The following is a 288,358-nucleotide window of genomic DNA, read 5'->3' as shown; positions in this document are numbered from 1 at the left end:
CTGAAATCCATTGAAAGATATCTACAGACTTCCATGGACTTTGGCTCAGGTACCTGATGAGAGGAAGCAGAAGATTACTTCTACACCAGAGTCTGTCCACTCTGAGTTTAGAAGAGGAAGGGCTGTCCCTGCCTTTGGTCAGGCCAGTTTTTTAATTTTAAAAAGGTTTCCCTTTTATTTTCCTGGTACAGGTTCCCCCCCACCAACGTTTTACAAGAAAATACTGAATGTCCTTATTAGCTTCAGGCCATAAATGCCACAAAACAGGTTTGTACACTGAAATAAGCCCAACATGAATGCTTACTGTTGGCGAATATAAGGCCATACAAAACAGAGCAGTAAACTCACCATACAATATCAGGAAAACCATTAAAAAAAAATCTGGAAAAGCATCAAGATGGCTGGCCTCTTTGTAGTTTCAGCACAAAAATTGAGCCTTATTTCTAAATATTTTCCCTAGTGGGAAATAATAGCTTGAAAATAATCCCAGATGTATTCATTTGTGTAACATTGTGCTGCTTGCAACATATAGGCATGGAAAAATTATTGAAGGTTTCAATTCTGGACTTGTATTTTAAAAATGTCAAGCTTTTGAAAAAACAGCATATTTTTTTCTTTAAAAGCTATTCATTTACCTGGAATGTTGGCCAGAAGGCATACATTATGGACTTGGTTTAGCTAAAATTGAAAAATTGCCCAAAGGCAAAAAAAATGAAGTAGGCACTTTTTGTGGATCAAGCTAAATACTAACTCCAAATACAGCTGAATAGATTTCTGCACTAGGGTATAAAACATTTCCACAAGTATGGGAGCCTAAAAGTGGCCAAAAGCTATCTGAATTCTGTAAATAAAAAGATTCATTTTAAAAAAGACAACAGAAACAAAATCTCTACCTTCAGATAGAAACAGTTAGCAAGCTTTTTTAAATGGCTACTGAAAACAATACAAAGATACAAGACGTGCCTAGAATATCTAAATAGTAGTTTGCATACAGGGTCAACTGAAAATACGTTTCTATTTTCTTTATAGAGAAATTCTTTTCTAAAATATTTCTGGTTATTTTTTTGTTTTTTTTTTTAATAAAAATGCTAGAAGCTGCAGGAAGATTTTTTGCTAAAGGAAACATATTTTTCGTTTGTATCATACTGTCTTGACTGTGGGGCTTGAAAAGCTATTTGGCTGTGTGATATTTACAGTCCACTATTTTCCATGACTCATTTTCTATGATATACGGTAAGTGGTCTTATCATAATATAGGCTATTATAAATCACATTAATGGGAAGGACCTATCAGTTTCTTTTCCTGCTGTGTGTGTGTGTGAAGTCTTTTAAATAAAATTAAATAAATAAAAAATTAGAGCAAAATTCTGGCTTCATAAGCCAGGGGCTTAGTGGGAGTAAGCAGAGTAAGGAGTAATTGTGCACATGGCAACTCGAGAGGACTCAAAGTCGGCACATTCACCAGTTGCCTTTGTACCCTTTGAGGCCCTGATTCAGCAAAGCATTTAGGCACATGCTTAAGTCCATCCCTGTTCAGCAAAGCACATAGGTAAGTGCTTATTCTTAAACTTGTACTTAAGACCTATTGAAGGTTTTTGCTGAATTGGAGGACCTAAGGCCTGCTTCTGCTGCCACTGAGATCAATGGTAAAATTTCCATTTATTTCAAATGGAACAGGATCAAGCCTTAAAACAAACACAAAACAAAAACACCCCAAAGCCATACACACAATGTGCTCTCTCCTCTTGACATCTAGCATGCACACAGATAGCAGGACCCTTGTAATGCTTCTATGGTAGATGGTCATGCTCTCTTTGGGGTGTTGAGCAGAGTTGGCCACACTATCCAGCACCCTCCTTGCACTCAGAGGGCTAACACAAGATCTGGATGCTATTTAAGTTCTGGAAAGAGAGTTTATGAGTGGCTCATAGGGTTTTTGGTGGCCCCCTACTGAAGGGTGAATTTCACCCAGACAGAACAGTCACGTTCTGGCTGCCGACCACTCTGGTGCACAAGCTCTGTGTGCACTTATGTGTGCGTGCATGTGCATGTAACGATTCCCTGCCCTCTAACCCCACATCACACCTGCATAGGGGCAGCCACAATTTTGCCCTCAAGGTTTTTAAAACTGTTTAAAAGTTTCTGCCTTCTCTGTTCTCTAGTGAACAGGGCGTTAACTGCAGTTCAGCTTCCCCTTGACTCACACAGGGGCTTAGGAAAAGGTAGATAAGAAGTGGACTGCTTGTTAGGCAAAGTAGGAAGAATGTCTTTAGGAACAGATGGGGCTACACTCCTAGGACTGAGTACTTTTTCTGTTTATGCTAAACTATTTTATCTACTTACTGGAAACATCACTTTTAAACCCTCAGGAATAAATCTGAGGAGGAAAGCTTGCTAGTTTCTTTTCTGCTGAACTATTTCTCTGTCTTACAATTAATTGGGGGGGGAGGAAATGTAGTAAAATGATGTAGCTATTAAGGGATTGATCTAGTGCCCACCAAGGCCAATGGGAAGACTCCCACTGACATCAATGGGCATTGGATCATTTTTAGGGGTGCTGAGTGCCCACAGTTCCCATTGATTTGAATGGAATATGCAGGTGATGAGTGCCTCTGAAAAATAAAAAATTAGACCAATAAATGTTCTAGACAGTATATTAAAAAATGAAATTGATTTACAAAGTATTTTTGCCCCACTGCTGAGCACTAGCAGATATGTGGGCTCTTGCAGGTCAGTTTCTCAGTGCAAGAGAAGTCAGTTACATGAAGTCTGGCTATATTCTAAGTGTAATTCATTTCACTTAGACATAAAACACCAGCCCCAGAACAAAGGTGGTCAGACAGCATGCAGACAATCCCTACTTTCAGGAATCTCAGCTCAACACCAGTACCTAGATCCTAGGGTGCAATTCTGCTTCAAAAATTGACTCTATTCAGACCAAGGTACAGAGCAAATTCTCCTGTCAACACACAAAACCTTGCATTAGCCAAAACTAACAGCACACGTTCTCCCAAGACAGAACATTGGCTTACATACTAATAATAAGAACTTGGAAGACTCTAATAGCACCAAATGGTGCCACTTGGCATAACAATACAAGTGGATGCATCCTGCAGTCTCTCTGATAATGAGGCTGCATTTCTTTTGACTTTATGTGGAGTAGGCCAATGTCTGATAATAAAATCCTCTAAGAAAAAAGTAAAGCCTTGATTAGACCAGCAATTTTTCATTCTGTTTACATTATCTGCCATGAAGATAGTGTAGAATGCAATGCAATTTGGTTTATTCTTGAAATTTCTGAATGAAGTTATATATGAGACTTTCCTTGCTCAAATTTATAGCTCAGTTCAGACGATTGAGCTTACAAGTAAAATTTACGGGGAAAGAGCAATAAATTAGAATTGGATAGAAACATAATTTTAATCCTCCAGCTGCTTGTACAGTTAGATTTAACACAAAAAAATTGAGTAGAATACTAACTTGTTAATAAAATGAGTACAGTGCTGACATGTAAAAACAGTTTTATAATTGGTTGGTCCACTCCGTTAGCCTTGTTGACAACAATAAATTTTCAAAACGCTACCTTGGTAACATTAAGCTAACATTATAAATGCAGAAAGCTCATAAATGCATACAACAGAAATTCATTTGGTCTTTGATTTTGTGTGTCTGTCTTTAAAGTGAAAACTGTAAAATTACCACGTCATAAAAGCCAGTACACTGAACGCTAATTGCCCATTTATAAAAAGCTCTTTTTCTACCATCATGAAGGTGTGAAGCATAAACTTCTTGGATTTTACTGAGCTGCTATTTATATTTTCAGTTCTACTTCTCTCCATTGCATTTCATCTTAAGCATATAAAATAAGAATTTGATTTTATTAATCTTCATCAGCATTCACTGGACATTAAATCTATGACGATCCCTGCAGGGTTTTAATTGTGACTGAATTGCCAACAATAATTGGGCCTCCTCCTAGCCACTGAGACCAGCCCACCCTGACTGCTGGGCACAAATGCTAGTTTTAAAAAGCTAAACCCAGTCACGATAGCCCAGTTTGTCAGCTGCCTGGAGGGAAGTTGTCAAGTATGGGATCCTGCTGCTTTATTCCTATAACTATGTTTTAGAAACACCTCACAAGTGGAATTGTGGTTGCCTCATCCAGAAAATGTGGAAAGGATTAATGTGGCATGTAAAACAAATCACTCCTGAGCTCAGCTGAGAAAGTGGGTATTAAAAGCACTCCAGTCAAAAGAGCTTTAGTGAAAGGGTCATGGTGATATACAGTCAGCACATGTTGTGCTGGTAAAGCTGCAGGGTGTTTGGAAATGGTAATGGTCCATGGGTGTAAATTCTTTCAAGACCTCTTAAAGGCACATGTGTTTCTTGAGCATGTTCTCCAAACAAGGACCTGTTATGGGTTAGATTCACTGGAGCTTTTAAACTTTATTGATTGGTTTGTGGTATTCCAAGTTCACTTTTTTTTTTAAATGCTGTTGATAAACACAAGAAAAGATCCTGGTTTAATCTAACTCTTATAAAAATTGATAAGTATGTGGAATGTAGCCTTATTCTAATAGTTTTTTTCCCCTTAATGGTAATAATCACTGGCTTCACTAGAGTTAAGAATTTATCAATATTTCATTTATGAGTGTAGGTTGAAGCTTTTTTGCTTGAGGTTAAAAAAAAAAGGCAGATCCTTAACTTTAAGATCATTATTGGCTGTTTATGTTGGCTTTAAACACACAACGTTTTGTAGCATTATTAAAAAGATGGTTTGAGGCAGCTTTTCTTATAAAGTTGAGATGACCTAAAGAGCTTAATTAAAAGATTTTACAAATTGCACTATTTCTTGCAAAACTATCTGGCACTCCATCTACTTTCTTCAGTAGGAACTTCATTGCTATTTAGTATTATTATACAAGTGTTCAATTTTTATTACTGTATAGCTCCGTTCTTCCCAAAGAAACCATGATGCGTCATGTTCATGATTATCAAAGGTGCTGAGCAACTGCAGCTGTTATTGACTTTTATTAGAGTTGGGGACACTCAATGATTTTGAGAACTAAACTCTGGATGTAGGATGTGCTTTACCCAAAACTGAAATGCAGACACTTTTGAGTAGAGCTGGTCATTTTTTTGTTTGTTTTGATCAAAACTCCCATCTCGCCCTGTCAAATTAAGCGTTTTGCAGAAATGTTTTGGTTTTCACTAAAGTGTCATTGGGAAAGTTTCTCAGGTATACGATAGAATTTCTGATTTAAACAAGAGTAAGGAGACCAACTAATAGCTTGGTGGTTAGGGCATTTGCCTGGGAGGTAGAAATCCCTGCTCCAAATCTAGCACAGCAGAACTTCAACTTGGGTCTTCCATTTCCAGGAAAGTGTCCTAACAATCTGGCTCTCAGGGGAGAGGAGTATCTCCCTCTTCCCTTTCCTCCCCAGTGATAAATTTGGAAAGGTCTCATTTTTGTTCCACATTGGAATGAAAACAAATTTGAAAATGGTGAAGTTGTTGTGAAACAGAACTGTTTTTTTCCAGCCAGCCCTAATTCAGAAGCTGTGTGTGCCAGGTGTTTAACAGCACACAGCAATAGTTTTGGCCAGTGGTTGAGAAGTGGAAGTGAAAAAAAGAACACTGTGTCCAGTTATTCATTATGTAAGAGCAAAAAATGTGAGGTCACATTACAGTTCCCTCCATACACTAGTTATTTAGAGAGAAAAATGCATCCCCATTACAACTGGCCCAAATTCTGATCCCACTGAAGTCAATGAGAGGTCTGGCACTAACTTCAGTGGGATCAGGATTTGGCTCGCAGTGTGCAGCTCAGAGTAAGCACGTTACAGACTGATTTCATTTTTCAGCCTTATTTATGAGCATCTGCAGTACTGCATCTATACAATGCAGGTAAAAGCCATTTACCTGTCCACTTAATTCATGCTCACATTAACATACATCTATGTCAAGGGCCTTGAGAAATTTGTACGAGGGAACGTGAAAGTATGAGCAAAGGCTGCAGTTAGATGAGGTAGGTGGCAAACGTATTTGTATTTAAAATCACTGATGAGTTGTTCCTATTTTTGTTTTCTTGTAGACCCCCAGGACTGTCAAGCAGTCAAGCTGCAGTTAAACGATCAAAAAACCACTCAGTCATGTTAAAAACAAAATAAACAAAAATGTATGAACATGGAAAAAAGTTTGGGTTCTCTGTGAGTTCTCTGTAGGTTCCAGTTCAGTGCCTGGGAGTTTGGCTCCAACTACAACCCTGACTACAAATATTTTTTCACCAGCTTCAGCAATGACACCATTTGTTACCTCTGCTTTACTACAGTGCTGGCAAAAGTTTAAATCAATCATCCTCCTGCAACATTTCCACGATGCAGTGAAGTTACAGTCATAAAGGGATGGGACATATGGCAGATATGTCGTCACTGTCTGGCACCTATGTAAAATATCATAAAATATTGGAAATGCTGCATTTCAATCCTGAGCTTCCTGTCCTCTTCCCTCCAGGAAGGTAGAATGCTGGTGTGTTTGTAATATTTTTTAACAGATGTCCTGTGGCTAGTTAGGTAAATAGCCAAGACACTTTTTAAATGGACTGTGGAAAGATCTATACGTGAAGTGTCTGAAAGGGACACAAAAATGGGTGGAAGGATAGTTTGTTGTTATAATGCCATTGTTCCACTTTGCAAAAATGCACAGGAAACTGGACAACATTGTAATCTCTAAATCAAATTATTGGTTTTCTGCCCAAACATTTTAAACTCAACTACCTGATAGGAGCAGCCAAATATGCTAAACAGAAGTTTAGATCTCCCATTTTACCTTTTTTTTTTTTTAAATTAAAGCTGAGACCTAGGAGATGATTGAGTCTAACATGAAGAAAAGATTTTGAAGAAAGAATTTAAATTATTCCTATTAAGCATTACTCTTTTAATCGAAGCATAAAATGTTTTCTGACCTTGTTTCCACTTTGGTTTTCATTTTGTAACAGAGTTATAGCCAATGTTACTATTACAATGTCTTATTAAATGGCCACTTGGAAGCATCAAAGACAACTGGGTAAAAGTGGATTTAATTCAGGTCAGAATTTGCTCTGACTAAAATGACAAGGAAGCAAATTCTGGCCTGATGCAGGAAAGAGGTTCTAGAAAGTTTAGATTCAGATTAAAAAAAAAGTCATGCCAGTAAAAATCTGCAATGCCAGTTAAAGGCTGAAACTGGGCTAAGAGGTAAAGAATCCTAGCTTTCATTTTTAATGATGTAAGAATCTGCATTACACTAATTTAACACAGAATAACTTGATGGAGGCCATATGTATCTTCCTCTTGTGACAATAACTCTAAATATGTACAACTATAAAGTGATGTATACAGGTCAGTGGAGCTGAACATTTGTTGATTCTTTCCCCCTAAAAATCCTCTCTCTCTTATCCCTGGAGAACATATTACATTCATAACATCAATCAGAGTTCTTAACAGGGCAGGGCCGTCTGGATTAATCACTGTACACTACCTAAGAGAGTTCATTTGACAGTTCCTCATTCACAACTCTTCTGTGCACAAGACTAGACAGATGGCTGGGGAGCCCCGTGAATTCTGATCATTTTCTTTACAAGATTTTTTTCTGCACAGAAGAGGTCACTGTTAAACCTCAATGGGCATGTGGAGCAGGGTATGGCAAGGAGTTAGGAAAGCTAGAGCCTCCTCTAATTTATTTATATTGTGGTATTGCTCAATAGACCCAATCAGGAATAGGGCCTCCCATTATGTTAATCACCCTACAAATCATGATAAGACGTGGTCCTTGCATGGAAGAGCTTGCAGTTTTAACATCTAATAGTAGTAGTTACTGAGCTGATTGACCCCTAACTGGAAAAGGAACTCAAATGAGGAGACCAGACAATGTCATGGGGTTTGTTAGTCTCCTAAGCAAGTAACAGACTGACTGCAACCCTGTAAATGTAGAATGGCCCTTGTATTGACTTGTACGAGATGAGGATCAGTGTACCAAGAGATTGAGATCAGTTTCTGAAATATTCAGACAAGACCCCAGAACAAAGTTGAGTGGGTGGCTAGCCTAACAAGCACAGAGGTGTATGGTATTCAAAGGGAGAAAGATATGTCAAAGAGAAATGGTAGAAGAAAGGAGACAAAACTGCAGGCCTTCAGGTTGAGAACTTACTATGGGTGAGGGGAAGACATAATTAAGAAGGTGGATGTAAAGACAAGGAAAAGAATAGTGTTGCTCATATGTTTTCTGACTGAACAGTTTATCAGAAAATGCTGATTTTCTGAAATCAATACATCTCAAAGGAACATATCGATTTAGTGAAAGTTTTCAACGAAAAATGATTGAAACCTTTCATTTTGATAAGGTCAAAGTGCTTTGTTTCACTAAGGTCACAGCATGTCAGTTTGACTTTTATATAATAACATAAATTCAAAACAAAATTTAATATTGTGTTTATATATTCTCCCCACCCCAATTTTCTTTTTCCCTAAGCAAAAAGTAAAAGGGAGAGAAAAAGTGTGGGGGGGAAACACCTCAAAACCTTAATTCTTCAAAAAACAAAACAATTAAAATTTTAACGTTCAATAAAACAAATCTTTGCGTTTATTTTGGTTAGATTTGTGGACAAAAAATGAAAAAAAATTATGTTCCTTTTAAAATCTTTCATAAAATATCCTTACCGCTTTCTGACCATTTCTCTTATAGATCCAAGCAATCCAGGACAACATCATTGCCCAGTCTTTCTTCAGAGACCTCACATTTTCTTTAACATCCCTTGTTAAAAGCTGCCACATGATAGGACTGCAGTGTAAGGATGCCTAATCTAAACAGTGATAATGTGCCAGGGGCACACAGAAAAATAATTGTAGCTCCCCTTCTTTTATCTCCTCAACCATAAACCGTCATATCTTGGGCTGACAGTGAATGGTTGAACCACTGTCAGGCAGATCAATGGACTACTCATACTTAGGACTGGGCACTTACTTAAGTACTTTGCTGAATCAGTGCCTCAGTCATGACAGTGGATGCGACAAGCATTTTACAGACCTTGTTTGATTGTTTGGGGTGTTGGCGGGTAGTACTTTACTATTCTCACTAGTCCCTGGGAAGAAAGTTTAGAAGAGGAGCTGTGTGTGTGGGGGGGGCGTCTTGGTTCTCCCATTCCAACCCCAAAAAACCCAACCACCACAAATTCAAATCCTTTTTATAAATAAGATTTTCATTGTTTTGTCATGAGAGAGAAGCCACCAACCTCTGCTGCAGTGCTAGTGCAGAAAGTGTAATATTTAGAATGTCCTCTAATGATAACTCATTATAATTCTTCTTAGTACAAGAAATGTGTATTAGATTATATTATCCCGATTCCTTGAGAGGGAGTAGGTGGTATCCACATTTGGACAGGGAACAATGGATTTTTAGCAACACCAAACTTACAGACTCTTTCCTTATTAAAAAAATAACCCCTGCATATACAATATGCTATATTGGGAACTGTGTGTGTGTGTGGCAACAAAGATAAAAATCATACCAGACCCAAACCTATCCAGAAGAGTTCTGAAATTTTTCAGATTCTATGCTAGGGCTGTCTAAATCTCTATGCCATTTCATGAAGGATATAGACACTCATACTGGGCCTGATCCAAAACCCACTGAAATGAAAGGGAGTCTCCCTGTTGACTTTCATGGGCTTCTGGTCAGGCACAAAAAGGGCAAGGCAGATCTTCATGTTCTCCTCCTCTCTGCCTTCTCTTTTGATGCTGCTGTCACTGCTCACTTTCTGAACATTTTCAGTGAGTGCTGCTTTTTGCTTTGCATTTGCAGAGCTCTGCTCACCCAGGGTCTCATGAAAAATACTAGTACACATCATTTAATAAAATAATTACCGTTCTACTCTTTGATCTACCTACTTTTGCCATACTGATAATCTTCCTCATTCTTTTCCCCATCGGACTTCATGTTTACCTGACCAGTGCTCATATTTCTGAATATTCCCCAACTAACAAGACCTGAGAATTTGACTAATCACAATCCAAATGTGCGCATGAAAATCTCAAAATGGTATTCCCTACATCTCATTAGCTATGGATTTTCTCATTGTAAGGGCTAAGAAGTCATCCAAAACTAAGATTAAAATATTACACAAAACAGAAGCATACTATTACACAAATGTTTTAAATTAGCACATTAATTGTAAAGCGTTCAGAATCACAATTTCTATTCCTCCAGTCCCAGTTTTATATTTAAAATCCTCTTTTATTAGATGGCTGTTATCCAGTCACCTGAACATGAGATTCATCTTTGAAGGGCAAATCAATAACTTCATTAATCCATTGACATATTAATTATTTGGTCAGCTGTACTAATCTCCCTACAGTTCTAAAGTTACAGTATCGATTCACAGAAACCTGGTAAATGTGATGGAAAGAAAGTGCAATATGTGCACACCTGTACAGCAGATGACTAAGTTATAAAGCGATTAAGCAGAAACAAGCATTTATTCCAGCTTGTTTTAGTTTTGCATCTTACTCCTTTATATGTCTGCTAGAAAATCTTTAGGGCCAGAATCTCACTAATCATACTGATTTGCAGCAGTGTGCCTACTTTAAAATTTAGCAGTGGTCATTATTAACTTCAAACACCTTTAAATTCCAGGCTATTCTTATCATAAAACTTTCCCCCTCTGTTTGTTCAAATGAGATCTAATATGAAAACATTTTTTGTGCTGGCTGATATTTAAAGTACAGTCCAATGCAAATTGTGCTTGGGAGTGTAAATATTAAGATGAAAATCTGCATTGTTAAATTGAGATGGAATCAGGTTTATAGCCTAGAGGCAAGTTGTGAATCCCATAAAGCATTGTTTAAGGGACCTGGTTAGTGTTCTGTACACCTGCTTAATGTTTTTTTCCCCCTCCATAGTCACAAATGTCAAACTGCTCAGTAACGCATTGGGGTTTGAATGACAGCCACGCACTAGTGCAGCAGTTATGTTTTTTCACTACCAAATTAGACCATAAATGATGAAAAAGAGGTTAGAAAGGAAGTATGGAAGAATACAAATTTGAAAGGGGAAACTGCTAATAGCCATAAACCCTGTGCAATCAAAGGACTGGCAAGTCATTGTGAATTACCTGCTCCATGAATTATTGTTCTAACTGCATTATGATATGGACAATTTTCTAACTCCTTTCATCTGTGGTACCATGTTTTTTTAACAACTCCCAGATCAAAAGAAAGGCTCTGCCAGCAAAATTCTGGGGAAAAAAAATCCACTGAGTTACATTAAAATACCCTATTTGTTAAAAAAAATTATATGCAGGATTTGTTATTTATTGATTGGATGTACTGTAAATATGGTGCTTATCAAAGTTGAAGTAACAAAATAAAATGGTTTCAGAGTAGCAGCCGTGTTAGTCTGTATCCGCAAAAAAAACAGGAGTACTTGTGGCACCTTAAAGACTAACAAATTTATTGTAGCATGAGCTTTCGTGAGCTAAAGCTCACTTCTTCGGATTGCTTTTGCATACAATACATACATGTAAATATTGATGGCTTAAGATAGCTGCACAAGCAGCAAGATACAGAATAAACTTTGGGATGATATAATCTCTTTTCCACTTCCAAAGTATTAAATTATTTATAAAGTATATACAATGAATAGCACTACCAGTATAAGGATGATATGACAGTATATACTTAACAATAGGTGCAAGATTAAAGACTATTGATTTCTATGAGTATCCAGTATATGCACCTGTGAACAGAATTTGGCCCATAGATTCAATGTCACAACATAAATATTATTGATAAACTGAAAACAAAAAATGTTGGCCTGAGCACCAAATATTAAAAGAAATTCTCACCACCAACCAAACTCTTGAAAAATCTGGTTTTGTGGCTTTGTGGAAAGAAAACAAAATGAAGCAAGCTTTGTTATTGCCTCAATAATTTTGCAAAAATTAAACGCATTTTTTTCAGGCAGATCACTATTTTTCTTTAAAAGGAAGTTAATTTCTATTTGGGACAAGTTCATGATTTTGCTCAGAGGTGGAATTGTGAGCTCATTTCGATGTGGTGACAGAATGAACAATGAACGTCTCCTCCATACCTGTCATAGAAAAATGTAGTTAGAAATAAACATTGTGTCTGACAGTTTGTAAATGCTCTATACACAACTAACCCCAAAGCAAAGATTATATATGAAATTACCAACCAGCGTATTGTTAACTTCACCTAAGCATCCCTCAGAGATGCAACAGAAGGACTTAAATTTAGCCTTCTGTCTGAAAGACAGTGAGCCAAGTTCTTCCCTGGCTTGTCGTCTATACAACAAACATGGGCTTAGCTGGGGATGTTTGGGATACTGAAAGTATCTAGTTTCTCTTGAAAATGGCCTATGTTTCTGCCAAGTTGGAGGAACAGCTTTTACAAGTTTTAAAAGTTTAGTATCTCATGAACCACCAGGATAGAAGTGAATGGTAGGGACCATTGGAAAGTGAGGAATTCCAGAAATCTGACTCTGGCAGGAGGTAAGACTAGATGGTCATAATGGTCCTTTCTGGCCTTAGAATCTATTAATCTAATAACCGGCAGGGGACGTCTGGGGTGGGTGTAAGACTGGAGATGGCTTATAAATTCAGTGTTCGCACTGACTGGATTTCAAACTGATCATGTCTAACTTTTCAATTTTATGAAACGATTGTGATTTTGCATAACAAACATTCAACAAGTATCTTACTTTACAAGCGCTTTCAGTTTCAGTGTGACTGCTTACGAAGTGTGCTATTAGTCAACATGGGAAAGGGCAGCAGGATTGGGCCCTAAATTATTCCTTCAATATTTGTTTATGTTGCATGTTAATTATGCAAAAGCAGGCTTTAATAGGTGCTTTTAGGTCTAAATGTGCTTTCTAGCTCTGTAAGCTTTTTACTAAGTATTGATCCTAAATTCAGTGCTTATGGACCAGCAGTCCCACCCATCTGCATCCACAGAGCAGCACTAGAGCGATAAAGCGCCCAGCAGTGACAGTCCTTACCACTATCATCCCTCTGCAGTGAGTACCACCCACCACTGCCAGCCGATGAGGTGGGTGACCTGTCTAAAGGAAGGAAGGAGAATGTTTGACCAGTGGCCAGAGCATGTTACATGGCTCGCTGGCCAGCTTGTGAGTGGCTGGCACAAGGGGATGGAGGGGAAAAGGAAGAACAGAAAGGGGGACAAAAGGAGAGACTTGCAGAAAGGAAAGAGGGAAAAGAGGTCATGAAAAAAACGAGGGGAAGGGGACAGGTAGGCATAAGAGGAAATAGAAAACACCAGTGTAGGAAGAGCCAAAACAATATAGAGAACCGCCAAGCCCCCTCAACACTATATTATAGTAAAAGTTATAGAACCAAAGCAGACCATCCCCTCCATCATCACAGAATCTAGAGTCTGGCCTGAAACAAACCCCAAATTACCAGTGCCCAATGTTTGGAGGTAGTTGGATCTGAATTTTGCACATGGCACTGCTCTAACTGCCTGAGCAGAGACCCCAGATGTAAACACCCTCAGAACTACCTTTGACAGGAACACTGGGTGCCCAGCTCACCTCTTATTCATTGCAAGGTCTTCCAAGTACCTCAGCCTAAAACACATTCTTATACAATATACCATATATCACATATATAACATACATCCAACATACAATGTCAAGCATTTTGTACTGTGCATGTTTTTGTAACAATTTGGCACCAAGAATTTCATAAAACAATTTTAAAAAATTAACTTGACCTCTCCTGGTTTTTGCTCTGCTCTTTCTCTATCTTCACTTGATTTTTCTACTTCCTTTTTGGCTATTGGTCTATTCCCCCACCCCCCTTTTGCATGATCTGTTTTTCCTCTAATTAATGTTTCTTTTCCACTCTTCTCCCCTCTGTAAATCTCAGGGAAAATGCTTTGTCACTGACAAAATATTCTAGTTCGGATTTCATAATAAATCCCAGGTAGCCTCACCTTTTTGTCAAAAAAAACTTTGGGGGGTTTAAATGTTTTTAAAATAGTCTAAAATTCAGGAAACGACACATACTGTTTTAAAGTTTCCCCAAGGGAGACCCCACAACCTAGTTCTCTCACATGATAGCGATACCTGCACACATATGTGCCTCTCTATTTTGCCTTGGATATCTCTGTGCCTGAATCTGTAATGTGTGTGACACTGTTCTTGGAAAGTAATATAAATTCACACATGCAAATAATTGTGCTAGAAGTGCCTGCACAATCATTCAATCGGGAAACAGAAATAACTTCCTGTGAGATTTAGCTGACCAATCACAACTAAGAACTCCCTCATTTCCTTTGCTTTTTTATTTTTTAGTCTCTGCCTATCTTCCCCCGCCCCCAAACTTTGACAAGCTCTCTTTCCTGATTCAGTGTTGCTCAGTGAGGAGTCATAGGGTATATTTACACAAGCTGGAAGTTTCATTTCTGGCTCAGGTAGATGTAGGCATGCTAAGTTAGATTGAGCTAAAAATAGAGTACCCATGATGGCACAGGCTAGTTTCCTGAGAATGCACCTAGGGTCCCAGGCTGGATCATATTTATTCACTAACGTAGGCCACAACTACACTTCTATTTTAAGCCAACTAGCCAGGATCAGGTTTGCACCTTACACGCCCCTAGGCACAGCATCTTCAGTGCCCTCACCCTCTGCCTACAGCTGACCTTCATGTTGCACACAATTTGAGAGAGATAAGGCACCCCTAGGCATGCACCTACTGTGCCTAATTGGAAATCCAGCCCTGCAACTAGCTCCATCACAGTTAGTGCTTGAATGACTACCCAAGCTAGACTTTACACCTCCAGCTCAAGTGTAGACATACTCTGCCTGTAAGGGGAAGGTCAGAAGGGACCGCCAGATCATGTACTCTGATCCCCTGCCTATCAGACCACTAAATCCCATCGAATTACCTCTGTATTGACCCCAAATTACCTGAATTAGAGTAAAATATTGCAGCCCTCACAATTCTAACCGAGCATGTGCCACAGTTGAACAGTAATATTTATGTTTAACATTGAAGCTATGGGCCAAATTCTGTTCTCGGGTTGACATGCTGGATACTCATATCAATAGTCTTTAATCTTGCACCTACTGTTAAGTACACAGTGATTGTCTTTGTAACCTTATATAAATGAATAGCACTACCAGTATATATTTTAAATTGTTTATAAAGTACTTTGGCTGACTTGAAGTCAAGGTCACACTACCAAGAGGCAGCCATTTTGTAGATCGAAATGGCAGACTTCTGGTGCATTTGTGGAGCAGATTGTGTGGAGGTGGCTTGTGTGAACACCAATTTTGGCCATTTGCACCATCCAACTATGCAAGCATCTGGCTGAAGGGCTTTCATGAAGAAGACCCATATCTGTGGGCAGCAGCCTCATCAACAAAGCATCCTCTATGCTCAAGCTACTAGGAGCCTGTGATAGCCTTTTCGGAGATAGGAATCTGCAGTGGCTTGTGCGTCCCTTAAGGCAGGGCCCATAACTTCTTTTATGTCATCCTGAGTACCCTGTTGGTACTTAAGGATAAGAATCATTGCAAGTCACAGTCTCTGTTCTGCCCTAGTATCATAACACAGGGGCTTCCTAAGTCCTGGCCTCATTTGCTTAACAGTGAATTCTTCCGACTTGTTAGAAGAGGCACAATGGACTCATTTTTACACAGAGTGTCTGCTTCAACTACTTAGCAGTGAGTCTAATGATGCAGTTATGAGCAAAAACACACCACAAACAAGAGCCCAAGAAATGTGCTCACAAGTATGACGAGGCTTTCTTAGATTATGGCTTCACCAGTGTTCTGGTCAAGGACGAAGAAAGCAGCATTTTGGCCTATATCACATGGTGTTATCTAGCAAAAGCATGAAGCCTAGTAAACTTAATGAGACCTGGAACCTCTTCACAAGGAATACAGAGGAAAACCAACACCAGCAAGAAGAACTTTACCATCAACAATTGCAATTCATGAGAGCCATGTCCATCTCTGACCAAGCTCAAAAGGCATCATTTAAGGTAAGTTGCCACATTGCACAGGCCAAGAAACCTCATACAGTAGAACAGACTTTGATTTAACCATCTGCAATTGATATAGTGAACATAATTGTTGGGAAACTGAGGCAAACAAGCTCAAACCAATACTACTCTCCTGCTTTCTTGCATAGGCACTGACTCTGGGAGCTCTGGGACTGGAGTACCCATGGGAAAAAAATTGTGGGTGTTCAGCACCCACCAGTCACAGCTGTTTGGCAGCTGATTAGTGGGGCCAATGCTCAGCTGTTTGGCAGATGGGGGAGCGGCTTGGGGAGGGGAGAGAGCAGCAAGTGGCAAGCGAGGACTTTGGGGAGGGGGCAGAGTGGGAGCATGGCCTTGGGGAGGGGTGTGGAGTATCCCTGGTGAAAAGTACAAGTCAACGCCTATGCCTTCTTGCCTATGTCAGACATATCTGGGAAACTGAATACAAGTCTTCAAGGAAAGAACACCCACATCCTTCAGCAAAGTGATCAAATCACAGGCTTCATGAAGAAAATTGTTTTCTGGAAGAATAATCTATTGAAGACAAACTCTGAATCCTTCCCACAGCCTTGCAAATTCCTGGCCGACAAAGAAGTTATTCAGCCTCCCACACAGGTGATCTCAGCCAACTGGAGGAACAGTTTGCATCCTTCCCCTCCTCCCCCCACTCCAAGCTGGACATGACAAAGTATGATTGAGTGCAAAATCCCTTTAAGTGTAAGCCGCATGCCATGGATTGGCCAGCAGCTGAAATCAAGCAGCTCATAGAAATTTCCTGCAATCAATTCTTGCAAGAAACATCTGCCGAACTTTCTCTCCCAGAGTTCTGATTCACTATAAAGATTCAATATCTTGCACTCAACACAAGCCTTGAAACTGATGGAGTCATTCATGAGCATGTACTTGTGTGAAGCTGGATTCAGTGCAGTTTTGTCCATCAAGTTTTGGTATCAATGTACTATTGATATCACAGAGATTAGATGTGTACTGGACTTTTGAGAAGGTGTGTTGCAACACACAAAAGTCCATGTGTCACATTAGAGCACATTAAATAATGTACTTAATGTGTAAATTCCTTGGTCACTATGTTGATTTGTTGCTGCCTGGAGTCACAGGAAACAGTAAATCTCAAAATGGGTACATGCATGCAAAAAGTTTGGGATCCCCCGAATTAGACCTTGAGCATACGACCAAGAACCACCAACCAAGCATCTGAGAATATGTTATTTCTCAATTGCCACACACAGATTGTTAGGATTCTACGCTGTTAGAATCCTGTTTTGATACAAAGACCATAGAAATTGTTATATCTTTGTACAAATCCACCTCATCTTATTATAAGCACTTTCCTTCCGTACAAATTCTAAAGAAGATACAGAGAAGAGCTATCAAAAGGAAGATCACTGATAAACATCTATGTGAATAAAGGAATAGGAAAATATGGACACTCCTTGAATAAAAAAATGAAACTGGCTAGACTCAAAAATAAATCCACCTGTCAAAAGATGACTCCAACTAGAATTGCTCAGGGGAACTCAGTTACCACCCATACTGCAGAAAGCTAAAAGATGCAAGATGAACCCATCAAAACAGACCTGATCATGACCTCCCAGTCCTAACACTCCCTTTGGCAGACTCCCTCTTCACCCTACTCAACCACCATTTGAATTCACCCCCCCAAAAGGTTACATGACTATGACCTCTTCAGTTCAATTCCACTTATGCAAGCACAATTTAAAAAAAAATACAATCAGGCCATTTTGATCAAGCAGAAGAGAGTTATTCACCTGCTGGATTGCTTAATGTTTCTTTTGTTGAAATCATAGATCTCAGAGTACAGAATTTTTCCTTAAGTGTGCAGATGATCTCTGTTGTGCAGTGGTAAGTCTGGAGTAACTCCATTTACCTTAATGGAGTTAATCCATATTTACCATTCCAACGGATATTGGAATATGGTCCCTAGCATGAGGTGTACCAGACCCTTCACAGCACACTCCAATTAAGAGAACCCTGGGCAGATAACCAAAAGAAGTTTAGCATGGTCTTTTAAGCACTGTCAACAGAAAATCCAAGTGTCTTCTCCATGTGCCTCTAGAAATTGGTTTGCATTTGCAAGTTCCATTTTAATGTGAGGTGCTGGACCAAATTGTATACAGCCCTGTCATCTGCAAACACACACAGAAGGAAAAATAAAAGTAGTGAAGTGAATATGCCTTGCACTCAAACTTACGAAGTGTTTTCTTATTGCCTGTCACATATTTGATTTGTAGAAACAAATACATTATCCATGTTTTTCTAGCACAAACATTATTTTCCACATGAGACCAGACTTAAAAGCGCTTTTAAAAAGGAGATGCAATAATCAGTCTTGAAACTTTCACTTGAAATTCAAAACAGAACCTGGAATAAGTCTTCTGGGATATTCCTACATGCTAAGGAATGTGCACCTGCTGTTACCTAAAGCAACCAATGAATGGCACCGTTACATCACAGAAATGTAATAGAAGCACCTTTATTTTTTCTTTGCTGTAGAAAATTGTAAGGCCAAAAAAGTTTAATACTGCACTGGATTTGAAAACAAAAATAGCAAAAAACAAAAAGCCCCTGTGCTTTCATTTCTTTCTTGAATTAAGTCCATGGACAACAGTAATGGCCACACCTCTCAGCCATCCCTCTTTTCTAGGGATGTCACTCATTTTAGTCTCAAAGTTCCACACAAATTTTGTGTCCTCTCATGCTTATGGTTGAAGACTATTTACATCAGAAATACAGAATCATGAAACGGGGATTACAGAAAGCATCACTCAGGCCTGGTCTACACTAGGGGGCGGTATTGATGTAAGATCCCGTAGCTGAAGTGTCTTATTTCGACTTACCTCCCATCCACATGGCACTGGATCGACGGCCGCGGCTCCCCTTGTCGACTCCGCTACCGCCGCTCGCCCTGGTGGAGTTCTGGAGTCGATGGGCGTGCGTTCAGGGATCGATATATCGCATCTAGATGAGACGCGATATATCGATCCCCGATAAACCGATCGCGACCCACCGATCCGGTGGGTAGTGTAGACATACATCTAAAGGAAGGAGTCTAAGGGTAACAACATTTTAAATTTCCTACAAAATTAATTTTTTCGTCTCTCTCATTTTGGGCCTTTATCATACATTGCACCTCACAACTGGGGCTTAGTAGAATGAGAGGGACAGAGCTGGCTAAGAAGTACTCATGTGGCCAATGAAGAAAGAAGAGTTGAACCCGCAGTACTGCGGGTTCTTCATTAGTTTTCCCATTGTATGTTGCCACTTGTGTTAACACCTCGTACCTCCCCATCTCTCACCTCCCTAACTCATAGACTTAAGGTTAGAAGGGACCATTATGATCATCTAGTCTGACCTCCTGCACAATGCAGGCCACAGAATCTCACCCACCCACTCCTGTAACAAACCCCTAACCTATGTCCAAGTTATTGAAGTCCTCAAATCATGGTTTAAAAACCTCAAGGTGCAGAGAACGCTCCAGCAAGTGACCCACACCCCACGCTGCAGAGGAAGGCAAAAAACCTCCAAGGCCTCTGCCAATCTTCCCTGGAGGAAAATTCCTTCCCGACCTCAAATATGGTGATCAGCTAAACCCGGAGCATGTGGGCAAGACTCACCAGCCAGACACCCAGGAAAGAATTCTCTGTAGTAACTCAGATCCCACCCCATCTGATCCCATCACAGACCATTGGGCCTATTTACCTGCTAATAAAGATCAATTAATTGCCAAAATTAGGCTATCCCATCATACCATCCCCTCCATAAACTTATCAAGCTTAGTCTTGAAGCCAGATATGTCTTTTGCCCCCACTACTCCCCTTGGAAGGCTGTTCCAGAACTTCACTCCTCTGATGATTAGAAACCTTCGTCTAATTTCAAGCCTAAACTTCCTAGTGTCCAGTTTATATCCATTTGTTCTTGTGTCCACATTGGTAATAAGCTTAAATAATTCCTCCCCCTCCCTGATATTTATCCCTCTCATATGTTTATAAAGAACAATCATATCTCCTCTCAGCTTTCTTTTGGTTAGCTAAACAAGCCAAGTTCTTTGAGTCTCCTTTCATAAGACAGGTTTTCCATTCCTCAGATCATCCTAGTAGCCCTTCTCTGTACCTGTTCCAGTTTGAATTCATCCTTCTTAAACACAGGAGACCAGAACTGCACACAATATTCCAGATGAGGTCTCACCAGTGCCTTGTATAACGGTACTAACACCTCCTTATCTTTACTGGAAATACCTCGCCTGATGCATCCCAAAACCGCATTAGCTTTTTTTAAACCGCCATAACACTGGTGTCCTTTGGGGAACTTCTGGTAAACCAGTCTCCATTGGGACCAAACAAGTACCTAAGTCACAGCACTGGACCTTCAGAACATTCTACAATATCCCAGGGTCTGAAAGAGAGTTAAACTCCAAGGAAGAGAGTAGGGCAAACAGGTAGTATGAAAACGCAGAGGCAAAACTCTCAAAGAAGCACAGATACTAGTAACTTTTTGTTCTTCTTTGAGGCAGCCTTTGTATATTCCCATTTGTGGGAGTCTAGTTAGCAGTATGACACAAAGGGAGGTAAACTGAGGAGTGCTAATTAAACCAGTACTTTTATATAGGGTCCCAGATGGAAAGGAGCTAGGTGAAATCTTTATCTACCACACTACTTGAACTGAAACACATCATTAGTCACCACCACAAGAGCACAAGACACCCACCTTGGTTCTTGATCTCATCAGATCCAGACAAAGGGGTAGGAAGAAGGAAGGGGAGGACATGCATCAAGGGCTCCTTGGCCATAACTTCCAACCAAGGAGTAACTGCAGAAGTTTTGTCTCGTATAAACCTCCCTCTGCAGCATTGAGATGTTAAAAATCATTGGGGATTGTTTTAGCAATGTGTCACAGCAAGGGCTCTGATAACAACCCCCCGAACCTGCATGTGCCCTCATCTTCCAGTGACCTCGATGGGAGACAAATTTGCTCAGCACTTTGGACAATCAGTCCCTAAGTGAGGCTGAATAGTTCCATCTACATAACTGTAGTCACCATTAAACAAGCATCATTCATTCTGCTACGGTATTTGACTTCAGTGCTGTGTTTCCTATAGGAGTAGCAGAGCTGGGAACATCTAGAGTGCTGTCAGTTCTCATTGTAGACCCTGATTCAGCAGAGCACATAAGCACATACTGAACTTTAAGCATGGTTTTAGTCCCAGTGGGGTTAAGCATGTGCTTTAAAGTTTGTCTACACCTAGTGACAGGTGCAGTTAAAGTAGAGTTAGAATGGTAGGAGGGTGACAAGAGAAATGCCTTGCTTAATTCTGATCTGCCCTCTCTCCCCCTAATTAATTATCTTGCAAAAGGAACAATATTGCCCCAGACCCTTTTAGCTCAAGCTACATATAAAATAAATAACCTCACTTTTTGTTATGATTCTTTTAGAGTGAAAATAAATGAATTAAGAGCTCAATGGGCCAGGTTCTGTCGTTATTTGAAGTGGTGCAAAGAGTCTGAACTCTTTATGAACTGAAACTTAACTCAGACTACATGTCTGTGTCTGAAACTTTTAATCAAAAGTTTTGACCTGCAAACTACTCATGACCCTTCCCCTCCCAATAAGTAGCCATAAGTAGTCATCTCCTCTTATGTCTTCTCCAATTTACATTTTAACCTGTTTTATCCTGTAGAATCTTGATTGATTATGCATGACCATTATGATCTGTTAATCACTTTGTTTACTTCTGTGTATAAACATTGATGCTCACCCCTAATAAACTTGCCACACTCCTCCAAAGCTTGGCTCTTAAGCTAAGGATGGTGTGAGCCCGTTGATCAACGAATTGTTGTCTGGTCTCTGACAGATCTCTGAGCCCTATACCAACTCCGCACAAACTCGGGTGCTGGAGAGGTGAGTAGGACTTGCTTTTTACCTAACAATTTGGGGGCTCGTCCGGGATTCCTTCTGGTGCGGTGCCTCTGTCCAGTGGCCAGACCACTCATATACGAATTGGCAGGCGCCACGGGAGATTTCTCCCAGCCAATTCAATATTGAGGGGTCGTGTACTGGACAGCAGGATAAACGCCAGTTGGAGGGCTCCTGTCAGACACCATGGGTCAAGGGACTAGCGTGCCTCTTGAGAGTCCGCTGGGGATTGTAAATAAGTTATGGAATGAAGGGAAACTCCCAGTACAGACAGGAATGTCTAGGAGGAAGTTGTACACACTGTGTGTAAGGAATTGAACTGGGTATACCGCGGTATTGGCCGACCCGGAGATGAGGTGGCCTTCGTATGGCTCTTTCGAACAGGCTGCCTTAAGAGGAGTAAGGAGCCAGATCGAAAAAGACCATCCGGGACAGTTATGTTACTGGTTTTGTTGGGACACAGCAGCAGAGCTGTGGAAATCTTTAAAAATTATGGCAGTCAGGTATTCTTCCGAGAGTGAACCCCCTCCATGTTATTTCGATGAAGGGTGTAAACCACGGCGTGTTTTAACTCGTCAGTTGGTCCCCACTGCACCTGCCCCTATTCCTCCGCAAGGGGACTCTCTCCAGAGTGCAGAGGGGAATCTGCAGAACTCCAGATTGGAATCTCTGCAGAGGGATAAGGAGGAAATGGAGGGGCACACCTCGGGAGGAGTTTTGCATGGGAGAAAGGGAAAGTAGTAAAAAGAAAGAGAAAAGGAAGAATATAAGTTGATGGCTTTAGCTTTTTGCGGTGGTATTCGAGGCAGAAGCCATGGCCGTGGCAGGGGATTTCAGGGTGCTCGGGGAAGAGGGTCCTGGCAACCCCAGCCACCAGGAAATTGTTTTCAGTGCGGACAACCCGGTCACTTTAAACGTGAATGCCCCTGGGGACGCCCAGAGGGTCCGGTCGCATCCGCAGATACTTACACCAGGGACGAATACACTCCTGCACCACCAGCCCAGCCCGTTCCTCAGGCCTGGATCAACTACCGGCAACAGCAGCAGCTGCAGCAAACTCAGCCTTCTCAATGACGGTACCCCGGGGGCGAAGGCAAACAATGTGATGGTCTTATTTCCTTAATGTCTTCAGCCGGCTCCTTCCTCACTTTCTCCCCTCCCAGCAAAGAGCCTCATCTAACCCTTTCAGTCCAGGGACTGCCTGTCTGTTTCCTCATTGATACTGGAGCTACTTTCTCTCTTTTAAATCATGCCCCCTCTCCCTGGCTATCCTCTGAGGTTAAAACTGCAACTGGGGTGGAAGGCAATCCACAGTCTCTGGGACTCACTTTGCCTCTAAATGTTATTTATGCTGATAAATGTTTTTCTCACCGTTTTCTTTTTTCCCCAGCTTGTCCGATCCCTTTGATGGGCCGGGATTTACTCTGTAAGCTTGAGGCTACTTTAACCTGCACTCCTGAAGGGGTAGGATTATTGATGACAGTGTTAGGAGATTTGGCCCCAGCTCAGGGTAATTGGGAAACGCCCCCCCCCCTCTCTCTCCCCTGACCTCACTGACTTGCCTTCAACCCTCTGGGGAATTTCTGACACTGATGTTGGCCTGCTCCTTTCGGCAGAGCCAGTAAGGATTCAAGTGAAGCCCTCCTTAGCCCCCCCGTCAGTCCCCCAATACCCCCTGTCGCTGGAAGCCCGGGAAGGCATCCGCCCCATTGTCGAGGGATTCATTGCACAAAAGCTAGTCCGCCCTCAGCGCACTCCCTGTAATACCCCTATACTGCCTGTCAAAAAGCCTCCTAAAAAGGACGGAGACCCTATTCGTTGGCGCTTTGTACAGGATCTACGGGTTATTAATCAGTATGTGGTCCCTCTTCATGCAGTAGTTCCTGATCCAGCTACTATCATCAGCCAAATCCCCTGGGATGCTGAGTGGTTCACTGTTATTGACTTAAAATCAGCCTTTTTCAGCATTCCTGTGCACCCAGACTTTCAATATCTCTTTGGTTTCACCTGGGAGGGACAAAGTTATGTCTGGCAACGACTTCCTCAAGACTACAGAGACAGCCCCACGATTTTCAGCCAATGCCTCCGCCACGACTTGGAAGGCTTCACCAGTCCGCAGGGATCCACGTTAGTCCTATACGTAGATGACATCCTACTAGGTAACCGCGAAGAAGCCGCCCTCCGCATCGATGGTAAGGCACTTTTATTATACCTACACACCAGAGGCCACAAGGTAGACCCTAACAAGATTCAGTGGGTCTCACAGAAGGTCCGATATCTGGGCTTCCTGTTAACCCCAGAGGGGAGACAAATGGACCCAGTCCGCATAAAGACTATCCAAAACTGCCCTCTGCCAAACACCAAGAAACAACTTCGAGGTTTCTTAGGATTAATTGGCTTCTGTCGACCTTGGTTGCCGTCCTGCGGGGAGTTGAGCAAACCGCTCCACCGACTGACTGCTAACCTTGCTCCTGACCCTTTGCAGTGGTCCCCAGACACGATTCAAGCCTTTCAGTTACTCAAGGACAGTGTGGCCTCCTCCATGTCTCTCCGCCCCACCCAATTACAGCAAACCCTTTCACCTTTTTGTCCACGAGAGGGGCGGAATTGCTAGTGGCGTCCTTACCCAGCTGAGCGGGCCCCACCATTTCCCGCTTGCTTTTTACTCCCAGCAGATCGACCCTGTCGCTCAGGGAACCCCATCCTGCACCCGGACTCTGGCAGCAGCTGCCCTGCTGATCACAAAGGCAAAGAGCCTGACCCAGGGTCATTTTACCACGGTCTGGACCTCTCATGCCTTGTCAGCCCTTCTGCTTAAGGGCACGACCCAAGTCTTTTCGGCCCATCGTCAGCAGCAGCTAGAGGCCGAACTCCTAGAAGACACTAACCTAATTTTTGAAAGGTGTGGGCCCCTTAATCCAGCTACCTTGCTTCCTGATCTGCCAGTCCTCCAGGATCAGCACGACTGTGTGGAAGTAGTTCATAGCATCTTACAGATAAGGAACAACCTGTTTGACGTGCCACTGGACAACCCTGATTGCATCCTCTTCTCGGACGGAAGCTCCTTCTATGTTGATGGCAAGCGTTTCACCGGTTATGCAGTCACCTCTGAATGGGACATTCAAGAGGCCGCCTCACTGCCAGGCAACTGGGGAGCCCAAGCCGCCGAACTCTACGCCCTGGCCCGAGCTTGCCAGTTGGCCGCTGGTAAGACCGTTACCATTTTTACTAATAGCAAGTATGCTTTTACCCCGTACCAGTACCCGCTGAACTACAGTCATGGGAGAGCCTCGGAGCCACTCTGGTCAAAGGGACCTGGCTTATGCCGGATGGCCGAGCCTGCCTCCCTCGCTCCACATACCCCGTGGCAGTTCGCTGGCACCATGATAAGGGGGGTCACTACGGCACGCACGCCCTTGTGGACACCATCGCTCGCTTTTGGTATGCTCCAGGCATTCAACCCTACTGCCTGTCAATAGTGAAAGCATGCAGCACATGTCAGCGTAATGAACCTGCTCCGCCTCTTAACAAAATTAAGGGTAAAAAACCTCCGCCTGCTGCTCCATTTCAACATCTTCAAATTGACTTTGCACATATGCCAAAGGCTTTTGGGAAAAAGCACCTTCTTGTTTTGGTTTGCCCTCTGACAATAGGGAGCTTAAGTTTACATTGGCTAAATACTGTCAGGAAACAGGGTTAAACTGGCCTCAGGTACTTCCCTTGGTCCTGTTTCACCTTCGTACTCGCCCAACCCGTGTATTGGGATTATCCCCCTTTGCACTGCTCTATGGACACCCCCCTTTCAAAGGCGGGGCGCTACCACGTGCTGATGTTTCACTATTGGGAGGGGATCATATGACCGCGTGCCAGTTTCTCTCCCTACAGGCTCGCCTCCGTACCCTTTGGAAAGCCTCACAGTTTTCCCAGACCGTGCCGCTGGAAGAACAGATCCACCCGTTCCAACCAGGGGACTTCGTCTGGGCCAAAAAGTTCGTTCGTGGCGACGCCCTCCAGCCGAGGTTTACTGGACCCCACCAGGTTCTTTTAACAACCCAGACTGCAGTGTTCCTGGAAGGACGCAAATCCTGGATCCACCACTCCCACGTCAAGCCAGCCGTAGTGGACCACAGTGACGAACCAGCAGCTCTTGCCACCACTGAGGATACTGCCTCTAACCAGTGGACCAGCTTACCTCTTTCAGACATCAGACTTAAATTGACTCAAAAAATGAGAGGACCTTTTATTCTGACAACTGTATGTTTTTTATTATGCCTTTTTATTTTATTTTCTGCTTATGAAAAATGCTGTGTTTTTGTAAACGACACCTACCCTGACACTTTTCAACGTACCAAACATCTAAGGGAAATGGCTAAGAACTACTCCTCTGGCCAGCCACCTTATGATTGGTGGGGAGCCTTATGGAATTGGTTGCCTGGATTTGGGTGGGTTAAAAAACTCTTGGTGGGTGTTGTTGGGGCCATAGTAATCCTTATAATACTGTGTTGCTGTATTCAATGTGTTCCCTCCCTCATAAACTCATGTGGGTCAGTTTATTCTTTTTCTACTTCAGCCAAAGGCCTTACTCTCTTCCGAGTTGGCCCAGGCTGAAATTGCCAAGCGGCCCTTGGCTCCTTAAAATGGGGTGTAGCTGTTGGTAAATAGTTATCCCAATAGCTACAAATGGAGGAATGTTGAGTCTGAACTCTTTATGAACTGAAACTTAACTCAGACTACATGTCTGTGTCTGAAACTTTTAATCAAAAGTTTTGACCTGCAAACTACTCATGACCCTTCCCCTCCCAATAAGTAGCCATAAGTAGTCATCTCCTCTTATGTCTTCTCCAATTTACATTTTAACCTGTTTTATCCTGTAGAATCTTGATTGATTATGCATGACCATTATGATCTGTTAATCACTTTGTTTACTTCTGTGTATAAACATTGATGCTCACCCCTAATAAACTTGCCACACTCCTCCAAAGCTTGGCTCTTAAGCTAAGGATGGTGTGAGCCCGTTGATCAACGAATTGTTGTCTGGTCTCTGACAGATCTCTGAGCCCTATACCAACTCCGCACAAACTCGGGTGCTGGAGAGGTGAGTAGGACTTGCTTTTTACCTAACAGTGCAAATCTAAATCCAAATTAACTCCCTTAGCCTCACTAGATTTGCACCAGCATGGATGAGATTAGAATTTAGTCCAAGATTTACAAATTCAATTTTCATATATCTGTTATGCTGTAGCTGAACCCAAATGATGATTTTTTTAAGTATCATTATTGCATTCAGCTAACAAAAAAATCTGGATAATCTGTTCCCTTTAATTGTTTGTCTTGACTATATTGAGATTGTTTCTTTCAAAACCCCCATGAACTACTTTTGCAGTCACCTTAATAGATAATTTGAATGTGTGAATCGAGTGACAGTGCAGATTAAAAAGTAAAGCAAGTTCCCATGGTGTATATATGTGTGTGTCACAATCACCACCATAGCTGGTCACCTTTTTGACAGGCTCACCAGAGGAATGTCATGGAAACAAACCTCAAGGCTGAGAGGTTTGGTTTAGAGAAGTACATTTATTATATAACGTAATATTGCCATAACATTCCACCTTTGATCTCTCCATGTAGATATAGATTATATGCGAATCTGGTAGTACTGCTTATTAAGGTGGCCCAACACTTTCCATTATCAAACCCTGTTTTTAGTTGCTTGTAACTCTGCCAACTGTTTGGGCTGAAATTTTCCATCTTGAGTGTTTTCCTCAGATTGAATGGTTTTGGAAAATTTCAGTCAAAACACTGCAGCTGTTTCTGAGAACAAAGCTAGAAAGAGATACATTGTTCTGCCCATGTTAAAAAATTATTGTGATCTTTCTTTGAAAAAGCTCTAGCACCGGTGTGTTTTGAAACAGGGGCTTGACAGGTTGCAAGAGGTTGGACTTTGTGTCAGGGATCTGTCTATTCCTGCTCTCATGAAAATCTGCCCAAATTATAAAACTGGGGGTGGGCGGGGGGGAGAAAGAGAAAAATCAGCTTGCACATGCTCAGTAGAGACTTAGATTATAGCAGCTAAATTCCCTGAATATTCCATTCCCACCAGGCATGCTCCAGTCTGGGGTGAAGCAACTGAACTAGAAGCAAGGACACTATGTCCTGTGCTCTCAGTGACACACGCACACGCTGGGCCCAGGCAGCATGGAGGATGAAACTACCCAATTCAACTGCACAGGGGACAAGAGCCAGAGCTGGAAGGGGAATGAGGGGCAGGGTGGAAGAAGTAGACTGGAACAAGAGTCTGGAAGGGGCAGAGAATGAGAGTTGGAGGCAAGATTTGGACTGAGTGGTCAAAAAGACTGGGGCTTGGGGAAAATGAGAACTGACTGGGAAAGGAAATTGGGGCTATCATTTGGTGGGGAAGCCTGCAACTGGATGGGCAAGGAGTCAGAGTTTAAGGCCAGAAGCGACCACTAGATTGTCTAGTCCTACCTCCCATAACAGGCCACGAACACCTGCACATGAAACTCAACAACCAAAATAAGACTGGGACAAGGAGACATGAGTGGAGAAGAGATGTGGGACAAAGATAGGTTGGAGAGGATGAGGCAGAAGGGGTCACACTTGGAGGAATAGGCAGAATAGTCACTTGAATACACTGCCCTCTGCAGCCTGGAACGATGGGACGTTACACTTCATATTTTTATGGAAATATGCTTATACTATGGATATGACATAACTGAGATATACTTTATGCAAGATGGGTCTTGTAAGGTATTATTGGAAAGGTTATAATTTACTGAATGTGATTATCCAATTTGTATGCATGTGTCATTTCTGTATCTAAAGTTAGGAATATGGACTATGTAATAACAACAATTGGTGTGTATTGGGAAGACACCCTCAAGAGGACAGGCCATCAGATTTGATGGGCTATCAGGAAGGAACAACAAGACCATGAAGATACTAATCTTTCTCCCTCCTGGGAGGTGTCCAGGGATGTAGCTGTAACACTACTAGTTCAGGTGGTCTTGTCACCTGATACTAAACATTATCTGGGACTTCTTGTAACTTTCCACTGGAAGGGAAGGAGGGGTCAAGTTTGGGAAACAAAGGATTCCCGCCTTATGTAAGTCTTATTTAAGGGTGAGGAGGAAGGCAAACGGGACTCCTCTCCATGGCCTGTCTGCCCAAGAAGAAAGACTGCTAAAAACACCTGAAGAGAAGGCGGGTGGGTGGGGGAGGAGGGAGAAAGAGTCCAGACTGAGACAGAGGTCCAGTCAGAAAAGGAATATAACTGGAACCATAAGCCACAGAGACTTTGCAACCTGCCTAAAATAACATTTAGGGTAAGAAATTATATTTTGTAACCTGTTTCTTAAGTATCTTCAGCTTAGCTTGCATATTTTGTTTTGTTTGCTCAGTAATCTGAAAATCTGTTATCTGTTATCACTTATAGTCACTTAAAATTCACCTTTTGTAGTTAATAAACTTATTTCTTGTTTGTAACATAACCCCGTGTGTACAATTCATAATTGGGATGGAGTAAGAGGCTGTGCATACCTTCCTTCACATTGAGGGAGGAGATGGATTTCAGAATACACCTTTGGGTCTGCGCTCTAAGGGAGGTGGACACCTGAGTGCTGGGGGCAAGTCCCTTAAGCTGAGTCTTTCCAAAACTTATCTTAGTTTCTTTTTCGTTCTGCGGTTGGGTGTGGCCCTGCCAGTGTGTGCGCTAGAGGAGGCTTAATAGCTTGGCTCAGCAAGGCAGGGTAAAGGGGGCCCAGGATGGCATAACTGACAAGCTCAGTGGTATCTCAACACATCAGGTGACATCCTAAGGGGGGCAACCCAACACAAACAGAACCTAAGATTCCTGAGTCTCACCATTCCTCTGCTGTGGATTTTTTCCAAGTTGCTTTTTAAAAAATATGAAATTATGCACCAAAAACCTACTAAATAACATTACTAAAGTTGCAAAGTCAAGTACTAACAAAATAAGTAGTGTCAGAACTAAAGTTTTCTGCACTTCACTGTCCAGTGCACTCAGACCTTGAGCACTAAATTCACAAACAAAAAATATTCAAAAGCCATTTCACCAAGATCTCTAAGGTCACTTCATAAATATGGATAATAATGTAGGAGATCCAAGGAGGGTGAAATGCTCATAGTAGAAAGATAGCAGCAATGAAGGCGAGGAACAGTACTTCTCTTTTCCATTATCTGTACATCCCTTGAGTGAAAATGGACACATTTTGGGCCATTTTATGCATCTGATATTCCCCTGAAGCAAATTATGTCTTCCACCATTAGACATTCTACACTGTGGAAGACAGGCATCCACTTTACTGCCCTGACCTCCAGAAATCACTACATTTTAACTGTCTAGACCCTTGCAGCCCTTTCCCTAAGCCAGCAATTAAAGCCTAATTTGAAGCTGCACTTGTGAAGTTGGACCGTCCATGGTATCATTTTTGAAAGCAGAGAGGTGTGGAATTGTAAAAATTCTATTTTTGAGGCCATATAAAGCACATAAAACAATAAGAAACTACTGCCCCAAATTGAGATAAATACAATCCGCAAATAAAGGAAGAAAGGAGAAGCAACAATAATTCACTCTTCTCTTGGAAGTTTGGCACTCTGGCTCTGAGCACATGGAACAAGCTGCAGAGGAAAACAAAACTAGAGAATATGGAAAGCGGGAGATGAGATCATCCCTCAACAACGCTTCAAATTCATAGACACTTGTGGATTCATGAGGTGAGAATGACCAGTACTGAGGACTGTAAAATTCATTTGTAGCTTTTGAATTTGTTAACATACATTCACAACCTGTCTATCTTTTAGAAGGGAGAACATGAGCTGCACTGGTAAACAGGGACTGAGCAAAGTATCCTTTCCAAAAACATTTCTTCAAAGTGTGACAATAGTTTGCATCCAGACAGTCTCTTTCATAGCAAGCTACACCAGGCTAGATAAAAGTTACCCCTATTTTTTAAACTGGTCACCAGTGTATTATTATTTTGTAAAGGTCAGATCCTGCAAACTCCCATGTGTATCGATATTCACATGTGGAGCCCATTGAAGAGAATGGAATTCGGTGCATGAGTAACTATTTGAAGGACTGAGCTCTGAAATAGTTTCTGCACATGAGAGGGGAGTTGCACATTTGTGAATATATTTCACTTACATGTAGGCAGATTATTTTGTTCACACACACAAAATGGCGAAAGGCCTATGCCAAGATTTCTGTAAAGAACACCCTGAACTTTGAAGGTGATTGAAAGCCAAACCTGATCCAGATCCAAGTTTTGCAAATGAGCTCTGTTTGTGTAATAGGCTGGACTTAAATCCCACATCCAGAAATCACCAAGTGTTTAAAATATGGCAGTGAATTTTGCCATTTGAATCATCCCTAAATAAAAGCAGTAGAAGAAATAGTTAATTACTATACAGTGCAGCATTCACCTCCACACACACAAATCTGTCCTTGTAAAAATAAACACCAAGAATTTGAAAAATGACAAATGATTTTGGATACTTCAGTTTTTGGAAGCCCACCTGTAACACCTTAAATGGGCCTAATTATTAGAGAATGAATGCTGTATGTTTTCTAAAAATCAGGCACCTTTAAAATGTCTTGGGCATCATCCTGGTCCTCTCTTTTCTAACCACAAGCTACTACGAGACCTTCTCCTGGTCAAACACCTCATGATTTTTTTCATCCTGTTCTCCCCATCACCTTTACAAACTTGTGCAACTCCATATTTACAATAGCATACACCCACTTAGCTCACCCCAAGGAGAGGAGAGAGAGTAGGTATTTTCCCCCTGAGAGCACTCTCCTGGCTTTGACTCTCAAAAGCCAGCTGGTCTCCAGCACTTCCTTCCTGTGCCTTTTCTACTTTCTGGGCTAATGGGTTAGTTAGGCTAGAGGAAGTTACAAGGCTATCCCCAATCTATTAATTAGGCACAGCTTTGTCTCTCAGGTTTACTCCAGGGCAATTTAATAGGGATCAGAGTGCTGGTGAAACAGTTCTTGCCCAGTCATATCTCTCTCGAGTGCACCAGGTTGCGGATCCTCCAGAATCTTCTCCTCAGGTTCTGGTTGCACTTTTCCATGCCCCTCCTTATTTATGCACACCCTGTTCATGGCCCCATGAAGTCACGAAACTTCCTTGTAATCTTCCTCCTGGCGCTGGCCAAGATGGCCAGCCACAATACCATTAGGAGGACGTTGGATGGGGAGGTGCTCTGCAATTGTGGAAGCTATTTCCGCTCCTCCCTTTGATCATGTATCCAGGCAGAGTTCCTCTCGGCCACGTCTGCTGGCTCCCTAGACACCTTCGAAGAGTAGTGGGCACTGTCTGGGATTCTCTGCTTGGTGTCCTCCTGTGGCTCCCTGCTTATAACCCTCACTCCTGTCCCTGTTTTATTATTTGTTGCCCCCCAAACTTGCTTACGGTCTGGGTTCAGAAGCTCCTCCCCTTAAACTGGGGAAGGGCCTTCAGACATGGGCGGTCTTGTGCCCACTTGCTCACCTCCCCCAGATCTCAATAGGTACTATGGCCCAGCACCCTGGCACACACCTCCCACCCTCACCAAAGTTTTTTCTTACGCCATGCTTTCCCTCCCTTACTGGAGGTGCTTCCTTGTGGGGTTCTCCCTCTGTCTCCAAGGTGATCATCTTGGCCCTCCTTATATGGTCCACCCATTCTGCACCTGCACAAATCATACTTTGTGTGTGGAGGTTGCCCCACAATTCTTTTTTGGAATATAGGTCCTCACAACATGGGTACCTGGGACTAGTGGCCTCTCCCCATGCTCCTGCTCACTTGGAGTTCCTGGTTCTCCTAACCATATGAACCTTGCCTGAGCTTTTTCCCCCTTGATGCACCAATGGGGGAGGGAGGAGATGCTTCGGAGGGCCACTCAACCCCCATTAACAAGTTCAGGTTATCCTTATTTTCCTTTCTCTCCCCCTCAGCCTATCTGGGTTCTTCCCTTCCATCTTGGCTTGGATTCTCCCGTCTAGTAGTATCCAAACCTTCTACCTTGTTTTCCTTACTCTCCCCCTCAGTATCTTGGGGAATTCTCTTTTCTTACTTCTCATTTGGCTTGTGTCTTCTTGTCTAGAGGCATCTACCTCAGGTTTGTCCCTTCCTTTCCCCTTTTTCTTCACTTGAGACCCCCCCCCCAACACCAATTTGTTTTCCCAATGGGAAGGGCCTCTAGTTGGTGCCCAACACAAAGGAGTAGGGTAACCTATCCATTCCCTTTACCTTAGAGATTCCAAGTGAGCCTCCCCTGGACGTCTAGGAGTACCTCTGCCATCGGGCGGTGCTTTTTGTCTCCATAGACATACTTTAATTTCAAAATTGCTCCTGGAATCATCCAGAATTTACCAACTCCCACTATAACAGAGAGCAAGTGGAGGTCATGTCTATCAAGCTCCTTTGACACTTCCTCCTGCCATCACAGAAATGGTAGACAGTTCCTTTCTTTCCCCAGCCCACAAGTCCTGGCCCAACTGCTGACTTCAGCAAAAAAACTCTACTCCATATAAGGACAGTCTCTTTTTATGCATCCCTCTCACCCACACTGGTAGTAGGTAAGGTAGAAGTTTCTGTTGGAGCTCCTCTTCCCTATGCCCTTCCCACTGGGGAAGAAGTCTGGTCTGGATTTGACCAATCTGCCATCCTGAATGGTCAGCCCTCTTTCCTGGGAAGGTCCACCTATGTGTATTCCTTTGTCAGTTGAACTAAGTTACATGGCTGATGCCACCTGACCCATATCCATATGTTCTTGAGGCAGCTCTGGAGGAACTGCTCTAGAATCAAAGTGTTAATCTTCCTGTAATAGTCCGAGGTTGGGGTCGTGCCCGCTCAGGGGCCGTCGGGAGCCAGGCCGCCTCACTACACGGCCCAAATCAGTCTCCGGGTTCTGAAGGTCTTGGGGTTCTGCCCCTCAAGCAGGGGCGGAACAGAAGGCACACGGTTAATGCAATGAGTCCCAGCCCTCAGTCAGGGCGGGACAGCAGACACTAGGTCTAGGCTCAGATCCTTTCCGCAGGCTGCGCACCCATAAAGTCAATAAGCCACGGCCCTCATTCAGGGCGGGCAGCGAACCAGTTCTAAGCTCCGGTCCTGGCAGCCGGAGCTGAGCAGTTACAAAGTCAGTAAGCCCAAGCCCTAGCACAGGGCGGGGCAGCACCCCAGAGTCCAGGGAGCTCAGATCCTTCCTGCAGGCTGAGCAGTAACGAAGCTAACAGGCTAAGCCCAGGCCCTCAATCAGGGCGGGGCACCAAACACAGCAGTTCTAGGCTCAACTCCTTACAGCAGGAGCTGAGCAGCAATAATAGTTCAGGGCGCAGGTCCTTGCATCAGGAGCTGAGCAACAATATTCAGTAACCCCCAGCCCTAGGTCAGGGTGGGGCAACAAACAATAGCCCCAGGGGCTCAGGTCCTTGTCTCAGGAGCTGAGCTATGGCAATAGTTCCGGAAGCCCAGGCCCTTAGTCAGGGCGGGTAATAAACAATAGTTCAAGGCTCAGGTCCTTATAGCAGGAGCTGAGCTACCACACTACTTCGGGGAGCCCAGGCCCTTAGTCAGGGCGGGGCAGTAAATAATAGTACTAGGTTTTAGGGCTCAGGTCCTTACCTCAGGAGCTGAGCAGTAAGAGTAGTCTCAGAGCTCAGGTCTTTGTCTCAGGAGCTGAGCAGTAACCCAGTCCGAAGCCCAAGCCCTAGGTCAGGGCGGGGCAGCCCCAATAGTTCAAAGGGGCTCAGGCCCTCGGGCAGGGCTGAGCAACACCAGGTACAGTTCAGGGCTCAGGTCCTTGTACCAGGAGCTGAGCAGGCACAACAATACAGGGGCTCAGGTCCTTGTAGCAGGCGCTGAGCCACAGCAGGTAAGTGCAGGCTTCTCTGCCTGAATGCTGGTAGGAGGGGGAGTCTGCCACCCGTGAGTGGGGTGGCAGGGGGGACACAGGCCCACCCACTCCACTGTGTCCCAGCCTGGGGCCCTAACAGCGGCGTGGATCCGCTGCAGTCAGTGGGGATCCTGGCCGCAACACACTGACATGGGCACGTCAGTGCCCTCAGCCGGACAGGGGTCGGCTACCCCCGGGCTACACTCCATCTCCCCCTCCATGGGTACCTGCTCCTCGCTGGGCTCTGCAGCGGAGTCCCACACCATGGGCTCCTCGGCGTGCTGAGGGCTCTCTAGGTCGGGCTGCTCCTCCGGACTCGGGTCACGGGAACACTCGGGCAGCTCCTCGGGGTACCGGGCTCGGGGCAGGCTCGGCCAGTCCACCTCGGGGTACCTGGCTCGAGGGAGGCTCGGTCGGTCCACGTCCGGGTACCTGGCTCGAGGGAGGCTCGGTCGGTCCACGTCCGGGTACCTGGCTCGAGGGAGGCTCGGTCCGGCAGGAGCCTGAACAGGAGCGTCCGTCCTCTCCGGCCGCTGGGCTCCAACTGAGTGTTGAGTCCGGGCTTTTATACTTCCTGTCCCGCCCCTTGACTTCCGGGGGGCGGGAACAGGCGGCGGTGGCTCCGCCCACTGAGGTGGCTGTTCCGGTTCCTCCCTCTCAGGGGCCGTCGGGAGCCAGGCCGCCTCACTACACTTCCCCAGTTGGGGTGTCCAGTCTCAGCCACCAGATGGCCAAATCACTCAGGTTTTAGGTAAATGTCCAGGACTGCAAACTTCTACTCCATCTCATGGCTCAGAACTTCTGTCCACACTGTTCAGTGGGCAGAATCACCCAATCCAAGATGGCCACCTTAACCTCCTGCTCATCATTTAGAGCCATATAGGCAGAGGTGAAAGTAAGCTGGTACGGGCCGGTACAGAGGACTGGTAAGAAAAGGAGACTGGTTGAGGGAAGGAGAGAGGAGCCTGCTCCCTGCATAAGAATAGTTTAAACTCAGCTGTTCCCTGATGGTTCAGCCCCCAGAACTAGGTTTCTGGCATCCTTGTTAATTTCACTCACAATAGCTGGGGGGAGGGGTCGAGGGGAGGGTGTGTTTGACCATGGCAGGGGCAGTCCTTTTCTGCCCCTAGGGATGAGAGGCTCTCTCTCCAATACTAATATACACAACAAATGCAAGCATTTGGCTGCACCGCTTAAATCCAGAGCTAATAAAAGCAGGTAGAAGGGGAAAACTCACTGTCACATTCGTTTCTCTGCTCCTCCCTCCCCCTCCTCCAGCCAGGCTGCAGACAAGGCTCTGCATTCCTCCCCCCACAGCAGGGGTTCTCCTCTAGGCTCTAGCTTGCAGTAGGGACACTGGCTGAGATGCCTGCTGCTGCTGCCTGCAAAAGAGCAGTTTAAACTCAGCTGTTCCCTGTGCAGTTCAGTGCCCAGAGTTAGGAGCCGTTTCTAGCATCCTTGTTAATTTCACACCCAGTTGTTGTTGGGTGTGTGTGACCATGGCAGGGGCAGTTCTTTTCTGCCCCCAGGATGAGGGGATCTCCTAAACACAATCAAAATCAGGAACCATTTCCAAGTTCAAATCTATCCCATTCCCTCCCCAGCAATGGATCATGGTTGTGATATCGAAACTACTTGCAGATCCTCTTTGAAATGTTACTGTTTAAAAAAAACACAAAAAACATGGAGAACATGGTGGAAAGATGTGTCATGATGATTAGGGTTTATTTTGGGCAAAGCAATGTTGCTAAAGCAACTAAAGATTCACAGGGAAAGCAAATAGCCCCCATAGACAAAACCACAAAGGGATTGGAGGGGAAAACTGAATATTCAGGGAAATTATTGTGCCTCCTTTGAAAGAAATAGTAGTTTTCATTCCAATCCACCCTCTTTTTATATTGATTTAAACACCTGAAATGTCCTTAGGACATCAGGTGCAATCTCAGATCTCTTTTTGTTTTGTCCTGCCTGCAGAGTGCGGAGGCTGAAATTGACAAATCTTTCCCCAAATATCTTGTATATTTCATGAAGGCTATTCCAGTTGTCGTTCATTCACCCCTGACTTCCCCTCCCGCCCCCCGCTCCCTCCCTGGCTGGCTGGCTGTGGTTTTTGCCTTGGTTACTTACTCCTTGGCAGACCCAGCCCAGCGGCACCTGCTAGCTCTCTGCAGGCAGCAGCCCACAGGGGCCGGTTGCTGCTGGTCGGTGGCAGGCTGCAGCTGCATTGTTTATGACACATTCGTACACATACATACAGTCAGAGGTGAAAGTAAGCCGGTCCGATCCAGCGTACCAGCGAGAGCCAGTACGCCATGCTGGACTGCATCGACTTCCACGGCGGGGATTTAAAGGACTCTGGGCTGCCCAGAGCCCTTTGAATCCCTGCCACAGCTGGGATTTAAAGGGCTCAGAGCTCCCCACAGCTGCGGGAAGCCCAGAGCCCTTTGAATCCTGGTCACGGTTCCGGCAGCTGGGCTGGGGCAGGCATTTAAAGGGCTCAAAGCTCCTCACGGCTGCGGGCAGCCCAGATTCCTTTGAATCCGGGCCACGGCTCTGGTGGCCAGGCTGGGGCCAGGATTTAAAGGGCTCCAGGCTTCCTTCAGTGGCAGGAGCTCTGGGCCCTTTAAATCCCTGCCCCAGCCCCGCAAAGCTCGGGGTTCCCCCTGGCAGCCAGAGCCCCGGGCCCTTTAATTTGCCCCTGAGCCCCGGGGCGCTCCCAGCCACCTCTGCAGCTGGGAGCCCTGATTGAGTTAAAGGCTCTGGATCTCCCAGCCACAGCTGGTTCCCCAGGGCCTTTAAATCTTCAGAGGCCACGCCCCCCCTCAGGACTCCAGCAGTACCGGAAAGTCCTGTAAGTTACTTTCACCCCTGCATATAGGCTTGGGTTTCACCCATCAAATAGGGGGCTAGCCACAATGCCCAGGCTCCCAGTTCCAGCCTGCAGTCATAGCCACCCTCTTGAAGGTACCCAGGAATGCAACAGGATTATCCGTAGGGCCTATCTTACAGAGGCCCAGTCCCTAGGCCCAATTACCCTTCCCCACCATGAGACTCACCACCCTTTGTAGTAACTGCTGCTGCATATTTGCTTGTGCTCACATGAACTTCTGCAGCCCTTTTGCTGTGCCACCTGCCAGGCACACAGCTACTACCAGTCCCGGTGGTGTGGCTGCTGGAAACTTTGCAGAGTCATCTTGCTGTTTCTCCAGGAACTGTAGGGTCTCCTCCATAGTCCAGGCCCCCAAACTCTTGCACCAGCTGTGATCTCAGACAAGCTCCCCCATGCAGTTTGTTTACATTTGCTCTTCCCATCACCTTTCTGATCCATACACCATAATTATTTACAGTTTTAGTTTCTCCTCAGTTTTCTGAGGAGAGAAGAGAAGAGATCGCTCTACCGAGAGAGCTTTCCTGCTTCTCTATCTCCTGCACTTCCTTCCTGCACCTTTCCTACTTTCTGGGCTAATGGATTAATTAGCCTTGTAACTTCTTCCAACCCATCCCCAATCTATCAATTAGGCACAGCTTTGCCCCTCTGGTTTACTCTAGGCCAATTTAATTGATGATCCAGTAATCAAGGTGCTGGTACAGCTGCTGCCCAGCTCTCTGTCACAGCATTCAAAAATTGAAGTATCCAAAATCACTAATCACTTTTGAAAATCTTGGCCTAAAACAATATTTAAATAAAAATAAGCCCAATGGTGCAGAAATCAGCTGTTCTTACACAAAGAAAAAGGACCAAAAAAAAAAAAGCCAAAAGAGGATTGTTTGGAGGAAAGAGGCTAATGCAGTCAGACAAATTCACCAGAATAGAATAGTTGTGCCCGGCCTTGAAAACATATGGATTCTAGTGGACATGGTAAGACAATGAGGAAGTTCTGTATATAGAACTCCTAAGTTTAAAAAAAAAAGTCTGCCTACGCTAGATAGAACATCCTAATAATCAATCCAGTCTTCATCTTGGAAAAACATAAAGGAAGGGATTTGTCCAAGTGCTTTGAATGTTTCTTTTATAAATTTCTAGAAGACAACTATGTAGTGGCTTAATCTTTCATTTTCATTTTCTTCAAATGAAAAATTAATCTACATAGAAGAGGGAGGTGCATAGAGACAGCACATACATAAAGTATTTACAGTTTTACTCCTGACAATGGTCAAACCCAAGGCTTCCTGGTTCCTCCAGTCTGGCTGAACTGTGTTCAATGCATGATTGTGGGCAGAGTAGGGGCTTTATTCCATCTTTGTGTCTTCTCCATCCTGGGGCTAGCCACGGGGGATGATTTCAGCCCCTACTGTAGCCTCTGTCCAGCAGCTGAGGCTTATGGATATGTAGAGGGGCCTATGCTGTGCCTCCTTTTCCTTGAACAAGGACCCTAAACATATTCCAGCTACCACTCAGGAATTTCCCTCTATACTTTAAGAATTCTCAATGCACAGGTTAAGCCTCATTAACCCCCTGTACCATCAGAGTACCAGGGTCAAAAGTCCAGTCCACATTCCAATAGGTTGAGACTTGGTCAATATGCAGCTGGTCAATTTTTTTGCACCCACTAAATTGGATATGGCCTTGATCCTTAAGCCCACTGAAGTTTGATGAATGTTACCACTGACATCAATAGGCTTTGGCTCAGGCCCCAAGTGATACGTAGCCCTTCTCCTCTCCCTCTTCCTATTCTTCCTCCTCAGTCAGCAGCCCTTTCCCTTCCCTTTTTTTAAAGTGGCTAATATTTCTCTCCCTTCCTTTTCTTTACGTATAGGGCTAATTTTGGAGCGGATGCTAATTTATACCAACTAAGGATACCAGTTGAAGATTCCAACAAAACTGCCTCACATACAGGTGTCCTTTGGTGACCCCTTTGTGACTTGTTGTCTTTGTAAGTTGAAACATCAGGTTTTATCTTTGTCTGCAAGAGTCATGCTCTACAAAGGAAGATTATTTGCAGAACCTATTAATTCATTCTCATAGTGACTGCAGAAGGCTGATGTCTCTACTGAGAAGCCGTGGACTGGTATGAGGGGTTAGTTTGTTTTTAATTTGAAAGGGAATCCAAATAGATTTTATAAAGCACAATTTGCTTTTATGTTTTGGCATACGCCGACAACTGTTTATAAAATCATGCAAGGAAATAATCTCTCTTAACCAATATGGTTCAGACATATTTGCCATGTTAATTACACTGTTGGTCTGACATTTCAATGACAGTCCTTCATTGTAATCAGCTGAGAGATGGTTCTTTAACTTACTCAGTGCAGGTTTAAACCCCTCCAAAGTGAATGTAACAAGTCTGGAAATTATAAACATAGCAAGCAGTCATTTCCCCAGAGATTTTGGATTCTGACTTTCACAATGAGCTCTCGCTTATAGTAATAAAATTCTGGAATTCTACAGGGCAATTATCACTAAATTATAATTACAATAATGGATGTGCTAGTCACTCTAGCAAGACCAATATCCTGAAAACAATCACCTAAAAGGACACAAGGCAATTTTTACTTTGACACACTGAAAATGTTCAAATATGCCTGTGATTTTTTTTAAACAGTAATATGCATTTTTGGTATTTACTACAGAAGTGCTTGTTAACCCAATAATAACCAAATGCTTGTTATTCCATGAATCTTTAGTATACTGCAGCATGGCCCTGTGCACTGGAATCTCATCTCTGAAGTCCTTAGCTGCCTGGTGATCAGTTGCATGATGGCTTTTCAAAAATATATTTTTGGAAGTAAATTTCCCAACATGAAAACAGCTGTCATAAAATGTGTTGTGACAAAAATAACCCTGTGTAATGCATTTTTAATAAATATTCCAGGCAGCGTGGGAAGTACTGGAGTGATCAGTTTTAGTCTAGCCCATGTCACATTGCAGTTGATATCCTTTATGTTTAGGCTGTCCATGTGTCATTCAATTTTTCCTATTCCTGTGCATATTCTAGTTTTGTGCACATTTGAACACTAGGGGCTCACTAGAGGCTCTCCTTGGCTATGCTACGGCAGATTCAATGGTGGATTGAACAGTTTAACCAAATCCCAGTTTGCCGGTGACCCCCTGCAGGCAGCATTAAACAGTGTGCCATGCAGTGTCCCATGCACCTTCCACTCTGAAACCTATAAGGCTTCTCATCCAGCAGTTACTGAGGAATGAAACTGGAGAGTTACATCATATTATGGGGCTCTCCTGAATTCCTTTCACCCCAGTGCAATCCCCTCTTGATCTTTTGAAGGAGGCAGAGATGACAGCCAGCTGAGACAGTTTCAGAGAAAAAAAAGATGTCACAAAAATATTTAAATTAGACCAGAGAGAGGACAACACAACAGGGCTGTTCTCAAACCATTCCAGGCATAAAGATCATTCTTCCAGATCTTCACATCTATCAATGTTTTCTGCTCTGACTTAAACCAGTTTTAAGTGAGTGTAACTCCTTTGACTTCAAATGAGTTACATCTGTTTTATACCAGTATGAGTCTAAAAGAGTCAGAGAGTCTGAAAATTGTAACAAAAGGCAAACAACCCTTCAACAGATGGGAAAATGACCTCCTTGTCAAGAAGCAATGTTTGGTACTAAAAAGATTTTGTATTTGGGCCACCAAACCTAGACTCTGTTCTGGTAGCTGCACAGAGTAATTGCCAGAGCTAAAAAAAATTTGATACACTGCTCTGGAACACCCATTAAACTGTCTGTTGATTCAGGTATAATGCTAAACAGGCTAAGGGGATCTTATCATTCAGATTAATGCAACCCAGACTTACAACCCCCCAAAAGTGTCTTCTGGAGGCTGTCCAGTCTTGATGCTAAATATGTTTATTTGCTAGAAAGCCAAGATTTGAGAGGATTCGACACAAACAGACGTCCATGGCTATTTCTACTGGATTGAGTCACATTGTAAGCATGTAACAAAATGGATATCACCAGTAAAAACCAAGGAAAACTGCATGAATTTGTACCACCAAGTTAATATCTTAGCAACATGAGAAAAAGCTGTTGAGAGGTTGACCACTTTTTGGTGACCATTTTTAAAAATAAGTGTGACTGTTGATGCAATCACCATCTATTCTAATCAATGAGCACCTAAGCAACTAACTCTGTAATTGCCTGAAAAAAATCACCACAGCTGTTTATTATCTGAATTAATTAGCATAGAGGCATAGTTTAAGGCCAGAAGTGACCACCAGATCAACTATTCTGCCCTACTGTATATCACAGACCACCAACACCCTCAAGCACCTGCACACTAAACCCAACAAGTGAGGGTAGATCAAAGTATTACAGCCCTTGGGAGACTAGCCAACAACTTCACTAGTATTGGCATTCAATTAACAAATGTTTAGCAAACATAAAAGTTTTTTTAAAAAGTTGGGGTGAGTGTAGCTTTGCATAAAAATTCAAGGAAATCATCTCTTAGCTGAAGGATATTGCAGATTTAGGGTATGCACTCAGAGGTGTGACTGTGCCACATATAGACACGCCTGAGCCACTTTTGGCCTAATTAGCTCAAATAACAATAGCAGTGAAGCCATGGCAGCATAGACAGAAACATGGGTTAGCTGCTCAAGTACATACCCAAGGTGTCCGGTCAAATTGTACAGCCCATGCCACATCCAGTGCTGCCGTGGATTCACTGCTATTGTTATGCGAGCTACATCAAAGCTAGCTACAGTCTGTCTACACGTGCTGCACTCACACCTCTGATTGCAGTGTGGACATACCCTGATCGAGTTTAAGGCCAGAAGGGACCTCTGGCACATCTAGTCTGATGGACATCATTTAGACAAAAGGAAGGGACCAAGACATTAACTAAGGGGCTGTGTTATTCCATTACAAAGATCATTCAGGAGGAAAAAAGTCTGACAGTGCTATAGTTATTAATTTTAGTTTGTAAATTAACTAACTGATTTACTTGTAAATTCTCAGAAGATTCATTCTGTACTCCAAGAGTATGTGCTATAATTTTAGGGAGGACACACTGTATGCTTCATACTTAACCAAGGGTTGAATCACTGCTTTAAGTCCAAAACTCATCTCAACCTTAACTCTTCAGCCACCATTGGTGTAGTCCTGATGCACCATTCCAGGCTTCTGTTAGACTTACTTGCTCAACACCTCAGTGGCATGTGGTGCATAAGCCTGATAAGCTTAGTGAAACGTGGGAACACATTTCACAGTGTTTGGCCCATCTCTGTGTGACAGGCTATAGAACTAATATTTTCTTCAGGATTATTTTTATGCTTGCTCTGAAGAATACTGTGGGATGTATTCTTACCCCTTTGTACACAGTGTTAATTGCGTCTCTCACTTCCAAGTATGTTAAAAAGACATCCAAACATGGGCATGTACTGTAGCTTATAGTAAGTGCAAATTTATGCCCTTGGAATCCATATATTTTCTGTGCTACTCTATATCTCACTGCCAAATTCATCCCTTAGGAACTGGAAGTGTTATCTACAGATAATGCTTCAACTGTTGAGACAGTGAGGAAAAAACTTACCCCCCTGCTCTGCTAAAGAAAAACAAAACAAAACAAAAACAAAGACAAAAAACCAACCTAAACCAAACATGGCCATAAGCAGCAACAACCCCCAGTGGATATTCACTGCTAAGGACATCCATCAAACAAGCAGCAGTGAAGTACGTGAACAGATTGTTTTTATGACACATCCTTTCCTGGCACCAAAAGTAAGAAGTCTTCATCAGATTGTGGAACTATTTGTTTTAAACTGCAGCTAAAATAGTTAAATGGAGTTTAAAGTGATAGGTCAAAAAAGAAAAAGAAAAAAAGGCCCCTGTGTGTGTGATTTGTAGGCTTAGCATAGTAAGGGGTAAACATAAAGGCCATTTGTCAACCAGCATGTGGAATCACTTACATGAGATCCAGTCATCTACTCTAAACGGAAAGCACTATCCTCACACTTTCTGAATTACACTCAAATTGCAAACGCATGCACATGGAGGAGATAAATAGACAGCAGCAAACACTAGACCTGTTCCTCTTTCATCAACTCCTACATTTACACCTACAGCTCCAGCAGAACACAAGGCTTCCCCAGTTACACCGCCACACCAGAGTCAGGAGTCAGACTAAGAAACACCTATCGCTGGACTACAGTTGTTTCAGTGTCAGCGGACAGCAAGTTCCACTTTCTCAGTTGCCAGAAAACTGAGTGACCTCTTCTGATGGAAGTGATAGCCAGAAATTTACAAGCCATTTCCTTTTGGCTGACAATTTTGTTTCCAGCCATCTTCTGCAGTGACTGACAATACTGCTTTGAACTGATTTCCGCCGTAGTAAGTTCCCAATCATGTAGGAGAGGTTAGAAAAATTAAATCCAGCCTTTACCAGTAGTTGAAAAGTGGTTTGTTGCTGACAACTAGAGAAACATTAATACAGATACTTCATAGCTGCCCTTAAATAGGATACTATCAGAAACAGATATTCAGGGTTCTCACAGAGGGGGAATAAAGGAGGATTCAGTTCCTGTCAGGAAAAGATTTGATACAATAAATTCTTTTAATATATCTAAGGAGAGGACAGAAAAGGTGAATTCTCTCTGTTAGTTGTTTATTGTTTGAGCCTATCAAATGTGTTGGTTCTTTCATATTTGAACATAGGATGTTTTGCTACATGCTTCTGAATGTATGTAGTGATGAATAAACAATTGTGCTTTTTAATAATGTTCTCTCTTAAGACTCTTCCTCTTACAGACTTCAAGATTGTTGATCAATGATGCCCCATTATAATGACCCTTGCATATGTAACTCACTGGGCTCAGTGTGTATTATGTGTTCCCCTCTAATGGTTCAGCTAAATAATAAAGTAATTACCTACTATTGCTACCAGCTAACGGAATTGTTCCTTGAGCTCAAATGGTTGAGGCCTTTCTTTTTAGTGCTGAAGGTCTAGAATTCAATCCCCACTGATGATCCATGATGGGGACCATTATGGACCATCTATTTGCAGTGTGTACAGTTTATAAGCATAGTGTTACAGAATGCATGTAACCAAACTGGATGCTCTCTGGATGTCTTAAAATTGTAATTTTTCACTAACAGTCACATTCTTGAAAATCACAACATATCATAGGTGCTGGAACTAGAGGTTCTAGGTGTGCTGCCACACCCGCTGGCTTGAAGTGGTTTCCATCATATACAGGGTTTACAGTTTGATTCAATGGCTCTCAGCAACCCCACTATACCAATTGTTTCAGCACCCCTACATATTGTCATATCCTGCAAATACAGCAAGCCTCATTTGTCCACATTGTGTTTAGGTACTCAGTCAAGTCAATCAGAAACAAAGAAGATGCAGACTTCCTAAAAAGCCCCTGAAAGAGGATGCCATGTCCTAAGAATCAACACCATTAATTTAAAGCACGTGCTGTGACATATATATATATATATACCGCCAAATAAGGTCTATTAAACACTACACTGCCTGTTTTGGGATGCCAATGATGCAAAACAAGGAAAATAAATCATATAGCTTGCTTGTTTCTTGAGACTTTTAGATGAGACAACTAGGGAGCCCAGGGCAACATTAACTTATACCAAGAGTCTGCAACTGTACCACCGTGGAACAATTCTAAAGCAGAATTATATGCCAAGAAATAGTGTCTATAAATTCCATGGTGTTTTTAGCAGCAATACACCTGTAGTTTAAATGTATTTTTCAAGCCCAAGTGCTATGTTACTGCCACACTGCTGGCATATTATTTACAATCTTTACCTTAACTGATGGTTTTTTTTAATCTGTCATATGAGGCCAGGAAATGATGGGTAATAAATCAGGGAACTAAACAAAAGCAGCCAGAAGTGTTTGACTTTTTGAGAAAGACACTGAAGCCAACTCATGTTTGCAACAGAACAACTCAATTAAAACCTGTTTCAACCATTTGAAATAATTCAATACGCTACATGGTCAGTTATGCTGAATGATCACATAGCAACCCTCTTCTTGCACTCCCATTTCATTGCTTTTTTGGCATTACCCCGTCACTGTATCACATATGATATTAGATTGTGAGCAACTGGGGGAAGAGATTTTTGTTGTGATTTTAATGTGCTGAAAAGTGCCCGGCACAATTTTGGCTGCTGTAAAATTACAAGCTAAGTACTCTTATGTTATTCAACTCATCCATTGATGAATGGATTCTTTTTTGGTGAGATTTTATTGTCCTTGCTCCCTCACTGCTCCACATCTCTGATCAGACTGCACATTAATGCTCACTCTGATAGTAACTTTTGTGATGTAGAGTAGGAACTGGATAGATTCCACCACCTTACTGCAAGCAAGCCTCTGAACAGCAATCAAATAGTAATGACTTTTGGCTACTGTTCATCTGAACTGGTGATGTAGAGATGAAATGGCTCTTGAGTCATCAAGTCCCCCACCACTAAAAGATTTTAATCTAATTTTCCAAAACAATGTGAGTCTTTCCAAACATAAATTCATATCTGCACAGAGTTTCAGAACACTCTTCAACTACTAATACTGTAAGGACAAGCGCCTGCACTCCCACCGGCAGTGCAGAAAACAAAGGGCCAGACCCTTGTAGGAACTTCATTGAGTCCTGTTTGAATATTAATACCAAGTTCCTCTTTTGTTACCCATCCAAATGCCAGTAAAAAGAAGGTACCAGCAAAAATTCAAAACATAATAATCAAGTTAAAAATACAATAAAAACACGTTTGCATAAAAATAAAATACTTGCTTTAATTTAGCCAAATAATTGCAGTAAAATACGTAATTGCTGAATAGTTTTTAAACACTGTCCATTAATATCCTTGATCCCACTTATACATACATTGGGACAAATTCCTCTTTAGTGTTACTCCACTGATGTTGATGGAATTTCATTAGGGATGTATTTGTCCCCTGCTCTTTTCCTTGGGAGCAGTTTTACGGCTGGGCACATAAGTTCATAAAATTGTGTATGGTTCTTAAGTTATCACTCACTATTAATAATACTTAGTGATATATCAGTGCACATCTTCAAAGCACTCTGCAAATGTTAGTCCTCACAGCATCAGTATAAAGTGGGTATACATTACAGTATTAAGACCATGTTACAGTTGAAGCCGGGAGATTAAGTGAATTACTCAAGGTCACAGAGGAAGTCAGTTCTACTTTAGCTATGTGCATATATAGCTCATTGCCATAGGGTCTGACCCTATTGTAGCAGGGCATGTTCCGCTTTCACTTTTTAGCATTACAGAGGCAGCCCAGACTCTATTGATTAGGTGAGCACACCATGCTGTTTATTTATGTTCCCTCCACCCACACCTTTACCCTTCCATGCAGCAATGCTATTTACAAAATCCCTTGTATCCTCTGCCCTTCTGCCAGGGCCAACAAGGAGAAGAGGTCTCCCTTCCTGGAGATTGGTCTGTCTCTGAGCTCAACTAACCTTGTTCCTCTACCTTGTGCTTCCTTTCTGTGCCTTTCTAACCAGTCCTCAGCTGATGGGCTAATTAATCCTGTAGCTCACCCAGCCTGCTATCCTGAGCAGCTGATTACATTTCATTCCCCAGTCAACCCTCTCTGGGGGAAGCTAAGTAGTGTCAGAATGATCAGAATGAAGGCTCAACCTGTTAACTCCCTGAACTCTGTCACAACCATACATTAAAAATGGATTTGTAATTCTCATATCACCGGAGTGTAGCAGAGAAGTAGGATGGTCATTTTACAGATAAGAAACCGAGGCACAGGATAAACTAAGTGATTTACCCAAGGTCATACAGAAAGTCTGACTGAGCTAGGTACTGAACCTACATCTCTTTTGGCCTTCTTCAGTGCTATTCTATTGGCCCAGAGTAGAACTCAAAAGTTGCTGGCTAAGAGTCCCGTGCTGGTTGCTTACACCTGGCCCTCACAAAACTAGCTTGTTGTCCCTGGAGAGTTGGCTGGTCACATAGTGCCGACTCTGTGCCTTGCTTCCAGCTACTCAAAACACCTAAAAATAAATCCTTTCTGAAATTATTTTTTTCATGGAAGCAATTGTTGCCATTTCCAGAGGGATGTTGTAAAATTGCAAATGGGAGAAGAGGTAGTTTGTGTGGTTATGAATAGCAGGAGAAACGGTCCACAAGAGAAGCTCTCTATTAAGTTGTGCTCCACACTATGATACAGTTAAGAACCCACAGCTTTCTCACAGGATATTCCTAGTCATGGCTTTTGTTACGTTCGTGACATACAAACAGGGAAGTTAGATAAAATCATAAAATACTTTTTTCAGAAGTTTGCAGAGTAACCCTGCTTTATTTCTTAGACTCCAGAACCCTAACATACAAGAACCCCAAAGCAGAGAGGCTCAACTTACCCCACCTTGCTCTAAGCTGTCTCTTTGCAGAAGGGCTGTTGAAGAACCAGATTGCATCAATTTGCATGCTTCCCTACAAATCCCCCTAGCCTGCAAGCAGGACCCAGAAACTCCTTACACTTAAAGTGATAGCTTGTAGTTTTAACACAGTTTTCACTACACCCCAGCTTTCAATGTTGTTATTTTCCAAAAGCCTCTGTTAATCATTATAGGACTCATGCGATCATGCATTTGAGAAATATAACATTGTAGTGCCACTCTTTATGAATGAAGGTAGAGCCCAACATGCAATTTCACCTGATCCGAATTTTACCAAATCTTACCAAATTTGACAGACAGCTGTAGCCTTATGGTTAGTCCTACAAACTGAGAGCTCTACGGTGCCTCTCAGTGCTACCCCTTTTGTAATTTGTTTGCAGAGTTACAACTGGTTGCTGCTGTGGCTGTTCTTCAACCAACAGTATGTGTGGAATCAAGCAGTGGGTACCTTTGTCAACAGGCTTTCATAATCAGTTTATCTGGTTGTGTCTCCCTTCTGCTCCATGCTCACTCTTGCAAGGTGCTGCACTCCAGCACTAGCCCTGCTCCACCAAAGCATTTAAGCATACAGGGAGAAAGGATGGTCTAATGCACAAGATACTGTACTGGGATTGGGAGACCTCTAGTCAATTCCCACCTCTGCCAAAAACTTCCTGTGTGACCTTGTGCAAGTCATTTACCCTCTATCTCCACCTCAGTTCCCCATATGTAAATTGGGAAAATACTTCCCTACCCTGGTAGGACATTGTGGATGAAAATCCATTAATGATTAGGAGGATCACATATGAACAGACAGTTAGGCTTGATGGGAGTACTCATGTGTCTAAATACTGTGCAGGATTGGAGCCAGAGTGCTTAGCGTCTTACGAAATCCAGCCATTAGATTCCTTTCAAGGGGTTCTAAATTTCCTCCGAGGGAGGCAAAGAGTTTGTTAATCCTCTGTTTCTGTGGTTTTCATGGAACTGCATTTCTGTTACACCCTATCCGCTTTTTGGGAGGAGCAGAACTCAAACTCCCCCTGCATTGCAAACACTATCCAGAGGAAGCTAGAAATAGAGAAGAGGGCTCTCTAAACTCACAGTGGAAGTGGTGAACCCAGGTTTCCCATCTCTGTTGGCTTCCTCTTTCAGCCTGGCACCATTTCTTCTTCATTTGTACCTCCCTGAAGCAATAGAGAGAACAAATATTCTGCTCCACCCAGGGAAGGAGATTTAATGAATTACAAAGCTGTTCACTTTACAAGGAAAGTTCCCTGTAGTAAAAAATGATGTACTTTTTAGATGTTATATCAAAATGCATTCAGATCTGCTTTGTGTCAAAATATAGGGGCAAATCATTCCTTCCACCTTTATGTGCAGAAACCACAAAAATCAAGGCCCTCCACAGATTTGTGGTCACCTGGTCAGAGGCTGATCTAGAAGCAGGAAGACCTAGGATTGATAAGTATTGACTTCTAACAAACCCTGCGAGAAACCTAAGTGGCAGTCACTATTTTATCATGGGGGGAAGGAAAAGAAAATTGAATATTTGATTTATTTGTAAGGCATGCATAGAAATAGATATATATATATAGATATATATTTCTACCCATAAGCCTCCTCTATTTGAAAGGTGAATTAGAGAAAAGCATTTATCCTGTTTACTTGCTGGAGGGAATAAGTAGGGGCAGGAACACATTTTTCATGCATGGTGGAACTGTGATGTTGTCCAGTGCTTCTGGAATCATACTTTAAATGTGACAGAGTAGGTGACTGGAGTGTCCCTAGAGACAGTTCAAAAGATTCAGCTGATGGAACTGGATGGTGACCTGCAACCAGTTCCTTTAAGGAGAATATAAATGTGGTTGCTCAGAAGGCCCACTCAGCATAACACACCATTGCTATAGTCTAGATATTGGTATCAGGGGACAATCAGTGGATTAGACAATTTTATTACAGTAAATGGTATTTATTTCAATGGATAATGTCAATCTCTACTTGAATGGAGTTTTGTTCACATCACATTGGAACAGGCTTGAGTAACCAAAGGAACAGCAGAATGTTTGAGCAGCAACACAAATTGCCTCAAGGTTCCTGTTGGCTTCCCCAACATGAATCCCACAGCACTTACTATAAAGGGAAATATTTACAAGCTGGGAGGAGGGAGACATCTGGGTGAAATGAAATTTATAACAGGAATAAGTGCCTTAGTCAAGCTTAGTTACAGTGAAAATCTTTTATCCAGAAAGTCTAAACGATAAGACATTAATAGAAACTGTGCTCACGAGATTTCCCTCATGAAAATGGCAATAAAACAGAAAGACAACAAATGGTAGAGTATTAGAGATTGATTCTGAAAAAATACCATTTACAAGTAAGAAATGTTAGGTGAGATTCTCATACCTGCTCCAGCCCCTTTATATGGGTATAGAATCACAGAATATCAGGGTTGGAAGGGACCTCAGAAGGTCATCTAGTCCAACCCCCTGCTCAAAGCAGGACCAATCCTCAACTAAATCATCCCAGCCAGGGCTTTGTCAAGCTTGACCTTAAAAACTTCTAAGGAAGGAGATTCCACCACCTCCCTAGGTAACCCATAAGGACAGAGAAGTTTAAAGGGGCTCTAAAAGCTCCAAATCTGACTAGGGGAGGATCCCCCTATGTAGGCACTGCAGAGACAGCCCCAGACTGTCCTTCCAAGGACCTCCTTAGAAGCCCAGACGTAAGATATATACCGGTGGTAGGGCGGCAGCACATACCATTGTGAAAATCTGGGCAGTGCTGTGGCCCATAGACCAGACAACCATTAGATAGGGTTCCAGGGCTGTGTAAATTAATCTGGATGCTGCTTCAGTCCTTGGAGCATCTCCAGATTGGGAGGGCGGAAAAGTGGATTAAAATGGCATTAGCCCCCTCCCGGTGGGCTGTCAGTTTGGTGCTGCAACTCTCAGAGGTGAAGCTTAGGGGATCTCACCCACTGTTTATTCTCCAGACAGGCAAAGTCAGACTCTGAGTAGATGTGGTCTCTACAGGGAGTCCTCAGACTTATGATGCCCAATTTACGTCGGATGCCACTTATGACGCTTTTCAATTGACTGCCTGTTTCACCGCTAGGATGCTCGATTTGCATAAAGTTCGCTTGAAATCAATTCCTGGTTGCATTATACTGCTATGGAGCTGGAAGGGGTCGCTTCTGATTGGCTTCGAGGCAACAGGGCAGCTTGTTTCCGAGTAGGGTTGCTGCTTGTTTTTGATTGGCTCCCAGCCCCGGGCTCAGCTAATCAGAAAGCTTGAACAGAAAGCTTGAGGCTTAACATGTGTGGCATTCTCCCTGACTTTCTGAGCCTGTGTTGCCGGCATTATGAGCAGCATATGTGAGTTTATATATTCATTTGAATGCTGTTTACAAAATACAGTGTACAGTAAATACATTGATGTTGCAACATTAGTCATCTATAATTCATTTAGTACAAAAATCTGGGTTATTGTGGTGAAAATAGTGTATCAAGCCTTGGTTCAGGAACCAATCCCCCGTTCATACCATTGATTCCTATGGGAAAAGCAGTTTCGACTTACAACCTTTTGACATACAACGCAATTCTAAGGAAGGAATTGTGCCATAAATCCAACTCCCTGTATAGCGTTTCCTTTAAATTAAAGAGTGGGACTACTTCTTAAGAACAGAGACTAGAATAGTTGGGCCAGAAGCTACACATGCAAAGGAATATGTGTCCATATTCTAACAGCCTGTGGAAGTGTAGTGTCCAGGTGTGAGTCATCTGCTTAGTAGGGATGTGTGTAAGTCTAACTAGAACTCAAAAGAACTGCGTAGCCAGAGAAATGATGCTGACCAACAGTGTATGCTGACACCTCAGGGAACTGGTGATGTCTTCTCCAGAACCTTGCTGGAAAACTAAGTCCTTAAAGAAAATTTGGTAGAACAGTAGAAATTCTTCTAACCCATGCTTCAATAGAAAAGGGATCTGGAAGAGCCTCAGGGTTTTAACAGAGTCTCCTGGAATGCAAACAGGGCCATTCTTTTAGTTCTAGAATGTTTGTATGAAACCATAACTCAGCAAACATTCCCATGTGCTCTACCATCAGACAGACTTGCATCTGTTGTTATAACAGTCCAGTCACACAAAGCTCCCCTTTAAATGATTCACATCTTGAAGCCACTGTGACAGAAAGCTTTACTTAGAGAAGAATACCTATCAGTTTGTCCCGGCTGGTTCTGAAATATTACAGTGATGAGCTCAACTGTTGCCTAAAACAAAAAGAGAGGGAGATGGATTTGCTATGGTTGACTCTCACTTGCAGAAAAAAGAGTTGTGAATCTGAAGCCAGAAGCAAGCCAAGGGGAGAGCCTGGAAGCAGGATATAAGAAGACTAAGCACCTATATTTCCTGTCGGTCCTTGAGCACGGGGGGATTTTTCCAAGGCGTATCTGCTGGAACAATGGAACACAGTTATTTCGTTGAGCGCTGTTCACCAAATCAAGACTTTTGTAAGATTACTTGGTGTGCTACTGTTAGCAAAGCCATAATTCTAATTAAAAGTTGGAGAAAATCTTTGGCTATGTATTGTAGATATTTGGATACATACATTATCTAATAATATGAAGGGACTGTAAGAGAAAGCTTGTGTGGAAGATAAAAATACTCAAAGATCATTTTATAAGTGTTATAGACTATGCCAGGTGAAAACAGAATTTGTAGAACATCACCAGCCGTGCATACATTTTTCCCCAAGGCATGTGTTGTTGCCCTGTGTTGGAACAATGATTTTCCTGGAAAACTTAAGTTTAGCCTAATTCATCACAGGGGCAGCAGCCCCCTCAGCTTTAGGTCCTTTGTGGAAAGTGAGGGCATTAGCTTGAGCTGCTCAGTCACATTTCAGCATGTCACAGGTAGATCTCTGAGAGCCAAATGCCAAGCCTGGCAACGTACTTCCTCTTGCGGGCAGTCTGGTCTACATATTCAGGCTCATTTTGACCCATATTAGGAGTGGTAATTACAGATGAATGTGAGGTAACCAACAGATCCTGGTTAGTGGGATATGGAAATCTCTCAGCGGGCTGATTAAAGAGTTGCTTTAAAGCATGAAGACGTCAGTAAGAGCTTTTCCTCTGACTTCTGGGATTGGGCCATCAAATAGTAGTCCATAATATTTCTGGAAACAATAGAAGATAGGGGAATTATTTGTTTATTATTAATTAGCCCAGCAGCTGCAATTAGGATCAAGAGCCTGTTGTGCTAGCCGCTGTGTACAGTACATATGAAGACATGCTCCATACACTGAAGAGCTTACAATTTAAGAAAGAAAAGTAGGAACAACTTTAGCTTTGACTGGTGGTGAGAAACAGACTTTACCCTTTACAGTCATCTTCTTTTAATCAAATGCCTCCTTAAACTGCCTCCCCCTTTCATCTAGATACGTTACACTTGGCGCTGGTATCACTTTTTCAGATAAGCCAGACAAGCCTATACTACTGAAGACCAGAGGCAGGCAGGCAACATGTGCTGACAGGTTACACCAATGATAATAATTATCACAACCACAATATTGTTAAGCTAGTGAAGTTAATCTGACATTATCAAGGATAGTTTGTGCAGTGTTAGTATGACATATAATCCAAGAGAATCATACCATATTATAAACTTTATGTATGCAGCACTAGGAAAACCTCTTTGCAACCTTCTAATCCAAGTTTACTATTAGTGTGGTGATCCTTTTCTCCAGAGTTATTTTATAGTGTGAATATATTGTAGCAGCAGTAAGGCTGATCTGGTATGATGTGTACTTGTTGGCTTGGATTTTTTTCTATTCATTTTGTAGGACAGGCTTTTGTATGTATTTAACAATAACACCACCTTTTAGATTTCTGCAGTGGCTGAGATAGTGTCTCAGGCAAAGACCTATAGGATTAAAATAAAAATAGAAAAGGGTTCAAAATGACATCATGTTTTATGCACTCAAGACGTGACCACAAATAACCTACAATAACCTTTAAAATTAGTTTTTTCCTGACTTCATAAAACAATATTTCATTTGGCAGGCGTTTGCTGGCAAGCACTTTGAACAGTTCTATTTGTTTTCTGTAACCAGGAAGACACAACCAGTGTTTTCACATAGGCTTCCTTCAGAACTGTGGTTTTGCCATTTTCTGCCTCTTTATTACTGCCTGCTGCTGTTGAATGTTTTTCTTTGGGATGTTTATTAAGAACAAGACTCTGAATAAAACCACCCATCCATATAACAATACCAGTGGGTCTCTCCCACTGAAATATTGCTGTACTGAAAACACAGAAATTGATACTATGATCTAGAACGATCTGATTGCTTTATTCTGAAGTTATGTAACAACATACAACTGGGCACATGTATGTTATGAGAAACTGATGGAAATAGGGACATATGTTCTTTGATGCATTAACCAAAACCAAGATTTAGAAATCCAGCATAATTTACAGTACTGTATGAACTGCAGAAAAAAGGTTATATCTAGTCACTGAACTGAAACACAAAATAAATAATAGGAGCTTGATTTAAAGAAAATTAGGACTGTCACAAATAGTCTAATGCATTCCAATCTATAATTAGTTAATATTTTGAATTGCCACCAATGGTTGTCCTTATAATAAGAACCACAGATGGAAGGCTGTGTGTTTGATAGTGCCTCCTGTTAATAAACATGTTTGCATACCCATGGATGAGGATGCTCTGAATTTCAATATTGCGAGCTCTGAGGCTGAGGGGAATTTCACAATTAGCTGAGGAGGTGTCTCACTTTTGCGAGTGCTCTGGGTATTTTATTTTTTTAAATTTCACACAATATTTTTATTCACTACATTTTGAGATATTAAATAATTAGTATGTTCCAGTATAAATCCCATAATATAGCAAACATTTCCCCAAAAATATTATACTTATGAAAAGAGGGGATATATTTAGTAAGGAATATCAAATCCATCCATTTACTAAGGATGAAAATTTCAGCTACTGTACACAGTTCTGACTTCCTAGTAATTTCTCTTTCTGATGTACAGTATGCAGCTTGAGCGAAAAAGGAAAGTTCCAATAATTAAACTTGCTCTATTGACCTCACCAAAATTAACTGGTTATGCAACAATGTAGCTGTCCATGTAAAAACAGGAAGTCAGATTTCCCCAAGTAATCCTTATTCACCATGAGAAAAACAGCTGGTGCTCTCCCTTTACATGCAAGTCAGTAGGGCATGGATAAAAAGATGTATGCTTCTGATATCCTCTTTTTTAAATGGGTGGTTTTTTTCCAATGGAAGTTTTCCAGAACTCAGTTCCTGAGAGGTAGGGCCCCAAGACAGTCTGGTCAAAATATTTGGAGTTATATCATTGTAAAGAGAAGGCTGTGAAAATGAACAAAGAAGCCACATCAGTGTAACACGAATAACACTCCCCCACCTCCAAAAAGAAAAATAATAAAGGAAGCATATGCTTTTTTCCCCCTAAGAAGGATTAATAAGAAAAATACTCCCTTAAAAGCAACAATATCCACCATTTCGGAATCAGAGCTTTTGTGTCACTGTTTTTCAGTAGTTATGCTACATTTCCCCCAGTCCACTGCTGGGATTTTTTATTTTTTATTTTGCTACGCATGCTCGCACATCTGCTCCACATGTGTGATCAGCGACTAGATTTTTTGAGCTGAACGTCCTGTTAAATGGACAGAGTGGGCAGATCAGTCCTTTGAGAGCAGAGAATCTGCCTCTGGTGGATTGCCGCCAAATGCAATGGTGTAATAAAGAAAAGAAATCTGCTTATTCGAATTGCTCTGAAATGAGCTGTGTCCTCTCCTAAAATACCATATGGTTATGATCCCTGGAGGCATAGTCCATAACACCTAGGTCTGGCAGACTATGTTTGATGGCTGTAAATGTCTCTGCAGTCAGACTGTGGGGAAGGCAAGATAATTAAAGAGAATGAGAGGTGAAACAATTGCACTCTTCTACTCTTTAACCAAGTGAAATCTCATTGTTATAGAGGAGGTGACTGATCATTTTGTTGTAATTGACAAATACATCTCTGCTATTATTTAAAAAACTGTCTCAGGCGTGAACTACAAAATAATGTCTTGGTGCCCAATCCTCAGCGGGTATAAACTGGCCGAGAGCCACTGAACTCAGTGGAGTTATGCTGAGTGCACCACTGAGGATCTGGCTCTTTATGTTTTATTTTAAGTAGCAGGAGGAGATGCTTTGTAGTAAGTTGTGTAAAAAAGACCGAATTGTACTGTGCAGTACATACGCAAGGCAAAATACAGGTTCCTTAATCAAACCACACAAATGTCTGCTAACGGATGTATAAAGTAACAAGAGAAATTAACAGATGCGTCTCAGTTTTGGCCATTATACCAATAAATATCATAATCTCACGTGGTCCATCGGCCATGCTAAAGAGTCTGTGCAGAAGAATAAGGTTATTTTATGGTGTTGCATTAAAAATATAAAATAATGTAATGTTTTTGTGAACTGCTCTGCTACTATCCTGTTCTAGACAGAGAAGGAGAAAAGTGGATAGCTAGTTTTATAAGCAAAGAGCACAGCGTTGATATCACCAGTTTAATTCAATTCATCTATCCTATTGTTCATCAGAGCTGTAAAGGAACAAATACCACTAGTCAGCTCTAGATAAACACAGTGTTTCATTTTAATTTTCTTTTAAAACTTTCAAATATATCTTTAACTGAGGTCAGTTTGTTTGGACAGATACAAATCCTACCACTTTCTGAGGCAGGGCTTTGTGAGGGCCCTGCTTTTGGAAAGTGCCTATCATTTTTGAGTGCTACTAAAATAATAGTAATAACTGGTGATCATGATAAGCATGAACTTCAGTCAGCTTGCATTCTAATATAAATATGGCTTCACTGAGCTTTGAAATTGACCTTGAATTTTGCACATTCAGAATTGCCATAAAAGATACACTGACTAAAGCTATAATAGAGTGATATACATGCGTACAAAGCATTTTGCAGAGCTTATCTGATTGAGACTGATAACAGCTCTGTGTGGTAGGTATTTAGGTAAGTAATTATTACAGCTGCCAAGAGGATGACAATTATGTTTCATGGCAACTTTCAAGGTTTTGACATTTGTTTTCATTCATTCAAAAACAAAATCTTTCTAATGTTTTCACAAAATGGTAGTGGGTCAAAATGTCCATTTTTGGATCGAAAACCGAAGCTTTTTGACTCTCTCTCACGCACCCTAGACCAAAAAATCATTGCTAATGAACATGCCCAAAGCCAAATTAGAAGTCAATATTAAAGCTGGGATAAGAACTCGGGAACTTGCTGATCCTAGTTCTGTGCTTAGGTCATTTGATCCTGACTCTCTAAAACAATTCCCATTCCTCAGATGTACTCTTATCATAATGAATTGATAAAGGGCAGGATCCAAAAACCAATCAAGTCAATGGGAGTTTTTCCACTATTTCCAGTAGGCTTTAGATCAGGCCCAAGATGAGACTGGATTGAACTACAGATTCATAGGAGTGGAATAATGATCTCCTTCATTGGTTGAGAATGATGGTGTCTGCCTTGAGAGTCCATTCAGTAGGTAAATTGGGTGTAATAAATAGCTGGCTAATGCGAGGAACAGAGGCTCTCTGAGAAACTCTGAACAGAAAGTGTTCAGTCTTGGTCTGAATCAGTGTGTTGTTAATAGTAATGTAACTGGGTAATACCCAGAGATGAGCAAAGCAGTTCAGATAAAGAACTGACTCAACTCACATCTTGAACTAAACCCTGTTTAGTTGATGGTTTTCATTATTTTCCATTTCTCATGTTTGCATTCCTGTCTATGCTCAGCCCTCTCACCTGGATAGGGTTACCCACATTTCTACCACTGCAGGAACATTCGTTCCCTTATTCCTGAGCCCCACTGTTAATTAGCACACACTTGGTTCCTGCTGCTATGGAGATGCTGCAGTTCCACACACTCAGCATCCACAACAGAGTCTGTTCCTAACATCCTCCTCCTCCAAGCCCTGTCAGAGTCTAAACCAGAGGGCAAGGAAGGATTTTAAAAGGAAAGAGAGGGTGTTAGAACATGTTGTTAATTAGGATAGAAATGATCTTATTTGGATTCCCTGATTTAGCAAATCATAGTTGGGACTAGGCATACTGATTACGTCAGTCCACAAGACCATGATATAACCCTACCTGATACTAATTTTTTCAATGTTGCAAAAACACAAAACAAATGAAAACCAAGTAATTCCTTCTACAGCGTGATTCGGGTCAGTTGCTTAATGCTAAATATTCTCACAGTTAAAAATCAGCTTCCATCTCTTCCATCCATGGACCTGCTGATTCAATGCCCATTGAAGTCGATGGGTGTCTTTCCATTGGGTTGAATGGAAACTTCAGCCTGATAAAATTGCATGTATTTGAATTACTTGAATTTTCTTATTTCTTTTTAAATATATTTAATAATAATAATTAAATACTTAGCCCTGGGAGCACTTTTCATCTCTAATCTAACAGCACCTTAACAAGCTGGTTAATAAAATGTTACCTTCATTTCACAAATGGCAAAATTGATATAGAGAGAGGTTAAGTGGCCGAGCAAGGTAATGGCAGAGCCAGGAACAAAATCCATGTCTCTTGACTCAGTCTGCCCACTGCACGGTGATGTGCTAGTAGAGGCAGGCCCATGATAGAAAGAGCTTTAGAAAAAGGAGGTGGGAGGGGGAAGGAGGAAAGCCTACAATGGTTTCTTAACTGCTCGGCAAATTTAGGTAAAAGATAATAGCTTAACAGACCTGGGGAGTGAAGGCGTCTGTTAATCTGCCCACAGAAAATATACTGCAAAGGAACCAATAGAGCAAGATTCTCCACATTGCTTGGGCAGTGTGAATCTGTCTTAACCTGGGGGACCTCTGCTTTAAGACCTTCCAGATCCTGGCATCTGCACATTTGTTCTTGTCTCTGTGAATCCGCCCTTCCCCCGCTCTTGTGTGCTTCAACATCTGGTTTACTGAGACTTAGGCTATTGTTATTGTTTTCAACAGGTCTGGGGAAGCAGCATCTTTTATTGCTCACCTGAAACCTGGTTTTAACTGTTAACATTTTAAAGAATAAGTTAACAGATTTGGTTTTCAAACTATATATATATATATATATACAGAGAGAGAGAGAGAGAGAGAGAGAATAGGAACATATAAACACATAAATGTATTTAACACAGATCAGGTGGCAGATTCCAATATTTCTTTGGTTTTACATACCAGCTTTTACTAATTGATCATTACTGTCGGCTGAAGGGCAGAATGTTTCTCAGGGAATGCAGAAGGACTTTTTTGCTCTCTTGGAATTTAGAAGAACGATTCAGAACTTTAGCAACAGTTTACTCTTTCAGTAAGTACAAAAAGGACATGAATGCTGTGCTCTTTTCCACCAGCTAAATATGGAGAAATTACATGGTCTTCAACACAGTCAACTCTAATTATTCTCTGGAGCAGCTGGGATAAAACCTGACCTTAGGTTTTTTTAATGCTGCCCATTTCTAGGTAGGAACCTAAGACAATGCAGTTATAAAAGGTCAAAACCAGAATGAGATATTTACACAGTATACATGGAAGATAGGGGCCAACCCATTAAAGAAGCTTCCTGGTGCTTCTTTACCAGGCCTCATTTAGCTGCAAATAAATGGATGTTAAAGAATGTCGTTTTTTTTCTTTTTCTTTGTCTGTCTGAAAAATGGGGATAACTGTCCTAAGCTACTTCTCAGGGTTGTTGTCACCATTAATGAATTAATGTTTTCATTAATGAACATTTGTAAAGTATCTTGGGATCATCAGATGAAAAATGTCGCTTAAGTGCAATTGATAATTACATCTTTTATTATGTGCATCGTTGAGCCAATACTAATAGTTAACCGTGGAAAACTTCATTCTCCATGTCTCAGAAAGGTCAGAATAACTGGAAAGCAAGGAACTATCTGGCTAAAATATGTGAAATCTGAGAAAATTGTCTGAACAGTATTAGGTGTCTTGAGAAATGGATGGGGAATGGATGTTCACGAACATTTACATTTCTATTTACCTATAATGTGATAGAATAAGAGCATTTTCAGCATTACCCACCTAAATGTAGGCAATGTTTATAGACATAGTCATCTAAATTGGGCAGCAGGATCCTGCCTCACAGGGGCTTGCAGGTATTCAAATGAGGGATTTTGATATATGATTAAGCAGATATTTATGAAAATTGGGTTCCCACTGAAGGAGGCACGATTTATTACTTACTACATTGTTTTTATACTGCTAACAGTCCAGTTTAAGACAAAATACTATGAGTGTAATGAACAATAGAGGGCAAGAGCATGAAAGAATAAAGACAACAGTGATAATTTATTGGTTCAAAGACATTACTTATAAACTATATATATGCGTGTGTGCGCGCGCACACACACACACACACACACACACACACACACAAAAGTCGACATGCTGATTGGAACAGCAGGGTGTGGAGGGACCTTCCAGGGCTCTGTTACAGTTCCATAATTCTCTGGCTGGCCCTGGTAGAGTTTGGAAACTTGTAACAGTTACCAAAGAACCAGCTGGAGCGCTGGGGATGGGTGCAAGAGGCATACCCTGGCTCTACATTGCTAGGCACTCCCCTATGCCAGGTGAGTGCCCAGGGGGGAAGATGCAGCATGTTTCTGCTTCTTTTTGTGCAGCTTGAGTGGCAAAAAGGGAAAGGTGAGGACCAGAGAATAAGCCCCAGAAACTATTAAATAAATATATATCAACAATCCCTGCTGGCCCTCTATCTAGCAATTAACCTATGATTACAGGCCTTGTTTACATAGTATTATGTAACGTGAACTGCGTTTCAAAAAATCCATCTGATTAAAAATTGGCAGAACAGTGAACAGCCTTGTTCCTACAGACTTTGAATTGCATACAGCTACTGTATCAAACCTGGATTCCATTCCCAGCTAAATCCTTTAGTTAAGAATGCTGTTGTTATAACAACATGATAGGTCCAATTTTTACTTACACTGGAGGCCCAGATCCTTCATTTGGATAGGCAATGGCCATGCCGTAATTCTCCTCTCCACACAGTTTCACTATACATAATTTATTCAATACTGTATGTTTCTTACTCTCCAGGTTCCATCTCATTAACTAACTTTTATTATATATATGGGACAATTTGATCATGTTGCTAAATGATTCAATAACATTAGAAAATGTATACTAGAGACCTAAGTGGTGAATAAAAGGCACGCACTGTAAAACATCTTCTGGAATAAAGGCTTTTGGCTGACTAGATTCGTTTCCAAGCACCAAGCGTCCGTTCAGCGTCCATCATTTATAATGTTATACTCCCTCTGCTGGACAAATGAGAAACTGAAGTAGGCTTGGAAACTGGAAAATACATTTGTTTTAGAGATTCTTCATCCTTAGCCTTTCCTTTTCTTTTAAATGTTTAAACTGAGTGAGGCTGTGCACTAATAATTAAAAAAAAACAAGTATCCACTGGAATTTTATATTTATCCTTCAACAAAGAAAAAGACATTATAATCCCTCCCTCATTTTCCCTCTCTCGCTCACCTCCTCTTCACAGTACCAAACGTTCCCTCTTTCCTGGCAGTTTCCTGCTTCAGTGACCTCCCACCCACTGTTCCTAGAAGCAGGGCATGTTCTGGGTGCCTGTTTTCTGAGATCCCCTTCCCTCCATCCACCTCATTCTCAGCTCCAGAATCTCCTGACCTATTTCCTCCTCCCTCATTCCACTAAGGGCTAAATTCACAAAGGGACTTAGGAGCCTAACTGCCACTTTAGGCACCCAAGTCCAACATTTAGGCAGCCTGGCATTCACAACCCCACCCCTACCCCCCGAGCTTCTGCCTAACCCTAAATGTAGGTGCCTAAATTTCCTAGGTACATTTCCACCACTAAAGTCCCCTAGGTCCCTAAATTTCTGCCGGTGGGCTTGCACACTGCCACCCATATCTTGATACCTTGGAGCAGCTCAATGCCTAGCTCATGCCTAAGCCCTGGCAGGATTTACAGACTAAGCATTTCTCAACCTATCTCACAGGCTGGGTCCAATCTGATAGACCTGCTCTGAGCAGGCCTAATCACCTCAAGAGACAACAGATGTGACAGTCCTGTGATTGGAATACTCACCCAGTCTGTGGGAGACCCAGGTTCAAATCCCCGTCCTCCCTCACCCCCGCCCCGAACTGGAGCAGGGACTTGAATCCAGGTCTCTCACCACCAGGCCATAGAGTCACTGTCTCTCTGGTCTAATGATTATATAATTATTCATACGCAGTAGAACTGTTCCAACAGGAGAGATTGACACAGCCCCACCCCAGAATAACCCTATATCTGACTGGTTAGGGCCCTCTGCTGGGAGGTGGGAGAGGTCAAATCCCTGCTCCAAATCAGGCAAAGTGGGGATATGAACTTGGGTCTCCTACGTCCTAGGTAAGGGTTCTGATCACTGGGGTATTATGAGTAAGGCAGAGGGGTTCCTTCTCTGATTTTGTGAAACACTGACTGACCTGGCTTAAATGCCCACATTCCTTTGACAGGCAGGGTTTTGGACACACCCCATCCTTGGCATTTCCAACCAGCTAGATAAGGAGTCTCCTCACTCAGTTTACTGCCTTCCCTGAAGCCCTAGTTTAGGCACCCAACTCTTTCGATGCACTGCATGGGGAGCCTGGCTGCCTAATCTGGGACTGTGGATTTCACAAGGTGGCAAGGTGCCTAAAAGTTGGATGTTGCAACACCTAAGTACCCCTTGTGAACTTTCTACCTCATCCCCAGGGAAGGACAGAGAATTAGAGAGGGAATTACAGCCAATAAGCCATTCCACTCCCACTCTGTGGGAGAACAACAGGTGGGGGTGGAACGCAAGTGTAATGTGATGCCCCTGAATGGATCACTGACAGTGCGGAGGGAAGCTGGCCTCTCTCATTCTAAAAGCCTGTGCATCTACTGCCTGAGTTAAAACACTCAGCCTAAGCTCTAGCAGGCTCATCAACCTCAGTTGGCAGCCGAGCCAGGGGACAGAACACCACCCTGAGTGGGTGTGGGTTACCCACAAAATGGCAAGGATTGTTCCAATCCAGAATTGGTGAGGTAGGTGAGCAAAGGTAATGGGGGGGGTGCAGTTAATCAGCATTTGCTGACTACCCACACTAACTATTGGCTAAATACTGAAACTTTATCCCTTAAATTATGGCATGTTTCTAATCTGTTGTGTTTTCTCTACTACTGGTTTCTTTTTGGTACATCTTAGAGTGGTAAACTTAACAGTCATACAAATCGGTTTGAACAAAATGTTCAGTGCTGTTTTACACACACAATGTACCAGCTCTTTGCCATTGTCTTCAAAGGCCTCCACAATTTAGCCCCTACTTTTCTGCTTTAACCTCTTATGCTTCCCCATATACTCTGCCCAAGCCATTCAACCATCAGAAATATTTGTACAGCACAAACCAGAAGCGTATTTTCCTTGAAGAATGTTTTCAAGAAAATATACTTGCCAACAGCAATGGAGTTAGTACGAATAATGATTGTGGGCCTGTCCAAGAGTGTTATCCTTTCAGTTCAGCTCATGTTCTTAGTACAGAACACAACTATGAACATACCACCATTAACCTATTGCATTGCACAGTCATGTAAAAGACACCACTGGATAATTTTAATATGTTGACAAAACAACTGATTTACAAGCACTGCTAATATTCCAGATATATGAGCCATATCATCTACTTTCTCTAAAGTCACTGAAAAGCAAAATCCATACCGGAAAGGATTCAGCTAGGAATTCAAGGAGTTTCCAATATACACTATTGAATTGTTTTCAGCACCGAGGTATGTTGTAAATAATACCAAAGGTATCGACTGAGCATTGATGTAGTCCCATTTGAAACAGTACCATGTTAACATCCCCGAGGAACCTTTTAGCATGTGGCAGTAGCGTCTACACAGGGCAGTTGAGCACTTTACAATTTACATCCCTCTGGTGCACACTGTGGCATGGTATAGACAAACCCTACCTTGCCAAGAATCACAGAATTGATCTTTAGCAGAGCTGGGAAGAGAACCCAGGATGCCTGGTTCACAGTCCTGTGTTTTAAATACCGGACCATGCTTCCTCACCTCATCACAGAAAAACTGCACCTTGTTGACCCCTGCAGACAAGCCAAACCAATATTTATACAGAAGGAGACAGTGTAGGCTAGTAGCTATGGTGCTGGACTTGGAGTTGGGAGACCTAGGTTCTGGTCACAGTGCTGTCACTTACTTGCTGTGTGATTCTGGTCATGTCATTGCCTTTCCCTATGGTTCTGTTTCCACCTCCACCCTGTGCCTCTCATGTCTATTTAGACTGTAAGCTCTTTGGGGCAGAGACAATCTCTTACTCTGTGTTTGTACAGTGCCTGACACAATGGAGCCCTGATCTTCATTAGGGCCTCTAGTGCTACCATCATGCAAAATAATTAATAGTTATTCATCAATTTTTATTTAGCTTAAAATTATTTGTAATAATGCAGCACCTTGAGTCCCCAACAGAGTTTGCGGCCTCATTGCATTAGGCCAGGGGTTGGCAACCTTCAGCACGTGGCCCACCAGGGTAATCCGCTGGTGGGCTACAAGACATTGTGTTTACATTGACCGTCCATAGGCACGGCCCCCCACAGCTCCCAGTGGCTGCAGTTTGCCTTTCCCGGCCAATAGGAGCTGCGGGAAGCAGCAGCCAGCAAGTCCCTGTGACCTGTGCTGCTTCCCACAGCTCCCAGTGGCCGGGAACAGTGAACCGCGGCCACTGGGAGCTGTGGGAGGCTGTGCCTGTGGACAGTCAATGTAAACAAAATGTCTCACAGCCCAATGGTGGATTACCCTGATGGGCTGCGTGCTGAAGGTTGCCGACCCCTGCAATAGGTGCTGAACACACACAATAATAAGAAACCATGCCTGCCCCAAAGAGCTTGCCAGACAAAATTGGCAAAGGGCATGAGAAAGAAAGTTTTATTATTCCCATTTTACAAATGGGAAACTGAGGTACGGACTAAGTATCCTGTCAAGGTAACACAGGAAGTCTGTAACAGAGCCAAGATTTAAATCGCAGTCTCCCAAGTCACAATCCAGCGCCTTACACTTGAGATCCTCTCCTTCTTTTATGTGGTCCCACATGCCTGGAATCCCCTCCCTGGCCTGAGCTGTACGCCTCTACCATCTCTGGCACTGTACAAACATACTGAAAAATCTATTTCCAAGATATTACAATCCAGCAAAGCAAACAAATAGTCAAGAGGGACTTCTCACATGCTTTTAGTGAGCTATACGCTTAAATCTTTGCTGGATCAGGCCCTGAAATCATTTTCATATTCCCATTATTGTCATTTATTATTCTACTTCCAAGGGACTATTCTTATGTTTAATGAATGATTAAAGAACTTCCTCTTAATTCATACACAAGCAAATTAGTTTATACTAATTTAGATGATTAATTTAATGATACTTTTGTGTGAATGTGAGCAGCAATGATTGAATCTGACACATTTTTAAAACTAATCATTAATAAAATGAAATGTATAATAACAGCTCTATCCATAGCCCTACTTATTTCAAAGCAGTTTGGACAGTTATTTATATTCAAGATCTGCAATTTTCATTCAGCTTTGAATACTGCATGTATATGTTAACCAGTGGACAGATAATTGCATGTGCAGTGACGTGCAAACTTGTGAAAAGTTAGTCATGCCATCAAACAGTACGTGCAATAATGTGCTTGTATTTCAGTGCTCTGAACTACTCCTATGAATTAGACTATGTACAGTACAACCTTATTCTACTCTATAGCATTGCTTGTCAGTGGCGGGTGTGAGTAACAGAAGCCACAACAGCATTACTCCCCTGATGTACTGGTATTTACCCTAGGTAAATTGCATTAGCAGGAAAAACAACAGATCTTAATTTGACTGCACATACCCAAGAAACAGAGTTAACTGCAGAGGGCATGAAAGAGCTGCTGAACGGTTATGTGTCTTACTTATAAAATATTCTTTCAACTGTAGCAGCTTCTACAATAAAGTTTAAATAAGACTGATTTATTCTGTGCTGTCTGCCTAACATTCTACATTAGTTGTGAGTGATCCTCCAAGGAACAATATCCAGTCTGGTTTTCTGTGTTTTCTTGAACCCCGCCCCACCCCCACAAACACACACAATAAATGCGACTCCAAAGAACACAAAGCACCAGATTTACACAATGGTAAAGGTCATTTCTTAATGATAATCATGGTAGAAAATTCAAATTTATTTTGTTGCAGAGTTGAGTCTAATAAATATCTCGCTTTGTGGAAAAATCCGTCCTTGTGGCGATTTCCACCCCCCACCCCCCACCCATAGACAAAACTCTTTCCCATCAATTAAGTACAATTGTGCTAATTTAATATCAACTTATATTAATAAATTTCTCATTTAATGTCAATTTGAAAATCACCAGTTTCTTGTGATAAATAGCATGGAATACCATTTGACTGCATGCAGCCCTCTGCATTGCAAGCTGTGTTTCTAAAGACACTCTGCTGTTCAGAAACCTTTCCGTGAACTCAGGCTCAGTTTCAAGAAAGCCCAGGCAGATTTTTGCAAGAAATTACACCTATTTAAGCTGTTGGCTGTAAGCCATGCAGAACTCTATGGTTTCAACCCACATTCAGGCAAAACTTTGGCCAAGTTATAGGGGTTTGTTCAAGCCTGAAAAAAATGAAACTTGAGGTCTGCACTGACAGAAGCTGAAAAAAGTCTGAATGAAACCCTGGGAACTGCAGAGAAACTGGCTCAAAGACTATACATGTCAGCCAAGATAATCCATTGTATACTAGCCAATAGATATTGCATTTACATTGCCCACCCACATGGACTGTTTGATTAACATATCTGGCAGCTTGTCACTACCCAATGGGCTAAAAATATTACTGAGCATATTTTCCAGCACTCTCTGTAAACTATAGTTTACAGTAATGATTGTACTTTTCCTTTTTACATTTTAGTAACTGTGAATGATGCTGGATTGACAGCTCTGGAGCCGAATGCTTTCCTGTATTTTTTCAGTCTTGCCACATTGTCCAAACAGGTACCTCATTTCTCACCAATCTCGTGGAGTTGCGTTGCTAAGAAAGCGATTGGGAATCAGTGATGTTTGAGATCAAGGTGATGATTTAAAGTCTTTGTGAAAGAGGATTGTCATAGTGAGCAATCACTGCACAGCCAAGCTATTCATCAGTAGTACTAGCCTTCTGATCAACTTTAGAAAGGATTTTTTTTGCTAGAAATTCATAAGGCAACACCACCAGGTGGGGCTTTGCTGCCACTGTATTTTGTCTTTTTTTGGTGCAGGAAGTATACTCCAATATTGTGAAGTTTTGAACAAACCCTGCACCCTCAGTTTCTATTTGGCTGCCTACACAAAGATACACAAGGAAGGCTGGTGTTTTTTAAACAATAAGAGACTGGCTTTTGTGATGTACACTCAAGGCATTTTGAAGCTTTTGTTTAAATACACATCATAAAAGAACTTCTTTGATCTGGTGTTAAACAACCACTCCCAAAATGGTTTACAGATATTTCCCTCCCACCCCCGCCATATTAGAACACAGTTCAGTCTCTGAGAATTTTGAGAGAGATTATTTTCATAGAAGACTTGCATTGTACACAAGGCATGGATGATTTCAGTGCCTATGTTTTAAAAGTCGCACATGTAGCCAAGGGCCTCGAGTTCAATAAATGTACATGAATTCACTACTTCTTTACTTACACACAGAAGCCATTCTGAAGGTCTGCATCAAAAACAGTATTATTTATAAGCGTCCTCCCCAACAAATGGTGAAATACGTTGGTGCTGCATAAACACACACCTCAGAATGTAGCATAAGTGAAAACAGCCAAAACTAAGCAGTGTGGTTATGTGTAATGTTAACAGAACATGGCAGAAGGGAGTAGATGCATACTTAAGGACCCAGGAAGCATTGATTTCAGTGGCTTTTGGATCAGGCCCTAGATGGAGTTTTGCTATGAAAAAGGGACTAACACGGCACAGTGACTCCAAATCTGCTGTTTTTATACATAAACATTTTTCCAGTCGCCAGAGCCCTGGAAGCTCTCCCTGAATTCTAAGAGTCAAGCTGGGTTCTTTCTGGCTCATGCAATCTGGCTGCTTATTTGCCTAACTTTATTCACCCAAGTTTGCTTATTTTGGCCTATCTGACCTGGAAGGAGATCAGTTTCCATGTGACAAGGAGCTTGAGGCTTTTCTCGGTTAACTAGTGGGGCTCAGTGTTGCTCTTAGCAGCTATCCATGCAGGAAGTCTGTCCATTCAGGCAGCTACTGCTTAAATGTGCTCAGCTACCAATGGAGCACAATGGAAGGGGAGAAGGTCTTTGCATGCTAATTCATGTCAAGTTTTTATAGTAGCTTAATATGCGAGGGATTACAGGTAGTTACCTGCATCTGGCTCGGTAGAACCAAAGGCTGCAGCTATGGAAGTGACAGCTGCTCTCAGGCCCAGCTGTGAAGAGCACAGAGGACCAGAAGAATGACTGCCTTAGTTCTTGATCCAGGCAGGCAAGGAAGGCATTCGTGGTTTTGGGGAGGAGGGAATGGATTGTCTCCTTCAACCATGATTGTCTGGGAGGAAAAGAAGGATATTGACAAATAGGGAGAGACAGAGAGGAGGAGGAGAAGACAAAAGAGGGGGAGAAGGGGAAAGAAATGTAACACACACCTCCTGGGTGCTGCGTTCTGTCCCCTCTAGTGGCCCGAAGACCACTTAGAGATGAATGAGTCTGCTTTACAGCCTTAGCTAAGTGCCATGTGCCTTTTAGCTCATGCAGTAGAGGCTCATGCATTTAGCTCTAGAGGTCCCAGGTTTGATCTCGCCTGCACTGACAGACCCTGGGAGCTGTGTGGGTTACAGAAAGATAAGATACAAAATGTGACAGAGTTGAGATATGAGGATATAAAATAGAAGGAAAGAGGAAGTGCCATGAAAGAGGAAAAGATGAAGTGATGTGAAGAAGGAACAAGTAATTAAGAGAAATAAAATTAACTACCGGGAAAGGGGAAACACACCTTCCACTGCTGCAGCCTGTGGCTCCATTGACCCAGATGCAAGTAACTAACCATAATCCCTCGCATATTAAGCTACTGTAAAAACTGTTTTATACTGTAAAAACTTGACATGAATTAGCATCCAAAGAGCTTCTTCCCTGCCAGGGGCGGCTCTAGGGATTTTGCCGCCCCAAGCACGGCAGGCAGGCTGCCTCCGGCGGCGGGACCAGCGGACCCTCCACAGGCAAGCCGCTGGAGGCAGCCTGCCTGTCACCCTCGCGGCACCGGCAGAGCATCCCCCACGGCTTGCCGCCCCAAGCACGTGCTTGGCGTGCTGGGGCCTGGAGCCACCCCTGTTCCCTGCAGCTCCTGCCATCTGGAGGAGCTTTCCTATATCTCAGTCTTACTGCCTCTCGCTCATAGTGATTTGCCCCTATCTATGCCTCTTCATTTCTCTCTCCATCTGCTTTTGTCTTTTATTTTATTGCTTTTATTTCTCTCTGTAACAGTGTTATTTAACTCTGTGAAACATTCTGATACTGAGAGTATGTGACAGATGATATAACAGATAAAATTGTGTTCTATGGTTTAATTCATGTGGGGGATAAATGCATCAAGGAATGCCACGCCTCCTCAGGCTGATATATGTAATCAAACAGTCGACTCTGCCATAAACTTATTTGTGAAACAGGGACTCTAGAGTCAGCACTGGTACAGAAATTGCATTTTTCAGGCCTCAACTCAATTTACAAAAGTTATCATTATTAATTAACATTCATATTGTGGGAGTGCCTAGAAGCCAGCAGGGTTGAGGCCCTATTGTGCAAGGCCAAATCTAAAGTAAATCCCAGCCTCGAAGAGCTTACACTCTAAAGGACAGAACAAGGGGGCTGAGGTGGGGGTTGAGGACATGGGGTAATAAAAATAATAGTAAGTTACAAGCCTAAAGATGGAGTCACAGCTCCAATATTGTCCACACAGATATCCATGCACAAGAACCGTACTGACCACCTAGAAATCAGGTAGCTACACATCTAACTGGGCAATTGCAAGAGCAAGTTATTTTTTTTAAATAATAGAGCTACAATATATCATAATTTGGACTTACCACGAGGTACAAAAACCTGAGTGATCAAATGAATGGGCCAGTAGTCAAGTTTTGTTTTGGGGTATCTCATTCCTGATCTATCTAGTTACTGCACCAAGACTGGTAGCTAAACAGATTTATAGTGGAGTCTTTTGCATCACAGCAAATATCAACATCTTAGCATTTCATAACTAATTACCCTAAGGGGGGCACTTAAATATTCAATTCTTTTTACAAGTCTCAGCATCTCTCCAAGTTTAAGTGAACAGTCAAAGAGTTAATTGTGGCTTTTGTAAGTGATTCTTGAGACAAACAAGAGGAAATGCCTTTGAATAGCATTCTTTCACTACCAAGTCATACAGAAAAACTTCCATTTAGTGAACCATGTATTTGAATTCCTGAGTTGGAAAGATCCCAATAACACATTATAAAAAAGTAAGATGGGGATTAGGGGTACTGATTTCCTTGTCAAAAGAAGCATAGAACAGTCAGGTAGTAAGGATGAGCAAACAAAATCCCTCTGAACTGCTACATGAATCTCTGCAACAAATTTTGTTTCACAACCGTTTATCTCCTGCACTGGCCCAAATCCTGGCTCTACTGAATTTAGTGGAAGTGTTATCAATCAATTTAATTCATTTAAATTCACCCATTTAGATGTGTGTTTTAATTCAAACAAAGTATTCTTAATCACAGATAAAATATGATGACGTGAATTATTCAAATCACTTGTTTTAAAAACATAATTTTCAGTAAGAGGTGACATACAATAGGAGAGCACAAACTAGCAACGGGGAACCTCAAATGGTTTTTGAAGCTTCTGTTTGGATAAGCACCAAAAAGTCTATTTTCATGTGGATATAACGCTGAATGTGCCCAAACCTTAAAGTTTTTTGGATGCAGAGTTTTGTTGTTCAGTCCATTATAGTGAGAGGGTCAGCCGCAACCTTCATGGGTGAAATCCTGGCCCCCGAGGGCAAAATGGGAGTTTTGCATTGATTCAATAGGGCTAGAATTCCCCCTATCTGGATGTTTCTTTATTATGTTGCCTTCTGTGCTTTTTTATTCGTGTAATTTTTTTCAGGGAAGCAACCAAATGTAATTTTCAAGCCAGATGGCCTGGAAATATAATGCAGATCAGGGTAGAATTTTTTCTACCAAATGACCTAGCAGACCTCAAGTTTTTACTTTATTTTCAATTGTGACAAGTAGGTTTGTTTCACTGTACAGATATATTACTATTATTCCGTCAACTTTGCAATCATTATAATAATTACTAGGGTCAGATTCTGAAACCCTTATTCACATTAAATAGCATTTTACCCAAGAAATATCATTGGTTATTACTTGAGGGGTAAGGTGAGTAGAAGTGGCTGAATTTGGTTAGTGTATTATCTCTGTCTAGATATTCAAAGCAATATGGGTTGCGACTGATTCACTAGTTAAACTCAAACAGCATGTGTACATATGCCAATTTTTTCTTTTGTATAACTATTTGTGAGCTGCTGTGTGTAGATAAAAAATGATCAACCAGTTTCTTAATTTCACCATACCTATTTATTCGTACTTTAGATATTAACATTCATGAAAAAGGTACCACTTAGAGTTTTTGTTTCATTCATTCCTACAGAGCTTACTATTTTACCATCTGTCTCAATAGCTTTGCTTTTGTAATTTTTACTTTCTCCATGCTAGTTTACTGGCTGTTTATGGATTGTTTAAAGAGAAACACAGCAATAATATAGTAATTGCACATCAGGGAAACCTGTTATTTTATCCTGCATTTCAATTTAAATAAACATTAAATCTATACTGAGAACCTGAAACTTAATTTACATTGTTTATTTTCTTTTCAAGTGCTGCTCCCAAGTTTATTGCATGAGAAATTTTCAACTGTATCAAACCCTGTTTAAATTAAATAATTAGGTAAAAATTACAACTGAATAAAAGTGAAAGTGACATAATTGACAATTTTATAAGTCATCCATTTGCTTACTACAGTGCTTGAATTTAAGCACAGTAGCTGTAATTATTGTACATGTAAAACATAAAGGACTTTTTCTTTGCTTGCTTGTTAGTCCTGGGGAAACACATCATATATTTTGTGTTAGAGCCTTTCTACATATTATAGTGAAGAAGCAGCAAAATAAGAAGACACTAGTAATTTAGGTGTTTGCAATCCAACTAATAACTTATATCACGTCTTTTGCAAGCCTGAGAGATGAATTACTGCATCAAACTCAATCTATTAGTGTCAGATAAAAGTGAATTTGAAAAGCTTATTCATAAGTGAATGCTAATAATGTAAGTTCTCGAGTTTCTCATTTGTCTAACTAAACTGCATAAGTATTCTATAGCCATACATGGTGCTAACACAAATGGATTTGTTGTACAGATTTGTACAGATTTGTTGTACAGTATAATGTCAAAGAAGGACAAATGATTCATATGTGATAATTATAGAGAGAGTTTATACTGACTGCATGAGAAACATATAGCTCTTTTATACAGGTTTCTGTATCGAAAGAAAATGTCTGCTCTGGATGAAAAACAGGCAGTCATAACTATTTGTTGTACCTTGTAATGGAGGAAAATTTGGATCAACATCAATTTCTTAGCAGGATTTTAAAGCAGAGACATGTGTAGTTCATCCGGTGTCTCAGAGTACTCATTCGCAGAGCAAACCCACAGTAAATTCAGATTATTATAAGACCTTATCTAATGCAACAGATGAGATCTTCTGGAGCACCTAAGCCTCAGAAGACTGTGCTTGGCCCTTCACATTAGGCCAATCTTCTCTTGCACCAGGTTTATTGCAAGGGCAAAATAAACCCACCATCAACCCATGCTCCGTGGCCAGGACTGCACGTATAGCAAGTGAGCAGAAAGTATGCAGATTTTACCTGCTGAGACATGAAGATTGTATTTAACATTCACCTTCACCATGCAAGACTGCATCCTCTTCTCGACCAAACCTTCTCCCACTCACAGGGGGCCATGCAGGCAGTTGAATTTATTACAGCCTTAAGACTGCAGCAAGCTCTTTACTTGGCACTGCTGGGACTCCGCAGGGAGAGAGGAGGAAGGGTAGTAGGCAGGGATTGTTTTATTTTTTGTAAACAACTGTGTTGGCTATCTCTCAATGGGCTGTTGTGCTGGGGAAGGGAGACATCCAACAGTCAGTGATGGATGTTTTGAGGGCTCTTTTTTATCAAAATTGGGGGCCCCCTTCTTCACAGGTTGTGAGGTTTGCCTAATACAGAAGGGGAGATCACCACTCTTCCCACCTGAATGCCATTGAGGCAGGGAAATCTTTGATGCAATGGGGTCTCCTGTCTCCTTTTTCTGGCTGAGACCCTTGAAAAAAATTCCCCATATGCCTGTAAGTCAAGGAACAATCTTCCCCCTTGTATGACCTCAGAGGTGCAGGGCAATTCTCCAGCATTATGCCAAGGCCCAATTGCCTTGCTGACAGACTTCATCCCTGGGAAGATTGCAGTGACAGGTCAGCAGCAAAATGCATTGCATGGCTGGTTTCAAGGGGAAATTTCCCCTTGGAATAAGAGCCATCTCTAAGCCCGGAGGTGGTGGGAGGTGCGTGGAAGCACATGTGGGGCAGCCACTTATGTGCTGAATATTTCACAAAGTTATTGTTCCAATTACAAGGAAGTCAACAAGAGTTCCTAAGAATGTAATCTAACCTATTCACAAATTAGGGAAACACAGTACCAAAAAAACATGAAGATTGCAGAGGGTTATATATTTATGCTGCCAGAAGCAGTAGAGAAATGTACATTTTAAGCTAGTGGAACACTTGAAAATATTCAACGCAGATAAGTGAAAACTTATTCTACCCTCCTCCCTAAGCCACCTTCATTTAAATGTCAAAACACCCTCCATGCATTAGCAGTTATAATATTCCAGATGATGGTGTAACAAACACATATATCAAACAGAAAATCAGAGTGACACAAAAACTGAAGAGGCAGCTCAATTACTTAAGAAGAGAGTCTTTCTTCTGTCTTTTTTCTCCACTACCATCAGAATTGATAACCTTTCAAACTTTAAAAAGAATGAGTTCCCACCACAATGAATTCCTAATTCTGCACCCCCAGGATAGGCTATTACATCTCATATGGTATGTTCAAATGTATTTTTTAAATTTAATCTTCATTCTCTGGGGAATGAGGACCAGATCCTGAAAACACTACCAGGATTCTTTCATTAAAGTCAAAGGGACTATGCCTTGTATTAAAATCTAAACCCAATAGTAAATGCAGGATCAATCCTGCAATCATTTTCATGTAAAGAGCACCAGTTGTCCTTTAATATCATATATGTTATCTGGTTGAAAAGAAATTTGTGCTTAGAACAAGTGCTTTGGACATGAAAGGACAAAATAGCACCATTCAGTTGTAGTTTTTGAAATGATTAGTACCTCACATATAATGCCTCAATATAAACACTTCAAAGTATAATACCTGGTGCACCTCACAGCACCTTCTATTTCATTTCCACTTGCATCTCAACACAAGGTCAGACTTACATTTTATGCTGATAAAAGATTCTAATAGCAAACGTTGTAAGTCTAGTGATTTTGTCACAGAGTAAAATGTTTCAAGAACACTGGTAAACACATGATGAAAAAGAAATACTTCTGATAGCTACAAATGATTTAGTAATTCATGCAACCAACAGCTGGCCAATCAGCTCTGGGGTTCTGTCCTTTATTAATGCAGAGATAATGGCAGCAGCAGAATTTATTGTCTCCTGAAGCTTTGGATCATCCTGAAAGAAAAAGGAATGGCCTGTGAGCAATTATGAAAAAAGTTAATCGCACTTAACACCCATTTAAAAATATGCACAATCAGCTTATGAATTCTGACACAAATTCAAAATGTGTTGCATTTACCAGTACAAAAACCTTCCAAAAATGTTGATTGTTTATAAAAGAAAATGTCGTACTAATGTCAGTTCTCCAATCTATACCTTAAAAAAAATCTGTAGACAGAAATAGAATGTAAACAAACGGTAATGCAATGCATCTTAATTGTTTCAGGTTAATGGCATGAGATCGCCTCAATTAAGAGATGATCCAAAATGAAACCTTGTTTCCAGACCCCCTCTTCCCAACTTCTGTTTGAAAAATGAACATAACTACAAATTCCGTACGCAGCTTCCCAATAGGCAGAAGCAAAACCCAGAATCCTAATACCCTCACACTTTTGGATCCAAACTTAGGTTTAAATTAAACAACGCATTTAAGCACATACTTAACTTTAAGCATATGCTTACATCCAGTCCTATTCAGCAAAGCACTTAAACATGTGACTTCAATGAGATTTAAACACTGGGACCTTAGTGATTTGAGTCTATCTTTGTTCAATCAAAGAAGTTAATCTGTTCTTGGTAGGCAAGTATAAAGGCCAAAAAAGGATGGTACAACATAACTGGCACTCTAGTACAATATGAAGCGCCTTAACAGGAGGTGGAGATCAGTTTTTCAAAGGGAAAACTTTCAGTCTGGCTTCCAAGTGTTCCTAATTATATGCAGATAAAAAGCCTAATCTGTAGGGGCAATTAGTATCTCCACCTGCACACTGATTAGATGTCAATAGATGTAGCCGGCAGGAAGTCATTGGTGGGAGTGATATACGCGCAGCCAAGACCAGCCCTAGACCAAATGGCGCCCTAGGCAAGGAGCATGTTCAGCACCACCCTTCCATTTATTAAACTTTTGAATACCTTATTTTTATTGTATTTGTAGCCCATTTCATGACTTTGATTCATGATTTGCATGTGTGATTTATGCATACAAGATGATAAATTTGCATGCTAGAATCTGTAAATCTGTATTTATTCATGCCTCATATGCCATGCAAATTAAAAAAACCTGTTTCCTCTAAGCGTGTAGAAACTTTTTAGTTTTAAGAATAACTGAAATGTACCAACATCAAAAAATTGAACCAACATTGAGTGGACCAGTATTAAATAGTGTTACAGTAGTGAAAACAGACAGTGAGAGCAAAAGTCTATGTTCTGCAGTCTTAGAAAGTCAAACATTACATGCAAAGTATGGCAAAAGTAGTAAAAATATTTCTTTTATATTGTTTCGTAGATAGGGGTTCAGTAGATATCTCTGGCATTAAATATGTCCTTTATTAATCGCTACTTACACTCTTCAAGCAAGTCCTAAAACACAAATATACTCTCATAATTACACAGTAAAACAAGGTTCACAATATTGCAGCTGGGCTCTTACTTCACTTCAGTTCATTCTTATATCTCACTGACTGACTGGCCCCTTATATACCTGTGAGGGCATGGCTGACAACATTCTAGGAGGCTTGAGGAAAATGTAGTTCTCAAAAAGTCTGGAAGGTTCCACGAGATTCCACAAACATCCAGAACATTCTAGGGGCTTAGTGAAAAATGAATCCATACATGGAACACCTGAACATGTCACTTCAAACACTCTATTTTCCCTTTTGTTGCAACAACAAAAACAGCATCCTGAGCCTGGCACCACCCAAAAGCCTGGCACCCCAAGCAGTTGCCTGGGTCACCTGCCCCTAAATCCAGCCCGTGGGCAGCAGTGGGACAAAAGCGAGATTTCTAAAGAGGAATCAGAAAAGAAGATACTGAGCCAATGATTATAGATGGCATGTTCAAGAAACCTGGGTTAATGGATAGAGGGAAATGATATAAAGGTGAAGACAGAGTCAAGTGCTGGCTTTTTAAGGAGAGGGACTTCTGCAAAGAGAAATGCAGAATGAGTATACAAGTATAGGAGTTAGAAGTTAAAAGTAAAAGGCCTTGAAGTCTAACTGGGAGTGAAAGGAAAATGGATATTGGGCAGGGGGGCAGTGGAGAAGCTCACTGTCTTATGCTCATTTTTAAGAAAATGATGAGAACCAGGGCAGAAAGGGAAGTTGGAAGAACTGGAAGAGAGGGTTTAAAGAGAGGACTGAAGTTAGAGAAGGGGTGCTGGGGGGTGTAGTTTTAAGTAGGGCTGTCAAGTGATTAAAAAAATTAATTGCAGTGTTAAAGATGTTTTCTACTTTTTCAGATATATTGATTTCAATTACCACGCAAAATACAACGTGTACAGTGCTCACTTTATATCATTATTTTTATTACAAATATTTGCACAGTAAAAAACAAAAGAAATAGTATTTTTCAATTCAACTAATACAAGTAAAGTAGTGCAATCTCTTTATCATGAAAGCTGAACTTACACATGTAGAATTATGTACAAAAAAAATAACCACTCAGAAATAAAACAATGTAAAACGTTCGAGCCTACACGTCCACTTAGTCCTACTTCTTGTTCGGCCAACTGCTCAAACAAGTTTGTTTACATTTGCACAAGTTGCCTACTTCTTGTTTACAATGTCACCTGAAAGTGACAACAGGTGTTCTCATGGCATTGCTGTAGCCAGCGAAGCAAGATATTTACGTGCCAGATTCACTAAAATTCATATATCAGAGGGCAGCCGTGTTAGTCTGGATCTGTAAAAAGCTGCATCTGACGAAGTGGGTATTCACCCACGAAAGCTTATGCTCCAATACATCTGTTAGTCTATAAGGTGCCACAGGACTCTTTGTTGCTTTTTACTAAAATTCATATGTCCCTTCATGCTTCAACCACCATTCCATGCGTCCATGCCGATGGTGGGTTCTGCTTGATAACGATCCAAAGCAGTGAAGCCAGATGCCTGGTCATTTTCATCATCTGAGTCAGATGCTACCAGCAGAATGTTGATTTTCTTTTTTGGTGGTTGAGGTTCTGTAGTTTCCGTATCGGAGTGTTGCTCTTTTAAGACTTCTGAAAGCATGCTCCAAACCTCATCCCTCTCAGATTTTGGAAGGCACTTAAGATTCTTACACCTTGGGTGGAGTGTTATAGCTATCTTTGGAAATCTCGTATTGGTACCTTCTTTGCATTTTGTCAAATCCGCAGTGAAAGTGTTCTTAAAATGAACAACATGTGCTGGGTCATCATCCGACATTGCTATAACATGAAATATATCGCAGAATGCAGGAAACATGAAATTCTCCCCCAAGAAGTTCTGTCACAAATTTAATTAACACATTTTTTTAACAAGTGTCATCAGCATGGAAGCACGTCCTCTGGAATGGTGGCCGAAGCATGAAGGAGCATATGAACGTTTAGCATAACTGGCACGTAAATACCTTGCAATGCCAGCTATAAAAGTGCCATGCAAATACCTGTTCTCACTTTCAGGTGACATTGTAAATAAGAAGCTGGCAGCATTATGTCCTGTAAATGTACACAAACTTGTTTGTCTTAGCGATTGGCTGAACAAGAAGTGGGACTGAGTGAACTTGTAGGCTCTAAAGCTTTACATTGTTTTGTTTTTTGAGTGCAGTTTATGTAACAAAAACAATCTACATTTGTAAGTTACACTTTCATGATAAAGAGCTTGCACAACAGTACTTGTATGAGGTGAACTGAAAAATGCTATTTCTTTTGTTTATCATTTTTACATTGCAAATATTTGTAATAAAAATAATAATATGAAATGAGCACTGTACACTTTGTATTCTGTTTTGCAACTGAAATCAATATATTTGAAAATGTAGAAAAATATCCAAAATATTTAATTAATTTCAATTGGTATTATACTGTTTAACAGTGAGATTAAAAGTGCAATAATTTTTTTAAATCGTGATTAATTTTTTTGAGTTAATCATGTGAGATAACTGCGATTAATCAACAGCCCTAGTTTTAAGATGATAAGGGAATAAAGCAGAGCTATTCAGTTGCACATTGGCTCATCCCAGGTAAGTCACTTTATCTGCTGCTTATCTGAGATGCACAGTTTACACATGAGCCTTTAGTCATTAGTTTGGAAATATGAATGATTGGGTCAGACTAGAATTTTGCCCTAAAATTACATTTTTGAAAACAGTTGTTGTGTATATAGAGAAAATATGGTAATCCCTAGATATAGTAACCATTTCATGTATTTTTGATACCTAGGAGGGTTAGTCAATGTTATTTATTAGTAGTCTGCAAAATTCTCTGAGTTAAAAATAACAATCACAGTCATTGAGAACACAGATGTTTAATGTTCACTTTACAGGTTAAATCCTGTACTTCTTACTCAGACAAAACTCCCAATTAGCACAGGGGACTTCTGGGTAAACAAGGAGTGCAGAATTGGCCTCATGGGGCCTGATTCTCCATTGTCTTTCATCTTGTGTAGAAATTTACACACTTAGGCAAAGTAGGTGTCAGAAGATGCCATTCTGTCTTTTGCCCACTTTGCACAGATGTAAATGACGGCACAAGGTGCAACGGATGGGGAATCAGGCCCATAGGGCCATACAAACATTTTAATTGTTTTCCAGATTTAGTAACACACTTCTTGAAATTCAGCAGGAACAACCTCCGGTCTCCACTTTGTTTAATTTGTGGTTGCAGTGTGGAGAGGTGGTTCACAATTACAGACATTACGTTTTCTAAATGGGCTTCTAGCCATATCTGAAATTGGCCAAAGTTGTATACTCTTTTTTTTTTAAAGGAGAAAAAAAATACACCTGGCCAGGAATGCTCTTAATGTTTCTCCTAATAAATCTTTCCACATCCTCTGTTGGTTACTGGATTCTATACACATTCCTTTGTTGTAATAAATTATTTCAGTTTTTGAACATGAAAGGAAGCGAGAGAGGAAAATTTAGCTTCCACTAGTTTAAAGCAAGGGACTTAAAGTGACATTGTGAGGTCCAATTTGACTGAAAAAATAGTTTTAATAAAAGCTTTTACCAAACCTACAGCCGACTGAAAGATTTTTCTGATTATTTTAAAATTCCATGGGAAAGATTTGAAAAAGGAAATCCTCTGGGGTATTTGCAACCCACTCACTGCAGCAGTGTGGTGTGTAGAGGAAGCTGAAACAAGAACCTAATTAGAAACTGAGGAGTCTATTCTTCTTTGTGTAGAAGGAAAGAACTACAAAACCTAAACAGCATAAATAATTAAAAGTAATATTGATTTTTAAAATTCTTTCACTCTTAATAACCTAAACTGTAACACAATTAAGGAAATCTGTTGGTTCCTTTTTAATACTTTTAGCCTAACAATTTCCTTTTAAAATCAATCTTTGAGAACTATTGGAACATTTGAGCTGCCATTCCAGTTCAGACCATTATTCCATCCAGTCTGGTATCCTGTCTTTGACCGTGACCAGCAGCAGATGCGTTATAAGAATATGTAATACTCAGTGATAAGTCTGGGTATATTCTAATATTAACTTTACACACCTATACCAGTTCTAGAATGAGATGGTAAAAGCATGCAGGATAATACCTTCTTTCAGGAATTTCAGACCGACACTCATGCCTGGTTCCCAGGGAGAAACTCTGCCTCAAGCATAGACTCTAATCAGAGCTCAAGGCAGACAAACTCTCCTGCTGTTTGCACAGTTCCCACTTTCCTAAAGCTGTCTCTATACAGAAACTCAAATAGTTCAAAACTAACAACACAGTATGCTTTTCCAAAAGTCAAAACTAGCTTGCACACAAAGAATCAGTACTGTGGTATCTGACTGTCTTGGTATCTCCAGGAATAATCCTTTCTATTGCTCTTCCCTGGGCCTTTTCTATTTCTGCTATAACTTTTTTATAGTTACAGTGGTTAACTTTTTGGTAGCCAACCCTGAATATGGTATTCATAACACTGACTTGTGGAACCATAGGACTGGAAGGGACCTCGAGAGGTCATCTAGTCCAGTCCCCTGCACTGGACTAGAGGTCATCTAGTCCAGTCCCCAGGACTGTTATCAAGACCATCCACGACAGGTGTTTGTCTAGCCTGCTCTTAAAAATCTTCAATGATGGAGAGTCCACAACCTCGCTAGGTAATTTACTCCAGTGTTTAACCATGGCACAAAATAGGATGTAAGAACAAAACACTCAATAGAGATCTTGTATGCAGCCCTCAATAGTTATCTCACATTATTGCCCACCCACTGTTCAGTTCAGTACATTTAGAGGATAAAATGTACTACTCATTCAATGCTTCTAGATTAAGCAAGACTAGTTCTTTTACTTAACAAAAGTGTTCAAAGTCTGATTCATAGGCAGAAATACCTTTATGAATTAATACGATTAACTTTCTACTCACAGTGGCAGATTAGTCACTGGGCCAACGGGGCCTGTGCCCAGGGGCCCCAGACGACTGGGGGCCGCCCCGGAAAAGATCTGCCACCACTGGAAGGCTGGAGCCCCGGCCACCAGGGCAAAGGAAGCCCCCATGCCCTGACTCTGCTCTGTGGCAGCAGCTGCCAGATGGGGGAAGCCCTCACCCAGTGGTCCCTGAGCCCGTCCCCAGCAGAAGCTATGAGACAGGGACCCCATCCCTGGCAGAAGCTGCGGGGCGGCAGGGCAAGGCCCTCTCCTCAATGGCCCCCGACCCCATCCTCGGCAGACGCCACAGGGTGGCAGGGAAAACTCCCGTGCCCCACCCAGTCTCTGGCAGAAGCCCCAGGCAGGCAGGGTGGGAGAAACCCCAGTACCCCAACCCTGGTTCCCTGCAGAACCGCGGGGAGTGGCAGAGGAAGCCTCAGCACCCAGACTCCTGTGCAGCACTGGGACTGGAGGAGCTTTCACTCCCCACTGCAGCCTCAGGGCTGTGGCGTGGGGACAGAGCTTCTCCGGTCCTGGGGCTGCAGTGAACGGGGGGGGAGGGGGGCAGGCAGAAAGGAGCAGAAGGGGTTGCGGAGCTGCAGTGGGAGAGAGAACCTGGGTGGAACAGGGTCAGCCCCAGGGAAAGGGCAGAAAGGGGCTGTGGGTACAGCCGCAGGCAGAAGGGGCAAAATGGGGGCAGGGCTGCATTTGGAAGGGGTGGGGAAGGGCCCTCACTTTTGCAGGTCCAGGGCCCCAGGGAAACCTTAATCTGCTTCTGTCCTACTCATTTCATCCGGTTGATTTAAGCGAGTCTCTTGTAAAAACCCTTTTCTTGGCCCTTAATAAAAGGATTTTTTTATTGTTGAAATAACTACATTTATATACCAAGAACAAAACTTTTATCACTTTATTTTTTAGTACATTGAAAAAGAAAGAATCATAGAATATCAGGGTTGGAAGGGACCTCAGGAGGTCATCTAGTCTAACCCCCTACTCAGGGCAGGACAAATGCCCAGACAGATTTTTGCCCTGGATCCCTTGGGGGGGCCCCCTCAAGGATTGAACTCACAACCCTGGATTTAACAGGCCAATGCTCAAACTACTGAGCTCTGCCTGCCTGCCTGCCTGCCTGCCTCCCTCCCTCCCTTAAAACATTGCCAACTTTATAAATCATAAATCCATATAACAAAACTTTGATTCCAAAATAATATCCACTTTCTGTACATTGTTAAATAGTGAAAAATTCCAAACACAGTACTATCATATAATGATTGTCATTCACATTCATAATGTACATGATGTAGAGCTGTTAGGTTTAAGAGATTTCCGGTCTACAGATGAGGCTGATAAGGGATACAGCAGCAGAGTTAAAAGTAGTGTTTGGAACGTGCAATGAGATATTTCACCCCTGTGCATTTATTTAAGAACTGGGAGGATATTATAAAATGTATTGAGAGTCTCTTAACTGTTTATTCCCATACTTTAACATGTTTAGGACTTTTTTTTTAACTGGAATTGATATACTTTTTTTTTACTGCTTGATATATATGGTAATATTGAGATGAAATATATGTATATTCGTTCATTAGCCCGTTCATTTATAAGCTGACCCCCCAAAATGGATAGGTAAAAATAGCAAAAACTATATGACCCTTTCATAAGCCAACCCTCTATTTCAGGGGTTGGAAAACTTTGGCTCCCGGCCAATAAGGGTAAGCCGCTGGCGGGTTGGCACGTTTTGTTTACCTGGAGCACTCACAGGCATGGAGCCCCTCAGCTCCCAGTGGATGCGGTTTGCTGTTCCCAGCCAATGGGAGCTGCAGGAAGTGGCGCCACTTCCTGCAGCTCCCATTGGGTGGGAACGGCGAACCGCGGCCACGGGGAGCTGAGTGGCTCCATGCCTGTGAACGCTCCAGGTAAACGAAACGACAATGTATTAGATATTCAATTCAATGATTCCATAGAGTTTAAAATCATCAAATTTTGGTGTAGACCATTTATAATATAATATTCGTCTTATGAACGAGTATATACAGTAACTAGCTAATTTAAAGCATAGCGTGAGAAATTTATCTGACACCCATAAACCTGGACTAAGCCTGCTATTCCCAGTGAAAAATATCTGTGCAGATATCCTCCCTGTCTCTTAAAACCACAGACCTTTCAATATGACAGGGGTTCTTAAATTTCATTGCATCACGACCCCCTTTGGACAACAAAGTTACTCAGGAGGGGAGGGGGCCGCAGCCGAACCCCTCCGCTCTAAGTGGGGGAGGAGGGGGCCGCAGCCCGAGCCCTGCTGCACTGTGTGTGGGGGAGGGGGCTGCAGCCCGAGCCCTGCCGCACTGAGTGGGGGGGAGGGGGGCGCAGCCCGAGCCCTGCCGCACTGAGTGGGGGGGAGGGGGCCGCAGCCCGAGCCCTGCCGCACTGAGTGGGGGGGAGGGGGCCGCAGCCCGAGCCCTGCCACACTGAGTGGGGGAGGAGGGGGCCGCAGCCCGAGCCCTGCTGCACTGAGTGGGGTTGGAGCTCGGGCTTTGGCTTCAGCTCTGGGTCCCAGTAAGTCTAATGCCGGCCCTGGAGACCCGATTAAAATGGGGTCACAACTCGCTCTGGAGTCCCGACCCACAGTCTGAGACCCACTGATCTAATCTGATGGTCTATCTCCCCTTAAGATGCTTCCATGCTACATTTTTATTCATGCCACTTGCCAAAGGACCTACTGAGCAATGACATTTCAGACATAATACCAATGCAATTGTTTGCCTCCGTAAGAAGATATATAAGCAGCTAATTTAGAGAGAAAAGAAAATTTTCACTGAACATCTTTAGTTTTCCTTTTAAATAATACACAACAAATTAATGTAGCATTTGGGTTCAAATATAAAGTACAATAGGGTAGGATCAGAACACAAATAGTACACAGGCGACAGACTGCAGGCAATGAACTTTCGGTCCAGTCGAGTACTTTTTCACTTCCACACTAACATTAGATCATTATTCACTATATCATAACTTGATACTTATTCTTACACGAACTACAGTGCATACAGGTATTGTCTGTCATGAGTAACTGGCAAGCCATCAACTTTTGAACTTACTGACTGTTTACAAAGTAGCAGAAAATAAAACTAAGCAGGACAATAATTCCATTTATTGATTCTTGGAAGCTTCTAGAGTTGATGGTAATACAAGAGAAAATATTGTTCAACCCCAAAGCTTCAATACTGCTTACCCTGGCAAGGTCTATGTGACTTCCCTGCCCTCATTCTTTTCATGTCTCTCTAGTTTTTGTAAAAGCGTTGTTATAGTAATTACTTTTAAAAAAGTTCTATGGCAAACAAAACAAAACACACCTTCCACAACAACAACAACAAAGGAGTGTCTTGTAAAGTACAGTTTCCTAACGCCCGCTCTTTGTGGTTCAGGCACAGAGAATGAGAGTCAGGAGGGTTTGGTGCTTTCATTCCCCATTTACTATCCTCAGCTCTACTACGCACATGGCTTCACCAACTGTGCTAGCAGTCAGACCAGGAGCTACCATCCATTCCTCTTCCTGTGTTCAATAAAGTGACCTTATGCTTGAATTGGCAGCCAATTCTCCCACTTATATGTGACTAGTACAAAAGTATTGTCAAAAATCAGTTGTTTACAGACGTGTTTGTTTAATAAAAGTGGAAGACTATTGTATACAGTATATGTGAGGAGTCTGTGGGGTGGATTCTTATTGCCTACTAAAGGTGGTGTATTATTAATTATTGTTTTTTAAAAGTGTTATGGTAGTGTAGACAGGCTGCATCCAAAATCAGGGTCCCACAGTGCTAGGCACTCTGAAACCATATTGTAAGCTTTTTAGGAGCAAGGACTGTTTCTTATTATCAAAACAGACACGATGAGAGTTGAAAAAAAAAAAGGTATAAATCTGAGGCACAGCAGAGTCCCTTTCTTCTCCCCATGAGGTATGAATGTTATCTCAACAGTGCTCCAAATCTTTAAAATCTGAGCCTGGGACAAAGCCTATAGAAATTAATGAGTCTTTCCACTGACTTCAGTGGGCTTTGGGTCAGGCCCATAGGCACTGACAAATTCACATGGGATTTCAATACAGGTCTCCCACAGAGTAGTGCATAGTAGTGTTTCCTTCTGCAAAACTTCTGTTGACTGATGGACTGCGTTAGTCTGTAAATGATTTCAATTGCTGGGATGTTATGTTTTGTGGGAGGCCAGAAATGCCTCGCAGACCCACCTCACACATGCATTCAGAGAAACCTGCTACTCATTCCTGGCCTCTCACTACACATAAACACCCCAGTCATCCAAATCATTTACAGACTGCTATAGTACAACTGGCCCCATTAGAAGCCTGAGTTACTGTATGGCTCATGTAAGGAAGTTCCTGACACATGGAGCTAGCAGCACAGTGAAATCTGCTTAACACAATCCTAGGCAGTTTCCCTTTATAGGTAAAACCATGTGTAAAGTACATCAGAGATCAGCATTACTTGATGACTGTAGCTCTCCCTACTAGACAGACAGAGAGAGCCAGCAGAACATAGGAAGGAGAAAGTGGGAAGAAGTGGGGAAAGAGAGAGATTACCAGAGAAAGAAGAAAAGATAGAGGCAACAGAAGTGTTCTAATATTGTTTTACTCAGACAGTTTTTTTTTAAAAAGTGAACAAAACTTACGTTTTGGTACCCAAGTAGACTTCCATATAATAAAACATCCCCCGCCCCTTCCTGATAAGTAATCTAAGGAGATTTGGGAGATATCAAGGGGGGAGTTATTTTATTTTAAAAAATCCTGGGAATGAGAGAGAGAAATATTCCTACTTCCTACTTATTTTCTAGTGGCCAGGATGATACTGACTCCCAATCTCACACTATTTAAAATCTATTGGGGATCTTTTCTAGATAACCAAACTAGCCAGTCTGTTTTCTAATACATGATTTAATTTCATATTCATCATCTTTCAGCTTGTTCTAAACAATTATTTCTGCTACTGAGTGAGAACACAGAGATGCTATTATGGCAGTCAAATACACCCTATAGTAACAACAGACTAATATACAAGGAGGGAACAGACATATACGAACTCACACTTCTTAAGCAGTTACCGTTCCTAGATTCTACAGGAGAAGGGACCATTGTGATAATCTAGTCTGACCTCTTGTACAACACAGGCCATAGCACGTCCCCAAAATAATTCCTGGAGCAGATCTTTTAGAGAAAAAATCCAATCAGAATTTAAAAATTGTCAGTAAGGGAGAATCCACCACTACCTTTGGTAAATTGTTCCAATGGTTAATTACTCTCACAGTTAAACATTTGAGACTTATTTCCAGTCTGAATTTATCTAGTTTCAACTTTCAGCCATCGGGTCATATTATACCTTTCTCTGCTAGGCTGAAGAGCCCGTTATTGAATATTTGTTCCCATGTAGGTACTATAGGCTGAAATTAAGTCACCCCTTAACCGTCTCTTTGTTAAGCTAAATAGATTGAGCTCCTTCAGTCTAGCACTATAAGGCATGTTTTCTAGTACTATAATGATTCTCATGGCTTTTCTCTGAACCTTTCCAATTTTCCAATACCCTTCTTGAATTGTGGGCACCAAAACTGAACACAGTATTCCAGCAGCAATCACAACAGTGCCCGAATCAGAAGTAAAACAATCTCTCTAGTCCTATTCAAGATTTCCATTTATGTATCCCAGATCCCATTAGCTCTTTGGCCACAGCTCACTTTGGGAGCTCATGTTTAGCTGATTATCCACCACAAGCCCCAAATCTTTTTTCCTTTACATTTAGCCATATTAAAATGCATATTGTTCATTTTTGCGCAGTATACCAAGCAATCCAGATTGCCCTAAATCAGTGACCTGTCCTTTTCATTATTTACCACTCCTCCAATTTTTGTATCATCTGCAGAAAATCAGTGATGGTTTATATTTTCTTCCAGGTCATTGATAAAAATATTAAATAGAGTAGGGCCAAGAACCAATCCTTGCAGAACCCCACTGAAAACAGACCTGCTAGATGATGATTCCCCGTTTACAGTTACATATGAGACTATCAATTAAGCTAGTTTTTAATCCATTTAATGTGTGCCATGTTAACTTTATATCGGTCTAGATTTTTAATCCGAATGTTGTGTAGTATCCAGTCAAATGCATTCCAGATGTCTAAGTATATTACATCAACACTATTACCTTGTAAGAATAATCAATCTCTTGTTCTTATATCTACTGTAGAAGGATCCTTATAAAGACTTGTAATTAGGAAATGCTATACAAATAGAAACATTTAATTTTTAGACCAATTTGTAAGAAAACCATAACTTGCAGAATCCGTGCAAAATGCCAAAATATGAAACAGTGGTCTTCTAATATAAATAGAGTAGAACTGTACTTGGGAGTCAGGGTCATAATGCAGGAGGGTACCTAAATAAAGGAGGTCAGACTAGATGATCACAATGGTCCCTTCAAGCCTTATAATCTGTGAATGAAAAGGCATTTTCAGGTTATGGTGATTATAACAGAAAAATGATATAAATTGTAGCAATTTTGAATACATCAGTCTGATTTTTCACTTTTATTTTTGTACAAACACTCAACATGTGGGTTGTTCTGTTGTCAGTTTAAAAAAAATGACTATAATAGAGTGCACACACCTAGAATCAAGTTGTTAAAACAAAAAAGTACAGACTATGAAATACTTTAGTTGTTGTGGATAATAGACTCTGGCATATAAAGGTACAAGCTCTGTTTTATACTGAAAACCTATGGACATTTGTTTTGTGATCTTAACATTATTAGCAGTATGAAGAAACACTGAGCAACATTTAATTATTATTGTACCAAAATGGAAAGGTCTTTGCTGAGAGTGAGCAATGCATAAGAATCTCCTGTGGGGCACTGAAAACTAGTGCAGAGGAAATGTTAGCATTTTTTCCATTCCCTCAGCCTAATGCAAACTTCTTTGGTTTCCTGAATGTACTGATTTCATAAAGAATAATCTAAATGTTAAAACAGAACACCTTCCCCTCTAAAAATAGAAAAGAAAAGAAGGCTACAAAACTTGTATACATTTTAATTTACTTATTTTTAATTAGTTATTAAAATCTGCATTAAATACAACTCCTGTCGGCTGTAAGTAATTTGAAATACTAGCATAAGGTTGCGGTAATTACTTAATTGATTAGAAACATTCCTCTTGATTATAGGTAATTTGTTTAAGATGGTTCACAGGAAATGCTGTACGGTATGTAACAAAACAAAATGAAAAAGTCTCCTCTGGGGAGAATAATAAACTGAACACAAGAGACTCTGAGGGGCAAACCACACGTGAGTGCATCCTCTGGGCTATTGTTTATGTTGCCCTTTGCTGTGGTGCTCAATCGTTTTGGGCAACAATACCAGTTTAGTAGATTAGAGGCCAGATTCCAATCTCAGTTACCCAGTGTAAACTAAAGTAACTACATTGCCATCAACAGAGTTACTCTAGTATTACACTGGTATAACTGAGAAAGGGCCTAACCCCAAGTCTTCAATTACATGCACATGCTTGCTGCACACTACGCTATGTGCTCTAATTTCCTGTGGTGTCGATTGCTCTCTCATGATGTCAAGATCAAGGTTTGGAGCAGCCCAAGGTTTACTGTGTGCTTGTGTGCAGAAAACAATGAGACGTGGGCAGTAGCAGGCACAGTATATACTACACTGCAGCTGGAAGGAAGCCTTCCAGCACGGGTGGACAGACTTGTGCCAGTGGTGCTTAAGCTAGCGAACTAAAAATAGAGGTAGATATTGCAGCTTGAGCTATCAAGTCCACCCGACCTTTGAGTCTGAGCTCGGGTGGCTACCCTGAACCTCCACTGGAGCTGCAATGTCCACACTTCCTTTTATTCAAGTGGAGCTAGTGTGAGTTTGTCTATCAGGGCTGGGAGGTTCACTCCCAGCTGCAGTATAGAAATACCACAGAGGCTCACCGTTAAGGGTTTGGTGCCGCAAAATGCCCTAGACAGGTAGTTTCAGTGGGAGTTGAGTGCCCTAAGCACAGTTCTCTGCACTTTGCAGCATCAGGCCCTAATGTAAAAAGGGACAGTCTAGTGAACAAGTCAGAAAACCTTCATACTTTAATTGCATTTTGAAGTCAATGGCGCTACTTTGACTTACGCCAACCGAATTGCAGCTTAATATTTAAAATTAAACATCTAGTCAAGTAACTTTCATCTTATCATTCACATCCCTCTTTAATGATAATATCAAAGTATGAAGCACCATATACCGGTATTTATTTTAAATTTTGGAAAAGTATGAAAAAATAAGCTCCAGTTACCAGTATTTACAATAAGATAAAATAGCTGATTATTGCCATGTTTGTAGGCTCCAATACCATCACATTAACTAGCAAACAAAGGAAGAGAGAGGAATTAAAAAAGGCATATAGCAGATTTGGTTTAGATTAGTGTTTCTGTGGCATCTCACACTGTCATACAGCCGTTCCCCCCCATCCTACCAACAGGAACAGTCAAGGACATACAGTATTATGGCTCCACCTACTGGAAAGCAAGTAAACAAAAGAATCAAGACAATAAAGGCAAAGCCAAGAGCTGTCTGTAGGGCCTCAGGATGGCCTACTTTCCAAGAGAATGAGAAGACTTCCAGAGTGAGGAAGGAGTTAATGAGTTGAGAAATGGGATAAAGAGTTGTAAAGATATAAGATGGTACCTCTCCACAAGAGGAAAGGGGATGCTGAATGGAAGAAGGGAGAACTACAATGAAAGAAATTAACAGTGAGTAATTTTCCTGTCTGTGTCTCTCTTATACCAATAGGATGCTAATTTTAAAAATTATTAATATAATGGTAGTGCTGAGAGGCTCTGATGGTGCTAGGGCTCCACTGTGGTAGACAGTATACAAACAGCTGTAGACATAATCCCTGCCCAAAGAGCTTACATCCCAAGATGTGCATTGGATGTAGCTAGCAGGAAGGACCTGACTTTACAGTGAGACTTGAATAACTCAGTGACCAGAGCAGGCATACACCAATGTAGATAGATCCAAATGATAGAAACTGGGGGTGTGGAATGACTATACTGAGGCCTTACACACTTCGGAAGTCAAAGTCTCTGCTTGCACGTGGCCCGGAGCCATGACCTCTTTCACAGAATGACATTTGACCATCTATGAATGCAGACACTGACTTTCTCATAGGTAAGTAAGATGCAATCCTTTACTCATCTGGCATTCCTCAAAACAGACCGAGTGCATAATGTTTCTGAGCTCTTGTGAACAAGAACTTCCATACATGTTTAACCCTCTAGAAAGAGTGTAGAGAATAATAGGTTTGTTCACTAATTCCAGGTTCATCTTCCTGATGAATTCTGGTAGGAGAGGGAAGTCCACATTTTCAGGAAAGGACTGAAGATTCAGGCATGTGTATGTAACAAAGTTCATTTCTCTCACCCATCTGGTGATGTCATAGAAACTAAAAAAGGTCCACCTCTAAAGACAGGGGTTTGAGGGGGACCTCTCCAAGGGATTTGAAGAGGAAACCTGTGAGCACTTGCAAAATGAGAAACAGGTCTCACTGAGGAATCACTGGATGATGTCGTACTCTCAAACAAAATAAATGAATGAGATCTCTGGGATACCAACATCACTGCTCCCAGTATGACTCCTTGTAACTCTACTCTACAGTTATCTTAACAGAAATGTGATTGTTACATACCCTCCTGGATCCATTTTCAGTGTTCCAAGCTGAAGTATTTGAGGTTGGCAGAGTACGTTTCCATATGGTATCTCTGATTTGAACGTCAAATGGATGTTATGCAAACAAATATATGATAGCCATGGTATAATAGCTGCTTGCAAATTAAGTGATTAAAATAGCATTTCCAATATGCTTAAATTGAAAAGGTCAAATGTCCCTTTTGAGAATAATCAATTTATTATCCTTAAGGAGAAAGATATCCTTATTTTTACATTCAAGTTCTTTTCTAGACTGTGTTAGTTCAGTCAGATAAATATGGATGTCACTGATGTTCTCTTAAATAAAATCTATAGTTTGTCAAGATAGGTAGTTCATGTATTTCTGCCAGCTAATATCAATCATCAATCCAAACCCATTAACACAATAATTTGTTCATATACAAACACCCACACTCAAATTGAAATTAACTTCAAAAGATAAAACACTTGTAAAATAACCAGGACTTTTAAAAAAAGCTGTTTGAAATGACATATTAAAGGAAAAGAAAATGAAGAACCAATTATAAAAATTAAAGGAACAACAAACTAATTTTGCAGTAACCGTTTAAGGATGAATTAACTGTACTCAGTAATTACAGTATTTTAATGAAAATGAAAACAGATGAGTAGTTCATGACCTATGAAGGCATCCAGAACTTTTTATCCATGTTAGTACTCAATACTAACCTATACCTTCAGATATGTTATATGTTAAGCTGTATAATAAAAGCAGCAAAAATGCCTACCCCTGGGAAGTTTCTATGCTGTGTAGTCTTTAACTACTATTGAACTGTTACCACAGTCTCCTTTCAAAATATCTTCAAAACCTCAGTCACTTTCCTATGGATACTTGCAGCTTTAACTGTCCCCAAAGACCAATTCAAATTTTCCTTGTACTTTCCTGTAATAGGAATTCAAATAAGGAAATGATTCTTAGAAAAATCAAAACACATTTCCCATTATGATGATTAAAACAAGTTCTATTATAAGAGTGAAATTCACTCAAGCACTGCATGCCTCACAGCACTTAAGCCCCATGGTAGCATATGGTTTGATCCAAAGTCATTTGAAATCAATGGGCACCAAAGACTTCCACGGATTTGAATGGGAGTTGGCTCTGACCCTCTGTGAGCAGCACTACCACCAACACGAATTGTGGAAGGTCACTCCACACCAGCCTCAAAGCTACTGGAGCTATTTTTACACAGATCCAGTAGCCCTAACTCCAGCCATAAGAGTAGTGGCCAATATTCTAACCCAGGGGTGGGCAAACTTTTTGGCCTGAGGGCCACATCTGGGTATGGAAATTGTATTGCAGGCCATGAATGCTCGTGAAATTGGGGTTGGGGTGCAGGAGGGGGTGAGGGCTCTGGCTGGGGGTGCAGGTTCTGGGGTGGGGACAGAAATGAGGGGTTCAGGGTGCAGGAGGGGGCTGTGGGCTGGGGCAGGAGGTTAGGGTGTGTGGGGGAGGTGAGGGCTCCAGCTGGAGGTGCGGGCTCTGGGGTGGTGTTGGGGATGAGGGTTTTGGGGTGTAGGAAGGTGTTCCAGGCTGGGACCAAGGGGTTTGGAGTGTGGAAGGGGTCTCCAGGCTGGGGCAGGGGATTGGGGCACAGGGGTGTGTGAAGGCTCTGGCTGGGGGTGCAGGCTCTGGGGTGGGGCTGGGGATGAGGAGTTTGGGGTGTGGGAGGATGCTCCAGGCTGGGATCGAGGGGTTCAGAGGGCAGGAGGGGGATCTGAGCTGGGGCAGGGGATTGGGGCACGAGAGGGGCTCAGGGGTGCAGGCTCCAGGCGGCGCTTACCTCAAGCAGCTCCTGGAAGCAGCAGCATGTCCCTTCTCTGACTCCTACGTGGAGGCGCAGCCAGGCGGCTCTGCGCACTGCCCCATCTGCAGGCGCTGCACTGCAGTTCCCGGCCAATGGGAGCTGCAGGGGCGGCGCTTGGGGTGGGGGCAGCACATGGAGCCCCCTGGCTTCCCTTATGCTGGGCAAGCCCCAGACCCTGCTTCCCAGTGGGAGCTCAAGGGCCAGATTAAATCGGCTGGCAGGCCGGATGTGGCCAGCAGGCCATAGTTTGCCCACCCCTGTTCTAACCCATAAGATGGAAGAATTGCCAGGAAGAGGCTGCATTTTTGCCCTACAGCCTTACTGCAGGTTGGTGCGGGTGATTTCCCCCCTCAGATTCCTCTTCCCTTCCACAGAGTTTCCCACACAATGTTCAGTTATGTGGGTATGGTGCAAGGAGCGAGCTGCACTCTAAATAAATACTAATTCCCTTACTACATATATTGGATGTTTCTTAAAAATAAAGATGAACTGAACTTAACATTGCAAATAGGCTCACAAAATATTTATAAGATTCAACGTATTTCCTGAGGTTATTTGCTGGCTATAACTGTCTAAAATGGAAGAGTAAGCAAAATCCTCTATTTTCCCCATTTCCTGGCAATTTTTTATGTTATAGAAATGGGATACAATTTTGAGACCTATGGAGAAAGTTTAAGTTGTACCTTTAATACAAATTGTGTTACAATTACACTTGTGTGAATAACCGATTTTTCAGTTCAGTGGCAATTATGAAAAATGAAAACAAAAATGGTCCAACCTGTATCAAAAAAAGCTGAAAAATGTCAGCAAATCAAAAAAGTCGACAAATTTTGTTTCAAGTCAAATGGAATATTTCATTCAATCTGCAATGAACTGCTTTGATTTGTTGCCAGGCATTTTTTAACATAAAAGCAAAGGAAATGAAGGGCTAGACTCACACAAAGGGAAGAGGAGGAAGTAGTGGTGAATAATGCTCCAGAGAAAGCAAGTAAGGATGACTCTATAGCCAGGTGATTAGGGCACACCCTGGGAGGTGAGAAGATCCAAGTTCATGTCCCTCTCCACAGACTATTTTCTATACCCAGTAGAACAGCTTCAGCAGGAGAGACTGAGAAAGACTCACAACACAATTTCCCATAGCCTAGTGGCCAGGGTACTCTCCTACACTTGGAGAGACCCCCCTCAAAGCCCTACTCCACCCTAGGCAGAACAGGGAATAAACTTGGGTCACATCACAGGTAACTGCCCTAACCACTGGATCAACAGTTGAAAAGGAGGCAACGGGACCACTTCTTTCTCCTCCTGCAGATATCCTAAAAATTCCCAATTATCCTCAGTCATACTGTCAAGCTGTCTAGGCTGGCTCACAACTGTGAGTGTCAACCTCAGGGCAGATTGTCAAAAAAAAAAAAAAGGGCACAAACCCTAAACTGGTTGTGAATTCTATACTTAGATTTCACCAACCAAGTAACAAGTGTGAACTCCTCAAGCACCATAATAACCTTAATATGGAGTCACAGTCAGTCCTCTTGGGAACGCCACTCTATCTTGCCACCCAGGCAAGTCTGCCTTTGGGATAGATGGTGCCTTACACCACAAATCACAACAATATTCAGGTTACTCCCAGTCTCAAAATACCAGTCACTTACCCCAGATCTCAAACCAAAGACAATGCTTGTAGCCAATCCTAACTAACTAAATATTTATTAATAAAGAAAAAGAAATTAGAGTTAAAGTAGGTAAAAATACACACACAAATGAGTTTACAGTCCGAGGTTCCAAAAGGTAATAGTGGCTGCTATAACATACAAGCGTTCTCTCTCTCTCTCTCTATGTATGTATGTATGTATGTCTTTCTTTTAGGGCTAACCCAAACAAAGTACTATAGGGATCCCTTGCTTATGCTTAGAAATATTGTCCTCTATGAATTCCAAGCAACATAGTGATAACAATTTTCTTCTGGTAAGGCATTTTTATTCTCTTCCCCTAGAGTTCAAACTGTGATGGGACAAGGGCTTGTGCACATACCCTCCTCCTGGGTATGGGAGAAGCAATCAACAAAGTTTTTTGTCCACAGATATTCCACAATGGCTTGTCTGATGTCTATAGGCCTTTTATTGATCAGGAGTGCTGAACTAGTATTTCACACTTGGTAATGCTTTTCTCCTGACTGTGGCGATTTCTAGTTTCATATTTTCTAGTTTCACTTTTATAGTTACAGAGCAAATATTTAAATATAACATATTATACAGATATTATAAATGAGATTAATGCATGCAGCAATTTACAAGCATTTCATAATGTCTAAACTCATTCTTATAACTGTAATATCTATTTTAACAATACCAACACACAGGTGAGTTAGACTGGCATTTGTGAGTGTTCAGTGAGGTCTAGGGGCCTTGGCATGAGCTGGCACCTGGTCTCCCAGCATGACACATACGTTCGCCTCATATCTTGACTACTGACGTCCCCTTTTCTATGGTCTCCTCAAGGTTTACCCTCCTCAAGGTTTACCCTTATTCCTCAAGGTTTACCCTCAGTGTGCACAATGCTACTGAATGTCTTCTCATATGTACTTAGAAGTGGGACCACATCATACCCATCATCAAACAATTCATTGTTGCAGTTCTCCATTCCCTTCAAGATCCAATTCCAAAACACCCACCGCCTTTTATTTTAAGCCCAAAATGGACTAGTTCCTGTCTACAGGTGTGATTTGTAAATACATACACTCTCTCTCTCTCTCTGTTCCCCTCCCCACTCATGTATCAATGGTTTCCACATGGCTTTTTCTTCAACACAGTCTGGTTACTATTGATGCAAAACACTTTCTGTATTCTTCTGCCTTGACTATCGATCTCAGCTCAAACCTCAGCTGAAAAAGTAGGTTTTCTTTCTTGCCTATGCCTCATTTCTGTCTTATTGTGTTATTTATTACTGTAATTTCATTACTGAACTCCGCAAAGCATTTCTTTTCCATACAAAGTATATGCATGACACTACACAAATTAAACTTCTACTGTAAAAATATTTACTTTCTTCCACTCCCTGAAGGTTTTGGATATTTTCCAAGACTTATGCCTTACCCTTTTCCAGCTCCTTAACAATTGACTAGCAATGTTCTTCCCAGAAGACCACATCTGGTGAATCCCTCATAACAGGGGGACTTTTAATTCTTCCTTCAAAAAATTTTCCAGATTCAGATTTGTTTTAAATAAGTAGAATCATGCCCTAAATAGCAAGTGAAGTAATTCTTACTGGCAGTGCTGATCCAGCATATTACCAAGGATACTAGCTAATCTGACTGTGGCAGATTAAAGATCAAAGGTGGCAATCTTTTTATTTTCCCAAATAAATACAAAATCGTAATATCTAGAATTTGTTCAAACAACTTTGGATTTCTATGCTGCTGAAACACACATTGTCCTGAAACATACATTTTGTTCTGGGGTCATTTTATGACTAGTCCCACAATTCTATGGAGAAAATTCAAGCATGAATCATTTTATTTAACCACAATTAAAAATAAAAGTGTGGTTCCACCAGCTTGATAAAAGGTCTGTTTACATTCATGCATCATAAACTTCAATGAGGAACAATATCAATAAAATTGTCATTTGTTCTTACAATAAAGACAAATTAAAAATGTTTTCAGACACCAAAACACAAACAAAAGAAAAAGAAAATGTCACTTTTTCATTGTACAAAGACATTTACAAAAGCAAATGTAGCTTCAGGGCAAATTCCTCTTTTCTTAAGCATAGTTAGTTTAATCTAAATACATGCCATCTCATTGGAACTCTCTTTGGAAGTTCACTATTTTAAACAGTTTTTAAAAGAAGCTTTGTTTTTACAGCTATTATCATCATGGGGTGGAAGTGGAAGCCAACAATAGTTGTGTAACCCATATTCTGCAGTCCGCAAACACTCGGCACTCCAGAACCAAGTCAATCAAAAGAAACAATCCCTTAATATGGATTTACTTGATAATGGTTCTGAGAGAGCCATTGCAGACAACTGCATCAATGATCTACAATTTTGAAAGTCTGGGTATAGGCACTTGCTCGCTGAGGCTATTACCATCTACTGTGTCAATAATATACATTTTAAGTGATTAAATTCATAGTTACACAACAGATAGTATTTAAGACATAATAAGTCATGACAGGCAGTGTATTTCAAGGCAATTATAACTTGCCTCAGGTAGCATTATAAGGCATGAGACTAATACCTAGTGAGTTTAACCACCCAAGAAGTGCTGTGAATCTTGAACTGAAGTATCTGAATTGTATTGCCATTATAAAATACAAAACAAACATAAAAACATGGAAAACAGGTCAATTTATTTACTAGGCATCATGTATTTGGGAATAACATAATTGGTAGACATTTTCAGAGCACTCATTTTATACAGAGCTGTGAAACTATTTTATAATGACAGTTGCAGTCTATCAGATCAGTTCCTGTTTCTTAACCTACTGGAGAAACAAAAACACAATTCAGACAGAAACAAATGTAAAAGATGTTAAGGTTTCTTAACGAACATTATGAAGCACAGGTATTGTGAGATTCCTCCAGTACATGATATGTGTTGCAATACCTATACTTTCATTGGGCGTTTAAGGGCTATATGTTAGCCTTCACTCTGAATTTTCTCGTGTGTGGGTTACCTTTATGCTTGCAACATTATTTCCAACAGGCTTTTGTGTGTGTATATATGTGTTCTGAGCAACTCAAAATTAAAAACTTGAAATTAGTATTGTGAAGAGGTCTGTAACAGGGTGCTGGCCAGAAGACCTGGCCAGGCCCGTTAGCCCCAGCTCCCATTAAGGGGAATTAATGGGAGCTGGCAGAGTATGGCTCATTGCCGGGCTAAAGAAGAAACACCTGTGGGTTTTATGGGCCAGGGGGCTGTATAAAGCTCACAGGAAGGAAGCGGGGTGGGCTGGGGGAAACAGGAAGGGAAGAGCCTTAGGCTGGAGTTCCCAGCTAGCTACAGGAGCTAGCTGGCCCCCAAGGGGCTACCTGGATCGAACTGAACTGTATATAAAAGGTGGTGGGAACAAACACTGAAAATAAAAGGGCACTGGTGTTTGCACAGAGAGGTCTCTCTGGTTGGTTTTTGAGAGGAGCGGTGAAGTGCACTGCTATACGTGGGGGCTTGTCTGGGATCCTTGAAGTCAGGACAGGTGGTTGGCGACCTGGCGATGGAGGAGACCCTGAAATGGCTCGTAGAGCAGCAAACAGACCCAGCAGGCCCTGCAGACTTTCCAGCAAGCCAGAGATTATGAGACCGTAAGAGCAGCCATTCTGGATCGGGTCGGCATGTCAGTGGAGCGGTACCGGCAGAAGTTCCGGTCGGCCCGGTGGACATCGGTATTACGGCCCTGGACATTTACCCAGAGGCTGAGGGACTGGGCCACGCGCTGGCTGAGGCCAGAGGCATGGACCCTTGAGGAAATCCTGGATACCTTGATCCTCGAGCAGTTATTATAGAGCCTCCCAGAGACCATACACATATGGGTGAGACGACACCAGTCAGGCACCGTCGAGGCGGCCGTCAGACTCACGGAAGAGGCCGAGGGTCCCCGGAGGACCGACTCTGGAAGGACAGGGAGATGGGGGGGGAGACAGTCAACCCAGTTTCCCAGGGAAGGACAAGAGAAGAAGGGGGAGCCCCACGGAGCGCCCGAAAGGCCCGCCTGGCTAACATGCTGGCAGTGTGGGAGAGTGGGTCACACAAAGCGGGATTGCGCAGATATGGAGTACAGGTCGGTGGACTTTTGCGGATGGACTGAAGTCAAAGGGCAAAACAAGGGGCCAAACTTGTCCACCATTCCCATGAAGGTGGGAAGAAGACCCCAAACGGGCCTGGTCGACACAGCATCCAGCTGTCTGCTAGTGCAAAAGGCCCTGGTGAAGCCACACTGGCTTATCACGGGGGCAAGGATGGCCCTCGGATGTATACATCGGGACAGAAGGTCCTGCCCGGTAGCCCAGGTACCCCTGGAGGTGAAATGTTGCTTCAGGTGGAAGCGGGTGGGGGTACTGGAAAGGCTACTGTACCCGGTAGTGTTGGGCCGGGACTGGGGCCCGCTGCCTGGCAGGAAGTGGTGGGATACCCCGGGAGCAAAGGGGGATACCCTAAGACCGAGGATCCCAAGACAGGGGGACGGGTGTAGTCCCGTTGACAGTGAAAAAAATCCTAGACAACAAAGCCCAGAGCAGGTGGGCCCACAGGAAGTGTATATGGGGGAGCAAGTGGAGCAGGGTCCGCCAGATGAGGAGATGGACCCAGGGAAAGAACTCATAATACCCCTCCCCATAGAGGAGGCCCCGAGCCCACAGGGAGATACTGGGGAAACTGAGGTGACCTGAGATATAGAAGGGGCTGGGGATGGGGTGTCAGCCAGGCTGTGATGACCTACAGGCAAAGGAGGAATTAGGGGGGCCACCCCTCCCGGAGCGGTGTACATTCTGTGGGAGAGGGATTGGGGTACCACCAACCGAGGTGGCAGGGTACTCGGTCCGGAGCGGAGAGCCTTCCCCAAAAGGACTCCCCCGGGTAAAAAGCAAAATGGCCGAGGGGCCAAAGGCAAAATGGCCGAGGGGCCAAAGGGCCAAAGTAGTGGCAAAACGGAAATGCTACAGCACAAAAATTGAGTGTTTCACTATATTAAATAACAAAAGTTGCTACAGTATATCTTGTGTTATTGATTTGGATACTCTATTCAATGTATTTTAGAGTGCCCTCATATCTTCAGTTTGTAGACGTTCTGAGTATTGAACATGCATATGTGCAATCTAAAGGTGGTTGGCCGAAACATGAAGTTTTGGCATCTAGGTAAGGAACAACTGGAACTTTGACACCCAGAAAAGAGGAGGGAGATTATTTGAATCTTTGGCACCCGTTAGGCAGCTGAGGATTTTGACAGTGGTAGTGAGATGCATCTCTTCCAGTGTTCCTTGTGGGCAGGGTCAGAAGTCACTTTGAACAATTTGTTCCCCACCTCAGCAAACCCCAACCTCAACTGCAAACTGTCCAAATACCCAGTACTCCATCTCCCTCAATTCTGATACATACGGGCTATTTCCCTCCTGTCTGCAGTTTCTGGAGGCAGTTCCAATCTGCAGCACAGCCTGCACTAGCCACGCCCTCTTCTCCTACTTGCTGCCAGATGATTCATTCCAAAGCTGTGAAAAAAACTAGAAGAAAATTATTAGTCACAAATACTTCAGTGCCAACTAACTAATTGTGGACAGTAGGCCACTGACCATGCAGTAACTATCCAAGTAAACTTCTGACCATTAACTGTGAAGCTATCCAGGATGGGTAGAATTGTGGGAGAAACTGCTAGCAGAAGAGAAATTACTGGGGAAGAAATTTTCCATTCTGCAGTGCAACGTCTCCCACGATTCTGATATATATCGGAGGTGGCAAGCAATGAATAGGAGTAGGGAGGGACAGAAAAGTGAACATAAGAAATAGGAAAGACCTCACTTTTTTAATTGCTCAAATGTTAAGACCATCTGTATGCAGTAGTGTTGTAGCTGTGTCAGTCCCATGTTGAACCTGAGGAAGAGCTCTGTGTAACTCAAGGCTTGTCTCTCTCACCAACAGATGTTGGTCCAATAAAAGGTATTACCTCACCTACCTTGTCTCTCCAAGACTATGTCTGGACCACTGCCTGCAGCATCTTCCTGTCAAAGGAGGTCTATGCGGAGACAGAAAGTCAACTTTATAGTGTCTGATAGAGGCAATACTCAATGACCATGTGGCTGCACTGCAGATCTCTCTGGTGGAAGCGCACACTTTTTGACCTATGTGGTCGCCATGGATTTTGTAGAATGCACCTTGATTCCTTCTTGAATAGGTGTGCCAGATGGCTTATATGCCTCAAGAATGCATAGTCTGGTAAGGGATAGCTTGGATTCTCTAAGCCCATGGCACTTTGGGATGAAAGGAAATGAACAGGGAGCCAGAACTTCTTGTGGATTCTGTATGCTAGATATGTCTTTTGTGCTCTTCTGACACTTAGGCTGTGCCACTGATTCTCACTTGGGTGCTGTGGCCACGGCTAGAATGAAAGAAATCAGAGGCTCAAATGCATGGGAGGCTAGGGCTTTTGACACCGGTGATAGTTCCCACTTAGGGAAGATGGGTCTGACTGCTGGTCTGACCAGTCTGATTTCTCTGAGAAATCTGGATACCTGTGGGTTCTGCCAAGGAAACAGTACATTACTTGGGGCAGATATCTGATGCATTATGGTGCTGAGCTGAAATTCCAAATCCATACCTTCCTGAAGCCAGTCCAGAGTGGTGGGACTTTTAGGATCCCCTGGATGTGCATTGTGCACCATGAGCTGAACTTGGTCCATTTAGAGGAGTAGGTTTTTAGTGTGAAAACTATCCTGAATGAGAGCACTGTCCCAATCACTTTGGCTGATGGGCCAAATGCAGCAAATGCTTCCCTTTCAATAGCCAGGCTGTGAGTTGAAGTGACCTGCGTTTGAATGGAAGAGTGGGCCTTGGAAAAAAGTTGTCTGGTCTTGTCAGAAGCTGAATTGGTGGTTCCAGCTTCAATTCTATCAGACCAAAGAATTAGGGTCTCATTGGCCAGTACAGAGGTAGCACTGTGACCCTTGCTTCTTCTCTCCTTGTCTTTTGGATCACCTTCCCCAGGAGAGGGCAGGACGGAAAAAGGTATAGCAGGCCCTGTGCCCATCTGTGCAACAGAGCATCTTTCCCCATTGACTTGGGTCTGCTTCCCAGGTGAAGAATTCTGGATGTTTTGCATTCTTGCAACTGGCAAACAAGTGGACTAAGGGAAGACCAAACATGTGCAAGATCAGAGTGAAGACTTCCTGGTTCAGGCATCATTCCAAGTAGTTAATTTTTCTGCTTTTTCTATCCTGAGATTTTAGGACTCACTGGGGGGCAAGGAGCCCAGAAAGGGTCTTATCTTTACAGTCCTTGGTTGCCCAGGACTTTCCCCTTGGGTTAGCTGGATGAAGTTCTCCTGATCCTCAGAGCCTCTTCCTGATCTTCTCTGTGTCTCCTAGTCAGGTTTTTCCTTGGTGGAGTTGTGGTTTCTTGGGGGAAAAGGGACCCCAACATCCCCATCCTACTTAGACCCACATGCCCTAGCAGAGATAGGGTCAGCTAGCTGGCCATTTTTTACTTTCTGCCAAGTCTGAGAAAGCTGCCTCATACCCAGAGCACCTTTTGGAATTTGCCCAGTGCTTGCACAGCTGTTTGGAAGGGGGCAGAGGAGCTTGGCAGGGAGGAGCTGCTGCAGCAGCTCAGGCTGGGTGTGAGCACCATGCTGCTCGCATCCCAGGCCAGAGGAGGTGAGGAGTCTTGAAAACAAACAAAAACACAGTAGCTTGCCCCAAAACAGCTATAAATAACAAATCTAAAAGAAAAGAGTGGGAATGAAACAAGCCACCACTTGACTGCTGCCATGGAGCCAGACTGGGCTGTGCTGCAGCTTTGAACAACCTTCAGAACCTGCAGACAGGAGGGAAATAATATGTTTCAGAATTATGGGAGATACTGGGCTGCAGAATGGAACAGTTCATACATCTAAGACATATTGATTCAAGCTGTTGGTTTGCAAATACAGAAAGACGACACTGTATAGATTTACATTCAGTTTGCATTTGGAATTATTTATTTATAACTAAAGTGGCTAGAAACTTTTTAAAATGACACCTTCGATTTTACTACATTATTCTTCATCTGGCTAGATTCTATAATACTTGACCCTTCTAACTGTGCAGTAGGTATTCATACCACTATTAAGCTTTTCCATTGTTTCCAAAGTTCATAGCTGTCCCTCAACGCCTACATATAGGTCCATGCTTCCTCTCAATCTGCAGTGCATACTCAACTAAATTAGTGCATTTCCTATGTCTCTTACTCCCACCCACTCCCCACAGCTAGCCCTGTCCACTTTGCTGCCATTTGTGGCTCCAAGGGCGGAAAAGATATTGTAAGAGACCTGTGCAGCTGCACCCCTCTTGGCAGACTTTCCACTGCTAGAGATCAGGCCCATAGTATCTTGTTGGCCTTTAATTTCTCCATATATTTATAGATTCAAAAGTAATCAGACATTATATTCTTGAAGAAATAGTTGCAGAGCATCTAACTTTCACTCTCTCCTGTTGTTCCTGGAGAATGTTCAGGCCTTAATTATAAGGTTGTAATACAATTTCAGCTTTCACTTTGAGACTTTTTCACATGCCATATTTTCATTTATTAAATACTTTGATTTAATATATGGAGGACAAACTGTATCATATTACACAGCACATCACAAAAATGCCAGACTACTGGAAGGTAGAGTTACTTAATTCATGCAAGATAAACAGTGAAACAGTAAATGAATGACACTGTATGTTGTACACCTGGCAACTACCAGACATGTTTACTTGAAAGTTCATTTTAACATAATAAACAATAGATCTCTGAACAAAGTTTCTATTGTATTAGCTGTAACCACATGTGTATATTCTGGTCACAAGCCCCACCTGTCTCACCAACTCAATGAAGGAAAGACTATATTGTTATTGAACAAATGTGCTCTTGCTCAATCTCTACCCAAATCCCTCAACAAAGCATCTTTACTCAATAGGACACTTCCACTTTGCCTCAACTCTGTCATTCAAATCCCCCATGCCCACACCCACAATGAATTTCAAGAACTGAAGGAGGGAAACTTCAATTGTTTTGCAGCTGCTAAGTTCCTTATACTCTTTCCGTGCTTTTCTACCGTGGTTCCCCATGTTTCAGTGTCTGAACCACTTTCTAATATAAAGAGTCTTTTGTGGACCATCTCCCTCCCATCCCTCAATCTCACACTGCTTGATTTTTAAAAAGTTTAATTCTGTGGACTACTTGTGCTTCATGGACCAGTTTGAGAGCCACTGCTATGCTATATTCCATTTTGTGTTAGATGGGACATTTTGCCCTACGGTCTAAAATTTTTTTTTAAATGACCAAGTCCTTACAAGACTAATAATTAGCTAATGCTTTTAACAATAACAATATTGCTGAAAAAACGTTTTCCTCTTTAAAGTTCTGAATTAGATACATAATTCTAGTCATTCAGCAGTTAGTAAAAAGAAAAATACCGTGGAGTAGCAATATTTTTTATCAAGCAATATCAAGCAATTTCACTTTTTTCTTTCATAGGACAAGGTTTCATGCTGATTTATTGTGTAACTGACAAAAAAAAGTGAACTAACATCCAAGTTCTTAATATGACACAAAACTAATGAAATATATATCTGTTGAAAGGGATTATGCTTCAGGTAAATTTCTTGAATCAATCTATAGTCTACTTTTTATATTAAAAACACATTTTTTACTAATTTGTGTTCTCCCAATTGCAGTATAAAAATTGTATTGATTCTAATACAAAATCAATAGAGAATATTCTCATTTACCGGACAGGGCTTATGTTTTTTACCACCTGCAGAATGATGAAAGTAACAACAAATGCATGCTTATTACTAGCGCAAATAACTAGTTGAGGAAGGCCTGTGCTCATCAGCGGAATCTGTCTATTTTCAAATAATAATTATGGAAGGATCCTGTTTATTCACTTTTACAGGAACTCCATATACCCTTTAGATTTACTATACGGAGACTGTGTGCTCTGACATATGCAGTGGAGAATAGGTACATACCTTTATTTATCAGGCTGGATTCTGTGGTCTCAGTGTGATGTTCCCCTGGTATTATCTGGACTGTTGATCTGCTAGGTCACTCAAATCCTCGACTCTGGGAGCCAGCCTTATCCTGCTCTGCTGTGAGAACCCCCACTTCCAGACTGTTCACACACAGCCTCTAGCATGTAAGCTACTCCCAGTTACGTGAGTGAGCACTTTTGGCCAGCCGCTGCTTGGACTGTGCAACTGAATGACGCTAGCCATTATTTCCGGTCCCAGATACAACCCTAAGAACCTCCATCTTGCAGTGTCTAGTTATGCCTGCTGGATGCTGCAAGCTTCGATGAGATTATCAATTTAACAAAGAAATTGATATGTACCAGGCTTCTTATCCCAAGGAGAGTCTCTGACACGCTTCAAACCAAACGCACTACTTCAGGTAGAATAAACAAACAGATTTATTAACTACAAAAGGTAGATTTTAAGTGATTATAAGTCAAAGCACAACAAGCAGATGACAGAACAAGGAGTAATGGTCTCAAGTTGCAGTGTGGGAGGTCTAGATTGGATATTAGGAAAAACTTTTTCACTAGGAGGATGGTGAAGCACTGGAATGGGTTACCTAGGGAGGTGGTGGAATCTCCTTCCTTAGAGGTTTTTAAGGTCAGGCTTGATGAAGCCCTGGCTGGGATGATTTAGTTGGAGATTGGTCCTGCTTTGAGCAGGGGGTTGGACTAGATGACCTCCTGAGGTCCCTTCCAACCCTGATATTCTATGATTCTAAGTCAGAAATGGTCAAATTAAATAAAAGCAAAACACATTCTAAGCTGATCTTAACACTGTCAGTGCCCTTACAAACTTAGATGTTTCTCACCACAGGCTGGCTGGTTGCCCTTCAGCCAGGCTCTCCCCTTTGATCAGCACTTCAGTTGCTTGGTGTTGTGTCTGTAGATGGAGGTGGAAGAGAGAGCATGGCAAATGTCTCCCTTTTATCATATTCTTTCTTCCCTCTTGGCTTTGCCCCCCCCACCTCAGAGTCAGGTGAGCATTACCTCATCATAGTCCCAAACTGACCAAGGGAAGGGGGGTGACTCACTTGAGAGTCCAACAGATCTTTTGTTGCTGCTTAGGCCCGTGTCCTTTGTTCCTGTGATGCTGGGCTGGGTTTGTCCCATACATGCCCTGATGAGGTGTGAACTGCCCCTCTGCTCCTAAAGAGTTTTGCCTGGGTTTGTTTTAAGCCATGAGGACACATTTTCATATACTTATATACATGAAATAGTTTCATAACTATATACATGAAATTACAACCTATAACATTACTATAACACCAATGCTCAGTGCATCCTGAGCCTTCCGAAGACACCCGACATAACAAACTATGCATTGCATATCACACAAGTCTCCAGCTTTTTTAAGCACAAGTATCAGAGGGGTAGCCGTGTTAGTCTGGTTCTGTAGAAGCAGCAAAGAATCCTGTGGCACCTTATAGACTAACAGACGTTCTGCAGCATGAGCTTTTGTGGGTGAATACCTACTTCTTCGGATGCAAGTCATCCGAAGAAGTGGGTATTCACCCACGAAAGCTCATGCTGCAGAACGTCTGTTAGTCTATAAGGTGCCACAGGATTCTTTGCTGCTTTAAGCACAAGATCACTTTTTGAATTTAAGTGCAACCCAGGATCTACCATGCCCCTTCCCTGAGGCCCCACCCTTCTCACGCCATCCCCCCTCCCTCCATTGCTTGCTCTCCCCCACCCTCACTCACTGTCACCAGGTTGGGGCTTGGGGTGCGGGAGGGACTGCAGGCTCTGTGCTGGGGCCAAGGGGTTTGGAGCGTCTGAGGGGGTTCCGGGCTGAGCCTGGGGCAGGGGGTTGCAGTGCAGGAGGGGGTGAGGGGTGCAAGCTCTGGGAGGGAATTTGGGTACAGAAAGGGGCTCAGAGCTGGGGCAGGGAGGTTCAAGGTTCAGGAGGAGGTATGGGGTGCTGGCTCTGGGAGGGGGATCAGGGCTGGGGCAGGGGGCTGGGATGCTGGAGGGGGTTCGGGGTGCAGGACAAATTAACTGAAAGGCATTGTATTTAAACTGCTTAAAACTGTTTTCACTTAGATTAAATTTTACATATGAGTCCAATAACTTTAAGATTATCTAGTAGTACATTTTAATATTCAAATAATATAAAGTATATTTAAAACAGAAATGGCAACAAGATATTTAATAGCAGGAAAGACAGTACCAAATGGAAATATTTAAAGGTGAGGATTTAAAGGAGGTAAGCAAAGGAAAAAGAGACAGCAATTTCAAGGATCCCTAGATGTAGCATCATCAACACCATAAGCATGAACAGTGAAGACACACAAATCAGTGAATAATAAAATAATAAAAAATAAAAAATAAAAGACTTGAACAGGCAGCATCTCTATCAAATGAAATTAAACTAGACAGCCCAGGCAGAACTCCTAGCAGCTCCTAAAAGGTGGAAGGTGACAGATATCTTCTGAGGTGCAGACTGAGCAGGAATGTGGCCATCTTTGTCCCTTCACTGCAGTGTTAGCTCGAGTTACAACTCAAATGTTGTCTTTAATCCATCCCAGTGTACACAGGCGAGTCTCTAGCTCTAGTTAAGTGGTACTTTAAACTTGAGCTAGCTAGCCCATCAGGGGATGGAGCCACTTAGGGCAGAGAGGAATCAGTTATTCTGCACTGCTACTACAAACACTCTGTGCTGTTCAGTGTTTCGTAGTGTGACTTTTCTTATGTGAACTATTTTGAGAGGAGTTAACTCAAGTGTAGATTGATCAAACAAACACTGCAGTGAAGACAAGCCCTAAGGCTAATTCCTGAGTATTAGGGAAGCAGCCAGGATTTGGCAATGACAGTCTGCTTTTGTGAAATGGTGAATTCCACTAACTAGTAGGAAAATTCCATGCAGCAGCATCCTCAATTTCCTGTACTGGTCTGTCGCATCTTACGCTGGGGTTACGTTCCGCAGTCAGCACGTAAAGCAAAAATCGCATATAGTCAACATTACATTGAGTGTAACGGCGGGCAGAATCAACCGCACTACAGGTACAGAATTAAAATTATTTTTCTCTTTTTTGTTGTTGTTTTTCCCGACTGCGTAAAGCTGAAATTGCGCATGTTAAAAGCGCATAAGATGCAACAGACCTGTAATATCAAGCAGTTCTTACAAACGAAGAAGCTACCTCTCTGTTGATCAATATAATGTTCAGTGCTAAATTGGTGAAGAGGCATGAGTTCCAGGATATAATTTAAAACAAATTTCAGTGTCTGAAATCCATGTAAAGTAAAATGGTTGACAAAAATCTTACCCAATTACCATTATATGGTCACACATTATGCTCTTTTTGCTTGAAACAAATTGGCTAGTGCATCCATCTGCTACTAAAGATGTAAAATTCAGAAAAGTCTCTATTAATTCACTGCTGGCTGAAATATACTTGTGTGGAGTACAAAATTAGAATGTTTCAGAAATATCAAAGCTGCCTTTCATACAAACTTATATAGACTTAACATCCATGATAGCCGGAGGCCAAATAAATTCTTAATAGCCTTTGAGACTATGAAATGTGTATCACCACAAAACCTAAATGTTTCGGAAGCTGACACTGAATGAAGAGCTGTATTAAAAAACACAGCAGACAAAAGTAGTACTATATATGAAGCACAACTATGAAAATGTTGAAGATTAACACTTTAAATAAAGATTTCTCACCAAGGTCAATTTTACCACAAAACTGCCAAGAAATCTGGTAAAGAATAAAAACACTGTACAAGCTTCATTACTTTACATATTAAAAAAAAAGTTAGATATTTGAGATCGGGGTGTATTTTCTGATCATGTAAATTGCACAGTTCAGCATGAAATTTAATTAATTTTTTAAAAACATAGATAAAGAATGATTCAGGAAAACAATATAATTTATTTCTTTTAAAATAACAATCACCTCATATTTCCTGGTAAACAAGGAAATACTGGTCATAGTTTAGTAGTAGTTTTTAACATATTCAAAGCTTTCTAGTATATATTCACGCTTTTTTTTAAAATGAGATTTAGTACAGCACGAGTTATAATATTTCCATTAACTTTCATATCAGATAGGTATTACTCCAGGTAGATTAAGCTGATACCTCCTATCTTACCCTAAACATATCTTTCTATGTGGTCTGTTATAAATTCCTTCATTCAGGGAGTCCAGACACATTAGGGAATAATGATGTTAAGGACTCAACAGATATGGTAATTACTATGCCAGCAATGTTATTTATAGTACTATAACTAAAATACGGCAATACCAATAGTAAGGGTGAAAATCTTGTATAATTGTATCCAGAAGATATTTTCCCATTATATACATACTTGATACCAAAATTACACGATCAAGCATTGTGACTGCAGACATCTATAAATATGCTGAAATCCTGGTCCCATTGAAAGGGGCCTGGATTTCATCCCTAAATTCTGACACACTTTATCATGTAGGACAGTGCATTACTTACAAATTTAACTATGGCTTGCTGCTGAAAGTCACTTAATTATATTTGCTCAAAACAACACTAAACTACATTAATGTTCTTGATGATAAGAATGAAATGTTTTGGCAATACATTAAATAAAACAGGCAACTTATTACAATAACGTTAGGGCTCTAATATCTCATGAAAGCACGAAAATTCTGAGTTGAGGCTGCTAAAGCACTATTAACTGTATGTTAACTATACCTAACAAACACAGTACTAATGGTGGCTGATGATTTGGAGGAGATGGATTCTTTGCAGTAATCCAGCCCCTTTGATCAGCAAATGATCTGGAAGCAGACAGGTTCAGCTAGGATCAGTTTGGCACTGCTGAGAACATGGCCCAAGATCTCTATCAAATGGTCTCAGAACAAGATACTACATTTTGCTGTAAATATATACAACAGGGGTAAATTAGGAGAGCTGCTGGAGCCTTAACGGGATATTTTTACTCTATGTATTTATAGCAGAACCCTAAGGTTATTTTAACTGGGTTTAGGATTTGAGAGTTTTGGAGATATTTTTGAGGGTTTAAGAGCATAAATTGTACTGAGATTATGATACTGAAAGAAAACCAGGGCTGGCTCCAGCTTTTTTGAAAAGGAAAAAAAAAAAAAAGATAAAGCTGCGATCGGCAGCACACTTCGGCAGCAGCTCTTCTGCACCGCTTCATTCTTTGGCGGCAATTCGGCGGCCGGTCCTTCCCTCCGAGAAGGATCGAGAGACCCGCTGCCGAACTGCCGCCAAAGACCCGGATGTGCCGCCCCTTTCCATGGGCCGCCCCAAGCACCTGCTTCCTGAGCTGGTGCCTGGAGCCAGCCCTGAAGAAAACAATCATAATGCTGTCATTTATAATAATGAGTTATCTATGCTCTTGCATTTTAACAATTTTGCTGTGCTCATCTCAGCCTAGAAGCACAGCAGATTTTTGCTCTTCCAACCAGACATAACTGCATTGTCATCGGTCCCTGGCTAACTAACACTGAGATTATTTTGCCATCATTATCTCACATTGTAACTGGGTCTCTATAGAGAGGTGCCATCAGTCATGGGAGAACAGCATATTACCATGTATGCACTGTGCAAAATAACTTCTCTGGCTCAGTTTTCAGATTTAAGTATCTCATTTGAGAATTCTTATTTTCTCAAATAAGAACATAAGAATGGACATTGAGGGAGCAGGAACAAACCATCCCGATATGCAGAAAGAAAAGCAAATATGGCAGGCGATCAGCTTGGATTAACAGTAAAATCTTCGGTGAGCTTAAACACAAAAAGGAAGCTTACAAGAAGTGGAAACTTGGACAGATGACTAGCTCGAGCATGCAGGGGTGTAATCAGGAAGGCCAAAACACAACTGGAGTTACAGCTAGCAAGGGATGTGAAAGGTAACAAGAAACGTTTCTACAGGTATGTTAGCAACAAGAAAAAGGTCAGAGAAACTGTGGGACCCTTAACGAATGGGGGAGGCAACCTAGTGACAGATGATGTGGAAAAAGCTGCAGTACTCAATGCTTTTTTAGCCTCAGTCTTCACAGACAAGGTCAGCTCCCACACTGCTGTCCTGGGCAACACAGTATGGGGAGGAGATGAGAAGCTCTCAGTGGTGAAAGAACAGGTTAAGGACATACACAATTCCATGGGTGCAGATCTAATGCATTCGAGGGTGCTGAGGAAGTTGGCTGATGTGATTCCAGAGCAATTAGCCATTATCTTTGAAAACTCGTGGCGATCAGGGGAGGCCCTGGACGACTGGGAAAAGGCAAATATTGTGCCGATCATTAAAAAAGGGAAGGAGGACAACCTGGGGAACTACAGACCAGTCAGCCTAACCTCAGTCCCTGGAAAAATCATGGAGCAGGTCCTCAAGAAACCATTTTGAAGCACTTGGAGGAGAAGAAGGTGATCAGGAACAGTCAACATGGATTCACCAAGGGCAAGTCATAACTGACCAATCTGATTGCCTTCTAGGATGAGATAACTGGCTCTGTGGATATGGGAAAAGCAGTGGACGTGATATATCTTAACTTTAGCAAAGCTTTAGATACGGTCTCCCACAGTATTGTTGCCAGCTAGTTAAAAAAGTATGGATTGGATCAATGGACTATAAGGTGGATAGAAAGCTGTCTAAATTGTCGGGCTCAATGGGTAGTGATCAATGGCTCGATGTCTAGTTGGCAGCTGGTGTCAAGCAGAGTTGGCAGCTGGTATCAAGCTGGTATCAAGGTGGTATCAAGCGGGGTCAGTCCTGGGGCTGGTTTTGTTCAACATCTTTATTAATGATCTAGATGATGGGATGGATTGCATCCTCAGCAAGTTCACAAATGACACTAAGCCGGTGGGAGAGCTAGATACACTGGAGGATAGGGATAGGGTCCAGAGTGACCTAGACAAATTGGAGGATTGGGCCAAAAGAAATACGATGAGGTTCAGCAAGGACCAGTGCAGAGTCCTGCACTTAGGACAGAAGAATCCCATGCACCGCTACAGGCTGGGAACCGACTGGCTAAGCAGCAGGTCTGCAGAAAAGGACCTGAGGATTACAGTGGATGAGAAGCTGGATATGAGTCAGCAGTGTGCCCTTGTTGCCAAGAAGGCTAGTGGCATATTGGGCTGCATTAATAGGAGCATTGCCAGCAGATCAAGGGAGGTGATTATTCCCCTGTATTCGGCACTGGTGAGGCCACATGCGGAGTACTGCATCCAGTTTTGGGCCCCTGACTACAGAATGTGGACAAATTGGAGGGAGTCCAGCTGATCAGGGGGCTAAGGCACATGACTTACGAGGAGAGGCTGAGAGAACTGGGCTTGTTTAGTCTGCAGAAGACAAGAGTGAGGGGAGATTTGATAGCAGCCTTCAACTACCTGAGATTGGAGTTCGGCTGTTCTTAGTGGTGGCAGATGACAGAACAAGGAGAAATGGTCTCAAGTTGCAGTAGGGGAGGTCTATGTTGGATATTAGGAAACACTATTTCAGTAGGAGGGTGGTGAAGCACTGGAATGGGTTACCTAGGGAGGTGGTGGAATCTGCAAATTTAGAGGTTTTTGAGGCCCTGTCTGGGATGATTTAGTTGGTGTTGGTCCTGCTTTGAGCAGGGGGTTGGACTAGATGACCTCCTGAGGTCTCTTCCAACCCTAATCTTCTATGAGTCTATAACATACAGAAAATGTAAATAAATCTAAGAATACAAATAACAGTAATCCAAAAGATTATTCCTGCTTGTAAAGATGAATTCTTACCACACGGGTAACCAAAAAGGGCTATTTACTATGCTCAGTTTCATGTGCCCAACTGAAGGAAAATCTAACAGGACTAATGATGGAAAATCTGGAAGGAGTAAAAACTAGCATAGGCACACGAGATACACCTAAGAGATGTAAAATATCAGAGCAGCAGTGATGCCAATTCAGATATATTTTGGGGGAGGGTTACAAAATTTTCAGATCAGAATTTAAATGTATAATAAAATATACTTAACTAGGCTCTCTGCTGCCCTCTTTTCCTCCCCCGAGCAGACATAGAATACATACCCCACCTTCTGCAGGGACATGGTCTCCTCAGAGACTCACCACCACAGCAGGGACGCAGCAACTGGTGCAGAGACCCTGGGGAAGGGGAGGATGATTCATGCACCTACTGAGGCTGGGTAGGGGTTGGGGTGTTTTGAGGTCCCTGCACCTCCTCCTCTCCGATGTCACTGCATGACCCCCTTTCCCCTAGATTGGGGAGAGAGCTCCCTGTGCTATTACCTGCCTGGGGGCAGGGATGGATTACCCAATAGGCAGACTAAGCACGTGCTTAGGGCACCAGCAAAGCAGGGGGCACCAAAAAAAGAGATTTTTTTTTGAAAAAAATTGATATTTGATATTTCAAAAAAAGCATCGAAGTAGTCATCATGGGAAAAATCAGAACGTTGTTAGACTTCCTTACACTCCACTACACACTCTTCCTCTGTTTTTCTGTTCTCTTTTTATTACTTATCCCCACTTAACCAGGGAGGCATCCTACTAACGTAGATCAAACTAATGCAAGGAAATCAGAGACTGTCATGTATTGCAATAAATTTATGTTTTATTATTGATATATTCTTCTGAGTTATACGTACTTGATTCATTTTTTTCTTTCATATATGTATATTTAAATAGAGTACATTGTGTAATTTGTGGGGTTTTTTAAGTTCAGATAACTGAGATAAGGGGCAGGATGAAACATAAGCGAGTGGAGCACAGAAATGTAAACTGGTGGAAGAAAAGAAACAAAAAACTAGTGGAATTTTCCAAAATCTTCCAAAGCTGACATCATTTTTCAAAGCGAATCCATCAGAAGCAACATCTTCTTGCAGAATTTTCCAAAATCTTCCAAAGCTGACATCATTTTTCAAAGCGAATCCATCAGAAGCAACATCTTCTCGCAGTAGCACAGACATTGTTCCAAAACCTGTAGGTGTTTCAGAGACTGACCCTTCTTCTATTGGTGAAACAAACACCATTCCAGAACATGTGGATGTGCCAGAGACTGTAACTGATCATCCTACTCCTGGTGGTAAAACAGATGTTGTTCTAGAAGGAGTGGATGTATCAGAGACTGAACCTGCTCATGCTGTATATAATAGAAGAAAAGATCCTGGTATGTGGGTTGATTTCAGTACTGATGATGTAGCTTTCTGGATAGATCATGGACCAAATGACTATCAATACCACACTGGGCCATTTGAGAAATCACGTCGGACTTTTGCCAATGGCAAACAAACAAGATACTGTCCACACAAAAAAAATTTCGGCATGAAAACGAATGGTGAGAAATACACTCGAGAATGGCTACTGTATTCACCATCAACAGGGTCTGTGTACTGTTTTGTTTGCAAAATTTTTGCATATAAACCTTCAACATCCCGGTTTGCTGCAGATGGATTTAGTGACTGGCAGAATACTGTTTTAATTGAACAACATGGAAATAGCACTACTCACAGAGATTCAATGCTGACATATTTAAATTGAAGACAGGGATTTGGATTGACACAAAAATTGGAAGAACAAATTAAAGGGGAGCGTGAATACTGGCAACATGTCTTGCAGCATGTTATAGCTGTTATTCAAACATTAGCTGAACATGGTCTGCCTTTCCGGGGATCAAATGACACATTTGGATGATTACAGAATGGAAATTTCTTGAGATTGTTGGAGCTTGTGGCTCAGTCTGACCGATTTTTAGCAGGCCATATCTCAAAATATGGGAATGCTGGCAAAGGTAACCCATCATACTTATCAAAGACAATATGTGATGAACTCATTGGTCTAATGAGTGACAAAGTTCGTTCAGCTGTTGTGGATAAAATAAGTACTGCTGGGTACTTCAGTTTATCTGTCGACTCTACACTTGATCTTTCACATATTGATCAATTGAGTATTGTACTAAGATATGTGTCTCCCACAGATGGAAAACCAGTTGAACGATTTAGAACATTCCTCGATTTGAAAAGCCACACTGGTGCAGAAATGGCAAATCAAGTACTGCATTATCTGTGCCAAGTTTGCAAAATAGATTTCTCAAAGTGCAGAAGTCAATCTTATGCCAACGCTGCCAACATGTCAGGGCGTTATCAAGGAATGCAGAAGAAGCTTTTAGAACAGAACAAATATGCCATATTCATACCATGTGCTGCACACACTCTCAATCTTGTTGGCCGCAGTGCTGTTGATTGTTGTCTGGTGGCAGTAAGATTTTTCTCAACAGTACGTTTTTCTCAACTTTATACATTTTTCTCTGCCTCAACACACTGATGGGCAGTTCTTAAAACATATTTGGGCAATGATCGTGTGTTGAAATCTCTTTCTAATACTCGCTGAGAGGCACATGCAGTGGCAACAAGTGCAATTCTGGAGTCCTACTCTAAGATTGTGGATGCATTAGAAAGTATAGCTAAAGACCAATCACAAAAGGGAGAAACTATATGAGAGGCAGAAAACATTGCAAACAAGATGCAAGAACTAGCATTTGTATTCATGTTGACCATGTGGAATGAAATTTTACAACACTTTTACCACACAAGTCAAGCTCTCCAAGAAAAAGTATTGGATTTGAAAACATGTGCAGATCACTGTCAATCATTAGCAGATGACTTACACACTTTGACGAATTATTTCAAAAGATCTGAAGACATATCAAAAGATATCTTGCCTGATACTAACTACAAAGAAGCCCTGTCCCGCAAGTGAATCAGGAAAAAACAAGCAAATGATAGCAGTGCAACAGAAACAGCACTGAATCCTAGAGACAAATTTCGGGTATCTACTTACTATGCTATAATTGATACACTTGAAGCTCATATGAAGAGGAGAGGTGAAGTGTACAAAGAAGTATCAAGTAGATTTTCTTTTCTAAATGATATGGACTTATCTGACAAACAATATTCACAAGGTTCCCAAAAGCTAGTTGACTCATACCCTGTTGACTTGAACATGAATCTCTGGAGAAGTACGGCAGTTCCACTGTTATATGCACGCAAAGTTTAATGAAACAGGAAAAATGAAATTCAGTCACACTGATCTTCATGACACAATATTGAAAGACTGAATACAATGTGTATTTCCAAATGTAGAGATCACACTACACATTTTTCTAACATTGATGATTACTAACTGCTCCGCAGAATGCACTTTTTCTCAGCTGAAAAGAATAAAAACCCCTCAGAGAACAACAATGTGTCAGGACAGACTTGATTCACTTTCCCTATTGTGTATTAAAGTGGACATGTTTCATCAGGTCAGCTTTGATGAACTTATCCAGAATTTTGCAATCAGAAAATCTAGAAAGAAACTATTTTAATTTCCGCATACATGTAAGTTTTGTGTCATTTCAAAAAATAAAATTTTATTTTATGGTATAGTACTGTTTTTATTTTGAATTACATGGGGGGGGTACCATAATCTTTTCAGTGCTTAGGGCCTCTAAAGGTCTTAATCCGGTCCTGCCTAGGGGGGAGACACCACTGGTCTTGGAGGTGGGACTACATAGCTCCCTCTGCCAATGCTGCTGCCTGGGTGGGGAGGAGAAACAACATGGTGGCAGGGGGTTGCTGGGTCATGTCACCCAGACCAGCCACAGAATCCCACCCATTCAAGGGCATTCACACAGGATCAGATCTGGGTGGGCCTGGGTGCTAATTGGGTGGCCATCCTACTTTGAGCAAGTGCAAAATCCTTGGGGGGCCTTTTGCTCCCCACTAGCCCCACTAATTGGCATCCCTGCAGTGGAGGAGAATGCAGGATCTCATTTAAAACAATTAACAGTTCCTAGAATTCAAGTGAAGTGTATGATGGCTTGAAAAAAGCATTTCAGTGTTTGAAAGCAGGCGAGAGAGAGAGACACCCTGTAATCTATGAACCAGGTTAGTCTGGCTTAAAAATGAATTTCAGTGAGAAAACAATTTTTGTTGCGGCCCACCCTTTACAGCTCCTTTCTGATGCTTTCACTTTTTAGTAAAGTTTTTCTCCCCTTGTTTTCGTACATGAGAAATATCACATCCTGGCTTCCTTGTCTTCCTGGAGGACTCTGACAATCTCTAGTGATCTCTGGCATCATTAGAAACTAATTTGAGTTACATGCCTAGTAGCCCCGGTTGAGTAGCCCAATGGGATCTAGGAGCAGTAAGGAGCAATTCTGAGGTTGCTCCTAAGCTGCAATTAAGTGGTTCACCTTTATTGATATTGTTAATTTCTTAATATTTCAACATTGTAACTGTGCAGAATAATCCTAGCTGAAAAGTGAGAGGGGGTTCATTTGTAGAACATCAATGTATCATATTTCTTCCGTAAAATGCACATTCCAAGTCCACAATAACCCTCTATATGTATGTGCATGCACAAGCATGCATGGGAATGTCTTGTGTCGATATAAAAATTAGAAACTTGGGCAATACATTTATAATTATCACCAGGATAAAACCAGGCTCTGTTGCTTGCTACTGTAATTATATTAATGAAAGCACTGCTGAATGATGAAGAAATATGATATTTATGCTCGAGGGATTAAAAATCACCATTCATTTACAGTCTAGCAATTGAGAAATCCAGTCTTTTTCCACAGATAATAGAGTTACTAAAATATATTTTAAATATAGGTAAAACAATGCCTCAGTAAGTTAGACTGACTATATTCAAACGTGTCCACAAGGGTCAATCCTCAGAAACTTCAAATCTCATTTTAAAATCATGTCTTTAATCTTACTTTGCTCAGTATATCCCCAGAGTGCATATTAAAAAGGAGGCCAATTTTACTACAGCCAAATGGGAATTCAGATGCTTTAGATGTTCTAGAAAGATGAGTAAAAATGTGACTAGTGTTTTAATCTATATTTATGAACTTGTTGATATAGAGTTTCCAAAATCTGCCAATTAGGTTGGACCAACATAGGTTAGGCAGAATTCGATTTATATGGTTGAGGAAAATTACGTGGGGAGGATGAGACAATGGATAGGTTCAGGCAGTTATTTAATGGCAGCAGACATTGAGAGTCAAAAAGTTAAAGCTTTATAACTCTTAAATCAAACTGCGAGCATCAGATACCAAAATATATGAAGTAAACATCCTTAAATCAAACCCTAATAAGTTCTTAAGCAGCATTTTTCTTACTTTTGCTATCTGCAAATTTTGATTATTACCAATGGAAATATTTTTCCATTTGTTTGTGTGTGCGTGGTGAAATCGTCATTTACCCATAAAAACCTAATCCTTCCAAGCTTACTCTTGGATAAGAGAGCCAAAATGGACACACAAACCCAGTGTGGATATAGAGAGACATGACCATCTTTCCAACACTCAGTGGTAAAGTTATGGGAAACGGTCAGCAGTTAACTGAGCAACTTCCTCTAGAATTATGATAATTAATTTCACTTTAGGTTTACTTTTAAAGCCTTAAAAACAAGCATGGAGAAGTACTGTTTATTCAGATTACGTTAAAAAAAACTATGTTAAAGAACGATAGATTTGCAAAGCCTAACATCAAAAGTTAGGAAATGTCAGAATTAAGACTGCCCATACAACCTTAATTCAGCCCCCTTGTGCACTTGCACTATGATACAGTCTCCAAATACATGTTCACCTACTTTTTTTCCCCTCACTAGGATCCTAGCTTCATTCAGTGAATGGGTAGTTTATTCACTATTTCTTTTTATTCACATTCAATGTATGGCCCAGACCTTTATCCAAACCTTGCACTGAATACAAAATTACTCATTTCCCCGTGGATGTTTCTCTGTTGCTCTCCCCATAGCTTCTGAGCACTTCACAAACATTAATGAATGTATCCTCAAAACAATCCAGTGACATTAAGTTTTACATTTTACAGCTGGGGAACTGAGATACACAGAGATTTAGGCCAAAATAATCAAAAGTGTCCACTAATTTTGGACACCAACTGGTAACACTTAGAATCTGATTTTTCAAAGTACTTACCATTTTCATCAAACTTTTATCTGTTCTAAATACAATGCTAACTGACTTCATTTGCAGTTAGAGAGATCATAGATTATTAGGGTTGGAAGGGACCTCAGGAGATCATCTAGCCCAACCCCCCTGCTCAAAGCAGGACCAATCCCCAAATGGTCCCCTCAAGGATTGAACTCACAACTCTGAGCTGTGAGGTAATAACTTTAATTGGACCACTTTTTGTTGGTGAGAGAGACTAGCTTTTAAACTTTTACAGCACTCTTCTTCAGGTCAGTTACAGTTGTGAGTGCTCAACACTCCTGCAAAAAAGACTCCAGGTGTCTCACAGTGGGCACCCAGAAAATCAGGAACACACAATTAGTGGCAAAGGTGAACATTTTGGGTTAAGTGACTTGCCCAGCATCACATAGGAACCTGGCAGAGGAAGGAAAAAATCCAGTTCTCCAGGGCAACATTCAAGTCTCTTAACCATGAGACAATTCTCCCTCTTCCTGCAATCTCCTGTCTTATTCTCTACACACCTTGCAGCTTTTACCACAAATGAAGCCGGGATCCTACAGACAATAGCCTCCTTTACTACACAGCCTTGATTCATCCCCAGAGCACTGTCCATCCTGTGCACTCAATGAACCAGACGCCCTGTGCACTTATCCAGTCCCCTCCAAAGCTGGCTCCTGCCCCGCACCATCTCCTAAAACACCTATCCAGTACCCTCTCTTCCTTACCCCTCTGCATTTAAATCAGGTTGCTACCTCCTCCTTGCTTCCTTCTGGGGCACCAGCAGGGGGAACACCCAGTATACAGGAGAGCCAGACTCAATGTATTCCATTCCTGTGCCTGGTGTCACAATGGCCCCTCATCAGTTGGGAGGAGTAATTGCAGGGGAAGTTCTGCTAAGCACTCCAAAACTGTGCTGGAGCTTGCTGGCTTGCTTTGCAGGGATGACATACACACAATCTGGTCACACATAGGAGCTGAGAGATGGCGAAGCATGCTTAGTGCAGACAGAATCTTTGGATTATAACTGCAGTGTTAAACTCTACCAAGTTTCTACTGAACATGTATGAACTGTGATTTTTAAGAGGCTCAGAACTCATAACAAATTTGGGTGAATATTCATAGGGAGGGGGAAAGACAATGCGTTTTCCCCTAATCTTGCTCTTGGAAATGGCCGGTTTTTTTTTCTTGAAACTTTCCACACACAAAAAAAAAATTCAGCCTGAGGCAGGCAACTTGCATCATCACAAATTCCAGTCTAGAAAGTTAAAGTCTGGCAAAGTTATAAGCTACTGACAACAGGAAAGTGTCAAGCAACTTTAATTTTAGGTGATGCTAACAGCTCCACCTATCAGGCTAGATTTGGACTTTGGCCAGATTGACTCCCATTGACTGCAAAGGCGCTGTATTTCATCCTTTGTGTCTAGTCCTGTCTAAGGAGTGGTAGCTTCGCTGCCACAGGAGGAGCCCAGGGAAGAATTTGTGACTCAGTAAGGTACAGCTGGTTTTTACAGGCTGCAGTTTACTTCCTGTCTTGGGTCAGTTCAGCTGGCCATTTATTTGTGGGAAAGGGAGCTACAGGGGTGCAAACAAAGCTCCATTCACTCCCTGCCCATCTCCAACCCCTTCCTGTCCTCCTGCTCACGTAGGGTGGTCGTGGCACCGTGGACCCTATTCTCCCTCTACACCTGGACTCTATTAGGATAGACAGGTGCAGAGGACTAAGTACCCTTCTTCCATGTGGGCTGCAGAGGCCTAGGTTATAATCTTGCCTTTAAAGGGTATTAAATAATAATAGAAGAATTGAATTCTGTTCAGCTCTCATGAAAATAAAAAAAAAGGGCAAAACAAAAATACCTGTTAAGTCAGTATAAAAAGCCACCCAAGTAGCCATTGAATAGAAGCACATTGTGTACTACAGGGAATTCTACTGTCATCTGCCTGAAGCTACACAGATGAGAACATTCCTTTCTTATGTGTAGTACCACTTTAATATCTCTCTGTAATATACTTCCTATTCTCTCTTCAAAAAGGAATAGTTTATTGATGTGTTATGGTCAATCAGCTTCACAAGTATCTATGAAGGTCTTCTGGGCCTTTTTTGCAGTAGAGCCTAATATTATTTAGTAGACAAAAATATCTTCACAACCAGTGAAGGAACATAATATTACATGCATGCAAAGAAGTAATTCTTCCACTGTACTCTGCACTGATTAGGTCTCAACTAGAGCATTGTGTCCAGTCCTGAGCGTCATATTTCAGGAAAGATGTGGACAAATTGGAGAAAGTCCAGAGAAGAGGAACAAAAATGATTAAAGCTCTAGAAATGACTTGTGAGGGAAAATTGAAATAATTGGGTTTGTTTAGTCTGGAGAAGAGAAGACTGAGGGGGGACACACATTTTTAAAGTACATAAATGATTGTTAGAGGAGGAGGGAGAAAAAGTTGTTCTTTTTAACCTCTGAGGATATGACAAGAAGCAATGGACTTAAATTGCAGCCAGGGAGATTTAGGTTGGACAGTAGAAAAAACTTCCTGTCAGGGTGGTTAAGCACTGGAATAAATTGTGTACCCAGGTTGTGGAATCTCCATCACTGGAGATTTTTAAAGAGCAGGTTAGACAAACATCTGTCAGGAATGGTCTAGATAATACTTAGTCCTGCCTTGAGTGGAGGGGACTGGACTAAGTGACCTCTCAAGGTTCCTTCCAGTCTTACAATTCTGTGATTCTGTCAAGTCTGTCCAGCTATGCCCTTTTTATCTTGCAAATTCCGAGTCACCTCCATAACTGTTGGCATATTTTGTCACTGTTTAATAAATAATTATAATCATGATATCAGTCCATTGTGGCATATGGTTTCCAATGTGAATAGAAGAAAGTAGGACATTCTTTATCACAGGCATTCTGGAATTAATGCCCTACAGAAATACACTTAAGCACACATCTAACCACTTTTAGAAAAAGTTGCAAGGATGCATTTCTTTTCTCAGATCATCTCAAATTATTAGACTCCAAGCTGGCTTAGCTGAAAGTTGTTTGTAGCACAGTGTTAACTCTGATATTAAGATTGCCATTATCTCCATGTAACCTGCATAAGAGGTATCCAGATACTATAGTTATGGAAACGTATAATGGGTTCACAGTGTTCTTCTGTTTACACACCTCATTGGCCGATGCTGGAACCACCCACTTCGTCGGATTTGCTGCTTTTACAGATCCAGACTAACACGGCTACCCCTCTGATACCTTCTTTGAAAAGGATGATTATGGGGTTGGAACAATGCTCTAGTACTTTTTCCTTAGGTATAATGCTGTTCTGAATCCAAACCTTACCCTGTCTCTGCCTGCGATGTGGGAGAGTTATTCAAACTACTCCTATACTTCCAGGTCTGTTCCAGCAGAACTCCCTCTATTTTGTTTTTTATTTCCCACTATACCTGCGGAATGCGCTGATCACAGAATGGTTCACAAATCCAATGAACATCTGGAGGAATGAATTAGTATTCTTGGAACAGCATGAAGAACATTCCTAAAAATATGAACTAGTATCCTGTAGATGGCTGGGACAGAGGACTGTACAGCAAATGGGAGACTCACTAGCAGGCACCATAAACATGTTTGTGTGTCTGAACTGATGAGTGTCTGTTCATGTCGCACTTAAAAAGGAACAAGTGGCCAATTAAATTACAAGTATCAGAGGGGTAGCCGTGTTAGTCTGGTTCTGTAGAAGCAGCAAAGAATCCTGTGGCACCTTATAGACTAACAGACGTTTTGCAGCATGAGCTTTCGTGGGTGAATACCCACTTCTTCGGATGCATCCGAAGAAGTGGGTATTCACCCACGAAAGCTCATGCTGCAAAACATCTGTTAGTCTATAAGGTGCCACAGAATTAAATTACACACCTTATTAGGCACCATTCCAGGTGCTGGCGAGCCTCTTATTGTGCAGTAATATTTATTAAGACAAAAATGTATTTGCTGGATAGCAGGTGAAAGAGACCTAATTAGGAATAAAAACTGTTAACTTTGAATGGATATTTTTCTTCCTTTAATTGAATAAACGTCTACCAAAAAATAAAACTGAAATTCAGAGAAATAATACTGTTCAAAGAGAAGTAAGTGCCTTTCAGGAGTTGTATAGCATCAAAAATATATCAGATGCATTAGAACACCAAAACCACCAGTACTTTTTGTTATGTAATAAAAATATAATAAAAAGTACTGTAAGGAACAATCCTTCCCTGGGAAGGAGATGGAATGGATAATCTATTAAGGTTTTTCCATCTCTGACTTGTGTGATTCAGTGTACAAGGAAGGAGGTTTGTCCATCACAGAACTATCAAAATCTGACTTTTATACAAATAGACAAAGTCAGGCTCTAACAAGACAGAATCTATTTAATATTCTCATAATAATAATAATAATAATAATAAGGTGGTGTCCACTGGTGGGATTATTTTTAGGAACAGATGCTAGTGGTCCTCCAGAATGCCTCATCCCTCCCCATTCGCCCACAGGGCTGAGGAAAAGGAAGAAATGCACCAGGTCATCGGGTCTGTTTTTTTTAAAGATATCTAGAAACTAATTAATGGTGGCTGAATAATTTCTATTGAAATGCACTCTCTTCCATCACTGGGTTGAACAGATATAAGCTTTACATCATCTAAAATTTCACTAGAGATATATGAAAGTTAAGATGTAACACCTGCACATAAAATATTGTTTGCTAGCTATTGCAGAAGGTATCATCAATTAAACTATATCAGTTGTCTTCTTTTCCCAGGATATAACGACATCAATTACCCTTGATTCAACCATTAAATTCTGACATCAAGAAATGTTTAAGTACAGCATTTACACAAACATTTGGTATTTGATCACAAAGTAACAATGTGATTTAAATTAGCTTTATCATGAGTTTCAATAAGTAAGGCTCTGACATAGCAAACATGTTTACTAAACTCTAGAAACTCCCAAACAATACAAACGCACAATCAATACATTTTGGAACCGACTGCACCAATCAGAAATCAACGTCTCCTTACAGAATTAGGAAACAAAGAGATTCAGAACGAGAGTTTCACATTAACTCTCTGTAACATATTTAATTTAAATGTTATTCCATCAAAACATACACTGGAATGTTACTTCATTGGGATGGGTATGAGGGGAGCAGAAGAAGTAGTTTAAATAGCAACAAATCTTTAATTGATTATAAAATTCATATTAAGTCTCCCAATGGAGAAATGGGAATTTTATTTTTAAATCACCATTTGGAGTGCCTTTATGAAGGACTTGTACATCCCTCTTGGACTGTATTTTCAAGGCATGTCAGGGCAAACAGCAAAAATGCCTTTGTGAGGCCCAGGCTCGGCAAAGAAGACATTGAAGCAGTTAATTTTTAGGAGATATTTTAGAGTCCTTCCTCCACTGTATGTTTGATGTTTAGAGGCTCTTAAATTAGTTCAGTTTCAAACAATATAACTTTTAAACCACTTAAGTCCCTAAAATATTTCAAATGTAAAGGAACTGGGCATTTCTATTTAGTTCAATAGTAGACTAACACCCTCATATCATCAGTTGTACTGGTTGTAATTACTTAAATGTGTTCATCAGAGTTATAGTTATCTTCATTAAAATTGAAGTTATTTTCAGTAAAATTAAAGGGTTTATTTGTTTCTAATTTGCACATGATGGTAATTAATCTACCAGAGCAATTACAATTACAAACCTCTGCATTGCTTTAGTATGTGCAAGATATTACACAAGTAGAATAATCTGTGATGCAACAGAATCTCTTATTCTTTATCATCTTATTTGCCACTTCCCTATTCAGGGTGGGCAATATTTATAGCCTTTATCCAAAACTCATGATCATACAGAGGTATGCACATCGGTCTCCCTGAGATACTGAGTCTTTGGTCTCCCCGTTGCTCATCTTCCATCCACAATCGTTGCAAGATACATCCTAATGATATGGCTCTCCCTCAACTTGTCTTCAATTGGAGCACATGCATTACATCCCATACAGCTTCTTTTTGTTTCCTATCACATATGACCATCTCAACAACTTCATTTCTGTGGTGGAGAGCATACTTATTTCATTCCATGTGACTGGCCAAGTCTCTGCTCCATATATTAAGGTGAGTCAAATTACAATTTTATATATTGAACCAGAATCTAAACTGTTTTATTTCTCTTGAAGCATGCTGGCTCTGAAAAATGAGCATTCTGAGAGCCAGAAGCAACTCTGATAGAAGAATATATCCAAGGCTTGCAGGAAGGTTACTGGCAGTTAGGAGATGAGTCAGGTCAAGTTCTCAATCTGAAGGTTGCAACCAACCTGCTTCTCCCATTTTGCTAAATGGTAGGGAGGGACAAGGGGTTCTGGTCTGAATAAAAGGGTTTTGATATGAACAAATTGAGAACCACTGCACCTAAGGCAAGTTAGCTGCTGGAAATCTTCCCTACTCCCTAAGCCAGGGTTCTCACTTTTTTTTCATATCAGACCCCTTTATTCAGATCAGAACCCTCCCTCCCATCTAGCTGGGACCTCCTTCCCCTATAGCAATATGGGAAAAACAGGTTGGTTGCAAACTCCAGGTTGCAAACCCATGCATTAGATTACAAAACGAGAACCTCTCACCCCCTTCCCTAAACAGGTACCAGAAGGGAAGGGGGTGAATTTTGGCAACTGAAAGACCTTAAGTGGGAGGATAATCAGGTTACAGACTATTTTTGGAAGGAAGCAGTGGAGAATACTGACAAATAGCAACATCCAAAAGCTCAAACTCATGAACGTTAAGTCTTCTTAAAACCAAAACTTTCATCTTTCTGGATCCAAATGAGGATGAAACTTCCTCTTGAGTACTATGCCCTCTCCTCTTGTCTCTCTCACACAAATCAGTACATGTACCAACAGCTGTGGGGGAGATAGAGGTGCCTAATGTGAAAGGTCAGTTGTTTCCTCATCACCATACAGAAACTATAAAAGGTAATAAAAGGTTCTGGACAAATGGGATCCAGTTTGCAGACTCGTCTGTTCTCCTCTAGAGTACTGTCACTGATGGCTTGTCTATACTTATAGTGCCGCTGTGGCACTTAATGAAGACTCTAGCACCACTGACAGAAGAGCGTCTCCCACTGCTGTAAGGCAATACACTCCACACTCTGGATTAGGTTAGATTTTCTACATCCCTAAGGGATGCAGTTATACCAACCTAAATCTATAGTGTAGACCCAGGATCAGTGATATAGGAGCCACTGATCTCCCTTGCAGAACAAGAGGCGGCACTATTGCTACCTCCATCACTTTCTTCTGCTCCAAGAGGTGCCACTGCATTGGATAAGAAGGCACTACACATCAAATAAAACTAGTCCTCAAAACTTTTTCATTCGTCATAAATATGTGGAAGCTAATATAACTTTACAGTACACAGTTTAACACTATGAGTAAGATTTTCAAAGGAGTCGCTGTCCCATTTTCAAATGTGACAGGCCCTTAAGAGCATAAGTCCCATTGACCTTCAGCGAAACGTATGTCTTCACTACAAGCACTACAGCAGTACAGCTGCAATGATGCCATTGTAGCGCTGTAGTGTAGACACTTGCTACTGCGACAGAAAGGGTTTTTTCCATCACTATAGTAAATCCACCCCCTTGAGAGATGGTAGCTAGGTCAATGGAAGAATTATTTTGTCAATCTACCAGTGTCTACACTGGGGCTTAGATCAGCCTAACCATCTCTCTCAGGGGTGTGACCTAAATTTTACATGTAAAGCAGGCCTTAGGCTCCTAAGTTGCTTCTGAAAATGGGACTTAGGTGCTTTTCAAAATTCTAACCTGTATCACTAATATGTCTGCTGCATTTTATGTTCTATAAATGTTTTGTGATTTTGGTACTTCATTATAAATAAACCTATTACTATCCATAGGTTTCATACAGTATTTACTATCATAAATTCAAGTTCCAAGAAGTCAAGGCACCTTTAGCAGCACACACTGTGTGCATAGTCTTTACTTATATCCTTTGTCAGTAGATAGTAAGAACCATTTAAAATATTGTAGGTATTCTTACACTTCACCATGTCAATTACTAAAATAAATCCTTTTCTATGAAAATATGGTAGAGAAACACTTTTAGCCTTCGTTTTAAAGAACGTTTATTTATTCTCCAGGAAAGATTGTATAACAATTTATATAAAAGAAAATGAAAAGGGGAAAATCACTTCTTTTTAAATGTCACAAAAGGTAATGTCATAAGAACATAAAGAATGGCCATCCTGTCCATCTAGCACAGTATCCTGTCTTCCGACATTAGCCAGCACCACATGCTTTAGAGGGAATAACAGAACAGGGCAATTATTGAATGATCCATTCTCTGTCATCCAGTCCCAGCTTTTGGACTGGATGACAGAGGACGCACTTCTCCTCTAGGAACTTATCTAATTCTTTTAAACCCATTTGTACTTTTGGCCTTCACAACATCCTCTGGCAAGAAGTTCCACAGGTTGATGGTATGCTGTTTGAAGAAATAATTCCTTCTGTTTGTTTTAAACCTGCTGCCTATTAATTTAATTGGGTGACCCTGGTTCTTGTGTTATGTGAAGGGGTAAATAACACTTCCCTATTCATCTTCTCAAACCATTCATGATTATATAGATCTCTATCAGACCCCTTATTAGTTGTTTCTTTTCTAAACTGAGCAATCCCGGTCTTTTTAATCTCTCCTCATATGGAAGCTGCTGTTCCACACCCCTCATCATTTTTGTTGCCCTTCTCCATATGTTTTCCAATTCTAATATATCTCTTTTGAGATGGGGCAACCAGAACTGCATCATAATATTCAAGCGATGCATACCATGTGGGCATACCATGGCTATATATAGTTGTATTATGATGTTTTCTGTCTTCTTATCTATCCCTTTCCTAATGATTCCTAACATTGTTCGCTTTTTTGACTGCTGCTTCACATTGAGCAGATGTTTTCAGAGAACTATCCACAATGACTCCAAGATATCTGTCTTGAGTAGGAACAGTTAATTTAGACCTCATCATTTTGTATATACAGTTGGGATTATGTTTTCCAATGTGCATTATTTTGCATTTATCACCCTTGAATTTCATCCACCATTTTGTTGCCCACTCACCAAGTTTTGTGAGATCCCTTTGTAACTCTTCAGTCAGCTTTGGACTTGACTATCTTGAGTAATTTAGTATTCTCTCTACACTTTGTCACCTGTTTACCTCCTTTTCTGGATCATTTATGAATGTGATGAACAGCAGAGGTTCTAGTACAAATCCTTGGAGGACCCCACACTCTACCTCTCTTCATTGTGAATTTATTCCTACTCTTTGCAGTTTTCTTTTTCTTTTTGGCATAAAGGATCTTTTATTAGCATTTCACATTAGCAAACTAATCCAGACTAGTGTAGGTATTTTAGCAATGCAAACATAGGAAATGAGGAATTTCCGTCTGCCCTTTTCAAGCATCATTCTCTGTTTATGTAAGACATACTAAAATCTCATTACTTATTATGTTTGTACTGTGACCCATGTATTCATATTGCTGTCTCCCCTTAAGATTATGCAGCACAATAGCTCTACAAACAGGAAGACTTGTATATTCACTCTTTTCATTAAAAAGAACAAATATGAGTTGTCATCAGTATCTTGTTAACCATTTTAAAAGGGCCATCAACTTGCACAAATTAATATTTAATTTATAGAAATGGAAGCATACAGAAAGCATTTGTTCTACATAGCTGTTAGGAACAGTCTTAGGTTACGTTCTTTGCTAATTCGGTTTGGAAAACAGAACTATAATGTTGGCACGTTCTGGAACATTTTCTATTTTGATTTGACACAAGGACGCAGTAGCATACCTCAACATTTTCCATAAAGGAGATAAACAAATACTAAGCCCTTAACCATTAATCTGTCCATGAGCCAACACTACTGATGTTGGCTCAGGTGCCTTTAATAAATATAAACAAACAAGCCAACCCCCTCCTCCCCAAAAAAACCCAAACAAACAAACAAAACAAAACAAAACAAAACTATGGGATTCTTGGAGCAACCCATGGTCTGATTCTACAAACCTTCACTCCTGTGCATCATCTTATTTACTTCCCTGACTCCACTGGGACCACTTATGAGACTATGGGCTTACCAGACTGGGCTCCAAACATTGTCATCCTCTGATGTCTTCCTTCAGTTTCCTCAAAATGTACATGTGAAACTAATTCTTGAGATATTAATCTCTTTCTTATACCGTAGCCAATATAATAAATAACAATTAATAAAAGCTTGGGGGAAAATACATTTTCCTGAGCTATTTTTGTTTCTGATTTCTAATATAGCCCTCTTAACATTCATAAACATTCATAGTATGACACATTTACCCACTTCAGAGGTGTGTTCTTAAATAATTTCATCACCACAAAGTAGATGGAGTATAATTTGCACCACTTTAGTCATTCTGAAGTTATTTACACTCAAGTTTTTCATTAGGAACTACTTCTATTAATATTTTCAGGTCAATAGAATCTTCACATTAACTATTGGTAAATTTAATTAACTGAACTTTGAGCACCACAACAGACATTCATAATTTCCAATATTTATTTGAAGATATATGTACCTACTTGAACTTTGTATTTTAATCTCACTGAGGAAATACTACAGGTCAAAATCATTTTCAGTGTCCCATCTATCCCTGATAAATCAAAACAATAATTGTTCTATCCATCATCTCAGTGTGCCAGGATCTCATTATGGTTGGTTCTTAAAATCATTTTAAAAAAAAGCAGTGCTAGCTCTCTATTTAAAAAAAAATGTTCCATCTGCTTCAATTGTTTCTTGTAGATGCAGTGATGCAGCCTCAGTAATGACCATTCATCCAACTGAAGAATGACAGTGACAAATGCCAAAAAGAATCCTGCTATTATGGACTGAAAAGTAGGCAGTCTGGCCTAGTAGTCAGCACAAGAGTCAGCTCTAGTGGGCAGAGCACGCAGCAAGGTTGGGGAACAAAGCCAAGGGTTAGCACCTGAGTCCACTACCAATTAACAGAGCCAGGGGTCAAGCCAGAGTCAGAACCAGGAAACAAAGCTGCGGGTCAAAGCCAAGGTCAGATACCAAATGCCAGAAGCAAGGTTCAAGCTAGAGTCAGGGTCAGTAGTCAGAACTCCGGGTCAGACCCAGGAATGGTAAATGATGATTGGAGATGAGATGTAAGGGAAGGAAGTGGAGGAGAGGCCAGGATCAGGCAAAGAGCAGGAGTAGCGTGGGGACAGGATTGAAACCAGGAGTGAGGCAGGAGCAGGGCCGGCTCCAGACCCCAGCGCGCCAAGCAGGCGCGTGGGGCGGCATTGTCCTGGCAGGGCGGCATTTGGCTCCGGCGGACCTTCCGCAGTCAGGCCTGCGGGAGGTCCACCGGAGCCCCGGGACGAGCGGACCTGCCGCAGGCATGACTGCGGAGGGTCCCCTCTTCCTGCGGCTCTGCTTGAGCTCCCGCAGGCATGACTGCGGCGGGTGCGCTGGTCCCGCGGCTCGGACGGAGCTCCCGCAGGCGTCCCTGCGGATGCTCCACCGGAGCCGCGGGACCACAGGACTGTCCGCAGGCACTTCTGCCCCGGCCGCGGGACCGGGTAAGGACGGCGCGAGCGGCGCGGCGCGCCGCCCTGCTTGGGGCGATGGAATTTCTAGAGCCGCCCCTGGGCAGGAGCCAAGAGTGGAGCAGAAATGAGGAACATGACTGGGTGCAGGAAGTGGGCACAAGCAGGGTCCGATGCAGCCACAACCGGAAATCACCTTGTTGCTCGACAACTTCCTGTACCTCCTTATGGCTTAAATAGAGTGGTTGGACCAATCAGTGGAGCCGGGTGAGCCTCCAATCAGGGCTCCTGTGGGTGGTGCCTTGGCTGAGGCTATAATCCTACTAGCTTCTCCGCCCACTAGGTTTCAGCAGACACTGGGTGGAGGCCAGCAGCTGTCAGTGGTTGTCTAGATCAAGATAACTGTATGGCCACTTTATCTAGAAGGATAGTGGCTGTGGCCAGATTCTGAGTAGTACCTTACAGTAGTTCAATTGATTTAAATTATGCTATGTTTGCAGAGTCAGGGTAGAAGAATCTGACCCTGGATAGAAACCCTTGAGAATGGCGGATTGGGGTTAGCAGGGTTAAAATGAGCATGGGGTTAGCAGGGTTAAAATGAGTATGTGTTATGGGGAGAGGTGGAGGGGAGGGTAGCGTAGATAATCTTCATGTCTTCAGTAGAGATGCAGAGTAGACCCTATTCATTCAGGAATTCATTTAAACTACAATACCGAAACGTATCTCCTGCACACCTCAGAAGCAGTGCAAAGGCTTGGGGAAGTCAAGGGGAACAAAGGAGCTGAGGGAGAGGGAAGGAGTCTGGGAGTGAACCGGAAGGGTTGTTGGATATGGGTACAAGTATGGAACAGGTTTTTTGGTGGGGAGGGAGGGATCATTGAGTAAGAGATACTGTGCAAGTACATGCATATGTATGGAAATACTGAATAAGCAACAAAGCCAAAGGCAAAAGCTCTGCCAAAAAATGAATATGCATGCTGTTGCCAGTACCACACAGGTTGAATCAAATTCAAATGTAAACAATTTACTTTTATTCTTTTACCAAAAAGAGAAAAAGATATTCTGCTTGGTGGAAATTCAAAGATCAAAACACAGTCACAGTTATAAATCAAGTATATTTACTTAGCACATTGCAAAGTAATGAGTCGGTGCCTCTTAACTCTAGAAAGAATTACTTTTCTGAACTGGTGGGAAACTACATTACAAGGAATAATAGATAGTAAACATTATTTAAAAGTATGGATAAAATTGGCCAAAACAAATATCAGTTCATAAGAATGTTTTAAAATCAATATAATTAGTTGAGACTGTGAATGTTGGAAATTCTATAAATGATCATGAAGTACACCTCTACCTCGATATAACGCTGTCCTCGGGAGCCAAAAAATCTTATCGTGTTCTAGGTGAAACTGCGTTATATCGAATTTGCTTTGATCCGCCGGAGTGTGCAGCCCTGCCCCCCTGGAGCACTGCTTTACCACGTTATATCCAAATTCGTGTTATATTGGGTCGCGTTATATCGGGGTAAAGGTGTATTTCCATTTTTTTTTTAATCCAAGCATCTGGTAGGAAATAACTTAAAAGAAATTTGTTCATATTGAAATGTAACTGAAAATGTCCTAACCAATATCCTTTTCTTCTATAAAAACTATACAGAAATTTCTGAACACTGAAGTAATTTTAAATTAAATTGTCTTTGTTACAAATATAACAATACATATTTTATACCTAATAATATAGCAAAGCTGTCTAAATTACAGCAGCACATCGCTCCCTGCTTAGGGACAGCAGCACTGCTCAGAATCTCCGAAGTGCTACAAGCTGCAGCCCAGCTCCCACCACACTCTTCCCACCCCCACAGGAGTGCCCTCGATGCCAGAGCTTGCAAGGGAGTCTCCTGAAGACAACCTGATGCTCCTCCTCAGTTTCCAAAGGGAGGAGTTGACAAAAGCCAGGTGGAACCGCTACAGTGTAAATCTGATGACCAGTCCTCTATGCAGGAGTTTCAAGAGCTACCATAGACTTACAGCTGCAGTAACAGCCACACTGCCACTACATAGTTTGGTGGGGGATTTGTTCCTATCCATTTAAATGGTTGAAGCATTTCACAAGCTTTGCAGTTAGACACAGGAAATATGACAACCAAAACCCTCATGATAAAAGCTAAGAAATATGTATTAAAAAGGGGGTATATGGCACAGTATAAACTTTAAAAACATATTTAATACATTAAGTGTTTGGTACAATGAAATCAATGGAGAATTATTATTAATTCTGCTTGAAACAAATCAAGATTGCATAGGCATGCTACAGTAAAATCAGTGCAGAAATTCAACTGCATCCAGAAGGAAACAGAAAATTTCCCTAAAAATTCACATTAAGACATGAAAACTCAATTTTAAAATGACTAGAGTGGTGAAAATTTACTAGTTACAGATTAAACAGGGTATCATTTATAATATTCTCTCCCTAGCTATGCCCAGATTTTAGAGAATGATGGGTTTATTAGCAAAAGGATGTTTAGATGAGATATCACGTACACTGAGTCTGACTATCTCAACATAACTAACCATTACTCTTCACCATGAATCTGATCGTAAACTCCCCCTGCAACTGAGAAAAATCGTCATTGTTATGAATAGTATTTTTATCTGTAACCAGTCGGTGAGGCAATAAAGTTACTAAAATACTCTGAACTGTGAATATAAATTTCAATTTCAATACAGTTTAATGTGCAATCTATAGGGTTGAGAATTTAAGTACTAGAATCCAAATAAAGCTTTATAATCTGATCAAAATGTTAACTGCTATATAAAAGCAGAGAAAAAAGAGTGATTCATCTCAAGTTAGTGAGGAAAAAGTGTGTTACAAACAGGCTCTCTTACATTTATGTGGATATAAAAAAAGACATTCAGTATAAGACATAGATTTCAGTAATAGTCTATAAATCAAAAATACAGACAGTAAAGATAAAAATACCATATCCAAAATTGAGGATTCTTCCCACTTACAGTACATATTTACATGAAGATATAAATAACAAAGAAATCTGTATATTGTATTAGTTTAAGTACTTGGTTCAGTGTATACAGCTATTTATTGGTTAAAAAAAAAAAAAAGTCTGCCACAACCAAATAGTTCACCTGTAAATTTAATTTGGGTTCAATAAACTGATTTGATTTTAATCTTCCTAGTCTGGTCCCCATGTACCTCCAGTATTGAAGGAGCACAAATGAAGGTTTAAGCCAAACACTACAGCACCAACAATCTGAAGTGAAAGTGCCCATGAACACGTAAGACTGACATCACTGGATTCCGTTGTTCATGCTGAGCAAAATGCAAAAAAACAACATAGGTAAAAATAATTTGTTGGCAACAGGTGATTTTTTTTTTCTGAGTCTCTGTTATTTTAAATATCTACCGGTATATATCTCTGTTATTAAGAGGTAACAGTCCAATACTAAAACCTTTCAGTGTACTGAAAATATTTCAGAGTAACTAGTTACAGATTTGAAGATGAAACAGCTCAAATTTGATACTCCGATTATTTGTTTTCACAAACTGTTCCAATTCAGTGTTTATTTCCTATCTCATTAAACTATCAAACATAATTACAACAGACACATTTTTGCAGCTTACCATCTTTATGTGCTGTATATTTTCCTTTCCACTATTTATCCTGGAATTACAGCTCTCAAAAGCATTTTTTTCCACATTTCCTTCTCTAAAAATCACAACGAACGCTATAAAAAAAATCTAGGTAGCATAACCTTGTTTAAACTTCATGAGTAAGAAAGCAAGTTTATAAACTAGTTAGTCACAACATTTTTATGACAAGTCTATACGCCTTGATGATTTTGGCTGACAAGGTGGTGGGAGAATTCTCAATTGGCAATTAAAAGTTTGATAGTTGAAACAAGTCTAAAAAGGTCATGTGTAGAGACATAAAATAGTAATCTCATCATTTTCTATAGAAACTCCTAGAAACCCTAATAGTGGAGACAAATTGAGTAATTCTCTGACCTTTCGAAGCCAAAAAAATTGGATAATTATTTAGTGAAAACCTAAAAGGTTACCAATTATTTCTCTCAACAGCTCATCTTAGCCCTGGTCTACATTGGCGGAGGGAATCTATCTAAGTTACACAACTTCAGCTATGTGAATAACGTAGCTGAAGTCGATGTACTTAGATCGACTTACTGCGGTGTCTTCACCCCGCGGTGTGTAGACTGCTGCCACTCCCCCGTCGACTCTGCTTGCGTCTCTCGTGGCACTGGAGTACAGAAGTTGACAGGAGAGGGCTCGGGGGTCGATTTATCGCGTCTAGTCTAGATGCGATAAATCGATCCCTGATGGATCGATCGCTGCCCACCGATCCCGCGGGTAGTGTAGACATACCCTTACTCAGATTGGCAATTCACAATCACACTGGAAAGTTTGTTTGAGCTTTATTAAGCTTCCACAGTTGCAATAAACCAGCTAATTTATTGTCCGCTGTGTAAGGTTTACAGATGTGGAGAGTTCTCAGTAGACACACTAATTAATACCCAGAAGGGAAAGGAAACAATGCTTAACTAGCAGGGTGATGGGCAAGCTGATCTAAAGCCAGTCCTTATAATTTCTATTATTCTGCAGGAGTACAGACATTTAGCTGTGCATCCTCTCGTGACACACAGCAGTACTCATTAGTGCAAGACTCAGATCCAGAATTGCCAAAAAAAAAATCCTGAGTCAGACCCAGAGCATAATGAGAGGTGGCTCAAAAGTCATGAGGTTTATTTTTAACAAGAACATTGTGTAGTTTGGTCTGTCTTTATTTTTTTACCTCATCACCCTCATGCCTCCAAGTGTGTATATGTGACAATTAGTGTCACTAACTCTCTCAAATGCATATAAAGTGATTATGGTCCCTGCTACAGGAGCTTTCACCCCACATCTGCCTGCCAAATCAATCCTGTCCCCACAGCTCCCACATCAGCTCTGCTTCACACTCACCTGCCCCCACATCAGTTCTGTCCTCTCTACCTCACCTCTGCTCCAGGGGTGTTGCAAGGAGGGAGAAGGAAGATGGGAGAAGCTGTCTTGTAGTTCATAGGAGGAGAAGGGAGCAGTGCCATAGGGATGTGCTGGCCACCGCTTCCCACAGCTCCCATTGGCCAGGAACGGCAAACTGTGGCCATTCGGAGCTGCAGGGGCGTGGGGGTGGGGCATGCCTGCAGATGGTCAACGTCTGCAAAATGTCTCATGGCCCGCAATCAGCTCACCCTGATGGGCCACATGTTGCCCACCATTGCTCTAGGGTGAGCCTTTTTTCCCATGCTGCCAGTAGCCCTTCTGCAGCTTGTCTCCCTTCTCTCCCTCTCTCTCACCAGAAGAGGGGTTTTTAAAGGTCACAGGCAGCCCTTAATTGGACTCAGGCATCCTAGGACTGATATACACACCCTCTACCACTTTTTGGTGGCTGTCCAGTCTGACTTTGTCACAGTCTGGTTTATTTAACCATCTGGCTTAAGTGTACCACTTAATACAAATTCAGGATGTTCTCAAATAATTAATGTCTTATAAATATACTTAATTATATTTGTTAAAACTTCCTGTTATTACGGGACCCCTTCATCATTTTTCTTTATTAGTATCAAAATTATAATTGTTAACAGTCTACATTTTTCCCCAAATAATGCAAAGCTCTCTTTTAAAGACTATACTTACTGACACATTTAAATCCTTTAACTGCATGTAAACAGTCCCAAATTTGAAGTTTAAAAAATGATTTAGAAAGAAAGCTGTGTAATTCAATATAAACTCTCCTAACTTTAGTTAAATTGGTCTTTTCTGCTCTACAATTGTTATATAAAGAAATAAACTAAATGCTTTTCCACTTTGAACTGAAAGTTTGTGTTTGTCAATCATATCTTCCTTTTATACAAGAAGAATTGTGTTCAAGAAATTGTCTGTGTTTGAACCAGCAATGTTTGGAAACTAAGAGTTAAGGTTAAGAGTCTTCCTTTATTATCTCAATTCTATCTAAGTATTCAACAGACTGGGTATATAACTTCGTGTCCTGATCTGAGACTTCTGTAACACCTTAACACAATGGGACAAGAGAAGAATGTACAATATTATCCATAAGTTTGAATCTTTAGTTTTATCAGTTCATGTCATTTTAGGCCCCAAATCCAACTTACTACCCCTTACTCACACATGCATCCCATTGATTTCAATTAGGTTAGCCACGTGAACAAGTCAACCTGGATTTGGTCTATTTATCTTGCATTCTTTTAAGGAAAAATGCAACTCATTCTGCCACCTCCTACTCCCCACTTATTTCTCCAGGATTTCTTGACAAAATAGCAATTACAATCTGTGGTATCAGGGTTACTTAGAAATTAAATTTGTGGTCATCTGAAATAATTCAGTTCATTGATATGATCAGCAGTAAAGGCTTGTGTGAAGATGTGTAGACTTCCAGGTTCATTACAATCTAGCATGTTACTGGAGCTGTTATGTAGACATACAAAAGTCTTTCATCTTAATAAGAGACACATGGCTATGTACTGTCCCAGTTAATTAAACCCAATGGACCAAATTCTGGCCATGGTTGCACAATTAATTCAGTATGGTTGCACAGGTGTCACTAAGGGCAAAGTTTGCCTTAATGTCTATTTACAAAACAGTTCTTAGGGATTTTTTGCTGAAAAAAGAAGCTATTGTACCTTTGCTGCTTTTCTAAATAAGAAACTATTTTTCCCTATTAGTATAGGATATTTCTCCATCAGGGAAGGTCAGTTTTGATTAAACTCTCTTCTTCAAAAAGCACAGAAGACCAGCTGCGGAATTCTGGATACGCTTACGCCTCATTTTAGCATCCCAACTTAGATGCCACACCACTACAGTTTTGGACACGTGGTTGATGCAAACCATTCTTCAGGGAAATGGGAAATTCTGCTCCCTAGTTTCAGCTCTGAGCAGAGATCTATGCGATCTTTGTCATAAAGTGACTTTTATGGGCTTTCTTTCCAAACCTCGGATCTGTGACTTTCCTTTGGATAATCTATTGTCCCTTCGCTGGTACTTCTGTGAAGATGAGGCCTGAAAGTGTCTCCTGGGGGCACTTCATGACAATGGGAGGGACTACGCAGATTTTGTGACATTATCAGTCACTACCTTGTCTAGCTTTTCTCTGAAAAGGAAGGAACCTGTATACTTGGCAAAGAATAGGACCTGCTTAGAATGAGTATCCAACTTCCAGGGTCAGAACCATAGATGACACCTGGTTTCTGAGCTGGAAGCCAGGGCCCTGTCTGAGAACTTCATTGCATTCATTGAGGCATCAGCTGTGAATACTGTTGCTAGGGAGACTTTCTTTACAATGGAGTCAAAGTCAGGATGATCCCTGTCCTTTAGGGCTCTGAGATCTTCCAGCCAGGAAAGAGATACCTTGCAAAGCAGGTAGCTACTACAGACACTCTGAGGAAGACCAAGGAGGACTCAGAGTCCTTCCTGAGAGTGGCCTCCACTTCTCTATCTATTGGGTCCTTAGGACAGAATTCCCCTTCTGAGGGAATGACCATATCCCTTGCTAGAAATACTACAGTGGCATCTACCTGAGGTACCTCAGTGACAGAGGCTTTGGGTTCCTGTATCTTTATAGAATAGGCCATTTTTGTTAATGTGCTCACCCTAATCAGGCTTGTTCCATTCATCCCTGACCTTGTCCTCAAAGGCAGACTGCGAGGGAATTGCAGTCTCAAGGAAGGATTTTGAGGGGCAAAATTTACCCTGAGGCTTGCTCTGAAGAACCTGTTCAGGTTGGATCTGAATCGTGGACACAGCCCTTCTGCACATGGCCTCAAATTTCTCGGGGGAAAAAAGCTCTTGTGTTTTTTCCCCCAGTCCTGTTTGGATTCAGAGTCCCATAGTTCGCCTTCCTCAGTGGAGGAGAAAAAAGAGGAGCCAGAGGGCTCGTACCACCAAGATTTTCTGCAATTTTTCTTTCTCTTTTTCTTCCTTTTGTGATTTCTTTGCTCTTTGCATGCTTTGCAGGTGTAGGAGCTCTGCTGTGGCTTTGAGACCTTTTGCAGCTTGCCTTCTATAGAGCCAGAAGCCCTCAGGAAAGTCCTCTCTCTGATTCCTCCCCATCCTTGGTCCCATGAGGGTGGAACTCATTACCCTTCAGAGCCCTTCTGTTCAAATTGGGAAGGATGGGGATTGTTTAAGAGCACTTCAACTTTTCCCAGACCACTCAGGACCCACTTTAAGACTTGGGGGGGGAAGGATTTTTGGTCCCACAAGCCTTCCTCTTTATGCACTGGGGACTCACCCCCTGAGTTGGGTGTCCTTGTCTTTAGAGCCTTTCCCTGATCTGTTCTTCCTGGTCCTTTTTTTCCATGTTGGAGCCATAGCTGCTTTGATGAGTATGTGGTCCCACCTACCTGTCCCTCTCAGAGCCCTGAGACCTAAAGCAGTTAGGGTCAGCTGGCTGGGTGCAGGCTGGACACCATCTGCTGAGCTTGGGAAGGTTGCCTGACAAATGCCTGACCTGGTGCTTTCTTGGTTGCTCTGCCATGCCTGTACAGGGGCAGAGGAGCCGGCAGAGAGATGCTGCAGTGGAGGCTCAGAGAGAATTGAACCATCGGGCTGCGTAAGACCGACCCAGGGAAGAAGAAAGAAGCCTGAAATAGAGAAACTGATCACCACTGCTCCCCCAAAAAGGGAGAAAAATAAAGATAGAAATAAAAGAAGTAGGAACAGTGTAACTGCCAACTGACCACAGCCGCAGAGAATGGGGGAAGCAGAAGCAAAGGGAGCGTGGCCAGGCTGTGAAATACCAAATCTCTGATCGCTTCTGTGAGCTGCAGAGTAGAGGGGAGCAAACCAGACATCCAGAATTGTGGGAGACACTGGGGTGCAGAAAAGAAAGACTCAGGGAATCATGTTCCTCTGTGAGGAAATGTGAAGAATTGTCTCTCCATACATCTCCCCAAATTCTACTGAGTTCCAATTCCTTGGGCTCTGAGGATTGCTGGCCATGTCGCTGTCCTACACCATGAATCTGCAAACTCCCTTAATTCTACCTCCACAAGCTCAGACCACTGGAATCTTCTCACTATCGCCTTTTCCTGCCCTCATCTATTGTTCTACGGGTCAGGACTATTTGACCCTAAATATAAAATGAACAAATTTACTAATTAACAACATGACTTTTTAAAAAAATCATTTCCTTTGGGGGGGAAAAGGGTTAAATGAAACATTATATTGTGGATTTCAGTAAACAAGATTTAATTTGTGTTTGCCCATGTTCCACAAGATTGTGTCTTGGAAAATATGTGTTTGGTAAGTAGTGAAGGAATAAATTCCATGTAATCACTCAGAATACAAACAAGAGTTGTTGCTAAATGAATCCAACCTTTGTTTCAATATTATTATTTTAAAATTTCATACAAAGTTACATTGATAGAGGTCACCCTTTGTTTACAAGCACATGCTCTTCTTGAATGATTGACACAGTATTTACAGTATACAGTACAGATCATTTGTACCAATTGTAGAGGCCTTTAGTTTTGCTTCACTTTTCTGAGTAACTCCCTAGAAACCTTTTGTCCATAAAAATATAATGCTTTAGTAAATCAACAAAATTCTCAGCATCACTTTATAATTAGTAAACAAAAACTATACTCAGTAGCTGCAGGATACAGTCCATCCATCCAAAACCCTGGTTCAGCAGCTGTTCAACTCTCTGGGATTAAAATCAATTCAGATGTGTTGTGGTTGTTATGATCTTTGCTTTAGCAGACATACATACAACTATTCTTAACTTTAAAAGGATACACTTGGTATGCTCATTTCCCATATTTGATCCATCTATATATAAGAAAGGGCACTTTGATATATCCTCTAACAGGAAACTATAACCTGTACTTGAAGGATGATGGTCTAATAGGTCCCTATTAGACTTATTAATTATTTTAGTGCGTACTGCCTGCCTGAACTCCTCCAAACTACATTTCAGCTGTTACATGAGGGTTTCCTGACCCAAGGATGCCAAAGTCTACTCTGGAAGAAGCACTGCTTAGATAAGAACAGGAGGAATTCAGAAAGCTTTATGACACCTGATCTTCCCCTCTCTCTGATCTCCCCCCCTCCCATTAAAAGTGTGTTGCCACAACAAAGCAGAATGTGGTTATCTGCAAGCCACCCATATTCTGTCCCCACAACCACATTTTGCTTAATCCAGACAGCCATAGGAACAACTACATGGGTGCAGGTTCATACCATATATGGCCCAAAATTCTCTCCACCTGCTTCCACGGCACTCAGCTACACTGCAAGAGCATATAAGGGAAATCTTCATGTGGCAATGAATTGATAATCCTGTGCTAAGCACCATGTAGCCTCTGCTGAGTAAGGAAGAGGTTTCAGAGAGCAAAAATTGACAAAAACTCCAAACCAACACTCTCACCTTTCCATAGGCCATATAAATACATAAATAAATAAATAAATAAATGCATATACCAAAACCCTAAACAACCCAAGATAGGGGAGAAGATACTGGTAGACACGGCAGAGAGGTAAGAGAAGAACCAAGTGAAGACAGATCCACAGAAGCCAAGGTAAACAATCATTAACAATGCTTGTAATGCTTAGAGATTTCAGCACACCACATATATCATCATACATTAATCTGATATCCTTGCTACATAAAAGGTAGAAAGGGAAGACAAGGCTAGCAGTAAAACTATCGGTAAATTTCTTGCCCCTTAATAGTTACATTTATTTAAAAATCAGTCAGAAAGAGTTTAGAAGGAGCCACAACCAACTATATTACTGGTAAAAGCTGGTACATTACACTGGAATTTATAAACTTCTTAAAATGAAGATCTGCTGCACTGTTTTGGCTCTATAGGAATCATTATGATCATTCATGTAAATGTAAGTAAAATTATTTTAAAATTCCCTTATGTTATAAGTAGTAACAGATCAACAGAGATATTATGTTTTATTATGTAATACAGATTTAGGGATTTTTAATATGCGGATTAGTGATTTGAGACCTTTCTGGATCTCAAGGTCCTCAAGGAAACCATTCTGAAGCACTTGGAGGAGAAGAAGGTGATCAGGAACAGTCAACATGGATTCACCAAGGGCAAGTCATAACTGACCAATCTGATTGCCTTCTAGGATGAGATAACTGGCTCTGTGGATATGGGAAAAGCAGTGGATGTGATATATCTTGACTTTAGCAAAGCTTTTGATACGGTCTCCCACAGTATTCTTGCCAGCAAGTTAAAAGAGTATGGATTGGAAGAATGGACTATAAGGTGGATAGAAAGCTGCCTAGATTGTTGGGCTTAATGGGTAGATATCAATGGCTCGATGTCTAGTTGGCAGACGGTATCAAGCAGAGTACCCCAGGGGTCGATCCTGGGGCTGGTTTTGTTCAACATCTTTATTAATGATCTGGATGATGGGATGAATTGCACCCTCCGCAAGTTTGCAGATGACACTAAGGTGTGGGGAGAGGTAGATAGGCTGGAGGGTAGGGATAGGGTCTAGAGTGACCTAGACAAATTGGAGGATTGGGCCAAAAGAAATCTGATGAGGTTCAACAAGGACAAGTACAGAGTCCTGCATTTAGGACGGAAGAATCCCATGCACCGCTACAGGCTGGGGACCGACTGGCTAAGCAGCAGGTCTGCAGAAAAGAAACTGGGGATTATAGTGGATGAGAAGCTGGATATGAGTCAGCAGTGTGCCCTTGTTGCCAAGAAGGCTAACGGCACACTGGGCTGCATTAGTAGGAGCATTGCCAGTAGATTGAGGGAAGTGATTATTCCCCTCTATTCAGCACTGGTGAGGCCACATCTGGAGTATTGCATCCAGTTTTGGGCCCCCCACTACAGAAAGGATGTAGACAAATTGGAGAGAGTCCAATGGAGGGCAATGAAAATGATCAGGGGGATGGGGCACATGACTTACGAGGAGAGGCTGAAGGAACTGGGCTTGTTTAGTCTGCAGAAGAGAAGAGTAAGGGGGGGATTTGATGGCAGCCTTCAACTACCTGAAGTGGGATTCCAAAGAGGATGGAGCTCGGCTGTTCTCAATGGTGGCAGATGACAGAACAAGGAGCAATGGTCTCAAGTTGCAGTGTGGGGGGGGGTCTAGGTTGGATATTAGGAAGCACTATTTCACTAGGAGGTGGTGAAGCACTGGAATGGGTTACCTAGGGAGGTGGTGGAATCTCCATCCTTGGAGGTTTTTAAGGCCCAGCTTGGTGTTGGTCCTGCTTTGAGCAGGGGGTTGGACTAGATGACCTCCTGAGGTCTCTTCCGACCCTAATCTTCTATGATCTGTTTCAGTAAGTCTATGTAAATCCTTTTCATCTTGTGAATTACAGAACCAGTAGACAGAAAAGATCTTACAGACCTATCTTGCCTAAATAGTCTCCATGTACAGAATGAATAATAGGGAAGTTTATAATTTCGGGGCGGGGAGCGGGGTAATCACTCAAGGCTTAAATCTAGCATTCAAGTTATGCAAGTAGTATAGTTGGTTTATAATAGATGAGTCAGTGTAGACACACACACCAAAACGCCAGATCAAGATTTAATCTTTGAGAGTCTGCTAAATATCTTCAACTTTTCAGTTAAAAAAAGTAATGCACAGTAATCACTTTCTAAGCAAAATAGTTTATGCGATTTAATTTTTATTTGCCAGCATATGTAAAGGTACCCTTTCATATCACATTTTGAAAGCCTAAGTCATTTTGAAGCCCTACATGCAAAAGGTGTTTGAAACCACTACATTATTTTATTTCTGGTTGTATAATTTAATAAGGGCTATCTTGATTTTTTCACTCCAAATCTGATTTCAAAATAATTTTTGACCTTCATCTGAGACTTTGAATTTTAAATTTCATCTTAGAAAGATTATATAATCTGAAAATATACATCTGAATAAAATACATCCCTCTACGCAGGGGGTTATAACAGAAGTTAACAGAAGGAGAATTACAGTTATTTATAACTGTATTCCTATAATAATATTAATAAGTTTTTAAATATTAGTGACCTGATTTTCAAAGATATTAAGTATCCACAACTCTCATTAAAATCAATGGGATTTTTGAGGCCTCAGCACTTTTGGAATAAAGGTTAAAATGTTATGAACTATAGTTGTGATTAGTCAGCCACATGTAACTCTAAATAACTACCATATTCCAAAAATTTAGTAAAAATTACATTTATTCCACTTCTTTAAACATCAGTTGAATATTTAATATTTGCCGCTTTTAACAAGTGGCTCTATGAAGCTATAAAGCTGCCTGCACAATGAAAACTATATATGCACTAGTGGCAAAGTAGTCTACTGTGTTTTATAAGCAGAACATATCCCCAAACAAAAAGGTTTATTTTAAGTAGCTTTTCTAAGTACAAAGATGCTGCAGATTGTGTTGGCAATCTACTGCTTCTGGAGACATGAATACTGGAATGGAAAACACTTGAAAAATCAACTTTGATTACAAATAGTTTTAATATTTTTCATTTAAAAAAGCTGCAAATGCCAAGTTTTAAAAGTTAACAACAGGAAAAGAAAGGCTCAAGCATGTTCACAATTTTTTATTCTTTTTTACTATTTACCATTTTTTCTCTCTAATCAAATCACTTACATTTTTGCCTGTAACCAGAGGCTCTACTGAATATTGAACATGAACAGGCAAGAATCTTTTCAACAAAACTTTACCTTGTCATATTTATTTCCCTTTGATTTTTTAAAATGAAGGAGATTTTTATCATTAATCATATAGTTTACAAAAGTAGATAATTTGCAGGTATAAAGAGAATTACATACCTTATTGTAATGGATGAGAAGACCATAAACCAAAATATTTTTCTTTTTCACTTCCCTTGCAAATTCCTTTATCCCAGCCAGTTCTTCCATTCCACTCCTGAAAGACATATTTTCTGAAACATTCAAATGGACCTGCAAAGGAGTGCAAAAGCAAACCATTACTACATTATATTACAAAATATATTCCGTTAGATGTCCAGTTTTTTTTAAAAAATCGTTAGATAAACACAAAAATAATATAAGATGGCAAAGGATTTATTTATAAATTTGTATTATAAATACATTATTTGTATGTATAAATGTGTATAAATTTGCTCCATGACTTAAATATTTAATAAGTGGAAAACTTTTTCAAAATCTAGATAAACCAACACACCAGAAGTGAGCAGAACATGTGCTCTCTACATTTAAGAACTTATTAATTTTAAAAAAATCTCTAATCTCTGATCCATCTTTCATGCAATTGTTTAGTATCAATGCAGTCACAAATCAAATCCTCAACTGAAGAAATCAGAGAAGAGTACAGATGTTTTCCTTTAACAACTTTTAGTTTTTCAACGTGGAATCACATTCTCAAGAATATTTGCTGTGTCTGTTCTCTGTCTGGGACATTGCATTTGTAAGTTGCATTCTGTACTATGTTGCACATCAGCATTGTAAAGAGAAGTACGGTAACTAGTTCTTACATTTGACTCAGGCTTGACAACAATCCAACTATTTTGATCTTTATCTCTTCACAAAGTTTCTATTAAGCGCAGAAAACCAAGATTTAAGAAGGACATTTCTTCATATAATGTTTTTCATATGATGCCATGGCTATGCTACTGGATAGTTAAAATGAGTCTCATAAAACACAAAAATAAAAAGCTACTTTGTAGAAAATTAAAGACCCTAAAATCTTAATGGGATTTTGTGTTTTTGAAATACTTTGATTTGAGATTGAGTTTTGTCATTGCCAGTCCTGCCTCACTTTCCTGATGGAGGCAAAAGCATGTGAATCATGCCTTGACAACACTTGTGCCTTATATAGCACTTTTTATCAGTAGATCTCAAAGGAAGTCAGTATCATTATCTCCATTTTACAGATGGGGAAACCGAAGTACAGGGAGGTGAAGCAACTAGCCCAAGGTTACCCAATAGGCAATGGCAGAGCCAAGAATAGAACTCAGGTCTCCGTCGCAGTCCAGTGCTCTATCCACCACTTCAACCAGATGGGCATTGGCCAGGTAGACGATGAACATGGCTTAAAGCCTGGAGAAGTTCCGTGGTGAAGTCCCAGCCAGGACTCCAACTACTAAAACTATTATTTAACACTTAACTTAATGGTCCATACCTAACAACTAACTACAAAGGAGACAGAACAATGGGTCTGAAAGATTCGCTAACGCTCTTGCGATGCAAGACAAGGCATTCCGACCAGCCACCACAGGCGGTAAGAAGGAACTGAGAGGGTGTAGGGTCGGTGGCACTCAAGGGGGCACCGCAGCCAACATTATGGATACCACTAAGACAAAAGTCTCTGACAATTGTGCACGTGGGCACGCACGCACCTAGAATGGAATCAACATGAGCAAGCACTCGTAGAAGAATTTGTGCCTTTGTAAACTATTGCAGCTGCCCGTGTACCTGCCTGCTCTCAACTTTCTGTTCTGACTGGAACAATCAAGCCAATAGTCTATGGTGAGTAACTACCTCTTAACATGTCTTTAAAAATTAACACTTTCCAAACTGTGTATGCATGTCCAGCATATATGTATGGAAATGTGCACCAGACCACAATATTTTATTGTGTATGCTAAGAATGCAATTTTCAAACCACTCATAACTTTGTTAAATATAAATAAATTCTTTTAAAAATGTAGCTCAGGCACTACTCTTTAATGACAATTTACAAACAAATTTTAAAACTTTTTGAGACTCCAGGCAAGATAATGTATAGTCAAAAGCTATATATTTTAGTCACATTCACAAAATTCATAAGATGCGGAAGAGATTTTCCTCAGACTTATCTTTGAACTAAGAGCAAATATTGGACATTTCATCTCCAAAGTCCCCCACTGTCCTCCCCCTCACAAAAAAAAGTTGTGTGCGAGTGAAAATTGAGTTAAAATAGCAATCTTAACCACAGCATTTGATACTAGCAAAGGCTATAATCCATTAATAGTGAAAATACAGGAAATGCATAACAGGTTTAAGCACAATACATTTGTCCAGTGAAACATATACCTACAAGTTTATACAGCGTTTAGAGCAGCTGTGTTAGTGTGGGAATAGAGATACAGGGTCCGAAGCTGGAGCTTAGCTGTTCAGCAGAGAGCTCATGTTTGCTGTAGGAGAGGTGCAAAAACTGTTGTACTGGGATTATAGCAAGCCAATCAGTGTTCACTTATGATGGTTACAAAAGGATCCAATGGGCCAAAAAGGTACTCAGGTATCAGTATGATATAGTGACATCCTGGCCACACCATGCTACAGTATCAGTAAGGAGGGCAAGTGATGTAGGAGGCCCTATATTGGCTGTACGCCACTAGAGGGTCACCCTTATACTGCAGTGATCCTCCCCTCACTAGCTAAATTAGTGGTTTGGTGCAAAGCAGTGCAATGCACCAGAGAATCCGGCCCATTACATTTACAATACAAAAAGTTAAACACTAAAAAAAAAAAAAAATAGCAAAGTAATACAAAACAGATTCTGCCAGTGATCTGATTCTTTTTTATCAGAGAAGATGTTCTGAAATAAGTGCAGAGCGTGTGAGAACTTTCTACTTATGCAAAAAGGAAATAAAAAGCTTGTCAGGGCTGAAAGAAAAACACTTAATACAGGTTTTTCTAGGTTAGATTAGAGGAAGTCTGCTGCTTCTTTTCTCCTCTCTCTTCCTGGCTCCATAGCAAGGAATAAGTTTACTTCTAGACTCAAAAAGGGAAATGTTCATCAGTCAACCAGTATCTAAAAAAACATAATGACCAAATGTGCCAACATCCTCATAATACCTTAAGTTTTGACATTTATTTATCTGAGAAATGTAAGTATCCACTTTTACATCAAAAGAGCAATGTTATACTGAACAGTTTTCTAACAATTCACTCAGGCTCTATAAGTTGAATTTATTTATTTTTAAAAATAAAAACTTTAAACTGAGAAGAATTCCACTACAGTCATTATTTAGGAGTACACCCAACACTGAGTAATTAAAGACTGATGAAAGAAATTTCTATCCCCCCAGTTATAACATCTGTAGTGAATTTTAGGGATCGGAAGTTTAAAGGACTTAAATAGTTCCCAGTGATTAATATGAGACAATGATTTGTTTATCTAACTCTATTAATTAAAAACATATTTTTCAGACCTCTTTCCATTTTCTATTTGCTCTATTTCTGAAAATAATGTGGAAGCTCCATAAACTGAGAATATGAATAGGTAGCAATAAGAATTCTAGACAAATAATTCTATACAAACCTTTTTTTTAGCTTAGCATGAGATCTATTTATTTTTAGGGCATTGCTCTACTTTTAAGAGAGACTTCGTGTGCATCAAAAATATGTTTCATAAACAGGCAATTCTTTGCATCTGTTATTAAGGTTATTCCCAGGCTATCTAGGTCAGAGAGATTTAGAATGTACTGGGAGAATAATTTAACAGATGAATCAGATCCAGTAGTTTCAAAACATATATATTGCTAAACAGAACATATTAAATGTATCTTATTCTTCTTAGAAGGTATTAACAGTTTAACAATTTGGGATTGGGAGGCAGGGCAGAGAAACAGGGCTTCTGTAAAGATGGTGCTGCACCGCAGGCAGATATCAAGATCTGTGTAGTTTGAGGGCAGAACCCTGATAGAAGTTTCCTTAGTGAGCTCTTGTAAGGAATTTGTGTTCTCTCATATTTTTCTTGAAACACTGACATGAGTCTGGTATGTTTTATTATTGCTACTATCAATCCTTACCCCTTTCATTTTACACCCCAGACAAGAAAGAATTTAATACCCATCCAATAACAGACAACAGCCATGACATCTACTGCAAAAGATTTTAAAGTTATAGTGTTATCTGGCTGATAATTATATAAAGTTTTGCTCCTCTTTGGGCTTTATATGTAGAGAAAGTGATTAAAGCAGTTATTCAAGGGATAATGCAAACAATATTCTGCCCCAGAGGGAAAGTATTTTGTGTTACCACATAGCTAAATAGTTGGCAAGAAAGAAGAGTCTTTTATGGAGGCCCCTAAATATTGGGTGCAGGAGTGAGAAATCTGGATTTTTCTCTATTACTCATAGGTAAACAGAGGAAGCCCACCTAAAACTTATGAGGTTGGTACACACGGAGGTCCCTACTGAATTTTCTCATAAATGTACATAAACAAGTAAAGACTAAATTCTCAGGTGCCAAAGATCAGCATTCGGACCAGCCTCGCTGACTGCAGGGAACACTTGGATCAGATATTCACTTGGAAAGTGTTTTATAAACATTAACTAATAAATATTCACACCTCCTTTGTTAGTTGGTAATGGATAAGTGACTTGTTCTGGGTACAGAGAAAGTGACTGTTAGGGCTGAGACTAGAACTCAAGAGTTCTTGACTCCTAGCCAATGCAATCCTCTCAGACTAGCTGAGATTCTACTGCCAGTGGCTTCATGTATAACATCAACCTATATGTTGACAAGTACCTTACTCAAAGAATAAAATAACAGTCAGTTCTGATGCACTATTGCTTCCAAAAGCTTTAAGTACAATACAGCAGCATAATCCTTGGGACTGGGTAGAACTGGTAACTCCCCTTTCTCCATGCTCTCAGCAAAGCAGAAAACTAGTACAGAGAACTATGCACAGCTGTTCAGCAGAAGGAGAGGCTTACAGAGCTGCTCAGCTGCATGGAAAATTCTTGTCTCATATTTTGTGTGGATATGAATCCCTCTGCCCCTCTAGGTGTAGAAGCAGCATTCAGCCCAAACTCTGAAGATATCCTCAGCAGCAGCAGCAGCAGCAAATGACCCATGTAACTAGAATGTAAGCCACATACAGATTGATAATATATACACTTAGAAAGACTGATACTTAATGAAAGTTTACCCATAGCTGAACTAATTAGGTCTTAAGAGATCCAGGTAGGTAAATGACATTTTTAAATTATATTGTACTCAGTTTTTCTAATTTCCTGGTAATACATGTAGCAGAAAATGATCATAATTTTAAAACCGATAAAACCACACAACATAACTTAAAATGCCATTTACCTGACACCCGATTGGCTGGTTCCACACTCTTACAGAGCTCAATGCAATCCGCAGCATCACCAGAATGAATAGGGCATAATAAAGCAGTGGGAACTAAAAATCCAACTAGGACTAGACACCATGAAACCTTAAAGAAAATAAAGTACATTTTCAAGTAATGCTGTACCTTTTATCTGTCTCAGATTGACTCCTGGCAACATTAAGTACATATTGCTGAAGTGCAATGACTTTTTATAATCTCATTTACAGTTCACCATTTAAAAATACTTAAAATCCAAGGGTGCATCACATGAAATATATTATAAATTATACAGATTCTAAGAAAACCATTTTATATTTGATTAGAGGTTTATTACATTCAACTTATATAAGTTAACCTACCGAAATGAGAACAACTGGATGCAAGACAGAAATTCTTGAATTTTCAAGTATATCAACTAGTTGCTGGGTTTCTTTAATGTCAGATTTTTCAGCCTAAATAAAAGCAAATTTTAAAGTTACCAAAAGAAAATAAAGCAAAGCCTAATTCACAAAGTGCACTGAAAGGTTCTTTTATCCACTGGAAAGGGAAATATACCCTTAATATACCTCTTATATTTGTAATGCTTTGGATTGGTGAAATTATAGCCATATACAGCACGTTGTCATGAATTCTGCTACATTCTAAGGCATATAAGTGACAAAACTGGAATCTAAACATGGTTCAACTTAAACCCTTCCTGCTCCAGTACAGGATCCTAGCCAGAGGTTTAGTGGAATGGACTTGTCAGAGCCAGTAGGTACCAGCACAGACCATGTGATGGATGCTGAATTTGATGGCCACAACAACATTTTGAACAAGTCACATTGCCACATGAGGCAATCTCAGTGGACTACAATCTCTGTGGAAGCATGCATTGCAGGGAGTCTCAAATTTACTCCTGACATAATTCTGCGCCCCTGTAGCAGCCTGCCTAAATAGTAACAATATTAATGCATACTTCCACCTTTCATGTTCTCTGTATGTATAAATATCTCCTGTCTGTGTGTTCCATTCTATGCATCCAAAGAAGTGAGCTGTAGCCCACAAAAGCTTATGCTGAAATGAATTTGTTAGTCTCTAAGGTGCCACAAGTACTCCTGTTCTTTTTGCGGATACAGACTAACACGGCTGCTACTCTGAAAAATGTTCCTATCGTTAGTTAACTGTTCCCATTCTCAGTCAATTCCCCCAGGAGCATAAAACCTGTGAAAGTTTGTCACGGAGTGTGGGGGAGTCCGGCTCTGCACCCCTCTTCCTGGGACTCACAGTGACTCTCAGCCAGCCAGTAAAATAGAAGGTTTATTGGACAACAGGAACGCAGGATACAGCAGAGCTTGTGGGCACAGCCAGGACCCCTCAATCCAGTCCTTCTGGGGTTCAGGAAGCTTAGTCCACAGCTTGGGATTCCCTGAATTCCAACCACCCAGCCCCCAAACCGAAATTGACCAGAACCCCCTCCAGCCGGCCCCTTCCTTTGTCCAGCTTCCGGGGCCCAGGTGCTCGCATCCCTCCCCCCTGCCTGGCTCAGGTTACAGGCTGAGCACCTGTCCCTCACCTAAAGTCCTCCCCAGTTCTTCCATCCCCCACACAGACAGTCCCTACTCCATCACAAAGTTTTAATGCCCCTATATTGCCAGAGTGATGTAAAGGAGCCTTATTATAAATGACAGTAAGGGAATCTTCAGCTAGGAAGATCTATGTGCTTTCTCACTTTTTTCCTGTGCCAAAGTGGCACAATGGAGTTAGATTACAGCTCAGGATTTATTTTACTTACCCGTTTAAAAAAAAAAAAAGACTTTAAGGGCAAATAAAACATTTACCAAGCAGTCAATAAAATGTCAGGACAACTAGAACCAACCACTTCTCAAAGTACCCAGCCAGGCCCAGGATAATGATTAGCAAAACTGTATGACTTTAATGTGTGAAAGTCTGAGCAATTTAAAACGACATTACACTTTTTTTTTCTTTTCTTTCTTTTTTTTCCTGTTTGGTGTTCTGTGATGTAATTTAAATGAAAATCCAGGATTATAACTGGAATGCAGGGTATTAGTTACCAAGTGTTTGTAACTTATCTTTTATGTGTTTAGGAAATGCTGAATAGTTATTGTGACTTTTTTCTGTATTGTAGTTTAAATAAATTACCAAAACAATTGAAACTGCTGTGATTATACTGCATTATTTTGACAAATAAAATATGCAGAACTTTGCAGAATTTTGAATTTTTTGGCACAGAATTTTGAAATGTTTGGTGTAGAATCCCCCGAGAAGTACAAATTGTATTCCAATGATAACTTCCATCTGTTTTTGAGATAGCACAACAAGAATCAAATAAATACACTATCAACCCTATGATCCTTTGCAGTTTATTTGTTTCAACTGGTGATTTATAAGAACTCTTTATCCCTCCTACGCAATAATTTACTGGCTGCTTTACAAGGTGCTTGTGATTGGAGTGAGTGCAAGAATGGGGGTAGGAAGGGCGCATATTCAACTACAAGTGTCTCAATGGTCTATAAAAAGAACAGGAGTACTTGTGGCACCTTAAAGACTAACAAATTTATTTTAGCATGAGCTTTCGTGAGCTGCAGCTCACTTCTTCGCAGCTCACGAAAGCTCATGCTAAAATAAATTTGTTAGTCTTTAAGGTGCCACAAGTACTCCTGTTCTTTTTGCAGATACAGACTAACATGGCTGCTACTCTGAAAACTGTCAATGGTCTATGACTCTTGAAATATAAGGGAATTTCTGGGCCTGTCACACACTAGAAATACAAACCTCAGGAGTGAGATTCCCATGTGGCAATACTGATTTTACTATTGTTCAGAATACATTACCCACAAAAACTTATTGTTTTTTATTGTGAGTTGTTGATTTATTTTAAAAATCAATAAATATCTTAAATGTGAAGTGCATAATTAGCATATTTGTCCATAATACTCACATTTATGCAAATAAAATTGTAGCATTGTCCTAAAAAGATGTTCTGTAGATGATTATCATTTTTACATAGAAACACTGATATGCCTTTAACCTGCTGAAAAAGCAAACATATATTGTATCACTATACAAACTCAAAATAGTATTACTACTCACTCTTCTAAAGCCGCCACCACTATGGTGTCTGTGAGCATTTTACATGGCTTAAAATTCACAATTAACATTCTAAATACGCAACTCAAAAACACTCCCTGCAGCTTAAGAGAGAGGGCAGAGCCAGATCTGCTGAGACAACTAAAAGCCAGGACACTGTATCAGTTAAAAACAACGGGACAAAAAGGTATATCCTTCAAACTTTATCATCATGGCCAGATTCACATTTAAGTGGTATTGCTGGAAAGAGCAAGTCTAGAGATATAGGCCTGCTACTGAGAATGCCTTGCCCTCAACCCCTGTAAGCTTCAGCCTTGGAATGGCAAGTCCCATTGTTTCTGATAGACAGATGGAGGGGTGGAGATGGAGAGGCTGTTTTTAGGGTCAAGGATTTTTAAGTTTCTATATACAGTGATTAACACTTTGAATTTCTCCTGAGGACCATTTTTTCAATAAATACTTTAAAATCTGCATTCTATCATTCTTTTTTTCTCCTCCCTGTCCCTCCCAGAATCATAGAATATCAGGGTTGGAAGGGACCTCAGGAGGTCATCTAGTCCAACCCCCTGCTCAAAGCAGGACCAATCCCCAACTAAATCATCCCAGCCAGGACTTTCTCAAGCCTGACCTTAAAAACCTCTAAGGAAGGAGATTCCACCACCTCCCTAGGTAACCCATTCCAGTGCTTCACCACCCTCCTAGTGAAATAGTTTTTTCTTAATATCCAACCTAAACCTCCCCCACTGCAACTTGAGACCATTACTCCTTGTTCTGTCCCAATTCATGGCCAAGACAGCACTCAAGGCAGGCAGGAAAGATGAGACAAACTGAGCATCGAACCTTGGAGACTGAGAACATTATGTTAAGAATCCCATAGGGTTCAGCTCTTGTGCAACTTTAACATTTTTATTGATGATCTGGAAGAAATCTGGAAGATAAAGTTTTCTATGACCCAAAGATTAGTTAGGTGATAGATAAGGACAGGTCAGTTACAGACAATCTGAATGCTGGTAAGCTGGGATCAAACAACATGTAGTTCAACATGGACAAATATAGGATCATACATCTATGAACAAATAATGCAGGCCAACCACATGGGATGGGGAACTGTATCCTGGAAAGCATTTATTCTGAAAAGGACTTAGGGGTTAAAGAGGCTAAGCAAGACAATATGAGTTCCCAGTGAGATACTTTTGCCAAAAGAGCTGTTGTGATACTTGAGTGTATGAACATGAACATCAAATAGCAGTAGGCAGGTTATATTACTGCTGTATATGCATAAGAGAATGGGGCCCGTCCTATAACGTCCTCTTCCTGCTGGACCCTGGCTTGCTCATGCTGAACCAGTGCCCTCCCTGGTGAAATTCTGCCTGGAACCTTCTCCTCAAGCCCAGACAACGTAGTTTCCAGTCTTCTCAACAACGAGATCAAAACTTCCCCAAGTCTGTCCCTCACTCCCCATAAGTTCCTCAACCCAAAGTTCCTGGCTCTTACGTAAGAGCCTTTTTGATAACAGGATTTCCCAGTCTTCCTTCTGTCCATTTTTTATTTCTGGGAACAGTTCCTCATACCAGTAGCTCCAGCCTATGGCAGCTCCTCCTCTCCATTTCCTGTTCCTCCTGTTATGAGGATCAGCCAGTTAAGCTGCAGGTCTTTTCCCAGGTGCAGCAGCCAGCTGCTGGCCTTTCACCTCAGTCAAATGGTATCCCTTATACCTTCACAATATGACACTGATGAAATTACTACTGAAATATCATGTACAGTTTTGACGTCCACACTTGAAAAAATGGAATTTGAAAAATTGAAGAGGGCTCAGAGAAGAGCCACAAGAATGATTTACGAACTGGAAAACATATCTGAAAATGAGACTTAGGAGATCAATCTATTTAGCTTATCGAAAAGAAGGTTAAGAGGTTACTTGGTTACAGTCTAAACACTTACATGAAGAGAAATTATCTGATAGAAAAGCATGTGTCAGCCTAGCAGACAAGAGCATAACAAGATCCAATGGCTGGAAATTGATGTTACACTTTCAAAATAGAAAACCATTTTTTAAACAGTAGGTAATTAACCATCAGAACAAATTACCAAAAGATGTGGTGGATTCTCCATCTTTGAAATCTTTATATCAAGACTGGATGCCTTTCTAAAAGATATCCTGCAGTTCACCCACAAGTTACTGAGCTACCCACAAAAGCAGGAATCTAAGTGTTATTGACTCTTAGGTTTCCAGTTCAGCAGCAAATAAGAAATGCAGCAACCAAAGGGAGCTGATTTTCAGTCTGTGTGCCAGTATTTTGAATAAAAATGTTTTTAAAAATTCTGAGGGATATAAGCTGGTGTTTTGAGCTAAGCTTTGATAACACTTGGTCAGTAAACAACATGCAGAAATAACACCTGATGAATAGAGTATGCTTATGTGACTAAATGGATGGAGATAAGAGGTCTCGCCAAATCATTACTGGATTTAGGAGCAATTAGCTTTCAGTTATAGAAAATGGTTACAAACGTGCCATTTTGATTCATAAGATGGAAATTTTAAACTACCTTGATATTTTCTAATATAAAATGAATAAATTGTATAGAAAACACTATTTTTAACGAAAACACATTTTTCCTACTTACTTTGCCACCTATGTTACGATTTCAACTTTCTTCAATTTCCGTTTTATAAAAAAACATTAATACTCATGCACCAGGCATCCATAAAAACTAGCTAAAATACTACAGTTGAACTTTATTAAATATAGACATAATTAATACCATTCCAGGGGACTAAATAGTGCTGTGATTAATGCACTAGCCCGTCACCCCTGAAAGGCTAATTAGTGAACCTGGCCTACATCACAAGTGAAATGAATTTAATAGTTTCAATCTAGTCCCTTGTGGATATTTATTTAATCACAAAACTAGTATACAACTTAGCCATATTCATCACAATTGGCAATCTTTGCATAGGAGAGGCCCAGGACTGAGGAACCAACGGTGCATAATTTTCAAGCACAAAGAGAGAAACATCTTTAGTCTCCTTATAAATTTACTTGTTTTAACAAGGCAATGAATAAAGTAACAATTGCAATGAATAGGAAAGGTTGTTGACCTAGTTCTTTTACAGTAATAATATGTGAAAGGTGCCTACTGGTGGAATCTCTCAGGCAGCAGGTGGGAGAGCTACATAAGAACATAAGAACATAAGAAAGGCCGTACCGGGTCAGACCAAAGGTCCATCTAGCCCAGTATCTGTCTACCGACAGTGGCCAATGCCAGGTGCCCCAGAGGGAGTGAACCTAACAGGCAATGATCAAGTGATCTCTCTCCTGCCATCCATCTCCATCCTCTGACGAACAGAGGCTAGGGACACCATTCTTACCCATCCTGGCTAATAGCCATTTATGGACTTAGCCACCATGAATTTATCCAGTCCCCTTTTAAACATTGTTATAGTCCTAGCCTTCACAACCTCCTCAGGTAAGGAGTTCCACAAGTTGACTGTGCGCTGCATGAAGAAGAACTTCCTTTTATTTGTTTTAAACCTGCTGCCTATTAATTTCATTTGATGACCCCCTAGTTCTTGTATTATGGGAATAAGTAAATAACTTTTCCTTATCCACTTTCTCAACATCACTCATGATTTTATATACCTCTATCATGTCCCCCCTTAGTCTTCTCTTTTCCAAGCTGAAGAGTCCTAGCCTCTTTAATCTTTCCTCGTATGGGACCCTCTGGAGACGTGAATTACTGGAATAATCAGATAAATCTATCAACAATAGTGTAGCCAATGATTCTTTAGACTTTGCATGTAGAAGTGAGCACAAATGCTAAGTGAATCCTAACGTGTTTCCTATTATGGACTAGAGTGGCAAAGCTGTCTGAAACAAACTGAGGATATATTTCTCAAGTGCTGAGTGCCAGTAACACACTTTTCAAAGTTTTGGCAAGACATGTTTGAAACTGGAGGCAGAATAGCTGATTAGTTTTCTTTCCCCATTTAAATTATTCTAGTGGCAGAGGGCTTTGGATACTATCTTTAACACAATGGTGACATTTGGTCCATTTCCTTAAGAGTTGATGGCAACCAGAAACAGGCTATTAGTAAGATTACTAACACATATGCTATGTACAAGTACTTACTTTTACTTCGCTTTTCAGAGTTTCATGAAGGAGAAAACCGAACTGCACAGCATCTTCTTTCATATCAGTGGTAACACAAACTTGTTGTGATAGATTGTCTGTGATCAAGAGAAAACAAGAACTGAATGTTTCATATAAAGAATATATCAAACAAAATTATTAATCTGCTGAACTCTACTTTCAACTTCTTCAGCTGCTGTTTTTCAATATAGCCTTTTCAACAGTTGAAAGTCTCGTTTTAAGAGGCCTTACTCCAAGGCAAGTCAGCACAATTAACATAAAACAGAAAATCAAATTAGCAGTTTATTCCCTATTTCCTACTTCTGCAGAATTTTGAAAAATCTCACACACAGGGCCTGATCTAAAGCTCACTGAAATCAATGGAAAGATTCCTAAATGACTTCAATGGGTTTTGGATGAACCCCACATACTTACATTTAATGAATATCAAGAAAGTATATAATTTCCTGGTATACTGATTTCATACAAGCTTAATTCCTCTCCACCCCAACTTCCAAGTGGGCACTAAATACATTATTAGCAATGCTGCAAAAGGTATATTATGAAATGGGCAAGAAGAAGATGGGACAAAGATGCAGTCAGATAAATTAAGATCTGAACCAAACAACCAGTTCCATGTGGGTTTTGGGCACAGGGAGCTACCCACATGGAGCAAGTTGTAGAATCAGGTCAAATCCATCTGATTATGAGACAACAACCTCACACGTGGGAACTCATTACTAAATACATTGGTCTAGGAGAGAATAACAAATTTACTACTAAAAATAAAAATAATACAGTTAATACCCAGTCAGTTCCATATACCAACATTTCAAAGCAGGAACTCTGTCTCTAATTTTAAGATTCAACAAGATTTTTCCTGGTGGGTTGTTTTTGTTGTTGTTATTTTTTAACAATTTTTTTAAATCCAACTCTTCTTATTTAATGCAATTTTTTGTCCTTTTGATGCTCAATTAACATGCATACTGACATGTATGGTTTGTATTGTCTTCTGGGTGTCCATTCTACAAGCAGCTAAAAGATAATAAATGTGTAGTATAATTATACTGAAAACAGATCTGGACTACACTTCAAGGACAAAAATAAACAAACCTAAAAAATTAAATTAGCATGAGGGATTTAAAAGAAATTATAAAAATATGTCCTGAATGCTCATCAAAACAACATTGGATATAAAAATATATACTGGCTTCATGGGGAAAGTTTTTAAATATTTAAACACCAAATGATAAATTCATTCAGATATCTTTATCATTGTCTAAGAAAACTTCCCCCCTTCTCTATGGCATATGATCAAGCATCTCTGTATAAAAGGTAACAAATACAGAACAAAAATACATTTTAAAACTGCTTATTGCTATGGAGTTAGTGTTTTTGGAAAATGAATGAGATTTTTGATAATTTTCAAGCAATTTTTTTATGAACATTAAAACTAAATTAATGGCCAAAAAGCTTTAAAGAAAAGGTGGAAGGGTGTTGCTATAATTTACATTATTTACAATGCCACCAAAGCACAAATTGACAGTGAAGAGAATGGTGGTGAAGTTATTTGACAGCGAAGAGAATGGTGCTGAAGTTCGTTGGATTAGGCTACAAAGAAAAAAAATAAATGAGAAACAACAAGCATCTGCTTACAGACTACAAGGACCAGATGAAAATAAGAGTGACACATTTATGGCCCAATTCTCAGGCAACTGGAAACCATGGCATTGTAAATAATGTAAATTATAGCAACACCCTTCCACCTTTTCTTTAAAGCTTTTTGGCCATTAATTTAGTTTTAATGTTCATAAAACATTATTCTCTTATGGGAGAATTTATATTCCTATAGATTTGTTGGGCAGAAAGTGAAGTCAAACATGCATCAAAGCTGTCTTCTACATAAAAAGGAACAATTTTATGATGTAAAAAGTGGGACCTGTAAGTACAGGAGAAGCATCCTGTATTTACAGCAGAGAGGAACTGGTTGAGAATGGTAGAGAACCTTGAAACCAGAAACCACGAATCAAGTCAATTTAGCATAGTACAAGGAATGACGCAGTACAAGATATTTGTACATAATGGAGCAATTCAAAGGTAGTAGATTTCAAAAAATGAAGTGTTGAGGAACTAAGTATTTGAGTAAAGTCAAATTAGAACAATTATGAAAAACAACATGTGGAATAAGGCTGTGGAATCCTAAAAGGCAGCAGAACTAAGACACAATAGACCATTTCTCTGAAAGAGGAGTCTGCAAACAAATAGCATCCAATGTAACTTCACAAGGGGCTGCTCAAAGATCTCAGTTTAAAAAGTCAACTCCCCACCTCTCAAAAATCTCCTATCCCCTGGAATCCAAGGGGTAAAGGAAGAAGAATACAAAAAGACAATTAAGATTTGTAGGTTAACCTTAATAGAGAAGAGTAAAACATCTTAATGCTATACAAAACAGTTAGAAAGAATAACAAGTCATTTTATAAAGAATAGCAGGTGAGGGAGTAGTATTACAGAGAAAGTCCATAAGTGAGGAGAGTAATAAAATTAATGATAATTCAAACACAGATGGGATACTGAAATCATTTTTAAAATATGGCTTCAAGAAGAAAAATAAAGAAAAGCAGTTTGGACAATTAGATTTTATAGAAACATCTAAAGAGGTAATGGATTGTTTGGAAAACTTGATGATACACAAAGTCAATTGGTTTGCTGATATGCATCTCTTCATACAAACTTATTGTACCACTAACGATGCCTCTCCTCTCCCTTCTCCCCATGCCCTATCTTTCCCTTTAACTGCCAGTTGAGCTGTTTTTCTTCCCTTTTCTTGATCACTGTTATATTGCCTCCCTCCACCTTTCTACTGCTTTGGACTCCCCTTCCCTATGCGCACATGACACTCCTCAATCTCTCTCTGGAACACTACCCAGCCTCTCTCCCATCTACCCTTGACTTCCTTCGCTTTAATGTCCTTGTGCATGGAGTAAATTGGAGCTGTGGTGGGATTAAACCTCCAAGTGCTGCTTCCTTTTTAACCTGTAGTCCTATCAGAAAGTCTCTGTCCATTCCATAACCACAGCTAAAGCTCTCCATGCTGCCAAAATATAATGGGCCAAATCCTGATTCCTTAAATCAGTGAAGTCAGGGAGTTTGTTAGAGTAAAATTAAAAAGAAAAAAATTTTACTCAGGACTTGCTCTAGTATGTTTAACCCTTCTCTCCAACATAGTAAGACTCCTTTGTTTGAATCCTAAGGCAGCCCAGAGGTCACCCCAACCCATTTTCTGAACCTTGCCATGTCCCAACTGTATCATTGCCTAGTCTTGCCACATCTTAATTTTGTCAAGCTTCATACAAGGAACTGCCCTGATAATTTCTGACACTGAGTGTTTTCTTAGGCACTTGCCAATTAATCCAACTTGTTACCTGCGTGGGACTGTCTTCTGCACCAGTCCTAACACTTCCTTGGGACATTCTTTTCTTTTCCACTCACAGTAACATGAAATAAAGGTAAGCTTCATATCTTCCTCAATTTTGCCTTAGTACCATTTCTGTTTAATAAGGCATTCTCACTTCAAATTAAAGATTTCTTATCATTGCCATTGAGAAAGACATGGCAATTTCCTGCAATATCCTTGGAAGACCTTATTGATTAAATTTTTAAGTATCCTTGGGGTCCATTGTATGAAATGAATGGTCTATTATTATCTGGATATAACAAAAGAAGGAAAAGAGACAATTGATAGATAATTTAATCAGGCCGCAACTTTACTATATAGCTGTCTGGGACTACCTGGCAGATAAAGTGTACAGTGCAGGCAAATCCATGTTTACTCAAATCATTATCTGGGGTTTCCACCAGCCCCTCTTCATTTTTCATTCCAAAAAAGTCATATAACGCACCACCTCGTTTTGTGTCCAGATGGCAGGCTTTTTCTGGGCACACCACCTGCCTTGATAAAACACCTCAAAACCTGTACCCCCTGCAGCATCCGAATGGATTTTTAAAACCCTTGTAATAGCCATTCTGCCCGCCACAATGATACCCCATTAAAGTGACTCAAAAAACGTTCCCATACCTTCAAATCCTCCTTCATCTCTCTAGCGACTCGTATGTAATGGTGTGACCTGGCTATGCCCACTCTTGCCACTGCCATCCAGGCACAAAATGCCCTCCCCAGGGCAACAACCCTGCAGGCAAAGTTCAGGTGCCCCAGAATAGGTTGCAGATCTCACAGTGTGAGTTTCTTGGCTCCTACTGCTCTCCTGAGCAATTCCAATAGCTCGTGAAGCTTATCCTGAGAGAGCCACGATATGCCCTCCCCGGTGTCCAGTTCGATCCCCAAGTAGGTCAATGTAGTGGAAGGGCCCTCTGTTTTTTCTTCCACTAGGGGTACCCCCAACTGTTTAGCCAGGACCTGGTGAACCCGCTCATTTGACCCGGGTTATCCTGCAAACAAAAAATCATCCAAATAATGTACTATTTGGTGTAGTCCCACTGCCCACACCAATGCCCAGTGCAACATTGTACTAAGTTTTTCAAATGCTGAACAGGATACCGCACAGCCCATGGGCATAGCCTGGACAAAATAAAATTGTCCCTCAAAAAAGAAACCCAAGAGCTCAAACTCCAATGGGCAAACTGGCAGCAGTTGAAAAGCAGATTTGATATCGCACTTAGCCATTAGTGTCCCGGGCCACAAGCCCTAACCATACAAACTGCTTCGTCAATGGAGGAATAACACACGGAACATAGTGCCAGGTCTATCCCATCATTAACAGAGCCACCTCTTGTGGTGAATGAATTAATTGGTATGTCCCTCAAGTCTTCTTGGGGACCAAACCCAGAAGGGAAACCCTCAAGTTTTCTATGGGTAATTGGTCAATTGGCCCAGCCACCCTGCCCTCCTTTAATTCCTGTAAAATCTTCTCTTGAACAATATGTCCCATCCCAGTTACTGACTTTAATTTTTTTGACATCACATGAGTCCTACTCCCCACAAAGGGGAGCCGAAATCCCACAGTAAACCCCTCCCACAAATATGCCCCATCTGCCTTGTTAGGGTAATCCCATAGGAGAACCCTTAACACCTTCGGCCTAACTGGCATTGGTGCCCATGCTCACTGCACTGCCCCCAGTTCGTTCCCCTCCCCAGCTTGTGTTCTGTGTCCCAGACCCTGTTCCAACCGAGCCAGACCTGCAGTTGGCACTTAAGCCACCCCCAGTCCTGTTTCCTCCTTGTGATCGTCCCTTACTTCTCTCTGACAGGAACGGGCTGAATGGGTCCCAAAACATGCCTCACAAACGTGCCTGAATTTACAGGAGCTGCAAAAACAACCACCATCATTAAATGCCCAGCAAATATTATTACATGACTTAGGCCCCTCCAGAGCTTGCTGTGGTATGAACAAGCGCGGGAGGGGCCTGAGTCATGTAAGAACTCCTGGCCCCCTTGGCGTTATCCAGCCCAACCAGAGTGTGTGATAAGGTATGTCCAACCTTATCCCAGTTTGTGTTGCTGGCCTTAATCAAAACTGCCCATCCCATTTTAAGTGTGGTGTAGTCATTATTGTGGGCCTGGATTGTATGTAATCTCTTGATGGGGAATATGTGACAGATGTGACACCTGGCGGTTCAAAGGACTGTATTGACCAATGTGCCAGGCAACAATGGACTTTTGAAACAAAAATTGTTGGGTTTTCCCAAGGAATATTAAGGAGAGGTGAATGCGAATTCCCCACCTCTGGTTATGCAGAAACTCAGTCTTTTGAAGCTACATCCTGAGAAGGGGGGGCTTTGTCTGCTGATCGCCTATTATACGAGGCCCAGCTCAAAGGCCCAAGCTATATAAAGGAAAGACTGAACTATTCCTTGTTGTTCTGATTCTGACAGTTATGAACTTGTAACCACAGGAAAAAATGACACACATTTTGAAAGACTGACACCTACCAGAGCCTGAGACTGGAATTAAGGTGACCTCTAGTAAGCTTTTTCACATGCATGTAGGTTCTCCTATTGTTTTAATATGTTTTCTCTGTAATATTTTCACCTTAAGAATAAATGTGCTTGCTTATAAGTAGCTGTGTGGTAACTTATAACATCAGGCAATATACTGGGCATAGCCTCTGGTAGGGTGACCAGATCACCCAGGTCAAATATCGGGACGCGGGGGGGCGGGGCGGGGGCAGAGGGGGAAAAAATGGCGGCAGAGCAAAAAAAAAAAAATCCCCCACCCCCGATTCCTCCTCCCTCCGCAAGCGCTGGAGGGAGGCCCGGGAGACTCAGGGGAGCACGGGGCCGGGGTGAGTGAGAGTCCAGCCTGGCCCCGAGCAGGCAGGACTCAGGCGTGGTATCTGGAGGGAGAGTACGGGGTGGCCTGCGGGGCCAGGCAGCGGCTGTTCTCCCCACCTGGGCAGCAGGACTCGGGAGCAGCCGTTGCTGCAGCTCCCACTGCCGCGGGGGGAGGAAGCGGCCACTGGCCAAGCTCGGCAGCTGCGGCTCTGGCACCCATGAACCCCCCGAGCCCGGGCCTGCTGCGGGGACCCAGCGCGCACGCTGTGCATACCCAGCCCCTGGCCACTCGCGTCTGGGCTGGCTGCCCAGCTGGTGCAATCCTGCGGGCGGCCTCGGAGTGGGGGCAGCAGGCCCCAGCCCCCCGCATCCCGCTCGGGTCCTGCAGGGGAACGAACGGGACTGGGCTGCCGATGCCTCCGCCACGGGATTGCACCAGCTGGGCAGCCAGCCCAGACGCGACTGGCCAGGGGCTGAGCGCAGTGTGCGCGCTGCCCCGCAGCAGGCCCGGGCTCGGGGGGTTCGGGCCCGGGCACCAAAGCCGCAGCCGCCGAGCGCCACGTGCTTGGCCACTTCCTCCCCCCGCAGCAGTGGGAGCTGCAGCAGCGGCTGCTCCCAAGTCCCCTGCCCAGGTGGGGAGAACAGCCGCCACCTAGCCCCACGGGCCACCCCCCTACTCTCCCTCCAGGTACCGCGCCCGAGTCCTGCCTGCTCGGGGCCAGGCCAGACTCACACTCACCCCGGCCCCGCACTCCCCTGAGTCTCCTGGGCATGGCATGCTTGGAAAGAGGTGGGGATTTGGGGAGGGAGACAATGGGGCAGTGAGGGGGCGGGGATGGGGGCGAGGATTTGGGGAAGGATCCAATGGGGGAAGGAGGGGGCGGAGTCGGGGCAGGGGAGGGCGCGAGCCCTTCAGGCTCCGGAGCCTTTGCTTGTTTGTCCAGTGTCCCGACCTAACATTGGTCGGGACGCGGGACAAACAAGCAAATATCAGGACAGTCCCGATAAAATCGGGACGTCTGGTCACCCTAGCCTCTGGAGAGAAATCTAAATGCAGATGGTGGCCTTTTAGGCAGTCTGGCTTGCTGGGGATATCGCAATGTAGGTAGGAAAAACCCCAGTCAGGAGGGAGAGAGACATGGGAGACAAAAGCCTAAAAGTGCATGCCCTTGGCAGACCATAGGGAAGCAATACAGGTGCAGTTGCCCTAAACTGTGAAAGCTACAAAATACAACACAAAGGTATCATTATAAATGCAAAGAAAAGAAATTTGCAGCACTATGGTTCACCTGTCTACAATGTATTAGGGATGGAACTGAATAAAATAGTAAAAAAATTGTATACAAATGTATGATTCACTCAAAATAAATGCCAGTTCCACTCCCACATTCTTCTAACAGCAACTGTAAGCAGGGGTGAGCTGCAGCGGGTTCGCACGGGTTCGCGGGAACCCGTTGTTAAATTTAGCAGCCATTTTAGAACCGCTTGTTAAGGGCTGCTAAATTTAACAAAAGTTCCCGCCCACTCCTCTCCTGCTCCGCCCCTTCTCCTCCCCCTCCCCTGCTTCCCGCGAATCAGATGTTCGCGGGAAGCCTGAACAAGCAGCATGGAGGCAGCCAGCAGGTAAGCTGGGGCGCAGAGGGGGAGGGGAGGTGCGGCTGGCTCAGCAGCTCCCGGTCCCAGACCGCGGCTCCCTCCAGCCCAGCGCCGGCCCGGGGAGTCGAGCCCCACGGCTGCCGCCGAGCGGCCGGGCCCCCGTGCCGGCCCGGGGAGTCGGGCCGAGCGGCCGGGCCCCGGTGCCGGCCCGGCCCGGGGAGTCGGGCCCTGTGGCTGGGCCCCGGTGCCGGCCCGGCCCGGGGAGTTGGGCCCCGCGGCGCCGGTCGTGGTCCTGGCAGAGTGGACCCGGTCCCCAGGCAGTGTGGTAAGGGGGCAGGGAGGGGGTGGGTTGTGGGGGGGTGGATAGGGGTCAGGGCAGTCAGAGGGCAGGGAACAGGGGGATTGAATGGGGGCAAGGGTCCTGGGGAGCAGTCAGGAAAGAGCAGGGTTGGATGAGGTGGTGGGGGCACTCAGGGACAGAGAGAAGGGGTAGTTGTATGGGGTAGGGGTTCTGGGGGGCCATTGAGAATGAGAGGAGGGGTTGGGTGGGGCGGCAAGGGGCAGTCAGGGGACAGGGAAGGGGGGGATGGGTCAGGGGTCTCGGAGTGTGTGTGTGTTAAGGAACATGAGGAGTTGGATGGGGCACGACCCCCCCCCACGGAGGGGGGGGAAGGAGGGAACCCGTTGTTAAAATTTTGGAGGGAGGAGGGAACCCGTTGTTAAAAATTTGGCAGCTCATCACTGACTGTAAGTAAAATAAGAATTCACAGAAATACACCTACATTTATACAGGAGTGTTTACACACATCAAGAATGACAATTTCCCCTTCTCTGCAAAGATGTCATTACAGGGTTATGAATTAACAGTGACTTTTGTTTGTATTACCCAAATACTGAGAAATCTGAGCTGCAAACTTCCTAGTTTCACTGCCCTAGACATATCAACATTACGAGAATCCATACTTCATGCTGGAACAGTATGTAATGTAGCATATTAGGCATTTAAGATCATTCAGTGTTCAATTAACTTCACGGCAAATAGAATTCATACAGATTTATTTTTAAAACTTGCTGTGAAAAAATATATGCAATCTTTGTTTTCACTAAAAAATGATGCTTTCAGCAACTTGAAAGAACATCTTGTGAAGTGTTTAGGAAAGTGTGAAAAAATTATGGAAATTATAGCCTGCAGACTGAGGTATATGAAGTGTGAAAAATTAAAAAGGAGGGAAAAATTAAATAATTTACAAAGGCAAGAAATCTAGAAAAGCAAAAAAATCTCGTTTAACACTGAAACTTCATTCTGAACCTGACCCCTTTGCGCTGAGGTACTGTCATTCATAGAATGCTTTGGCTCACATTATTCAGTGACATCTCTCATCGCCTCCTCTCTAGAATCATACCCAATCTTTTAAAAAAAAAATATGTACACACACACACACAAACTCATGGCACTCTGTCATTTGAGCACTGGCTAAATCAAGTGTAAAGGTAAAGTTGGTAAAAACTAGTTAGATTCTTGCAAATCTACAAACAAACAAAAAACCTATGAAGCCATAAAAAACCTTTATTACCTGAATGAAGATTAATACCTCATCAAGGTCCTAGAAAGTTACCTTTTTAATGGCAAACAGCAGTCTACAGCTTTTAAGCATAACATTTTTTTAATTACACATACACACACACACACTTTCTTTTGTAAAATATCTGAATGGCATGGCCCCCCTCAAAGCATCATTGAAATGCTTCCCCTTTACAAGCACATATGGTTAGCTGACCTGTGTTCTACTCTCAATTCTACAATGAATTCAACAGAATGTCCATGCTGTGGCTGCAACACGTCAAGCTAATTTCTTATGTGTTTTCTCTTACCACAGAAAAGCACACAAGAGTGGATAAACTACTCTGGAAACTTGGTCTGGTTCATCGTGCAGAATGTCCAAGGTATTACTCTCTCACAGAAGAAGGGTTTCTATCTGTGCAGACGGAGAGGGGAGGATGGGGATGGAATAACTGCCATTTGGTGTCCAGTCTGTGGATATAAACTTTCTTCAAAGCTCCATAGTTCTTCATAGCACACAACAAACAAAACCAACCTGTGATTGCCCACCTAACACACACATAACTATGGACACAAAAACAATCATCAAACTCAACATTGTGCATACTATCATTAGCATATACAGAAGAGAGGGATCAATATTTGTGGTGGCAGACAAGGAAGAGTTTGCTTCCATTCAGCAGTGATTATTATGGGCACCCATTGCCACATAGTGGAAACATGCCATTTGTTAAGGTCTGCCCTGCCTTCCTAGCCCTGACTGATAATCATGCATCAGCTACATATGCCCTTTGATAAACACAGAACTCACAGAAGTGTTTTTCAGAACCTTTCATATGTACTCTCCATATAATATGGAATATAATTCCTGATTTCCATAAACTGAGGCTGGAAGTCTGTCACTACATTTGTACATGCCTCAAAAATTGGGATTTGTCTGCATACATTGGTAAGCAGGTGTCTATTCAACCAACTGTGCATATGGAATGCCCAATCTGCATGTGCCCATTGATAAGCATGCATGCAAAAGTAGTTACAGAAGCAGGGCTCTGCTAATTAAAAAACATTCAGGCTCTAAATTACAAAATTCTTGTTGAGAAGCTACTTTTAAAGTTTACATGTTTGAACTAGAGTTCAAAGATACTTACCCTAGGGCCAATAGTCCTAATAGAGATTTTTTAGGATATTTTTTATTATCCAGATCTCATTTCTAAATGAATCGGCCTGACTACAAGACGAGGTTTCCTTACTTATAGGCTATTAAAAAATAGACATGTGCCACCTTGTCTGCATACTCTGCAAGTTCATACCTGCTGAACTAAGGAAAAGCATTAATGTTACTGTTATAAAATGAATGATACTGGGGTTTTGTGACTTAAGGAAGTGAGAAAATAAATAAGTATGTTTTAAGAAAACAGTTTCAGAAGATAGTGACTCATTAAGCTATTTATATATTGCACTGCACTGCTCTGAATGTGTTATATTTGTGTTTTCCTTACCTACATCAGAGTTCAGTTTGGTGGGCTGGAATTTGTCTATCATCAAGTCTCATTTAGCCAGCAGCTGAAAACCTAGTTCTGCTCTTCTGAAGCATTTGGGACTTGTTAGCTTTTCTTGCATAGGTAGAATTACATTTGTAATGTGGATGACTAAGGAATAAGTCACCTAATTACTGTCAGATGATGAATTGTGACTTCTTTCATACACTATTCTACAGCCAAGTACTTATCTTTACAACAAATTTTCTTTTATTTAATTATATTAAATTACAATTAGTCAATTAATCAAAGAAAAATTATAGAAATGCAAGAATATCCTGTAATAAATAAAATAGCAAAATAAGTCATTGTCCAGAAAGTCCATGAGACCATCACTGGAAAAGTGTAGTAAAAAGAAAACTATTCCTTAGACAAGCTGTGCACAGCCATAAGTATAAATTTGACATTTTGGCTCATAAAGAATAAACTCTTAAAAGATTTGTTTATCCAAGATCATAACTCAAAGCAAAAAGATACCATCTGCAGTCAGAAAGTGAAGACTTCTCCAGTGTGTCAGGTGGTGTGCATTACACTGGATCTGGATCAGGTGCAGTTTGATCCCTCCCAGAGAACAACAGAAAATCATAGTCTTCTTCTGGGTTGCTCAACAGTGTGCTGCCTCTTACTTTGGGCTTATGGTAAAGCCATGATTTAGCACAAAATTATTCAATATTCTTTAGCCACAAATCACAAAACATCACAAAAGTCGCTGAAAGAAAATTAATGCTATCTTTTATAATTCAATAGGGTTATATTTTTAACTGTATTTAAAAAACTTTTAAACATTTTGGTAGATCCTGAAAACCCTCACTCAAACTAGTAGCTCTAAGTCATATAAGTAGTCCCATTGATGCAGTACAACACGCTGGCCCTACATGTTCAATTCAAAAAATAAAGTATAGTTCACTTTAAAATTATGTTAAAGGCAGTAAAAATGAAGACAGACATAATTTAAGGTGACAGTTTTTGGATAAATTGCCATTATACGTTTGTGATAGATGAGATAGTTAAGGGTGAAATGGTGCAGGATGAGTGGAAAATGAGAAAAACATAATATAGAGACTTGGGTATGGTGGGTTTTTAAAACTAAATATTGATCCTTTAGCCAAGATATGGTCCGCCTATTAAATTAAGTATGGTTTTGGACTGTTTGCATTGTTTATGTAAATCTAGTTCAGCTATGTTACTCTTGGCATTTCTAACCACTTAAATAATTTATGTCAGTCTGAGCACGCAGAGCAGCCTTGGGTGGGCTCAACAAGTTTGAGTGACAAAAGTACAATGCTGCTTTGTTAAGTGGATGTTTATAAATTCAGTATCAAAACAAAACATGTTAACCTAAAAATCATGAGCCTAATCACACTCTATTGATTTTAATGTGAATTCTTCTCATGGAGGCTCTGTCTGTGGCCAGCTTCTCAGCTGGCATAAATTGGCATAGCTCCATTCACATCAACAGAACTCTGCCACCTTATGCCAGCTGAGGATTTGACCACTAATTATATAATCCTTAAATACTGTTCTGTTACCAGTTTATTGCCCCAGTTTGACTTTGATCCCACAAACACACTTGTTCTTAACTGCAAGCATTTGAGAACTCCCGCTAAAGTCAGTGGGCGTACTCATATACTTAAAGTTAAGCATGTGCATAAGGGCTTGTGGGATATATTATTCAAATTGAAAATAAAATCTAATTACTTTTCAGTATTATATCATCTGGTTAATTTTTGCATTTCTGTTAGCATGGACACCTCATTTTTATTACTTTCTATCTTTGAATGTATAGTATAAGCATAAACATTATACCTAGGCACAAAATACAGGAATTAAAAGGAATATTGTTATCTAGTTATATCGTCTGATCTTCTTCCTGATTCTACCAAGTCACAAATTCCAGTTAATTTCACATTAAAGTTCTCATGCACTAATACAGTGCAGCAATATTTTAGGCATAAACCATACATTGTTATTTATTTTTCAAAAACAATAAAATTTTAAACAAAATTTGTGGAACCATTCCTAATGGACTGAGATTTTGCAAATTCTTGTTTTTACAAAAATCTGGGTTTCACTTTAAATGTTACCTGTCAGTTTCCCTTTAAATATTGGTGGCAAGAAAGAGGGAAAAAATACAGTAATCATAGAAGAGTCAAGCAGGGCAGTTTGTACTACTAATAATAGTACAAACTATTGTCTGTACAGTATAAAGCACTAAATATACAAAAATATATGCCAACATTCTATAAATTTTAAACTGACCTTTGTGTGTACTCAATATAAAAGTTATAAATTAACTATCTTTTTAGTATAATAAATAGCCATATTTTTTCAACATTTTTCACCTCTAAAGTCACAAATATTTTTTCAAATATTCTACATATTCTTTATAGTCTAAATATTCTTTAATCTTTACAAATATGAGTAACATGTATGTATGTATGTATGTATATATAAACATTACAACTATATAAATAATAAATAACAGAAAGTTGGTATTTTTAAAAGAACTAACCAGAGCAGTTGTATGGTTATTGTTTCTTATGGTGATACATTTAAAATAGTGTTATTCTAAATTCTGGGTTTGATTTGAGAATTATCTGAATTGACAGTAACAAGGAAAAACACATACCCTTAATAATTGATTCAGCAGCATACAGATCCCGCTTGTAGGTCACCTAAAGGACAGAAAAACCTCATTAGACTTAACAGAGCAAGAAGGAATGTAAAACCAATAAAATAGTGCCCTGAAGGCAATTCTTTATATTAGAAGTACCATAAACAAATGATATAGTCAATTTCTTAATTATAGTAAATACCATTGGCATATGTGAGAACATAAGTTACAAAAATCACAAGAGATGCTATAGAATCACACTTTGTTGTTAAATATATAAATGTGTTTAGAGCTAATTTAAAACTATCACATGTTTTGTAACTCTTTAGGGAGCCATAACAAGCATGTTATCCTCTAGATCAGGGATGGCAACCTGCGGCACACGAGCTGATTTTCAGTGGCACTCATACTGCCTGGATCCTGGCCACTGATCCGGGGGGCTCTGCATTTTAATTTAATTTTAAATGAAGCTTCTTAAACATTTAAAAAACCTTATTTACTTTACATAAAACAATAGTTTAGTTACATATTATAGACTTATAGAAAGAGACCTTCTAAAAATGTTAAAATGTTATTACTGGCACGCGAAACCTTAAATTAGAGTGAATAAATGAAGACTCGGCACACCACTTCTGAAAGGTTGCCGTCCCCTGCTCGTGATATTTCACTATGGTTTCATACTGGGGTTTTCATAATCTAGACTAGGTGGTAGTACTGCTGAAAAGGACCAGGGAGTTATAGTGGATCACAAACTGAATATGAGTCAACAATATGATGCAGCTGTGAAAAAAACTAATATCATTCTCGGGTATATTAACTGTAGTGTCGTATGTAAGACATGGGAGGTTATTGTCCTGCTCTATTAGGCACTGGTGAGGCCTCAGCTGCAGTACTGTGTCCAGTTATGGGCACCACACTTTAGGAAAGATGTGAACAAATTGGAGAGAGTCCAGAGGAAAGCAACAAAGATGATAAAAGATTTAGAAAACCTGAGCTATGAGGAAAGGTTAAAAAACTGGGCATGTTTAGTCTTGAGAAAAGAAGACTGAGAAACAACCTGATAACATCCTTTAAATATGTTAATGGCTGTTATAAAGAGGATGGTCATCTATTGTTCTCCATGTCCACTGAAGATAGGAGAAGTAGTAATGGGCTTAATCTGCAGCAAGAGAGATTTAGGTTAGACATTAGGAAAAACTTTTTAACTATAAGGATAGTTAAATACTGAAATAGGTTATCAAGAGAGGTTGTGGAATCTCCATCACAAATACACGGTCTAGGTTTTCTTGGTCCTTCTGCACTGCAGGGGCTAGACTTGATAACCTCCAAAGGTCCGTTCCAGTTCTACATTTCTACAATTCTATGAAAGTGATCTATTGCCCATACATCCATGTTGATTGCCATTCATTATATTACCATCCTTTAATTCTGTATTAATAGAGCACTCTATCAGCCATTGTATTATTTTGTTCAGGACTAATGTCAGGATAATTAATCTATAATTACCAGGGTTATCCCATTTACCCTTTTTAAATATTGGCACAATATTTGCTTTCTTCCAGTTCTCTGGAACTTCCTCAGTGATCCAAGACTTATTGAAAAATAAATATTAATGTTCCAGAGATCTTCTCGGCCAGCTCTGTTAAAGCTTGCAAATGCAAGTTATCCAGTTGTGATTTTAAAATGTCTAGCTATAATAGCTGCAGTTTAGTAACCTTAGTTGCTGTAAGAGTGAAAAATATGTCATCATCATCTGATATGTTTACATCATTTGGCTTTTAACCAAATACAGAACAGAAATGTTATTGAACATTTTTGCCTTTTCTGTATTATTACTGATAATTCTACCTTTTCCATCTAATAATAGACCAATATCATTGCTAAGATCCTTAGTGTTCTCAATATACTTTAAAAACTCCTCCTTATTGCCTTTAACTCTGCTGGCCATAGATTTCTCCTTGTGTCCTTTGCATCCCTTATGAACTTTTTACAATTCCTAGCTTCTGATTTTTATGAATTACTATCAACTTTCCCTTTCTTCCATTGGTTTTATACATATAATTCTTCATAGCTGCCTTCACTTGCCCTTTAAGCCAGGTCGGTTTTAAAACCAGCATGTTGGTCTTCTCCAATTGTGGATTTGTGGCCTTTTGGGCATCTAGTAAAATGTTCTTAAGCAATTCCCAATATAATTCACATTTTTCTGATTAAATTATTTCACTCTGCTGATTTCTCTCGTAATTGTTTTCAGCTTTGTGAATGATTCTCACTCCAAAAATGAGTATGTCACAAACTTGAAAATAAAATTAATAATACATAAAGCATTCATAGAACCAGGGCCGGCGCTTTCATTAGGCGACCCTAGGCGGTCGCCAAGGGCGCGAGGATTCGGGCAGCGGCATTTTGTGCGCTCCCCATGGGGCGCACAGGAGCTTCTGGTTCCGCTCCCGTCGCGCCGCTGAAGAAGGACCTTCTGCCAACGTGCCATGGAAAATAGCGGCAGGCAATGGAGCAGCTCAATGACTGCCGCTGTCGCCTGCGGCATTTTGGCAGAGGGTCCTTCTTCGGCAGCGCAATGGGAGTGGAACCGGAAGCTCTCACGCGCCCCGTGGAGAGCGCACAAAATGCCGCCCCCTGAATTCTGCCTAGAAACTCTGGCGCCGCTCCTGCATAGAACAAAGGTAGCAAAAAGGCAGTGCTCACATTTAAAAGTGTTGCCATGAGTAGTTATTAAACATAAGCAATTATGATATAGATAACAGTCAGGTGAAATGACCTGAAGTAATTAAAAGGAACAGTACTACATGCATGTAAAAATCACCTTTTCTGTGATTGCATCAGGTTAAGCCATACTTAATGGGAGGTAGATAGCATTCCAAATAAGAAAAGGGTGATGGCAAGATGGAAGAACTGCTCTGAGGCAACAACAGATGAGGAATCTTCCTGAGGGCTTTTAGATTCAGTCACCCTGATCTCAATAGGTGGGATGGAAGAGATGGCTTACTAATGGACCTCTCTATGTTAGTAGCAGCTCTATATTTCAACATCTGTTTAGTGTAGCAGCCTTTGGGTGAGTACCTTGAGATTGGCCCACACTACTACAAATGTCTTGGCAAGAATTAAAGAATGGAAAAAGGACAATTTCTCTCAGACAGAATCCAAAGATAGATACTGAAGATTATGGCAAAAGAAAGGTGTTCTGAAGGAATATCAGTTGATGGACTGTGGTTTAACTAAGGACCTAGAAACCTCTACAAAAAAATGTGTGGAGCAGAAACAGAGAGAGAGAGAGAGTCTGCCTCCGCATTTTTAATTACTTTTAAAACTGTTTCCCATCGTAGGAGGGATAATAGGCTGAAGATATTCTATTCCAGATACTCTGAAATTTCAAGAACCCTTTGAAGCCTCATTATTGTGTCAGTTCTCCTTCATTAGGGTGGAGTTCTTTTCCTCTGTTGGAAGTAAGAAGACTGGATGTTGATCTCTCTGGAGACATATGAGTTCTTGGCATGTGTGATATAACTCATCAGAGCACCAAAAAGCTTCAGAGAAAAGCCAGTAACCATAATAAAATAAACATTCACTGTGTGTAACAGGCTAATGTAGATCTTAATATATAGCTGAGGACAATTCTGCAAGATGAAGAGTACAATGCAGGACTGAGCCTGAAGTATGGCAGAATCTGTTCTTTAGAGAGGATTAATAAGAAAACAAATGGAAGAGATTTTGTGCTTCTGAAAAAATATTCTCCCTAAAAATTATTTCAATATTTTTTTATTTTATGCAGCCAATGCACAAGGAATGGCTTAAATTCTGCTGTTAATTTGTTAGGAAAGTTTGTGCTCTAAAAATGGTAGAGTTGTACAAGTAGTGCTGAAGGTTCAACAAATCACCTTTTCATCTCAGACTTACTACTATCTTATTAGAAATGTGTTTTGAACTGGCTCTAGACCTAGCAATGTACTTATGAATCCTAAAATAATACAGACTGCTGAAAAATTGCAACATACAAAAATACAATAGAGAGACAAAAAGACTCCAGGAATAAAGCCTCACAAACCCAAAACCAACAATGATATCTTTAAGCTGCAGGGGCACAGTCTTGGACATCTGAATCCACACCAACCTTGACAGTCATCATCAGACATGGTAAACAGTGGGTTTCACAATAGAATAAGTGTTTGAAGAGATCTCAGTCAAAGAAGTTTCAGATCTTGCTGAATGCAGTGCAGGGCATGCTTGATTCACCCTCCACTAAAACCCAGATATCAGAGCAGGAGAAAATAATTGAGGTGCTAAAAGAAAATGGGGAAACTTAAACAAAAGGATACAGAATTATCAAAATCACCAAAGTAATAATTATGTTTACTATTGTCAAAGCTGAATCCCCACTCTGGGACTTCGAGCGCAGAAGGTGGGGGCCTGAAAGGATTCTAAAAATTAATACTGACCACTCCAGGCTTGTATTAAACTCCTAAGGTTACAGCTTCTCTCTGACCTTGGATGGGTAGATGCTGCCACCACCCAAATGCAAAAACCCCCTTGGGACACAGGAAGGCGCACTTGGGAATTCCTCCCTGTGGAGTACCCTCAAGCCCTCCCCCCCACCCCCCAAGGGAAGAGCTGAGAAAGAAAACAAAGGAAATTAGCTGTTGCCACCAGCTAATTAAACAACATATGCACAAACCTCTTAGGACACTAAAAATGCAATCCTGTTCTTAAAAAAAGGTAAATTTTATTAAAAACAAAAAGAAAGAAAATATATCTGGAACTTAGGCTTTTGCTAGATTTTAAAAGAGCAATTCCAAAAATTCCAAAATACCTTTCTTGGGGGTTCATCTTAAATATTACAAGCAAACAAAAGCATCTGGGGTTAGCACAGGGGAGGCCACTAGCCACAAGAAATAAACAGAAATAAATCTAATTGCGTCTTTCTAAACATTTCTGATCTACTTACATATCTGGGGGTTCCAAATAAGTAGTTTTAGGTATGATCTGATGATTTATGATCATACCTGGCTTAAAGCTTTTCATAGCATAACTGCTCCCTGTTCCTCTCTTTCCTGGAGAACAACAACAGAGACAAAGGGGTAGTTTCCTGCTTCCCCCCCGCCCCCATTTTAAAAAGTTCTAACCTTCCCATTGGCTCTTTTGGTCAGGTGCCCACTCCCTTTCCAATGCCTGTGGGATTTAACAACCCTTTACAGGTAAAGCAAGCAGAGAACAGCCACCAAGAGGGACTTTATAGCTAACTGGCTGGCTGGGTGTCCCTAAAAGGGAGCTACCTCTCCCTTCATTTATCATAACTATGAAGATGGTTTTGGTGGAAATCATAAGATAACATAAGAACAGACAACAAAGTAACCCTATTAACTTTGTAGAGTGGTTTCTAACAAGTCAATCAACTTGGATGTTAAAAGGTCCCTATAAATTACACAGAGCTCAAGTTGGTGACTCAAAAGAACAGGTACACCATGCCACCACCTCTTTTAAGATGTCATCTTGTTCTCCAGATTCTCAGATTTCATTTTTAAAAAAACTAAATCTTTAATCTTTATGGTTGCAAAGAAATCTCCAAAAAGTAACCCATGTGTCACCAAAGCAGCGACATCTGTCAGAGATTGTAGGGAGCCTAAAACAATAGCGCCAAAAGGCATGATTTGCTCCTCTTCAACTCAAGGAGATAGTAACTCAATAGATGCCAAATAATAATAATTTGAAGGTCAGAATTATTAACCATATCACTGCTGGTCAAAGCATGTATGAAAGCAGAGGGAGGATCATATTATGAATATCTACTGTGAGTGACCTCTCTTTTTGGCACCATAAATGGATGGTGTGCTTGGGCAAGTTCCCCTAGTCAAAATGAAGTCAAGACCAAGGAGCCTAGAAGGGCATCTGAGCTCCTTCAATGGGGAACCAAGCCCAATGAGCCCATATTATCTATGAATGAATACTAACTGCATCTGTTCAAAAGAAAAAAAAAAGAAAAAATCTGAGGACTCCTAAATGATCATAAATCTATTGGGTTTTATTAGTACTTTGTGGCAGCAAAGGCTTCTCTTTCCCATGTTACCTTGCTTGTGTCAATCATTTCTTGGTGACTTTAAGACTAGACTATAATGGTATAGTTGGGACTGCATCTTAACTCAAAGTGACAGAATGCATGTTTAAGCAGGGAACCTTGCTGTTAGGGTGACCAGATGTCCCGATTTTATAGGGACAGTCCCGATATTCAGGGCTTTTTCTTATATAGGCTCCTATTACCCCCCACCACGTCCCGATATTTCACACTTGCTATCTGGTCACCCTACTTGCTGTTAACATATTGTATTGGTGCTATGTGGTCTGCACTGGTTGCCTGTTGGTTTCTGAGTGAGTTTAAGGAGTTTGCATTTACCTATAAAGCCTTAAATGGCCTGATATTTGACTGAGAGACAACTTCTCTCCTCATGCTACACTGCGAAGGTTGTGATCGATTGAGGCAGTCAAAATCGAGTCCCTTTGATATAAAGGAGGTTGCGGTCAAGGAGTTATCCAAAAGACCCTATAGCTTTGGAACTTGTTTCTCACTTACGTGAAATAGCTCAAATGTGTTGACCTTCAGTGTCTTTTTATTGGGTTTTTGTGGATGAAGACCTTTTTGGGGGGACAGTATTTAAGGAGGCTGAGATACTTTTCCCTCATCTTACTGTACTGTTTAATTAGTTACCACTATATATTATAGGGCTGCTACATTTTAAATAGCTGTTAAGGGCACCTAGAGTTTGGGACAGCTACTGTTTTATTCCACCTATATACCCAAATAAACACAGAGAGCCACTACCTGGAGCTCAATCCCCATCATTATGCAGCTTTGCTCTCTTAATATGGTTTCCAAATCTGATGCTTACTTCTGGGAGTGCAGTCCCAGTCACTGTTCAGTACCCACTGAAGTCAACTGGAATCTCTCCACTGAGTTTAATGGGCACTGGATCAGGCCCCAAGTTTCCTCCTCAAAACCAGCTCCTTAGACAGTTGTTTCTGCTTATCAATTTCCTAAGGATGGGAATCTGTATTGGCAATAAAATAAGCAGAAAGAAGCAACCCATCTTAAATGGAACTCTTTGAAGTTCCTTGTTGGCACAAATTCACACTCACCAGCTTCCATCCCCACTCTTGTGGAGTCTACTCAAGATTCTGAAGAATTAAAAGGACACAAGGTTGCATCTGGGGGTCACACCTCTTGATATGATGACCTCTCATGGAATGTTGCAAAGCTTAAGGTGAACTCCATAAAGCCTCACAATATTCAGAACTTACCAAAGGGTTCCAAGCCAGCAGACCTCAAGAGTGTGACTCTATACTGACAATCTACACGAAGAACTGCAAATATAGGAATAACTTCTTTCTACAACCCTTAATTGGGTAAGAATTATTTCTTTAAATACCTCCAATCTTTATATTTATACATTACTCATCAACTGTTATAAACCATTCCCAAGATTTTAGACTTTTTAAACTTGTAAAACAAAGGCATAATTACTGTAACATCTTAAGGAATTTTAATATTTTGTAATTATCTGATATTTTAGCTGGTGTGGTGTTTTTACTAAAAAAAATAAATAAAAGAAAATCAATATTGCTCTTACCTTCCAGAGGTCAGGCGATCCTTCAATAAGTTTGGCATTTGTTTTACAGTATTTTAGAGCCAAGTGCAAACATTCTGTCCCATAATCCAGGTCATAATCACTACACTGTAGCAATTAAAACAAGAACAAATTTGTTTTTATTATATTTAAGAGTATAATTAACATATTAATGGTCTAAACAACAAAATATTTTGTCTAGTTTAACCACATTTTGCGTCCTTACAATCCAATTCACAGTTCTCGCACCTTAATAGTTGTGTAGGTTAGGACTGAGGTGCTTTGGCACAATTATTCTGGGAAGCCTACCTTGTTCACACTATGCCAGAGTCCAGTAAGTTATGGACTTTCATGAGTCTAGACAGACTTGCCACACCATTAGATACTGAACTTTGATGATCAGAAGTTATGAAAAGTTGCTGATAAGGCCTTGATTTCTAAAGGGAATTATGGAAATAGTTTAACAGTAAACTTCAAAAGGACGTGGAGCTGGTTACCTAGCAGTGGAAGAATTGGCATTTTCACTGAAATACATTTTCCCTTTTGTCTTTTGAAGTGTGGGAGATGGAGGGCAAGGGAATTAAATGAGATTTTCCATATTCTTTATAGCTCTGTGCATCTCCCACTTATTAGTTCCCATTTTTACACACATACAGAACCCTACAGTAACAAGGCTCCATGTTATATCCACAAGTTTTCAGATGAAAACAAGTGACTAGAATTCCATTTGCTTTCCTATCAGCATGAAACGGCACTCTCCCAAAACACCCTTCTTCTCCCCTCATACCCTCCAAGCAGCTGAGCACATCTAATTATTGAGGACTTGAAAGGCAAGAATATTAGGACTGGAAAGCAAAATTAGGGGACAGATTCTCCCCTGAGCCAAGCTACACTCATCACAAAGCATGGACTGAGGTTTATGACTCCCTGAATTTCAAGCTGTACTGGCCCTGATGTAAGTTAAGCAGCCCTTAGGCTATATTACACTCCCTAAAGGACCACAAACCAGCTCAGAATTGTGTTAGAACTCTGCACCATCTCCCAGCACAGGGATGCAAGGGGTGAGGATGGCATAGGAGACAGCACTGCAGGGGAAATTCCCATGCGGCTAGATTATGTTCTATTTGTACTGCTCATGCAGCACAAAGTGTCCAAACCTCTAGAATCTAGCAGGCCTCCTATACACAAATTTCACTATTAAATTATTCTTCCTTGAATTTGGTGGGCATTGCAAAGGTGCCAGGCTCAGTGTAGAGAAGTTGTTTATCATGTTCAGTTTAGGAACATATAGTTAACATAAATGGTTCTAAATTCTGACCTAGGGTATGACTCATACCATGCAAATGCTCCGGAATAACTCTGAAGATATTATTTAAAAATAAGAGTTCACATGTAAAATACATAGGAAAAAGTTTTCTTCTTCCAAGCTCTGAGTAGTTAAAATATGGTATGATTACACAATTAAATGTAGCAGACAGCAATTTAGAAGAGGAAAACCAAACCAGAACACTGTAACACAGCAGTGGGCAGGAGGTAAACCCAAACTATTTATACTCATATACCTGAGTACTGACATAACAGCACCATAAGCAGGAGTATGAAATTGAGAATTTTATGGGCAACAGAGAAAGTAACCTGATACAATAATTTTAGATTCCCCCCTTCCCTTTCTTTTCTTTCTTGTTCAATTTAGGAAAGGAAAAAAACAACAAAGCATAACATGTCAGCTGTGAGACTCCTTTAAAGTCTATTAGGCTGATTACAGAAGATAGGAGCAACAATGCTATAATGCAGGGTTTGGCAACCTTTGGCACGCGGCCTGCCAGGGTAAGCCCCCTGGCGGGCCGGGCCGGTTTGTTTACCGGCTGTGTCCGCCGATCGTGGTTCCCACTGGCTGCGCTTCACAGCTCCAGGCCAACAGGGGCTGCAGGAAATGGCACGGGCCGAGGAATGTGCTGGCTGCCACTTCCCAGTGAGAGCCATGATTGGCCGAACCTGTAGACGCAGCAGGTAAACAAACTGGCCCAGCCCACCAAGGTGCTTACCCTTGCGGGCCATGTGCCAAAGGTTGCCGATCCCTGCTATAATGTGACTCACAATAGTTTTGTATTTCCTCAGTAAGTTTAAGTGTAAGGGTATGTCTACACTTAAAATGCTACAGTGGCGCAGCTGTAACAGCTTCATTGTAGACACTCACTACAGCAACAGGAGCATTCTCCCATTGCTGTAGTTAACCCACCTCCCTGAGAGTCAGTAGCTAGGTTAATGGAAGAATTCTTCCATAGGCCTAGCACTGTCTACACTAGGGGTTAAGTCAGCATAGCTATCTCTCTCCAGCTGTGGATTTTTCACACCCCTCAGAGACATAACTAGGCCAATCTAAGTTCCCAATGTAGAATAGCCCTCTAACAAATAACAACATGATGTAAGAGTCCCTTGGTTCCAGTCTATCTCTTGCAAGGTATCTGTGAAATGCCTGAAGGAATATATCAGATAAAGAAAACAGAACTGTATGAAATTCTAATTGTCTCTTAGCATAATATTTAAATGAATAATAATAACTGGTTTTCCAGTCTGTCATCATCTTGCAACCAGCAAGAAAAGCTTTTTATCCCTCCAATTTTTTTTTTAAAAAGATGAATTTTAGCAGCATATTTCCACAGCCATTTTTAATAGCTTTAGGTAAGAAAATAAAACAGGAGCATGAAATAAAGTGTAACACAACTAAAAAGAAAAGGAACTTGATTCAGAAAATATTCAATCATAACAACAGCAATGATAAAAGCTTCACAATTTTATTTAAATTAGGCAAAGCTATTACATGCCATACACTACAAAACTAAATCACATCCGCAACAAATATACCGCAGCATGGAATCAGGCTTTCTGATATATATATATGATATGGGGTTGTAAGTTACACACACATTTGGATTTAGGGTCAAAATATTCAAAAACACCAGTAATATTGGTGTATTTCAAGTGGGTCTCAATCACGAACATTTATTATTAAAAAATTTCCCTCCTTAAGAGATTCTTCAGGTATGTATACACAAATTATTTTCTATTAACATAGACTCACAGACTTTAAGAACAGAAGGGACCATCATGATCATCCAGTCTGATTTCCTGCACATTGCTAACCAGCCACCCACTCCTGTAGTAGTGGGTCCATAAACTCTGGCTAAGTTACTGACGTCCTCAAATCTTGATTTAAAGACTTCAAGTTACAGAGAATCCACCATTTACTCTAGCTCAAACTAGTAGGTGACTTGCGCCCCATGCTACAGAGGCAGGTGAAAAAAACCCAGGATCTCGGCCAATCTGACATGTAAGAAAATTTCTTTCCCACCCCAAATCTGGCAATCAGTTAGACCCTGAGCAACATGGGCAAGACCCACCAGTCAGACGCATAGGAAAGAATTCTCTGTAGTAACTCAGAGCCCACCCCATCTCCTGTCCTATCTATGTCACTGGAGATATTTGCGGATGGGCCACATGCCATTGTAGGCAACCTCATCATACCATCCTCTCCATAAACTTATCAAGCTCAGTCTCGAAACAAGTTAGGATTTTGTTCCACTACTCCCCTCGGAAAGCTGTTCCAAAACTTCATGCCTCTGATGGTTAGAAATCTTCTTCTAATTTCAAGCGTAAACATATTGATGGCTACTTGATATCTACATGTTCTTGGGCCAGCATTGATCCTTAACTTAAATAAAACTCTTCTCCCTCCCTAGTGTTTATCCTTCTGTTGTATTTATACAGAGCAATCATATCTCCCGTCAACCTTCATTTGTTAGGCTAAACAAGCCAAGCTCCTTAGGTCTCCTCTTGTACAGTAGGTTCTCCATTCTTCTGACCATTCTAATAGCCCTTCTCTGCACCTGTTCCATTTTGAGCTCATCTTTTGTAAACATGGGAGACCAGAATTGCACACCGTATTCCATATTAGGTCTCACCAGTTCCTGGTATAGTGGTAATAACACTTCTCTATCTCTACCACAAATACATCACCTCATGCATCTTAGGAGTGCATTCGCCTTTTTCTTGTTGCTAGTCCCTAAGTGCATGACTTTGCACTTTGCACTATTACATTTCATCCCATTTCTATTACTCCAGTTTTCAAGGTCATTCAAATCTTCTTGTATGATATTCCAGTCCTCCTCTGTTATTAGCAATACCTCCCAACTTTGTGTCATCCACAAATTTAATTTGCACACTCCCACTTTTTGTGCCAAGGTCATTAATGAAAATATTCAATAAGATTGGCACCCCAAGACTGATCCTTGGGGAACTCCATTGGTAACGTCCCTCCAGTCTGACAGTTCACCTTTTCGTATGACCCATCACAGTCTCCCCTTTAACCAGTTCCTTACCTACTTTTCACTTCTTGTATTAGATCCCCATCTTCTCCAATTTAACTAATAATTTCCCATGTGGAACTGTATCAAATGCTTTACTGAAATCCAGGTAGATTAGATCTACTAAATTTCCATTGTCCATATTAGAAAATCAGTTAATCTTCTCAAAGAAAGAGATCCGGTTGGTCTGAAATGATCTTTCATAAAATCGTGCTGCATTTTATCCCAATTACTGTTCACCTCTATGTCTTTAATTACTCTCTCTCTCACAATTTGTTCTAAGACTTTGCATACAGTCGCGGTCAAGCTAACAGGCCTGTAGTTTCCCAGATCACTTTTTTTTCCTTTCTTAAATATAGATACTATACATTTGCAGTTCTCCAGTCATAGGGTACAACCTCTGATTTTGAAGATTTGTTAAAAAACCTCGTTGTTGGCCATACCAGGATTATCTTTTATCCCCACCTCAGCTTCAGTCCTTAGCAGTCCCACTTTTCTTTCCCTGTTTTCTTTTCATTTATCTGGTTAAATAACATTTTACTATTGGTTTTAATTGCCTTTGTAAACTCCAGCTCTGCCCGGCTTTTGGCAGTTCTCACTTTATCCCGACACATTCTGCCCTCCAAGAGGTAGCTTTCCTTGCTGATCCATCCCTTGTAGGCTTTTTGCTTTCTCTTAATAACCCATTTGCGATGTTTGTTTATCCAATTTGGTTTGTAGCCTTTCCTTACAAATTGTTTCCTCTTGCTTGGGATAAAGGCTTCAGATAGTTTCTGCAAGTTTGACAAAGTAATTCCAAGTCTCCTCCATATTCAGATTCTGGATTTCTTCAGTCCAATCTACTTCCCTAATTCCCCCCCACCACCCTTTTTTTTTTTAAGTTTGCCTTTTAGAAATCAAAGGCCCCGTTTGCACACCTACTTTTGTTTATCCTTCCATTTAGTTTAAACTGAATTAACTCATGATCATTCTATCCAAGGTTGTCTTCTACAACCAGTTGTTCTATGGAGGTCCTTGCTACTTACCAACACTAAATCACTTTGTTAGTCCAGTGACTATTTGGTGAAGAAATCCATCCTATCCAGGAATATCTGGGCCCTATAATTATAAATAGTACTTGCCCTCCAATCAATATCTGGGAAATTAAGGTCTCCCATTATCACACAATTCCCAGTAGTCTTTATTTCATTAAAAATATGACAAAGTGCTCTCTATATATCCAAATAGGATCCTGGAGATCTGTAGCAGATCCCAAGCACTGTCCCACTGGAGCTTCTGTATACATTCTTCCCCAAAGTTATTTGACCCAAATAGATTCTGTTTTATCCATTTCATCACTTCTCATTTCTTTGCAGTCTACTTTGGCATTAATGTATAATGCTACTCCACCATCTTTACCTGTATTTCTGTCTTTCCTGAACAGCACATATCCATCAAAACCCATACTCCAGTCACAACTACTATTCCATCATGTTTCCCTTATCTCTATAATATCTGGTTTCACTTCCTGCACCAGTTTTTTTAGTTCTTCTATTTTGTTACACAGGCTCCTTGCACTGGTGTACAGACATCTCAGTTGTTTCTTCTTGGCTTCACCCATATTCCTTGCCCAATTAGGTACAATCATTTCACTGCCAGTATCACCTATCTGTTACTGCTAGTGGTACTGTCACTATCATTCCTCTTGTTGTCCACTCTCTTACACTCTTTTGTTCCTTTCTCCATTGCTATATCCTCTTTACTTGATTTTCCTCCTGTTCAATATTCGAATCAGACATGGAGATTGCATGAGCATCTCTCAACTGTCTCCCCCAAATTCCTAGTTTAAGGCTCTTTTAATCAGTTGTACCAACCTCTATCTCAGAAGTGTATTACCCTCCCTATTCAAGTGCAATCCACCCTATGAGAACAGTCCTCTGTCCATGAATGCCTCCCAGTGGTCAAACATCCCAAAGCCCTCCTTATAACACCACTGCCTGAGCCATCTGTTGATAGTCATAATCTTGTCTTACCTTCGCTCTCCTATATACAATCACAGATCAGAAAGATGTAAACCTTCCTATTGTCTTAAAATAGATGAAGGAGTTTGAGGAAGGAACATTTTTGAAATCACTAGCTTACAATTAAAATTAAATTTTATTTTTATTTTAGCAGTGTATTAATTAAACATCATAATGGGGGGAATTTAATCTGTGGGATAAACCATCTTTAGGGTATGGCTGAATTCAATAAATTAAATATGACACAAGTATAGTAATAATTAAAAACATATTTCACTAACATGTACTCCATGACATTTACCACTCTGTTCACTACCTGTAATTGTTTAAACATAAAAACAGGGGGGTTGTTTTGTTTTTTAATAATAGACTCCTTTGCAAGTCTATGGAGATGATGCACTGATGCCAGGTGAGAAAAAGTCAAATGAAAAGAACATAGTTTAAGGAGAGCTCAGATTCATTTTGTATATAAGTGAATTTTTAAGTCTATTTTTAAAGTGCTGCTTTTGGAAGCTTTGCTACTTCTCTGAGAAATTCAGATAATGAGATTCAGCCCTAACCATGAAATGTCTATGATTCATAAAAGCAGGACATTTATAAACAAAATTTTCAGTGACCCATGAATCCAAAACACCATTATTCTAATTCCTACATGTTTCTTGCCCTGAATAGCCAAAGCCTCAAAAAGATAGGCTGTCCAGATAGATTATAATATAGTTTCAGTTTGATCAAAACTTTTCACATAATGCCTGACATAGTACAGTTGGCCATAACAGTTATGGATACCAAGCTCGATGAAATTATTGGCAGAGTTTAAATTTTGGAGCAGAGATTTGAGTTGGTGGAAACACAGCTGTGAACTCTGGCGCCAAACACATCCACAACAGAAAGAAACCAGATGGGTTTGACATCAGCAATAATAAAGAAGAAAAACAGTTATTTAAAGATGCTTTTGAGCTGTTAGATAATCAGGAAAGTAAAATGTGTATATTTGGGGTTTTCAGAATGGCTTGAAGATGACCGCACCCTATATTTGTATTTTATTGTATTCTATGTCAAGATACATACACCGCTTAGCAACAGTGAACAGACTAAAGTTTACTAAATTTTGTATGTTTTTTATTGTGTTTTGAGACGTACCCACAGTTTTGTAGTGATTCATTCCCAGATGGTTTGCAATAGATTTCACTGTAGAACATTACAGTCTGGTCTCCATGCTAGCACAAAGTTAAGCAATTTTCAAATTCTGTTTAATCCATATAAGCAAGTTAAATGAAATCACATTTGCAACAATTATATGGCATCTACCCTACTACTTTAGAAGCCTAGTGAGATATGCTTTGCAAGATGAGACAAGGAATGGTATTGTAGTATCGCAGTGTTGCTGACTATTTACGCCAACATACAACAAATCTGAATAAGGTGTAATCGGCTGAGTAGGCTCCAGACCTTATCATTTACATTTGTAACTTACATACACCAACTTTGGAGTTTTTTGTGCACATTTTTTCCTTTGGATTTTTTTGAAAACATAGCACAAATGGGTGGAGTATCCTAAAAAATTAGCTCTACTGAGATTCCCTAACATAAAAACTAGGAAACTGAGTTTCTCCACAACAACAGCTGCAGGTTACACCTTAGCATCTTCCTCCTCTGCTTGTTATTTGCTGAAAACCATAAAGTTGTTTCCAGTATATCTCTTTTAACAATTCAAAAAAGAAAAGCTTTGAGTTTATTCTTATTTTTATTTTAATAGCCATTAACCCTTTTGGTCCCGTATCACTGATTTTGAATGTATCTGTGAGATGACATTTCATGGGTAGTTAGTACAGTAAGTCTATTACATATACAGTATCAGAAATTCTCAGCAGTTTATTGTTTCATCTGCCTTGAAATAGGATATTTACTGTTTTTCACATATACGTTAATATTTAAAAGTATTCTTGCTTCAGAGCTGCTTCTTTAAGTGTCTGTCTATCCTATCTAGTTCTGTGGTACATTTTTACTCTATTTTTTGACTACAGAATTACCAAACATGTCATAAAGAATCATGCCCCTGGGGCCTTTCTGCACTGACACAAATAAATCTTGCATTTTAACTGCAAAACCAATTAGCTACAGGCAAGGGCTATAGGTTATGGTTTTTGTTCTTGTCCCTTGCAAACCGAGCAAGTTTCCATTGTTGATGTGCCAGAGGCAATAATTACTAAAGACAGTTATTTGGTGTCAAAAACAGATTAATAAATTCAAAAAAATCAATGCAGACACCCAGGTTCTTGCCCTGTGGCTTATACTTCCTTTCTCTCAAACACAAACCTACAGTATATGGGCATGGTAAAGCATTTGCAGTCCCCTGCCCACAGACATATCCCTACATCTCCTGCTGATTCATAGATTTAACCCCTGGCTTCTCTCAATGGGTTCATTGTTAGTTGATTGTCTTTGATAGGCCATCAAGCAAGCCGGACAGTGCTGATACTAATCTGTGTGGGTGTGTCACCCAGATACACAAGTTTGAAATATAAATATACTACATTTATTTATAACTCACAATACAAAGATTATACATACATATAACCATGATTATCATATTTAGGCACTGATACCTTACTTGGCATATCTTGTAAGATTCATTGCAATTCTGCAATATTATTATAAATGGTCATCCATCTTCCATACAGCGTCACAACTTGTTCTTCACACCAGCTGCACAAAAGAGAACATCTTACAGAATAATTACTTTCGATGGTTCCATACCATCAGAGCAGAATGAGGGATAACTCTTCACCCAATAGGAAACAATTGCTCCCTTGCACTTGCAGTTTCATTCACTTCCTGGGCCAGCCAGTTTTAGTACTTCCCAAACGTATACCATCATAATAGAGTTAAACTTCCCAAACTGAAGGAAACGGTGTTGCTGAGTCTCATGATATTTCGCATTATACTTACTTGTTCTTGGGGCACACGTGGCTAAATAAATAAATAAATAGAAACCATAACTTACAAAAAGGTAAGGTTCCAGTTAACTGAATCTTCAAGACCTTTATACAGTTATCCAATTTTGATTGGAGTGGGTACCCAATTTTCAGGATCTAATGGGTTGTTTCCATTTGAAGGAAAGATTGGTGATGGAGTCAGGTATTTCTTTTATACAGTCCTGTTTATTTACAAAGAATGTTCAAAGTCTTGTTTCCCTCAACACAATCAAACTCAACAGTTCAAAGCCTCTTCCAGCCAACACTTTACCCAACAGCTCTGTCTCTCTCTCTCTCTCTCTCTTAGCTTCTTTTTCCTCAAGGTCAGGCTACTCAGGCTTCTCTGGCTGCATCTGGAACTTTCTTTGTTCTTTCTCTGTGTCCTGTGTGCTTCTGCTGTTTCTCTCACACTAAGGTTACAGCTATACTAACAACTATACATGTGTCCATGCATGTGGTTGTGCCATAACCCCCCTGTTGTCCACATCTAAACTCCAGAAGCACATGTCTGGAGGCAAACAGAGGACAAGTAAATTAGCACACCTGAGGGATGTGGGTAAGTACACACCATGTAGGTTGGGCAGAGGTCAGGGATGTGTACCAGGTCTCAAGTTTCAGTCGTCCTTCCCCCATTCCCACAATGCCCTGAACGCTTTTCTTCCTGACCCTTACCCAATATATAAAGATCCCTGTCCCCACTTTCACCAGTAGTAATGTGCTGCACTTCTTCTTTCATATGGCTTGGGTAAGTAGCAATGATTACAAATTTATATCTAGATTTGATAGCCAGCATGTTGCTGCAGCAGTGAGATGGTGAATGTCCTTCAAGCCTCCGGTGAAAGAATGAAGTGGATACTCAGCTATGATGTATGACTTGATCATTTATGCTGTAGAACGTACCGAGGCTATTGTTGTGGTTTGTAGGGTCAATGGACTGGAGTCCCATGATGTTCCAGCTAGTTTCATTATAAGTGACATGAGACCTAGCCTTATCGTGGGTGGTGTTCTCAAGGTATTGTCGAAAGATCAAGTGTAATGCCAAGATACTTTGGGTTAGCCTCATGGCTGACACTCTCATCGCAGAACTGCACATTAAGTTTGGTATTAGCCATTTTATTGTTCAGATGGAAAGCTGTCACTGTGGATTTTTTTTTCATGTTAGGCCTAAGTTTCCAGCATTGGAAATAATCAGTCATTTTGCTAAGATCTTGGGTTAGGGTGCAGCTGATCGTATGCAGACTTGTATGCTGAGCAGCTAGGACAATGTCATCAGCATACACGAATTTTCTCAACTCTGTTGCTGCTATATATCGGGGCCAGGACAGGGCCCTGAGGAATGCCTGCGTTAAGAGTTCCTGGTCTACTGATCTGGCCATTAAGGTGTACCTTAAAGTGGCGGTCCCTGATCACATCGCCACCAAGAAACAGATCGCTCGCCAGCAGTGAATGACGTGGGAGATCTTGAGGAGGAAGGTGTGTCTCCAGACGGTATCACATGCTGAGGACAAATCAACAAAGGCAGTCCCTGTCTTCAACTTATGGTGGAATCCTGCCTCAATGTGGTCGGTGAGTGAAGCTATTTGGTCACAGCAGTTCCTCATCAGGCGAAATCCTACCTGCTCCACTGGGAGGATGTCTTCGATAATGTCAGACAGACGGCGGAGCAGTGCCCCTTCCATGAGCTTGCTGGTGGTTGAGAGGAGAGAGATTGGGCAGTAGCTGGCTGCATCCTCTGGGAGTTTCCTAGACATCAGTAGGGCAACCACTGTTGCCTGTCGCCAGCTTGTTGGTAAGCTGCACTGAATAATTCAGAACAGCTTTCAGCTTTATGAATCCTGCTCTGAGAGCAGCTGCTTGGCTTGCTGACCCGGGTACTGATCAATGTGTGGGTGGAATACATCACTCTCCATGACTTCACATGGAGCAGCAGAAAAACATCTCTAACAGGAAATTTCATGGAGACTAAAACAGTCATTCAGCAGACTCCAGCCCAGTGCCAGGAACACATCAAGCACTTACGGCTCCTATATAGGAGGTGAAAAGACTCCAACTCAGGAGATCTTGTTGTACATGCCCCTTCTACAAGATGGACCAGGAGCTGCCAAGGGGGGGCCCAGTAGAGAACATGAAGTGGCTCGCAACCCCCTCCTCACCTCTGCCAGCTTCACTGTCCAACAGGATGCTGATGAGGGTTAGGGCAAGTAGGGACCTGGAGGATGCTGTGGAAGACTTGGTGGATGAGGAGCATGTGACTCTGCACTGCTACTCAGAAGATCCAGTTGAGGAAGCCCCCTCAATGAACCAAAGGATGAACACTGGAAAAAGACCGGCACAGAACATGATTTTATCAAATCTGAGATCTGGCAAACTCGTACCAGCATAGGGTTGCTTAGGGCATTGCTTTTAGCTTTATCCTCTTTCTGGTTTAGGGTTGCTAGCCCTCCAGGAATTAAAGATGAATCTTTTATTAAAATATGTCATGTGATGAAACCTCCAGGAATATGTCCAACCAAAACTGGCAACCCTATTCTGGTTACAGACTTACAGCAGTGTTGTAAAATATACAGTCTTGAATGGCTAAGTCAGACCCTTTTTAGAGAGAAGGAAAAAGGATAATAAATAAGGTAAGTCAGGAAAAGAACACACTAAAGCATTTGTGAAAAAGTCTTACATCTCAGGTGGTGTTTGGGATTCCGCTGGAGCTGATAGAAGTGGCAGTGTCATCTTGGTCCCTTTGTGTGGCCCGCTCTAGCCATCTGTCAAGGATAACAAATGACTGGTGTCCCAAGAGACAGTGTGGGTGGCAGCCTTAATGATAAAGCTCATGCCAATAATCAGCTTTAATTCCCAAAGCCTTTTTAAGGACCCACAAAGGGAATGGTGGGTGGAATAGTCCATCCCCTCATTATTTTGTCCACCAATTGGGCCTAGTTTCGAACACATCAATATTGGTTCACTGATTTCTGGTTCCGCACTTCTCTTGTTTATCAAGCATGATTTTAACACAATCCTTGAGTTATATTAGTAGACATTTTTGTGTGGACTAGTTCAGTCTGTCTCCCTTTTATACTTTGACATTAACATTCTTTATTATACATTATTGTGACATCTCATGAACTTTCATGTACTTTATACAGTTGAGCTCACAATTAGAATAAATTTGTAGGCCCAATTATCACAACAGTACCAGGACTATGTTTTTTTTCTGCCTCCACACTTGGAAAGATTGGCATCCAGCATGATATAGATACTGTATGGATCCTGAATGAGGAATTCCCTGAAAGTTTCCTCCTATCCAGCCACCAGATAAGAGATTCCCTGACTAGCTAAGGAGTGAGAGAAGATATGGAGTTTACAGATTGTCATCATCTACCCATCATCTATCTCACTGGAAGTGTTTAAGATTGAAGTAGGATCAGGAGATCAGATCCTAATATAACACTCTGATATACCAAGGACACCTGGAGAGCACTCTAAGAACTGAGAGAGATTCTGGAAAATAGAAATACAGATCTCGTTTTAGGATTCTTTTCAGAGAGTGGAAGACAATCCTCTTCTGTGTCTCAGAGTATCCTGGGGGGGGTGAATACATTCTTGTCCCTTTTTGTCCAAGAAAAACCCAAACAAACAAAAAAACCCACAACAACAATCTGAAATTTTAGCCATAACCTGGCTGCTTCTTGTTCTGTCTGCAAAGGAAGTGGTCCAGATGAACCAGTCATGAAGATAAAGAAATACACCAGACCACTTAAGGATGCCACAACCACCAATATTATCTTTGTGAAAGTCCAGAGGGCTACTGCAAAGCTAAAGAGAGACCTCTGACTCCTGTATACCCAGAGATCAACACCTCCACAATTCTGTGTCTTTCCAGTCCAAATCATTGCTGTACCGTGGAAAGGAAAATAAATAAATTTGCTGCTAAAGAGCTGTCACATGATGCTGAGTGACTGGGGCAGTCTAACATAGCAAAGGGTGGTAGTGGGCACCATAAAAGCGGGGGAGCTCAGTGTGGATGCAGATAGGGCTGAGAGGAGGCTTTCAGCAGACTGACTGACACAATGAAAGTCAGGATGCAAACTGGTTGGCATAAGATGTGAATTTGGGTATTATTAGTAGATGGTCTTCTGCCTTACCTAGGAGGAGGAGTAGTTACCCATCAGTTGTCCCTGGTAAAATGGAATTCAAAACAATCTACTACTGTTCTCTGAAGGACTTCAGAGGCATGTTGAATAATCAACTGAACATGAGCTCCTAGTGCAATGCAGTGACTAAGAGAGCAATTTTTGGCTACATAAGCAAAGGAATATCAAGTAGAAATAGGTAGGGGCCATCACCACTGTACATGACAGTAATGATAATGGCATACTGTGTCCAGTTCTGGTGCCCACTCATTAAAAAGGATGTTGACAAATTGGAAAAGATTCAGAAGAGAGGTACAAGAATGATTCCAGGTCTGAAAGCCTGCCTTCCAGTGAGAGACTAAAGAAGCTCAATCTGTTTATGTTTATCTAAGCAAAGATTAAGAGGTGAATTGATCACAGTCTACAAGTGCCTAAATGGGGAATAGATTTCTGAAAATAGAGGGCTCATTAATTTAGCAATCAAAAGCATAACAAGAGGCAATGGTTGGAAGCTGAAGCCAGACAAATTCAGATCAGAACAGAATGCCTTTTTAACAGCGAGGATAATTCACCATTGGAACAATTTACCTAGGGAAGCATTCAGTGAAATTCTATGGCCTGTGATATTTAGGAGGATAGATTAGAATAGATGATCCTAATAGTCCCTTCTGGCCTTAAAATCTATGAATCTATTAATTAATGGATTTGAACTACTGACCAAAAAGTGAAAAGCTCATTGTTCTGGAATCATCTCAGAAGCTAAGCAGTATAGCCAGAACAGAATTTGGATGAGGGGAGGATTCCTGCATGACTTGATGTGGATTCAGTGGCTAGCATTCTTCCCCCTGAGTTAGTACCAAAAAAATCAATGGTTAGGAGAGGCACTATGCTGTTGGAGGTACAGTCTACTGTTGACTTCTCAGGACATACTTGTGAAAAGCGTGCCAGTTTCCAAGTGCATAATTATAGTACGTCTTCCTAAATTATCACCCACCAAGTTCCACTTGAATACAGTATTCCTCTGCAAATACTGCCCTGTATGACGTGTGCTATTAAGCAGCTGCCAAGTTTCATACAAGATGTGGTATCTTTTCACTGTGGAGCAATAATGTCACAATATAAAGAGTTAGTATATGAGCCTGTACAGTGTTTTGGGATCCTACAAGACAAGGAGTGCCATAAAATGCGAGTAATTAGTTCATTAGCAAAATGTTTTGGGTTTTTTTTGGTTTTTTTTTTGGTAAATGGTTCATACAACTTCTCTGAAAAATTCCCCAACTTATCCTAATTAATTTCCATCACAGGATTCACACAATATCCTGGGTCTACTACTGTGCCAAAAAACTAATTAAGAACAGAACTTTCTAAAATAATCAAGGTTACTCAACAGACCACCAATCTTGCTTCAAATTTTGAATAAATTAAAACATTATTGAGCTAACGTCAGATTAAAATATAATTCTTCTGAAAACAGATTAGCAAGACTCAGTTGTTTCCGGATGGGAAAAATCCTATTATTCAACAGCCCAGGACAAAGAGAAAAGCTGTGTGGGCAAAACATGTCAGGGGTGGCAACTGTAAAATCTCTTAGGAAAGTGTCAAAAATGCATACTAAAGGTTAGATTTATTATCAAGCCTGCTGATGGGCTATATTTGAGCAGGAGTCAGTGTGTATCAGACAAGAACTGGATGGAGAAAGGCCTGTTTTGTGAAGAATTCATGTTGTTCAAAATCTGGTTTTATTCTGATTTGGAATATAAAACAAAAATTTCAAAATTCTCCATGAAAAGAATGGAACCTGGGGCAGTCCAAACAGAGACGTCTATGTGAGTTGCATTAAACACACACAAAAACAAGAAAACCCTGAACACAAACAGAACAAGCAGAACGCAGAAAATGCTTTTAGATAAATCAGCAACCCTATTTCATATGAGAGAATGAGCCTTACAGCCCCGAAACAGAAAAACAATGTTTTCTTGTCAAACAATCATATCTGAAGTCCTAGCTGCCCATGGACAACTGATCACAGAACTAAAAATTAATAGTAGCTTAGGTATAAGTGATCACGTCTTGATCACATTTATAAAGTGCAAGTAGAATAAAACCAAAATCAATAATATTATAAGGCCAATTTCACAAAGCTGAAAACAATTATGAGCCAAATCAGCTGTGAGGAAACATTTAATCAGAAAAATGCAAATGATAATTGGGAATCATTTAAGAACACCTTACTAGATGCTCAAAAAACCACAATAGTGGAAGAAGGCTATGCTGGTTAAAACACGACCTGGGCTTCAAGGGTAGTGATGGCAGCTGTAATATAAAATAAAATAACAAATGGAAAAAGAGAGAAGTTGTTAGTAATTAATATAAATCAGAAGTTAGGAATTGTAGAAAAATGATTAGGGAAGCCAAGGGACACAAGGAGAAATTTATGGCCAGTAGAGTTAAAAACAGTAAAAAGGAGTTTTTAAAAAATAGCTAATGTTGTGATAATTTTTAAAAGGGTAAACAGGATAAAATTACAGATGGCAGTCTGACATCAAAGCCAGGCAAGACAATGGAGCAGCTGATATGAGATTTGAATAAAGAATAACTAAATAAGGGTCATGTAATTAATGCAAATCAACATGCATTTATGGAGAACAGATCTTTGAAACTACTTGATATCTATTTTTGATGAGATTACAAGTTTGATTGATTAAAGGTAGTCGTGTTGACATCATATACTTAGACCTTTGTAGGCAGTCGACTTGGTACCACACAACATTTTGATTAAAACACAAACTATATAAAATTAACATAGCACACATTAAATAGATTAAAAGCTTTCTAACTGATAGGTCTCAAAATGCAACTATAAACAGGGAATCATCCAGGAGCAGGTCTGTTTCTAGTGGTGTCTTGCAGGGACTGGTTCTTGGCCTATACTATTTAACCGTTTTATAAATGACCTGGAAGAAAACACGAAATCATCACTGATAAAGTTTGCAGATGACACAAAAATTGGCTGAGTAGTAAATAATGATTCAGAGTGATCTGGATCACTTGGTAAACTGGGTGCAAGCAAATGATGTGTGTTTTAATACAGTTAAATGTAAATGTATATATCTAGGAACAAAGAATGTACACCATTCTTACAGGATGGAGGCTCTAGCATGGAAGCAATTACTCTGAAAAAGATTTGGGGGTTATACGGTGGATAATCAACAGAACATGAGCTCCAGCTCAAAAGAACTTATACAATTCTAGGATGCATGAGCATAAACATGGGAATTTTGAGGAGGAGGAGGAGAGGTTATTTTACCTCTATATTTGGCACTAGTGCGATCGCTGCTGGAATACTGTGTCCAGTTCTAGTGTCCACAAATCAAGAAGGATGTTGATAAATTGGAAAGAGAAGAGCCACAAGAATGATTAAAGGATTAGAAAACATGCATTTTAGTGACAGACTCAAGGAGCTCAATCTATTTAATAACAAAGAGAGTAAAGGGCAACAATTTCAGCCTATAAGTACCTCATTGGGAAGAAATATTTAGTAATGAGCTCTTCAATCTAACAGAGAAAGGTACAACAAGATCCCGTGGCTGGAAGTTGAAGCTAGACTGGAAGTAAGGCATACATTTTTAATGGTAAGAGTAATTAACCACTGGAACAGTTTACCAGGCATCATGGTGGATTCTCCATCACTGGCAATTTTAAAATCAAGATTGGATGTTTTTCTAAAAGATATTTAGGAATTATTTTGGGGAAATTCTATGGCCTCTGTTATTCAAGAGTTCAGGCTAAATGATCATAATGTTCCCTTCTGACCTTACAATCTATGAATCTATGAACTGATCAGAATTTTCTTCCCCTGTCACGTTGGTTTTATGTTTAGATTACACATAATTTTAAAATTTCAACTATATATATTTCCCAACTTTACATTATCATGCCACTAAATGTTACAATCTATACAGATTCTCATGTCTGTAAACAATCCAATGATGCAGGATACTTTTGCAAACTCAAATGCCCCCATGCTACTTTACTATTCCACTAAATATCAATGCTTCTGTTTTAGAGAGAAAATGAATACTTCGATATTCTAAAAACACCTTTGAGAGAGCAAGGATTAAAATCCAGCACTTTATTAACGAAAGAGGCAAAAAGTGTTACACACATAATAACCCTCTGAGATGCTTCAGAAAACTTGAAAAGCAGCCAGAAACTTAACACATAAATATAAGTACAGCAATAAAAATAAAATTAAGTTTTTCAAACATAACAGTATAACTACTGATTATATTTTGTAGGCAGGTGGAAGTAGTCTACATCGAGGACTCCATGTTAGAAAGAATCCAGCATCACTCAGTTTGTTATTTGGTTGGCTTGTACAACTATATTGAGTATATTTCTAAAACTATTAGCTGATTTTACCCAGTTCCTGGCCAATTCATTAGTAATTTTTGATTCACTATCATTGTGTTCCATAATAGTGTTGAGGAGAGGCAGGACAACCTACACACACATATTAGTGTAGTAAAAGAAAAGTGCAATTATAATCTAAATTTTGAGCTACAGGTGTAAATTCCAGCTCAAGGAAACATACCCACACTAGCGCTGAGACAGCACACTAAAAATAGTGTGTGGCTGCGGGAGCATGAGCGGCCATAGGGCTTAGCTATCACAGTATGTACTCATCCAAGATGCTAGGTTCGTACTCAAGGCAGCCACTGCTCATGCCATGATGGCTATACTCTACTTTTAATGAAGTAGCTCAATCAGAGGTAATGCAGATATGTCTACCTGAGCTGAACTTTACACCTCCAGCTCAAAATGCACATGTACTCTAAGCTGTAACACAACATACAGTGATTCTCAAATACATATGGGATGGATTCATAGAGGTTGACTGACATCACTACTGTAGCAGATCAACCTTATGGAGATAATATGTTTGCTATAAATATCTGTCCAAGTCATCCTTGAAAAAAATCAAACGGTTTGCATCATAACTCATGGACTATGGTTAGATCTGTCCATCTACCTCACCTTAAGTATAACAATGTGATTCAACACTATTTTCAGTGCTTTTACAAACATCTATACTCCACACAATCAATTCATAACCAAAGGATTTCAAGCAAAGATTTAAGTATCCTTTTTGTCTGAATGGAGTCAACGTCCAGCCCAATGGATCACATCTGAATAGGCATGAGTGACCAGTGGAGCTACAGAATGTTTGAAATGTGAATCTGAAGACTCCATTTAGCACCACAATCTCACAAAAAGTGTGAGCAGCACTGACTTCTGAGCTCCCACATACCCTTTCCAGAATTTTTCTTAGCTTGCTTTTCCTAATTTAGTTATACCATTCCTATTTTTTTTAAAGGAACAACAAAAACAAATAGAAAAAGACTAAGAAGAAGACTAAGAAAATCAGTAACTGTTTCCCATGATGAAGCAGTGTAACCTTGTTAGTCTGTAATTTATGCCAGGTCTCTGAACCATTATCTGCAACAGTCTGACATGTTATAATCCTTAGCAACTCCACAGCCACAACTTCAGGTGACAAGGAGAATGTCAGCAGTTCAAGGTTCTTCAGAAAGGCCACAATGAATAACAAAATGTCTACATACAGGGAAGTGGATTTCTCCATTATCCACAGCTTCAGTTCTGTCACACTCCACCTCCTTAGTGACCACGAATGGATGTTAATACCTCCCTTCCAGACAGTTACATTAAAAACAACAAAACGAGCTTATTACGTCTGCCATCAATGCTTCCCTCCAGTAATGATTAAATATATTTCCACTTACTTCAGCTCCTACTGACAGTATTACCCTAAATGTTATGGGCCTTTGGAGTACCTAAGTACCAAGGTCTTAGTTAACAATTCGTTTACTACTTTCACTTAATCTCAATTGTTGCAGACAATGTTAATTTAACAAACATTGATTTCTCAGCAAAGACGGCACCCACAGAAAGTCCCAGAATCAATCTAAATATTTTACCTGAAAGGACCTGCCTGACCTATGTTAAAATATTAGTAAACTGCTGGAGCTGACTTCACTTCCTACTAGAGAATACTAAAATGCTTCATACAAGTTTAAAGAGAAAAACCCTAATGACGATATTCCCCTTCAAGATGTAATTCGGAAGTTTGCAAATCCCACATACATAGCTTCCTATACTCATTTATGTGCTGAAAAGGCAAATCTATGAGTAACTACGACTGCAGTGGACCTAGCAATAGCCAGCTTCCTTTCATATTTCCAGCCAACTCTTCCCTGCATAAGCCCCAGAGATCTGCTACACAAGAAAATTGTTAGTCTTTGAAAAGAATGTTTGAGCTGATTGAACAGTTTGCAGAATTTCTCTTCTCTCCATCCCATCCCCAAATTCTGTGGACACCCTTGTAATGGTTCTTCTGTTCCAAAAGAACATCTGCTTCTCAGGATATGGCATTTAAGTATTTGCATGATTCTTCCTGACATTATATTATTTTGTCTGCTTATAATTAAAGGTCCTCATCTATGCAGGCAGGTTTTGCAAACTCTCCTCAGCCAGGTTTGCCACCACTGCCCGAAAAGTGTGGTTGTGCTTGCTGGAAGAGGGGCATGAACAGGAGACATATTAATTTAGTACATCCCTGAAGAAGCCTCCAAAAAAGAGAGAGCACACGATCTGACCTCTCTAGGGCTGGATTCTGGAAACTCATTTTGCTCCCCACTGCTGTTTACAAGGGTCTTGTGGGCAGGCTTGAGAGCAACACTCCTAAACAGGCAGGAGTACCGCCAGCTTTTTTGGCGCCCTAGGCGGCGGAAGGTCCCGCCCCCGAAATGGCACCTCCGACAGAGGCGGTAGAAGGTCCTGCCCCCGAAATACCACCGACGACCGCGGCGGCCGGATGCGCCCTAGGTGACCGCCTAGGTCGCCTAATGGGTTGCGCCAGCCCTGTAAACAGGCTCAGGGCTAACCCCTTCTCAGTGTACACTCCTACCTCTTGGTTGGTCTATTTCAGCTTCACTTTCAGCTTTGCTGTTGTGATCACTGTTAAAAACCCTCTTGCAGTGCCAGGGAAATGTCTACCATGAACAAAACAATCAAATTGACTATACATAAGTAGAGTCAAATGCACTAAGTATAAACACCAAAAAATAGAGAAGCTGTTTTTACTTAAAGGTCTTTCAGGTATAGTAAATAATCGGGGTTACTTGTAAAACAGATACAGCCTTTTCAGATGGAAGTGTGATTTTTAAATAGAAATTGTCTCCTTAAAAAAGGAACATATTATTTAACCTCCACTACTCCCCTTTAATGGAGAGCAGAGGCTTCTCTATACAAAAAACATCGCAGTGTTCTTAAACTACAACCCTCTGAAATCTGCTGCTCCCCATCATCTGCATGTACTTCCTGCCTCCTACAAGGCACTCAGCTTGTCAATGCTGGTCCACTAGCAGTTAGCTGTGTCTTCTCCCAATGTCTTATTGCAGACACCTCTCTAGACTCTGATCAGGCTCTCCTGCTATTCCACTTCTGTTCTTAGCTGTCCACTTGCCAGGAAAGCAAGGCTCTGTAACTGTTTACAACTGTCCCACCTTGGTAAATATACCTAGATAATGAACACCTAATCTTGACACCACATACAGTATGAAATGTGTATTTCAGCCTTTTCTACATAATGTTCTGCTACTTTGTTACAATAATGTGACATGACATAACATGATGTTTTATATTACTACTAAATACAAAGGGCTTCTATGCATTGCACAATCTGTCAGGATCAGGTCTGTATAGAAATCAGCCCTAACATAATCTGATGGAAGGAAACAGATAGTCTACTTGACTTCCTGATACTCTAATTCCTCTTAAGATATTGCTCTAGGGAATGCCTAACTTCCACTAAATGATGTAACCTGTCTTTCTTTTCAGACTTCAGGAGGATTCTTTGGATATAGGCTTCTAGTTTAATTTAAAAATCTGAACGGAAACCTGAAACTACCTTAGGCAAAAAAGAACAAGTCTGGTCTAAGAAATAAGACTTCTTTGGCTATTCCTTGAAAGGGCGGATTTATAATTAACACTTCTAGTTTTTTGATTTCCCTGGGGGCTGATATGGATAGAATAAAAACAGGAATTCCATTTATATTAACCTAATACGTTAGGAAATGCCAGAGTTAAGGATGCCTGTGCAACAATAATTCAGTCCCCTTGCATGTATGCATTACAGTATAGTGTCTTACCCACATCACAGAGGATGTCTAAGTCAGAGCAAAGAATTTAACCCAGTTGGTCCTGAGTCCCTGTCCAGTGTTGCAAACACAAAAGCAAGTTCTTTCTCTTTTTCTAATTCTCTGCCTCAAGTCACTGATCTCCAAGTGCACTGAATGAAAAAAAAGTATATGATACTGTAGCTAACGACTGTATCTACTAATATGGAAAGGGCACAAGAACCTATGATCTAGTCCATGGCAATAATGCACTTGGAGGGGAGGAAGTCATTGTATTTCTGCCCCATCTAGAACTCTAACTTTGCACCATGCAGAAAGCTGAGTGAGTCCTGAGAGCATAACCAGTGCAGTGGGCATACTATGACTGGAGCAAAAAGCTCCACTGACTATATGTACATGATGATACGAAGAGGCTTCTAATTTAGCCAACTCTCAGTGGATTTTCATTAGGGCAGCAAAAGATACCTCCCTGACAAATTTCAAGTTCCAGCTATAAGGGATGGTGACATTAGAACACTTCAATAAAGCAGATGGAATTTTTTAAACAAATAAAACATACATATTTTCCCCTAACCTTGTTTTCAGAAATGGCTAAGCTATTTTTGCTGAAACTTCGCAAAATAAATTCACTCTGAGGCAGAGAGCTAACATGTAAAATTTCAGACCAAATGGCTAGGACTTGGCAAAGCTATAAACAACCAAAAATAGAGCCTTATACTGGAAAATGTTAGGTAATCTTAACTGTAGCTGTTGCTGCCTCTTTCACCTATAATATATGAATAGGTATAATGGGATTATGACAAAATATTGTATATAACTCAGTTATGTCAAATCTGTGGTCTTTGAGGGCAAATGTGTTAAGAATAAATGGATGACTCTCCTCCCCAAAACAAGGCACTTAAGGAGAAAGGGTGCAAAGGGAGAAGAACAGGACAGAAAATATGCCCCAAAGCATTGATTGTAACCTTTTGACCTTTCAGAAATATGTTTTGCCCAGAGGCTCAAAAATTTGGACACCACTCATACAGCTGTTTGTATTGTCATAATTTTTAAAAGAAATGTTTACATTATTTTCCCAGGAGACTAAGCAGTTCTTTTTCAATTATTTGCATTCCTCTTGTAAAAATGTGAAAGACTCAAATGTCTTCTCTCTTTGAGATGTGGGTGCAGACGTGTATTCCACGACCCACCTTTCACCCGTCTGTATCGGAGTCTCTACTCTTAACATTCAGTGCAAAGGAACTGAAAGGGGGGGTTTGCATGTCGCTGCAGCGCTACCTTTAAATAGTCACGGGAGGAGCTAAGGGCCGTAGGGCACAAGCGGCATCCCTATGGATACTGCTAAGCAAAAGTTTTCCAGTTTCAGTCAGCACTGGGCATGCGCACATCTGAGTGGAATGCACGTCTGCAGCCACATGAAGAATAGCTCTTTTTTCCAAAATACAAATTAAATATCTGAAACCCTAGCCATCATTCCTATAAATGTTCAATAGCAATCCAGTCAAAGTACTGTTTGTTGGCATTTCTAGTTATTAATTTTGTTTCAAATATATTTATTTCTTTAGGGATTGGTGGGTTAGAGCCAATCTCATTTAATGATCTAGAAGGGCAAGTAAAACAGCCTATTAATGAGATTCACATATTATAAGTTGAGAGAAGATGCAAATACCTCTGCGGACAGAACAGTAATAGAAAATGGACCTAGAGAAATGAGAGACGTGAGCAAACACTAAAATGAGATCCTACATGCAAAAATGTGATGTGCAATATCAGACAAAAAATAAAACAAACGCACATATATTCAATTGGGAAACCTGGGGAAGCAGTAAAGGTGAAAGTGGCCTTCAACTGGCCCCCGGTGTTATGTCATAAAGGTCACTATTGTGTTTTCTACACAGAGTAAGATCATAGTCTAGTATGCACAGAAGAGCTGGACTCCATTCCCAGCTTTGCCATATGACCTGCTATGTGATCTTGGACAAGACGTTTAATTTCTCTTTCTGTATCTGTAAAATGCTGTAATGATACCAATGTTCTTCATGAGATTTTTGTGAAGATTAGTTAAGGTTTGCAAAGCACTTTTAGCTATCTTCTTTCCACCTCCAGTCCCTACAAAAAGTTCTTCTGCAGTTAGATTGTAAGGTCTTCAGGGCAGCAGCTATCTTTTTGTTATCTGTTTATATAGTTCCTAGCACAAGCAGGGCACTGAATCTTGATTGGAGCCTTTAGGTGCTATTGCAGTAAAATAAATAACAACCACTACTACCTGTGACCAGAAACATTTAAGAAGTTTTAGTGAAGTGAATTCTTTTCCAGAGCTCCAAAGCATAGAGCATTTGTGCATGTTGCATCATCCCTTCGGATGAACAGCATATAGCCAATGCAACGGGTGTGGGGAAGCGACCATAGCCCTGGTTCCTCAATGGCCCCTTTTGGAGTTTTGCTCCTACAGAGGGAGAGAAGTGCACACTCTAGGTGGGAGCATTTCCTGTACTCAGAGGAACACAGGGATTGCAAATATCGCTGGCCATTGAACAATGCAGTGGAGGGACAGCAAAGCTCCTTTACACCCTTCCCAGCTCTCTAGTGTACCTGCACATGGGGTATCCACAGTATAACCCTAGAAAAATAGAGTACAGTATTATACAGTATTTTTTTAGAAATAGTATATGCCCATGCAATTAAAAACAGTCACAACAGATACTCATGAGGCGGGGAGTGACATCTCCTGAATGTTGAGAGCGTACCAATGCAATAGTAACATCCTTTTCATGTAGATTTCATGTGGAATAAATACTTTATTTCATTCATAGTAGATAAATGGGAGTGATGATATAGGGGGTAAGCTTCATCTAAGACTCAAAAGATTTCACAACACAGGTTGTTAGTCTTCCAAAGGATTTGTAACAGCTTCTGCTTTTCAACCATAGGGTACCATGCTTTACACACTAGTGCACTGAAAGAATTCCTGCCGAGTGGCAAGTGAAGTAATTTCATGCTCCCAGGCACCAACCTTGGAGATCGCTGGATGATAGGCCACTCCCCACAAGTTGATGTGTGAAGAGGAAGTGAAGCCTGGAGATTAGAGTTTGGAGTGCTTCCAGTAAACTCTGAGTGTAGGGTGAGGCAAATGAAAGAAAACATCAAAGGGGATAATGGTGAAACTATTAAGGTTTCATTAGAATCTCCTGCCCCAAATTTTTCAGTTCAATAAAGATGGTGTTAATGCAATATAGTTAATTAATGGAAAGTTAAAACAGATTGTATTCACATATGTATCATGATCAGTCATTAATCAATGTATCTAGTGAATCTAATAATTTACTACGATGCATGGAATATTAAATAGTTTCACATACATTAACTGATATTTGCAAAATTAGTATCTTCCAATATTTTAGCATATGCCACTGTCCATTATTACACTACTCACACACTGGATTGCCTCCACAAAGTCCTGCCACTTACTGCACTGATTCATTAAGATACTTAACATATATCTAACTTTAAGCATGTTAGTCCACTAGCTTATGTATTTTGTTGAATCGAGACCTAAACTCTAAATCACTGGGAATCTTTCCAATGGGCTGTGGATCAGGCCCTTAATCCCTGAGTAGAGGAGTGTTTTGCTTGAGTCATCTTCACCCATGAAGTGGAAGAGGTCAACGTGTCATGGGAAAAGAGGAAAATAAGGGACAAAGATTACCGCAAAGCTAGAGAGAAAGTAAGAGGACATGAAATTAAATAACTGTAATTGCTAATTTTCTGACTTTTGTGAGTTTTCTGGGTTACTTGAATCTTAATTCAAATTCAGGCTTGTAGCATAAACTTTAACAGGTTTAATGATACATTAATGCACAAAGGAAAAGAGACACATTGGTAAAATACATGAATGGCTAAATTCTCTCTGGTATAATTCCATTGACTATAATGGAATTACACCATCAAAGAATATGGTTCATAATATACAAAATACATATTTCATCATGTACCATTAGGCATAGATAATGATTTTTTTGTCACCTAAAACCCAGGAATCACATTTGTATTTGGCAGTTTGATAACAGTATAAATTGAACAGATGATAAGAATGGTCACTAGTACGCAGATCATAGTAAAAAAATAATAAAATATTATTATAAAACATTGTCATTAGGAGACTACACTGAAATGATTTACATGCAATCTCATATAATCTGGGATAGATTTATAGAAATTTCAACTATAATTTTCAGAAAAACCAAACAAGGTGAATTATTTTCCTTTAACAGACATTGAGGGGGGGAAAAGGGAGCTTCTGTCTTGAAAAGCCCAAAATCTTACCTGATGATATGCTTGATAGATTATATCAAATAGGAAAGCCTGAGGCATTTCACTTGCTCTGTACCTGGCACGTTCTAGTGAATGGTCTAAAGAACCATCTGCAGAGGAAGCAACAACAGTAGAGACGAGAGGACGGATTGCTCCTGCTGCCTAGGGAACAAAAAAAAATCTTAAATATATACTTTATCTTAGCTAATTTCTGCACAGAGAACAAGCCAAAACAAAATTAACCTCTATACACTCTAGGCAAGCCTAGTGCTGCCAGGTGTTAAGCTCTTCTTGAGAGATACTGAGCATCCCCCATTCCCAGTGACTTTAGAGCACAGCTGGTGCAGTTTTGCTCTGCAGAGGTGGAGCAACCTATTACTGAAACAACAGTGGTATTTGCCTTAATCACCTTGACCTTCCATTACATGAGTTATCATAAAGAAATTTACTTAGTTCACTATTTTATGTGCACAGAGGGAAGACACATAATTGAGGTGAACCCCCGGTGCTTGAAGCCAGGTCCCTGTGCATAAGATTACCAGGAGCAGCTCAAGGGGAAGGGACCAGAGGATCCAAATAACAGAAAAAGGATCTGAACAATTTTCTTGTGTGAAGAGCTTGAGCTTCCCTTCTTCATGAAAACAGGGAAGACGGGGCCCACAAAGTTCTGCCTGGAGTAAAAGAAAGCCATTTTCTCACATCCCAGGGCAGAATATGGCACCAGAAAGTCAGTAAGTTAGCGATTTTCATCCTTAATCAATTAATCAGTAGGCTACAAAATCAACTCAGAAATAAAGCATTAGCAGATGTACTGAAGGGAACAATCCTGTTGAGATAGATGGCCTAGATGATCTATGGCACTGGGTCTTTTCCATCTCTAATTTCTGATTCTAGGGTGCTGGATCATTATTCCTATATCCCAGCTGCTGGACATTTGGATAATGTTATTTGATTTGTCATGTTTTAATTGGACACATACAAAAAAAATTATAAAATTCAAAGGTCCTGGGGAAAAAGTCGTATACAACCCACAACTTTTCCATGATTAGTTAAGTCTATTTAAATGTCTTAATACACGTTTTTCTGAAACAGTAATACCAGAAAAAAAAACTTATTTTGTCAAATAAGATTTCCCAGGCTCATGCAATATTATGTTATAATCTCTTTGTCAATCATGCAAGATTACATTCTAACCATAGGAACATAGGACTGGAGGGGACCTCATGGGTCATTGAATCCAGTCCCCTGCTAGTGCAGGCAACTCCATCATTCAATGCTGTTCACAAACGTATCAAGCTCTATCTTGACCAGTTAGGCTGATGCCCCCAGTATTCCTATTGGAAGGCCATTCCAGAACCTTACTCCTCTGAGGCTAGAAACTTTGTTCTAACTTCCAGTCTACATTTGTTTGTGACCAGTTTGTGCCAACAGTGTCCGTTACCTTAAACAGCTCTTCTTCTCTTCCTCCTTATCCCCCCAAGGTATTTATAGAGAGCAATCACATCCCCTCTCAGCTTTCATTTTGCTAGGCTAACGGAGCAAGATTTTTTAGTTTCCTCTCCATTCCCCTGATCATCCTACCAGCTCTTCTCTATACCTGCTCCATTTTGAATTCATTTTTCTTGAACATGGGTGACCAGGATTATACACAGTATTCCAGACCATTTTACCAATGCTTTGGACAGTGGGATTAATTCTTCCCTATCTCAACTGGAAATACCTTGGCTAACACATCCTGGGATTGCATTTGCCTTTTTCACAGCATCATCACAAAATCAGACCAATGTAATGCAATGTGGTTTACATAATCAGATCTCATAAATCAGACACACACTGAAAAAACAAACGATTGCGTAAAAAATTAAAACTGTATTCTTAAAAGCACATTGAAACACTATTTTAACAACTGTTTTGTAAACAGTATAAATTCATATTTAGCATCTATATATGACAATCTAATTTGTTAATTCTAAAACCAAAAAATGACCAATATGATCATGTAGTCTGATCTCCTGAATAGCAGAAGTCAAAGAACTTCCCCAAAATAATTCAACAGTGAACCGCATCTACCATCTACCCAGTACCTAAAGTGGGACTGGTGTAGGTGGACAGTCTAGTTGACTCATATTTTCACTCAGCTACAGAGCCAAGTATTATTCCCCGCAAGGAATTTTCAAGTTCTTGTGTGGATATAAATTGCTCAGATCTAGACTGCCTCCATATCAGCAAGAAAAAAAAAACCATGAATTTCAGCTGGCATCGCTCACTGCAGTTCTAGAAGTTCTCAGGTAAAGTGTACTGGACTCATGTTCTTCCTGGCTGAAGATCAGTTAAGAAGCACTGGTCTGCACTTTGTGGAAACTTTCAACGTTTCCCTGCAGGAGGACAGGCTGCCTTCTATCCTTAAAGAATCCATCATGAAGTTTCTGCTCAGGATGACTGTTTCGATGCTAACAGTCTTACTAATTATAAATGTGTCTATCCCCTCTTTTGGGGGAAAGATGGTGAAGAAGGTTGCAGCGGGGCAATTGAACAAGTGTCTTGACCCTAGCCCATTGGATTTTGATCTGAGTACATTCCAGAAACTGCAATCGTAGTATTGGTTTGGAGACGGATGATGATAATGGAGTCTTATATGTCACAGAATCATAGAATCATAGAATATTAAGGTTGGAAGAGACCTCAGGAGTCGAATCCCCTGCTCAAAGCAGGACCAACTAAATCATCCCAGCCAAGGCTTTGTCAAGCCAGCCCTTAAAACCCTCTAAGGATGGAGATTCCACTGCCTCCCTAGGTAACCCCTTCCAGTGCTTCATCACCCTCCCAGTGAAACAGTGTTTCTTAATATCCAACCTAGACCTCCCCCACTGCAACTTGAGACCATTGCTCCTTGTTCCGTCATCTGCCACCACTGAGAACAGCTTAGCTCAATCCACTTTGGAACCCCCCTTCAGGTAATTGAAGGCTGCTATCAAATCCCCCCTCACTCTTCTCTTCTGCAGACTAAATAACCCCAGTTCCCTCAGCCTCTCCTCGTAAGTCATGTGCCCCAGCCCCCTAATCATTTTTGTTGCCCTCCGCTGGACTCTCTTCAATTTGTCCACATCCCGTCTGTAGTGGGGCGGGGGGCGGGGAGGACCAAAAATGGACACAATACTCCAGGTGTGGCCTCACCAGTGCCAAATAGAGGACAATAATCACTTCCCTCGATCTGCTGGCAATGCTCCTACTAATACAACCCAATATGCTATTGGCCTTCTTGGCCTTCATGTCTGTCAATTGCTTACAATATTATTTATCAAAATGTATTATGGGCATATTTTTGATCCTTAAAAGGGTTTGGTGGAGTCACTCAAGGCTCTTTTCTTTTTCTTTGCCAGAGATCCTAGAGGTAGTGTGGGAAATTGTTCGTCTGCTTTAAGAGTTCTTTTATGTGCTTCACATATCCTGCTCCACAAAGACAAGAAACTAATAGGAAGGGCTGTAAAAGATAAACTGAGGAGACCCAGCTTCACATCTCTATCTTGTCTGACCCAGATGGTGCAGTGGACCAATTCATCCCAACAGTTTACTCAAATTGGGGCGTGTTTAAGGCTTAGTCTCTGCAAAATTGACGTTGTGTTAGTAGACAGAACAAAAGCAACTAGAAGTGATGACAGAAACCATATCAGCACTTCTGATTTGCTACTTCGGTTACCAATTTGTGAGTGTTTGGCCTGGCTACTTAGGTAGTAGGTTTGGCCAAGAGCACTTTAAATACATAAGTAAATAAATAATGGTCTTGGTGAAAATAGTGTGACCTTTACTTTCAAGGGGGAACCTTGATACAGTTTCCCAAGTCTTTTTAGTAGTCTAAAGTCATAAATAGGCAGCCACTGATTTTAAAATGGAGAGGAATCTTGTGCCAGCATGTTTTCTGTGCAGGGTCATTAACTCAAACTCATTATTCCCTTGGATCCAACAGAGCCTGAATTTGTTAACCTTTAGAACACTATGCAACACTGATCTACATTCTTGGGCTTTTAATGAAGGCAGGGTTTGAGTTTTGAGGTGGTTAGTCATTCACATTATTAATAATTATTAGTCAAGTACTATTTACTAGTTGAGTTGATTTGTATGGGAAGTTTGCTTGACTTTCTTTAGCTTTTATTCTTTGTTTTTTCTGTATTTAAAATATTCGTTGAAGCACTTAGAGTTACCAGGGGCAGGCACTTGAAAATAATCTAAATAAATAGATTTCTTGGTTTCACACAAGTATTGTTGTTCCTTTACATTAATTAGGTACCACTAAGAAGTTTTTCTTGGTCAAATCATTAGTTTAAAAAAAAAAAAAGAAGCCTGTCCCTTTAATCTCTCTTAGATCCAACCATTCACTTGGAATAATTCTAAATGTGCAGAACACCTGCAATTTTCACTGACTTCAGTGAGAGCGAGTACTCAATCTCTCTCAGCATCAAGCCCTATTTGTCTTCATACAGTGCATCTGCTGACTAAACAAAAGATCAATCTGTCTTTGAGTAGTTCTATAATTAATAGCCTCATACCCAAAACTCATTTAAAATTTGCACTAATCCAAAACATTTATGGTCAAACTTTAAGGTCCATGTTCAGTATTTACTTAGTTGGAGTTTGAGTGAAAACAGAAGATATCTACAATATCCAAAGATACAATGGTGATTTAAGGGAGGGTAGGGAAGGATATGTACATCACTAGTCCAATGTAAACAAGGTACTGTAAGTATTCTCATTGATTCACGCTACCTCCTTCCATGAAACAACCACACAGTATCTGTCTCTTTTTAATGTTGTTATACTGCAAGCCAGAGCAGCTGAACATTTAGATATGCGTATTCAACAAATAATCACATGCATGGATTTTATATTATCTTGAAATGTTATTCAATTCATGCACCAAATTAACATAGGGTATGGGTGAGTGCACCATAAAGTCTTCCATCTTCCTAGCATCAATTTCAAACCGCGGGCCTCAATCTTAGACCAACCCCAGACTTACGTAGTTCTGCAGTGGTATCAACGTTCAGTACAGGCAATATTTTTTATACATTTGTTTTTCTGGGATCTCATCTCCCAGCAAATAAATAGTTCTGCCTAGCTATCCTTCTCAAGATTTCCCCCAGAATTTGCACTATGTTTCTAAGCTTCCTTTCTTATTTCAAGCAGCACGAGTGGAATACTGATCAGACCTGCATATTCCACAAGAGCTACATGCTAGAGTCGGAAAACATACACATTAGCACAATCAGTCTTGAGCAATAATAATAACACCATATACTAAGAAAGTGATACAAAAGGAAGGAAAGGAATTTGTGACACAATGCAAAATAACTTATATTTTTATAAAATATACATATTGAAAAGCCATATATTATTTAAAAAAAATAATTAATCTACAACTCATAGCCTGGTTTGCTTACCTGTATGAGTAGCTACTTTAAATAGGTATTAATTTATTTATTTGGATGTATACTACCAAAAAAATTTTAAAAGAGAGAGAGATATCAGCCATCCATCCAAGGCTGTGGGTGCCCTCAGCACTCTGTACACATTAAACACAGATTCCCAGACATAGCTGTTCTCAGAAAAATATACCCTAGCCAGAGCAAGTTATCCAAAAGAAAAAAAAACCCTCCCAAAAATCAAAACAAAAACATAACATCCAAACCGCCAGAGTCCTCTCTACTACCTTGCCTCACAATCTGTCCCTTCCTCATAGCCAGAGTAAAAATGGAACCCTTCAGCACATCTTGAAGGTTAACAACTTTGAGTGATATGAACCAAGGAAGGAGTGAATTCCAAAGGCACAAAGCCCTAAGAGAAGACACCAACTGCCAGGCCCAGAATAAAGAATTTGGGGGGGCACTGTGCACAATGCTTTAAAGAGGGTGCCCCCACGCCCTCTTTAAAGCATCTACAACCCATATATATTCCACCCCACATAGACCTCTGAATACCCCTCCACCCCACATATGCCTCAAAAACTCTCCACCACCCCCAATTATCCTGACAGCCCACACACACAATCCAGCGCCCAGACATACACCCTGCTCACTGCAGCCCCCAACTCCTCAACTCCATTGGCCACAGTTCCACAAATCCCCCACTCACCTTGAACATCCTGGTCCCCAACCCCACCATCCCTAATGCCCCCACAGCTCTCACAATTCACCCTGTAAACCTCAACACCACATTCTCCGCCAGCTCCTCAATTCCCGCCCCCCCCAATACTCCCCACTCACCACACAGCCCAACAACAACTTTCCCCAGTCCCCCTCCCTGCCCCGAGGACCTTCCTGACCACTCACTGGCAACTTGCCCTCCCCACCCACCCCAGCTCAGCTCAGTTCAGTTCAGTTCTTCATTCCCATCCTGCGCTAGGGTGGCTACTCTCAATCCTGGCTGCCCACCTCCACTTTATCCTATCGCCCGCCCTGCACTCACAGGGCCCTACATTGCTCAGGTTTGGCCCATCTGCCCATCCATCATGACAGAGGGGCAGCTGGGCCAAATCTGAGTGAGTGTTATTACAACCTGGTGTTAGGGATTGCAGCACCACTAAGGTTTTATTTTGTTTTTTTGCCAGTGGTTATAGGTCCTCCTGAGATGGGAGCCCTGAGCAAGTGCACACTGTTTAATCCAAGCCTGACAGCTGCAGCAGCTTGGCCTCAGAAGAGAGGCAGTATCTTAGGCCCTGATCCTGCAAGCGGACCATAGATGCCCATGCAGAGTCCCAGTGAAGTCCACCTGTACAAATCAGCTAGTTGTATTGGGGCCTTAGATAGGTGGCTCACAGGCCATTTAGGCCTGTTAGTTTGCAGCATCAGACACTAAAGTGAGGACTCTTCTGATTCTCTATTCTGATACCCTTCCTCTCCTTTTTGCTGCTAGCAATTGTTTCCACTCTACTATCTAGCTTCATATCTCCTAGCACTCATTCTCCTTCCACCTTAAATCTCCCTCGGCTAGATCTACCAACCCAAAGCATATCTTATATATATTTTAATCATGTTTTAATATTTAATAATAGGCTCTTCAATCTACAAAAGATAGTATAACATAATTCAATGGCCAGAAGTTGTCTGAATTACACAAATTCAGACTAGAAATAAGGTGCACATTTTTAACACTGAAAGTAATTAACCTTTGGAACAAATTTACCAAGGGTTGCGGTAGATTCTTCGTCACTGATCATTTTAAAATCCAGATTGGATGTTTTGCCAAAAGAGCTGCTCTAGGAATTATTTTGGAGAAGTTCTATAGCATGTCTTATAGGAAAGGTCAAACTAGATGATCACAAAGGTGCCTTCTGGCCTTGGAATCCATAAATCTATGTTAATAGATGAGTTTCAGATTTGTAATACACAGAGTAGGTCTGATGTCAGATTCATGTCTACCAAGGCTATGAATGACAATTTAACAACAGGAAAACTTTAACCATCTCTACATTTCTTAGTCTTAACATATCTTAATATTAACATTTTTAGCAGAACATGCTGATTTCTTTAATCAGAGAGTTATTCTCTGCTCTGACAAGTGCTGTAGCATGGAAACAGAGTTCTGAAAATTTTGTATTACATTGCCTTAAAAAGAAATAAACTTTCTGCCTTCATACATGCAGACCCAGAATTTAGAAGTATATTTTGTTATGTCCTAGGGGCAGCCGGTGTAGGAAGCAATCACTTGAGGCCAGAGAGCAGACAGCTAATCAAAACCTCCATTTTATTTACAGTAACAGAGAGCTCACTCAGCCGGTTGAAACCGGCTGAGCTATCCCTTAATAGTCTAACTCAGTTGCCATAGTAACAAAACCCATGACAACCAAATACACAACATATTTAAATTAATTAAAATGAGAATCTCTTTGAAGCTTTATACTGAAATCAGTTGGGACAGTCAGACACAAGACAAATACAGTAACTCCTCACTTAACGTTGTAGTTATGTACCTGAAAAATGCGACTTTAAGCGAAACAATGTTAAGCAAATCCAATTTCCCCATAAGAATTAATGTAAATGAGGGGGTTAGGTTCCAGGGAAATTTTTGTCACCAGACAAAAGACATATATATATATATATATACACACACACACACACACACACACACACACAGAGTATGTTTTAAACAAACAATTTAATACTGGTACACAGTGATGATGATTGTGAAGCTTGGTTGAGGTAGAGGAGTCAGAGGGTGGGATATTTCCCTTACTGCTAAATGATGAACTAGCAATTGCCTGAGCCCCCAAGGGTTAACCCTCTCACTCTGCAAGGCAGCAGGAATGGAGGGAGATATGCGCATTTCCCATAAGTACACTGCCTTGTTAATTAGATCAGCTTGCTTAGACCACAGCTGCTGCAAGCTTCCTCCATCCTGAGCCCTGCTCTACGGAAGATGGAGTAAGTGGGGTGCAGGAGCGGGGTGGAGGGGACACCCTGACATTAGCCCCCCTCTTCCTTCCCTCCCCCCGCTGGCACGGCAAGCAGGAGTCTCAGGGAGCAGCTCCAAGGCAGAGGGCAGGAGCAGCACATGGCAGTGGAGGGAGGGACACAGCTGAACTGCAGGCAGCCGCTGCACAGGGAACTTAGGGGAGCAGGGAGCTGATGGGGGAGCTGATAGGGGGCTGCCAGTCCACCCTGGTTCCAAGCCCCCACCAGCTAGCTGCAAGGGGCTGCTCTTCCTGCAAGCAGTAGACAAAGCAGGCGGCTGCCAAACAATGTTAGAAGGGAGCATTACACAGCTTTAAATGAGTGTGTTCCCTAATTGATCAGCAACATAACAACGAACCATTAACTGGGACAACTTTAAGTGAGGAGATACTGTAAATTCATGGTGCAATATCACTGAAGTCAGTGGAACAGTGTTGAGGGTGAATTTGGCCCAGTATGTCCACTAAGCTTAAAAAAGCTTAATTTAGTAGAAATGCAAGTGACTTTATTTTAGTCTTCAGTGAATATAAGAGTCACATAAAAATGCTGTTCAAATAAACAGCTCAGATTAATAACGTACATGAATGTAGATGGGCTAGATATATATCCAACAATTTACAAAGCTGTGGTAAAATTTTTGATTAGGTGAAAGATTATTTGCAAATTATTAAATACTTCTGTCTCTTTGGGATTTAGCCTAAATTAGTTCTGGATATGAGCCAGATGAAACTGCTCAAAATCACTGTGATTAATTTCTTCTCAACCTAATCTATCAAACTGTTTCCACATGTTAATACATGGAAAATATTCTTTTACACAAATCAAATGACTCGCAATGGTGGGCATTCACAGCTACATACACTTTCAAAAACAGAAATGAAAGCAATACTTGTGGATCTATGCATGACACAGGTAAAAACATGCACATCTATTCAGACATCTGCACTCAAGATAATTATATCTGTAGTAATCAACATGCTTCAGCCACATACAGTAATTACTATTCCAGTTAGCAGGGCTGTCTTCAGTGAATGACTGCTTACTCCAAATTTATAGAATAGCATCTTCAAAGCTAAACCAAGCACTGGTAATTATGAGATTAAAATATTTCACATATTTAATGGACTATTCCTTTTAAACCTTCTGTGTTTGTGAACCTGAAATGGAGACTATATTAATGAAACAGAGTCCTATAACTAGCTTTGGAAGAATGCCTCTAATCACTTTATTACACACAGCTGGTTGGTTTACAGTAATTTAAGATATCGGGTCTCGTTGTATCATATTTTATGCTTCTTTTTCTTAAAAGCACTTTCCCCAAATTCTATCCAGTTGTTATTAGTTGTTATTAAGGGTAACATCCTACTTCATCTGCAGACTCAAGACCATGACCTAGCAGAAATGGCACAGTTCCACTGCAGAAAAGTAGAAGAGCATGATTTTGGGAATCCTACTGAAAGGATCCTTGCTCTTGCGCTATTGCGGCTCCATGTACCCCAGTGTATAGGTGAGGTTAGGGAATATGGTTCAGGTAGAAGATATGACTGCACAAATTCTCCCAGCCACTCTCCTCCTTGAAGTGCACCAGCTGCTGGGGCTACTACAACCGTAAGACTGCAGCAGCTGGTATGGAACAGAAGATTAGAGCTGTGCAAATAACTGATTTTTTGGTTTGCTGGCAGTTCTGAATTTTTTTAATTGCTTCAGGTCAAACTAAACAATTAATTCAATCCAAAATGAAATGTGTCACTTCAGTTACATAGAATATCAGGGTTAGTAGGGACCTCAGGAGGTCATCTAATCCAACCCCCTGCTCAAAGCAGGACTAATCCCCAGACAGATTTTTGCCACAGATCCCTAAATACCCCCCTTAAGGATTGAACTCAGAACCTTGGGTTTAGCAAGCCAATGCTCAAACCACTGAGCTATCCCTCCCCTTTTCAATTTTCTAAATAAAATTGAAGACATTTTTTGAAACAGTCATTTTGAATTAAAAAATTCTAAACATTTTGTTTCAAAAACATCAAGATGAAACTTCTGACTTTTTCCTGGAAATTATTTTTGCTCCCTCCCTTTTCCTTCAGACATGAACAATTCAATGAAACCAACACAAATTAGCAACACACTTCAGTTTTGCTGAATCTGAATGTTTAGTCAAAAAGTGCTGGCTGAAAAGTTTTGCCCTGCTCTACATATTCTTTTCCCTGCAGAGAAGTCTAATGCCAGGTTAAGGATTCAGTTTTAGTACAGATTTGACTGAGAGGAGCCACGAGCTTTATTTTTATTTTAAAAACGGAAGAAAAATCTTAATTGCCCTCTGTTAAATATGTGAGTTTCTAACTGAAATTTAATATGAGACTGTAGAGCAGAATATCAATTATTCACATTAATGACAGGAAGAGCCACTGTTAATTTCAGAATTTTATGAAACAGTGTGGCATGTCCAATTCTAGTTTTACCTGATATATGTGTATTGACCACTTTTATCTATTAATCGAGAACCCAGGGACTGGATTGTTAGAAAAAATGGCATGAAACTGGTTTGAAACATTGAATGTGCTCCGAGAAAGACACTAAACATACCCTTTAGTCAGACAAAGATAGGGTCCACTAGAACATGTGGAGTTTTGAACAGTAGGCGAATGGTTTGTATGCTAAAATGTACTTAATTTCCTTAAAGTCTGTTTATCCAGCTGGGTAAGGACAATGGTGGAACTCACTGAAAGTGGACAAATGTGAATCTTAAACCAACATCAGGAAGGAAGAAGTTATAATTGTGTTTATTCCTAACTGCAGAAGAGGTCTGTTTAATCAGAAACTTAATATACACTTTGATCCAATACTACCCAGCTGACAGGATGGCTTAAACAAATGTAATGTATATTTATGACACCATAAGTCTTCTAATGAGGTCACCTTTATCACTGCATTATACTGAATTGAGTAATTGAGGAAAGGACACCTATATCAAGAGATGTCAGAACCCACATTAGTTCTGACAAGCTGGGAATTAAGAAGACTCTAGCAGAAACTGATGATCCTTAATTGAGTTTCCTTAGCTTTCTTCTTGTACATAGTTATATATTAAAGTCATAAGAATAAAAACTAACATTTCTTATTAGCTCTCCCTGTAAAATGCCAGTAAATAGCACTATGATTTATTCTAAAACACACCAGATTCTGAATGTTTAATCTGAGAAATAAGGGTGTGAAGAGCTGTCTGTACAACTTATAAATTCTACTTGATATTATGATGTTGTTACTATGAAAATTGCTATCACTTAATACCTTATGTAAATGTGGAATCCACCATTGCTGGCAGGGCCTGCAACAGGTACACACCAGGCTGAGGACAATGGGGAGTACTTAACTTTAACAATTGTGCTTTTGGTAATAATTGGAGATATACCAATCTCCTAGAACTGGAAGGGACCTTGAAAGGTCATTGAGTCCAGCCCCCTGCCTTCACTAGCAGGACCAATTTTTTTGCCCCAGATCCCTAAGTGGCCTACCTCAAGGATTGAACTCACAACCCTGGGTTTAGCAGGCCAATGCTCAAACCACTGAGCTATCCCTCCCGCCTTTTACCTAACAATAGCTATGCTAAGGGAGTTTGCTCCAGCTGGGAGCACTTTCTGGGTGTCTCTCTCAGAGTCCATTTATAACCTTTTGCTTTGGTCATCTGTCTCTTTGTTCATGCTCTCTATTCCTCCTCCTATCTTAAGGGTGAGCTGGGGAGGAATCAGAAGGCTAACACTTTTGGGTGTAGTTCTCTGAGATGGTGTGTTTAAGCTACCAGTGGAGCAGGAGGGGCAGAGGTAGAGTTGCCAACCCTCCAGAATTGGCCTGGAGTGTCCCAGAATTGGCATTGATCTCCCAGTGACTGTTGAAAGCAATCCAGGAGATTTTAACAGGATATTTAAAGAAAATGACATTACATCATGTTGGGGAAAAAAATCTCCCGGAATAGCTTCAGTCACAATTGGCAACCCTAGGCAGAGGGGGAAGTGTCAGCATTGTTCCAAGTCTCCATGCAGAAGACCACATGGGTGCAGCTGTCAATACAAGGTGCTGCATGGGGGATCTGCACCCAGAGACACTTGGCGAGTGTACCAAAGGACCCTAAAACAGGGACAGTAACTAAGCTCTGTTCAGATGCCAGAGGCTTAAACCCCAAGGATTCAATGACTGGATCATCTCACAGCAGTCTGGTGAGCTGCATCTGTGACAATGGCTTTTCAAAAAAAATGGAAACTGCATTCAAAAAAGGCAAGGAAAGGAGAGAGAGTGTGAGTGAAAGAGATAATGTTCCAATACGTTTGTTAGTCTATAAGGTGCCACAGGACTCTTTGGCCTTGGCTACACTTGCAAATTTGCAGCGCTGCAGTAGGGTGTGAAAACACACCCTCTCCAGCGCTGCAAATTGCGGCGCTGCAAAGCGCCAGTGTGGTCAAAGCCCCAGCGCTGTACGTTATTCCCCACAGGGAGGTGGAGTATACCTGGCGCTTTGACTACACTTAGCACTTCAAAGCGCTGCCGCGGCAGCGCTTTGAAGTGCAAGTGTAGCCATAGCTGTTGCTTTCTGAGTGAAAGAGAATGTGTGTGTGTAAACCACAAAACCAATTTTTCAGCATCCAAAGAGGGCCTGAGGATACCAGCGCAGGCAAAGGAGGATCAAACAACCACCAGGAATGATATGGCTGGAATGCTAAATATCCTATTTGGGCATTTTCTATCTTTCATGTTATTCTTTCAAGTGAGTCGACTGTGCACAAAATCTAATTTTAGAAGACATCAGAAAAAAACCTCAAAAAGCCATTTCATACACAGGGATCCCTGCCCTATGACGGAGTATTCTCTTTTCTCTTGGGAACAGCTTTCTACTCTTATTGTTTCACATCTTCAGATCTGTTCCTGACCCAGTCTTGCACCTGTTTGCAGTTATAGTTTCCAAAAGCCCAGATTCTATACAATAGGAGAAGAACAGAAGCACTTCTTCATCTCTATAAATTCTGAGTTTCCTACCTTATCATGGACTCTCCGGTTTGACTCCCATCCTAAACAACGGCTTGGAACAGAAGGGAGTTCTAATGCTTTTAAGCAGCTCTGTGAATCTCATCAGCTATCTCTTCACCTTCTGAAGTCTCACAGCCTCTTCTCATACCCTTTGGTCTCCTTGTCTCTTCTCTTTGTAGATTCTCATTGCCTTTCTCCTTTCCAGCTTCTTTCTCCTAAACTGCCTGCGTCAACACGCACTGTGTGAGTTCTGTGCACATACTCTATGCACACGGAATTGGAGAGACCTCCTTCATCAGGCCTATCCTAATTCCTACTCACCTCTCCCCTGTGTACACTACCTTATTTATGGGAGACCCAAGTATAAAAACCAAAGAAAGGCTTGATTCTACACTCTAATACTGTACTTGAAATCTATTGGTTTGACTTTCAGGAAATGGCCTACTACTCATTTTTGTACAAACGCAGCAGTTCATTTTTATGAGACAGAATGAGAAGCAATGCAGATCAGAAGGCAATTTCAAGCCCTAAAGCTGATAAACTCTTGAACAATGGAGTTGCACCTGTTGATAAAATGACAAACTTCAGAGAAACTTTCAGCTGGTCCCTGGAGCCTTCTTTAATGGTTCCAGAAGGAGCCCTAAACCTGCCCTTCCACAAGACAGAATACAGCAGAAGAATTTACAAATTATTTTATTATCCTTGTTCCTCTCACTAAACACACACTGTATCCAGAAGTATAGTCAAGCCATCATGAGCTACTATTTAAAGTGGTCACCATCACCAACTAAATAACTGACAGCAATTATTACACATTGGTATGACCTATGCTGCCACACAGGGGTATAAGACCCCACTATGTCCCTGCATGGCCTCCCCCACTGGGTGCAGAAGAGTAAGGAGGGGCTCTGCAATACAGTATTTCCCCAGCCACACAAACAGGAAGTGGAAGTGAAAGGGCATAGCCTTGACTCCATTCCTCAAATGCTCTGGCAAGCCCAGATGAGCCAACTCTGTGAAATAGTAATCTCCTAGTGATATGGGCAGCTTACTACCTCCAGGAGCAAAGGGGCAGTAAGAAAGGAACCAAGCCATATGCATCGAACACATGCCTAAGTGCAGGGCTTGGACAATTTACCTGGCACCACTATTCCAAAGGCTAAGCCTATTAGTCAGGAGTGAAAACTCTCTCTGAGGCCACTCCACTTTTTCCTAAAGGCCACATTCCCTTCCATTTAAAAGAATAAAAGAGTTTTGTGGGTGTGTTTTTTTTGGGGGGGGGGTGCAAGAGGGTAGGAGACTGAATTGTAACATACTGTTCATTTACTTTCCACTTAATAAATGTTAAAAGGATGTAACTTCCTTCGAAGGCTGACTGAATAGCAGGAAAAAATGTCAAAAACATTGTTCAACCATTTTTCCACTAACTGTCTAATTAGTTATTTGCTGAGTAGTATTTTACCAGCCATGTCAATTTAAAAACTTGATTCATGAGGCACATACATTGTCAATATGGCATCAGGCTCTAGGGAGTTAGTGGAGAGATGCTATGGTGCTGTGTACTTCCTCAGGTGCAGAGCAGTGGAGCTCCTCTCCTGTACACATGTGAAGTTCCACAAGGGGAGAAAAGGAGGTGGTCACTTCACAGCAACTTAGGAGGTGCTCAGAAGCATTGCTCCTCTCCTGCAAGAAACAATCTTTTTGCACCTTGGGCCTGACAGAAAACCAACTGAGGTTAATTAAGAGTCTTTACATACAATGTATGCAGTAGAAGTTCCCACAGACCTGGGCTCCTTGAGTGATGTGTGAGTAGGCTCCCTACATGAATACTATCCAAGGAGGTACTGAGATCCAACTTTTTCCACTGCCTATATATAAAGCAACAATTGTCATCAAGCATTTTATTAAGCATATAATTTTCCCCCAGATCCTAGTTTTTTCAGTGTGTCACGGTGGCCGCTGCTGAAAATTCATCCCTCAGCATACATTTGTCCTTCAATTGATTCAACTTGTTCTCTGACAAATTCATCTTATCTTCAGACTCTTGCTAATTATGAACAGAAGGATCTTTTTCTTTGAAGACTATTGAAAACTACAGTTATTCATTAAATTAATTACAGTCCACCTTCCAATTCTGAGAATGAACCTTCTACTTTGAGTTAGAGAAGGGATGAAAATCAGGTTTATAATCAAATCTAGTTGCAAATTTAACTACAGACAGAGGGACAAAGAGAGACTCTTTCTCACTGTAATAAGATTTTTCCAATAATAGAACTGACAGGTTTTTCCTTTTATTTTAATTTTAAACATTTTTTGGTGATACTGTTTAAAACATCGGCAATGAAATACTGCTAGGGGCTTTGGATTGCTGCCTTCTTCAGCTTCTACCATCCCCAGCTTTTATTGGCAATGAAGAATTTGCTTCTAGAAACGTATCATTTTACTTATAAATTGCCCCCCAAAAACATAAATGGATTTAATTTATTACAAAGCTACATAGCGAAGGGATTGTTTCAGAGAATTAATTTATTAAGACATAATTTATTATTTTTGGATAAGCTGAACATTTTGAATCCTACAGGCAAATAACAAACTGATTAGTAAATGTAATAAAGTAATTTATTTGTCTGACAAGTAGAATTAAGAGGTGCAATCCCCTATTTGATCAATTGCCATTTTAAGAACATTAAAACTTCATGCAATTACACTATCTATATGGTATGCAGATGAACAACAGTGTAGTATTATCCTTATTGCATTACTGATTTAATGTTTCTGCCAGATTTTGTATCAGAAAAGCTTTTACACATAATGTAAGAGGAAATAATTACATCTGTTATGAAACACTGAGGAGTTGACTCCTGTAGATATGGTAAGAACATGATTACAAGAGAGAACAGGAGAGGGTAACTTCTCTCTGATATTCTGAAACTAGGACAATTTTGAGATGGAGAGTCCATCGCTGTCCAGTGATTTCCTCAAAATGAAGTGTAGCTGTTCGAGGAAGATAACTTCCCACCCCATTCCCAACTAGGGGAGTTTGCCAACTTCTATTACAAAGGCTTCTGTTACACAATTTGAAGGTCCTTTCAGGTCCTCAGATGCTTCTATGCTGACAGGTAGCAAGGGAAGCCAAGAGCTTCTTCGGTCAAATTCTCTGCTGGCATAACTCGACTGAGTTAAGTGAAGCTATGCCAGTAGAGCAAGTAGCTGTTTTATCATTTGTTCCTGGTCAGAAGGCATATATTTAGAAACATACAGAAATTAAATACATCTCTACCCCGATATAACGCTGTCCTTGGGAGCCAAAAAAGCTTACCACGTTATAGGTGAAACTGCGTTATATCGAACTTGCTTTGATCTGCCGGAGTGCGCAGCCCCGCCCCCCTGGAGCACTGCTTTACCGCGTTATATCCGAATTCATGCTATATCGGGTCACATTATATCAGGGTAGAGGTGTATATGAAAGTGGGCCAAAACAACTCCTCTTCCTTGCTGCTCCAAACAAAGAACATAAGAACAGCTATACTGGGTCAGACCAAAGGTCCATCTAGCCCAGTAACCTGTCTTCTGATAGTGGCCAATGCCAGGTGCCCCATGCCAGGTGCCCCAGAAGGAAAGAACAGCACATCAAGTGATCCACACGCTGTTGCCGATTTCCAGTTTCTGACAAACATCCCTGCCCATCCTGGCTAATAGCCATTGATGGACTTAACCGCCATGAACTTATCTAGTTATTTTGTTATAGTCTTGGCCTTCACAACATCCTCTGGCAAAGAGTTCCATAGGTTAACTGTGTGTTATGTGAAAATATACTTCCTTTTGTTTCTTTTAAACCTGCTGCCTATTAAAAGACACTAGACAGCCAAGGAGCAAATTATAAATACCTAAAATAGATTGGATATACATTAGAAAAGGAAGACTATGTCAGACACGGGAAACAGATGATTACATGGGCTAGCCCAGAGCAGTAGCAAATTGGGGATTGGTTATCTCCTGTCAGGGGATGATCAGACAAACCAGGTCACATTGACTGGTGAAGAAAACGTTTATAAAGGTTGCCTTTGTCCTGTACCCAACTTATTTGGAATAATTATGCAGCTAGATTCTATAATCACCCTAGAAAAAAATCAGTGAGAAAAAAAAATCATTCACTGGATTACAAACATAATATTACTCAGTTGCAGATGAAGTGTCTGAGTTTATGTCCTTTAGCATTAAGTGGGAATTTAAACATTCAAAACAGTAAGAGTATGAGAGATGGCAGGACAGAATAGATCCAAAAATATCCTTCAGATAAGTAAACACAAACACATTTAGAAAACAAAAATGCTAGTCTCATTGCGACATCAATCTTATCTGAAAGTTCACATCAACATAAATAATCCCATGCTTCTATCAGTATTAGAAAGAACCTTATGTTAAAATAGCAGATTTACAAAAACACTATGTTAATTATGTGATCAGGATCTGAACAATCATTGATGCTCATTTTAAAAGGCATTTTAATTTATAATGGAAAATTATTTTTCAGGAAGAAAAGGAGAATTTACCATGAAAGGACCCCGGTGATGAATCACTTCATTTGGTGGTTAAAGCTCATTTAAAGGGATCAGACTCTCCAGAACAAAGACTGAGACATATTTTCCACTATATTCTAACGCACTTTTGCCTCCTTCCCCCTAAAAGTGTTACAGAAGACTATTTTTCCACTTAAATTTTGACACGTGCAATGTGGCCAGCAAGCAATATTTTCCCAAGTTTGAGATGATTAGGAAAATTATGTTGAGATATGGGACTCAAGAACAAAGTGACAATCATATTTGGAAAGTTCTACTGCTTTTTGTCATCACCTACCTCAAAAATGGCTTGTGTTAGAAATTTCAAATTAGATACATTTGAAAGACCTTGGAAGTTCTAATGGACAGGAACATTTCTGGAAATATATTTACTAGCAAATCAGGTAAACCAACTGGAATGTAAGGCTCCAGCAGACTTTAAAAGTCCCCAAATAATTGGTGCAGCTCCTGAACTGTCACTAAAGCAAAAGTAGTAGAGTCTGTTTCATTTCTTACTAATGAAGACCATCGACCAAAGTATAAGCCAATTGCTATGGAACTCTATGTATTTGGATTTATAATCATAAATATTCTTGGGAATCCCTTACATCATGTAATGTTCATAATACATATTATAACATTTGACTCATCCCACTCCTACAAGTTAAGAAATGCCACAACTCACTCCTGCCGTACACTATAGTTCCAAATACAGCTACTGCTTCATGACTTCTTCTCCTTTACCCCACTCCTCAAAGTGGACAGGCACCAGGGGAATTTTATTCCCAATATACTCCTGCCACTCTAGTATCTAAGTGCCTCAGAGTCATAAACAGATTTTATCCTCGTAACAGCCCTTTAAGATTGGAAAGTTATCATTTCCTGTTGTACTCATGAGGAACTGAGGCATGGGGTTGATTTGCCCAAGGAAGTGTGTGGTAAATCAGGAACTGAACACAGATCTCCTGAGTCCCAGTTCAATACCCTACCTACTACACCAACCTTCCCACCTGTGGCAGTGCTGTCAATGCCCTTGCCCTACTACCTGAGTCAACACAGTTTTCATCAACTACTTCCTGAGGAAATGAAGTCTCAGTAAGGGGAAGCCTCTAAGATCTTTGTGGAAACTCCAAAAAAAATGACCCTCTCTTTGTGAGGATCTGAGACATTGCCATTTCCACGTCACTGAGTCTGAAGCATTAGGCCTCATCCTCTTTTCAGCAGTAGCCTTGTCTCAGTGGAAAAGACAGAAACGTACTGATGCTGCTGACCTTCTACTGTAATGTTCCCTGCAGGGAACAGGTTGAACATACGACAGTTTTGTCTTCAGCCACCAGAATGGGGAAGGCTGGTAGCAATAAAACTTTACAACTTCCCAAGCTGGGTGTAGGCATCTAAAACATCACATGCACCCAACTCATGAAGTATATGCTTTCCTGTGTTGATGGGACTTGATCCCAGCAGTGGAGAAAGAAAAGGAAAGTAATCAGGGTCAAGAAAATTAAGAACGATAGAATGTATGATTTTCATAAATTTACAAAATTTCTATTCTGTCTCATGCACAATTTGGATACTGTAGGATTTAAACATTTGGGTTTCTGTTTTGTTTAACCTGAACTCTGAATTTCTTAGGTGAGTGATTTTTTTTAAATTATATTCTTGTAACAACTGTATTATTATATTATTTAAAACCACTAAGTTACTGATATTTATTCTTCTCAACTTCAGTTCAAGACTTTTTTTGCCTATACAATATACAAATATTTAGAATTTTACACTATGATCCTGCAATCTGTTATGCACGTGAGGTCAGTGAGGCTCCACCTGAATACAGCAGTCTACCCATGTGCAATGAGTTGCAGATGTAGGACCTTAATTTGGTAAAGAAAAAGTCCTGATCTTGCTAAGTGCTGAAATCAATGGCAGTTGAGATCACTGAGCACCTCTCAGAATCAGTGATCAAAAGAATAAAGCAATGACCCAAGATGGTTAAATATAGCGGTATGTAAACATGCATTTTGATTTCCCCCAAGTGTAACACTTAAACCACAGAACATGTAAAATCAGTTATTTCAGAAGGTTACACTACGCTAATAATCCCATATTAAAGTATATGGTATACAAGTGAAACAAATCATAGCAATGTATGCAGGGGCACTCACCCTCACAGTGACAGAAAGGAGACTAACAAGCTCCTCTGGGCCTGTTCAATTCCAATGAGGAGCACCTGAAAGGCTGGTGGGGACTTGAGGGGCTTCAAGGGAAAAGCTGCCACAGAAAGGAGTGGTGAACAGGAAGAGGCTACCCTACCTTAGGCCACGTCTATACTTACCCGCCGGGTCGACGCGGCGAGTTCGACTTCTCGGAGTTCGAACTATCGCGTCTGATCTAGACGCGATAGTTCGAACTCCGGAAGCGCCGCGGTCGTCTCCGGTACTCCACCGCGGCAGGAGGAGTTGCCGGAGTCGACCTTGGAGCCGCGGAGTTCGCTTCCGCGGCGTCTGGACGGTAAGTCATTCGAACTAGGGTAGTTCGAATTCAGCTACGTTATTCACGTAGCTGAATTCGCGTACCCTAGTTCGAACCAGGGGCTGTGTGTAGACCAGGGCTCAGATAGATTTGCTGAAGGAAGATAGCAACAATCCTCTCTACTCCCGAAGCTGCGAGACCCCGCCACAGAGCAGTACACCCCATAAGGAGAGGCTGGAGGTAGACCCCATTTAGACTAAGATCAAAGGATAGACGCAAGAAGACTGCATGAGTTCCAAGCTACCCTTACCGCTCTTTACTTTCCCATCAAGTCCCCTCTCCCATAAGGGAAGAGATGGGAGAAGATTCTTCTTTTGTTTGTTTGCGCCAAGAACCCGCTTGGGGGAAGGACAAAAAGACGGCATAAAGACCTGAAATGGAGCCTGGAGGGGACTTAAGGGGACCCCAGCCCCCCAAACAAGTGGTAAGAAAATGTGTTCACAGGTACATCTTTATGTAGCAATGCAGAAAATATAGAACTTAAATACTTTTCAGATGCATAATTGAATATAAGTTTTACTATATGACTGCTGAATAATGATGTTAGGAGTTTCCTTAAAAATACAAAGCCAAGTCCTGCTCACCTTACTCACACTCCCCAATAATTCCACTGAGTTTACTTACCAAATTACTGGTCATTTCCTCCATGCTTTATCTGTGCATCAGTTTAAGTTCAAAGTAACTGTCATATTTTAATGCCATTTAACTGATATTTATAAGATGTCTCCTATAAATCCTAACAGCATTCAGACATATCTTGTTTTTAATGTACCAATGACTAGTGACTAGGAAAACACAGGTACTGCAAACAAAAACTGTAACAACAGCATCAGACAAAGCTCAAGACAACAAACACAAAAACCTATTTTATAATGGAAAACAATAGAAATAATGATCTCAATAACAGGCATTTCTTGGCAGTTAATGACCAGGTGTGATTAGGGCTTGCGGCTGATCATAACTAACTGTTAGCTAACCTCTCTGCCATTTATTACTTAATGATTCCCATCAGAATAAGATCACAATTTCATTGTATCCACACAAAACAGCAAACATTGATCTACAAGACTTGTATGTAATTTGGTACAATATGTTAACGTTTAAGGGTTTTAAGGAAATCAAGTCATGTAATAGGAACAGTACTTTTGCCACTTACTTTGTTAAGGAATTCGCAATGAAAGGTGAGATGGAAAAGTATAATAGCAAAGCTCTTTGTTATGCCACAAAAATATTACTCTCTCTTCTAGATATCTATAAAGTATGCATCACTGGAGTATCTAGGTATCGGTCAACAGAATTTTGCATTATAAAGGCCAGCAGGATCAAGCATACACAGTAAATTCTCATCAGGCTGGTAACTTCCTACCTTACAAGTTGCATATTAATTCCATATCTTAGTTATATATTATTCTGTATGGCAAATAAGGCCTTTATCCTGTAAGCACATCCACCCAAGCTGACCTGCTTACATGACTTGGATCCTGTATTTGTTCCACTTAAAATGTATGGTACTATGTTGAGGTATTAATACAGTTCCTATTTTACTTTGTACCATGTAAGAGCTTTCCAGAGTTCAGTTGTTGTGCTGTACATACCCCATGTTCTTTCGCAGCCAAAACCACTTTAAGAAGAATATCTTCCTCAACAAACGGCCTCACAGCATCATGGATAATCACTACTTCTGGTTTCTGGAGTGGACAGCTGGAAAGTTTGCTCTCTGGAAAGATTTTCAGTCCATTGAAAATTGACCGGTGGCGAGTCATTCCACCTTCTACAACCGTAATTCGTTTGTGGCCATATTTTTCAATGATAGACTTCATTGTTTCAATGTTCTCTAGAGACACCACCACAACAATATCTGAGATCCAGTTTATTCTGTAAGAAATTGTAGAGATGCATAAATATTGTTTGCATGCATTCTTAAATTAAAATTTGAGTATCTGGATTAAAAATGAATAAATTCTTGTAGCAAGAAACTTAATTATCAGTAAAAATTATAGCGTAATGAAGCACCTCCCAACATTTTAAAGTTGCTATACCAGTTTGCTACTTTAAGGTTCTGAACCTGAAAAAAGAGCCAGATGGATGGACCCCTCCATCCACATGGAGCCCCAATGAAGTCAACGGGATTCTGTGCAGGAGTCTGCCCACACACAACAAATTGCAGGACTAGGGAGTAAAACTTCAGCTATACCAACCAGAAATCTCCTTGTCAACCAACCTTATCACCTAAATGAGTCCAATTCCATTCTGGGTCCCAATGACCTGTCACTTCCTTTTTAAATCTGTGTGCACTCTAACCAACAGTTAGAGTCTCACTGCTCTTAATCTCAATCTCATATCATTTGGTACACAGAATTTTGGACTATTCCAAGTTCTACTGCATGTCAGAGCACATAGAACTGAATGAGAGTCAGATAGCAAAGACGCTCTGGACCAGTGGTCCCCAACGCGGTGCCCGCGGGTGCCATGGCGCCCGCCAGGGCATCTATGTGCGCCTGCGTACTGGCCGGCGGACAAGCATCCACCAAAATGCTGCCGAAAAGCGGCATCATCAAGAGCCGTCGCCACCAAAATGCCGCCGAAAAGCGGCATCAACAAGAGGCATCGCCACCGAAATGCCACTGATTTTCGGCAGCATTTCGGCGGCGACGCCTCTTGTTGTTGCCGCTTCTCAGCAGCATTTCGTCGGATGCTTGTCTACCAGCCACGGTCCTCGGTGGCTTGTAGTCCGGCGTCCACCACCTGGAAAAGGTTGGGGACCACTGCTCTGGACAGATGCTAGAACAGGGGTTGGCAACCTTTGGCATGTGGCTCGCCAGGGTAAGCACCCTGACGGGCCAGGCCAGTTTCTTTACCTGCCGTGTCCACAGGTTCATCCGATCATGGCTCCCACTGGCCATGGTTCGCCGTTCCAGGCCAATGGGGGCAGTGGGAAGCAGCGCGGGCTGAGGGATGTGCTGGCCGCCGCTTCCTGCCACCCCCATAGGCCTGGGATGGCGAACCGTGGCCAGTGGGAGCTGTGATCGGCCAAACCTGTGGATGCAGCAGGTAAAGAAACCAGCCCGGCCCGGCCCGCCAGGGTGCTTACCCTGGCAAGCCGCATGCCAAAGGTTGCCGACCCCTATGCTAGAAAGTGAATCATTGTCAAGATAGAGAAGGACAGTAATATGGAGGCTGCAATATGAGTCAAACAACAGTGGTAGAAGCTAGATGTTAAAACATTGTTATAATGTAGTATTGTAACAGTGGTCTGGAAATAGTGGTATTCTGCATATATAGTGGTATTCTGCACATATATTTATGTATTTCATGAACTGAGTTATTGCTGCTTTGTCCAAAACTAGAAGAGCTGATGAAGGACAGGTGAGGGGGGAGAAAGGAGGATACACCTATTTCTGGAAGGGAAAATCTATAGATGAACCCCAATTGTATGGAGTGGGCTTTGCTATAAAGAACAAGCTCATAAGGTCCTCTCTGAGGTACCAGTTGGCATCAATGAGTGGTTTATGACACTCAGATTGAGGCTCATCAAAAATCAACAGGCAACTATTGTGAGCACCTATGCACCAACACTGGATGCTGATGAGAATGTAAAGGAAGATTTTTATTCTCAGCAGGAAACCATTTTATCAGAGACCCCTACAGAAGACAAGATCATCTTTCTGGGGGATTTCAATGTATGTGTGGGACGAGACTCACACCTGTGGAAGGGAACAATTGGGAAAGAAGGAGTTGGCAAAAGCAATTCAAATGGAATTCTGCTCCTGACCAAGTGTGTTGAACATGAACTTATTATTACGAACTCTCTCTTCCGACAAAAGGAAAAGTTCAAAACATCTTGGAGACACCCACGATCAAAGCACTGGCATCTCCTTGACTACATTATAGTTCGTGCCCGAGATCATAGTTATGTACTTCTCACAAGAGCAATGACAAGTACTGATGACTGTTGCACTGATCGTCGCCTTATTCGATCCACGATGAAAATTAAGATCGCTCCCAATTGCAGGCTGCAAAAGAAGCAGGTCAGGCGCAAGTTGAAGATTCAAGATTTGAAGGACCCTATTAAGCACGACCGCATCCAAGCAGTCTTAGAAGAAAAGCTCCCATCACAGTTTCCGGAAGAAATGGTGGAACACTGGAGCCAGTTGAAAGCAGTAATCATCAATGCCTGTGAGGAAACCATAGGTTACCAAACCAGAAAATATCAGGACTGGTTTGATGAGAATGATGCTGAAATTGAACGACTCATTAACGAGAAGAGAATGGCATTTTGTGCTTGGCAGAATGACATAAATTGTAATATAAAGAGAGAAGCCCATGCCAAGGCAAGGGCAGAAGTCCAATGTAAAACCAGAGAACTCAAGAACAAATGGTGGACTGAGAAAGCGCAAGAACTCCAGCATCTCGCGGACATCCATAATACATGTGGTTTCTTTAGTGCCACCAAGGGTGTTTATGGGCCAATTTGCCATGATATGAATCCTCTTCGGAACCACAGTTCTGAAGGACAACGAATCATCAATTCTCGCTGGAAAGAACATTTTGAAGATCTCCTTAACCGTAATTCTATAATTGCAGATGAAGTCCTTGAGCAAATCCCTCAACGACCATTTAGGGATGAGCTCAGAGACCCTCCTTATTTGTATGAGGTACACAATGCCACCAAGTAGATGAAGAACAACAAGGCAGCAGGTATAGATGGGATCCCTGCTGAAATCTTTAAAGATGATGGACCAAAACTAATTCGGCAGCTTTACCTGCTTATCCTTAAAATCTGGATAAAGGAGGAGATACCCAGTGAAATGAAGGATGCCCTGATTGTCACCTTCTTCAAGATTGTGGAAATTATTTTGGTATCTCCATCCTAGCTATTGCAGGCAAAGTTCTGGTGCAGATCCTTGCAACTCGCCTTCTGCCCCGTCAGAAGAAATTTTACCGGAGTTACAGAGTGGTTTCCAACCATGTTGTGGAACTGTGGATATGACCTTCACAGCACGGCAGCTGCAAGAAAAGTGTCAGGAGCAAAACCAACCACTATACATGGATTTTATTGATTTAACTAAAGCCTTTGATTCAGTGAATCACTATGCCTTCTGGACTGTATTATCTAAGACTGGATGTCCTGATAAATACATCAATGTCCTAACATTGCTTCATGATAACATAAAAGCGACTGTTCTGAGCAGCACTGGCTTCCAGAGTGAACCTTTCAGAGTACAAACAGGAGTAAAACAGGGCTATATCATCGCTCCAACTATGTTTGCGGTTTTTATCGCCATCATTCTTTACCTAGTTGCTGGGAAGTTTACAGCTGGCATTGAAATCATTTACAGAATGGACGGAAAGCTGTTCAGGCTTAGCAGGCTGAAAGCCAAGAGTAAGATCTCCACATCTATTGTGGAACTTCAGTATGCTGATGACAATGCAATCTTTGCCCACTCTGAGAAAGATCTTCAAACTATCCTGAATGTGTTTGACGATGCTTACACGTCTTGGTCTCACTCTTAATATCACGAAGACTAAAGTGCTCTATCAGCCCTCTCCAAATGAGGTATTACATACCCCATCTATCAAAATCAACGGAGTGGCACTGGAGAATGTCAATCATTTCCTCTACCTTGGAAGTCATCTTTCATCCAAGGCAGATATTGATGCAGAAATTCAATGTCACCTGAGCTGTGCCAGTGTAGCTTTTTCTCATTTACGGCACAGGGTTTTTGAAGAGCATAACATTCGAACACCAAGCTTCTTGTTTATCAAGCCATTAGTCTCCCAACACTGTTGTATGGGTCCAAAACTTGGACAGCCTATAGACACCACTTGAAAGGCGCACCAATATTAGTGTCCTGAAAGAGGCAAAGACCACCAGTATCGAGGCAACGATCATCCGTCAGCAATTCCGCTGGACAGGTCACGTTGTCCAGATGCCAGATCACCACCTCCCAAAACAGGGCCTGTTCTCTCAGCTGAAAAAAGGGTACCATAACGTGAGTGGACAATGGAAGTGTTATAAGGACTTACTGAAGGACAACCTAAAAAAGTGTAATATTGACATTGACACTTGGGAGACACATGCCCAGGATCACTTAAAATGGAGTGAAGTCCTACGTGATGGTTCCCTGCGTTTTGAACTTGCTCGCCGATAAGCTAAAGAGGACAAGAGGTGCAGAAGGAAGGAGATACTGGCTTCCAGTCATGGTCAACAGCTGAGCCTGAAAACATCTGCCCTCATTGCAATAGAACATGTGGTTCAAGGATTGGCCTTATTAGCCACCTGAGGACCCATAACTCCCATGGAAGATGATCATACTCAGTAACGAGTGATTGCTCATCATCATCATCATCATATATTTACCTTTTTATAAAGCTACTTTCACAAAATGTAAAAACATTCATGCCCCACAATATTGTTTTGACCATGAAGACAATAATCTAGTGGTTCTTAACACCACCATTATATAGATAAACTTTTTTGGGGGTGGGGTGGTTTGCTAAATCTGCTGACCCCACAAATAGCACTGTGATGGGCACAGAAAAGAATCTACCTAGATTAGATTAAAAAAATACACTAATCTGAACTGGTTGAAGTGCTGAATGAAGTAACATTATTTATATCTTAGTTATGTTCTACATATGCTCAGAAAATAAAGATTGTGTTCATGTACTGCATTTCAAAATATTTAACAACACAGTCCAAATACATTCATAAAACTCTATGCAGGCAGTAACTTAAAAATAAATCAGTACATCATTTCTACATGTACAACAATTATTTTTAAAAGTGGAAAAATACATGAATCTAGCCAACTGTGGAATGATTATAAAAGGCACATATTTTACTACCCGCAGTACCCATCTGGATAATAATAAGCTACAAAGCAAAGAATGGTGTATTTTCACAATAAGATTAAAATATAGCTCTATTCTTGAACCTAATTCTGCGCACAGAAAAATAAGAGGATCACTCTAATCATCATCCAATACAGGCATCATTTAAAAAAAAAATAAAAGGAGAAAAGAGTTTTGGTCCTCTCTAAGGAATACCTAGCTCCAAAGCTAGGAGGTATAACACCCTCAAACTGTTGTAATGCCTGAGAAGGAATTCTCTCCGGCACCCTCCTTACACAAAAATAGGCAAACCAAAAAATAGCCCCACTGAAACTATGCAATAACTAGTTGGTTCCAGAGAGAATTTGAGGCAGCAGGGAGAGCAGTAGCCAAAGCAACTGCCCAAGCTCTGATCTACCACTCCCTCCTGTTGAATTTGAGCATATTCAACACAAATAACAAGTTAACGATACTTTTTGTTGGGACCATATATTTTGTCATACCTGATTCTTTGGATTGTTAAGAATGGCCATACTGGGCCAGACCAAAGGTCCATCTAGCCCAGTGTCCTGTCTTCCGACAGTGGCAATGCCAGGTGCCCCAGAGGGAATTAACAGAACAGGTAGTCATCACGTGATCCATCCCCTGTTGCCCATTCCCACCTTCTGGCAAATAGCAATTGATGGACCTATCCTCCATGAATTTATCTAGTTCTTTTTTTGAACCCTGCTATAGTCTTGGCAGAACATCCTCTGGCAAAGTGTTCCACAGGTTGACCGACTCTTGTGTGAAGAAATACTTCCTTCTGTTTGTTTTAAACCTGCTTGTTTGTTTTAAACCTGCTGCCTATTCATTTCATTTGGTGGCCCCTGGTTCTTGTGTTATGAGAAGGAGTAAATAACACTTCCTTATTTACTTTCTCCACACCAGTCATGACTTTATAGATCTTTATTATATCCCCCTTTAGTCATCTCTTTTCCAAGATGAAAAGTCCCAGATTTATTAATCTCTCCTCGTATGGCAGCTGTTCCATACCTCTAATAATTTTTGTTGCCCTTTTCTGAATCTTTTCCAATTCTAATATATCTTTTTTGAGATGGGGTGACCAGATCTGCACACAGTATTTAAGATGTGGGCATACCATGAAATATGGTAGTTTCTTTCTTATTATCTATCCCTTTCTTAATGATTCCCAACATTCTGTTCACTTTTTTGACTGCCACTGAACACTGAGTGGATGTTTTAAGAGAACTATCCATAGTGACTCCATGAACTCTTTCCTGAGTGTTAACAGCTAATTTAGACCCCACCATTTTATACGTAAGTTAGGATTATGTTTTCCAATGTGCATTACTTTGCATGTATCAACATTGAATTTCATCTGCCATTTTGTTGCCCGGTCACTCAGTTTTGAGCGATCCTTTTGTTGCTCTTCACAGTCTGCCTGGGACTTTACTATCTTGAGTAGTTTTGTATCATCTGCAAATTTTGCCACCTCACTGTTAATTTACCCCTTTTTCCAGATCTTTATGAATATATTGAATAGGACTGGGCCCAATACAGAGCCCTGGGGACACCACTATTTACCTCTCTCCATTCTGAAAACTGACCATTTATTCATACCCTTTGTTTCCTATCTTTTAACCAGTTACCAATCCATGAGAGGACCTTCCCTCTTATCCCATAACTGCTTACTTTGCTAAGAGCCTTTGGTGAGGGACCTTGTCAAAGGCTTTCTGAAAATCTAAATACACTATATCCACTGGATCCCTCGTGTCCACATGCTTGTTGACCCCCTCAAAGAATTCCAGTAGATTGGTGAGGCATGATTTCCCTTTACAAAAATCATGTTGACTCTTCCCCAACAAATTATGTTCATATATGTGTCTGACAATTTTGTTCTTTATTATAGCTTCAACCAGTTTGCCCGGCACTGAAGTCAGGCTTATCGGCCTGTAATTGCTGGAGTCACCTCTGGAGCCCTATTTAAAAATTGGCGTCACATTAGCTATCCTCCACTCATTTGGTACAGAAGCAGATTTAAATGATTTGTTACAGACTACAATTAGTAGTCCTGCAATTTCACATTTCTTCAGAACTCTTGGGTGAATACCATCTGGTCCTGGTGACTTATTACTGTTTAGTTTTTCAATTTGTTCCAAAACTTCCACTAATAAACCTCAATCTGGGACAGTACCTCAGATTTATCACCTAATAAGAATGGCTCAGGTTTGGGAATCTCCCTCACATTCTCAACCATAAAGACCAATGCAAAGAATTTATTTAGTTTCTCCGCAATGGCCTTATCATCCTTGAGTGCTCCTTTAGCATCTCGATCATCCAGTGGCCGCACTGATTGTTTAGCGGGCTTCCTGCTTCTGATGTACTTAAAAAAAAATTGCTATTAGTTTTTGAGTCTTTGGCTAGCTGTACTCCAAATTCTTTTTTGGCCTTCCTAATTATATTTTTACACTTCATTTGCCAGAGTTTATGCTCCTTTCTATTTTCCTCAATATGATTTAACTTCCACATTTTAAAAGATTCCTTTTTGCCTCTCACAGCTTCTTTTACTTTGTTGTTTCACTTTTTTGGTTCCCTTACTCTGTTTTTTAATTTGGCATATACATTTAAGTTGAGCCTCTATTGTGGTCTTTAAAAAGTTTCTATGCAGCTTGCAGGGATTTTACTTTTGGTGCTGTACCATTTAATTTCTGTTTAACTAACCTCCTCATTTTTGTGTAGTTCCCCTTCTGAAATTAAATGCTACAGTGTTGGGCCACTGTGGTGTTTTCTCCACCACAGGGATGTTAAATTTAATTATATTATGGTCATTATTACCAAGTGGTCCAGCTATATTCACCTCTTAGAACTGATCCTGTGCTCCACTTAGGACTAAATCAAGAATTGCCTCTCCTCTTGTGGGTTAGCTGCTCCAAGAAGCAGTCATTTAAGTTGTCAAGATACTTTATCTCTGCATCCCGTCCTGCGGTGACATGTACCTAGTCAATATGGGGATAGTTTAAATCCTCCATTATTATTGAGGTTTTTATTTTAATAGCCTCTCTAATCTCCCTGAGCATTTCACAGTCACTATCACCATCCTGGTCAGGGGGTCGGTAATATATCCCTACGTTTATATTCTTTTTATTAGAGAATGGTATTACTGTCCATATAGATTCTATGGTACAGCTTGGTTCATTTAAGATTTTTACTTCCTGTGATTCTATGCTCTTTCATATATAGTGCCACTCCCCCACCAGTATGACCTGTTCTGGCCTTCCAATATATTTTGTACCCTGGTATTACTGTGTCCCATTGATTATCCTCATTCCACCAAGTTTCTGTGATGCTTATTATATCAATATCCTCATTTAATATGAGGCACTCTAGTTCACTCATCTTATTATTTAAGACTTCTAGCATTGGTATATAAGCACTTTAAAATCTTGTCACTTTTAGCTGTTTCCCATCAAATGATGTAATTGAATGATACTTTTCTTCATATGACTGTTTCTCATCAGATCCTACCTGTATTTATCATCTTCCATACGCTCCTCCTTACTAGGACACAGACAATCTCCATTAGTAGGTCCTCCCCTAAGGGACATCTCTGTCCAAACCACGTGCTCCTCCGCACCTGTCAGCTTTCCCCCAGCCCTTAGTTTAAAAACTGCTCTACAACCTTTTTAATTTTAAGTGCCAGTAATCTGGTTCCATTTTGGCTTAGGTAGAGCCCATCCTTCCTGTATAGGCTCCCCCTTTCCTGAAAGTTTCCCCAGTTCCTAATAAATCTAAACCCCTCCTCCCTAGACCACCATCTCATCCACGCATTGAGACCCTGCAGTTCTGCTTGTCTAACTGGCCCTGCATGTGGAACTGGAAGCATTTCAGAGAATGCTACCATGGAGGTCCTGGACTTCAATCTCTTACCTAGCAGACTAAATTTGGCCTATAGGACATCTCTCCTATCCCTCCCTATGTCACTGGTACCTACATGTACCACGGCCACCAGCTCCTCCCCAGTACTATACATAAGTCTATCTAGATGTCTCGAGAGATCTGCAACCTTTGTTAAATGTGCAATCTTAACATTGTAATAGCATAAGAGTTTGGTACTGAAAAATCAGACATGATCCTCGGCACCAAGCCCCCTTTGCTCAGACTGACAGCTGAGGATTCTCTTATTACAATACCACCCACCCCACCCTTTGGGCATAAGGGGTTCACTGGAGGCAGAGGCAAAGCACAAGTGCTCTGGTTAATCCTCAGTAGGCTAGTGTCGTAGAGCGAAACCCCTAGACCTAGTGCTTAAACTACTCTGAAAAAAAGTGGGAAGGCTTATCATAACACCAGCTGCAAATTTTCATGCACTTAATACAGACATTTCACAATTTCTTTTATATAACTATTACATAATTACATGCAACTTAACTCATTATGCTATTTATACTTATTTATTGTTATTGTTTTTAAATGACTCGACAGGCCTCATACAAATTCTTAAAATATATCCTGGGGAGTTGGGGCATTGGGGTTGCAGTGAAATTCAGTGGGGTTGAAGTCTCCCTCTTGGGCTAGGGCGCTGCAGTAACATTCAGTAAGGTCTGGAGTCTCTCTGGGAATAGGGAGTTGAGGGGTGCAGTGAGATTCAGTGGAGTTGATGGTCTCTCTAGGGACAGGGGGTGAAGTGACAGTTGAGGTTGGAGGTCTCACTGAGGGGTGAAATGACAATAGGTTGAGGGGGTCTCTAGGACTGGGAAGATGGGGTCACCAAATGAAATTAATAGGCAGCAGGTTTAAAACAAATAAAAAGAAGTTCTTCTTCATGCAGCGCACAGTCAACTTGTGGAACTCCTTACCTGAGGAGGTTGTGAAGGCTAGGACTATAACAGCATTTAAAAGAGAACTGGATAAATTCATGGTGGTTAAGTCCATAAATGGCTATTAGCCAGGATGGGTAAGGAATGGTGTCCCTAGCCTCTGTTTGTCAGAGGATGGAGATGGATGGCAGGAGAGAGATCACTTGATCATTGCCTGTTAGGTTCACTCCCTCTGGGGCACCTGGCATTGGCCACTGTCGGCAGACAGATACTGGACTAGATGTACCTTTGGTCTGACCCGATATGACCGTTCTTATGGAGTACAGTGACAGTGGGGTTGGGGGGTCTCTCTCAGGGGTCAAGGTGCAGTGACAATAGTGGAGTTGGGGTCTCTCTAAAGCTGGAAGGGTGCAGTAACATTCAGGGAATGAGGTTGGGGGGTGCAGTGAGAGCAGGACTGGGGTGAAGTGACAGAGAGTTGGGGGTCCCTCTCGGGCCAGGCAGGGCATAATGACAGTCAGTGGAGTTGACACACACACACACACACACACACACACTTTAAGTACTGCTTAATCTGCGTTACCATATCCTGTAAAGGCCAGGATAGGGGGAACAGAAAGGTGGCCCCACTAGGCCAAGTGTAAGTATCTACTTCTAAATTTGCAGATTATCTAAAATGATTTCAGTATTAGTTTTTTATAACTAAGGAAACACCATTAATGTTTTTAGCAATAATTTTTAAAAATTAGTTTCTGCTTAAAACAAAGAAATAAATAGGAACACAATTATTAAAATTCTGCAACATAAAAAATATTTTCTACTTATATGTGATCAATCTGCTTTACTGTCAGAAAAAGAAAAGACCTCCACACTCCCTAGTATTAAATCTGTGCAAAAATTGTTACAAAATCTGAAATCATCTCACACCTTGGTTTCCAATTTCATTTCATACTTGTCACTCACCCCAGGTTCAGGAATCCTTCAAGTGTACTTCAGTATAATCATACATCTAGCCATAAAAATCTTGCGCTTTTGCATGATTTTGACTCAAACCTAGGGCAAACTAATTGAACTCAACTCAACTTTTCTTTGCATATTTCAAGTTAAAATTAAAGCAAAACTCATGGAGAAAGACATATTCGCATTAACAGAAACTAAAGAAGAGATTTGTGCTATCCCTTGCTAAACTGCAGAACTCCCCACAGTTGTGAGATGGTGCAAAAGCAGAATCTGGTCTGCATTTTCACTAGTGACAGATTGATACATGAACTGCATTCAAATTCCTTCTTCTGAAGCCAAATGAAACTGACCACACTGCAGCTAACATGTGCACAATGTTTTATGGAGAGGTAGGCAGAATGGTATCTTAATTATCTTTTGCACCATCTAACGATAAAAGATGAAACTCAATAAAGGCAAGTGAAAGTACTTCACTTAGGAAGGAAAAATCAAATGCACAACTACAAAATGGGGAATAAGTTTCTAGTTGGTAGTACTGCTGAAAAGGATCTGGGGGCTATAGCGGATCACAAATTGAATATGAGTCAACAATGTGATGCAGCTCCAAAAAAAAAACAAAAAAACCTAACAACATTCTGGAGTGTATTAACAGGAAAGTCGTATGGGAAACATGGGGATTATTGTCCCACTCTACTCAGCACTGGTGAGGCCTCATCAGGAGTACTGTGTCCTATTCCGGACGCTACACTTTAGGAAAGATGTGGACAAATTGGAGAGAGTCCAGAGGAGAGCAACAAAAATGATTAAAGGTTTAGAAAACCTGACCTATAAGGAAAGGTTAAAAAACTGGATATGTTTAGTCTGAGGAGGGGATCTGATAACAGTCTTCAAATATGTTAAGGGCTGCTATAAAGAGAACTGCAGACAATTATTCTCCATGTGCACTGAAGTAATGGACAATCTGCAGCCAGGGAGATTTAGGTTAGATACAGTATAAGGAAAAACTTTCTAACTGTAAGAGTAGTTAACAGGCTTCTAAGGTTGGGGAATCCCCATTACTGGGGGTTTTAAATATAGGTTAGACAAACATGTCAGGCATGGTCTAGGTTTACTTGGTCCTGCCAGAGTACAGGGGGCTGAACTAGATGACCTCTCGAGGTCCTTTCCAGCCCTACATTTCTATGATTCTTTGATAATGGTAGAGGACAGTATCAGGGCAGACCATGATCAGACATTGCATGTAGGGTGTAGAAGGGCTCAAGGCCTCCACTGGTGCAATCCACAACAAAGTTGCCAGAAGGGGTCACAGCTCCACCCTACCTCTGCACAAACCCTGTATACGGCTGAGTGCACCCCTCTCCACCGAGATCAAGGACAATCTCTTCTTGAGCTTACCCTGGGCTGGTGTGGCTCTACTTAGGGTAGGGTTGCCAGTTTTGGTTGGACATATTCCTGGATGTTTCATCACATGACATAATCTTTAATTAAATATTACTCTTTAATTCCAAGATAATCCTGGAGGGTTGGCAAATCTAATTTGGGGCTGTGCCTTAAGGACACAATCTAGTTCTATAAGAACATAGGTAGCCCAGAATGATTAGAAAGGAAAGAGTCCATGCTTTGATCCATACAATGGCCCCACATCAAAGTGATTTATAAGAATGAGGGAAAATATTAATATATTACTGTTTTAGTACACTGCAGATTTCTCATTAACAGGAATTCCATGTCACACAGCTGCATTGACTGTTGAGGATCTGATTATAGACATATTTCAAAATTATTTAGTGACTCTATATGGAATGTCAAGAGACAGTCAATATAGCAGCAGAGTGATTAATTCTTTCCTGAAACTGTTCAACTTCTATCTTTTGATGGTAAACTTCACCAATTTAAAAAAAACATCAAAATCAGCTTGAAAATTTTGTTTTAAAATGTCAAATATCATTCTTCCCTTCTTTTCAGCTATAAAAAAACTTTTAAGCAGAAGCTTTTAGTCTGGTCTGATCACATATAATATGGAAATGAATCTGTAAAATGCACTAACTGAGAAATAGATCTATTCTGAGCTCCCAAAATGCTTTATAGTCTGCCATATATACACACACACACAAATCAAAATTGTTATAGAACGGGATAATCCCCAGACAGTATAGACATGAATCCTAGTTTGGAAAACAACTTCCAAATGAGTAAACGAGATCAAAATAATGGGCCCCCAACTCTGATCATAGCGAAAATCTAGAGTAACTTCTTTGAAACCACTTCAAAACTGAGATCACTGAAGTGCAGAGGATTGATTTTTTTTTTGACAGATTTCTGATGGTCACCTCTTAATGCAGTTCAATCATTCTTATAGTTATATCAAGCCATATCCTCAGCTGGTGGAAATCAGCAAAGTTCCACTCAATCTCAATGGAACTACTCCCATTTATATCAGTTGATGATTTGGCCCAACATATTTGACCAGTAATTTTGCAGGTCTTTATTTGGCTATATGAAAAATATTTATTCTTCAATAAGTTTAACATCACCAAAAAAATGTTTTTCTGCTAAATTTACCATAAACAAAACTGATGAATTAGTGTTACTGACAACACTACCCAAACCCAATGTTTAGATTTTTCTCTCCATATTGCTACTTGCAGAGTGAATGCGTTCTTGCTTAAATGAAGAATTTGTGTCAGGTTACCCTTTTCTTAAGAAATAAAGGAAGAGAAGCACTGGTGTTTAAATAAATCAAGTCTTCGAGCAATGGTAAATTATAGAATCTGACACTAGCCTGAAATCATCTTAAAAACATCTCTGCTAGAAAGAGTAATTCCAGAGGAAACCTCTCTCTGTTAAAGTTGGACATCACAAGAACTTTACCATAAGAAACCTGGACAAAAACTGGATGAACTGACATCCTAATAAAGATGGTCAGTATTGTGACAAATATGGCAATATCCTGCAATACCTTTGGGAGATCTTACTATGTTAAGTTTGTGTATCATTATGGGCCAGGGATTGTTTGTAATGTCATGGGAGAAGATATCAGGGGCAGAGGTGGCTCTCAGCCTGGTCACAAGGCAACCCAGCAAGCTCAGCTGGGCCCAAAAAGCCCTTACCCCGCACTTCCTGATTGGGCAGGGGAGCCATCAGGCTGCTATCTGAGCCTTGCAGCAACACCACCCCAGTGGCTGCTCAATATGTACCATGCCTGCAGCCAGGGGCGGCTCCAGGCACCACCGCACCAAGCGCAGGCCTGGGGCAGCAAGCCGCAGGGGGGGGCGGCCTGCCGGTCACTGTGAGGGCGGGAGTGAGGCTGCCTTTGGCAACATGCCTGCAGGAGGTCCGACAGTCCCGCAGTTTTGGCAGCAATTTGGCGGCAGGTACGCCGAAGGCGCGGGACCAGCGGACCTCCCACAGGCATGCCGCCGAATCCGCGTTACCAGCGGACCTCCCGCAGGCACGCTGACAAATCTGCGTTACCAGCGGACCTCCCGCAGGCATGCTGCCAAAAGCCGCCTGACTGCCATGCTTGGGGCAGCAAAATACAGAGCCGCCTCTGCCTGCAGCTGTGTTTATCCTGCTCTCACTACTGCTTCAGTCCTTTCTCCAAGCCCTGCTTTAGCTCAAATCTGGTTTCCGACTCCTGACTCAAACTCTTGGCTGACTTTGACTCCGGCTTACCCTTTAGCTTAGATGTGATTGCTGACTCCTGGCTCTGACCGTGACATTGGTTTATCCTTTGGCTTTTGATTCCAGTTCTGACTTTTGGCTTGGCCCCTCAACCATGACTCCAATGTCACCTTTGGACTGGAGCCTGAACCCTGGATCTTTGCCTGCCATTACCCAAACTACCACCATAACCACCAGGCTAGGTTCTGCTCCACTTGCAAGGTAAGCTGCCTATACCCTGGCAGATTACAGTAGGTGACCACAGCTCTCCAGGAACTAACAACAGTTGGGGCTGATTAGGCAAATCTAGTCAATTTGTAACACTTCTACAGAGGTACCACCACCGAGAGAAACTCACATAGAGTGATTCAAACTGGATTCTCCAGAGACCAACAAAGAGAGGATTTTAGGATAAATAACTTGAATTTAAACTGACACAGATCCTTCTTTCTGATCCAGCAAACACACCAGACCCACTGCCCCACTCCTTAGGGACAGGTTTGAAGGACTGGCCACCTACCAGAGCCCATGTTGGAGTTAGGGTAGTCTTCAGTAAGCTTATTAGCATGCATGAAGGATCTATCACTGTTCTTCATGTTTTCTCTGTAATGGTTTTAAGAATAAACTTGCTTGCTTAGAAAGAGCTGGGTGGTACCTTTATAACAGTAGGCAATTACACTGCTTATAGCCTCAGAGAAGAAAAGCAAAGCAGGCCTGCTTAGGCAGTCTCACTTGCTGGGCCACTAACAGTAAAGCAGGGAACTTGCTCAACCAGGGAGGGAGAATATAGGTGCAATAGTTCTCAACTGTGACAAGTGTGCTTAGGAAACCATCCTAGTGCAGGAAAGCAGGGATGTCTACCTATCAGTGCATATATGAAGCTAGGAGTTAGGGCTTCTGGGCTTTATTCCTCAGCGCTTTTCATTGGCTTGCTCTGAGACATATGGCAAGTCGCTTAATTACATTGTATCTCCATTTACTCATCTAGAAAAGGGGGACAGTAGCAGCATTTAACCTTAAGCCTGTCATGAGACTTAATAACTCAGAATTAGTCAGTTGCCCATATTCGCATTGAACAGTGATAACACTTTATTCCACACACAACTGCAGTGAAATCAGTGGGGCTATACTGGCAAAGTAAGGTATGGTTAACGTCAGGTAAAAATTTGGCCCCTAATGCTGTTTAAAAAACACAGAGATTCAGTTAATATATACCACTTCTGAAATAGTCTTATGCGATACCAACACACAAGTCTGCCAATGGAATTTGGCATGTGAGATTTCAAGTCAAGTAAGAATACGTTACGGGAAGCCAGAATACAATATGTGAAGGACATAACCGACAAGCCTCAAGAGAAATTTATTGTAGCAGATTCTTGGCAGGATGAAATCCTGTTCATGTTTCAACTGAGCAACTAGCTGGAGTTCAGCTTCCTAATCTTTGACAACAGAGGTTTTTCTGCAAGATTGAAAATGTATGGAAGGGTATAGTCCCTCCTTTCTTTAGAATTGGAAAGTCTGCCTCCTGCCACTAGGTATATGTCAACAGATAAGACACTCTAGAGGCACTGAAACCAGAAGGTCTTGAATCATTGCAAAGTCTCTTCAAGGAAAGTGCTTTTTTGTGTATACTTTGAATATTGAATTCGTAAATCAAACAGCAAAGAGTCCTGTGGCACCTTATAGACTAACAGACGTATTGGAGCATGAGCTTTCGTGGGTGAATACCCACTTCGTCAGTTGCATTCACCCACGAAAGCTCGTGCGCCAATACGTCTGTTAGGCCTGGTCTACACTAGGACTTTAATTCGAATTTAGCAGCGTTAATTCGAACTAACCGCTCAACCGTCCACACCAGGAAGCCATTTAATTCGAACTAGAGGGCTCTTTAGTTCGAATTTGGTACTCCACCCCGGCAGGTGGAGTAACGCTAAATTCGACATGGCTAGTTCGAATTAGGCTAGGTGTGGATGCAAATCGAACTTAGTAGCTCCGGGAGCTATCCCACACTGCACCACTCTGTTGACGCTCTGGACAGCAGCCCGAGCTTGGATTCTCTGCCCAGCCACACAGGAAATGACCCACGAAAATTTGAATTCATTTTCCTGTCTGGGCGGTTTGAATCTGACGTTCTGGTTGCACATCGGGGCGAGCTCCGCAGCACCGGCAGCAATGCAGAGCTCTCCAGCAGAGGAGTTCATGTAATCTCTGAATAGAAAGAGGGACCCGGCATAGACTGACCGGGAACTCTTCGATCTGATCGGTGTGTGGGGTGAGGAGTCTGTGCTTTCGGAGCTGCGCTCCAACGAACGGAATGCAAAGACCTACGAGAAGGTCTCCAAAGCCATGATCCAGACAGAGGATACAGCCGTCATGCAACGCAGCGCCGCGTGAAAATCAAGGACCCCAGACAAGCCTACCAAAAAATCAAAGCGGCCAACGGACGCTACGGAGCCTGCCACCACTGCCCCACCAGTGACCATGGACTCTGATGATGGGACAGTGTCGACGGACAGTTCCTCGACGATGTTCACGGACGGGGAAGATGAGGAAGGGTTTGTGGAGGACGAGGCAGGCGATAGCGCTTACAACGCTGGTTTCCCCGACAGCCAGGATCTATTCATCACCGTCACGGAGATCCCCTACCAACCCTCCCCGGCCAGGAACCCGGATCCTGAATCAGGGGTAGGATCTGTCGGTAAGTGCTTTAACCATGTTAACTTTTATTCTTAATATAACAGGAATCTGAAGTGTGTGAAAAGGAGGTCTCTGTATATATGGTGATAGAACAGAAATCCTCCTGGGAGAACGCCACGAAGCTCTCCTGCCGTTAATCGATAAGCATCAGCAGGAGGTTCCTGGGGAGAGCTGCCTTATTGGGTGCTCCGTGGTAGCACACTTTTCCGCGTGAGGCTTTCACGCGGTATTCAGGGAGCACTGCCTCCCAGAGCACGGCTGCATAGGTCCGTGGTTCGTGCTAGATTTCACGCAGCATGCGCTCTCTATCTCCTTCAGTGCCCGTCCTCACGGTGATCTCGCTCGGAGACTCCTGCATCTAAGTAGGGGAAGAAATGTTACGTTACGCCTGGTCCAAAGTATTTTTAATAAATAAACGGACAGACGGCATAGCACAGACTCAGCACGCAGCTGCGTGACGAGCGTAACGGAAAGCCAAAGAATCAAATGGACGCTCATGGAGGGAGGGGGGAACGAGGACGCAAGGTATCCCATAGTTCCTGCTGTCTCCGAAAAGCATTTGCATTCTTGGCTGATCTCCAAATGCTTCTAGGGTCAAACACAGTGTCCGCGGTGGGTCGGGGCATAGCTCGGCAATTTACGCAGCCCCCCGACCCCCAGAAGTTAAAGGGAAAACAATCCTCTGTTGACTCTTTTACATGTCACCGTATCTGTACTGAATGCTGCAGATAGACGCGATGGTGCAGCACTCAACACCAACATCCTTGCTCCCCCCACGCTATGGATGGCTGATGGTACAATAAGATGGAAATCCATCCTCATCATCAGCCTATTGGCACATGGGGCAGTGCAAAAGGACTGGTAACCATAACGACCGTACCAACTTGCTTGGAACAGGTCGGTCAAGGCCGCCTGTTGCTAATTTTTCATGGTAGATGGTGCAGTATGGCTGGTAACCGTCCTCATCATTGCAACAGGGGGCTGAGCTCCATCAGCCCCCACCCTTCATTGTAAAGAAAAGATTCAATTGCCCCTGGACTAGCAGAGGGATGAGTGGCTCCCTCCTCCACACCCCTTAATGTCATCTCTGGACTATCATTGCAGCTGGAGGCTTCCTTCCACTCATTTCTCACAAACGACTACCTGTGTCTTATTCATGCATTCTATATTACTTCATCACACAAGTGGGGGGACAATGGTATTGGAACCCAGGAAGGCTGGGGAAGAACGGAATGAACAGCTGGGGTTGTTTCAGGAGCACCCTGTGAATAGCGTTCAGCTCAAAATTTATGCAGGATTGGACAGAGAGCAGCTGTGGTCTCTGGTTGTATGATACAGTGGTTCTCTAGTACACTTGCCCATAATCTAGGCAGGACTGATTCTATTTTTAGATACCCAAAAAGGAGGGATTGACTCGGGGAGTCATTCCCAAATTTTGCTTTTGCGCCCCTGGCTGATCGACCAGGGGCACTTATGACAGCACCAAATGGCGCAGTGCAAAAGGACAGGTAACCATGACCATCTTATTACCGTCTTCTTACCAGTTCATGGTATGGTAGACGGTGCAGTATGCCTGGTAACCATCGCTGCTGTCATGCAAAAGCATAAGCATGCTGCTGTGTAGCGCTGCTGGTCCGCCTCTGTCAGCGGCATCCAGTACACATACGGTGACATATACAAAAGGCAAAATAGGGTCCATTGTTGCCACGCTATGGCGTGTGCCAGGGCATTTCATGGAAAACGTGCTCGAAATGATTGTCTGCCATTGCTTTCCCGGAGGAAGGAATGACTGGCGACATGTACCCAGAATCCACCGCGCAAATGATTTGTGCAACAGCAGGCACAGGGGTCTCAACAAAAAATTCACAGAGACAGCCTAGACTCAGTTAATTGTTCGCAAAAAAGTATCATTGCAAGGAATTAACTAACTGTTTCCCATCTCACAGCTTCCACTGTCTCCAGACCTGCCACAGCATCCACCTCGCAGAGGCTGGCGAAGATTAGGCGGCGAAAGAAAAAGACAAGGGACACGATTTTCGATGAATGTGTGGGCTGCTACCTAGCCGAGGCGGACCAGCAGAGGCAGTGGAGGGAGAAAGTCTCTCTGTACCAGCGCTCACACAGCGAATGGGAGGAGAGGTGGCGTGAGGAACACAAGCAGGCGACTCAAGCAATGCTTGTACTACTGAGGGAGCAAACGGACACGCTCCGGCGACTTGTGTATGTTCTGCAGGACCGCTGCAGGACAGAGCCCCCGGCAGTATCTCTGCAACTGCCCTCCCCCGCCACAAAGTCACATTCCCCCCTCACCTCAAATAACCAGGAGGATGCCCGCCCTGGGCCGTGAATACTGTCACTGCACCCCAGCAGAGTGCTCAAGTAACCAAAAGCTCTCCTACCCTACATTTGCATAAGTCCTTCCCTTCCGGACTCAAACAAGTCCCAATCCCAGTCCCATCCCATAACTGTGTACTTAAGTAATAAAAATACTTTGCTGTTAAGTACTGTTTCCGTCATGTTTCTTCACTGAAGACTGTGTTTGAATGGGGTGCGTGGGGAAGTGCGTTGCTAATTGCATAGGACAGGCACCTTTCGCAGGGTACAGACACGGGGGCCGGATCAGCAGCGGGTAACACACACAGTGCAGTCAGCAGGCACCGTGGTCGGTATGGGAGGTGGTTTCCAGGTTCTGTGTGGGCGGTGGGGATGTGACTTTTTAGCGGGGGAGGGCAGGTACAGATCTTATACAGCGGTCCTTGTCGTGGACCGCTGAGTCACGCAGCAGAGGAATCTGTATCCGTCCTCCTCCGCCACAAGGCCACATAGCCCCCCGCACACAGAATCCCAAAAAGGAGGGATGGCAGGCTCCGTTGAAACAAGCAGTCCGGCAATGCGGACCGCTGTAGGAGCAGGAGCCTGTCATTCCTTGAGTTTAGAGGCGGTCTTTACATCAGCGCACACCCTACCCACCGCAGTCTGCGTTCCAGTTTCGACCCTTTAACGAAAAGTCATGAATAAAGAAACCTCTCCTCAGTAACAGTGTGACATGTATTTTATTTTTACACGTGTCTTGGAAGTGGAGGAAACGGGGAGAACGGGGTATTTAACCGAAGAGGAGAGTCAACAGTAACTGGGTAAAGAAACAGGGGCAGGTTCAGCTTCTCTGTAAAGAAACTGAACAGTCACAGGTCACGCTGCTCGCTGGTATTTAAAGAGTTCCTTGTCGCTGTCCCAGGCGCCTGTATAGGGCTTCATGAGCAAGTGCATTAGCGGGCAGGCTGGGTCACCGAGGATCACTATAGGCAAATGCACATCCACAACAGTTATTTCGTGGTACGGGAAGAAACTACCTTCCAGCAGGCGTCTGAGCAGCCCACAGTTCCTGAGAACACACGCATCAGGAACCTTGCCCGGCCATACGACGTTCATGTTGGTAAAACGTCCCCTATGGTCCCCTAGTGCTTGCAGAACCATTGAAAAGTAGCCCAATTTCTCAGCAGCTGAATGTGGAAGAGGTGGACGATAAAGTGCGAGGAGGAGAAAACGGCGAGGATCGCAGCGGGCTCCATGCTTGCAGTGCTGTGGCGTCCACGCTGTCACTGACCAGAAAAGTGCACGAACAGATTGCCCCCAGGCGCTTTCAGGGAGGGAGGGAGTGAGGGCGTGATTGACGGTTCAATGACGACAGTTACCCAAAACCACCCTCGACACATTTTTTCCCCCAGCAGGCATTGGGGGCTCTACCCAGCATTCCAATGGGCAGCGGGGACTGCGGGAACTGTGGGATAGCTTCCCACAGTGCACCGCTTCGAAAGTCGACGCCGGCCCCGTTAATGTGGACTCAGAAGTTCGAATTAGTGTATTTAGTATGGATACACAAATTCGACTTCATAAGGTCGAATCCACAAATTCGAATTAAGTAGATTCGAAATAGTCCTGTAGTGTAGACAAGGCCTTAGTCTATAAGGTGCCACAGGACTCTTTGCTGCTTTTACAGATCCAGACTAACACAGCTACCCCTCTGATAAATCAAACAGGTGATGTAAATCAAATGAGAAAAAAAGTTGCAATTTTATTTTTGGATAATATACAGCAAATATTGGTCCACTAACTACATTCTGTTGCATTTGACTAAACAGAATGATTGCCAATGAGTTTCTTAGCCTAGGACAGGGGTGGGCAAACTTTTTGGCCTGAGGGCCACATCTGGGAATAGAAATTGTATGGCAGGCCATGAATGCTCACAAAATTGGGGTTGGGGTGTGGGAGAGGATGAGGGCTCTGGTTGGGGGGTGCGGGCTCTGGGGTGCAGCCTGAAATGAGGAATTCAGGGTGTGGGAAAGGGGCTCTGGGCTGGGACAGGGGTGCGAGGAGGGGGTGAGGGCTCCACCTGGGAGTGTAGATTCCAGGGTGGGGCTGGGGATGAGGAGTTTAGGGTGCAGGAGGGTGCTCTGGGCTGGGATCGAGGGGTGCAGGAAGGTGCGAGGGGGATCAGGACTGGGGCAGGAGGTTGCGGCGCAGGCTCAGGGGTGCAGGCTCCGGGCAGTGCTTAGCTCAAGCGGCTCCCAGAATCAGCAGCATGCCCCTTCTCTGGCTCCTCCGCAGGCACCACCCACATTGGCTGTGGTTCCTGGCCAATGGGAGCTGTGGGGGCAGTATGCAGAGCAAAGGCCCCTGGCTACTCCTACGCATAGGAGCCGGGGGAAGGGGCATGCCGCTGCTTCTGGGAGCCACATAGAGCAGCCCCCGACCCTGCTCCCCAGCTGGAGCACCTGAGTGGGGCAAGCCCCAGATACCACTCCCCAGTTGGAGCTCAAGGGCCGGATTAAAACTGCTGGTGGGCCAAAGTTTGCTCACCCCTGGTCTATAGTATGTGTCTCCCACATTTTAAATGACCCAAGGGCCAGGCCTGTATAGATGTTAACATTTGAAACTATAAATTAAAGATTTATTACCCATCCACAGACAGTAACATGTCTAAAAACCAGCAACCTTGTAAAATGGAAAAAATATTAACTGCTGAAGTGTCCCAATACTTGAATTCTTTGCTTCAGCATAAAAAGAAGAGCCACAGATGCAGCCTTGCATTATGTTAGGTATCAATTTCCAATTCAACTGAACTTTAATTAAATCCACAAGACAGTTCATGTTTTCTGTAAAGGCAGGGTTTTAATGCATATGTGATGCCAGAGGCAGGCATAAAGGAGGCCCGCAGTGATTTCTGCACTGGAGGATGTGATTTCTCCCTCTCTCTCAGAAACGTCAATCAACACTTAACCACACCTTCACTGCCAAAAGCTTTGGCTATGGGCAGAAAAGTTAATTCAGGAGAATCATATTAGGAACAGTCAGAAGTGACTTGTTTGGTTTAACTGGATCTGATTAATATATAAATATTTTGATATCAGAGAGAAACACTTGCTTATCCCAAGCTGGTAATGCTAACAAAGCTATATTGTCGTAGAAACAGAGCCAAATTCACCCATCATATAAGTGGGTGCAGCTCACGCTCACCTCATCAGAAGTTGCACTTGTTTTACTCCAGCCCTCAGTAAAACCCATGGATTTTTTTCAGGAGTAGAAATAGAATTGGTTATGGTTCTGAGTCCAGGCAGGGTGGGGGGTTCCCAACTTTGCCAAGTGTATTTGGGAGTGGGCATGCAACAAGTGACAACAGCTCCAGGGATATGAAACAGCAGGCAGACAAGCCCAAGGGAGAAGGGGGACGGGGGGGGGGAGGGGGCAATAAACGAGCAGAGTATGCAAGAGCTGGGGGAGCAGGAACTCAGCAGGTGACAAGTCCTGGAGCATGAAGCCAGTGGCAAAGCACCTCAGAATGGTGGGCAGCAGCAGGAGTAGGGTGGCCAGATGTCCCAATTTTATAGGGACAGTCCCGATTTTGGGGGCTTTTTTGTTATATAGGCTCCTATTACCCTCCACCCCCTGTCCTGATTTTTTACACTTGCTGTCTGGTCACCCTATGGAGGAGACAAGCTGGTGCCAGAACCCCAGGGAGGGATCTGGGGTTCCCAGGGTGGCAGCTGGGCTAGGGGTGAAAGGGGCCGAGCCCCCAGGCGGCACAGGGCAGGGTGCGGCAGGCAGGTGGCACGGGCTCGAGGTGAAGGGAGCAATAGGGACTTTAACCCCAGAGGGTGGGGAGCGCAGTCGGGGGGGGGGGTATAGGAGGGGCTGCTGGGAGGAAGAGGGTGGAGGCGGGGCCGTGTCCCGGGGTGTAGGAGGGGCGGCAAGGAGGCGGCAGACGGGGCTGTGGGAGAGGGGGGTTAGGGGAGCCATGTCCCGGGGGTGGGGCGGCTCTTTACCTCTCCAGCGCCCGCACCGTGTAGCTGATGAGCGGCCTGCCCAACAGGGCGCAAAACTGCTTCGGGGTGGCGCTCCCCAGGCGCTCCCCGCTCCCGCCCGCTGGCAGCACCGCGGCCACCGAGGCTGCGCCGCTCAGGAGAGTCCCGGCCTCCATAACGGGCCTAGGGCTGGAGCGTCCGCTCCCGAGCTCCCGCTGGAATCCCCCAGCCCGGGGCAGGCGAGATCCCGGCGGGGGCGCAGGGCAAGCGGCCGCTTCGCCTGCCCGCCCGCGTCGTTTATCTCCCCTGGAATGTCCGCGATCCAGAGAATCCAGCCCCCCCGCCCCGGACTAGCCCTACGCGTCCAGGCTGAGGGGGCGGCCGCTCCCCGCCTGGGCCTGGCGCGTCATTCCCGCCTGCCCTGGGGTGGCCGGTTCCTCGCCCAGCGTGCAGAGAGGACCCTGGGGCTGCCCGGCAGGACCCCCCGGCAGCTGGCCCTTTAAATCCCCGCGGGGGCGGAGGGCGCAGGGATGGCTTCCGCAATGCGCTTGCGCAGGCCGGCTGCGAGCGTGTGATCTCGGTCTTTGCTGCCTGCTCCCGCAGGCGGAGGGGGGCGGCCCCGGACCCCTCTACGTGCCCCCGCCCCAAAGCTACAGAGCCGCTGTTCGCAGCGCCCCATCCACTGAGGTCTACGCTGGCCTGGCCTTGGTGTAGTTCAGCGCAGCCCCAGGGCTACTGTATCCCTAGCGCCCGACTAGGGCCTGCAGAGGCCAGTGTGCGGCGGTGCCTGGCCCCCGCGGGCGGTGAGTCGCTGGCCTGGTTTTGCAGTTGCGGAGGGGGGCAGATCCGATCTGGGCCACAAGTACAAGGTAGTGGAGAATTAGCCCTACCTGACTGGTGCTAGCCCACTGTGGCGATAGAGACCCTAGAAAAACATGTCCTAGTGCTTAACTCATTTTTCATCTTCAGATAGGGTTGCCAGGTGTCTGGTTTTTTACCAAAAGGCACGGTCCAAAAGGGACCCTGGTGGTTCCAGTCAGCACCATGGACTGGTCTGCTAAAAGGCCAATGGGTGGTGTCAAGGCAGGCTCCCTGGCTCCCAGAAGCAACGGGCATATCTGGCTCCTAGGCACAGGGGTGGCTACAGGTGCTCCACTAGCTGCCTCCGCCCCAAGCCATGGCTCTGCAGCTCTCATTGGCCAGGAACCGCAACCAATGGGAGCTGTGAGGGCAATGCCTGCGGGAGTGGTGTCTGCTGGTGTGGGCATTGCACAGAGCAACTGGCCACTCTGCCTAGCAGGCAGACATGCCAGCCGCTTCTGGGAGCTGCCTGAGATAAGTGCTGCCCAGCCGGAGCCACACCACAAATCGCCTCCCATACCCCCTCCCTGCCCCAGGTTGGAATCCTCTCCCACACCCTCACTTTCTCCCAGAGTCCACACCTCAGCCCTGAGCCCCCTCCCACACGCCAAACCCCTGCCCCAGCCCTGAGTTCCCTCCCATACCCTAATTCAGGGTGGGATAGCTCAGTGGTTTGAGCATTGGCCTGCTAAAACCAGCGCTGTGAGTTCAATCCTTGAGGGGGCCACTTAGAGATCTGGGGTAAAAATCAGTACTTGGTCCTGCTAGTGAAGGCAGGGGGCTGGACTCAATGACCTTTCAAGGTCCCTTCTCGTTCTAAGAGATAGGTATATCTCCAATTATTTATAACTCCGTCCTGGTGCCCCAGTCCTGAGCCCCCTCCTGTACCCCAAACCCTTCATCCAAGTCCCCATCCCAAATCCCACACCCCCAGCTGGAGCCTGCACCTCCTCCTGCACCCTGAACCCCTTGGCCCCAGCCCTGAGCCCACCCTGAACCCCTCATCTTGGAGCTTGTACCCCCTCCCAATCCGCCACCCCAACCTGGTGAGAATGGGGGAGAGCAAGCAACTGGGTGGGGGGATGGAGTGAGGCAGGGACTGGGCTTCAGGGCGGGGGTGTTCAGTTTTGTGTGATTAGAAAGTTGGCAACCCTGTCTTCAGAGCACTTTTTAACTATAGTCTTCACAGCATTCAGCATGGTAAGATGTGGCATTTCTTTATTTAACACACTCATCTCAGTTATGTGATTCAGCATTTATGAAATAAATAATTTACTGTCTGTAAAAGGATAAAACCTGGTTCTTTGAGGCCTATCGTTTAGATCCAAATTTCCCAGCATAAATGGAGCAGAAGGAAGGACTTCAAATTGCCCTGCTAACGGGAAAGTCAGCCATTGCTTCCCTCTATGGCAGGGTGGGAAAACTTACTGACCTTCTCAGCCGCATACAACAATTTTCAGAAGTTCAAGAGCCTGGGCATGCCTTTTAGAGCTTCAGCCCCACAAGAGGCACCTGCCAGGGCTCAAGGCTTCAGCCTCGCTCTTGCTGAAACCCCAATTCCCAGCAGAGTATGCCCTGTAGGGCTGAAGCCCTGAGATCCTCCTAGCCACTGGGCAGAAGCCCTTACCCCACTACAATACAGAGGTTCCAAGCTCAACCCCCCAGCCTGATAGGTGAAGAAGGGGTGGGGTGGGAGGCCTCCAGGAGCTGCACTTTAACTGTAAAAGAGCTGCATGCAGCTTGAGAGCCATGGTTTGGCTGCCCCTGCTCTATGATTTTTCAGTTGTGGCCCAATTCTGCCCGCATTCAAGACGATGGGAGTTTTACGATTGACTTCAATGGAAAAGAACTGAGCCTTTGGAGAACAGACTGAATTTGGCAGCACTGCATCCTAATGTGAACAGAGGCTTACTACAGTGAGAGAAAGAATATTACTTTTTAGCACCCCATTTTAGTCCACAAAAGTGTTGGTTCATTCCCACTGACCCCAGAAGAGAGATGCTAGAAGAGCAGCCATTGCATGAAGTTCAGATGTATTGGTTCATGCTATGACATGCTGTGCTATATATAGTAGCTGATACAGTTTATCCTTATGAATCTATAGGACCATGTTCTGGCTTCCATGAGGTTACATGAGGAAAAATGAATGAATTAGAGGGGAGCTGGGCCATATGTTAAAGTTGCATCTAGGTAACAGACAAAATGCAGCATAAATTGATGCGCATAACTTCTTTACTCACACTCCCTGCCGTGGAGTCTGGGTGGCTTTGAATGTCAGTACAAATATCTGGCTTCATTTTAAAATTTCTAGTACATTTCACTGTAAAGACAGGCTATGATTGTAAGCTTTTTATGGTGATTTTTTCCTAAACAATTCTTATTTATGGTCCACCCTACAATGACCCAGAAACTTTAGAGCCCATGAAGCCCAAAGGTCTCATTATTATTATTATTATTTTATTTGAGAACCTCTGACCAATTTCTAGGTGTCATGCTGCAAACTGAGCCAGTTCCTCTTCTGAGCAACCAGTGTGGCCTCAAGTGAAGGGAAGTTCAACAGAGGTGCTGTGTTGAAGTGAGATTTCTCTACTGACTCATAAAAAATGGAGATGTTCATTAGTGATATTCAACCAAATTGAAGGAAGGAATAGAATGCACCTAAAGGAGTGCAGAGACGGGATGAGGTAGCAGGCAGAAAACGTATATGGCACTGATGTACAATAAGATAATAATGAGAACAGTACTAACGAACAGAAAAGAGTTATGGTAACAATGGAGCTAGGAAGGTCTTAGAAAGCCATAGATGCAAAACCACAGTGAACCATTAGCCATAATGAGGATGGAGGACATTCAAATTCAGAGAGGCCCTCACAGCTAGGGTAATGAAAAGAAATCACATCAGGACTGTTGGGAAACAAAGGAAGAGATTTTAAAGGATAAAAGACAGAGTATGGTCTTTGCTCGGGGAGCAGTGTGGGTACGTCCAGACTACCCGCCCTATCGGCGGGTAGCGATCGATTTATCGGGGATCGATATATCGTGTCTCATCTAGACGCGATATATCGATCCCCGAACGCGCTCCCCGTTGACTCCGGAACTCCACCAGAGCAAGCGGCGGTAGCAGAGTCGATGGGGGAGCCGCGGACGTCGATCCCGCGCCGTGAGGACGGGAGGCAAGTCGGAATAAGATACTTCAACTTCAACTTAAGGTATTCCCGTAGCTGAAGTTGCGTATCTTGCATCGACCCCCACCCCCACCCCAGTGTAGACCAGGCCTTAGGGGAAGAATGCATTGACAGAAGCAATTCCAGGAGACTGAAGAGGGCTGTTGGGATTGTTGTAACAGAAAAACAGGCTAAGCTGGGTTGACGAAGAAGGTGAGTAATGAGAGTATGAGGAACACTTTGCTACAGAGTCTGTGGAATTGATGGTTATACCTTGACACCAAAGAGCACTGAAAATAGATTTTCTTGCTAGAAATAGGAATGCTCTCTTTCTAGGCAAGTCTTGAGATCTCTTTGGTATATTCATACTTCTCAATCTGTCCGCCATCTTCAGCACTGTTGATCACTTCCTCTTTTCAGAAATTTCTTGCCTTCTCCCTCTTTCTGTAGGATCTCTTAGTGCTGTGTCCTCTTCCTCTACATTTTATTCCTGGTTGACTTCAGTAGCTGCACCAGCTTTCTTTGCTGTCTTTATGTTGAGACTTTCAGATCTATCTTTCCAGCCTGACCTTTTCCCCTTCCATAGTGTCTCTGAATGTCTGTTGAACATCTCTTCTTGGAGGTCAGCTGTCAACTCAAGCTCAAAATGATTAGAACCCAAAGTCCTCATCTTTCCTCTTCTCTTTAATAAAACAGCAACTTGCCATCCTCTCCGACCCTAAAGCTTGTAAGCCAAATTTTTTCTTTTTACTTTACTCTCGACTTCTTTCCCTACATCAGTGCTGTACCTGAAAATGTGCTGATATTTTTTTTCTGAAGCATCCTCAAATGCATCTGTTTTTTTTTGTTTCCACTACCAAAACCCACACTTATGCCCTGATCATCTATAGAAATCTCTCTGTGACCTCCTGACTCTTGCTTCAGTCCATCTTCAGTCCATCCAAAATGCAGTTGTAAAGAGTATCTCTCGCTCACCAGTCCAGTCATGTCCATATGCTGCTCATCAGGTCTTTTCACTAGTATTCCTTTGTTCTTTGTAGCAAACTAAAGCTCCTTTTCCTCCCCTTCATTGCTCCTGCATATCACTCTGCTCTCTGGTTATGAGTTTGTTTGGTGGGTTTTTTTGCACTCTCCCTTCAATTCCTTTGACTTATCCAAACCACAAGACTAGTTGTTCCCTTGTGTTCTTCTTTCCCTTTTGTTTCTATCTCTTCTTCCATGCAGTACACTATGCCTAGATTCCCTTCCGCAATGTAGTCCCCTGTACCACCACTCTTTCCTCTTCCAAAACTCAGTTCTTCCATGAGGGCTACAAACCCTAGTGTTTCCCTGAAAAACCTACAGGAACTAAAGAGATACGTGTTAAATTATGTGACCACACGTTTATTTGCTTTTATTTTGCAGCTGATGCCCCAACTTTATCATAATTTTAGATGAATGAGATAACATAGGGCAGGAAAAGAAATAGCTAAGGAGGCATTAACTCTGACTTAAAAGGTCATATGGCATGTCAGCTATTAATATGTTGTATATTTAGGTCCAGTTTTTTCCAGTCCAGCCAACCAATGCTTTGAGTTTCTTTTAAGTTGCGCAGACTGGCACCTATGTGTCTTAGGTACTTAAGTAGTACTGAACATCTCCTGATCTGTAATGCTTTTGTCTTCACAGCACCCTTCTGAGGTAGGAAAGCACTTCAGAATCCCCATTTTAGAGATGGGGAAATGAGGCCCAGAAAGACTGAGTGACTTAGCCAAGGTCACACAAGAAGGCTGTAGCAGAGCAGGAAAATGCACACAAATTTCCAAAGTGCTAGGCTTGCTCCCTAACAACAGGACCCTGCTTTCTCTTCCTAACTGGTCTTAGGATAATGGAACCACAAAGGTGGTGTGAAGCTACCTTTGCCTCTCCACCTCTCGCAGTGCTCCAAGTGCAGCACATGGATGGTTATGGATAGGTCTGTGTTCTGTAGGGTTAGTCTCTAGGCCACCTGAAAGCTGAAGAAAGCAGTTCTGAACACCTCAGGTGTTTGGATGTCCATATGTAGTGATGGTTTGAAAAGGACTTCAAGGTTATGCAGTCACAGCACTTGTTAGTTCCTCAAAATTATTTTCTTTGCCTTGGTCTTGACTGGATTGAGCTTGATGCAGCTGTTTTTCATCTTAGTTCCTATTTCTTATAGGCCTGGATCCACAATGGAATCTAGGCACCTAAACTGCAAATTTATGCACATATGTACCCTTTTTAGGCACCACTTAGATCCACAAAACCCCCACTTGGCTCCAGCCTAACTCTGTAGGTGCCTAAACTCACTTGGTGCCTAAGTTTATGCACTAAAAGTTGCCTGACAGCTTAAGTTTCTGCCCCTGGGCATGTGCACTTCTGTGTCACTCTAGGCGTCACGTCAGGCCACGTTTCTCCCACTTGAGCCCCAGCATGATTCACGAACCGGGGAGAAGATAGTTGCTTCTCCACCTAAGTCACATGCAGGGCCTGATCCAGTAGGTGTGCCAAGAGGCCGTCTAACTCTACAGAAAGAAGCCAGAGTGGGGAGGACCTCCCTTACTACCTTTATCCCAGTGGTTAGAGCACTCACCAGTATGTGGAAGACCCCTGGTTTAAGTCTCCCCTACACATACCTGATGAGAAGGGAATGGAAGCTCCCACCACTCTGGTGAGTGCACAGACCATGGGCTATGGGACATTCTGATGTGGATCTCCCTCAATCTCTCTTAGAAGTTGTTCCTCTTTAATTAAATAAATGAATAATTAAAGTATTTTTAAAAATCTTTAAAGAATCCCCAAACTGCCCACTATATGAATATAAAACGCAAGAATCATAAAAATACATTAAACTAAAAATGCCTAAAATCCACAGAGCATGACTGTGGCTAAACAATACTTCAGCATTTTCAGCAGCAAAGGAGGCATTCAGCCCAAATCCTATGATGCAGGATTTTTTTCGCTGGTTTTATCCAGTTTCATAACACAGTGATATTTTTTTAATGATGACAAGCAGTAAAATAACCCTCCTGAGATATAAATTAGCAAGTGTAATATCAAGTACAATTCATTTTGAAGAGAAGGAGGTTTTTTTCAGCTCTCCTAAGTTTGCCATCTTGTCTTTCTACTGGTCACCAGTGCAGATATTTGTAATTTTAGAGACCACAATTTATTGTGTAATGGGGCAGGGACTTTTTCTTTATCTGTACTTGTACAGTGCACAGCATGAATCTGAAAAGAGAATCCTTTGGGCTTACCTTCCTGCCTGCCAAATGCAATCTATAGTGCATTTCATCAAAGGATCTCAAAGCACTAAGCCTTTATCATCAGTTCTCTCTCTAATTCTGAATGGAAAAAATACATATCTTTGCCACGATAATTGTAAAAAAACAGATTTTCATCTGTGCGCCCATTGGATTGGGCATTAGAATAAAACATAAGGTAAATATTTGTCTTTTACAGCCCTCAGGATACCAAGACTTTTCATTGTTGATATAAGAAAGGATTAAACTATTCTTTGTGCTTCTCCTTCAAACTTATTTGCTGCAGTGTTCTTTCAGTCTTTATTAATTTAATATCAGAGTTCTCTGTAGAGGCTCGTAGAGCTCAGTCTGTCATGATCCTGGTAAGCCTCACTCTCTATATGGGCATGGGTATAGTGTGGCTTGAGGCTATGCAGTGACAGGAAAATGTTGAAGAAGCCATGACATTTTGTTCTACAGTTCCAATAACAAATAATATCGTTGTGTGCTGAATCGAAATTGGCTATATATATTTACACTTCTGATTTTAAAGGGTTTGTGACTTCATACTCCAAGATCTTTTGGTGAAAGGTGCTATAGATGTGAAAATTATCAGTAGTGGTTCACTCATTTAAATAAATTGTGGTCCTGTTTCGGTCTACTTTAAGGGTCTGTGCAGTAGAGGTCACAGTGACCCTCATTCAGGTATTTAAACATCTTCAATCTAGCAGAGAAAGGTATAGCACGATCCAATGGCTGGAAGTTTAAGCAAGACAAATTCACAATGGAAATAAGTAAATTTGTAATAGTGAGAATAATTAGCCATTGAACAATTTACCAATGTTTATGGCAGATTATTGATCACTGACCATTTTAAAGTCAAGATTGGATGTTTTTCTAAAAGATATACTCTAGGAATTATTATGTGGGAGTTCTGTGGTCTGTTATACATGAGGTCACACTGAATGATCACAAATGGTGGCCCTTCTGGCCTTGGAATCTATGAATCTGAGTAGTTCTGCTGATGTCACATGCTTAAAGTTAATACATGCATGAATATTTGTAGGATTAGGTCTTTAAAGGGAATTTTAGGTACACACGTAATGCAGGATCTTCCCCTCTGTGTATAAAACACTACCTCACCTTCATTTTACTTTACATATTATATTTTTGCATGCCCAACAGATCTTACATATTTTACTATGTGATTATAATTTTTGTCCACCAAACTAAATGGTAGTGTAGGTACTGAATTTTGGTTAATTGGGGGAAAGAAAATTTCAAGTGTTTTTAAAAAAGAATTCACCAACTAGAGTGTAAATAGAGAACATAAAGTATTCTGACACAAATAGAAAGGAAAGTGTGAAATGTGGCATCTATGCACAGTGGAGTTTTTTTCATAACTACTTGCACTTCACTGTGCATAAGTGTTGAATGACATATGGCAAGTTCACCCATTGTGTTGCATTTATTTTATATCTCACCGTTAACTTTGTTTTAATTAGTTGTGGTAGATAAATTAAATTTGTTCTGGAGACAAACAAGGCTTACTGATATTTTATGCAAATATTCGAAAAAATAAGCAACCTGTTCATTTGATGTTTGACCTAAAATTACAAACATTTTAAAACCTGACCCCAAAGTGGTGCATTATGATTTAAATACCTTTTCAACTCCAATGGAAATTTTACACATTTACATCAAAATAATGTACTTACAATTTTAAGGTATAGATTTCAAGATGAAGTTGCTTTAAACTGAATTATTTTAAAATAAGACACTTTTTAGCATGTGTTCATCCAAGTTATCTTGACTTTCTAAGGTTTAAGACCTTAAACTTTCTTATTGTTTGTGTTTCGAGAGAGAGCTTGTGGGGTAGACCAGATCTTCTGAACACTTTTGGTCTTTTCAATTCAACATCCTAAAAATGTTCTTAAAATTTATCTTCTTTTGCTTGATATTACCCTGATACATAACACAGCATGGAATATACCAATGAAATCAAGCAGTAATAGGTTGCTTATATGGAGATGATGGAAACACTGTCACCTTTCACTAAATTTTGTTAAATCTCACTGTGCCTCAGGTCCCCATCTGTAACCTTATCCCCTCTTTTAAAGATTGTAATGTATTTCAAGCACTAGACTGGGACTCAGGAAATCTGAGTTAAATTTCTGACTTTGCCACAGACTTTTTTTTTTTAAATAACTTTGGGCAAGTCACTTGTAATTAGAAGTGGTTGCAAAACCTCAGCTTTTTAGTTTTTTGATGGAACAGATTTTTCACAACATTTTTTCCCTGTTTTTTCAACTCCCTCTCCTTAAAATCCCTGTTTGTGAAATTCACCCTGGTGCTGATGGCTGATGCCAGGAATGTCACATCACTTAATTCCTGCATAGGGGTTTCATGAGGATCAGTCAACTGAGCAGATGCATAGGTACCTGCATATTCCTGTGCCCTGCTAAACTGGTCTCTGTGACAGCTTGTGCCGGGCCAGTGTGGAAAGCTGCTTTTGCCTGGATTGAGTAGCCCTAGTAATCCAAGCAACTATGCAGAGGGGATATGAACACTATTCTAGTTTATATGATGGAATAGCAGCCACGGGGGCTGGGGTAAGAGGAAGTTGTGAAAAACTCAGCCCTGTGGCTCTGGGATGTGGGGTGGTAAGTTTCGCTTCACCACTCTAGGGAGGAAGGATGAGATAATGAAGGCACTGAACAGGGACTCAGGAAACCTAGGTTCAACTTCTGGTTCTGCTGCAGACTGGCCAGGTTACTCTGTGCCTAATTCTGTAGGGCTAGGCCAGATGTGTTCTGAACAGTAAAACTTCCTTTGCCTTTTTAGATCATAAGCTTTTCAGGGATGGGACTGTCTCTTACTATGTGTTTGTAAAGCACCTAGAACAATGGTGCATCTAGACACTGCCATCATATAGGTAATTATAATGAAATAATCTCAATGTTTTGTATATATCCAAACAGTTTCTCCTCTTTGTTTTTATATCCTCCAAGTTTAGATAGCCTTGCAAAAATGTTGCAAGTTGCTTGTGTTGTGTTTTTTGTGTATTGATAACTTGCTTAAGAATCCTTTGTTCACATTGTAATTTACTGAATTTGTTAAAATGTCAGATTCTTTTCTGCATCTTCCTACTTTGTACCCTTTAAACAATGCTTATAAAGAATAAAAAAATCATGTAAGCGATTAACTACCCATGCAAGTCTCTGGGCTCAATCCTTGTCTGTTTCAGAGCTATGCTCAGGCAGCACAGAAACTGAGGGGGCCAAGGGCAAAAATGTCTTTATACCATCTTTATATCCTTCAACAATCCTGGGGCTGTCAGGGAACCAGTTTGACCCCAGTATAATCTAAAGAAGCCTTAGTGATGCGTTAAGTTATGTCTTGTTTCAATGGCCCCTCCGAAATGGGTAGTTCCAGCAGCCAGTAATCACTAGGGCATCATTTGCTCCAGTTGTGACCCTGTCCTTCAACACAGCCTCTACCAACTACATTGACTTTACACAACTGGAGGATTCTCCTACCCACCTCTGCAAATTCTTGGTTGATCGCTAGTCTCTTAGGGATCATAGCCAGCTGTCATAAATGCAAGCAGCATTTAAACCAGGGGGCAGCAACCTTTCAGAAGTGGTGTGCCGAGTCTTCATTTATTCACTCTAATTTAAGGTTTCGCGTGCCAGTAATACATTTTAACATTTTTAGACGGTCTTTTTCTATAATAAGTCTAGAATATATAATTAAACTATTGTTGCATGTAAAGCAAATAAGGTTTTTAAAATGTTTAAGAAGCTTCATTTAAAATTAAATTAAAATGCAGAGCCCCCCAGACCGGTGGCCAGGACCCAGGCAGTGTGAGTGCCACTGAAAATCAGCTTGTGTGCTGCCTTTGGCACACGTGCCATAGGTTGCCTACCCCTGATTTAGACTATTATAACTTACATTTGGGCTGAAACTACTGTGGCTTGAGAAGCAGGAAACCAGTTATGGTGTCCTAATGACCCTTCTCTCCTGTGCAGAGCAGATCTCACAAGAATCTTGAAAAATCCTGTCTTTCTCTTCCTCAGTTTTGTGGTCATATGGGGATTGATCTGTCATTTTAGAAAATATTTCATTCCCTTTGGCAAGGAAGAGCTTTTAGGGAATCTTCATGGCAAAAAAAGGGTCTGTCTCCTTCACCTTGTTTTTATTTTTTTGTGGCGCCAGTAGAGCAGCCCTCCTGGAAGAGGAAGATAAAAGCTCCATTCTTTCCCTCCTTCAAGGCACTGAGGATGTTCTCCTTCAGCTTCTAGTCCCTTTTCTTTGTACTAAGACTCCTTTCTTCTGTTTGTGCACTCATCAACATGAATGTTATTTTTAGGAACTAACTTTATTTCCCCTCCCTGTCTTTCCTTTCTCAGAACATCAGGGAAACAATTTTGGTGTTTGTCCCTCATTACAGGGTTAAATTGATGACTGCATGCTGTAGTGTGGTCACAGCTCAGTTAAAGATGGGAGAAGAGTCAAACTGGCCAGATCCTTTGTCCCAGCACATCTACTCCAACCGCACAAAACAGACTTAAAGCCAGTTGAAATTGCCAGTTACGGATTCCATTCGTATAGGGGAATCTTCAATGGTGTGGAGCTGACATACCTGGCTATACCTAAGGAGAAAGCCTATGTTAAATTTAATCTCCTCCCACTCTCCTTTCAGCTCATGAACAATCACCTCTGATTAAAATAGGGTTTTCCTTTCCGTAAATGGATCCAGAGAGAGAACAGGTTTGTTAAGAGCAATCAAGCCAGACTCCTGAAAAAGACTGGCAGGACTTGGGAGGCACCAGCCGGCCCAGTGAAGATGCATTTAAAGAGTCACAGGTAAAACAATAGCACTTTTTTGGGAATAAACTGCGCAATATAAATGATTTATAGCACTGCCCTGGCAAGTGTCACTTGAGCCATGAGCTGCACCGACATAGGTTAATGCAGAGACAAGATTTCAGTTAAATTTCAGGAGCTGAAGTGAGAGATTTGGGATGTGTGCAGGATTTTGAAAGTTCTAATTCTTGTGTGCTTTCTTTTTCTGTATTTAATAAAAGTTTGGTTTTATGCATGGCCCCATAACATGCTCTGAGTCATTTCTTCACAGAATTACCAAGGTGCTCATGATTGAGGATACTGCTACTTACCTATCAGGGTATTGTAAAACTCAACTAATGTAAAAAACTTTTGTAGAGTCTTGGATGCAAGACCCCACAGAAGTGGGAAGTATTATTGGTATTTATTATTACATTGATAATATTGCTTCTAAGACTCTTGTTATATTAATAGTGTTCCTTATTCACCCTTAGTGTGCCAGAAATGTTCATCTGGGCTTCTTGGGGAATGCAGGAGGGACCATACTTGATTGGCCAGGAGGCACAAAAGGGATAACATTAATGTATAAAGTTACTACACAACAAACATGCTGGTCGCAACTAAATTGTCAGGGATCTAAAATGGCATCAGGTAAGGTGAGATTACAGCCAGAAGCAAATTGAGGCTGTATTCACCAGTCAGAGATCTGTTTGGTATGCTTTAAACAAAAGGGGGTATGTGGGTTTCTTTTACACTGTAACCCTTTTAACAGGTGCCTTGGGCAAAGTGAATTGACATAATGCCTGCCTTGTACATCTCTGATTTGTGAACCTTTTAATCTCTTTTAAAATGTTATTTTGGAGCTAACAAAGTGCTGGAATGACACTCCTAAAGACGGATAAATACAGCATAGACAGAAGCCGTGCTCTGCCCTGCCACTGCACCTCAGCCCTTTCTAGATGGTCCACTTCTAGTGGTGAAAGGGGGAGTTCAGTCTTTCAATCCTTTTTGGTCCTAGGCTTGTCTGCCAAGAGTTTCAACAAGTTACCAATTTTTCCCAATTTCAGTGGCTAACTGTCCCTAGCAGTTGTACAGAGATTGTGACCCATATCCTGGAAAGTATTTTTGGACTCCTAACATCCATTGAAATCTGTGGAAATTAGCCTAAATACATTTCAGGATCTGGGCCTATGAACTTATTTAACACAGACTCCACTGAACAACCATCAGATAATTACTTTTATTCACTACTGATCTGCTAGAAACAAACCAATGACTTAGTGAGAAATGCTCTGTATCCTATTATCAGTTCTCTGAGATATCCAGTCCCCTATTCTTCCATTTTATGCACTTAAAACATTTTTTTATATTCATCTCTATCTGTATCTCCTGCTTCCATTTAAGTTCTGGCTTTTGAAACACTAAACATTTTTGAGAATACAGGATCCAGTTTTTCTTCAATACAATTTAGAAACTTGTTAATCTGTTTAGACAGAGTGGAGGAATGTGTAAATTTTCCACTACATTGAACGAGAATCCAAATGGCAAGCCAACGATGGGGACATCTGTCAAGAAAGAAGGGGGAAATTTTGTCGTCAGCAGCTACTTGTAAAAATGTGGAGGTGGTCAGATTTGTAGGATGTCTGCAGTATTTGAATAGATTAAAAATCCCAACAAATGTTAAGTTTTAAGGGACGTTCCAGACAGCTATGTAGATGGATTATATAATTAAGGTTTTTTGTGTTTAAAAAAAAATAATCAGAGAATAATTAAGCAAATAAAAACTGGAATGTTATACTTAACACTTGCCCTAATCTTGGCAGTGGATCTTGCAAACACATTTTATTTCCTTGGGAAGGGGTATCAAGATACATGAGTATAGATATGAAACACATGAAAGAAAGAGAGAGCATGGTTTATAGAACTTGAAGATTTTCTGTGGATGATTTCCTAATCACCTTTCCTAATAAAACTTGGTCACAACATTTTATTATGAATTTATAATTTTGTAAGGGTAGCACTGATCTTTTTGATAAACATCACTACATTCCTCTGGATGAGTATGGGCTAAATTTTCCCATGGGAAAAACCTGGGTATGAGGTAGAGTGACAGGGTTCTGAGAACTCTGTAAATATGAACTTGCAGAGTTTCTGCTGTGTTCTCCCCTTAGGGAGAGAGGTGTATGGCCACATGGAGGAGGCAGGGGATGTGTCTTTGCCACAGGGTGGTACATGAGGATCTGTGAAGATATCAGATCCCAGTGGCTCCTTGGCTTTCTCCACAGCATTGTAGCATGGCTGAGTGGGACTCCATGCTTGGCATACATGCTGTGGCTATGCACTGCCCTCCATGTCAAGGTGTGGGGTGGGGGGGATAGAAGTTGTAGAGATAGAACTAGGAGCAGGATTAATTCCTGTGTATATTTCCACCTGAAAACCACAGGGTCCTGAGGAGAGCATACCATGTACATTGGCTGCACTCTGGTTCTGCCACCTGCTGGTTAGCACCCTCAAAATCCAGTGGAGCCTCAGTTTCTCAGTGTTCAAGTGAAGAAGTTCTGATGGTCTTGGAAAAGGGAAGGAACATACAATCTAGCTCCTGCAGTCCTCCATGTATTGTGCTTGGGCCCTTCCTGACACAATTTCCACGCCTTTCCTCTGCTCTGTGACATGCCAGTGGAGAAACATCTCACCAAGTCAAGTTTTTAAACTTACAACACTGTGATATTAAAGAAAATGGCCTTGTTAAAGTTTCTCCGGCAGTGTAGTATCTGTTGGCCAAACATCAGGTCCATATACAAGAAAGTGATAATGGGTCATCAGAAGGTGCTTTGGGAGCACAAAATTGGATTGAAAATCCAACTTCAAAGCAGGGTTTTCTTATACAAGAATATTCAAAAGATCGCTGCAGGCCTGTTTTCAAAATTCTGTAGAGTGAACATTTGGTGGTACCAAATACTGATGATGACATCCTCACATTAGTGTTGGAAATGCAAGGAGTCCTTTGGTGCATGATTGGAAGTGCCCAATGGTATGTACACTTTGGAATGAGGTAGTATTATGTGTAATTTTCAGCTTATACTATGATGGTAGACTGATTCAGTGGGCAAGGTAACTCGTTCTCACAAGACATTGGTTCTTTAAGATTTATGACTGCACCTGAGAATTTTTGCTCAATGGAAAGAGCAACAGCACCAAATGTGAGTGTGCTGCTGCAATAGTCTTTTAGGAATCACAACATTTGAGAATGTAGCATTTTCAAGATATTTTAAACATTTATTGTTATTTACAAAACAAAAAACAACACATTACTGATAAGAGTTAATATTGAAACTATGTTGCAATAGACTGCAGATAACACTCCAAAGCAATATTAGTTTCCTTACAAAAATTCTACTTTTCTTAACAAAATCAAACATGATCATATCTGGAAACAAACCGTGAAGAGATTCAAACTGTTCCCTGCTGCTATATAATCCTTCATCGCTTCCTATGACTCCACCCAAATTGCCCTCTAAAATTTGAAAAATGTATGTGCAAGGGTCAAAAACACAAATGCATGCCTGAGATCAATTTATATTTATAAATATTTAAAACAATTTAAAACTAAGCATGTTACACATGTGAACACTACTATGTATAAATGTGGGCAGTTATAGAAAACAGATAAGTGCTGGGGAAGAAAGGAAAAAAACAAGTAATCCTTCCCTGTGCCAAAACATAAAACACTGCATCTTGCCATTTTAGAAACAGTTGCCATGGTTCAGAGCATTTCTCCATCCCAGCTTAATGCCCAGGGAGTCTGAACAAGAGCTTCTTCAACTTGTCAAATATATAGGCAACAAATAGCTTAATCTTGCTTCAGACAGGGTTAAAAACAACAGTCCTCACTTTACAAAATCTCTCAATATATAATCCTTCACATTGCTTCCTGTTCCTGTGGTCCTGCTGGACAAGCACTTCTTGTTCTTCCTAAGCCTCTTCCTTCAAGTTTCCACAGTTTCCATGTGTAAAGCACAGTTTCCATGATTCAGTGAACCCCTCTTTTGCCTACTTTAGCATGGGATAGCACAGGGGTCAGCAACCTTTCAGAAGTGCTGTGCTGAGTCTTCATTTATTCACTCTAATTTAAGGTTTCGCTTGCCAGTAATACATTTTAACATTTTCAGAAGGTCTCTTTCTATAAGTCTATAATATATAACTAAACTATGGTTGTATGTAAAGTAAAAAATGTTTAAGAAGCTTCATTTAAAATTAAATTAAAATGCAGAGCCCCCCGGACTGGTGGCCAGGACCCAGGCCGTGTGAGTGCCCCTGAAAATCAGCTCGTGCGCCACCTTCAGCGCGCGTGCCATAGGTTGCCTACCCCTGGGATAGCACAAACTGGTTTATGTTTTTATTAGGTATCTTTGTAATTTCCCCACTAACTGCCCCCCCCAATCACTCCTCACTAACATAAATCAGATATGGAACTTCTAGGCCAAACTAGATAATGAGTTCTCATCTCAGTTACCATAATTAAAAAAATAATAATGTATTCACTCTACTGAAAAGGAGACTGAAATATCTCCAAGCAGAAAAATATGAACCAGGGTGCTTTAGTGAATATGGCTGAAAAGAGCTAAGTGCTTTAGCCATGGGAGAAACAGGTGTCTTTATTTGAAAGGCAATAATACAGTTACTGTAGGATTACTGAAACATAGCAATAGAATTCAAAATGGAACAAGAAAAAATATATAGACAAGGTAATCAAGAACATAAAATTAACATTTTATTTTATATAATATTATTCCTTAATAGGTAATATTGTTGATGTGACAGCAAGTGGCTTCCTCAATGCCTAGTAAGCGCAGCAAGTTTATAGAATATTCTGGTATAAATCTCTCTTACAGTGAAGCAGATATTGATACCTATCTGTATATTGTGTAGTACTTTATTCCACAAACAGCTCCACTGAAATCAATAGAACTGGTTCTCATTTACACGAAGACATCTTTACACCACTCTGGCAGTTTAAAGAAGCCTTAAAATGGGTATAAATTACATTTACCCATTGTTACATGTATGCAGTGTTACATTACCTATTGAAGTTTTATGTGTGTGTCAACTATGTGTTTTTAAAAATGAATTATATATTTACATGTTTGTGGAGATTTTTTCAGAAATTTGGTAATACATTTAGAAATATTTCAAGTAATAGTTTGTGCTGTATTGCATGATCAGCATTAATTAAGAAGGGAAAGTAGAATAATTACTTGTAACTGGAAGTCTTGAAGAAGATTTTCCAGGTGGTTGGCAATATAACTTACAAAAACGGTCAGAGTAGGGAGGAACTAATGTGTCAAGACAGCTCAGATGTGAAATGATCTGAATGGTTGGATGTCTTTCAGAAAGGTGCTCAGGCAGGTTTCTTGTTGTGGGGATGATGTGCAAGTAAAATGAACAAATCTAGTGACAGAATGTCTGCTTGACTCATAAATCTGTAGACAACTTCCAATTTTAACCCGGAGCTATATTTACATGTATGTCAATGAAATTAAAATCAAAGCCCCCTGCTTGGCCTACGGGAAAGGAAATGCATCATGAGAACAGAATGCTTTCCAGCACTGAAGGCTCCTTATAATTTTCCACTAAACACCTCCAGGTTAATACTGTAGCAACAAGAATCCCACAGTGGAATGTGTTGAACAGTCCCTTTGTGATTAATGCTGTACCTCTTCAGGAAGGATGTAAAGGTCAAGTTTAGGAGGACTACAGTGATTTACTAACAGAAATCTGGTAGCTATTTCCAGGGGTATTATTCAAAAGTCTGCTTTATTTCCAAATAACTGACTGAACTTGGATTTGGCACTTCTGATTTCAAGGCTGCTGGCGAGGAAGGAACAATGGGTATGTGACTATTACTAAAAAGTGAATAAATAGACTTCTTAAAGGCCTTTCTAATCTTTGACCCACAAGAGTCATACACTTTTGACCTCCAAAATGGAGAATGCTCTAATGACACCCCCACGTCACCCCTGCAATTCCACAGCATTCCTTTTCCTCTGAGTAGTTACAGTGCTATCAAAACAATCAACATCTGGTTTCTAATGATGTCTGTGGAAAATTGATTCTCATTCATTATAAATCAATTTGCCCCTTTGCTGTGGGCTACTGTCATCAACAGGAAAGTAATGAAATAATAATCTATCTTACCCAATTGTACTGAACTTGTTCAGTTTTAATTTTCAAAAGATGAAAATATCAGGCTTTTTAAAAATATTTTTTTGAAAATACTAGATTTTAAATGTAAAACACTTGCTTTTTCTAGAGATTGGATTGCAGAGGACCCACATTTCATCAGAATGGAGATATCTTCCTTTGTCTTGTGACTGGTTGTCCATCAATCAGGAGGGCAGACACAAATATTTATTTACCCTCTGAATAGAAGGCACTGAGATGAAAGATATCACTTTACACTATAGGCTGATGTTACAATAACTACAGAGAAACACTATTTTCAGAAGCCCCGGGCCTCCGCACACCACCCATTGAGGAGAATATTATATAGACAGGTTCTATATGTTCTGTAGAAGAAAATTCACTATCTATTCATGTAACAATGACCTAATCTGCCTTTACATTGTATTTATTCAATACATTTACAAGTTTCTTTTATCTGTTTACATTACTAAGTTTTCAATGAAAATATTCAAGGTCTGTCCTAAAGCAACAGAGACTGAATGAATCTGACTTAATATAATATTATTTATCAGCTATTAAATTATGTCAATTCCATTTTTGAACGTCAGTATTTGTTTCATTTAACTATAACAATATGGCTTCAAGAGCTAAATATCAACAGAGTGGCCCAGATCATACCACTGCATCCTCACAGGGAGGGGAATCTCCATATCTGGAAGAGGGAAGACGCTGACTCTACATCATTGTTTCCTCATCATCTGAAACCTATGGATTGGGCTCTGTGCATTCAAGTTCAGCATGAGGAGAAGGGACTGAAACTATATAGGCCAGAGGGAGATGCAGGCAGGCTGGAGCCAAGAGGTGGGTGGGAATGACACACATTGCCCTGTATAGCCCCATGAATGGTGATTCCCCAGAAAAAGTGAATACAGCTCAGGTCTCTAGTTATTCTTTCCTCAGAACTCCCATGGCTAAGGGAGATGCAAAGCCAGAGAGCAAAGGAGGGCCTGCAATGCTCAGAGGTGAAAGTAAGCCGGCGCAGCCCGGTACGGCATACTGGCTCCGGACAAGACCAGCTGGTGATTTAAAGGGCCCAGGGAATTTAAAGGCCTCGCCTCTTCGGGTTGAGGCCACGCCTCTTCGAGTTGAGGCCACACCCCCTGCTCAGGACTCCAGAGTACCAGTAAGTCCTTTGTTACTTTCACCCCTGGCAACGCCAGAGCCACTGCAGATACACAGAGACTCTACTAGGATGTCATTGGCCTCCCTCAGGTTCCTGGAGATCTACCAAATTTGAGGGTAGACCCCATTGTCTTTTCTGGGGGGAGAGGAGCCAAACCACATTTCCCTCAGCAAGACACTGTGAAGGGATCCTCATAGAAATTTCTCTGTTCAGAATCATCCATCCCTCTAAGCCCCCTGTACGTGTTACTGCAAGAACAGATGATCTGGTGTAAAGTTACTAACAGTATTCTTAAGAATAGAATCATTACTAAAGTTATATTTTATTTTTACAACTAAAATTCACTGTGCTTAAAGGGGAGCTAAGACTAGGACGTGATAGTCATGCCCTTTTTTATTATTGTTATGGGCATTGTACTCCAATCAGGTTAGAGTCAAACTCACTGCATGTGTAAGTGGACATGCTTCCATTGAGTAACTCCAGACTTCGACTGAGTTCAAAAGAGTTGTGCCAGTTTATACGGCAGTTGAAGTTAGTTAATTATCTTAATCCTCAGTGCTTTTTCATCTTGAGTGATGGCTTGTCTACATCATGCGACAATGCACACTAGAGGAGTGTGAATTCTAAATCACATCAACGTGTTGCACACTAACTGGCTTATGTAGACTTTGCTGGTGCGCACTAAAAGTTCAGGGTCTACACAGGGCAGTTAGTGCACAATGCATCAGTGTGCTTTAGAAATCATGCTCTTCTAGAGTGGATTGCTGTGCCATGTAGACAAGCTCTAAATGTCTAAAGATTAGTTTGAAGAATGGATACATTTGTTGGCATTTGGAAAAGCCTTACTCATAAAAATGAAAGAAGATAAATTCTGTATTATGTTAAAGACTTGGATTTGATCTATCAGTGGGGTTGTAATCTATGAGAGCCCCTTCTGCATATTTATAGATTTGTCATACAACATTCCTGTGAGATAGGAAAAGAATATAATTCCCATTTTACAGAAGTTCCAGATTTTCCCACCCTCACTCATGTTGAGTAGCATTTTGTCTCTTGATTAGTCACATTGACTTAATTGATGAGTAAAGTACCATTCAACCTGAATGAAGGTGGCAGAATTGCCCTTGCTCACACCAGATTCTGTAATTCTAAAACCTGGAATTGACCTTCAATTGCTAGAATCCCAGCCCAGTTTCAACCACAAGACCATCCTTCTTTCGTTTAATGGATTAGTAACTCAATTGATCAGGGAATAGGTAATAGAACACACACAGCCTGTTTGTGTTGGCTGCATGTAGTGATTGATGGCTATTTTGTGTCCCCTGTGAAATGTGTTGATGGTTTTTGTTTAGTTCCTAGTCTCAACATGACCAAAAACTGTGCAATAACAAAAAACACTTAACTTTTTGGTCCTGTCTACACAAGACCTCCTTGTCTTCCCCTAAACTGGTCCTGAAAATAGTTTAGCTGCAGCATAAAGAGAATAAAATAATTTTCAACATCATTACAAAAAGGGTGTTAGAAACTTGATAGACCATAATGCCAGACATTTGCTGGGTACGGTTTTTCCTGTCTATACATTTTAAGCATCAATTGGGTAGGACCCAAGGGAGATCAGTTGCTGACAACACTGTCAGCAAAGAGCTATTGTCCTTGTGTAGACATGGTGAAGAAGACAAAGACTGAATTTGAATGGAGACTGAACTGCCCTCTCAGTGCTAGAGGTAGTTCTTCCTAATAAGGTTGAAACCCCTTAGCAGGAAGGCACGGTGAATGAAGCATGATATAATGCTGCCCAGGCTATATGTGTTTTGTGGAAAAACATTTTGTCATTTACATTAAAACCCATTCTTCATGCCATTCTTGTAGTGTGTACGGGCCTTAAACTGGATGTAAATGAAGGATTATTTAAGCTGCCAGAGTGGTGTGCAGAGATTTTGGTATAAATGAGATTCAGGCCCTCAGTCTCCAGGCCAATTAGTCTGGCATTTCCATGATCTCCCAAAATTAGTTTAAAGAAAACAATGTGGGTTATTAATTTATGTATTTTTTCCTTAAATATATAACACGGTGTGTTCTATAGGATGATAGATTTCATCTTTTTCTCTTTCCATTTCCAAAGTTAAGGTGATAACACCATAGGAAGAAAAGCACAACTACAAGAACATTTTCCCTTTTTTTTCTCATACATAATATTACTTTCATATGTGTTCTTAAAAAAATTAGGTAAGGGGAAGCAGATGTAATTAGAAAGACTTTTGCAATGTGTCATTAAAATCTGGTTTCCTAGCTGCCAAATTGTGGCATGCATTTTTAAACAGAGCTCTTGTGAGGAGTTCTGCTTTAAAAATGGTGGCACAATACAGTTCTTGGGCCTTATTAATTTAAAATGTAAGGTGGACTGATAGAAATATTCTGTCAAAGAGGAGTTTTGTACAGCATACTTTATTAGGGCCAGATTCTCCATTGCTCTGTTCCTTGGGTAGCCATTTACATCAGTGCTAAGAGGGTGTAAAATGCTACCAGTTAAGAATGATGCAGTAGGTTGGGGAATCTAGCCCTTACTGTTTACCCCAGTACAGAGTAGCCATTGAGTACAAATATTGATGAAAATCATCTCAATCTTAATACAGTCTGAATGATGAACAACAGATGATTCCCAGTCTATGTTGAAAAATTGACTGCTTACAACATATTTCACAACATTTGGTGAATAATGTGTAGGATTAAATTGTGTTTAGAAGAAAGATTATATTGATTACTATTTTAACCATAAGTTTGTAACTTGATAATCATTAATGGAAAAATATAAATAAATTGGGGTGGTTTTATTAGCTTGTAAAACCTCCCAAATATATATTTCTTTTCTACAATGTACACATTGAGAATTGTTAAATATGAGCCTGGTTTGGACCACTAATAAGCACCAGCTGTTAGATGGTCACATAAGACTTCTACAAGCCAACCACTGAAAGGTTATTTTTATGCTAAATATTGCTGCCAGACTTTTTATGGCACTTGCCTTAAATCAAGTAGTGTAAAACATCCCACTTTATTAGATTGCATGCCATGATTGTCAAAAATGTGTCTTTTCATACATGTTAGAACCCCAAAGACGATACATCTTTATAGCAGTTTATTTTGAAAAAAAAAAAAAGAGAGAGAGAGAGAGAAATGGATGAATTTGAAAGGAAGTTGGATCTATCTTTCAATTGCACACTTTAAACAAAAATAATACAGAGCTTATGATGTACAAAATTGTTTTTAAAATGTTACTTGCAAAATAAAACCCCAAACTATTAATGTTCAGAATGAAATATATATATATGTACCAAGAATGCGAAAACATCTATTTTACATTATCTTCAAAATGTATATTCTAATCCAGTCACAAATCATAGGAAAATACTTTGATACATGGAAAAAGCTATAAAACATAAGATGAACATTTTGAAAAAAAATTACATGTAAAAAGCTCATTAAATAATTACAGTGACAAATAAATAGTTTATTCAGTTTTACTTTTCAATTGCTGCCATGCATATTTTAGTTTTTGGTAGACAGAAGAAAGAGATCAGCATGCAAGATATTGTTTTGTTAGAATGAAACTGCCAACAGTTACTGGTTGCTGCTTTTAAGCAGATGTGCCAAAAGTTCATAAAATATTATTCGGAAGGCAAGAGACATTTGATAATCAACTGTTCATGTGAAAACTCACAACAAAGCACCTTTCTAAAAAATAAAATTTCAGTGAATGTTCATGGGAACAATTCTTTGCCTCCACACCTCAAAAAAATGTAAGACTTCATTGTGTGAGGTTGGAAGGCTTGTGGTACTGCCCATCTAGAGCATTTGGAAAATCACCAAAAAGGTCCATATGCACAGAATGCCGTTTTGAGCTTGGTCAAAGCAATGCACTGTAAAGTGAGAACACAGCAATGGCAGACTTGTCTTTTAAGCAGTCAGATCTGTAAAGAAGATGGTTACAGATGAGTTCAGTTTTGGGGGAAGGGTTGCCTGACTTCTAACTTGAGCTGTGCTTGCTGGATTTACTGGCTCTTTTTCTCTCTTTGTGATGCTGGGTGGGCTTTGCCTGAGAGGTTCCCTCAAAATTGTGGCTGGACTCGTTGTGCTGCCTGGTGTACCTCTTGCATTTGCAGGCTGTGACCACGGTTATTTTGTAGGTTCTTGTACTTCCATCTTGACACTGGAGCTGGATCCTCTGTGTGCGAGTTTTGTCATTGACACATCTCCACTCTTGGGAGCGCCTTCTGCTCCAGTACTTGGTTCCATAACCTCCCCCAATCCAGTTGGGAAGCACTGGCAAAGGGAGGCACTCACCAGCACACACAAGCTCTTTCAAAGGATTTATGCTGGTACACTGCCCATCTGAAATGTACTTGGTGGATCTCAGTTCCCGGCAGCCAACTTGAACGCGATCTGCAGAACGCACAGAACAATGAACATTGAGACTCATAAAGAAAAGATTTCCCATGCCAACCTTCAGACTCCAACTCATTTTCAAATGATCACAGCATGCATAGTAATTGATGACAGAGGCTTAGACTATAAGCTTTTGGGGATGATCTTTAATTATATATGTATAAAGTGCCTAACACAACAGGGCTTTGATCCATGATGGGACCCTCTAGGTGCTATCACAATACAAATAACGATATTTATGTCATAGCACTGCAGGAGCTATATAGTCACAATAGAGGAGGCAATTTCATTCTAAACCCCCTTGGTCAGGTGCATGCAGGAAAAAAATGCCGTGGGGCTGAAATGTCTCTTGCTTGTTCTTAGAAGGAATTTGCTCTGGGATGTTTGGTAAAACTCTGTTTGACCATTAGTGTGATAAATAGTGGGTTTAGGATTTTAGAAAATATTCTAATGCATTTGAATAAAGAATTGTTTTATTTTAAATCTTTATATTTGCTATGGATTTAGTATCCAGTGAAGGCTAGTGTTCTGAAGAAAAACTTTTAAAAATAATAAAAGTTGTAAGTGTTTGAAAAATATGTTTTGCACATGATGTTCAAATTTTTAACCATGTACACTGGTCATTTTGCCTTAAGGATAACATATGAGTCTGTGCAGTATTCCTTATACAGTACTTCTTATACCTAATAGAGGTAATGCTGCAAATCCTGAGGCCACTTTATTTGTCTAGGTAAGCTAACATGGTATAAAGGTGCAGAGCTGCAAATATAGGCATGTTTGTACCTGCTATTATGTGCAGCTCTGCTCACTGCAATAAACACAACTGTTAGTTCAGTAATTACACTTAGACATGAAGGTAATATAATATGCAATCCTTCACTGGCTCTTCCCTTCCTCTTTCTCAAGGAAATGTGCAGTGGAGATTGTACACATATTATACAAGAGGGCGGGCTCACAATTGATGCTTTTAAAAATAGAAGTAATAATCACTAGAATGATACCTTAGAGTACAAATAGAAGGGTTTGAAGGTACCTCACCCCATTAGTTACAAGATACTTCTGTTTTGGTTTGGTTTTTGAATCAAACTCTAATCAGAGACAGTGAGTTAAGACAACAATCTCTCCTTGTCCCTTTCCCCACTGCTTGCAAGGTGCACAGTCCAGGGGGATTAGGAATTTGACTGTTCTGGATAGATGATTTACAAAAGGACTGGTTTCTGGACTGCTTGACTCGCCTGAATGATTCAAGCTTACCTTCTTCCCTGCAGCTGCGCTCAGGAATGTACCTGGAAGCAGCTGATCACAGCTTTGATTTGTCTTGCCTTCTGTTTTTATGTATATACAGGTTCAGCTTTTCCGTAGTGACAGTTCATTGACAATGAATACCTACTGGGCTGCTCCAGTAATCTCATAATGAGGAGACATTTCCTGTGCAGTTAAACCACCCATATTCATAAAAGCTGACACGTCTTGGCTTTGCTGAAGGATATTGCCATCAGTTTTTGCCTTTGCTTTCCAGCAATGATGCTGTTCTTACTGAATGAATGTGGGTCGGTTTTTCATTTTAGCTTAATGAAGTGGGGATGGGAGGGAACGGATCAAGCCAGAAAAAGGTTTCCACATCCGCAGAGTATCTATCGGACCCTTTATACATATAATTCAGCAGGGATGAAAAAAATCCCATAACATTAAAAAAAAAAGTAAGTTGGAGCAGAGATCACAGGTAGGTTGTGAACCTGTTTGTTTACTTTGGCTAGAGGCGTTAAGCAGGTAAGTGCTAAACCAGGAAGTGAAAAACAAAAATCTGGAACAAAATCAAAAGCTTTTTGTCTGGAAGAGTTACATTTCTGAAGTAGCCCAGAGAGGGCTACTACACTGAAAGCCAGACTGAGTGAGCTAAGAAAGTGAGCACATTTAAAATGTCATTTCCCCCATTTTCTTTACCTTCCTCCTCTTTTCTATTGCAGCAGCATCAAAAACTGAGTTCCCAGTTTAAATGACTGCATCTGAGATACAGTTAATCACGTGATGCCCCATACAAGTTGAGAGTGAAGTTGGTCGGTGTGTGTCCGGAGGGAGTAAAGAACTAACAGAACATATGTTCCTTGAATCCCTAGATTTAAGTTTAGATTTTATTTTCCTTGACGTATCGCCAGAGTGATGGAACCTGCAGGGATAAAGCGTGTTCAGGCAAAGCCAGAATGCCATGCTGAGTGTGTAGCTCTGGGTAGTAACAAATCCAGCGGGTTTTTGTTCAATTACCCCTAGGAAAACGTGCTCATTGACAAATGCGCGGTGCTTCCTGAAAACTGGACATGGGTTCGAAAAGAAAAGCAGGGCTACATTGGTTAGGCATAACCCCACCCTACAATAGGTGAAGCAAGGGATGGGAAACGCTACAAGTGAAACACTTACTGTTCCGATCTAATCCAGTGCTGCCGTAATGCCTGCCTCCGTTTCTGGCTTGGTTCAGCGTGCTGTTGCTGCTGGGGCTCGCTGGAACAGGTTTGACCACATGTGTATAAAGGATCTCTGTGGCATCATTCTTGAAAGCCAAACAGCTTTTCATGAAGACGCAGGCTAGGAGAAAGCCGAAGAAGTGAATGGCAGGGAGAATCATGGTTGATTCGGTTTCTGTCTGACCGCGCTGGGTGAATTCCTTTTCTTCAGCTTCTTCCCTGTAACTCTGAAATGCCTCTTGAAGGTTTCCCTTATATATCCACAGAGGCTTGGCACTCAGGCAGGTGTAAAATTGTGGATTGATTCGGAATGAAAACATAGAGAAGGGGTGGGATCCCTACCCGAGCCCTCAAAGACATTTTACCAATCGAAAAGAAGACTGCAGTAAAGGAGGAGTCTGCTTACACTAATTGCAGGATTCCTAGTTGGGGCTTTGAGGGTGTCAGGAAACTGTATGGCAGCAGGCAGACTGAGGTAGAGACTGCAGGCTCTGTTCTGCCATTCCAAGTCCTCTGCATATCTGGGATTTTTGTGTGATGCGATTGAAACAAAGTGTAACTGGGTGTCTGCTGTCTTTTTCCTCTTATACAAAGTTGCTATTCCCTCTCCCACAATGTGTCTTTGGGAGAACGGGCCAGCTATGTAAAGAATGAAAATATTACACAAAATATACAAGTTACAATAGTTTAGCTATTAAGAATAAGTCTTTACATTTTCCACAGTATATTTTTTGAAAAGTTCTCTCCAGATAGATTTAAATAATGCAGCTTTTATCAACATGGGCCATTGCTAGAGAAACTACTTGTGTTAGGGGAGTATTGGCTTCTCTGTGTGCAGAGAGTTACAAGTATATAGTTCTGTGTCACTACCAGTAATAAGAAGTTCCTCCAGGCTTCTCAGTACAATCATCCATAGTCATAGACCTGCATTATACTCATTCACCAGACTCACCTCATTTTGTTTAGTAGACTGTCTAGAAGAGTAAAACATTTTTTAAAAATGTAAATATATTTTTCATATAATAATACATTATTACACAGAGGAAAGAATAATCCTGATTTCGACACATACATTTTGCTTGTATCTTATACTTAATATTTCATAAAATCCTGAACATAAAGCTATGGCCCAAATTCAATTGCCTGTATAAACTGGGTAATTCCAATGAAACCAATTCCTGTTTACATTAGTGGTGAATTTGGCATTCGTTATAAATAAAATTAGAGTTACTGGTATTTAAAACCTAGAATATTTTACTAGCAAACTTTTTCTAGAGGGAAATAACACAACAGCCCCACAGGAAGTCAGATCACACAAATAGTAACACATTAGTGGTCAGATTCTTAACTCACACTCAGGAGCGGATTTACCATGAATCACCCCAAAATGCAGGACAAATCTCATCTGATAATTTGCCCCGGAGTCCCAGCTGGTGGCGCAGCAGGGCTCAGGCAGGCAGGCTGTCTGCATGCTGTGGCCCGTGGCCCCATGCTGCTCCGGGAAGCAGCTGGTTCCCAGCAAGTCTCTGCGTGCCCCCTGGTGGGGGGGAGCTGGCTCTGCGCACTGCCTCTGCCCCAGGCAGCGCGTGGAGATCCACTGCCTCCCTCCCCCCTGGGGTGTGTGTGCGTCTCCACGTGCTGCCCCCACCCCGAGCACCAACTCTGCAGCTTCCATTGGCTGGAAACTGCAGCCAATGGGAGCTGCAGGGGCGGCGCTTGTGAGCAACTGAGCACGGAGACCCCTTTAAAGACCTGGGTTAAAACCAAAGTAACTCACAAAGAAACGAGTTCATCTCATCCTCATTCCCAATGGACATTTTTCTACATCTCCTAGACCTTGATCCTGCACCACTGAAATCAATGGGGACTTCAATAACAGGAGCAGGTCTAAAATCACCACTCACCTGACAGCCTATGCCCGAGAGACAGAGGAATAACTGGAGTGTTGCAAGCCAGAAGTGAGGTGTATTGGCAGAGCTGTGTGCAAGGAAGCTTGATTAATATCTGCTTGTATTATGACGAGACCCACCCAAACCTGGAATAATAGGAATGTTGCAAGATCTACTAGCAGACCTATGTGTGGAGAAGCGTGGTTAGTACTTGACTCTGTTATGACTAACCCCAATCAAGGTTATCAGTTTCTTGTTGTAATGAACATTAAATTTATCCACAAAAATACAGATATCATTAAATCATCTTCCTTTCTAAAAACCTGTTATAAAGTAAAGGTTCCTTTAAGGCAGGGGTTCTCAAACTGGGGGTTGGGACCCCTCAGGGGCTCATGAGGTTATTACATGGGGAGTCACGAGCTGTCAGCCTCCATCCCAAACCCTGCTTTTCCTCCAGCATTTATAATGGTGTTAAATATATAAAAAATGTTTTTAATTTATAAGGAGGGGTCGCACTCAGAGACTTGCTATGTGAAAGGGGTCACCAGTACAAAAGTTTGAGAGCCACTGCTTTAAGGTATTCAAGAAAGTATGTACATTATGAAATTAGTAATATTAGTAAAGGATTTTTCTGTATTTGTGGCAAACCAAATATATGCTTTTTTGTGTTTTATAAATTTTATCTTAATTTTTCTCCCCAACTGAAGATTATACAGAGCCTCACATGCTTTTCCCATAATATATTTTCTGGACTGGTATGGCCCGAACATCATTATACAAATTTAAAAAAGTACTGTGTCTATTGTGCAGTTATCCCTGGTATGGAGGACAGGGTACCTCTTTTTAGAAGGAAGTTGGGTTGGGTAGGGAACTGTTTTCTCTGATAATGCCCCCTTTTTGTAAGAGGAATGCTGGGAATTTTCTTTCTAGTGACTATGGGGCCAATCCTGTAAAGTGCTAAGAAACTCTCAACTCCTGCTGACTTCAATAGAAGTTGAGGGTGCCCGCTCAGCACCTTGCAAGATGGGGATACATGAAACCTCCTAGAACTGCCTAGGACTTTCTGCTGGGCTTAGTGAAGACAGACCTAAGACAGGCCTCCTGAAAACATGAAGGGTACTAGTTCAGCTCACTCTTGAAATTGGTGGTGATGGGAAAGATCCCATCTCCCCCATGTGCCAGCTGATTGTAGATAGTTTGTTCTGTTCTTATTATTTTAAGCCCATCTTTACACCTTGATTTTCCATATGTTCAAAATATTTCATGAAAATCTGTCCCAAGAGCTCTCTCCTGTGATGTTCCACAGGATTTGATTCATTCAGCCCTTCTGTGTGACATGGATTTGAGGATTTTCAGGAGATGGTGAGATCATTTGAACCACAGTGTTGTAAGTATGTGGATGATTGTCTCTCATCACTCCCGGATGATGCACTCTCTTTGCATTTTTAGTGCTTGGATGAGATGGGGTATATGTATAAGAGTCAGTGTCGTGAAGTTCACAGTTTGGAGGTGTTTCTTGATGCCCAACTCTTCACAGATTCCCAGAATTAAATATCTTTTGCCATTTTTGATCAGATGATTCTGATCATTCCTTTCTCATGTGGATGTAGATAAATTTATCCATTCTTTTGTGACCTCCAGACTGGACTACTGCAATGTGCTCTACTCTGGCTACCCTTCTCCAGATCAGCAGCTATGGCTTCTATAAAACATTGCTCCCTGCTTAATTAGCAGTGTTGGCCTTAGGTATATTACAGAAGCCTGTACTGGCTTCCTATTTGCCTCCAGGTAGGATTCAAGCTATTCCTATTGATCTATAAAGCCCAATCTGTTTTGAGTCCTGAGTGATAAATCCCCTACTCTTTATGTGCCATTTGACAGTTGAGATCAGCCGGAGCACACACTTAGGGTTGAATGTCTGGGAATGTGAGCTCGGCCGTTCAGAGTGACCAGCATTGACTCTGGAATCCACTTCCCCCATTGGTTCATCAGATCCTGAATCTATTGACATCAGGGCATGGTATAAGGCCCATCTATTCGCTCAGACTTTTCCTTGAAAGGGGTAATTGTGGAGAAAGTACAAAGCTTTACCTTGGGGCAAGGTGTGAATCTATTAGGTGGTTTGTTTTAAATGTTTGTACATGTGCCCATAGATTGTATGATAAGTAAATTACATAAATCTCAAAATAATTAAATGAAGGTAGTGTTGGGGCCTACAGATACATGCTTTTTGCTGCCTGACTGCTCTCTGCATCTGAATAGTCACACTTCTGAATGATCTCACAATTTACTGATCATATCATTCATCATATGTACATGTTCTTGCAAAGAAGGGTGGTCACAGTTATTCACACATTAAATCTTGATTCCTGCAACTTCTGGAATAGAAAAATATACACACTTTCTTCTCATTGTGTGCAGAATAATTCAATGTGTACATTCTGTAAACCTCATAAAAGAGAATTCCCTTGATACTATATGATTTTATGGTCATTTATTGTCTGTCAGGATCCTGTTCCCCTTTTGTCCCACATGTTATGATGATGTCTAACGTGCAAAATTTTGTGTAGAGCACATGCCCGTCTAGTGGCACAGAACATCCACAGAGAAAGGGAGGATATGCATAGACAAGTACAAATGAGTAGACCAAAGCAGTAGCGTTGCAACCTCCACATTAAATGTACATTCAAAAAGTAATGAGTAATTCCCAATGTTTAGTAAAACTTGGGAAGCATTTTAAAAGAGGTTCACAGTAGAAAAGAGCCCACCTAATTACAGTACTGACAGGAAAAGCAATGTTTATAATTAAAGGCGTGAGTTGAAATGAAAGCAGCAGGGAACAAATACATTTTTTTAATAATTCAAGTCATGTAGACAATTAGTATATTACACCTTTAACTTGTTTCAAAGTGCAGGCATTTTGAGGAGAAATAGAAGTTCAGACAAGTGACTGCAAAAAAACCCCCATGTTGACATTTATTGCTTTATGCCTTGAAACTGCAGCGAACATCAGGCTATTTTCTGTTAAGCAATAAGTATATTAGTAACATACTTCAAAGCAGCATAAAACGTGATTTGGAGCATGATAAGAGAACAAGTCCAAAAGCAACATAAAATTGTAATAAATGTAAAACTGTTGAGAACTTAAAAGAGTTGTTGTGCAATAAGGGTGCATGGTTTGAAAGCTTATAAGGAAAACAGAGATGCAAAACAAAACTCAGACTGAAGAGTCATTTCTAAATAAAATAGCATTTTCATTTTCCTGGGAACTTTTAATCTATTCAAACATTTTGAGGATTTAATAGGAAACAGGAGCATATGTTTTCATTACTGAGAATGAATAATCAGTTCTGATTTATGTTTCCTTCCATTTTTGCATATGTATTTTTATTTCATTCTACTTTCTTTCAAACATAATGTAGACAGAATAAATTAGGGTGGGTTTTCGCTGTAGCTCATATTGTTACTAAAGAATCAGTTTATGACTTTTATTGAAAAAGACATTAAATGTTGACTGGAAAGTCAAATTATTTATTTAGAAATCCTGGGAACATTTACTGTACAATGAAGCGTTCCTTGTATTTACTATGACTGCAACCTTTTCTTCAGCTGTTGCAATGGACTTTTAGGGCCATAACTGAAGGAGCTGAAATGTTCTTGTTTTCAGTCAATCATGTTCTTTATACATCCTCATCATTCAAAATGTATTTTACAATCAACTATTACTTTCTGCATGAATTAGAAAAAAACAGAAGAAATAGTAAGCGATCTTATTACAGTGTGATCAGTTTAGGTTTCCAAGCTACCAGTCCCTTGGTTCAAATGGAAGCATCATGGCTTTCTTAGTGAAAGGTCCTCAACTGTGGAATGCACTCCCCCAATCTACATCACAGGTCATGCTTCAAGTCATATGTTTTTCTCCCAGGCAAGTTAAACGGACTGGAACATTCATAGATTCAGTAATGTCGATTCTGAGTTTAGGGAGTTTTGAAGGGTCTTTTTGGTTTTGGACACTGCTCCAGTTACAGGAGGGTGTAGAGAAAAGAATGTTGAGTTTGATGAAGACTTAATTTTTTTATAATGAACCAATGTGTACGTATTTCTTTGTTAATATTGTGTACATGCAGCTAGAGTTTTGGATGGGTGCATTTTAATTAAATATAACTACATTAATTTTGTACTAGGTTTTATTCCATGAGCCTGATTCTATTCTGGCTCACACATCATCAGCCAAATTGTTAACAAATTTCTGATTGCCCAATCTTTACTACTGGTGATGATGCATGAGCCAGAAAGACCACAACTAGACACTCAGATCCAAGGCTGTGTTTGCCATGCTGGTAATTAGGAAAATATAAAGCTTTTTTTCACTTTTCTTTTTGTCAAGTAAGCAATTAGTGTAATAAATAAATAAATAAATATAGAACCTCACAATACCATTTTTATGCTCTTTTCCAGACTAGAACCCCAGTTTAACAAGCTGTAGATTGCTACTGGAAGATTGTGTTACCCCCAGATTTGACTTCAGAGAATTAAAAACATATCCTTTCTTGAAACCCAGACACTGAATTTGTCTCTGTGGGTCTCCAGAGAAAGGCCTGATATTTCCACTTCTAAAAGAAGAGATTATTTTATCTGAATAAAAGTGTGTTCTGAGGCAAAGGATAGCAAGTATCTTGCTCTGGAACTCTGTAATTTTCAATTACGTTACAATTATTAAAATTCTAATTTGCGAACTCTGCCCTCAGATACTTTCTTGACTTCAGTGGGAATTTGTGCCTATGCATCCAATTGAAGAATTTGGCCCTTAAGGTCCTGCATTCTTTGTGCGGACATTTTCTTTTCTTTAACAAAGGACACTCATGCAGTAGCTGAATCCTGAATATATTATAATTAAGTTGGAAACTCAAGGTAGAAGGTGTTTTGAGTTCTGATGCGGTAAAGTGGTTTCCCTGTAGGGATAAAGGGTGGGAGGTGGTAGAAGGAGAGAGAGCTTTCATTACAGATTCCTTATAAGCCTTGTTTTTAATTTATGACTATATTGCTGGATCACAGAACAGGTTTGGCAAATGTTTGCTTAGGAAACTCTACAACTATGCCAGATTTTCTTCACTGATTTTTTGAAAAGTGTGTATTTCTTTAAATGCACTCCACACAACCACTTAAACAATTATAAACACAAAGTAGTGTACTGAGACACAATTAATGAGATATTATATAAAGAGTTCAATTAATAAAATGCAAAGTAATATGAATAGACTTTAAGGTCCTTACTTAGTTTCTACTACATCTGTTATCCAATATCAGGACAAGTCCCATTGAACTTGATGGTGGTTTGTCTGATAAAAGAATGAGTACCATATATCCAGACTGTGTGGAATCAGGATCTGCAGCAGAACCTGTCTCTGGACAACCTAATGAGTGCCACTGGCCTGTATTTACCAGTTATAGCCACTGGACTGCCTGACTGGCTACACTGACTGATTGGTTGTCAGCAGCATTATCCGTAACAGCAGTGCAGCAGCTGCTCAAAAGCATTTGCCCATTGCTGCACTAGCTCCTGTTACTGCCTTGTTCCAAACCCAGCCATAGGTGCTGATTCCATGGGTGCTCCAGCCCTGGAGCACTCACAGAGAAAAATTAGCAGCTACTTAGCACCCACAGGCAGCCAAGCTCTCCTCTTTTCCCCCCACTCCCACCCACTGCCAGCCCCCCCTGATCAACTCCTCCCCCTTCCTTCTTCCCTCCCAGTGCCTCCTGCATGCCTCAGAACAGCTGGGAGGGAGGGAGAAGAGCGGGGATGGGACATGCTGGAGGGATGGGGTGGAAAGAGGCGGGGAAGAGGCAGAGTGGGGGAGGAGTGGGCACAGGAAGAGGTGGGGCCTTGGCAGAAGGGGTGGAGTGGGGGTGGGGGCTGAGAGGGAGTTGAGCACCCCCCGGGGAAAATTAGAAGACAGCACCTGTGAGCCCAGCTCCTGCCTTGCCTCATTCCAGGTATCCTGGCTCTGACCCTTGGCTCTGCCATCTGGCCTCTTAATCCAGCTCTGACGTTAGGTACCTATTCCTGGAGAGGGGAGGGATAGCTCAGTGGCTTGAGCATTGGCCTGCTAAACCCAAGGTTGTGAGCTCAATCCTTGAGGGGGCCATTTAGGGATCTGGGGCAAAAATCCATCTGGGTAGTAATCCTGCTTTGAGCAGGGGGTTGAACTAGATAACCTCCTGAGGTCCCTTTCAACTCTGATATTCTATGACTTCTGCTCCAACCACCAGGCATGACTGCCCACATCCTGGTATCTGACACAGACTTGTATCTGCTTTTTACATGCACTGTACAGTATTTACATGGGTTATATATTAGAAATTGTGCAGGAGACACACCTCTTTTGTTCCTTCTGAATATAATATGGACAGCATCAAATAGAGATGTCCTCCCCAGTATCCACATGAAGTAAAACTTTTTGTTTTTAGCAGACCAGCATGTAATTCATGTCATTACCCAGTACTATTATAATGTAATAAAATATTACAATGAGCTCCAGGAATTAATTTACTTTAATTACCTTTTTCGTTCTTAACTGATGCAAGGACAGTAATTATTTCATTATTGTTCATCATCTTGTCAACAAGTGTAAACTGCAATGAATGAACATGTCATTTAAATATTATACACAGAACAGAAGAGGTGTGTGAAAGTGAGAACATAGTTTTTTTCCTGCATGCTGGAAAATCCACATCTTTTAAAATGTTCCTTAGAAGGTTTGGTATTCAGTGATGAAATATTTAAGGTAGATATAATATGACACAATGGGACAGAAGGAAGATCTATCTATCTGTGTTTTTTCTAAGACAGTCACCACCTTGGTGTCTAAGGATCTGATCCAAAACCTATTGAAAGCCTATTGAGTCTCTGGATCAGGCTCTCAGTGATGTAAAACAAAAGCAAAGCGTATGCCTTAAATAGCAATATTCCCATAGTCTCTCTTGTTCATATTGTGCATGTTAAACTGACTTAAAACCTCTCTCCAGTAGATGGCATATGAGATCTAAAAGGCTTAAACATAAATAAAAGCATATTACCACTGACAAGGGAAAATAATCTTTTACCAGTTGCAGCAAGAATATATTATAACCTGATATCTCTAGAATCCAATGTCATCTTTTTACTGACTTTTATTTAATTAGCGTTATTGGATTCAGATTTCCCTGTAAAAAAGATCTTGACACATTTATTAGTATTATGCTCATAAAGTATCTGATTAATCCAACTGTTTAAAATATTTGACATTTTTGGGGGTTTCTGCATAACTTTGTTTTTTGCTACTCATGTCAGCACAGTGATGCCTTTTATGTGGTAGTAGTAGTCCCTCCTAAACCCTCATTTCAATTATCTGAATTGGTTTTCTCTCATTACACTTAACAGAAGGTTAGTGTCCTGTGGTCCAACTCATTCCTTCATTATCTAGTAGCCTATATCCCTTCCAGCAAATACTCTTTCCTATGGACATTTGTTTCTGAGACTATATTCCTATGTGTAAGAAGACAAGAGAGCATTCTATGGGACAATATGAAGTCACTACATCTCAGTGCTGATGCGTCAAGCAGTTGTTGCTGTCTTTGCTGCAGTGCCAGTCTAAGGAATTTGGGGTCTCCCCTGAAATTTAGTCTTGGGAATGACTTCCATCCCATCCCATTCCTATTTGTAATATTGCATGCTGAAGACTCAACATCACCTTGTCATGTTACCTCAAGATGCTGTAATACCTGAAACTAACTCAGGACTCTTTAACTGTCCTACAAGCAAGGATTAAAGGAAGCAGGACATTCCCAGGAGCAGGGCCGGCTCCAGACCCCAACGCGCCAAGCGCGCGCTTGGGGCGGCAGGCGGCTCCGGTGGACATCCCACAGGCACGCCTGCGGAGGGTCCGTTGGTCCCGCGGCTTCGGTGAAGCATCCGCAGGCGTGCCTGCGGGAGGTCCACCGGAGCCGCGGGACCAGCGGACCCTCCACAGGCACGTCTGCAGGAGGTCCACCGGAGCCGCGGGACCGGCGACCGCCTGCTTGGGGCGGCGCAATTCCTAGAGCCACCCCTGCCCAGGAGACTCAAGACTGTCCTTTGTGTTTCTGTCTGGGTGGCTGCCCCTCACAGTTTATTAAAGGCCCCTTATGACAACAAGTGTTGCGGCTTACCAAAACCACTCTGGTTCCTAGCTGAAACACCTTCTTTATGTACCGTGTTACCTTCATCATCTTGAGGAGCAAGAAAACTTGAGTTTGCTCCCAAAATCTAGCCTTTCAGTTTTCAGGCAAGCACAATATTTGTATTGGGTGGTCCCCTCTTCCACATGACAGCACCTGTGCTGTGAAAGGGCAGGCTCTGTCCCCTAAGATGTAATTGGCTAGGGTTCCAACACCAGATGACAAATAAAAGGAATCCTGCATTTATTAATTTTTTTAATCTCATCATTCTTAAATCATTATCATGATGTTTTGGGCTTGACTCAGAACTTTTAAATGCTTGGGGTTGGCAGGCCTGAGCCTGGTAGGGAGACAATTAGCGTTCTCTGGCCCAAGGTGTGTGGGTTGGACTTTGGGGAAAATCTAATAATGTAGGTCACTTTCAACTCTGAAATATGACTGTGGCCAGTCATGCCCTTTTAAATGGGGGTGGGGATCTTCCTATCTTCTAAATTTGGCAGTTATGATTTAAGATTAATAGTTTGAGTCTCCAGTGACTTCAGTTTGGAAACCAAATTAAACTCAGTAAATTTCTCTAAACTGTCTTTCCAAACATTCTGCTAAACACATCCTTTCTCATGGAGGCAGCTGTAATAATATAACATTTTACATTTACATCCTGAAAGATCCCAACCGGCATTGCAAACGACATGCATTTGTGTGAAGAGCAGTAACAGGGCATGGACAGGGCCGGTGCAAGGATGTTTCGCGCCCTAGGCAAAACTTCCACCTTGCGCCCACCCCGCACCCCTGCCCTGAGGCGCCCCCCCGCGGCAGCTCCCCCCTCCGCCCTGAGGTGCCCCCCTTGCGGCTGATTGGCACTGCAAGCCTGGGAGGCGGGAGAAGTGAAGCAGCCACGGCGTGCTCGGGGAGGAGGTGGGGCAGGGGTGAGCTGGGGCGGGGAGTTCCCCTGCATGCCGCCTCCCCCCTTACTTGCTACAGGCGGCCCTCCCCATGCTCTCCTGCCCCAGTTCCCTCTGCCTAAATGCCGGCAGCGACCAGGGAGGCCGAAGATCCGGCCACCGCGGTCGCTGCAAAAGAAAATGGCGCCCCCCCAAATCCTAGTGCCCTAGGCGACCGCCTAGGTCGCCTAAATGGTTGCACCGGCCCTGGGCATGGAGCACAACAGGCATCGTTACGGGTAGGTGAAGTTTTGGCCAAGGACCCAGGAGTAAACCCTTACCCTCACAGACAGTACCATGGGTCTTTGATATCTGGGTGGAGCGGACCCAGTGATCTTGGTTTTAAGGTATCCCTCGGAAAGACACCATGCACAATTTCATGATAAACTTATGGGTTCAATTAGTACATTGGCAGGTTGAAGTTCTGAATAGTCTCTATTAAGATTTGAAGCTTTGGTTAAGGGAGTCTGGTATCCTAAAACTGATGCTTAGACCATTAAGCCATCCCCTCCAGATGTATATGGATGTAGGTCTCAATCCTGAAATGTGTTGCATGATGATGATCTGTTGCTCCTGGGCAGAGCCTGTATACATCTGTGGGGTTCCATCCAGGGTACACAGTCTGTCTCTCACATGACCATTGAAGTTGGTGGGTCTCCCCAGGCTAAGTAGTCTGCCCAAATACAATGTTTTGCAGGATTGGATCTTAAATTGTTAACTACTACTGATGAGATCTAGCATTTTTCTGTATGAATATAAAACAATAAACATATAAATAATGTAACAATATATATATATAATAAAAAAAATAATTGTGCATAAGAAATTTTATCATAGTAATAACGTCTACTTTATGTATGTAACAGTGGTGGGTTTTTTATTATTGTGGAAAGAAAGCAGAGGATGTAATAGGTGCTTATTTCTGTAGTCTACAAAATTGTCATGTACAGGAAAATATTATACTGTACATTTATGTATGTGTATCAAGCATACTGAAAAATCCAAAGCACATGACACCACCTTGTTCTCCTTTTTTTGTGAATGGTGCCTGAATCTAGCCCAAAAAATCCAAATGTTTTGTTTGAATTCATTTTGGTG

General features: G+C 41.3%; 2 protein-coding genes across 5 annotated transcripts; both read right to left on the bottom strand.

Moving 5' to 3' along the window:
- Positions 1 to 74,221: 74,221 nt before the first annotated feature.
- CRPPA (CDP-L-ribitol pyrophosphorylase A) lies at positions 74,222 to 250,206 on the bottom strand. Of its 4 annotated transcripts, none has more exons than XM_045007023.1 (11): positions 249,873 to 250,206; positions 226,174 to 226,453; positions 204,043 to 204,192; positions 178,041 to 178,145; positions 170,425 to 170,470; positions 156,813 to 156,910; positions 152,533 to 152,622; positions 149,951 to 150,043; positions 149,570 to 149,696; positions 144,335 to 144,466; positions 74,222 to 75,268 (listed from the first exon to the last, which is right to left on the bottom strand). In XM_045007023.1, exons 1-10 carry the CDS (start codon positions 250,025 to 250,027, stop codon positions 144,336 to 144,338), a joined length of 1,275 nt encoding a protein of 424 aa, XP_044862958.1. In that variant the 5' UTR covers positions 250,028 to 250,206; the 3' UTR covers positions 74,222 to 75,268; position 144,335. The 4 variants fall into 4 exon arrangements, with proteins under 4 accessions (XP_044862958.1, XP_044862956.1, XP_044862960.1 ...); XM_045007021.1 differs by having other exon boundaries at positions 152,533 to 152,625; positions 249,873 to 250,204; XM_045007025.1 differs by lacking the exon at positions 149,570 to 149,696 and having other exon boundaries at positions 249,873 to 250,202.
- A 22,624-nt stretch (positions 250,207 to 272,830) lies between these two features.
- SOSTDC1 (sclerostin domain containing 1) lies at positions 272,831 to 276,509 on the bottom strand. The gene is made up of 2 exons (XM_045007150.1): positions 276,191 to 276,509; positions 272,831 to 273,772 (listed from the first exon to the last, which is right to left on the bottom strand). Exons 1-2 carry the CDS (start codon positions 276,393 to 276,395, stop codon positions 273,357 to 273,359), a joined length of 621 nt encoding a protein of 206 aa, XP_044863085.1. The 5' UTR covers positions 276,396 to 276,509; the 3' UTR covers positions 272,831 to 273,356.
- Between the last annotated feature and the right edge of the window lie 11,849 nt (positions 276,510 to 288,358).

The sequence above is a fragment of the Mauremys mutica genome, chromosome 2, assembly GCF_020497125.1.
Source record: "Mauremys mutica isolate MM-2020 ecotype Southern chromosome 2, ASM2049712v1, whole genome shotgun sequence".
Classification (NCBI taxonomy): Eukaryota; Metazoa; Chordata; order Testudines; family Geoemydidae; genus Mauremys; species Mauremys mutica.
This window is presented reverse-complemented; position numbering and strand designations above follow the sequence as displayed.

Excerpts from the sequence above, each read along its gene's own strand:
- SOSTDC1 (XM_045007150.1), bottom strand. The coding sequence starts at position 276,395 with ATGATTCTCCCTGCCATTCACTTCTTCGGCTTTCTCCTAGCCTGCGTC. Across the intron at positions 273,773-276,190 it reads CACTGGATTAGATCGGAACA|ATCGCGTTCAAGTTGGCTGC; the intron begins GTAAGTGTTTCA and ends TGCGTTCTGCAG.
- CRPPA (XM_045007021.1), bottom strand. The coding sequence starts at position 250,027 with ATGGAGGCCGGGACTCTCCTGAGCGGCGCAGCCTCGGTGGCCGCGGTG. Across the intron at positions 226,454-249,872 it reads ACGGTGCGGGCGCTGGAGAG|AATAAACTGGATCTCAGATA; the intron begins GTAAAGAGCCGC and ends AATTTCTTACAG. Across the intron at positions 152,626-156,812 it reads CTCTGAAAAGCGAAGTAAAA|CAGGTTAAAGGCATATCAGT; the intron begins GTAAGTACTTGT and ends TTGCTTTTTCAG.